General features: G+C 34.5%; 1 protein-coding gene, 1 non-coding gene and 1 pseudogene across 4 annotated transcripts; all 3 read right to left on the bottom strand.

The window, feature by feature from the left end:
* Positions 1-56883: 56883 nt before the first annotated feature.
* On the bottom strand, positions 56884-187209 carry GABRA2 (gamma-aminobutyric acid type A receptor subunit alpha2). 3 transcript variants are annotated; one of them, XM_049790151.1, is made up of 11 exons: positions 187077-187209; positions 185883-185958; positions 183155-183270; positions 129126-129221; positions 127110-127177; positions 110800-111020; positions 108609-108691; positions 98265-98408; positions 95197-95349; positions 70718-70920; positions 56884-58824 (listed from the first exon to the last, which is right to left on the bottom strand). In XM_049790151.1, the coding sequence occupies exons 2-11, from the start codon at positions 185945-185947 to the stop codon at positions 58528-58530; spliced, it is 1446 nt and encodes a 481-aa protein (XP_049646108.1). In that variant the 5' UTR covers positions 185948-185958; positions 187077-187209; the 3' UTR covers positions 56884-58527. The 3 variants fall into 3 exon arrangements, with proteins under 3 accessions (XP_049646108.1, XP_049646109.1, XP_049646110.1); XM_049790153.1 differs by lacking the exon at positions 56884-58824 and adding an exon at positions 63827-64005; XM_049790152.1 differs by lacking the exon at positions 129126-129221.
* Positions 187210-207430: 20221 nt separating this feature from the next.
* On the bottom strand, positions 207431-207530 carry LOC126032778 (uncharacterized; annotated as a pseudogene).
* Positions 207531-218194: 10664 nt separating this feature from the next.
* Positions 218195-218301, bottom strand: LOC126032894 (U6 spliceosomal RNA). The gene has a single exon (XR_007504055.1). It is a non-coding gene; the product is annotated as a U6 spliceosomal RNA (small nuclear RNA).
* Positions 218302-288358: the final 70057 nt, after the last annotated feature.

Below are 288358 nucleotides of genomic sequence, written 5' to 3' on the forward strand. Positions count from 1 at the left end.
CAGAGAACAGAAAAAGGAAGAGGAGTGGAGAACAGAGAAGAATAAAAAAGATGAGAGGATAGAAAAAGACACGAGAGGAGCTGAGAGGAGAGGACAGGAAAGGAGAGGACAGGAGAAGAGGAGAAAGGAGAGGAGAGCTAGAAGAAAAGAAGGAAGGGAAAAGTAGAGGTAAGGAAAAGAGAGTAAGAAAAGAAGGGGAAAGCCTAAAAAGGGAAAAGAGAGGGAAAAGCAGGGAAGGAGAGAAGAGAGAAGATAGTGAAAGATGAGAGTGATTTAGAAAGAAGAAAGAAAAGAAAGGAAAGAAAGAAAAAAAGAAGAAAGAAAAAGAAAAAGAAAGAAAAAAGTAAGAAAGAGAAAAAGATAGATTGTGATATCACAAAACCCGATTATGATGCACCTAAAAAATGAAATCACTGTGGATTTTATGATGTGCACAATAGGGTTGTCATAATTCAAGATTGAGATATCACAATATATGTCATGACACGCAGCATTGTGACATCTTATTTCATGGTTATGAGGTCAAAATGAACATTGTCCACACCCCTGTGACCTCATAATAATGATTGTGAATTCAGAATGGACATTTTGGAGCTCACCATTGTGACATCATTATTCATAATTGCAACGTCACAATGGATAATATGATGTACACCACTGTGACATCTTAGTATGTAGATGTTACGTCATAATGTGTGGGTGTATCATCAGAGTGGGGTGAAAATTCAGGGTTGTGCTGTTGCAGTGGAACTAAGATGTGCACTATAATGACATTACTCATGATTGCCACATCACAAAAACTAATTATAATAATCCTAAACAACAAAGTCACAGTGGAAATTACGAAGTGCAGCATTGTGACACCATATTTCATGATCGTGTTGTCAGAATATCCATAGATTGGCACAATACTGTGGCAGCATAATTCATGATTATGATGTCAAAATGGATATAATGCCGTGTACCACAGTGACGTCATAATGTGTGGGTGTGGCATCAAGCTGGGGTGAAAATTCAGGATTGTGGTGTCCCAATAGAACACAGATGTGCACCGTAATGATGTAATAATTCATTATTATAACATCACAAAATCTAATTATGATGCACCTAACCAACAAAGTCACAGTGAACATTATGAAGCGCAGCATTATGATGCTATATTTCATGGTTTTGATGTCGGAATGGACATTGTTTTGCACACAATTGTGGCATTATAATTCATGATTGAGAAGTCAGAATGGACATTATGGTGCTCACCATAGTGGCATCATTATTCAGGATTGTGATGTCATAATGGACATTATGACAGGCACCATTGTTGAATCATAATGTGTGGGAGTGACCTAAGAGTGAGATGAAAATTCAAGATTGTGATGTCACAATGGAAAAAGATGTGTACCATGAATTTGTCACAATGCATGGTTGTGACTTCACATAATCCAACTTTGATACAACTTAATAATGAAGTCACATTGGACATTATGATAGCACAATTGTGTCATCATAATTTAGAATTGTGACATTATAATGGACATCATGATGCATACCATTATGACATTATAATTTGTTGCTGTGACATCAGAATGGACATTATGATGCTCACTATTGAGATATCATAATTTTTTTATTATTTTATTTTGAATTATGAGAACAAAAGTTGCAAAGAAAGAGGACAAGGTAAAGTTACAGTGGAAGGACAATCACCCATAACATAATTCTCAGAAGAAGTCCCCTTGCTGATATCTTAACTTTGAACTTTCAGCCAAAGAAAGTTAAGATAAAATAAAACAGAATCCATGTGCGATTATTTTGTCCCTCGAGTCCCCAGATTGTAGCACATTATAATATTTCTTAACAGCACACAAGGCAATCTAAAGCCATCAAACTTACGTAACTCCTTTAACATTAGAGGCATAGTATTTTTTACATTTCCATGTACATGCATATTAGCTTAAGTTAACCTCAAATTTTACGTGGTTTTTTTTGGGATTAGAGTCAAAGGAGCACAGTAAAAACGGTGTTAGAGTGGCAATTGTTGTTTGCATAGGCCCACCAAAATATGAGAGGCATGGAAAGAAATAACCTTGGTCTAAATACAAAGAGAACCTACCCCTGAAGTTTCCTGGCATAAGACCAACTCTAGGCTTCAGGCAAGTTATCGTCCAATCCAAGACATTGTCCATAGTTCCAACACACTTTTCACACAGTCTCTGTTGTTGGTATCATGTTTCTGTATTAAAGATCCTGGAATCTGCATATCCTACATTGAAGTCATGATGTGGAGTGTCTTCTCATTTCACCTCACCATTAAAGGGCAATGCAGGAAGCCCTGTCCTATAAACAGGTCGTTGTTGTTAAGTCTTCTTAGTGTTAAGGGAAGTCTCTTTTGAGCAGGTCAATGTCTGAGCAGTGGTAGGGTCTTCTGTGGTAGAGGATTGCTTCCAGGTGATGTTATAGACAAACCTCACAATTAAGGGGCAATACAGCAAGCCCTGTCCAGTAAGCAGGTCATTGATCTTGTTGTCTTCTCAGTGTTAAGGGTTGTTTCTTTTGAGTAGATAGAAGAGACATCATAATTTATTACTTTGAGACCACAAAGGACATTAAGACATGAACCATGGTGACATCATAATGTGTGGTTATGATGTCACAGAGTGTGGTAGTGACATCAGAGTGAGGTGAAAATTTAGTATCGTGATGTCATAATGGAATTAAGGCATGCATCATGAAAAAGTCATTATTCAATATTGTGAAGGTAAATCCAATTATGATGCACTAAACAATGAAATCACAGTGGAAATTATAGTGCATACAATATTGTAGTTCTAATTCAGAATGTGAGAGGGGAAGGGAGGAAGGGAGGGAGAAAGAAAAGAAAGTAAAAAGAAACAAAGAAAGGAAGGAAGTAGGAAAGTAAAGGATGGTAGAAAGAAATAGAGAGAAAGAAAGAGAAAGAAAAAGGAAGGAAGGAAGAAGAAAGAAAGAAAGAAAGAAAGAAAGAAAGAAAGAAAGAAAGAAAGAAAGAAAGAAAGAAAGAAAGAAAGAAAGAAAGAAAGAAAGAAAGAAAGAAAGAAAGAAAGAAAGAAAAAGAAAAAGAAAGAGAGAAAGAAAGAAAGAAAGAAAGAAAGAAAGAAAGAAAGAAAGAAAGAAAGAAAGAAAGAAAGAAAAAGAAAAAGAAAGAAAGAAAGAAAGAAAGAAAGAAAAAGAAAGAAAGAAAGAAAGAAAGAAAGAAAAAGAAAGAGAGAAAGAAAGAAAGAAGAGAAAGAAAGAAAGAAAGAAAGAAAGAAAGAAAGAAAGAAAGAAAGAAAGAAAGAAAGAAAGAAAGAAAGAAAGAAAGAAAGAAAGAAAGAAAGAAAGAAAGAAAGAAAGAAAGAAAGAAGAAAGAGGAAGGAAGGAAGGAAGGAAGGAAGGAAGGAAGGAAGGAAGGAAGGAAGGAAGGAAGGAAGGAAGGAAGGAAGGAAGGAAGGAAGGAAGGAAGGAAAAAAGGAAGAAAAAGATCTTTGGACTATGTCTTTCGTGGTCAGAACCTACTCCTGGCTCAGCTACACTCAAGAATTATTTCTATTCTCTTAGAGGACTTTTCAGTTGCTTATGATTGCATCTGAGCAACTGCAAGCATGGAAAATCTCTACCTGCTAAACTATCACTGAGACTCCTATTCAATTGTTTTGAAGGAAGATTGAAATGTGATGAGTCTTTGATGGCTGGATCATAATTTATGATTATTTAGTTTCTCACAACTCTAACTTTCTATCTATTTTGAAATTCCCTGGATGCAAATAAAATCTATTCAAAATTTTACTCTGAGAATTTATAATTATACTGTATTGAAGGTTTAAAGCCTTTATATCATCCCACCTTCTACATCCTGCATTCTTATTAGAAATTATCTCACAACTCATATATGATCACATTTTTTACCTCAGTATTTTATTTTTTATTATTTTTTTAAATTTTTTGGGGGGGTCACACCCGGCTGTGCTCAGGGGTTACTCCTGGCTGTCTGCTCAGAAATAGCTCCTAACAGGCACGGGGGACCATATGGGACACTGGGATTTGAATCAACCACCTTTGGTCCTGGATAGGCTGCTTGCAAGGCAAACGCCACTGTGCTATCTCTCTGGGCCCTCAGTATTTCATTTTTAAAATTCAATGTTGTTCTGCAATTGGCTATACATATTTTTCTGCTAAAACTACTCTACGCTACGTTTCATCCAATTGATTATCTCAGTTGATGTGGCTTTGCTTCTAAAAGTTTTTGATCTTATTTCTATCTTCTATGTCCCTACTTAACATTCTTTTTTGTTGTTTTTGTTGTTGTTGTTGTTGTTGTTGTTTTGGTTTTTGGGCTACACCCGGCAGCGCTCAGGGGTTACTCCTGGCAATCTGCTCAGAAATCGCTCCTGTTTGGCATGGGACCATATGAGATGCCAGGATTGGAACTACCTTTGGTCCTGGGTTGGCCACTTGCAAGGAAAATGACCTCCCACTGTACTATCAATCAGGCTCCTTAACTTTTTTTTATGCATCCACCTATTTTTTAATATAATTTTATTTTAATCATAGTGGCTTACATATCATTGACAATAATATTTTAGGTACATATTAACATAAAGTCAGGAGAATTCCCATCACCGAATTGTCCTCCCTCCACCTCCCTTCCCGTCCTACCTCCCATATCTTCCTCCCTCACCCCCCGGGGCTGCTAGAACAAGTGCTCCCCTCTGTGCCTAGCTTACTACTTAGTGGTCTTACATCAGTTTGTTCTTGGTACCTACCTTATTTCCCCCTCTAATTGGGAGGTGGGACTAGATAGTTCAAGTTATGTGGTTTCGTTTGAAGAAGAAAAAAGTAATAAAATGGGGGGGGAAATCAAATACGCCAAAAATGGGCGGAGTCCTTCTAGAGGCTCTCATCCTTGGTTTGAGAGACGAAGGGGAAAAAGAAGGTGAAATACTACAACAGTACAAAAAAAAATTGTCAAATAAAATATCCAGTGAGCACTCCAACAATAAAGATAAGCACCACATAAAAACCATGGTCTTGAGATAAAAAAAAATGGCAGAGCACATAAAGGAAGAAAAGAAAGGAAAAATAAATAAATAAATAAATAAATATAAATGGAGACTACAACTTCAATAAGAACTCATACTTGTTTACAATTCAGGGGCATCTCCCACCTTGAAAATATGTCTCGTGGACCAAACTTAGACCCCAGGTGATTAGACACCAACCGTCCAGCCTTGAACCCTGGATCCCAGACATAGAAACAACACAGTTCTTCACAACAGCCACAAGAAACAAATCCCATCCGGGACATCCTTAATACTACTCAGACACCAACAAGTGCCAGCTCTAATATGATATTCTGACAACGAGGAAAATGGTAACAACTTGACCTAAGAGCAGGTTATCCTACCTCACCAGCTAACGATAAGACAAAAATCAGAAGACTTGTCACCCTTTGGTCTGTCCAAATGCCAAGATCGTAATTTACAGATGACTGGCTGATAGAACTATGACCATACTGTATGTATACTGGGACCAATAAAAAAGCCCTAGTCTAGGGTTTGAGCTACGACCTGCACAACAACCATAATCTCTAGTTCCAGAGGTCTTTCTGAGAGAATTGCAATGGAATGGTTCTTCTGGAAACAATGAAAGACTCTATCCCAGGCCCCATTCTAGGATCAGCTCAAAGACAAAGACCACCAACTACAGAAGGATTAAAATGACACTGAGGGAACAGAACTTCTAGAACCACAAAGAAAGGCTACGTCAAAAGTTCCACTCCTTGACCTGTTCAGATACCGAGATCTCTAAATACAGAGGTCTGACTTTTTCACCCAGGACAGAGCAGAAGTCTTCCATATACCACAAAAGCACCAAGGGGAGAGTAAATGAACCTGAAAGGAGTCTATAGTTAATCCATGACAATATACTTCAAGGGTGGAGGAATCCTGTATCTCTTAGGCCAAGGGAATTCCTTTTTGAATGACCCCAATATTTACTGTGCCTGGGCGGGAGGGAAGAAAAAAGCAAAAAAAAAAAAAAAGGCAAAAAAGCACAAAACAATTTTATTTATTTATCTAGTTTTTGTTGATTTCTTTGTTTTTGTGTGGCTATTGAAGTTATCTCCATTTATATTTAACTTTCTTTTTATATGTGAAATTCTTCTTATGCCCTTTTCTTCTAATATTTTTAACTTTTCACATTTTAATGTTCTAACATTTTACTGTAATATTTCATATAACAGGTATACTAGGATGGGCTGCAATATTCTGCTTCAAGTAATACTTGATTAATTTCTAGACATTTAGAATTTGATTGATTGATAAATGTTTTGTTTCCTATAATATTTCTCAGATTCAATTCTGGATTTTCTTCCTCTGTGCAAATCTCTTGTTTCTGGGAATCTGTCCTAAAAAAATTATAGCTGCTGGTGTTTAGAAATTCATCTTTGTCTCTTAGATTAAAAAATTTTCTCCAGGCTCTGTCTTAGCTGTCCCTCAAGGCTTGACCTCTAAACTATCTAAAAGCTATAGGGAGCCTCACATTTGTTCCTTGTCTCTAAGGTATCTCTGTTCTCATTTACTTGATCATTTGTGTTTTGAGTGTTTATATATATATATATATATATATATGTATATATATATATATGGCTTGACACTTTTTGTTTCTTTTAGACTCCAATTTTAGCAGAAGCAGAAGTAAGCCTGTAGTGTTTTTGAGAAGTGAATAATACTTTTAAGAATAGTCATATAGCAGATTTATGTCAGATATATACAATGTTGATTTTTTTTTAAATGGCGTCTCACAAGGTTGATTTTTGAATAAATTTCTTCTTTGAACTAAATGATATATAAAATGCCCTTTTCATATTTAATCCTAACAAAGATCTTACATTAGTTTTGCCTAATTATACCAAAGAGTTTATATTGATATGAATTTAGGAGCTAAAAATTATTCCATTACATTACCTTCATAAGGTAGATTAACTACAATTTCTCTTTAAGGATAGGAAAGAAATATATTATAACATGAAATCTGCACCATTAGATGGAAATACCTTTTAAAATAATTAAAATTGGGTCTGGAGAGATAGCCTGGAGGTAGTGTGTTTGCCTTGCATGCAGAAGGATGGTGGTTCAAATCCAAGCATCCCATATAGTCCCCTGTGCCTGCCAGGAGTGATTTCTGAGCATAGAGCCAGGAGTAACCCCCTGAGAGCTGCTGGGTGTGACCCAAAACCAAAAAAAATTTTTTTAATTTATTTCTAAAATTAAATGTTTTCTGTCACCTAAACCTGATATCCAATACTAAATCAAACATGGGTACTTTATTAGGTTCATACATGAATTTTTATTTTTAAATCTAATTTAACACACATATAAACAAGAATTAAAAAAGATTATTAGTTTTTGATAATAACAATGCTCCCATTACTTACATTATTTTGCAGGCAATTCAATCAGAAAAAATTTATGACTTCAGATAATTATTTTATTCTTATGTAAGCTACTAAAATTATGAAAGAATCAAGAGAGGCAGGCTTTTACATAAAGCATAAGAAAATGAAAGTTAATAAACTATTTTGATTATGGTTAGTGAAACAAATCAATGTTTTATGGACTGAAAAAGAGTGTTTTCTGAAGATTCAATGGGATATTCAATCAATCGGAACAGAAAAATATGGGCTTGAGCAGTAGCACAAGGAGTAAGGTGTCTGCATTGCCCGCACTAGCCTAGGATGGACCAATGGATGTCCCATATGGTCCAACAAGCCAGGAGCAATTTTTGAGACCATAGCCAGGGGTAACCCCTGAGCATCACCGGGTGGCCCCACCCCCGAAAAAATTTGAAAAGGAAAGAAAAATAAGTTCATGCTCTGGATAAGTTAGTTTCAGCTTTGACAAGTTACTAAAATTTTCTGAGCAGAATATTCTTATTCTCGTGTGTAAATAACAATTATGATATCCTCAAATATGCTCTATAAACTCGAGTAATACATTCTGATATTTTTATATATACACAATCATTTTATTCATTAAATATTTTAATACATATAGTATAATAAAATAAAGCAAGCTAAGTGTTATAGTAAAGCGATCATTTAATGTAATCAATTGGTAAAATATGTTATATTAAAATGCCATTATTAATAAAAATTAAAGAACAAATTATACTAATTTGAAACTATAATTTAGAGTTTATAAGCTGATTTTCAAGATATTAGACAGTACATTGATTCTAATAAAATTATACTACAGAGTCTAATCTATAACAGATTAGCATATCTGAATTAGATATTATGAGGCGAGAGTGATAGCACAGCAGAGTCTGTTTGCTCTGCGCATGGCTGACCCAGGTTTGTTTCCCTGCATACTGTATGTTCTCCCAAACCTGCTAGAAGTGATTTCTGAGTGCATTGCCAAGAGTGACCCTTGAGTACCTCTGGATGTGACTCAGAAAAATAAGATTTTATGTTATTATTAACATATATAGATGATAAAACTAAATACTTTATTTAAAGAGAAGTATAGATATTGGAAATAAAATAATTTACAATTGGACAACAAACATTTTGGGACAAAGTTTCCTAAAATAGGAAAGGACAATTGAAAGAAATGCTATTATAATAATATTCTAAATAAAAACATTATTGAGGACTGTGATTTACAACATTTATTATAAAAAGATTTCAGGTACAAAATATTCCTACCTCTAACCCAAATACCCTTGACCTCATCTTTTCAATAATGACCACAGTCTTTCTTCCCTCACAATTTCTGACCAGGAGTTCTTGATAGAAACATTTTTTCTGTTTAATTATCTTAGCATAGGGCTCATGCATTTAGTCTCAATAACACATTGGAGTCCCATAGCCTCAGTTTCTTGCCCCCCCTTTATTTATAAGCGCCCTCATATTGTTACCTCCTTTTATTTATCTCATTCTTTCCTTGGTATTTTATTTTTATAATTGAGAGCCTGGTTGGCCCACCTTTGATACCTTACATTCCCTAGACAATTTATTATAAAAACAATAAATTAATGAGAATATTTGGTACTTTTACTTGTTCTTCTGACTTCCATAATTTCAATAAATAATTTTTTTAGTTTCATCCAAGTTTCAGAAAATCACATGTTTTAATCATCTCATATCTGTATTGTATTCCATTGTGTATATATAACACAGCTTTATTATTCACACTACTTTTGTTGGACACCAGCTAATTGATAATTCCTGGCTAATATACTATGTGCTATAATGAATATAGGTGTACATATATCTTTTCAAATAAATGTGATTTTGTCGTGTGAATAGCTATAAAGCAAGGGAATCTCTGTCTTATGTGCATTCTAGTCCTTGTGTGCTTTTGTTTTGTTTTTAAATAAATTTTCAATTGATTGCCATGAAATAGTTACAATAGTTGTTCATTATTAAATATACAATGTTCATTGAATATACATTGTCATATAAAGTCCAACACCCATTCTTTCACCAGTGTACATCTCCCACCATCAATGTCTCCAGTTTGCTTCCTTGCTTCCTACAGTTCTCTCTCTCACTCTCTCTCCATCTCTCTCTCTCTCTCTCTCTCTCTCTCTCTCTCTCTCTCTCTCTCGCCTCTCTTTCTCTCTTTCCAAATGCTTGTTCTAACTCTTTTTCCCCTTCTATACAGTTTGGTTTCTAAGCTGTATATATGCATATGACTTTATTTCCTTTCAACACAGTTCTTGTCTTGTGATAATTTTCAACTATTATTATCATAGTGGTCTCTTCTGCCCTAAAATGTGGCAAGCTGCCAATAATGAACCAGTCCTCTTTGCTCTTATTTCTATTGTCTTTAGATAGTATTACCATGGCATTTTAAAAATTTCACAAATGAGTGTGATAATTCTATGTATATCTCTCCCATAAACTCATTTTTCTCAGCATAATACATTCCATATCCATTCATGTATATGCAAATCTTATAACTTCATTTTCCTAAAGTCGCATCATATGTGTTTCCATCAAAAAATGGAGAGAATTGATGAATAGAAATTTTCTCAATTTGGTTAAAAGACAAAAGAAAAAATGCTTCACATCATTTCTCATCAGGGAGTATCAAATCAAATTTATAATATGTTGCCACCTACTACCAATTTCAGAAACACTTTCAGAAAAATGTTTGTTCATATATACACCCCATTTTATTTGGTGTAATAGAATAGATTGATGTCAATTTTGTGAGGAATTTATATCTTGGTAATTAACTCATTAGCAGATGTGTGTGTAAATACATTTTCTCTTTAAGAATGGTGTCTTGATTTTAGCCCATTTTACTTTTGCCATATAGAAACCGTTAGGATTAGTCTCATATATTATTGTTTAGTCTCTCATTTATTTCTCCTGCATGTTTATATTTTTCTTAATGCATTAAATGTAAGATCTCAAAATCTTATTTATTATTTATACAATGCTAATAAAAATAAAGGTATTCCTCAGAAATGAACTCACAAATTCAGTAGAAAGTAGTATTTGTAGTCTCTCATAGAAAAAGAACCCGGGAGGCGCGGAAACGGCCTTGTAAGGCCCGTTCCCCCAGCTGCCAGGCCGAATCCCTTCCCTGCGAACCCAGGAGGCGCGGAATCGGCCAGGTAAGGCCCGTTCTCCCGCGGCTGCCAGGCCGAGCCCCTTCCCCTGCGAACCCGGGAGGCGCGGAAACGGCCTTGTAAGGCCCGTTCTCCCGCGGCTGCCAGGCCGAGCCCCTTCCCTGCGAACCCGGGAGGCGCGGAAACGGCCTTGTAAGGCCCGTTCCCCCGGCTGCCAGGTCGAATCCCTTCCCTGCGAACCCAGGAGGCGCGGAATCGGCCAGGTAAGGCCCGGTCCCCCGCGGCTGCCAGGCCGAGCCCCTTCCCCTGCGAACCCGGGCGGCGCGGGATCGGCCAGGTAAGGCCCGGTCCCCCGCGGCTGCCAGGCCGAGCCCCTTCCCCTGCGAACCCGGGAGGCGCGGAATCGGCCAGGTAAGGCCCGGTCCCCCGCGGCTGCCAGGCCGAGCCCCTTCCCTGCGAACCCGGGAGGCGCGGAAACGGCCTTGTAAGGCCCGTTCCCCCGCTGCTGCCAGGCCAAGCCCCTTCCCCAGGAACCACAAGCGCTGAGGAGAGTGGCTTGAGGGAAGCCCTTCCTCTGGGTGGGCACCCGGAAGGGCAACTTGAACAACCCGAATAGACAAGGGAGATAGGGCCAGTCGTCTGGCCCCTCAGGTGACCTAGAACAGTCCATCCCCTAGGGCCCTGGAGTGGACCAGGGACTCCCCAAGGACGAGAGCTCTGGGTTGGGCGGAAGGAACTCCTTCAACAGAGGCTTGGAGGGGACGGAGCTCCATTGACTCTCGGAGAGAGGAGGGGGGACAGAGAACTAGGCTCAACAGCGCCAGCAAACATTGTGGCCAGGAGCGGAACTGCACCGCTGACAGAACTAAGGAGCAGAAAAGGGACAGGACCCACAGGGAAGGCTGACCCCTAGGCAGCAAAGGGGAGGAGAAAGAGCTAGGTTCAACAAGCTCACCCAACAGGCCCCTCTAGAACCACCTTCAGGAAGGGGAACAAGCAGGCCAAAAAAAGAAGCCACAACACTCCAAAACACACCATTAAATACAAAGAACCATGCGCAAATCAAGGAAGTCCCTAATAACTGGAGACACCATGACAAATCCTAGCAAGTTCCCAAGTCCACCAAATCACACAGATCCAGGGGAAGAAGACTTAAAAACGGTAATGAGGAAGGAAATGCAGGAATTACTAACAGTAATGAAAGAAACCCTAGCTACCGAATATAAGAAAACCATGGAAGAACGAATCAGCCAAATTAAAGAAGAAATATCAAAGAACATGAGAGAGACCATACAGAAAGAAGTGAAGGACTTAAGAGACAAAGTAACAAGCCTTACGAGCAGAAACACAGAGTTGGAGAAGCACATCGAAGAACTCGAAGGAAAACTACAATCAAAAAAAGATCAAGAAACCAACAAAGAAATAAAAGGCAAAGCACTGGAAGGAAAAATCCAATATCTAATGAATAAAGACAAAAGGAACAATCTAAGAATTGTGGGTATACCAGAAGGGGAGGAAATAGGGAAGGGGGAAGAACAGGTAGTCAGGGAGATAATAACAGAGAACTTCCCCACACTCTGGAAAGACACTTCAGGACAAATCCAGGAAATCAAGAGGGTTCCTAATAAAATAGACCCTAATAAGCCAACACCAAGACACATAATAATCCAAATGGCAAAAAACAAAGAGAAAGAGGAACTCCTGAAAGCAATAAGGGAGAAAAAAAACCTCAAGTACAAAGGAAAGGACATAAGAATCAAACCGGATCTCCCATTTGAAATAATTCAAGCAAGAAGACAGTGGAATGACATATTTACACGACTGAATGAAAGAAATTTCCAACCCAGGGTACAATACCCAGCAAAACTATCATTCATATGGGAGGGCAGAATAAAAACATTCTCAAACATGAACGAACTTGAACTATTTGTGCAAACCAAGCCGATCCTAAACGACTTACTCAGAGATGAATTACATAATCCAAACCCCCGATTGTAACAACAACCACTCCACACAATACAACGGCACAACAGTCCTCTCTATCAATAATTTCCCTAAATGTGAATGGACTGAACTCTCCAATTAAAAGACACATAGTAGAGAACTGGGTTAGGAAAAATAAACCGGACTTCTGCTGTCTGCAAGAAACACACCTACAGTTACAGGATAAGCACAGGCTTAGAATAAAAGGATGGAAAGTAATTATTCAGGCCAATGGAAAACAAAAAAGAGCAGGGACAGCCATTCTTATATCAGACCAAATAGTATTCAACCTCAAGAAAGTGATCAGAGACAAAGAGGGTCACTACTTACTGATCAGGGGAACATTAGATCAAGAAACACTAACCCTGGTCAATATCTATGCACCTAATGTAGAGTCAGCAAAATATGTGAGGCAACTACTGGCAAACCTGGAGAAACACATGAAGGGAAATGTGATAATAGTAGGGGACCTCAATACTCCACTATCACCATTGGACAGAACCACCAAACAGAAAAATAGCAAAGAAATAAGAGCTCTAAATGAAAAATTAGAAGATTTAGGGCTAATAGATTTATATAGAGCCCTCCATCCCCAGAAAGCAGAATACACATTCTTCTCAAACCCACATGGAACCTTCTCCAGAATAGATCATGTCTTAGGATACAAAGCCAACCTATATAAGACCACAAAGGTAAGGATCATAAGAAGTACCCTTTCAGATCACTATGCAACAGAGGTTAAAATTGATGTCAAGAAGAAGCAATGGAGAAAAACTAATACCTGGAGATTAAACAACATGCTGCTCAACAACAGCTGGATCAAAGAACAACTCAAGGAAGAAATAAAAAGATTCCTTGAGACAAATGACAATGAAGAGACAACATGTCAAAATTTATGGGACACAGCAAAAGCAGTAATTAGGGGGAAACTCATAGCAATACAGGCCTATGTCAAGAAACAGGAAAACAACAAAACCAACAGTTTAAAAGATCACCTCAAAGAACTGGAACAACAGCAACAGAGGAATCCAACCACAACCAGAAGGCAAGAAATAATAAAAACCAGAGCAGAAATAAACAACATCGAAACCAAGAAAACAATACAAAAAATCAACGAGACCAGGAGTTGGTTTTTCGAAAAAATAAACAAGATAGACAAACCATTGGCAAAACTCACCAAAAAAAAGAGGGAAAACACCCAAATTAGTAGGATCACAAATGAAAGGGGAGAGATTACAACAGAACCCCAAGAAATACAACACATCATGAGATCATATTATGAACAACTATACTCAACTAGGTTAGAGAACCCAGTAGAAATAGACAGATTCTTGGACAAACACCCTATTCCAAGACTGGAAAAGGAGGATCTAGAAAGACTAAACAGACCAATCACCTCAGAGGAAATTGAAGATGTAATTAAAAAACTCCCTAAGAACAAAAGCCCAGGCCCAGATGGATTTACAGGTGAATTCTATCAAACATTTCAAGAAGACTTACTACCACTTTTCCATAGGCTTTTCCAAACCATAGAAAAAACAGGAATCCTCCCCAACTCCTTTTATGAGGCTAATATCACACTCATTCCCAAAGAAGGCAAAGACACCACCAAAAAAGAAAACTACAGACCAATCTCACTAATGAACATAGATGCAAAGATACTTAACAAAATCTTAGCAAACCGAATCCAACACTTCATCAAAAAGATCATACATCATGACCAAGTGGGATTCATACCAGGAATGCAAGGTTGGTTCAACATACGCAAATCAATCAACATTATACACCACATCAACAACATGAAAGACAAAAACCACATGATCATATCAATCGATGCAGAGAAGGCGTTTGACAAAATCCAGCATCCTTTCATGTTAAAGACACTCAGCAAAATAGGGTTAGAAGGAACTTTCCTCAAGATAGTTACAGCTATATATGAAAAGCCTACAGCCAACATTATACTTAATGGCGAGAAACTAGAAGCATTCCCACTAAGTTCAGGAACTAGACAAGGCTGTCCACTCTCTCCACTCTTATTCAATATAACCTTAGAAGTCCTAGCAATAGCAATCCGACAAGAGAAGGGAATCAAAGGAATTCAAATAGGGAAAGAGGAACACAAGCTATCTCTATTTGCCGACGATATGATGATATACATCGAAAACCCTAAAGAGTCCACAGTAAAACTCCTAGAAACAATCAACCAATACAGCAAAGTGGCTGGATACAAAGTCAATACACAAAAGACAGTTGCGTTTCTATATACAAACAATGAAGCTGAGGAGAGAGAGATTAAAAATACAATCCCATTTAAGATAGTATCAAAAAATATCAAGTATCTAGGAATCAACCTTACAAGAGAAGTGAAAGACCTATACCAGGGAAACTTCAAAACGCTTCAGAAAGAAATTGAAGACGATCTAAAGAAATGGAAGAACATCCCATGCTCATGGATAGGTAGAATTAACATAGTCAAAATGACTATCCTACCCAAACTTCTATATAGATTTAATGCAATCCCTATCCAAATCCAGACACAATTCTTTAAAGAAATAGAACAATCAATCACAAAATTCATCTGGAACCACAAAAGAGCCAGGATAGCCAAACACATACTCAAAAACAAGAAGCTGGGTGGAATCTCCTTACCTAACTTGAAACTATACTATAAAGCCATAGTAATCAAAACAGCATGGTACTGGAACAGAGACAGGACCTCAGACCAGTGGGTTCGAACAGATTTCCCAGACATAAACCCCCAGATATACAGCCAACTAATATTTGATAAAAGAGGCAAGAATCTGAAATGGAACAAAGAAAGCCTATTCAACAAATGGTGTTGGCACAACTGGAAAACCACATGTACGAAAGTGAAAATCAACCCATACCTCACTCCTTATACAAAAGTCAACTCAAAATGGATCAAAGACCTTGAAATCAGACCCGAATCTATAAAATTTATTGAGAATAAAATAGGGAGAACACTTGAAGACCTATATATCAAAAAGGTCTTTGAGAATGGAACACCAATGGCAAGAACCTTAGCAGCAAACATAAACAAATGGGACTACATCAAACTGAAAAGCTTCTGCATGGCGAAAGAAACCTTACTTTATGCAAGAAGACAGTTAACAGAATGGGAAAAAATCTTTTCACTAGACATATCAGATAAAGGGCTGATATCTAGAACTTACAAAGCACTCAGAAAACTGAGCCCCTCAAAACCAAACAAAGCCATTAAAAAGTGGGGAGAAGAAATGAATAGACACTTCTCTGAGGAAGACAGAAGGATGGCTAACAAACACATGAAAGCATGCTCACCTTCACTCATCATCAGAGAGATCCAAATCAAGACAACAATGAGATACCACCTTACACCAGTAAGGATGGCTCACATCAAAAATACTGAGAACAATCTTTGTTGGCGGGGATGTGGTATGAAGGGAACCCTCATCCACTGCTGGTGGGAATGCCCCCTAGTCCAACATCTATGGAGAACAGTCTGGAGAGTGCTCAAAGAACTCAGAATTGAGCTCCCTTTTGACCCAGCAATTGCACTTCTAGGTATATACCCCCAAGGTGGAAGAACATTCATCCCAAAATACGTGTGCACCCCACTATTTATCGCAGCACTCAGTATAATAGCCAAATCTTGGAACCAACCACGATGTCCAACAACAGATGAATGGATCATTAAGATGTGGTATCTATACACAATGGAATATTACATGGCAGTCAGAAACGATACAATCACAGATTTTGCAGCAACGTGGATGGACCTAGATCATGTTATGTTAAACGAAGTAAGTCAGAAGACAAAAGATAAACACAGAATGGTAGCACTATTCTGAAGCACACAGAACATACATCTTAATCACAACTAATACTTAACAATCAAATAACAGGGTCTAACAGGATAGAAACTCCAAACACTGTAATAGTCAACATATACCTGGGAACAGTGCCCAAAACACATGAAAAACTAAGAACACAAACTTTCGACTACACATTATACCACGAAGAAAACAGCAACACCAGAACAGCAGCATAGAGAGAACAGGTACGTAATCAACCTTCTACAACAAAGACTCATAATAGTCCTGTAGAGATCGTATACAGGAACACAGGTAAAGAATACCAAGGCAAACCACTGACTCCAATGGAAACATCCCATAACACTACGTATTAATGCCTCTATCTTACTATATGTAAAATAACCTCTCAGCTTCTCTGTCCACAGGCGTTCTTGGATACAAAGGGCGGACAAGCTAAGATGGCAGCTCGGGATACCACACGAGATACCATACCTAGTTTGCACTACGAGATGACCCCGAGAAAACTCTTTATTTTTTTTATTTATTTTTTTTTTTTTGAGAAATCTCTTTAACATACACTTTATCTCTAGGTTTACCTTCTTTTAGGGTTTCAAGCACGAGACCAGTCAAACCACCAAAGCAGTAACAGCAACGAACAGACTCAAACTACATACTCTATTCACTGAACACATTCAAGCAAACTAGCATTCCCTTGTTATTCTCTCCTCTCTTCTCACCACTTGCTTTTTGATTTTTTTCTCTTCTATTCTTTTCTTTACTTTCTATCTTTTCTTTTCTCCCTTTCTTTCTAATGTATTTTTCTCTTTTCTCCCTCCCTACCCCTTCCATACACCTTACCCTTTCCCCCCTCTGGAAACCCAACTATCCCTCCACCCCTCAATCCCATCCAGACCTCCCTCTATATTAAAACACTTCACCCTCAGTTCCTAATCTATTAGGCAACAAGATCGACCTCCTACCCCAACGAACCAGTACCCAGCACCCAAGAGAAGGGACACCCAGTCAAACCCACACCTCGTCCCGGACAAGAAAAGACAGCCAACTCCCCTGCGGACTCATGCTGCGAGGCCCTCCCTACCTATTCCCCCTAATGTGGACTGTTACTTGAAACTGGACCTAGGTCCAAAAGTATCCCCAATGCAAGAACTCTTCCAAGACCTCCCTGCCGCAAATTTTTACCAACCTGAAGAAGGTCAGGGGGTGGGATAGGAAGATGCCTGAGAACCCACACATTACAACAAAAACCCAAAAGACAATGGGAAAAACTGTACTTCCAACATAGGCATAGGACCTGTAATACACCACCTCGTTACCTGCTCTCCCCCAAATGTAAGGTAGTCTTTTGCACCACTTTGGCCCTTTAAAACCTTCGCGAACTCATTTTTCTTCTTTTCTTAAATTTATTTATTTTTTTTTTAAATGTTGGTCCTACATATACATTTGCGAGCACATACATTTTTATTTATTTCTTCTTTCTTTTTTTTTTTTTTTTTTTTAATTTTAATTTTTATTTTTATTTTTATCATTTTTGGGTATGTGACCTGTGTCTGTTATACCCTCTCTCCACCCCCAGCTACACCGACAATATAATGTAGCACCACTTCCCCCTGCAAAGACACACTAAATAAAGGGGAAATCTTACATATATATATATATAAAAAACAAAAAGAGCTCTTATCTACTAGAGATAGGAACTCATAGTTGTTTACAATACAGGGATATCTCCTACCTTGAAAATATGTCATGTGGAATCAGCTTAGACCTCAGGTGATTAGATACCATTCATCCAGCCTTAAAATCTTGATCCCAGACAAAGGATTGGCACAGCTCTTCACAACAGCTACAGGAAACAAACTCCATCTGAGCCAGCCTTAATACTGCGGGGTCAACAACAAGGGCCAGCTCTAACATGATATCCTGACAATGAGGAAAATGCGAACAACTTGTCCTGAGAGCAGATTAGCATACCTTACCAGATAACGACAAGACAAAACCAGAAGACGCGGCACCATTTGGTAGGCCCAAAAGCCAAGATCGTGACTTACAGATGACTGGCTACTAGAACCACGACCAGACAGTATACACCTTGGGCCCAATATAAAAGCCCTAGTTCAGGGTTTGCACTATGACTTGCACAATAATCATGATCCCTAGTCCCAAAGGTCTGACAGAGACAACTGCAACAGAATGGGGCTTCTGGAAGCACAAAGAAAGATGCTATCCTAGGAGCCATCCTAGGTTCAATGCAAAGACCAAGATCACCAACCACAGAAGATGGATTAAAACGACACTGAGGCAACAGAACCTCTAGAACCACAAAGACTGACTTCATCATAAGTCCCACCTCAGGATCTGTGCAGATACGGAGACCTCTACACACAGAGCTCTGATTGTATCACCCTGGACAGAGCAGAAGTCTTCCACACACACACACACAAAAAAAACACCACCGGGAGAATAAATGATCCTGAGCAAAGTCTAGAGCTGATCCCATGACAGTATACTCCAAGGACGGAGAAACCCCATATTTCTTAGGCCAAGTGAATTCCTTTTAGAATGACCCCAATATTTACTGTGCCAGGGCAGGAGGGAAAAAAAAACAAAAATACAAAAACCACAAAACCTTGGTTATTTCATATATACATATATTTTTCCCTTCATTTATTATTGTTATTATTATTTTTATATACCTATCTATTTTGGTCGATTTCTCTGTTTGGGTGTGACTACTGAAATCGTGGTCCCCAATTATACTTATTTTTTTTTCTCTCTTCTTTTCTCTTCTTTCGTTATGTGCTATGCCATGTTTCTTATTTCAAGACCATGGCGTGTTTTTGGTCTGTTTGTTTGGTTTTTGGTTGTTTGTTTTGCTTTGTTTTTCATCTGTTTTTTTTTGTTTTTGTTTTTGTTTTGTTTTTTTTTTTTTGGTGCTTACCGATATAGATGGAGTCCCCACTGGATAATTGACTCTTTTTTTTTTTGGTACTGGTGGAGTGTTTCAACTTCTTTTTCTCCTTCATCTCCCAAATCGATGATGAGAGCCTCTAGAAGGATTCCATCCATTTTTGGAGTATTAGACTCTTACCCCAGTTTATTTATCTTCTCTTTTTCAGGCAAAATCATGCAACTTGAATTAGCTAGTCCTGCCTACAATTAGAGGGGGAGATAAGGGAGGCATTAAGACCAAACATGGGCAAGACTACTAAGTAGTGGGTTGGATACAGAGGGGACCACATATTCTAGCCGCCCTGGGGGTGAGGGAAGAGGAAATGGGAGGTAGGACAAAAACGGAGGTGTAGGGAGGACAAATTGGTGATGGGAATCCCCCCTGATTTTATGTAAATATGTACCTAAAATGTTATTGTCAACAATATGTAAGACACTATGATCAAAATAAAAATTATATATATTAAAAAAAAAAAAAATAAAAAAATAAAGTTGTTTAAAAGAAGTATAAAAAAAAAAAAAAAAAAAAAAAGAAAAAGAAAACTCTACCCCTTATTATTTAAATGTTATAATCTGAATTCTGTTATTTGAAAGATTCCAAATATGTCTTCATAGAAGGAATCTCACATATCTATATGTTATGTTCATATTCACTTCACTCTTCAATCAAAATCATTTTATTCTAATGTTTTTGTACTGGATTATTAATATACCTCTGTAGAATATTTTCACATTTATTTCTACAATTTTCTTCATTTATCCATTAATTCACCTAACATTGTGATATCCTACTGTTTTTAGTTTTTAAAATCAAATTTTCTCTAAAAATTTTAAATTGTCTGACTTTGGTTCTTTATTTGACTCTATTTAAAAGGCAATCTTGACAAAAAATAAGGTTAAAAATCAAAACTAAAATATCAACATTTCTGAAAATTTTATTATGAAAAATGACTTATGGTTAAAATAGCTGCCTTTGCATGTCAGAAGTCATTTTAAAAGTGGTCTGCTTAATGTGTGGTCAGTCTGGCTTTGATTGCTACTATTAACAGATATCTACATCTCTTTTGTGTTTTTCAGGTGGGGTTCATTATCATTGTCAAGTGATTTAAATTGGATAATGTCTGAGCATAATTTCAGATGGTTGAAAATCTTCAGACAAAGGGAAATAATAAATTGTAATACATGAAGAGGGAGTTCAAGTAGAATTAGAATCCTTAAAAGACAAAAAGTTTTAACTCCCTGTTATTTCCACTAAAAGGAAGAAATAAAAAAATAACATCCATAAAATGCATAGATCATGAAAACTGTTGGCTTTTAATATTTATTAAACTATGATTTAAAAAGAATAGAAATCACATCCCTCCATAAATGATCAACTCATATATATTGGATTGAGTCTAAAAGAAAGATTGTAATCGTGTTAAAAAATAACTGTATTTTTTAGGGCTGGAAAGATAATACAGCTTGTATGGGGCTCACCTTGTAAAAGGTTGAACTGGATTTGGTCCTTGGCATCCCATATGGTACTCAATGCACTGCCAGGAGAGATTCCTGAGTACAGAGCCAGTAGTAACCCCTGAACATGATTGGATGTGACCCTAAAACTAATATAAACAACCATATTCCATTTTAATATATTCCGTTCTCTGTTTCTTATACACAGTTGCTTATGTAAATTACAATTTTAATGAGGTTCAAAGACAGAAACCAATACCCTGGGAAAAATAAAAATGATTCAGAGCTAAAGCTACCTTTGAAGCAATCTCTTTTTGGCAGTAATGATTTTTAGTAAACAGATGGAAAAAAAGACAGACACGTGTGAGAAAAATGGGATACATGCAAAGTCATAAGTAATGACTAACAAAGAACAATTCCAGGTGAGGAAATCATACACCAGATATTTCTGCTTATGTACTTGAGAAAATGTCAAAGAAAAGTAACTAAAATTGAGTCACTATTTTAGAACATGGTTGTATATCTGAAGGGTCATCTTTGTTTAGTTTGAATTCTTTCCTAGAGAAAACTGAAGGATGTTATCAGAATATTTGGAAAACATCTTTTCTGGGGAGATGGAGGATAAAAGGAAAGGAGGAAGGCAAATAGAATTTCAAAACACGAGAAGGCCCTGGACTCTGAATTGAATGCATTGGCACGAAAGTGAAGAAAGTGGAGTGGGACCAAAAAAAAGTGAAGTGGGACCAAAAGAAAAAGTCACGTTTCTTTTTCACCTATTCCTAGTATATTTTCTATTGGCAAGAATTAATACCAGTTGAATAAAAGAATAATTAAAAAGAATCCACTGACTCTACATTGTTTTGATTTTATTTAGGGGTGCTTTTTGTTTTTTTGTTTGTTTTTAGTTTGGGCGACACATTCAGCTGTACTGAGAAAATACTCCTGCTTCTGCACTCAGAAACATTCCTGGAGTTCAAGGGATCATATGGGATACCAGAATTACATTTGTTTCTGTAGCTTGCAAGTCAAAGCCCTAGCCACTGTCCTATTTCTCTACTAACCTTCTACATGTTCTCTCTAAGCAACAATATAGGTATTGACTGTTTATTGCTCAACTCATTGTAAGGAAACTCTCTCTCTCTAATTCACTTTGTAACATTTGTGGCATCACTATATGCAATATTGTTAATGAAACATTTTTCATGACTGGTGTTCAACACCATATAGTTTAAAAGAGTGTCCACTTCCTTTTAAGATGGAAATTTAAGCTTCTCAGATGTCTTTATGGTGAGAATTCTCAAGAACCAGATTTTATAAATATATATGTTTCATGCAGACTTTCAGTTTTAAAAATGGACTTCTTTAACAAAAAAAAAATGAAGCAAAGCAAAACAGAACAGTAATAAATGGAGTAGATAATTTAGTGAACACAAAATCACTTTGCATTCAATAATGAACCCTGGTTGTTCTTCAAATGTTGTTCAGGTAAATTTATTTTTTTTGAAATTAGACAATCATGATAAATACAGAGCTTTTCAATGCCTAGTCTATTTCTTAAACATTTTCATCAATTATTAAAAACATCTCTAAATCCCTTACTTGGATATAAAATGTTGTAAATTGGTTACAAAATTACTTGTACATAGACATTTTGAAGGAATTTTCAATTTATAGGGCCTATTTTAAAAGAACCAGTAATTTTCTGAAATGTTTTTCAACTCTGGTAAGTTTTGTACTATCATAAGCTGGCATTTACTAGTGACCTTCAATATGAGTATTTTAAGATTTATTTTTACATAAGAAAACCTATGTAACTTTCATCAAAATTTATTGACAAAAGTACCTGAAATCATTGCCATAATTTTTACAAAACCAGACTATTACGTTATGATCTCATCTATCACTCACTTATATTCTGGAACTTAACAAAATGATAGCCTAGAGAGTTTTTGAACTATCTATCCTTGCCCCCTGCCTCCAGGCCTTCTGGGGTGGCAGCCCAGGCGGCCAGACAAGGTGGGTGTCGGGTGGTCCCGCCTAGATGGGTCCCAAGCTTTCCCCGCCCTTCCCTCAGCTCTAGGGTGGGAAGGGCACAGGGTGTAGGGTGGGCAGATGCTGGCTTCCGGCTCTCTCGATCCTCTCTTGAGCTGGAGGCTAGTTCTAGCGGGCATGGGGTTGGGGGAGACCCCATGTGGAAGGCCTTTTCCCTAACTTGGGTGTGCTGGAAGTCTTGATAGGCCCCAGCCTTTCCCTCTTCTTCCCCCGGCCTCCAGGCTTTCTGGGGTGGCAGCCTATGCTGCCAGAAATGGTTGGTCCTAACTTGGGGTATGCTGAGATTTGCTCCGTTGTGCTAAGTTTGTCACTGGCAATTTCTGACCACTCTGCATATGGAAAACTGCGCGAGCACTAGCGCCCCTGCGCGAGCACTAGCGCCCCCTCACGCACTGCATGTATTAAGAGTATTCCTTATCTTTATGTTATGTTTGCGTATCCAGAATGTCCATTTTGTATTCTGCCCTTTCCCAAACCTCTACAAAGCTTCTTTTTACTCCTTAACTCTCTCACCCCCCCAAACATCTCTAACCCACATTACTCTTTTTAACTTCAGTATTGCACAATCCTAATCACAGACTAAAGCCGTGCATTGTGTGTAACAACCCCAAACTGTTTCAAAAGACATACAATGGACACGTATTTCTTTAGAATATTTTGTGTTTTTTCTCTGAACAACTATAAGTCTTACTAAATATTCTCTTATACAGTGACGATTCTAACCACTTTTTATCTTCTCTTTATGAGCTGTTCAACAAGGAATTTTGGTGAAAGAGTCCCCCAGTTTAATCCTTATGATTGAACCATGTCATGGGGATTTTTGGACTTGTTCTTATGGCCCCCATACGCACCAATAACGCCACATAGCAATGCTCCTTTTTTGCATAGGCACATTAAAATGGGAAAATACTATACATACAAATAAGATCCTATCTAATAGAGATTGGAATACACAAATCTTGTAGTGCAAGGGGACCTTACACCCTGAGCATTGACATAATAATCTGGCACAGGCCTCAGAAGAAAGGGCATTTTCCATTCACCCCTGAACCAGGGAAGCCATCCACGAAACATCCAGGTTTGTCTATAACATCACCTGGAAGCAATCCTCTACCACAGAAGACCCTACCACTGCTCAGACATTGACCTGCTCAAAAGAGATTTCCCTTAACACTGAGAAGACATAACAACAACAACGGCCTGCTTACAGGACAGGGCTTCCTGCATTGCCCTTTAATGGTGAGGTGAAACGAGAGGACGCTCCACATCCTGACTTCAATGTAGGATATGCAGATTCCAGGATCTTTAATACAGAAACATGATACTAACAACAGAGACTGTGTGAAAAGTGTGTTGGCACTACAGACAATGTCTTGGATTGGACGATCTAACTTGCCTGGAGCCTAGAGTTGGTCTTATGCCAAGAAACTTCAGGGGTAGGGTCTCTTTGTATTTAGGCCAAGGTTATTCCTTTCCATGTCCCTCATATTTTGGTGGGCCTATGCAAACAACAATTGCCACTCTAACACTGTTTTTACTGTGCTCCTTTGATTCTAATCCTTAAAAAAAAACACTTAAAATTGGAGGTTAACAAGCTAATATGCATGTACATGGAAATGTAAAAAATACTATGCCTCTAATGTTTAAGGATTTACGTAAGTTTTATGGCTTTAGATTGCCTTGTGTGCTTTTAAGAAATATTTTTTTTTTTTTTTTTTTTTTTTTTTTTTTTTTTTTTTTTTGGTTTTTCGGGCCACACCCGTTAGATGCTCAGGGGTTACTCCTGGCTACGCGATCAGAAATTGCCCCTGGCTTGGGGGGACCATATGGGACACCGGGGGATCGAACCGTGGTCCTTTCCTTGGCTAGCGCTTGCAAGGCAGACACCTTACCTCTAGCGCCACCTCGCCGGCCCCGCTTTTAAGAAATATTATAATGTGTTACAATCTGGGGACTTGAGGGACAAAGTAATTGTACATGGATTCTGTTTTATTTATCTTAATGTTCTTTGGCTGAAAGTTCAAAATTAAGATATCAGCAAGGGGACTTCTTCTGAGAATTATGTTGTGGGTGATTGTCCTTCCACTGTAACTTTACCTTGTCCTCTTTCTTTGCATCTTTGTTCTCATAATTAAAAATAAAAGTAAAAATAAAAGAAATATCTATCCTTGAGGAGGAGACATTTAAGGGATGAATCATATACTTTAGGGGAACCACAAATCCTCATACATTAGTCATTTCTTTAAAAGAATTTTTTATTTCTATAACTTAAAAATAATGCTGTGGTATACTGGAAATGTCTCTTTATACTGTAAGATGAATTTATGAGTATATAACAGAAAATAAGTGTATTTATTCCTTGATCTCATGAGTGCAGTGAAAAAATATTTCAATGAGGAAAATATTTTAATATGTACTAAAATAACTATTTTGAATAGTTACCTATATACAGCTAAGCCAAATAATATCTTGATATCTGTAATTTGTGAAACGTTTATTACAAAGATAGTATTTTACAGATTTAGAATGTAATATTTACTAAAGAAATAAAGTATCAGTAAAATGATGGTATTTCATATATCAAAACAAAAAGTGTGGGCCAAGAAGGTGATTCAATCTGCTTGAGGTACTGGAGAGAGATTTATTTCCAAATTAGATTCTGGAAATCAGAGCCCATCCACAGCCAATCACACTATGATGAAAGATATATTCCAACATTTCTAAACATGTAGTGATGGTAAAGGGATCTTGGAACATAGGTTAGCTTTGTCCTATGAGCAGGAGGAACTGGAAATTATCAAATGAGTAAAGTAAAGAATAGAAACATCACTTCTGTTATACATTGTGCTTATTACCAATATCATGAAAACCTCTAGTCTAATTTTAAAATCGGCACATTTACATAAAATTTTAGAAATTAAAGTGACACTGCACTAAAAAGTATCAGTTAACTATGCTCCAATGACTGTAAACATAGTGCCAGGAATCCAAGTTGCTAAGATCTTGAAGTCCAGCACTTCAACTCTGTACTATATTTCAGGTACTTATATTCACTTTTTTTTTAAGACAGTGTCAGAAATTACTGGCAGTTCCTCTTTTGTTGATAGACTTATATAATGAAAATAATGGCAGAGCAATAGAACAGATGATAATGTGTTTGCCTTGCTTGCAGCTGACATATGTTCAATCTAAGAATCCCATGTGGTCCACTGAGCACTATAAATGACCCCTGTGTGTAGAGCCAGGAGTGAATCTTGAGTACCACACAGTGTCTCCAAAATTAAACAAAACAAAAATAATGCATAACATTGTATAATGTAAAGTAATCATGATGATAATTGAAACAAAACTATTTATAGAGGCAAGAACATTCCTACTCTAAATATTCCATACAATCTGAATTTCATGAGACCTGAACAAAAAGTGAACTGTCGATGAAGACTTAACTTGGCTTGTTAATAAGAAGAACAAAGTACTATGATAGACTGAATATTAATCTAAATTAGACTTCATTTTTCCTATGCAACCATACAGTAAAGAAAGATCTTGTCAGAACCCATGAACCCATATATTATAATGAGCTTACTATACTGATTTTTTGTGGGGGATACTGAAAATTAGTAATATTTGCTTCTAAGGATCTATTTTGATAGACTGCCATAACTGTCCAAAAATTTCTATTTAAATTTATTTTTAATAGTAAATGTTGCAATCTTATTCTATTCTAGGTCATATTATTTGAAATATATTGTTTTTTTTTAAATAAGTACCAAGTTTTCATTTGTTTTTTGATTCTGGTTTATGTCTCACAGTGAGACATTTGGTTAAGAGGTAGCAATGCATACCTAATAAAAACTGAAAAAAATATATATTTTGTACTTGTGACAATATTGTTTTATATTTGCAGTGCTACTATATTATGCACAGACCTCCAATATTACTCCAAGGTCATCTCCATCCTTAGTACTTCAGAGCATAGTTCTATACACATATGAGGATTTGAATTCCATAGGGAGGCATTTAACCTTTCTTTATTTTTCTTTATGGTCTGCATATTAGTGAGACTATTTTGTATGTTTTATTTTAGTTCTTAGTCACTTTATACCTTATTTAGTTTAAGTTTCAGCAAACCTGAAAAATATAATTTCTCATAGCTCAGTTGTGTTCCATTGTGTATAAGTAACACAATTTCATTTTGCATTCATCTGTTACTAGGCAGATCAGTTGTTTCCAAATCTTAGCTAATATAAATCATGCTTAAGTTTATGTAGGTGTGTAAATGTCCTTTTGAATGAATGTGTTTTTACGTCCTCAAGTATAGATGGCCCAAGAGTAGAAATTCAGAGAAGCTATAGTGTTTTTCCCATCAAATGCAAAATTCTGAAACAAAATATATTCAGTTAATTAGCTGATTAACAAAATTTATTTTTTTTATTTTTTGTTTTTTTGGCCATAGCCAGTGACGCTCAGGGGTTACTCCTGGCTATGCACTCAGAAATAGCTCCTGGCTTGGGGAGGGTCATAGGGGACTCCAGGGTGTCAAACCTTGGTCCATCCTAAGTTAGCCGTACACAAGGCAAACGCCCTACCACTTTGCCACTACTAGGGCTCAGCAAAATTCAAAACACCATATATACATTCATTTTCAGAATAGTAGAAATTAGATTAGAACACATATTAAAGTCGCAATGCATACAATTATGGTTGACTTACTTAAGGTTTAACAAGATGAATCCTCTTTTACTTCAATAATTATACTGTAACTTCCCTTTTCCAATATATCATTTTTTTTGTTTTTCGGGCCACACCCATTTGATGCTCAGGGGTTACTCCTGGCTAAGAACTCAGAAATTGCTCCTGGCTTGGTGGGGTGGGGGGGAACCATATAGGACTCCGGGGGATCGAACCACGGTCCTTCCTTGGCTAGTGCTTGCAAGGCAACCTCTAGCGCCACCTCATCGGCCCCCAATATATTGTTTTTAAATATTTGTGTGTCCACTCATTATTCTTAGCCTGTTTAAAGAATTGGATTTATTACACAGAACCAGAACATTCTTTTCTTACACAGTTATTAGAGGAAAAATTTAAAACATTTACAACAATATTTGAGTGAAATGGAAGACAGGCAAACTGTGAATCCCTTTCCAGGATTTCTGTTCCTGTTGCTACTGGCTTCCCACTTGTCAGCGTGTTGCACTCTTAATGAAGCCCAAGTGTTCTGTGTTGGTTGGCCTATAATTCTCCTAGACAGAGTGAGCTGTTGTCTGTGCCAAGAAACTACACACCCCATTATCTTTTCAATAGGCCTGAAAATTATTTGTTTAAAAATCTTTCCAGCAACTTCTGAGCGCATAGCCAGGAGTAACCCCTGAGCGTCACAGGGTGTGGCCCAAAAACCAAAAAAAAAAAAAAAAAAAAAAAAAAAAAAAACAAAACAAAACAAAAATCTTTCCCACTGTCCCTTTTAGAATTATTTTCAAAAATGTTAGTTATAGATTGCCCTCTAATTATGTCAGGCTTCACATGCCTTCTCTTCTGCATTTCAGTAAGAAACTGAACTTGAAACTTAAAGTCACCTGTTTGCCTTGACTTCATTTTTTCTGAAGAGTTTTACTTTATTTTAATATTTTTGTTTTCAAACAGCCCTTTTATCGTGTATTCAATTATTCCCTTCTCATTCTCATGAGAACACTTCACAATACATCATTTGAAGGACAGATTGTACCATGCCCTTAATTATTTTCTCTTCAGTACCCACAAAATTATCACATAACAGTGCCAGGAATTTAACTAATACAGAATTTCTTTGCTGATGTCTTTTTTAGCTGGAGGAATGCTATCATTCTGGGGTCTTTTTCTGCTACATTTGCCATATGCTTTAGTGTATTTCATTATTCAGTTCTCTAAATGTTCTAGGCAATGTTAAGAGTAGTAGAGATTCAGTTATGATTTGCCCGTATACACTTTATATCTTTTAAGATCTTGCCAAAACTTTCTTAACACTCTCTATACGGTAAATATATAAAGTTACTAATGAGCTAAATCAAATTGAAAACTATTGACTATAATTCAGTATCTAAAACAAAATATTTTCTCACTAGATAGATTTTAGTTGACACAATAATCTGGCATATATTAATCTTACCATATGTTGCAAAAATTTTATTCACTTTTAAAATAGTGGTATATAGAATTTTAAATTATTTTATTTTTCTTACTAGTTTACAACCTCAAATTGTCACTTTTGCCCAATTTAACTGCTTTAATAGCAGCAGGAAGACATCATGAAAATAGAGATCTAAGTGAAATTTTTGATCTTGTGCTTATACATCTGACTTAAAGAAACAAATTCTATTTATTTCAGCATTCTTTACCTGTGCAACATTAGCAGTCTATATTTAGTGTAGAATATAGTTAAATAATTTTTAATATCTAACCATGATACTCTAGAGCAGACAATAGAATCACCATTGTTATTCAGACTCACTTGCAGCTAGATTTCTGCACTTTATTTAGTTTCTGCCAAACATATATTATCAAGAATATTTTAGAATTAAAAGAATTTAAGAAATGGAACTTGTCTTACCTCCTGTTTATTTTAAATGAGATTTTCCAGGAATTCTACAGAATTTAGGCAGTGGTATATCTCTTTTAGTTCCACAAAAGTTAAAGTGAATGTAACTCAATTTTTCTACTTGAACAGTGGAATAGACACACTGAGGCATAATTGCAGGTGCTTGATAACTGTTGTTGATTGTGACATTAGTTTTACTATGAAACAGATGGTTTCCTAATTAGAAGAGATAGTACCTACCTTGATAGCTATTCTGTAGGAATATTTGAGAGAATTTCAAAATCCAGAAAGTCATTCTATTGCATTTAGGGGTGTTGGATTTTTTTTTTTGTTTTGTTACATTCAGTGGCACTCAGGGGTTATTCCTGGTTCTGTACTCAGAAATCACTTCTGGCAGGCTCAAGGGATCATTTGGGAATTGAACGCAGGTAGAGAGCATACAAGGCAAACACCCTACACTGTACTATAACTCTGGCCCTCTACTGCATTTTTAGATTACTTTCCAGTATTTCAATTATTCTCTGTATAATCCATGTCCTATATAAAAATCTTGTTTTAAATATAGTAAGTTTGTTGTTATTGTTGTTTCTCGTTTGAGGTTATTGCTCTTTTTTTGTTTTGTTTTTTGTTTTTTGGGGGTTTTTTGGTTTTGTTTTCTGTCTATACCTTTTTTGTGGAACATTGGAAAACTGACTAACAAACATTGTTCTAGGGACCCACAGGCATTCTAAATTTACTCCACCCGCTGCAAAAGAGAATTTAATGATAGAGTACAGTATATATGGTTGCTTGGGTCATGAAATGCTGAACTAATGGGGCCATTCTGGTAATGCTTGGGGACCTTTGGGATTATACTCAGTAGTATTTTGAGTGTTATGTGGTGCTGGATAGAGCCAATTTCCTGTACACAAAAAGCTACATCTTGACCCATGTACTATGTCCCTGCTCCTTTTGGTCTGTATATTAAAAACAATAAAATATCTGATTATTAGAATATTAAAAAAGTAGCAGATTCTTAAGCAATAAGGATATGGAGTTGATTGTATGAGCTAATTAAATTTAAAATCTAAAACATTCCCCTAAACTTTAGAAGATGGGTCATAGGTGACAGGAATTCAGGGTCTCCGACACATATTAGTCATATTATCAGAGGAGCCTCAAATCTAAGGAGTTTGAATTTCTTTAACAGGTGATAACTGTATCCCTGAGATATACAATTTATATTATACTAGACTACAAACTATTCATTACCATTGCTATTATCTTTAATATCAAAATTTTGCTGTATATGTTTTATATTTTTGTATTTTAATATTTTTTTAAATTTTAGGTACCAGTTATCAAATCTAGAATTTCAAGCATGCCAACTACTGAGCCATAGCTCCAATCTCAGAAAACACATTTTAAAAGATAGTCTAGAACAAGTATGCCTTTGCTAATAAGATGTGGATAAATGTGAGAAATTAGGAATTGTTATTAAAAAAGTTTTTCCCTTTATTTCCTTATCACCTCAATTTTAGTATATTTTTCCAAAGATATATGTAAAGGTTCTCTTCTGATAACTAACAGTAGACTGTATTTTATCTATTTATACAAAATTTAACTAAATTTATATTAATCATAAACATATTCCAAGAATCAAAGATAATCACATGTTCTGTACTGATCAATTTATGTGTCATATTCATGTTTTCAAACCTAAGCATATTGATGAACTGAAAAAACCACCTGTCTGTTTTCGGAAGCCAGGCTATTTTCAAAGTTTTTCAATGACCTTTCCTTTTATGCTGAGACTTTAATCCATTAAATTTAGTATGAATTAATTTTACAGACTCAGCATTGGAATAGAGAAGACTAGAATTGTTTACTATCCTTTATTAATTGTATCCAATAATCTGAGGATGACTTGGATGTCTTTGAGGGGCAAGGTGGTGTTTATTTTTAGTATGGTCAAGTAGCAATACTTTCTACCAGCTTTTCTAACTCTATAACTCACATTTAATGATAGATTTATTTCAGAGAACAATAAATAATGAGTGGGTTATCTCTCTAGTAAGCTTCACTGAAGAGTCAAGATCATCTCATTTTAAATAAAAGAAACAAACTTTGTAGTCCAAGGGCTAAATGATATACTGATAATCTCTTTTGTTCGTTTGTTTTTTATTTTTTTATTTAACCAACTTTATTACATATATGATTGTATTTGGGTTTCAGTCATGTAAATAACACCACCCACCACCAGTGCAACATTCCCATCACCAATGTCCAAAATCTCCCTCCTCCCCACCCAATAATTGAAGATCTCTAAAGTGTAATTAGCTACATTTTGAGAAGGAAAGATATTTGGTAGCAGTTTCTACATAAGATTATTCTTGGAACTGTCCTCTTGGAATAAAAATGTTATTTTTAATTATTGAAACACCTACAGTGAGCACAGATTGATAATATTTCTGACATGCCTGAAAATAATATTAATGTGAATGGCTAGTGGGGGAAAAGGTTATAATTATAATATACCTTCATTGTCTTGAATAGCAGTGCACAACACTTAGTAATAATTTGAGTTTTATTAAATATATATCCATTAATTTATTATATTCATTATCTTATTACTTCTCTCTTCATTGTATATAATTCATACAGCCTACTGTGGAATATTACATTTATATAAATATTATATCACATGTGCCATGATACTTAATTATTAAATGTTTGGGGCCAGAGCAATAGCACAGTGGTAGGACATTTGCATTACATTCAGACAACATGGGATAGACCCAGGTTCAATCCCTGGCATCCCATATAGTCCCGGAGCCTGCTAGAAGCATTTCCTGAACACAGAGTCAGGAGTTGAGAGCCTTCAGGTGTGGCCCAAAACCAAAAAATTTGTCAATGTAGAAATCTGACCATAATAATATAGGAATTTAACAAATTAAATATGAACTATATTGCAAGATTTTGTATATTTACTTAGAAGAGTTAAAGTTTTTTGTGGTTTAAGAGTAGTTTCAGGGGCCGGGTAGGTGGCGCTGGAGGTAAGGTGTCTGCCTTGCAAGCACTAGCCAAGGAAGGACCGCGGTTCGATCCCCCAGCGTCCCATATGGTCCCCCCAAGCCAGGGGCGATTTCTGAGCACATAGCCAGGAGTAACCCCTGAGCGTCAAACGGGTGTGGCCCAAAAACCAAAAAAAAAAAAAAAGAGTAGTTTTATATAAGCTTATTTCAATATGAGCATATTTTTCTATAATAAATTTTAAAAATGTATTTATGAGAGGAGGATATATGAAGAAAAATTACCCAGATAAATAAATTTTAGAGAATGTGGTAACTGACATAATATATATATACATATATATATATACATATATATTTTGAATGTCAAAACATATATAGCCTATATTCTCGATCATTTATGATTGATCAGTGAAATGCAGTTCTGAGATATTTTAAAGGCATCTGCATAGAAAGACTAAGATTTCTAATTTTTTTTGGCTGGAAATCAGACTGATTAAAAACACTTGATTTTAGTATGGTAGCAAAAATAGAAATTTCAATTACTAGTCTCATAAATGTTAATAGGCTAATGCAACTGAAAAAATTTAAACATTAGGAATTGTTAGTATTACACCGCAGTTCTGATCCAACATAGTAGAAGATTCCTGGTTATATAGTTTTCTTGATTTTGTATTGGTGACACATTGTGAACCAGTGATTTGTTAATCATAGAAGAGATAAGAATCTTGTTAACCTGGCCCTAAGTGGGGATATTAAATGTTTTCTAAAATCCATCCTACAATCTATTTGATTAACCTCTGTAATATTTCTTTGTGCTCTGTAATAAATTATCTTCTACTTAAATATCTACATGACATTTGTCTTCCACAACTGAATCCTGATTAATATAGTAATATAGGTTTATTTTATATAATAATACGAACATTTTCTTTATAAATATACTTTTTTTTTCTTTTTTTTTTTTTTTTTTGGTTTTTTGGGCCACACCCGTTTGACGCTCAGGGGTTACTCCTGGCTATGTGCTCAGAAATCGCCCCTGGCTTGGGGGGACCATATGGGACGCCGGGGGATCGAACCGTGGTCCTTCCTTGGCTAGCGCTTGCAAGGCAGACACCTTACCTCCAGCGCCACCTACCCGGCCCCTAAATATACTTTTTATATCAGTAACCTATCAGTAAAGATAACCTAGCAAGAATAACCAAAATATATCTCTATATTTTTTCTTCTAAAATTCTTTGTGATAATTCTAGTGTCTTAAAACTCAAACTAAATCCATTTAATATTTGCAAATGTAACACATTTCAAATGTTTTCAATTTTAAGGAATGGGCAAAATAAAAGAAATATTTGTCATTTTCCCAGGTGTAGTTATTTATAACTATTATTTAGTCACCAATATCATCCTAATTGTCATACATCCAACGTGTGCAATTTGTGATAGGAAATTATTTTCTAGCCTTTCTATCTTTAATACGTTGATTCTACTTTATAATTATTCAGTTGAATAATAGCAGCAAAACTCTCTCAAACAATAATACATGTTTGTAGATTTGGGTATCATCAAGAAATGTTATCACTTTAGCTGTAAAATTTATATAGCAGAAATCAATTGACCCAACTTTTTAGAGACTTATCCAGACAGGAAATATATTAGCATTTACTAAGAATTTTGCACATATGGAGTACTGATGCCTGCAGTAATGCATTGGCAGAGCTATTACAAGAATGGTGTTTTGAAATATTGACATTCACCTGCTTACACTGTGTAGGATGATAGAAACAAAACACAAAAAATCATTGAACAAAATCCAATGTTATAGAATCTGAATTCACCCATTTGACTTAGTTTCTCTGAGTATTTTCCTTAATGCTATATCAAAGATTATAAATTCATTTTTATACTGGAAGTTTCTCCATTGGTTCACAAATGAATTTTTAATTAAACATATAAGTAATTTGTAATTATATTAATTCCTTTCAAAACAATTATATATTTATTGTGTTATTTAATAGAAAAGTCTTGTTATTTAAATATAAAATATTTAAAAATGTGATTTTAGTCATCATTAAGGACAGTGCCAAATAAATTTCCCATAAAGTAGAACTGAGAAATAAAAACATGAAAAAGAGAAGGAGGTTTAAAGAGCATGGAGGATAGAGAGAAACCTATCCTTTGCTTCCACAAAGAGTGGTGGAGGAAGGAAAGAGAAAACTATGTAAAGGTATGTTGGCTCAGAATTTTCCAAAACAGGTAAGAGTACAAATTTCAGAAAATTTTCCCTGAATTTCAACCAACAGTTTTGAAAGAGATAGGCATAATCTTGGATGCTAAGAATATATAGAAACCTGGGCAATAAAAATAAAACAAAAGTGCTCCATAAATATGAAAACATGAATTGCAGTCTCGGTTTTGCCCTCAGAGTCCTAATAGTAATTGAACCCAAGGCCTCATGAATACAAGACAAGTGCTTCACTACTGAGTTACAGACCTGACCCAAAAGACTTAGAATTTAAAACATTGTCAAGGGAAATAGACAATGATGAAATATTAGAGACTTAGCTTTTTTAAGTGTGGAAGAGATACAGATTTTTTCCATATGCTTATTTGTGGGACATTGTGGAGCCCAATTTTGTCCAACATAAGTTTACAAGTGTAATCATGTCTATGAAATAGTCAATTTAATAAATCAATTATCACTTATAATTATAACCTGGTACTTCTTCTAGTTTTAAAATATTATTTATAGTGGTAAAACATTCAAATGCTACAACAGATTCAATATTATGATCATTATAATAATGTATTCATAATAATGGGCCATTAATAGTGACAGAATGTAAAAACAGAACTTTACTTTTCCAAGAAAGTAAGATTCTAAAATCACCCTTTTAGAAATTAGTACTGTGCAACCTAGAAATGTATTAAACAGGCAATTAGACTTTTATTAAATATATAGATGCAATCACTACCCTTTATCAAAAATGTTGGCATGGTATAAGAATATGATATTAAAAACTTTAAATAAAAAGTAGTGATGTTTCAGAAGCACATTTACCTGCTTATATAAATATCCAAGATAAATGACAAACTCTGATTTTGGCGGGGGCACACCCATTGAGGCTCAGGGGTTACTCCTAACTATGCGATCAAAAATCGCTCCTGGTTGGGGCCAGAGCAGTGGCACAAGCAGTAGGGCGTTTGCCTTTCACAAGGCTGATCTGTAAAAAGAAATCACTCCTGGCTTGGGGACAATATGGGACTGCAGGGATAGAACCAAGGTCTGTCCTGGATCAGCCTTGTGAAAGGCAAATGCCCTACTGCTGTGCAATTGCTCCAGCCCCTAAACTTTGATTTTTTTTTTTAAATAGGGAATACCAGGTCTTCAAATATGTTTAAAGTTTTCCTTTAATTTTTAAGACAAATTTCTGTGTCATAGTATTCTATTTTCTTACAAAATAAAGTATATTTATCTGTTACGGCTTTATTCTTATCACTGAACATAAGGCATAATAAAATTGAATTTGTATATCCTATTCCTGATTATAATACAGAACTCTCCTTCAATTACAACATGTTTTTCAATTGTAATGTATTCTGAGAACTTTTTTGTGTTGTTTTCTTTTGTTTTGTAGTTTGTGGGTTTTTTATAGTTGTTTAGAGCTGCTGATCTCAAATACGCTTGCATATTTCTTACCAGGATAAATTCTGCTTGACCTTATACTTTAATCTCATCTCAATCCTGTATACTTCAGAAAAGAAATCTGTGACCAAAAAATTTTTAACTCCATAGGTAGTTTTTTTTTAAACCTTTTTCACCCTTTTGAATTATTTAAATTAAGTGACAAAAAAATCAAAGCTTATTTTAATTTTATTTAGGGCCACACTCCCAAGTAGGACTCAATAAGACTTGAGGAGACTCCATGGAAATTCTTGGCTAACTTAACTGGTGAAATCTGGTGAGGATCCAAACATGGAACCATCAAGGCAATACTTAGTTCCGTTCAAAGAGTTTCTGCCTCCAAAGCTCCACTGAGAGAGAACTGTGGGAAAGGGTGAATAAAGAGCTGGGCAGGTTTCAGTTATGCCAGACTCCATTCTATGAACAAAGTGCTCTATTAACAAAGAAGAAAGATGATAAAGATGAAGACTTGGGTTCACGGGTAAAGATTTCTGAAAGATGCTGCCATCTGAATATGGAACTTTAAAAAATTTATTGAAGCCATTATTATTTACAAAGTTCTTCATAGCTGGGTTTTAGGCATACTATGTTTCAGTGTCAATCCTACCACCAGTGTCAACTTCACCCCACCAGTGTTCCCAGAGTCCATCCTATACCATGACCTATTTTTAATTTGATAAAAACAGACAATTTGTTTTTTGATTTTTTAAAAAAAAAGAGCTGGAGATTTTACTAGTGTCAGATGCAGTGAAGGTATAGGCTCTAACCCCTATAGTATTGTTTCAACTAGACTTCAAATTTTATTAAAAGCCTATGGGTAGTGTTACTCAAAAGAATTCATCATTTATTATTAGCTAAACTCTCAACTTGTTAAACTTTTATAGGGAATAATCTGAAAACTTCTGTAACTATCATAAATAGTTTTCAGACTACCTGCAATTTAATTCCTGGGATGCTACAGCAAGAAAAAATATTCATTTAAAATTACATATTACTTTTATTCTCTGCAGAACTATTTTTAAATACATTTTTAATTAATTCACTGTGAGATACACATTTACAAAGGTATTCCTGATTGAGTTTCAGTCATACAAATGTCCAACATCCTTCACCAGTGCACATTTCCCACCACCAATGTCTCCAGTTTCCCTTCTGCCTTCCCAGCTATTCTCCCTGCACCTGCATTTTTCTTCTCATTTTCTCTCTCTTCCACTTTTATTTTAGACACTATTTGCAATGTTGTAACTAAGGGGAATATCATGCCTATGACTTTATCTCCTTTCTGTACCCAGTTCTTTTCCAGAATGAACATTTCCAACTATCATGATCATAGTGCTCTCTTTTCTGTCCTAACTATACTCGCCTACTCTTTGTGGCAGACTTCCTATCATGGACTGGTCCTCCTGACTCTCATCTCTTTGTCTTTTAATATTATTAATATAATATATTTTTATATCCCAAAAATAAGTGCTAATAATAACCCCCTCCCTCTGACTCATAAACAATTTCATAACTTCATTTTTCCTAAGAGTTGCCTAATATTCCATTGTTTTGATGCACCAATTTCTTTAATCCATTCTTTATCATTACATTTTTATCTCACACACTTGAATTGATTTCAGATTCTGCATAGTGTGAATAGTGCTGCAATGAACATAAGAATGCAAAGAGCTTTTCTGCATTGTGTTTTTTGGTCCCTAGGTTATATTCTAGGAGAGCTATTGCAGCACTATAAACAAGATCTGGGAACAACCTATATATAGGTGAGTGGATAACAAAATTGTGGTTTGTGTATTCACAATGAATTAATATCAGCTGTAAGAAAAATTAATTTTGTGGAGGTTTTTGTATAATTTGGCTGGCTCTCAAGGTGTCTTGTTGAGCAAAATAAAGAGAATGACAAATGCTACATAACATAACTCATATGTGATGTAGAGTAACAAGGAAAGGAAATGGACAAAGGGCAGTGAAAACACAACCTTGTACTTTGAAAACAACAACAAAAAAGTGACCAAGTAGAACAGGGGTCCTCAAATTACAGCCCTATGAAGGATAGTCATCAGTGGAGAGTGGGTGAGGAATTTTGAGAATCAATGTAGGGCCTTCAGGCGGTGAGAGGATCCGAGATTCGAACATCGCAGCCTGACGACAATTTACCCAGGATTCAGAGGAAATTATTTTCTATGAGGGAAAGAGATGTTCCTGACAGGCCTGGGCATGCTCGAAGTCTGACTTTCTGTTTCTGCAAAGAGCAAGTCTTTGCTCCTGCCTGAGTTTATAGCACCTGGTGAAATTGGGTGTCAGGGAATAGCTTCCATGAATGCAGACCAAATAGATTTCAGATGTGGCTTCACAGTGGGGTTTATGGCATTTAAGGCATATGTTGTGCAGGGGGTTATGACAGACATTATAAGTTCTAGATCTCCCAGATCCTAATCTCCTCAGACATTTAGGGGAGAAGAAGTGGAAAGAGGAAGCATGAGAGTCATTTCTCAAATCTGTGTCCTCTCTCCTCCCCATTTCACATAAGTGGTCCAGAGACCTCCTGAGCATCAACAAAATTGTTAAAACTTTATTACTAATTATTTTATTTTCCTCGTTTACTTCTCATTTAATGTGTAATTATTTTTATTCTTTTTCTATAAAATTATTTTTTAAAATATGCAATAAAAAACTTGTGAAAATTAATGGATCTTGCAATGAGGTCATTAAGTCCTTGTCAGGTTTGTTATGCCATTTCTTGCTAGTTGGTTTTCTGTTATTTGTTTTGTTTTTGAATAACTGATGACTTTGAATCCAGTGTGATGTTTAAATTGATGTGTTCCTCCTGGAATAACAGTATTGAAAATATTTAGTTGTAATGTGACAGTGTATACTGCTTATGATCCTCAAATTCCAAGCTCTGTGACTGATTTTGCAGCTTTGATGGGGTTTAGCTTCAGATACCAGGGCTTCTAGAAGTATAAAAAGGTGGTGGTGAGGGTGCCCACTTTCACACCAAAAAGCTCCTGGGAATGTTAATCAAAATACTGACATAAATGGGGTTTTGGTCAGTTTGGCATTTCTGCAGAGCTCTGTATTTAAGAAGTGAAGCTAGGTGCTTGGCAAAGTGGCAATTGTGGATCGTGGGTATAGCTGATAAGGCTTTGGCAGGGTAGGGACTTGTATTGCCCTCTCCTCTCAGATTGGTTATAAACAGAATTTAAGTAAGCTCTTGGAAGAAAAATTAAGAAGCCACAAGAGGAGATATTTAACCAACTCAAATAACTATCTGAGTATAAGTGATTCTATACAAGTGGAATTAAAGGAGATAAAGAACATACTAATAAGTCACAACATCTCACAAGGGGCGCACCATAGAGACAAATTTGAAGAGAAAATATAAGATAGGATAGATAAAGAAGTCAAACAAAAAATAAGGAAGAAATGTAAGTATTTAGTGAACAATGATAAAGATAATAATCTCCTAATTATAGTAATATCAAAGGTAAGGAAAAAGTATAGTGGTTCAGAATTCTGTATTTCCACTCAGAGAAAGCAAATCTGGAGCAAGGTTGACCCAGTGTTAAAAGGGGACCAAAAATACAAGGGCCTGGGGAACGTCCAAGGTCCGGAACAGCCCGGAGTCAAGGAGGAAGCCATGGTCCAGAGAAGCCCCAGATCCAGAAAAAGCCCATTGCCTCAATACAGACCACGAAACTTACCTTCAGATAATGCAAAAGCAAAATGGATTTATTCCAGAGCTCTGGGGCTCCCAAGGACAGCTATAAGACTGAAACCGCAAGCCCCTGGTAATCTAGGAAGGTGTCTTTTATAGGTTTAAGGAACCTCCCTAATCCAGGTTTAAACACGAGGTCCAATCAGAGGGCGAGTTTGGCCTTTTTCAAAGAAAAAAGTTGAGTTCCATAGGAGTGGCGAACAGAAGCTCATTCTTTTCCCAAATATGTCAAGTTCCACTTAGGAGGAGTGTTGGCTGATATCAGAAGGCTTTTGATGCCTCAAGGTGAAATACCAGATCAAGGGAGATCAAGAAGGCAGGGCGGAGAAAGGCTTAACAGGCATCTCTGAGTTATTATAATATTTATTTTATAAATTTTCCCCTAACATCTGGAAATAATTCAAAGCTGAGAGTGAAATATGAGTGTTGGGTGAGAGAGGTGGAGAAAGAGAGAGAGATACAGGCAGAGAGTCAGAGACCGAGAGAGCTTTACATGTAATTTAATTTGAAATCAAAGCTTATTAAGGTCTGCCAACAGCCCCAAATTGACCAGTCAGGATCATCTTTAGAAAAAGACTAACCCAGCCCAAGATCATGATTAGGATTATATAGGGAGGTTTTAGCATTTGATGATGTTTAAAATGATTGGCTATCCTCTAGTCTAGGGGTACATTCCTACTGATACTTTGTATACTTCCCCAATTAGCTACCTAATATGGCCAGGTAGCTTGGGTTGGTGTTAATGGAAATAGACTTGAGTAAACCTAACATTTGCCTTATAGCATTTGGTCTTTACAAAATGGCATCCGTCCTTGCTCAGAACCTAACAGGGGTCCTCAAACTTTTTAAACAGGGGACCAGTTCACTGTCCCTCAGACCACTGGAGGGTCTGACTATAGTAAAAACAAAACTTACGAACGAATTCTTATGCACACTGCATATATCTTATTTTACAATGAAGAAACAAACAGATACAAATACAATATGTGGCCCACGGGACATAGTTTGAGGACCACTGAAAGAGAAGCATGCCATGTGGTCTTTATAAAATGGCAACCCTCCTTTTTCAGAACACAGGATACCACAAGCTAGCATGTGAAATCAAAGTACAATGGCAATAAAAATTGAATATGCTCCAATTATTACCTGGCATATTTCAATAAATCCTATTTTAAGATGTGATTTGTAAATTTTATAAAATATTATTTTTTGATTTCATATTTTGATTACAAAAGTTTTTACATAGGAAATATTTGAGATAAATGAGTCATAAATAATTAAATTATGATAAATTCATTGCAAATGTTGGAAAAACATAAACCTTTTTTATGAAGAATGCATTTTCTTAATTTCTTAAGGAGAACTAGATAGAATTCAAGATTGTCAGAGTTCTAACTCTGAAAGAAAAATTATATAGAATTTTTTAAAAATATATTAGACCCTGGAGCAAAAAATCTTTGAAGGTCAACAAATCCTTGCCTGGACCACATTAATACTAAGTTAGCTAGGGGCTTCACATTCTTACTTAGCAAAGGAGGCTGTCCTTTTGTCAGCATGAAGTTAAAGATGTAAAACCTTCATCCATTTAAAATTTCAGCAGGTAAAATCTAGGGGAGGCTGGGAAATCTCAAGTATAAACTTTTGGAATGAAACTTAAGAAATTGCACAGCCCTGCTCTAGCCCAAAGGCATGAAAGCCATTTTCCTTTGAGATGTAAATTGAGTTCTTGGAGAAATTCAAACACCACCCAGAGAAGGGTGGACCCTTCAATAAAGGAGAAACTATAGGAGAATTTAAAGGTCATTATAAGAATAAGAGTGGACCATCAAGAAGGTTTATACAGCCAGAAGATATTCTCTGCCTTTTCTCACTCACATAAACCCATGTTTTCCTTCTCTCTCTCTCTCTCTCTCTCTCTCTCTCTCTCTCTCTCTCTCTCTCTCTCTCTCTCTCTCTCTCTCTCTCTCTCTCTCTCTCTCTCCCTTCCTCTCTCTTCCTCTCACTTCCTCTCTCTCTCTCTTTCTCTCTCTCAACTCATCTCTTAAGTTTTTTCAATTGAAATTACTTTGCTTCACTTGGTAGTGCTTCAGTTTATTTACACTATTTTTTTTTTTGAGCCTGCTTTCTCAGCAGTTTCCTGGTATTGAAACTTAAGTCTAATTCCATGAGAAATCCTTTGGAAACTCAGTTTCTCCCTTTTGGAAGCCTTAGGAACAAATATTGATAGAAACAAAGGGGAGAGGCAGGGCAAGATTAGAGGATATTTCTCTAGATAAAGAGAATTTGATGAAAGATCACATAGGGATCCTGGGTGGTGTTGGAAACCTGGATGACCTAGGCTAGAACCCCAACCTAAAATTATCTCTATGCTATGAATTTAAGGCCAATAGTTATGGTATGCTCACCAACCCATTATTTCTAAAAAGGAAAGAAAGCCTGCTGTCTTTCTTTGAAATCCTCTTTAGGAGACCCATCTCACAATTTGTGAGCTTCTGTGCATCCCTTCATTTATTCTTAAATAAGGCTGTCCCTTAATTTATGTCCCTTACTATTATTCTTGACTGAATGAGAGCAAAAACCTGAACATCTGTGACTCCTACAACAAGATAACAAATACCACTATACTATGCCTCATTTTACATATATTTGACAGGATCTGGTCAATGAATTTATCATGGGAAAGTTAGCTGAATAAAGTATGTTGCACTTTGCTAACTATAACATACTGTGATATAAATTTGAAGATTTCTAGCATTTACTTTATTATTACATTGAAAATATTTCCCCAGGCAAATATTAACAAATATTAATAGGGGACCAAAAAGCCTAGGGCCTGGGAGGCCCAAGGTTCAGGACAGCCCCGGGCCCAAAGTAGAAGCCCAGGGTCCTGGAAAAGCCCATTGCCTCAATAAAGACCATGGAACATACCTTCAGAGAATGCAAAAGCAAAGGGGGGTTTATTCCAGAGCTCTGGGGCTCTAGGGATAGCCATATAGACTGAAATCAGAAGCCTGGGGGTAATCTAGGAAGGTGTTTTTCATAGTTTTAAGGAACCTCCCTAATCCAGGTTTAAACACAATGTCTAATCAGAGGGTGAGCTTGGCCTTTTTCAAAGAAAAAGGTGAGATCCTTATGAGGGGCAAATAGAAGTCCATTCTTTTGCCCAAAAACGTCAAGTTCTTTTTAGGAGGGGTGTTGGCTGATGGCAGAAGGCCTTTGATGCCTCAAGGTGAAATACCAGATCAAGGGGGATTAAAAAAAGGCAAGTGGAGAAAGGCTTAACAGGAATATCTGGTCAAGGTGGGGATGATGAAGGGCTAAATAGGCATCTATCACGTATCACATATCACAAAAGCATAGCATTATATTTTTAAATACTTGATTAAAAAGTTGTATGAAATGGAAATTATAATATATTCATTTATGGTATTGTTTATTAACAAGTCTATGGGCTAGGAATGAAAAATTATTTAAATTAACTTAATATGGGGTTAGAGAGATAGCATAGTGTTAGGGCATTTGCCTTGCATGCAACCGAATCTGGATGGACATGGGTTTGTTAGAACTACAAAAATTGAGGCGAATCAGTGAATTTTGGAGGTTGCTTTTATTTCAGACGCATCTGGGTCTGAGTTTAAAATGTTGCCCCAGACCTCGAGCTCAGGGGAGAGCAGGTCTTTATACCTTTTTACATCTTGGTCAGTTACACAAAACTACAAAGGGTGATATTTTAACATTCCACAGGTTTACGTTAATTCTAGCACACATCACACGGCCCCCTTCCCTGGCGCCCCTGATCTCAGTTCATCTCCAGTTGGAATTTCGGAGATGTTATTTGTGGGGAGTTTTTGTGGCTCGCCTGCCAGACGCTGTAGGAAAAGGGGAGTGTAGGTGCCCAGGAAAAGGGGAGTGTAGGTGCCCGCAGAACCAGGGGAAGGAACATCATTTGCCTGTCGCACCTGAGAGCCCTAGAAATGGTAATGAAATGCTTTCTTACTAAACTGCGGGAGTATCTAGACCAAAAGGTGCCTGGGGCAGTAACTCTAAGAAAGCAGACTCTAACTGCGTAGTTGTATCTAATAAACCAGGGGTCTCAAATTGCGGCCCTCTAGACAACATTTTGTGGCCCGCTGCCGGCCTTCAAATATCGCAGTATTCGCAATTATTCTCTTACTGAATAATCGCAATAAAAATCGCATTAGTACAGGCCTCAGAGATTTGGGCATTTTCCATTCACCTCTGAAACAGGGAAGCCATCTATGAAATATCCAACGTTGTTTATGACATCACCTGGAAGCAATCCTCTACCAGGGAAACCCTACTGCTGCTCTGACTGACATCGATTTACTCAAAAGAGTCTTCCCTTCACAAAGAGATTTAAACAACAACAACGACCTGTGTACTGGACAGGGCTTTCTGCATTGCCCGTTAATTGCGAGTTGAAATTAGACGCCGCTCCGTACCATCCTGACATCAATGTAGGATATACAGATTCCAGGACCTTCAATACAGAAACGTGAGATCAACAACAGAGACTTTGAAAAATATAACTGTATGGGCTCTACAAACAATGACCGGGATTGGACAAACTAGTTTGCCTGGAGCCTAGAAATGGTCTTATGTCAGGAAACATCAGGGGTAGGGTCACCTTGTACTTAGGCCGAAGTTTTTCCTTTCCATGACCCCCATACTTTGGTGGGCCCATGCAAACGATAATAGCCACACTAACATTGTTTTTACAGTGCTCCTTTGACTTCAAACCTTTAAGAAACCACTAGTAAAAATATCTGGAACTGCAAAAAAAAAAAAAAATGTTTCTATTAGTGTTAACATATATGCTTTTAGTTACACTAGCATTCTGGGGGATAAAGGAGGCAGATAAGGGATATATGCTTGGGAATAGGGATGAAGAGAGGACAATACTGCTGGTGAAAAGGCCCTCATTTATTGTCACTGTGTATCTTAAATATCACTGTGTAAGATTTGTAATTCACTTTGGCCACAATAAAAATAAAAATAAAAATATATCGCATTAGTAAAAAAAATCTTATTAAACATTTGCATACCCCAGCAGTCTGTTTGGGGTATGCAAATGTTTAATGCGATTTTTGCGATATTTTTCTTACTAATGCGATTTTTTTATTGCGAATATTCAGTAAGCGAAATTCCTTATGTGGCCCTCCCTCACCTCGACTTTGCCTCCTGCGGCCCCCAGGTAAATTGAGTTTGAGACCCTTGTAATAAACTATAAAACTATTGAACAACTAAATAAACATTATAGGTTCAATTCCCAGCATGCCATATGGTACCCTGAGCCTGCCAGGAGTGATTTTCGAGTGCAGAGCCAGGAGTTAGCCCTGAGCAGAGCAGGGTATGGCCCAAAATAAAAAAAATAAATTAATTAATTTAATAAGACTACATTTCTAAGTTGGCTTACTAAATTGAGTGTTACCACTTAACTTCAGTATATTTGTGTGTATATTACATAAATGTTAGTGGATATTTCTTTTTATTTATTTATTTATTTATTTGCTATTTCTTTTTAAACTATTAATGTAGATAAAAAGCACATAACAAGCATAGGTAGACTACATTAGAAAAAGTAAGTCTAGGTTTTTATACAAGAAGCAGAATTTAGAAAGATCCATGAAGATGATTATAAAATAAAAGCATAATACAGATAGTAATAGAAGAGTAAGTACACTTACACTGATAATTTCAACTCCTCTTCCACTATACTTTCTGATTTACTTAGAGTAGGAAATTTATCATTAGAGATTTTGCATGCAGCTGATTCAGGACAGACAGATGGTGGTTCGAATCCCGGCATCCCTTATGGTCCCCTGTGTCTGCCAGGAGCGATTGCTAAGCATTGAGCCAGGAGTGTGACCCAAACTACCATCCCCCCCCCAAAAAAAAAAAACAAAAATATTGTTAGAGATTTAAGGTCATTTTAAGTGTGGATAGATTAAGAAATATTCTTGAAGCCCTAGAATTTGTCTTGTACAGTATTTGTATTGCATGCAATTCAGAGAATCCCATATAATTTCCCACCCTTCTGGAGTAATTCCTAAGGACAGAGACAAAAGAAAGATCTGAGCAAAACCAGGTGTATTCCAAAACAACAAAAAATTCTATAAAAAATTCTTATATTGATTAAAATGAGCCTTTGTTTACACCTAGACATGTAAATATTAATTTCAATAATAATATAAGTAATCAAAGAGTGGAATTATGTTACTAACACTGCATTAAATTACAAAATGTGTACAAAAATAAACTGCAAGATCTCTTGCTTATAAGTAGAACAATTTTCTTAAGATTATATAAGCAAAATATTATCTCTTACACTAGTTTTATATATGTGACAATTTGCAACAAATAATAACCAGTTTTCTGAATTTGTTTAAATTTTCCATAGTATTACTTTCTTGGAATTTTAATATTCAGCTTTAAATTACATTATTTCTTCACCTAAAAGCTCATTGTAGGTCTATAACTATAAGTAACCCTCTTCTAGGTTTAGAGTTTAAAAGTAATTTAAGAAGTCAACAGCATTCAAGATTGATATCACAAAATGTCAGTATTATATTCCTATATAAAAAGCACATTTATAATACATTCAATTTTATTAAGAAGTCTCATATTGATTACACTTCAAACCACAAAGTTCACATTAAATACATTTAAGTTACTTTTAATAAATACAAAAAGATAATGCTTAGCATTAATTTTATGTGATTATTGGAAGTTTTTAAAAAACAAGCATAATGTCATTTTAATGTAAAATCATCTTATGTACATATATATGCATTTACAGTACCAGAGACTTTCTACAGTGGGTAGGATATTTGCTTGCACATTGCTGACACAGTTCTATGCCTTGTATATCAGATGCTCCTTCAAGACTGCCAGGAGTAAGTTCTGAGTACAGAGTCAGGATTAGCCCCTGAACTCAGTTGACTGTGGTCAAAAAAATTAAAATATGCTCAATTATGACATGGTCACAAATTATAAATATTAAGAATTTTCTAATAGTATTCTCATATAAGAATATTTACATATAACTATATTTTAATCTAGAAAGTTTTTATTTTATAAGAGTACTTCAAGTTTAGTGCAAGCAGTTTTATTTTTAATTTGAGTAAAGGGAAACATTTAATTACTTTTTGTTTTTATGAAATGTGAAGCTTTCTAGATAGCCATTTATGTCATATCAAAAAAGATATAATTCATTAAAATTTAATTTTGTACACATTGACTTGTATTTGTATATATGGATATGATTTTTGATAACAAATAGGATACCTACATCTTTGTAATAATCAAGGTGCAAGCAGAAAGAATTAAGAAGTCAGATACCTATCCACATACAGTAATGTTCAATTGATGAAATTTGTGTCTTAAGGTTTTATTTAATTCTTTCTAAAGATATAATAAGCTTCTTTATATAGTATGCTATATATAAAATCATTTTATTTCTTCAACTACTGATATTTTTTAAAAATTAAAAAAATCTATTATATATTTTCTTAAAGTAAATGCTTCACATTTGTTTGATTTTCTGTTACCAATTCATTTACAAATAATATTTTTGGAGTTATCATATTTATCCAATAATATAGCCTTGCTTTTGGTAGCATATTATAAGAAAGATATTTATAGCAATGTATAACAAAGTGAAAATTTCAGAGCAACTAATCTAGCACAATACTTGCAGTCCCCCCAAATTAACGTGTATTTCTGGTTGATTTAGACACCTTACTTTAAGTAGTTATTAGCAATAAAGTAAAAATATCTGAAAAATCCTAGAAGTCCAATAAGACTTGAACTAAGATTATGGTAACAATCAAAGAACATTTTTTAATCCATAATTAAATTAATAAATATGCATGAAAGGTCTTATTGCTTTTGTGGTTTAATCAGCTATTGGCATATTACTCTATTATCTATTACATAAGCATTTGTCATTAGCTACAAAATGAAAAAGAAGATTCAACATGTTTCATGAAGCTACATTATAATCAACATTAGTGACTAGTTTCACAGAAAAGGATTCTTTTTTTTAATTTATTTTATTGAAATCATTTTAATTTACAAAGCACTTCATAGTTGAATTTGATATATAGTGAATCAGGGCCATTCACACCACCAGTATTGCTTCCTCCCCCAATTATAGCAGAGTGTATCCTATACTTCAACCCTTTGCCCAAACAGTATAAAAACCCATTAATAGTAGATTGTTGATGTTTAGGTTTTCTTTATTTGGTTTTTGACTTTGGTTGGATTGGATATTTAATTTTGTCCTTTTATTCTCCCCAATTACACCTGAGACCATTTGGCCCCATTCTTTATTCCTGTCATCTTAATTTAATAGAAAAATGCAGAAATATTAGGTAAAACTAAAAAATCCATGTCCCATGGTTCTATGACAAATGTGGAAGCCTTATTAAAAAATAAAGAAAGAATGAAAAACATAAACAACAATCAAAAATAAGGGGTATGTGGCAGGGCATTTTTTTTTCCATAGGAGTAGTAAAAGTTGAAGAAAATAGGAAGGAAAATTTTTTGGTCTAAAAACAGGAAGACTCTACCCATGAAATATCATGCCATAAGACCAACTATAGACTTCGGGCATACTAAGTTGTCTAACCACAAAATCTTTCTTTATGGTCCCAGTAAAAGTTCTATTGAACTGTGATAGTTGTAATAATCAGTTTTCTATAATTACAGAAATTGGTTTCTGCACAGATCCTATGTCAAAATTAGGGTATCAAGGAGTGTCTTATGGTTTCATCTCACCTCTAGGTGGTGATGCATGAAAATCAGCCCTGACAGTAAGTTATTGCTGTTTCTAAGTCAACAGGGTATCACATAAACCCACTCTGAACCAAGTTAGTGCCAGGACAACATTAGGGCCTTCCCTGGGAGAAGTTCTATTCCTGGTGCTGGTGCAGAAAATAGTGCCAGTTCCAAAGATGGGACCCACAGTTCAGGGGTGAATGACTGATGTCCAATCAACTGAAGCTTAAGTCAAGTCACTATGACACAAATGTTCAGGGTGAAAAGTCCCGCTGCAATATAAAATTTATGAGTCCCTATCCATATTATATATGAATTTCTTTATATATGTAATATTTTCCACATTTTAATGTGCCTATACATAAAGGAAAAATACCATATGATACTACTGGTGCATATGGGATAAAACTAACAAGCTAAACAATCCTTATAACCTGGTTCTAACATGAATTCAGAACCCAAAAGAAACTTATATACTAGATTTTCCTATAAAACATCCAAAATAGGGACTTGGAAAACTACATCTACATAAGGAAATACACAAAAAGAATTTTACTACTAAGAAAATACAGCTAAAGAAATATATGAAGAAAATATGCATATCTCCTTTAAGTCTTTTGACATAATATGGGGGCAGGATAAAATCTTAAGCACATCTTTAGTCTGCAACATGGTCTTGTAAAGTCTGAAATGGCTCCTAACAGTCACATCTCAGGAAATGTCCTTGAACTAGTGGTTTCTGAAAAACTGAATCTGGTAGTGAGAAACAGTCCACAGAAAAGTGAGGAGGGAGGAATGGGGCTGACAAGAGCAAATCAATTGTAGTGGCTATGGTAGCTTTTTCCCGAGCTGAGGCAAGGAGGGCCAGGAAGCTGTCTTTTCATTTTGGAAGCTGGTTGACAGCTGCATGGGGTAGGGGAATGTTAAGAACTGAGGGTAAAAAGGGTTAATTGGGGAGAAATAACAGATCAGGTATGAGAGAGTGAAAGTATATAAAAGGATTTGATGAGTGGTCAGAAAGGGTGAGGCTTTTATATATAACAAGAACTACTAACTATATATAACTATATACAATATAAACAGACATTATGTACATTACAGAGAGACATAGAGGTGGCTAACACTTACACTCACAAAACACATAAACAGACAATGAAGACTGATTTATAAGTTGCAGTTGAAAAACTGACCCAGGTGGAATGGGTCAGAATATTTAAAATATAAAGAGAAGTTGGGTAAAAGGTTTGAAATTTTCCGGGCAAATTATCATGGGTAATGGAAAACTTTACTGAAAGAAGACTTTCTGGGTTAGATTGTGCATAGAGCATTTTTTTTGTTTTGTTTTTTGGGTCCACACCCTGTGACACTCGGGGGTTGCTCCTGGCTATGAGCTCAGAAATCGCTCCTGGCTTGGGGGACTTTATGGGACACAGGGGATAGAACTGTGGTCACTCCTAGGCAAGCACTGGCAAGGCAGATGCCTTACCACTCCATGCCATGGCTCCAACCACAAGAATATAGGCTTTTATTTTTCTTCTCTTCAACTCAATTTTTTCTCCTTGGTATATTCTGGGACCAACAGTGTTTGAGACAACTACCTTTATACCATTGTGATTCTTCATGCAGTTATTCTAAATATCAAATATAAGTGATATCTTTCTATATTTACCCTTCTTTTTATGGCTTACTTCATTTAGCATAATGTATTCTAGAACCATCAACGCTGCTGCAAATTGCATGATTGCATCACTCTTTACAGCTATATAGTATTCCAATTTGTATATGTACCAGATCTTCATGATCCACTCATCTGTGGTTGGGCATCTAGGTTGATTCCAAGTCTTAATTATTGTATTGAATTGCAATGAATAGTGGCATGCATGCATTATATTGGATGAAAGTTGTCTTTTTTTTTTGTCCTGGGGATATATACCCAAAAGGGGTTTACTAGTTCATATGGCAACTCAATTTTGAGTTTAGTGAGAACCTTCCATAGGCAGCATTTCCCCCAGAAATGGAAAAGAGTTCCTTTCTATCACACCCATGTCAACAGAGATTGTTCCCATTATTTTTGATATGTGCCATTCTCACTGGTGTAAGATGATATCTCGTTGTTTTGATTTGGATTTCCCTAGTGGTAAGTGATGATGTTTTTCATGTGCCTGTTGATCATCTGCTGGTCTTTCTTAGAGAAGTGTCTGTTCATTTTCTCTCAGTATTTTTGATAGGGTTTTTGGGTTTTGTAAAGTTAAACTTTGTGTATACTTTCATATCCTAGATATCAAACTTTTATCTAATGTGTTTAATGCGAAATATTCTCCAATTAAGTTATTTGCTTTCTAATTTTAACCCATGTTTCTTTTGCCATACAGAAAGTTCTTCATTTTATGTAGTCCCATTTATAGCTTGATGCTATAGCTCTTGCCATAGCATGCTATCATCAAAGACTTCTTTGATGTCTAAGTTTTGGACTGTTCTATGTTTTCTACAGTGAACTTTATGGGTTGAGATCTAATCTCAAGGTCTTTAGACACTTTGAATTACATTTTCTGAAAGATATGAGCTATTGATAATCTTTAATTACTTATACGTGGTTATCAAGTTGTTCCAACATTTGTTGAAGAGACTATCTTGTTCTATTTTAAATTCTTGGCTCCATTATCAAATTTTAGTTGACCATATACTTTGGAGTGTCACTGCATATGCTATTCTGGCCTATTGGTCTGAATCTCTGACTTTGTTCCAATACCATGCTGTTTTGATCACTATGTTTTTTGGTAGAGCATCCAATTAGGTAATTAGATGCCTTGTCTTTTGTTTCTTGTTTTTTTCAATATTGATTTGGTTATTCCAGGTCCTCTATGGTTCCACACAAAATAGATAATTGATTTTATAAGTTTTTGAAGAATGTTTAAATTTTAATAGCAATTGAATTGAATTTATATAATACTTTAGGGTAAAAGGTCATTTTGATGATATTTATTCTTGGAATCCCTGGGAATGGAATGTTCTTCCATTTACTTAGGTCTTTTTCAAGTTATTTCTAAAGAGTATTGAAGTTTTCTTGATATATATTGTTCACCTCTCTTGATAGTTAATATATTCTTTGTAACTTGATCTTTTTGAACCCTATTTTAAATGAGATAGACTCTTTGATATCTTTCTACTCTGAGTTATTTGTATAAAGAATGCAACTGTCTTTAGTCTATTGACTTTATAGCTGGCAACTTTATTGTATTGGTTTATTGTTTCTAGGAGCTTTTTTGCGGAGTCTTTATGTCTTCTTTGTAAATCATTATGTCTTCTGCAAATATAGTTTGACTTATTTTTTTGATTTGGATTCCTATGATTTTCTTCTCTTGTATGATTGCTATTGCTAGGACTTCTAATATTTTGTTGAATAGAGTGTAGACAGTGGAAATCCTTTCCTCATCCCTGACCTTAATGAAAATAATTTCAGGGTATTTTTTTTGCCATTAAAATAATATTTGGGGCAGGGAGATAGTATGGAGGCAAGGTATTTGCCTTGCATGCATAAGGACCGTGGTTTGAATCCCGGCATCCCATATTGTTCCCTGAGCCTGCCAGGAGCAATTTCTGAGCATAGATCAGGAGTAACCCCTGAGTGCTGCTGGGTGTGACCCAAAATCAAAACAAAAAAAAAAGAAGAATATTGGCTGTGGGATTTTTATAGATCACTGTAACTATCTTGAGGAAGGTTCCTACCACACCTATTTTCTAATTGTTTTCATCATGAATGGGAGTTAGATTTGTCAAATGCTTTCTCTGCATCAATTGATATGATTATGTGGTTTTTATTCTTCCTTTTACTATGGTGTATGATGTTAAATGATTTGTATATATTAAGTCACCCTTGCTTCCCTGATATGAATCCTATTTGGTCATGATTCATAATCTTTTTAATGTGTTGTTGGAATCGATTTGCTAAGATTTTATTATAGATATTTGCATCCAAGTTAATTAGTGAGACTGTTCTCTAGTTTTCTTTCTTGTTGGTATATTTGTCAGTGTTGGAATGAGCATTATTAAGAAGGATTCCTGCTATTGCAATATTTTGGAAGAGTCTAAGGATAAATGGTAATAACTCTTCTATAAATGCCTGATAAAATTTATCTGGGAGTTCTTGGGAATCTCTTAATTATTGCTCAAACTACTTGTACTTGGACTATTTAGGCTTTCTACTTCCTCTACACTAAGTGTCTGGAGATGATATTTTTCCAAAAATCTGACCAATTCTTCTAGGTTATCTTTTAACTGAATACAATAGTTTGTAATAAGCTCTCTTGATGTCTTAGATTTTTTTGAATTCTGTTGTAATTTCTCTCAATTAATTTCTCATCTGATTTATTTGAGTATTTTCCCTATTTTCATTGCAAGTCTTGCTAGTGGTTTATCTATCTTTTTATTCCCTAAAAAAAAGTTTTATGTGAACTTGAGAATAATGTTCATTCAGCCTTTTGAGGATAAAAGGCCCTATGTAAATCCAATAGTCCTAATACTACTAGTTTCTCATTAGGGCTTTTATGTCTTTGCTAGTATTCTGCCTATTGGATCTGTTTACTGGCATTCTGGCATGTTGAAATCTTCCACCACTATAATGTTTCCATCCACATGTCTTTAAGTTTGCAAGTAAAATCCTTACATATTTTGTTGGCTCTATATTTGTTGCATTAATATTGATAAAAATTAGAACTTCTTGGTCTATTGTTACCCTGATAAAACGATAGTATCCATCTTTGTCTCTAAGTACTTTATTGAGTTTGAATGAAATTTGGTCTGATATAGGTATGCCTGTCCTAGTCTTTTTTTCCTAGTGTTTTCCATCCTTTTACATTTAACCTGTGTCTATCCTAAACTTTTAAGTGTGTTTCCTTTGGGTGGCAGATATACAGATTTTGTTTCATGATACAATCCTTTACCCTATGCCTTTTGATGAGAGAGTATAGTCCATTGAAGCAAAATGTTGCCAGAAAGGGCTGCTGTACCATTATTTTGTGTAGGATTGTTGTTTCACAATTGGGATTTGGTTTATGAAACTGATCTTTGAGTAGTTCATTTAGTTTAGTTAGGTTAGCATGAATATTGCGAGTTTTTTTTGTGTCCAAGAATGTTTTTAATCCCCCCTCCCATGTAAATTAGAGTTTTGCTAGGTAATAGACTAGGTTCAAAGTTTCTTTCATTTAGTATTTTGAATATGTCATTCTCTTTTCTTGCTTGGATTGTTTCAAATGGAAAAACTGGTTAGATTCTTAAACTCCTTCCTTTATTTTGAAGTTTTTTCTTCTATATTGCTTTAAAGAGTTCATTTTTTTGTATTACTAAATGTCTTCGTGTAGTTCTGTTATGGTATATTTTATTTGGCACTATTTTTGCCTCTTTGGTTTGTAGAGAATCCTCCTTCAAGAGAGTGGGAAATTTCTTTGCTATCATCTCCAAATCTACTGTTCTACCCATTTTCCTTTTCCTCCACTTCTGGTATTCCTAAAATTTAGATATTCTTCCCTTTTCTTTGTTAATTATCTTACAATTTCTTCCAATGTTTTGCCTTTTCTTTCATTTTTTTTAAATTTTGTCTTATTGAAACCATTGTGATTTTCAACAGATATGATTGAGAAGACCTTTTTACAGGGAGCATGAAAAAAAAAACATGAAGTTGGAGTTAGGCAACTTAGTATATCCAGAGCCTATAATTGGTATTATGGCAGGATAATACATGGGTAGAGTCTCCCTGTTTTTATGTTAAGGTTTCTTCTTTCTTTTTTGACTTTTTTTTATCATTGCCGGTTTGTAATCTGTCTTAAGTGTAATATGTCTTTAAGTGTAATTCTAATGTTATGACTTGCTAACATGTTTCTTTATATCCTTTAGTTCAATTTGTATGAATCCTCTAGTGTATGAATCCATAGTTCTTCTTTGAATTGGTTGAATTGTTCATTATAGATTTCTTAATTTCACTGACTAATGACACCTTGCTTTTTATTGCTAAAACATTAAGTGTTGATTTATTCTCCTCATCTGTATGACTTAGATATTTTGTGGACTTGGAAATTCACTAGGATTTCTCTCCATAACTTCAACTGTAGACATCTTCCTTAACTTCACTGCTGATTTGAATTGCTGGAGTATGAGGGTGTTTAAGAAAGTTATCTATTTAAAAGGTGGCTCAAGATATATCTGCGTAGAGATTATTTTTTCTAAACCAACGAAGTTATCTAAGTATAATAAAAATATTGCAAATTAGTTCTTTGTATGTTCAACTGGATTTTGAGCTATATATTTTCTAAGAGAAATAAGTGCTAGATCTAATCTGCCTGGAACTATGTGATATAAATTGAAATTTCTTTCATTTGCACAGTTTTGGAAAAGGATGGTTAATGGGATGGATTGGAGCTTCCCTGTTTCCTTCCAGACAGAGAACTTAAGTGGCCACAGGAGGCAGTCAATGAGTACTGGTAGTGAAACCTAGAGGAGGCTGAAGCAAGGCCATGAAAACATACCCAGACATATATGATGGAAGTGATTGGGACTAGAGTCCTCAAAAAAAATTCTTGTTAGTTAAAAAATTTAGTGACTTAAAAAAAGTTATATTGTAAAGAAAAATGTGGCAGTTATCTTGTTGGGTTAATGGTGTATACATACACACACATATTATACATACACATATGTGTATATCCCCAAGCGGAATGATAAATAGGTATATATTATAAATAAAAAAGTATAAAATGAGAAATCTACATTTAATTTAAATTTGTATAATTTTCAGAATAGTGTGCTGATGTAGCCTATATAAATAATTAACTTCTTGGGCTGGAACAGAGTCACAAGTCGTAAGGTGTCTTCTTTGCCTGAGTTAGCCTAGAATGGATGATGATTTCATCCCCCGGTATCCCATATGGTCCCTCAAGCCAGGAGTAAACCCTGAGCATCACAAAAAACAAAAACCCAAAACAATTAAAAAATAAATTCTAAAATCCAAGATTATATAATAATCATGGTTATAATGAGGCCTCAATGTAATGAAAGCACAAGTATTGGAATATTAAATATAGGTGATGAGATCTTTACAAGAAAACTGAAACACATTTTAATTACAATGTACAAAATTAGCTTTGGTGAAGTGAGATTCTAACTTTATTTATATATAAATGAATTTATAGATGCTTTGTATAGACTATAATCCTTTGTCAATGTACCAGTGATTTAAAAAATTGACTAAAGAGACCATTGTCATATATGTTAATATTCCTGAAAAAATCAGTTTTATTTTATAAATATATCTTAACTTTACTTTGGATCTTTATGATTTATGGAAGCAGAAATTATTTTTAAAAGCCAAGTTTCTATAGTTTACAATGCTTTTCTATAGAGCATCATTCCTTTCTCAGTAAGACCATAAGTTCCCTCTTATTTGCCTAAGCTTTGAAGATTAGAAATTGCATAAAAAAGCAAAATAAACTTAGAGGGCAAAAATAGCAAGACACTGTACATTATCAGCAAATATGACTATATGAATGCCATAAAATTCAAATAGTATTTGATTAAATTAAAAAAATTTCAGTGATATTTCTGGTTAATTGCAATCAAATTATTAAAGCTGATGCCTTCAATATAGATATAACCTTTTGCCCAAGGAAAGGATAAATCATATTTTTCAAAAAACTTCTATTTATATTATTTTAATGTATAAATCTTTATAAATTTGTGATAATAATTAACTATTAGGGGACAATGAAGAATTTATATCAAATATTTTCCAGTATTTAATAATGCATACCCTACATCCAATATCTAATAATGTATACTTTACATTAAAATGTTTATATTTTTATTAGTTTCCTTCAAGCATTGTGAACTTCCTTTATACTAATGCATATTTTTTATGATTTACACAGAATAGCTATGCATTATATTAATGTGTGAAAAATAGGATATGATCTTTTTCAATACAACTACAAATATATTTTAGTCTATTTAGGTAAAAATGTTATCAGAAAGGAATACATTTATTGTATAATGTGATAAAATTATTTGGTTCTGAATTGTAGTTTGCTTGAGGAAATGTTGAATGTCAGGTATCTTCATTGCAAAATCTTTTAATAAAATGCATTTTGTGACCCTGGTGTAAATAGAATTGTGCAATATATATTCAGAATCCCACAAAAGCAAAATAAAACAATTAAATGAGACAAAGAAATTTTTGTAAGTTTGCTTATTTTCATAAGATATTCTTTTTATTATTTTAATGAACATACTTTTTTATGCACTATACTGAAATACTGTACAAAACTGCAAGAAATGTCACTATTTGACTACTTTTTTTCTACAAAAACACCATCACTAAGGTGTATCTAATATTAAAAGTCAACTGATAACTGCTAATATGTATATGAGACAAAGAATTGTGTTTGTGAAAACACTGAATCTAGGCATGAGACACGTTGGTTACATTTACTAATATATTCTGGGGAGAATAAAGAAATATTTAATATTAAAGAAATATGAATCTTACACATTAGCAATTAGAAATTTTATAAAATTGAAAATTGTGGTTTCTAATTTAGTTCCCATTGTGTTCTGTTCTAATTTAGCTAATTGTGTGTTTGATGTACATATGTGTTCATGTTTCTGTCTATGATCTAACCCACAATCTGTGATACTTTAAAGTTTCAGTTTAAAAATGTTCAACTCTTACCAAAATCTTTCCAGGTATACAAAGCTGTTGTAAATTTTTGACAACAAAATTTTAAGTTGTAATTTACAAAAACAGATTTACATTAATTCTTAAGTGGACAAACAACTTTCAAGAAAGAAAAAGGTGCCAATTCAGCACCCTTTCCTTTATGATTAGTGGCTTCTAACTCTGGATGTAAAGAAGCCTTAAGGCAGAATTTGTAGTAAACAGGAAAGAAGAGAATTGTATAAGTGCTTATCTATATTCTGTGACACCTATGAATTCTAATTGTGGGAGTTTGGGGGCACACTTTCCTAATCCAATACAAACTCTGCTCCACTTAAGCCATGCTGAATGCTTTCTCATCTCCAGCACCAAAAATATTAGTCTGTCAATATCAACATAACTCATACCTGGAAAGAGTTAAGACATATTTATCTTTTATAAATTTAAAGTAGTTTCCAAGAATTAAAATAATTTTTAGAATTTTAATGATTGATTTTTCAAATAAATTCTGATACTAAAAGTGTAATGACCATGACATTCCATTATTAATTAAATTCTAGGCATAATTTACTTTCTGTCAGGGTTAACTCATAATTATTTGAGCTGGTCATGCTGTAATATATACATGGCTATCAATACTATACAGAGTAAAAAGCTGATTTCAATTTTTTTTCTTCTTATGTGTGCCAAGCTTTCAATTACACTAGCAGGGATTTAGAGCACTCAAGAATGAAACTAATGTTCTTGATATGAAGTTCTGTTATTTTAAAGGATTCATTTTGTGATGATAATGAATGGTAATCTTACATTATAATTAGGTGATCGTAAAAAATACCCATTTTTGAGACCCAAATCCAAAGGCCCTATAAAGTGAAGCATAGGATACCCATATCCATCACTGTTAGAAGAGAGGAGATAAATCACCTGAAAGTCACATTCATCTAGTTCTAGGGCAAATCTTTTTAAAAGGCAGTGGCTCTTTTGGCATTGGACATTTCCTGCCTTCAGTGCCATGACTTAGCAAATATCTTTTAGACATCTAAGGTAATTTATATCAATATATACATACTGTACATGTTAACTCTCAAATTAGCAGTTATTAGTCAGTCTGTACATAGCAAAACAAACCAAGGTAATGGTGCTCTTCATCAAAGACAACCCAAGTCTCCATTCAAGGACTGACCCCCAGTACAGGCTCCCTGTTTAAATATGTAGCCCAGTAAACCAAATTAAATGTCCCAAACAGAACTGGAAAAACTATTCTAGACATTCTGTCAATTTTGCTAACACTGTTGAAAGTTTTCTTGGCTTCAGGTGGCTTGTTTTCTGGCTTCTTGTTCGGTTCTGGAGTGGTTGCACTCTTGGCAATGGTAGAGAGAACTGGATCTTTTGAAAGGTTCGGGGCATAATTGGCCACAGCCACGGCATAAGCATTGTTCTGTATCACGACAGTAGTCTTTTCTTTTTTCTAATAAGTGAAAATACAAAAATGAACAAAACATGAGGTTAGCATGCTAAAATGAAAAAAGTATGCAGTATGCCTATTTAGCATTTCCCAAACCTCATCCCAAATTCTGAAGAAAATTAACCTGGCAAGCATGATGACTATTCAAAAAGAAGAAATAAAATGAGCTGATTCTGATTTAAGACTATGAGGTTCAGAAATCCCCAGAGTTAAATAAATAATAAATAAATAAAAATATGTAAATAAAAACTTTTGTCTTACATATATATGTTTATAAGACATATAATATATAAATGTGTATATATGCACATACACATAAATACACATATGCATATATATTAAATAATTTTATCCCATTACAGGAATAGCTATTCAATGTATGTGTTGAACAGAACAACAACAAATACTTTAAGAAAATAGATAAGTGGCTGGCGTGGTGGCGCTAGAGGTAAGGTGCCTGCCTTGCCTGCACTAGTCTAGGATGGACCGCGGTTCAATCTCCTGGTGTCCCATATGGTCCCCCAAGCCAGGAGGGATTTCTGAGCGCATAGCCAGGGGAACCCCTGAGCGTTACCGAGTGTGGCCCAAAAACCAGAAAGAAAAAAAAAAAGAAAAGAAAAAAGATAAAATACTTAATAGATAATTCAAACTCTTTAAAAAGAAAAATATTTTCTTTTTTGGGGGGTGGGTCACATCCAGCAGCCCTCAGGGGTTACTCCTGGCTTCATGCTCAGAGATTGCCCCTGGCATGCTCGGGGGACCATATGGGATGCCGGGATTCAAACCACCCTCCTTCTGCATCTAAGGCAAACACCTTACCGCTGTGCTATCTCTCCGGCCCAAGAAAAATATTTTCTTAATTAAATGAACCCCCCTTATGTCAAAACCATATGTTTATGCTTTGCTCACATGGTGAAAGTAATCATCAAATACATAAAGCAATGTAATAAAAATTCAACATAAACTTTTGGATTTTTTACTAGTTCAACCACCATTTATTTCCTATAATCTTCAATTTATTTATTTCTGCTATAATCTGTGTAAGTTTTTCCTATCTGAATCTCAAATAATAGTATACTCCCCCTATTTGACTTGATATTGTTATGTTATTGGAAAGACAATGGTCACAAGAATTTTATGTATATAAATGAGATCATCGGGGATACTTTTGTTTAAAATAATTATTGTTCCTCATAGAACAAAAGGTAAAATCAATCCTCTTAAGCATGGACTCTTTTCTTTGCCAGTGTATACTAGTAACACTGAAATAATTTCAGATTTTAGACTCTTTTTTTAATCCTTTGGTTATGCTACCTATATTGTATTTTACACAATATTTTTACATAAAGAATAACCTTTGATGTTGGTTTAAGAGTCATTTCCTCATAAAAGTTTCATTGTCATTCTATTTAATGAATTCTTTGTTATTCCAGGTTTGTCATTTGTAGCATATTATTTCTTTCCTAGCATTTTTCAAAATGCATAAATTAATTCTTTGGTTGTGTGATCAACTAATAATTTATGTCTCATAGAACCTATTTTAAATGAAGTTGTGTGCTTCTTCTCACCTGGTTGAGCATGTATTAGCACTTCTCTGGTACTTACATTATAGTTATCTAAGCACTGCCAGGAGAGAACAGGAGAGGACCCCCTCCCCCCATAAACACTGAGCCAGGACTGTTCCCTGAATATTATTACTGGGAATGTCAAAATAAATAAATAAATAAATAAATATCACCAAATATTTAAAAAACAAAAATAATAAAAAAACTGTAATCAGATGTTCTAAGAATAAAATTAATTTAGATTCTAGCTGAATTAAAACAAGTCTCTTAATGAAAGTAACATCTATAACTACTATAAAGGAGATAATTGTAATGAATGTTCATGAGCAGATATATATTATATCCTTTACATCAGTGGAAAGCCATCATTATCACATGGTAAACCTCAAGAGATTTATAACAAGAAAGATAAATTTAAACTATGGAATTATGCTGTAGGGTTTAAGCAAAGAAACATAAACTGTAAATGTTCATTGCTACCAAAGTTGTGTCCTTACTAAAGCTGGATTAAGTTTTATTAATATAGGCATTGACTAATTAATACTGCTCAACCTCCTTCTTCCCACTGCAACTGTATACCTATAAGATACACTTAGATACATCGATGATCTCTAGAGCAGAAAACCAACCAATCAGAATACACACTTTGATTAAATAAAATGGATATTGCCTCTGAAACAGCCAGAGGACACCAATATGTGCAAAACAAATAGAAGTGCATGTTGTAGTTTTAGTTTCATCTTAATATTGCAGATACCTTTAAGTGATGTTAAAAAATTCTTATGTGTAATTTTTATCAAAAACTGTAAAGCAAACCTAAATTTTTCCATTGTGAAAAGTAGAATTTAAAATCTGAATATATGTATAAACTTTAGAAACAAGATTAACAATTTATACATCATCTTTTTGACCTCAAAATATCTCCCTATGTATGAAAACTAAACTGTTTTTAGAATCAGTAGCAAGGTACAACAGTCATGAACACTATCTGATTTTAGCCCCCACCCAGTGATGAGACTAATATATTAATGATATATTTCCAAGAAAGTGAATGAAACATAGGACATACCCATGTTGCTCAAACTTTTCCATCTATAGTCAAGTAAAGTTTTTCTAGTTCAGCATTTTAGACTCATGTTATGATACATAAAATAACTCCCTAAAGTCCATTTGAAAATAGTTATCATAAATCTACAGTAAAACATATAGCTTCTGGGGCCGGGAAGGTGGCGCTAGAGTTAAGGTGTCTGCCTTGCAAGCGCTAGCGTAGGATGGACCGCGGTTCGATCCCCTGGTGTCCCATATGGTCCCCCCAAGCCAGGAGCGATTTCTGAGCGCATAGCCAGGAGTAACCCCTGAGCGTCAAACGGGTGTGGCCCAAAAATAAAAAAAAACAAAACATATAGCTTCTAAAATTAAAATCATAAGTACAGGAAACAAATTTCACTGAATTTATAGCAATTTCTAAAATCTGCTTCAATATACAAATGATTGACACAATATAATCTATTAATATTATTTATAAAACTTGTATTTGCTATTAATAACATTGATAAACATTGCCCTACAAATTATTAAATTTATTTTTTAAAAAGTTAAGAGATAGTGTTATAAGGGTTTCCTGGAGTATAGTGAAACTATCTGTTGCTATCATGCTATCTGTCAGGTAAAGCATTGCCCTACCTAACTTTGATCCTTCAAGAATTATTTTGAGTTATTTAGTGTAATTTGTGGTTTATACTTAAACCCTTTAAAGGGGCATGAAAACAATCAAGGAGTGCCTATTGAAGTGCTAAGTTGTTCAAAGCAATACTCATTTTCATAGATAATATTCAAATGTTCATGTTCATTTATAATTTTTTTGCTCTTTCAATTTTTTATAATTCATACTACCTAATTTCCCCAGAGACTAATTTTAATTGTTTTCTCTTTCACCTTTAATGCTTCAATTGCCCACTTCTTACCTTTTGAAGAATAAGTCCAACAAGGAATAAAATGATAAGTATTGAAGTATTTCAAGTTTAGAAAATGAAACCAATTGGAAGGCAAGTATAAAAATAAAGGCCAACTGTTACTTTTCTTTCTATAAACTATAAAGTGACTTTTGCTAATTAGCAATAGATGATTGAGATCTCTCAAATATTTATTTATTATTGACTTTAGACATACACATCCCACAAATAATTAAATACAAATATTTATTAATAAATTAAATAAATATTTATTAATAAATTCAGGCCACATTAAATGCCCAACTTCAGCCCCTAAGACTCCTGTAATCCTTATTCTAGGCATAATACTACAAAGGATCCCAGGAGTAATCTACTCACACTAATTCTCAATATATATATATATATTATGAGTTGATATATATATATATCAACTCATAATTCCATCGAGACAGCACTTTCTTCTGTAGAAAAGTACATGTATAAGATGCTTCTTCAGAGACTGTCTTTATGAAGGTATTTTCTTGCTTTAAGACCCACTCGATTTAAAGTTCTTTGAAGGCAAAGGCTATATTGCAGAAATTCTAGCACAGATCGTCTTATAAGGCAAGTTCAGAAAAAAGTGTACTTAAGGATAAATATTATGTAATATTGTAATAGACTGATGGAAATCTATTTCTATATAAACTATATAAACAGAATGTAGTTATTAGATTAATAGAAATCACATTATTATAATTTTTATGTATAATGAAATTCCTCATATCATTATCTATAGATGTAGAAAGATTAGAAAATAATTAAATGTATGCTTGGAGAAGCTGTTTTACTTGTGATTAAATTTTATCTTAGTGGGGATGGGAATATATTTCAGAAACAAAATCAACAAATCATCTATTTTTATACATTAGCTGGGGAAAAGCAGTAAACTATGACTCTATTGAAGTCACTGATGTAGTTACTTGACTGAGGTGAAAAGGAATTATAACTCATATTTTCAATAATTTTGAAATTATTTTTGTACAACACAGAATATTCTCAGATTATAAATTTATTATAATATCTGAATATTTATTTTGACTTTCAAATCTGGAAAAATATTGGCAATAAAAATATTTTGAAGCTTGGTACCAAATAATCTTGCCTTCCTTACATATCAGTTAATATAACCCGCTAATTAATAGAACATTTAGTGAAGTGACTTGGCATATAAAACAAAATAGAAAAAACACTTAGATGACTTTAACATTATAAAAATATCTCCAGTTTGTCATTTAGGATAAAGAAGCTCTCAAATATAACACTCATTATATATAGCGAGTTTGGAGTAAACCCCAGTTTTTTGAAGTGGCAAGTCTGTACTCCTTTTACAAGCCATGTTGCTTTATGCAGTGATTTTTTGGCTAAAGCTTTTAAAACAACAGGTACCTGTCATATAATCCTATTATTAACTCTCTGCTAGCCATCCTGACTGAGAAAAGTGATACTTACAGAAGATTGTTTAAAGGTTATACAGTCCATCCACTTCTCTAAGTACTCTAAAGTCTTTCCTTGAGTTAAATTGGCCATGAAAAAGCTATACACTTGGACCATATTAGTTTAGCTCCTTGAAGAATTGCTTTCACTGAGTTTTATGTTAATGTAATGACTTCAGCTTTTATTGAAGGGGACTACATGAAACATCAATATGAAATTCATTACTGCTTTTATTGGGAAAATGTTGACATTACTTGTAATAGTACCTAGATTTTCCTAAATAACACCATAGTAATATTTTATAGAAAATTCAAGGTAAGGAAATATTGTCTCTAAGGAAATCAATACTTTAATTTTTTAAAAATTTTGTGGGTGCTAAGAAAATGGGAATACCCTGTGGTGCTCAGGGTTTTTTTTTCTGACTGTTTTATGATAAATACTGGTAGTGCTCAAAGGACCATATGTGGTACTGGAGAATGAATAAGAGTTGGCTACATTCAATACAAGCATTTAACCACTGTGCTTTCTCTCAGGCCCATTATTCTTTCATTTTTGATTAAAAGAAGTGACTTTCTAGTCTCACTTTTCATGGTTTATTTGAGCTAAAATGTTCAGTATCAGAAGCTCAAATACCCTAGCTAAGGAGTACAACAAATTTTGTGACCCAAATAGTGATACACTTGCAATCTATTTTCCTTCATCTAGATTTCCTGTTCTATTTCTATTTTATTTTATAATATATGCACATTCATTCCTTTGGTAAACTGCCTGAAATAATTTTGGAAGAAGGAAGAATGCTAAAAATATACTGAATGACCTCTCATATACAGGATATAAATAAGCATAACAAGGGAATACAAATGCCCAAAGGCAATAGAAAATAAGAGCAGGAAAACTGGACTTATGTAGAAAACTTTCTAGTAGGATTGAACTGGGGATGGGACAAGGAAAGGAACATTAATATAAGGGTAGGGTAAAATACATGCCATAGAAGGAGGCTGTTGGGGTGCATAAGGATGATTTGGAGGCATTTGTGGAAGGAAGTGGACACTAGGGAAAAGGCAGGTGTTGGAACATTGTACACCTGAAACTTAATTATGAATAATTTTGCGACATTGTAATTCCTGGTGATTAAATTTAAAAATTAAAAAATACAAATAAATTTAAAACAAAATATTATTTTAGCAATCTGTGTGGAGAGTATCACAAAAATGGCACATGTAATGTTAATTACCTTTGTTGCTTTGTGTATTATAAAAATAATCAACGTTTTCTCAAGATATGCTTTTCAGTGTGAACCACTAACTCTGACAAATGGAAATTATATACAATTATTAAAGTTATATGTTCAATTTAATTAAAACAAATTAACAGTGTGACAGTTCCTATGTCAGGGATAGTGATAACTATTTAAGCTCTCATTTCATATAATCTGGAATTTAAATCAGATTTACTTAAAGTACAAGAAGTGTATTTTAATGAGCCTATTAAAAGAAATTTGAGACAGAGACAGTAACATAAAAGGGAGTGAAAACTAGATTCATTTGCAAAGTTTCAAGATTAAGTAAAAGCGGGTGATTTTTGGAAATTGATTGATTAGTTAGGGAAGGATGAAAGTAAGAATAGGGCATTAAGCAAGAGGGACAGGCATAAGGAAAGTCATAGAGATGTGGAGGCACTGGATTCTGGCAATATTTCTTATAGTTAGAGGAAGAATATTAGCACACACTTTAGATCTGGGTTTACTGTTATACAGACAATTATTTAAATAGTGATATATTGGAGGCTGGTAAGATAGCACAGTGGGTAGAGTCCTTACATAGGATGAAGAAAACCTGGTTGATTAATGCCCAGAACTCAAGAGTATAGGATGACCTTCAAACATGCAAGCAACAAATAAATAGTGTAATCAAAAAGGCTCTGAAATTAACTCCTGTGGTGCTTGGGGATCCTATATTGTGCAGAGATTGAATATGACAAGGCTTGTTATCCCTATACTTTCTCTCCAGCCAGATTTGATTTGGTTTTACTTTAGTAATTTATACTGCATTAAATGAGTACTTGAAATCTATAGGGTTTTTACAAAGTTCTAGAGATAAGCTATTTAATATGATAACCTAGGGATAAGCTATTTATTATAATAAACATGGATGTTGCTGTTAAAAATCATTGAATTAAATGAGATATGAACATGCAGTTACTTATTGTGATAAAAGCTCTAATGCCAAAGACCAGGAGACTATAAACATTTGCCATTGAATCTAATTATGGGGAAGAGTAGCAAGGGCTAGAAATTTTGGAGTATTTATATTTGTTCTAAAAATAAGTAAAAATTACCTGTCTAGTGGATGAATACTGCTTTAATTTCTGTTGCAGACATTCTTACCATTTCTACAAATATTTGTACTAAATTCCTTATACCATCAAGAACGATTTGAATAGTGAAAGTAGAAACAACAAAACATGAAATAGAGCTGAATCATTATATAAAGTGATAAACAAAATGGATACCAAATAGCAAAAATTTTCTTTAAATTTGACAGAGACTCAGAAATTAGAATATATAGTGTTAGCTGCCAGGATCAGAAAAAAAATTTCCAGTGAAGCCTGTTTTTGTTGCTGTTGTTATTATTTTGAAGTTATACATGCTGATGCTCAAGTATACTTTTGGCTCTACACTCAGGAATTACTCCTGATGTGCAAGGAGGACCATAAGGAATACCAGGGTTGAATCTGGGTCGGCTGTGTGCAAGGCAAATGCCCTACCCAAATCAAAAGTGAAATCAGTTTGAGAGATAGATAGTAGATAGAGAGATAGATAGATAGATAGATAGATAGATAGATAGATAGATAGATAGATGATAGAGAGAAAGACAGAGACAGAGACAAAGACAAAGAGATATGCTGAAATGGATGGAGTTCCTCAGTATAAGACTACATAATGGAAATCTATTAAGAAAAATGGAAAATTATCAGACTGAAAGTGATGAAACTATTGGTTCCTGTCACAGAAAAAATGGCTCTCTACAGAGGATAAAAAATTGGAATGGAAATCAGTTTACAAAGGGTTGAGAATTATAGAAAAGTAATTAATTTTGTAAAATGATAGAAAAGTAAAAATGCAATAAAATATTTTTTAGAGAAAGCAGAATCTAAGGATGGAGAACTTTAATAACTCAGGATAAAATGTACTTTTGTTTTGTAGTAAATTAAATACAGTTTACATAATGATTTTACAGATTGAAATGTGGGAAGGAGTTGGAGGTGATGAATTTGAAGAAATAAATGGAAACAGACACCAAACACTAATAACATGGTTCAAGATGTTAAAGGATCAGTAGAAAAGAAAAATAAGTAAATCTTGTAGTAGAGAATAAAAAGCAGGTATAAGGGAGTGTTCCAGATATTTTATATTTATTTATAAAACTAAGTAAGAAGTTTTAAAATTATTTAGCATATTTGGTCTACAATTGTATTTTGGATTGGTAAAATTTTTCTGCCTTTTTTCATCCCAGAAGTCACAGGTTTATAGAGTCCTTGCCTAAGATTACAGAACATACAGTATAGTATGTACAATAAATAATAATTTCTTTAATCAATGACACACACTATAGTAGGATTTAGGTGAATTTATTTATTTATAAAACTGACTTTAAAGAAAAGATACAGTATTTGTGTTTTTGCGGAGGCACACCGGTAGTGTTCAGAAGTTACTCCTGGCTCTGTGCTCATAAATATTCCTACCAGGCTTGGGGGACCATATGGGAAGCTGGAATTGAACCTGTGTTGGCTGCATGCAAGGCAAATGCTCTACACTGTAGTATTGCTCTGGCCTCAAGATACATTATTTAGATGAACTGATTCTTGACCGATCATTTGCTCGTGTTCACCAACCTCAAAAACAAAAGATTTCTTCCATTATGTAAAACTATTTTTTTGATCATACGTAAAATTGCTCAGCTCTTATTCTAGGTTTTTCCTCAGAAATCACTTCTGGCAGGTTCAAGGAACAATATGGGATGACAGGAATTGAACCCATGTCAGTCTAGTACAAGGCAAATACTATCTCCTCTGTACAATTCTGTAAAAATTTTTAAAAAGCTAATACGGTTGTGGATAAAAATGGGTTTTTATGAAAATTATTGTTTTCTATTTAAAAATTATATCTAAGATAATCTGAACCAAAGGTGCACTGAACTGACATTTATATAAGCAGTAGGATAAATTTCTGGGTTTATTTATACATTTTTAAGTGACTATTATATATTATACTATACTATTATATATATATATTTGCCTGACACAAAGAATATGTTTTTGTTGTATATTTTTCAGTTCTAAAGACCAAATTTTTCACAAGGTAGTTTTAGAAAATACATTTTAGCTTACAGATGGGCTGTGACTTAGAAAATGTGGAGGGAAGCAGACACTGCTGAAGATTATGATCATGCAGCATTTATTCACAAAACTTTTCATCAATAGTATGTTAATTATGATGCTTAAATATTTTCAAATAAACTTTCCTATATAGGGGCCAAGAAGATATTACTGCAAGTAAGGCTTTTGTCTTGCACTTGGCCACCTCATCATCCCATCTCATTGCCAGTCTGTCAGGAGTAATCTCAAGCATAGTGAATGTGATGCCAAACTAACAAATCAACAATAAAAAAGAAAAACAGATAAACTTTCTTGTAGAGTTAAAAATTTATCATTGGCATATAGCTAAATTTAATATTGAAGAGTTATTCAGTAAATAATTCTGAGTGATATATTAACTGCTCACACTGTGAGATATAGTAGTTATGAAAAATAAATAAGAACATAAATTTGGACAATATACTCCATTTACTTTAACCACAAATTTTAAGTAATATTAATATTAAGAGTGTTCTTTGAAATTAAGCTGGCAGTTACATGTGTTTTGCTAGAGCACAGGTAGCAATAATTCAAGTATGCATCAATAATAGGATATTCCCTTTAAAATGCACCATCAAAAATTTCAGCTTTTTATTAATGTATTAAATTTGTATTCAAATTTCAAGATTGATAAGAAAATTATTTCATATGCCCAGTCCTGAGGTCAATTTTATTGACACCTTTGTAAAATTAAGAAAATATATCTTAATAAACATTGTTTGGCTATTCATAAAAGAAATCATTATTTTTGACACATTCATAAATATCATAGAATTTAACCTTCAAGGAGTATTTTATTAAAATTATTGTGTAATTTACAGAACAAAAAAGGAGAGTGATTGTATAAACTATACACTAATAAAAAGCAGTACACTAACTTAGAGAAACATCATAAATAAATAGTGCAATCTAAAATAAATAGTTAAGTAAAGCTAAAAGTCTATCATTATAATTTAACCATATTACCTTTAATAATTTTATTGCATAACAGTTTTGAACAGAGCATAAAATAAAATTTCACTTACAAACACTACAATAATTCACAAAATTAAATAAAAAGAAGGCATTTAAATTATAGCATCAAGTGTTTAAATATTTAAAGAGCAAAATAGTCAAAGAAATGAAAAAATCAACTAAAATTAAAATCATTAACAAATTATTTCAAATTTAGTGGAGGTATACTTTGTAGCTATACTATTAAAATAATCCCTCCAGATTGAATTGCCTACTACTTTTTAAGACTATTTATGACAAAAGTTAAACTGTATGAGAACATGGTTTTTATGCAGAAAGTCTAGGTTTGATCCCTGATATCCTATGGTGGTGACCAGAAATGACCCTTAATACTGAGCTAGGAGTAGGCTTTGAGCATGACCTGTGACCCACTAAAAGAGAAAAAAATTATAAAAAATTAAATCTCATCGTGATATATCAAATTATCCATTAAAACAGAAGTCTAATAATCTAAAGAATATGAAAGGATTATTTCAGAGCATAGAATGCCCATGAACTTTCAGTACTTGAAATCTAAAAATAATTTCCAAAGGTAGTTAATTTTATTAGACTACCTTTAAAATTTTTATTTAATATTTGATGTATTATTTAGTTTTGGGGGCCACATATAGTGGTACTCAAAAACTCAAAAGCTTACTGTGGGATCCCTGAGGGATCACTCCTAGAAGTCAATCACTCCTAGAAGACTAGGAGAGGAATAGAATCAGGAATAGAACCCAGGTTGGCTAAAAGTTAAGACTAGAACCCCACCCACAGTGCTATTGCTCCCAATTTAATAGGAATATATGAACAGAATAAAATCTCTTGACATTAGGTCATTATTTATACAACTGGGTGCCTGAAATTTTATATCAAACCTAACGGGAAGGGATTTCATAGTATACCAAAATGGATAGGTCCTGAAAATTATAACAGGTGAAAGTTTATACCCATATTCTTTCTCATACTTTCTTTTCCTTACATGGTGTCTAAAAGTTTAAATTTAGTGATCAGAGAATCTAGGTACATGGATATTAATAACTAGTCATGGAAAATGAAGTAAGAATATGTGAATAAGTTATTTACATAACCTACTAAATCTCAGTATCTTCATTATTAAAAAAGAAAACATAAACAAGATCCTAGATATAACATTGTAAAGAAAATATATATAAAAATGTAGCATAATTCTTGACACAGCAAAAACTTTACAGTGATTTCAAAAATCCTGCTTCTCCTAAAGAATTTCAAGCAAGAACACAACTTAAAAGTACTAAATATGATCTATCTATCTAAGCATATATGTAATTCACTTATACTTTTTATATTATATTATATTATATACACCAAATAAATTATATTATTTACTTGATACTTATGCTTGAATTAGCTAAATTATGCTAAATAGTTTTTAATCATAACTTTTAAGTTTTCTGTTTTATAAGCTAATTCTGTTAGTGGTTTCTCAGTAATAATAAGAAAAAAGACCTCACTTACCTTGTCATTTACAACACTTTTTCCATCCCAAGCCCATCCTCTTTTGGTGAAGTAATTGACAGTAGCAAATTCAATAAGTGCAGAAAACACAAATGCATAACAAACAGCAATGAACCAGTCCATGGCAGTTGCATAAGCCACTTTAGGGAGAGAATTTCGAGCACTAATGCTTAGAGTTGTCATTGTTAAAACAGTTGTTACCCCTGTAAAAGAAAAAAAAAAGATCCAAAAAATATAAACAAAGACCAGTATGAAAGCATTTTTTTGATTTTTGATTTGCTTCTTCAGAATTATCTATGGTGCAAATTTTACCAATTAAAAAGTGGAAGAAAACAGAGTAAAGTAATTATCATAAATTTTTTTTATTTTCTTAGACAAAGACTAAAATGCTTTCAGTTTTTATTTTTTTTGCTTAAACCCTTCAAGTCTCTTTATAATTATGGTTGTGATTAAACAAAACATATGCAGTACAGAATTTTCAATGAGGAGGCATTGAAAATTGATCCATTGGCCATGAACATAAATTTTAAAAAAAGTAAATAGTATTTCACATTGCTTTTCCCCTTGTTTATTTGAATCATGTTAAGCAGTGCCCAATCATTCACATTAGAGATCTCAGCAGAACATTGATTAAGAAGCTTTCATTCAAAGTATGGCTGCATTAGTAAGAAATTAATTCTAAATTGCTTAACATCACTAGAACATATTTTTATTGAGAATTAAAGCCTTTACAAAATAAAAGAAATATCTAAGAACAAAATAATAAATGTATATCAGCATTTTCAAGAGATATTTTGTACTTATAGTGACTTAAAAATCGAGTTCCTTTTATTACAAACCATGTTTTCCAGTAATTAGGGAATTCCAGTTGATAATTAAATAAGAAACATTTATTTAGGAGTTTCCAGTATCAGCATTCAATATATAAAATTACTTGCTTAATAGGACCTGTTGCAAGTCAGCCCCTGAAGAGTTTGACTGATGGAGGGATGGAGGATGAGGCCTTTCTCCTCCAGCTCGGACCACACGTCTGTTACCCTGTTCAGTCGGCGGTTCTGAGGTGAATGCAGCAGGAAGAAAGCCAACAGGCAGTCAGGCTTCCGAAGAAAACAGCTCTTTATTCCATGAAGAGGCCGAAGCCAAAAGGCCTAATAGGCCACAGGAAAAAAGCCCCCCGCCTTCCACAGACCCTGGCTTTTATGCCCCAGAATCAGGTACCACCCAATGGTGGGAGCAGAATCAGGTACCACTCTAGGGTGGGAGCAGAATGCCAGGTCACACCCTAGTGTAGGGCACACTTACCGATCAGGGTAGGGTCAGTAACATAATAATCCCATTAAAATGTTTACATACACAACAGAACCTATGGTATATTTAACTATGTACATAAGGGAGATGTTAAATTAAAAGTGAACTCAAATAATTTAAAAAATGTTCATTTTTAGTTCATGTTTGTTTTTTGTTTCCTCTTAGGATAAAACACACTTTTACTTTTCTCATCTACAATAGTAATTCAAAGTAGCAATTATTCTATTTAAACATAAATGTATACACCAATGAAAATGATGATAGGAGGAACAAAGGTAATTAAAATAAATGAGTATATATTCTAAATGAATACTTAAAAAGCACTTATTGAAATGTGTTGGGATCACATGAACAAGACAGTAAAAGTTTTATACTATAAAATGTTTAGTAATCTTAAGACTTTGTATGATGGAATAATTAACAGAATACAATAGTTATACCCACAAATACAATCATACCTTCAGACACACATAAATACAACATACTAATGGAAATGGAATATAACTTAGGCCAATATTTATGAATTTATATAGTATATAAATAATTCATAACAATATACTATTTGGCAATATGTTCAGCTATACTGTCAAGAAGATATACTCAAAAAATTGGGTATCTTTACATTGACATTGTTTTCTCTGAGTGTTAGAAAAACATTTTTGTTTGTTTGTTTTGTTTTTAGGTCTACCCAAAGCTCTTCTATAGCGAAGTGTATGAAAGACTAGGTTTTATGTATCAATCTCAGGGCTTCCATATACAAAGTGTGAATTCTATTTCTTTGAATCATATTCCCTGATTAATATAAAAAAATCTTATCAGGAAAATGCAAATCAAAGCAATAAGATATCATTCACACCAGTAAGACTGACACATATCACAAAGAACAAAAACAAATGTTGGAACTGAGCAGATAGTGAGTTTGCCTTGTATATAACTGACTTGAGTTCAGTCTCAGGGAACAAACTAATCTGATCCCCAAAAACTGCCAAGAGTGATTCCTGAATGCAGAAATAATAGTAGCCTTGAGCATGGTGGGCAGGCTCTCCACTACCCTCAAAATGAACTAAACAAAAACAGTGTTGATGTTGATGTGGAGAAAAAGAACCCTCATTCTCTGCTAATATAAATATTGACAGGTTCAACTATTTTAGAAAACAATATGGACATTTCTCAAAAATACTAGAATTCAGCTTCCAGGTGACCAAAATTCTTTGCATCTATTCCAAGAGCCCAAAAGTGCAATTCAAAAACAACTTCAGTTTTTTTGGGGGTAGTGGTTGGGCCACACCCAGTGGCACTCAGGAGTTACTCCTAGCTTCTGGCTCAGAAATTGCTCCTGGAAAACTAAAGGGACCATATGGGATGTCAGGAAATGAACCTGTGTCTGTCCTAGGTCAGTCAACCTTGTGCAAGGTAAACACCCTACCACTGTAGGGCAAATGGACCCAAGAAACAACTTAAGTTTTTTTTTTTTTTTTGGTTTTTGGGCCACGCCCGTTTGACGCTCAGGGGTTACTCCTGGCTATGTGCTCAGAAATCGCCCCTGGCTTGGGGGGACCATATGGGACGCCGGGGGATCGAACCGCGGTCCTTCCTTGGCTAGCGCTTGCAAGGCAGACACCTTACCTCCAGCGCCACCTACCCGGCCCCGAAACAACTTAAGTTTTAAAGAAAGAAGAATTGATATAAAAAATTCAGTAGCACATTATGGAATAATACTTGTCTTTAGGAAAAGATAAAAATCATGCATTGCATGAATGGATTCAGAAAGTATTATACTGGATGAAGTTATTCATAAAGAAAGGAACAGTACAATGATCTATCTCATAGGATGGATATGAAGAATCAGAGAAAGAGAATAGAATATGCCCAAAGGTAATAGAAAATTGGTGGCAATAACAGCTTACCATCTAAAGTTTAAGGTTCAGTTTTAAGGACATAGGGGAACATGGAGGAGAAAAGAGGACCTATGACTGAAGATGAGATATTGGTATGTTTCATGTATCAAACATTTTATAAACAATTTTGTAAACTCCATAACCTAAAATAAAATAAAATTTAAAAAGCAGGTGTAATTTGCTTGCCTAAAATCTGTACAAAAGCTGCAGTAGGAAAATAAAGTAGATGGGTTCAGATACACACACTGGAATTTTATAACAAATTAACTCAGTTTTACAGCCTGGTTATTAATTTTCTTAATCTTCAGAGAAAGTTAAATAGAAAATTTTTTAAACATAAAGTTTTACTTTTGGAACCACTTAATTTTTATTTTTATTTTCTTGGCACCAGGCAATGCTCGGGGGTCACTTCTAGCTCTGTTTTCAGGAATAACTCCTTAGAGTGCTGAGGGAACATATGGGAAACAGAAAATCAAATCCCAGTGGGCTGTGTGCAAAGTAAGATCTCTATCTGCTATATTGTCACTCCAGCCCAGAACTATTTTATTTTTAAAAGAAATTGAATATAGTACCCAATGTTACACCAACTTCCCTACTAATAACATCCTGAATTGCTACAGTGATGTTATAATTAATAAACAAATATTTAAAAATAAAATACAATAATATAGTTATTTAATACTTCATTACTTTACTGGCAAAAAGAAAGTCCTATATATATATATATATATATTTAACTTAAAAAATTCTAGATAACATAACTTTCAAACCTAGTGTGAGAGAACAGGTATGCATCAATTCTAATTAATTTACAGAAAATCTACATTAAATGCAAGTTCAACTGATTCCAAACCACAAATATAATTGGAGTTCTAATTCTACACTTCTAGTTTTAAGTTACATTTGATCAATTTATTCAAGCCAATAACATATTGCATTTTAATATTAGGTTAATGAGTCTATTTTAACAATATTCAATCTTTATCTGAATAGTTTTTTTCATTCATTATGGATAACTGAACATAAAACTGCTGTGTACATATAATTTCTCTTTCATTTTATTTTTTCTTTTTATTGGGATAAGATTTTATAAATAAGCTTTCCTCTGTATTCTTTCAACTTCACCTTCTTCCCATAATAATATAAATAGAAAGATCTGTGAATTAAAGGAGGTACACTCATGTAAAAGTTTCCAAACTTGGAAACTACGCATGCCCAGTGGGGCCCGACTGTGAAAAACTGTGAGTGCTGCCTGTTTGTGTGTCTATCTACTATCCTGTTGCATGAACCTCTTGGGAGTGGGCTGAAAAGAGGCTCCAGCAGAGCACTTTGACTCCGCTTTGCTAAGCCGCGGAGCGCTCTTTCTAAGAAAAGAACACCATTGCAACAAGAAGAAAAATCACACTAAGAACTGAGCTGGATAACTGAAGCCCAGCATTTCTCTCCGGGCTGTCTTCTCTGCTGTGTGCTCGGGCCTAAGATTTGATCCTGTGTGAGGCTTCATCCACGGAGGACTCCCCTCCTTGGAGGCAAGTCGACCCATCCAGAAAGGACAGAGCCAGAGGAGTGTGCTGCCTGCATCATTTAGCTAATGAATATCACCACAACACGTAGAAAAATCCACAATACAAGTGTGACAATGGGGAAACAACGCAGGCCAGCATCAGACATAGAGAATGAAGATGACAATTCTAATGACCAGATAATGACCAACCAACTAATCAACCTCTCAGATAAGGACTTTAGACTAGCAATATGGAAGATGCTCAACGAACTCAAAGAAACTATGGATCGAGTTGAACAGAACACTAATAAGAACCAAGAAAATATGAAGACAGAAATCACAAAACTCCAAACTGAAATAACATGTCAAATAATAGGCCGGAAAAAGTCAATAAACGAAGTGAATGACAAAATAGATAAGCTCTGGGACAGGGTATCAGAAGTTGAGAATAGACTTGGTGCTGTGGAAGATGAGATACATAACAATTCCATACAGCAGGAGAGATTGGAAATAAAACTTAAAGCAAATGAACAGACAATGGAAAAATTAGTCACAGAATGGGAACAGATGAAAATAGAAGTTTATGATAAGCTCAACAGAAACAACTTAAGAATCATTGGAGTTCCAGAGACCCAGGAAGAAAATTTCCAGGAAGAATCAACTGTCAAGAACATCATTAAAGAGAAACTTCCAGAGCTAAAGAATATATGTGATCAAATCCTGCATGCTCGAAGAGTACCAACCAAAAGAGACCCCAGAAAAACCACCCCAAGACACATCCTAGTCACAATGACAAATCCCACAGATAGAGACAGAATTCTGAAAACAGCAAGATCAAAAAGGGAAATTACGTTCAAGCAAGCATCCTTGAGATTTACAGCAGACCTGTCACCAGAAACACTCAATGCCAGAAAGCAATGGTGGGATATTGTGACAAGACTGAATGAAATGAATGCATCACCTGGAATACTGTACCCAGCAAAGCTCACTTTCCGCTTTGACAGAGAATACATGGTTTCACAGACAAAAAACAGCTCAGAAACTTTACAGACACAAAACCAGTCTTAAGAGAAAAACTGAAAGACCTAATTTAAGACAAGACTAACCAAAAGACATACCAAATTTCGATATAAAGATGGCATTAAATCCCAGGACAATTCTTTCTCTCAAAGTCAATGGATTAAATGCACCAGTTAAGAGACACAGAGTGACTAAATGGATCAAAAAACTCAATCCAAACTTCTGCTGCTTAAAAGAAACGCACCTGAATAGTCAGAACAAACATAGACTCAAAATAAGAGGCTGGAGAAAAATTATCCAAAAAAAAAACACCCATAAAAAAGCTGGAGTGGCCCTACTAATATCAGATAATGCAAACTTTATACTCAGGAATGTTGTCAGAGACAAAGATGGACATTTTATATTAATCAAGGGGTATGTAGAGCAGGAAGAAATAACTCTCCTAAACATCTATGCACTGAATGAGGGGCCAGCAAAATATTTAATACAACTGTTGACAAATCTGAAAAATAATATCGATAACAACACAATAATTGTGGGGGACCTCAACACTGCTTTGTCAACACTGGATAGGTCAACCAAACTGAAACCCAAGAAGAATATACTAGACCTGAAAAGAGAAATGGAAAAAGAGGCCTAGTGGATATATATAGGACACTCCATCTCCTGAAACCTGGATACACATTCTTCTCCAATGTACATGGGACATTCTCCAGGATAGACTACATGCTGGCACATAAAACATACCTCCATAATATCAAGAGGACAGAAATTTTGCAGACTACCTTCCCTGACCACAAGGCTCTGAAATTATTTGTGAATTCCAAAGGGACTCAGAAGAAGAACTTTAACACCTGGAAGTTAAACAGTCTCATACTGAATAACCAGGGTCCGAGATGAAATCAAGGAGGAATTCAAAAAGTTCCTGGAAACAAATGACAATAAAGACACAAACTATCAGAACTTATGGGACACAGCAAAAGCAGTACTGAGAGGAAAATTTATAGCTTTGCTAGCACATATCAGGAAGGAAGAAGGAGCTTACCTGAGTAGCTTAATGACACAGCTAATAGAACTAGAAAGTTCTCAACAGAAGGACCCAAAAATAGGGAGACAGAAGTAAATAACAAAGCTGAGAGCAGAAATCAACGAAGTGAAAACCCAAAAAAACAATCTGAAATATCAACGAAAGCAGTAGTTGGTTATTTGAAAATATTAACAAGATTGATAGACCACTGGCAAAACTAACAAAGAAAGAGAGAGAGAGAAACTTGATAATTCGTATCAGGAATGAAAAGGAGAGATCACTACTGATATGACAGAGATTCAAAGAGTAATCAGAAACCACTTTGAGAAACTCTACACCACTAAAATGAAAACCTGGAAGAAATGGATAAATTCTTTGACTCATAATCTTCCATGGTTGAAGGAAGAGGATATAGCATATATAAACACCCCCATCACTATTGTTGAAATTAAAACGGTAATCAAATGTCTGCCCAAAAACAAAAGCCCAGGCCCAAATGGATTCACTAATGAATTCTTTCCAACTTTCCAAGAGTAACTACTACCAATCCTAGAAGACTCTTTCATGAAATTGAACAAATGGAAACACTTCCAAATAGCTTTTATGAAGCGAACATCACCTTGATACCTAAACCAGACAGAGATGCTACCAAAAAGAAAATTACAGACCAATATTGCTGATAAATGCAGATGCAGATCCTCAACAAAATCCTGGCAAATAGGATTCAATGGCTCATTAAGAAGATCATCCACTATGAACAAATAGGTTTCATCCCAGGAATGTAAGGATGGTTTAACATCCATAAATCTATCAACATAATACACAACATCAACAACAAGAAAAATAAAAACCACATGATCATATCAATAGATGCAGAGAAAGCATTTGATAAGGTCCAACACCCATTCTTGATCAAAACTCTCAGCAAGATGGGAATGGAAGGAACCTTTCTCAATATAGTTAAGGTCATCAACCACAAGCCAGTGGCAAATATTATCCTCAATGGATAAAAACTGAAAGCCTTCCCTCTAAATTCTGGCAAAAGACAAGGCTGTCCTGTCTCAACACTCCTATTCAACATAGCACTGGAAGAACTCGCTATAGCAATTAGTCAAGAAAAAGGTATCAAGGGAATCCAGATAGGAAAAGAAGAAATCAAGCTCTTACTGTTTGCAGATACATGATACTCTACTTAGAAAACCCTAAAAACTCTACCAAAAAGCTTCTAGAAACAATAGACTCATATAGCAAGGTGGCAGGCTACAAAATTAACACACAAAAATCAATGGCCTTTCTATACACCAATAGGTATAAGGAAGAATTGGACATTAAGAAAACAACCCCATTCACAATAGTGCCACACAAACTCAAATATCTTGGAATCAATTTGACTAAAAATGTATAGGACCTATACAAAGAAAACTATAAAACTCTGCTTCAAGAAATAAGAGAGGACACGCAGAAATGGAAACACATGCCCTGCTCATGGATTGGCAGGATTAATATCATCAAAATGGCAATACTCCCCAAGGCGTTATACAGATTTAATGCGATCCCTCTAAAGATACCCATGACATTCTTCAAAGAAGTGGATCAGGCACTCTAGAAATTCGTTTGGAACAATAAACACCCTAGAATAGCTAAAGCAATCATGGGGAAAAAGAATATGGGAGGAATTACTTTCCCCAACTTTAAACTTTACTACAAAGCAATAGTTATCAAAACAGCATGGTAATGGAATAAAGACAGGACCTCAGATCAGTGGAATAAGCTTGAATACTCAGAAAATGTTCCCCAGACATACAATCACCTAACCTTTGATAAAGGAGCAGGATATCCTAAATGGAACAGGGAAAGCCTCTTCAACAAGTAGTGTTGTCAAAACTGGTAGTTGTCACAACAAGTAGTCACAACCACTTGCAAAAAATTGAACTTAGACCCCTAGCGAACATCATGTATGAAGGTAAAATCCAAATGGATTAAAGACCTCGATATCAGACTGAAAACCATAATATATATAGAGCAACACATAGGCAAAACAATCCAGGACATTGAGACTACAGGCATATTCAAGGAGGAAACTACACTCTCCAAGCAAGTGAAAGCAGAGATTAACAGATGAGAATATATTAAGCTGAGAAGCTTCTGCACCTCAAAGGATATAGTGCCCAGGATACAAGAGCCACCCACTGAGTGGAAGAAACTATTCACCCAATACCCATTAGATAAGAGGCTAATCTCCAAAATATATAAGGCACTTACAGAACTTTACAAGAAAAAATCATCTAATCTTATCAAAATATGGGGAGAAAAATGAACAAACACTTTGACAAAGAAGAAATACAAATGGCCAAAAGACACATGAAAAAATGCTCCACATCACTAATCATCATGGAGATGCAAATCAAAACAACTGAGATACCACCTCACACCACAGAGAATGGCACACATCACAGAGAATAAGAATAAACAGTGTTGGTTAGGGATATGGAGAGAAAGGAACTCTTATCCACTGCTGTTGGGAATGCCGTCTAGTCCAACCTTTATGGAAAGCAATATAAAGATTCCTCCAAAAACTGGAAATCGAGCTCCCATATGATCCAGCTATACCACTCCTAGGAATATACCCTAGGAACATAAAAATATAATACAAAAACCCCTTCATTACACCTATATTCATTGCAGCACTATTTACCATAGCAAGACTCTGGAAACAACCAAGATGCCCTTCAACAGACGAATGGCTAAAGAAACTGTGGTACATATACACAATGGAATATTATGCAGCTGTCAGGAGAGATGAAGTCAAGAAATTTTTCTATACATGGATGTACACAGAATCTATTATGCTGAGTGAAATAAGTCAGAGAGGGAGAAAAAATGCAGAATCATCTCACTCATCTATGGGTTTTAAGAAAAATGAAAGACATTCTTGCAATAATTTTCAGACAAAAAAAAGAAAAGAGTTGGAAGTTACAGCTCACCTCAGGAAGATCACCACAAAGAGTGATGAGTTTAGTTAGAGAAATAATTACCTTTTGAACTGTCCTAATAATGAAAATGTATGAGGGAAATGGAAAGCCTGTCTAGGGGGTCAGGTGGAAAGGAGGGTGATTTGGGACATTGGTGATGGGAATGTTGCACTGGTGATGGGTGGTGGTCTTTACATGACTGAAACCCAAACACAATCATGTATGTAATCAAGTTGTTTAAATAAAATATAAAAAAAATGGTTCGAAACTTTTCACCTACTTTTCTTACAAAAATAGGTATATTCTGTACTGAGGGAGCTCTACATAAGGATGGTTATACAATTTTTTGTTATGGTTTTTCTCTTTTTAACCCTTGTAACCACAGTAACTTTTTACTTCTTTTGGTGGCATTATCATCCTTTATTAAGAAAAAGTAAGTTTATAAAACTTTATAAAGTTTATAAAATTGTGTCCAGTATTAAAATTCTCTGAGCACTGTGAAGTGTAAGTGACCAATCCCTACATACAAATAAAACAGTTAATGCTTTTAAAATTTTGTTTTTCTTCTTTATAATCTTTCTTATTTTGAGTTGCAGATGCAAATGATCCAAACACCTGGTCCTAGGTAAGATGGTTTCAAAGTCAAGAAATACTAAAATTTGAAAAGTTACACAAATAACATCTAATAAGGGTAATAATTTCACTACAGAAAATCACATAGGATATTCCAGGATATTGGAATGATTCCTTAGTTTTCTTTTAGTGAGTTTTAGGAATGTTTTACCAAAGTGTTGTTATAGGGTTCAAAGAAGTTCTACATATAAAGTAGCAAGTTTATGATTAAATAAATAAATAATCAAAATACTGACTAGTGTGTATTTTTTGTTATATTGTGTGAGCAAAAAATACACACAGATATATATTGCCAAGAAACTAAACTTACTTCATTCTTAAACTATAAAAAAGTAAAAGGAAAATTCTCCTTTGACCTTCATCTTCACCAAATGCTTGTCTAATAACAGTATTTCTGGCTGGAATGTGGAGTATTTGTGAGGAAGAGGTATCCAAACCAAATAGATACAAAAAATGCTACAGAACAGAAATGCATATATGTTTGATACCACCTGCTGGTTATTGCTAGAAATTACTAAAGAAAATATTCTTTAAAAGAGTATTACTTTTTATATAAAAGAACAAACCACTATCTATTGTATAACATACAATGCACTACATCTAGAATAATACATATAGTACATATACTCTATACTATATATGATGTGGTTTGGTTTTTTTTTAAGGTTTCAGAACTGTACTAAATTTGATTAACAAATTTTGTTTTACATAGGAAAATTTGAAACCATTATGAACTATTTTAAATGAATAGTGGTCTGATTAATATTCATTGAAGATACTTTTTGGTTTTGTTCCTTTATAAAGGCAGTGTTTGTTTTATTCATCTCTAGTTTTTCCAATACTTAGTCTGATCTACTGACACATAAATGAGATATCTAATCTATATATTTTTATTGCTCCAGGATTTTTGTTTTTGTTAGCATTGGTACTTGATGTTCTTTGAACCATCTTAAATTGTGGTTTGGCATCTGTCATTAAGATTTGGGAAGTTGGAGCAACCATGTTCACATTGGATCAACTACAAAGAATTATTCTTTTATCGAAAGAGATGCAAACCAAGCTGTGAAAATCATGGGTGCATTGGCCTCACAGCTAAAAACTGGCAATTTCAGGAGGAGAGGGAGGGACTACTCCCAACCATGCCAAAGTCATGCCTGCTGCAACCTTCAACCATAGTTGCCTTGCTTATGGCCCTGTGGCCCTGTTTCTCCACTCCTCTATGATTCTCTGCTAATTTGCTAATGCCCCTGCATTTCTCTTCCTGGAGGCCTGGCAGATATAACCACACCACAGACACAATATGTTCTCCAAATAGATGTAAATCAAACCTTGAAATATCATGGGTACACTACCCATGCATCTGAATGTTGGCAATCCCAGGAGAGAGCAAGCTAACCTCACTTGCTAAAGTCACGCATGCTGCACTCATCACCCATAATCACCACTTTGTCTTTAGTCCTTCTTCACCTTCCCTCAAGGATCTCAGAAGAGACACCAAACTGACCAAACTCGAGGTATTGCAGTATTTGGGCTGATGTCACCAGACATTTTTGATTGAGTGCAGGCATCCTCCTCTACTGGCAGTCAAGAACAAGCCCACAAAAGTCTCAGGATTAGGGGCTCGAGTGGTGCTGCAAGTGGTAGGGTGTTTGCCTTGCACACAGCTGACACAGGACAGACTGCAGTTCCATCCCCTATGCCCCATATGGTCCCCAAGCCAGGAGTAATTTCTGAGTGCACAGCCAGGAGTAACCCCTGAGTGTCACCAGGTGTGGCCCAAAAAGCAAAAAAAAAAAAAACAAAAATAGTCTCAAGATCAGTAATACAGCTTTGCAGTAGTGGTGACCATGCAACAACTTAATTGTTTGATACTGTCATTCTCATGAAAGAGAACAATTAAGGTGCAAATGTGTAGCTGAAGTGACTTATTGTTCAAAAACTAATAAAATAGCAGAATGGTCAGCTAACAACAAAAGCTTACAATGACTTAATGAACTGATTGGAGATAAAATGATTTTCACAGATTTGCTTGTCCCTAAGCTTCTTTTATTTTTTATTTTTTCACATCCTTTATATTTTTCATTTATTATTATTATTATTATTATTATTATTATTATTATTATTATTTTAGTAACTTTGCCCTCACTTATCTGGAAAAAGAGTCTTATGATCAAATATGTTAACTATGTGATGCCTGCTTTTTTTTGTTTGTTTGTTTTTCGGGCCACACCCATTTGATGCTCAGGGGTCACTCCTGGCTAAGCACTCAGAAATCGCCCCAGGCTTGGGGGGGCATATGGGACACTGGGGGATCAAACCGCTGTCCTTCCTTGGCTAGCACTTGCAAGGCAGACACCTTACTTCTTGTGCCACCTCGCCGGCCCAAACCTGCTTTTAAAATAAAATAAAATTTCAAAACGATTGGAAATTTCTCAGCCATTATCTAAAGTTTCAGTTTTACCAATATTCATTATTTTATGTATGATTATGAATATTACATATTTTCTAGCATTATAGTATAATTTCTAATTTTTTTCAATTTTTCTTATTTTTATTCACTTTTTTAGCTTAAATTTCAGTTGAGAAAGTTTTAAAGGAACTTTTTATATGCTTATAGCTTTATTCCTCAGCTATTTAAAATTTAATGGTGAATTTAGTAAAGGCCTTTCCTAATATATACTGGTACAATGTATTTGTATACATGTGTATAAATATATATTCCATTTTCTGTTTTTTCACTTCTGTTACTCCATATTTGTTCTTCCATTTATTTCTACTTTCATATTTCTGATTCCACATGTGAATATCCAGTTTATTTTTCTCAATACTGATATTAACATATTAGTCATTATTAAAGACTAATTCAAAATCAATATTGAAATGATTTAACTAAAAAGTTCAGTTCTATTTTTTCTTCATAATGTGTTTTTTTGGGGGGCACACCTAGTGACACTCGGGGTTTACTCCTGGCTATGAGCTCAGAAATTGCTCCCGGCTTGGGGGACCTTATGGGAAGCTAGGGGATCAACGGTGGTCCTTCCTAGGTCAGCTGCGTGCAAAGCAAACATTCTACTGCTGTGCCACAGCTCTGGCCCCTATAAATATTTTTTTAACTCATCAGATGTATTTAGGTAAGAAGAACTGAAATAAATAGAACCTTGAGTAGGATTTCTGACTTTGCTTAATGTTTACTGTCATTAGAGAGACCACAAGTCTCACATTCTTTTCATGTTCTTAATTCTTGATTCCTAAGTACACTCTGCAGAGACAAGCTGCCTTTGACCCTTTCTTTATAGATTGTTGCAATTGTAGTAGAGCCTTGTTGATATTCTACTGATTAGTTCTCAGTTAAAAAAAAAAACAACTGCAATGGGGCCGGAGCGATAGCACAGCGGTAGGGCATTTGCCTTGAATGCAGCCACTCCAGGAAGGATGGTGGTTCGAATCCCGACATCCCATATGGTCCTCCGTGCCTGCCAGGAGCGATTTCTGATCTCAGAGCCAAGAGTAATTCCTGAGTGCAGCCGGGTGTGACCTCCCCCCCAAAAAACCAAACAAAACAAAACGAAAACAAACAAAACTGTCCAAGACTGTGCGTGCCCCAAGCTGTAACCTCCTCAAATGTTCTCTACAGGAACATCTCTATTCCCCTTTCTCCTTAACCTTTTACCTGGATGTAGTGCACATACACTATTTTCTAGAAGCTCCAATCTCTGCTATTTGTGTATTTTATTTATTCAACCCCGTTTACATAAGACAGGGAGGGAGGTGGCTAGAGAGGGAAATATGGGGGAAAGGGCTTTTATCAGCTAGGAGGAGGTTTTGATTAAAGTTCTCCACCACAGGATTTGTTTGAGACATTGGCAGTGTATTAGGATCAGAATAATTACTTTTTCTTTTCACTTAGTTTTTTTTTAATTACAAGAATAGTTACTTATAAGTTTTTTATATTGAGAATCTGTTGGGACTTTTGGTGGTAATGCCTTGAATATATGGAGTCTCTTCATTAAAGCTATGGCCTTAGAAGTTTCTTATTCTTACTCTAGTTCACATTCAATAACCATCAATGCATCAAAATGTCCCTTTTAAGAACTTCAAAACACTAATGGGATTCTGAACTACGATTTTAGGCAAATGTATCTTAGTTGTATCTCTCTAACTGTGTATGTGAAGTAGAAGTGCTAAATGTGAAGTAGAAGTGCTTCAGAGTTTGGGATAGAAGTCTACTGTGATTTAACTCTTTTCTGGATACAGTAAAAAGACTTTTTGTCAATTCCTCAGTTCTTTGTTGTTGTAAAGATTGGTGTGATCATGTGCATAATTGTCTCATATCAGCACTGAAGCTTGAAATTTGATGTGTTCACTTCAATCATGATTTTTCCATCTTCGTATTGTCAAATATCTTTTTTTCTTTTCTGAGATTCTGATTATGTTTTAGGAAAATGAATTTAACAAATAGTGAGGAAACTAAATACTTTATATCTACAATATAGTATAAGAAGTTCCTATAGGAAGAATTAGCTAACCCTAGCAGATGACACTCACAAGAAAAATTCACAAATCTCATAATTGTCCAGCATAACTAAATTGAAAATAAATGTTTTAACAGTTCACTGTTTTATCTACTAAATCTTAAAATGTGAAGTCTAAAACATGTAAAATTAATGTGTGTCAGAATATTGGTACAATATTTTAGGATTTTAAAATAACTTAAAATAAAAATATAAATTAATTGACTTTTAATTTATATATATTTTATTTATTCAATTAACTTGTCTTAAATCACTCCTGATAAATATGATTGATTTTATTTTGGTAAAAATTCCTGAATTTTTATTATAAGTAAAATAATATTGCAAGTAAGAAAGAAACAGAACTTAGTCATCAACATAATATCTATGTACATAAATTTTAAATTCGTAAATGATTAAATAAACCTTATGTACACAGAGAGGAATTTATCTGTGATCAGAATAATTGTGAAGGTACATGAATATATAATATCCAAGAACTCTATGGAAAGCATGGTGCGGATTAAAAGTATGTGGCTTGTTAATATTCTAAGTCTGTGTTGAGTTTTACTCATATATTATCAGTGTAATCTATGCCTTTATTGAATATAACATCATAATATAAATACAATATAATAACATAATATAAATATATTTATAAAATATATAAATTTAATTTATAAATGTAGATTGATTTTACAGAGACAATAGTAAACAAGAAAGACATCTACAAGCATACAGATGTCACAGCTATACAGGGAGATGAGCAGAGAAACAAATATTTATATTATGGGGGCTGGAGTGGTGGCTCTAGAGGTAAGACTTTCAAATTCATGGTACCTGACATGTTTTCCACCATAAATCAAATCTAGTTTCTACCTTATCACTGCAAATCTATGACTTCCTCTAACACATATTTCTTATATGATTTCAGGCATTTATTATCAGTTTTTGTCATTTATCTCAATTCACCACTCTATATACCTCATAGCTTCTCAATATAATAATACCATACTCACTACAGCATCGTTCTTTAAATTTAAACTCCTATTTGCTCCCTTGTTAAAACACCCTACAAAAAATTTCCATTGTTTTAACATGTGACCTAAGACTGTCCATAAATTGGACACAATCTAACTATTCTTGGAAATAGATGAATACCATGCCTATGATTTAGTGGTCAATAATGTGCTGCTCTCCATCTGTTCCTTTTGCTTTTGATATCTGTACCTTCTACAAAATATGGCCTTTTCTACTATGTGGATTTGTAAAGCTTGACTTATTCTTCTTCCCTTTGGGCTTCTCTGACTTCCTCAGATATAATTACTTCCTTTTTTGGCTCTTAGATTATTTTAGAATATTTCTCTCCTGGCACCTATGATCTTTTATTTCACTTATTCATTTAAATGTCTGTTTCCCTCCTCCACACTTTGAGCAGCTTGTGAGTCCATGGCTCATTGTATCTTTTTAAAATACTGCTGCCTAATTAAAATTCTGGAAAGTGATTATGTATTATCAACTTGGTTCAACAAATGAAAAAATTTCTTTGAAAAAAATGTGAATAGCAACAGTGCTGACCCATATTTACAGATTAAGTTAAAAGAAATGTATAAATTTAGACCATTAAACTTTAGAATAAAGCAGGTTTAATAACAACATTTCACAATTAATTGAATTAAAATAATATAGATTGATGTCTTTCATATAAATCTCATTCTCAAATTACATTAGCTAAGACAATAAAAATAATCAGAAGCATATACTGATGCTATGTCCTATTTAAATAGCTTCTCAAACATCAATTTGTTTAATTTTCATAACATCCTTGTAAATGATGTCTTATTGTTGTGGTCATTTCCAGATTAAGGAACAGAATAAGTATGGTTGAGTGCCTTACCAAAATTTATTCTACTAGAAAATAATAAATTTGTGCTACAAATTCAGGCAGTTAGCCTTCACTAAATTCTACTCCCTTTCTATTCTATATCAAAATTATGCTTTTTGTTTGTCTGTTTGTTTTTGGGCCACACCCGTTGTCGCTCAGAGATTAACTCCTGGCTATGCGCTCAGAAATCGCTCCTGGTTTGGGGGAACATATGGGACGCTGGGGGATCCAACCAAGGTCCATCCTAGGCTAACCCCCATAAGGGAAACGCTTTACGGCAGGGGTCTCAAACTCGAGCCCCGCGGGCTGTTTGCGGCCCTCCGTACATATTTTGTGGGCTGCGGCCGGCCTTCAAATAAAGCAGTATTCGCGATTATTCGCTTACCGTTCGGGGTATGCAAATGTTTAATGCGATTTATTGCGATTTTTTTTCTTACTAATGCGATTTTTTATTGCGAAATCCCTTATGCGGCCCTGCCTCACCCCGACTTTGCATCCTGCGGCTCCCAGATAAATTGAGTTTGAGACCCCTGCTTTACGGCTTGTGCCTCCACTCAGGACCCGATATTATGCATTTCTTAATATCTTCTCATGAATCGTTGCATTTCATTGTTTATTTCAAAGCTGCTTCACGACTCAAAGTATTTATATTGAATAATGGCCATGCAGAGAAATATCAGAAGCTAAACAGTCTAGGATTTTTGCTTTTGCCACAAAAGCCAAGTGTGATATGTTCAGTCCACTCCTATAATATGGAAATACTTTTTTTCCCTTGGTTTTTGGGTCACACCCAGCAGCGCTCAGGGGTTACTCCTGGCTCTAAGCTCACAAATCGCTCCTGGCTGGCTCCGGGGACCACATAGGACGCCAGAATTCGAATGACAGTCCCTCTGCATGCGAGGCAAACGCCCTACTTCCATGCCATCATCCCGGAGCTGGAAATACTTTTTAAGAGTTGATTAAAAAAAAGTTAAAATATGTCAAGTAGTCACACACACGCACACACACATGCACACCGGGTATAAAAATATTTGACAGAGTAAATAAATCTCTCCTTTCTATCCCCTCTCTCTCTGCCCCCTCTGCTATAGTCTGTCTCTGTAACTCTCTGCCCATATATTTCATATATTCTCATTTTAACTTAATCATCTGTAAAATAAAGAATGTTATAGCTTTTATTTTATTTCTGTTTATTAAAACCCAAAAGTATGGATAAAAACGCTAAATACTGGACCAAGGATACAAGAGTCCCATCTAGTGGTGGCTTAAGAAAATAAATTAAAATATATAGTGGATGTAGTGCTTAAAGGGATACCTAAGTGATATGAGCTATTTCATTTTAATTATTTATTTGTTACTAAAGAAATAAGTTAATGTGTCTTTCAGGGACACATTTTTTTCATTGTTCCAAGGAAAATTGAAATATTTCCAGGGTAGATTCATATATTTTAAATGCCATAAATATATTTCAGCATAACTGACCACTGTTCTGAGATTTCTAAAAGGCTCTCCTTAATTTTAAACAGATCCTTAATTTTTCAAGAAATGGTAGTATCAAATGTATTTATCAATGTCATCATGACTTAAAATCAGTCTCTTGCATGTACTACCCATAAATCATATATATATAGAGAGAGAGAGAGAGCGAGAGAGTGAATTTTAAGAAATCTGGCAGGGTTCACCTCGAATCTTAAAATAAACCAAGAATAAAGTGAGAATTCTAGGGGCAAGAAAGACTGGATCTAAAAATGGTCAAATACTAACTGCCAGAAAATTCACTCTGTGGAGTGAATTCACCTCTGCACCATTATAAAAGAATGTGAAATCTGAATTTTTAAAAGCCACTAGTTATCTCAGTTATCAACTGCATGTATATGTTGAATTTATTTATTGAATTGCTCAGATTTGGGGATTCTACTTCAGGAAGTGACTGGGGTGTAATTCTCATTACTAACATTAGTGTCTTATATGGAATATCTGGGAGCACCTCTGGAGTTCTCTGATTACATTTGAGAGAGATGCATACCCCTAAAAGGTGACATGATGTATGCTTCAAATTAACTTAATGATGAGGAGATTTAGAAAAGATGATTATTTCATCACTCATAAGGTATCTGTCAATAATACTTCAATAGGGGCCGGAGCAGTGGTGCAAGCTGTAAAGCGTCTGCCTTACACGCACTAACCTAGTACGAACTGGTTTGATCCCCTGGCGTCCCATATAGTTCCTCAAGCCAGGAGCAATTTCTGATCTGAGTGCATAGCCAGGAGTAAACCCTGAGTGTTACTGGGTGTGGTCCAAAATGCAAACATGATAATAATAATAATGAATAAATCGATCAATCAATCAATCAATAAATAAAAATCCAACCTTCAATAGCTGAAGAAAAAAGAAACTAAAACAAGTTTGAAGAAAAAAGAGTCACCTAAGCAAATGTCTGCCCAGGCCACAGAAGGGGCAACTTTGGAAGGAAACATAGATGATTTTAATTAGAAAGTAATGAGAAGGTGGCAGCAGGAGTAAATGCCTGTGAAGTGGCAGGATATTAAGTCAATGAACAGCAAGCCTGAGCAGGGCAGAAGCCATCTCTGCAAAATAAATTCCAAAACCCTGTTTCTGCGAGGCATGGGCTGCAGAGTGCTAACAGGCGGTATACCTTGGCACCCTAGATTTGACTTTGGCACAAGGCAGTACATGCTAATCAGCAAGCTGCTAGCCCACCATCCTTCCTCATCCCCGCTGTCAGAGACTCATCCAAGTCAGCCACTGCCAATTAGGTAAGTGACTGAAGCAAAATACATTAATAAGACATGGCAAGAAAAATTAGCAAATCTTACTAGTTCTATCTAGTCTGGAACTTGGCTTAGAGGTAGTTTCAGAGGTAACGTTTGCTGCTTAAGCAAGACTGATAAAATTTTATTCTCAAGAAAAGTATAGGTAATAAAAATTAAAATATAGGCTGCTTTTAATTATGTCTAATTTTTAGATATTTTTTGGACATGACTTCATTATTTTTTAGCTATTTAAACTCTATAAACTGTGTTGATCTAATCTCTACTCTTACAACTATATATAGTATATATAGTATATATATACTATATATACTATATAGTAGTTGTTTGTTTTCATCATAGAATATATACCACCCTACACCAGTACAACTTTCCTACCTCCAGTGTTCCAGAAATTTCTCTTCACCCACCCCTGACTATCTCTGCTTCTCTATCTCACTATCTCTGCCAGTGTAGTGAGTTGAATTGTCAGTGCAGTGAATGCCCTAATTGCACTCACCCTCTTTGTGACAACTTCATATCATGGGCTGATCCTCTTGGCCTTCATTTCTATTCCCTATGGTTTATATTACCATACTGTCTTTTATTTTTCTTATATCCCACAGATGAGTGAGAATACTCTATATCTATCCATTTCCCTCTGACTCATTTCACTCAACATAGTAGTCTCCATGACCATAATGTATAGGAAATTTAATGACTTCATTTTTCTCACAACTGCATAATATTCCATTATGTATGTATGTATGTATGTATATATGTATGTATGTATATGTATATATATATATATATATATATATACACACACCACAGTTTCTTTAGCCACTCATCTGTTGTCAGGCACCTGGGTAATTTCCATATTCTGGCTATTATAAATAGTGCTGTGATGAACATAGAAGTACAGAAGGTATTTTTGTATTTTGCTTATGTGTTCCTTGAGTATATAACTAGGAATGATATTATTAAATCAAATGGGAGCTCAAATTCCAGTTTTTTGAGTGATAGTCAAATTATTTTCCAGAAAGGCAGGACTAGATGGCATTCCCACTAGCAGTGAATGAGATTCCTCCTTCTGGATTCCAATCCAGCAATGGTTATTCTTATTCTTTGTGATGTCTGCCAGTCTCTATGGTCTGAACGATATTTCGTTGTTGTTTGATTTGAAAAATCTCTCTGGCCCCATATAAAACTTGTCCCTATAAGGGCATTGGACCATCAATGCAGATTCACTAGGATGCATTGATTTCTGGACCATGTAGTGCTCAGGAGCCTCCAGATCCAGATCTGAAATATACAGGTGGCTATGTAGTGCCACAATAAAATAAAGACAGAATCTTGCATGTGCTCTAACCTTTGTACTATGTCCCTAAATTAATTTACTTTTTCTTTAATTTTTTTGTTGAGAATTCTTTAGTACTATCTGTTAACCATCCCACTGTATACATTACTTTCAACTATAATCAGCATATTATACATCAGATATTTTCTCTCTCTCTTATTTTCTAGCCTCTGATAGACATTTCTAAGTTCATGTTCTCTTTCTTTTTCTTTTATGCCAGTTTTTATAGAAGTCATATATTTTCATGTCTTACACATAGACTTCAAGGTTCAATGTTCATAACTAGATAGAGGCATAAGTAAGTAAAGGTGGGCAAAAGTGAGTGATTGGACTATTACAAACTAGGAAATCACGATTAAAGAATTACAAGTATCCAGTTTTAGACAATGCTTATCATAAAAAATATAAGTTCCCTTTTACCAAATATTCTATGTATATATCAAGCAATATAAATTATCAGTATCTGGGGCCGGAAAGATAGCATGGAGGTAGGGCATTTGCCTTGCATGCAGAAGGACGGTGGTTCAAATATCGGCATCCCATATAGTACCCAAAGCCTGCCAGGAGTGATTTCTGAACATAGAGCCAGGAGTAATCCCTGAGTGCTGCTAAGGGTGACCCCCAAACCAAAAATAAATAAATAAATAATCAGTATCTATGATTGCATATAAGATCATATGATGTATGACAGGCTAGGCTATATTAAATCATGTCAGTTATATTTTCTTGAATATACAATATCAAGACAGTTATCATCCATATCCTTAAAGATACTCCTTTGTAGCTGAATTAGAGTTCACATGAGAAAAAATATTATATTTCAGCTTCTTCAAACATGCAGAGTAGGTGAAATTTTGTAGAATTAGAAATTATAAATTCAGGATAGAATATTTCAAAAAAGAAACACACATTAATTTACATACCAATGTACACACATTAGAATTTATAGCACATGTTTTAATGTGTTTTATTTTCTGTTTCTCAGAAAATAAGCAAGACTAACAAGGTTCAACATATTAAAGAGCAAAAATTATATTTTCTATAAAATGAGTAGATATTATGAGCTTTGTGTTTATTACTGAAAAATATGAAATTCAGACATATTATACATGTTTTAAGGTTAAAACAAAGTATGTTTAAATTTTGTTATTCCTAATGCAATTTTTTTTTCAAATAAGGAAAGAGAACATAGGTGTTAGTTGTTTTAAAATTAAAGAAAATATTCTATGTTCCTTGTAATTGATTTTTTTTTTTGGATTTTGGGTCATACTTAGTGGCACTCAGGGGTTACACCTGGATCTCTACTCAGAAATCACCTCTGAAAGGCATGGGGATCATATGAGATGCGGGATTCCAAGCATAATCTGTCCTGGATAGGCTGTTTGCAAGGCAAATGCACTACTGCTGTGATATCTCTGGCTCCTATAATTGAATTCTAACTAGCCTGAGTATAGAAATCTTGCTCTTTTGTTCAACTTCTATCCTACCTGTGAATCTTAGATTTGCTGTATCTTAGATCTAGAATAAACAAGTAAACTCTATAAAGAATATAAAAATCTTATTAGCTATTTTTTCATAAAGTGAAAATCACAAATATTACTTGGCAAAAATTAAATCACATGAAAATTAAAAAAATTACTACTGAATGGGTCAAACAGAACAAAGAAGAAATCAAAAAGATTCTTGGGAACAAGAACAAAGACAAATTTTCAAATATGGACAAGTTATCAAATATGGACAAATTATTTATGTAGACATAGAAAAATCTGTTAGAGGAAAGTTAGTAATAATGTAAACATAAATAGAAAATTAGAAAACATCATAAGTAAATAAATGACATAGCTTGAACTACTAGAAATGACCAAAAGAAGGCATTCCAAATTAAGTAGGGGGAAGAAAATAATTTAATGTAGAACAGAAATCAACAAAATGAAAACTATACAAAATTTAAAATATCTCCCAAACCAAGATATCTTTTTTTTAAAAAATAAACAAGACTAACAAACTAGACTATACTCACAAATTATACTCACAAATAGAGAAAAAAATTCAGAAATGCAAGGGAAGATGGTACAACAAATGTTGAAGGAATACAAAAGATTATTAGAAATAATGATGAGGGCCAAAGTGAAGCACAGCGGTAGGGCATTTGCCTTGCATGCCACCGACCTGGAACAAACCTGGGTTCAATTCCTGGCATCCCATATGATCCCCTGAGCTTGCTATTACGAGGGATTTTTGAGCGCATAGCCAGGAGTAAACCCTGAGTGCCACCAGGTGTGCCCCAGAAAAACAAAAGAAAATTGGAATAAAGGGAATTGGAATTTTGATGAAAATACTAAGAAATACTTAAATCAAGATTGAACTAAGTGGAAAAATAACATGTATGCCACGACATGCATAGACATCTTCATTTAAGGGGAACTCAGGATACCCACCAGATATATCCCCAAATTTCCCTGGTGTAGAGAACCGAGAAACCCTCCCTGGGATTCCTCAAAAGGCCTGCTGTAGATGCTTCTGTCCCAGCATAGAGAGTTTAGGAATTCCTGAAGAGAATTTTTTTTGTTGAAATTCATGCCATGTTATCGACATTACATTTTCTGTCATATTTGGCTAACTCTCCTTTGTAAAATCAAGGACCAAAATATGGCCTCAATCAAATTCTTTTGCCAGAAATCCCAGCACCAAAGACTACTATGAGAAAACCCTTTTTCTGGATAATATTTAGCACCAAAATCAAAGCCATTTTTTTTCTTTTTTTTCATTTATGTTCCTGAAGCCTCAGTTTCTAGTAATCAAAGGCATAGCCAGAATGCAGATCCTGGGCTATTGACATTTTCCAGAAAATGGGAACTACACTTTAGTGGATTTAGCTTTTTCTTTCACTTGAACTCTAAAATAATAGAGCCCATCACAGTGAAGATTGCCATTAGTTTTTTTCTGCTATCCTCTATTAAACAGAGCTTGCTACAAGCAGATACTATATATAGTATTATATATTAATATTTAATTATATTATATACATTAGTGTATATATAATACTTTTGCATACATGGCACAGTATTTGACAAGGTATATAAGCAATAACATTTTCCTAAATACATTAGTGGTTTCTTAAACAAATTAAAGCCAATACAATTTGTTGCAAAATGTGATTCCCCTGCACAATTTAAATTTAAAAACTTAACTTTTCTAAATATACTAAGACTATTAATAAGAGGTCTATGGATTTTTGTTGTATTTCAGTTTCACTCACAGAAAATGCTAATACTTTTTCATCTATTTGAACATAAAAAGCCTCAAAAAATTTCAAAAACATATTTTCTATTATGGAGACATGTTGAAATGCAAAATGATTTAATAGGTAGAATAACAAGTGTATTTCCAAATAATGAGAGAGTACTGCTTATGTTCTCAGTTCATAGTCAGTCTTTATGGTTCTGACCAGTTTCTTTATCAATCAGTCAAAACAACTTTCCCTATTGCATACCATAAATTATTTATGAGGCCACTTCGAGAGATAATGCTTTTGAAAGTACACTGCAACATTATCCACTGAGCATCATGTGTATAGTTATTAACTCACCAAACACAGTCCTTGCAGGCACAGATTCTCGGTTAAGCCAGAATGACACTTGGGAGAGAATAACAGTCATGATGCAAGGCAGATATGTCTGAATCACAAAATATCCAATTTTTCTTTTCAAGTGGAAATGAGCTGTCATTACAGTATATTCACCTGCAACAAAATTTTAAGAAGCTTATAGAACTGTAATAGTCAATAGTTGGAACATTTTTGAAATGAAAGGGATTAGAGAAAGAACAATCTCTGATTTAAAAGAAAAGGAACTGATCAACATGACACGAATAGTACAGAACCTTTATATGTATTCTGAGTATAACAGGATGATTTAAAAGATAGTTTTAATATAACCAAGAAAGTTGCATGGTATGTTCTATGGTAAGTCATTGTTTATGGTAGGCAATTCTTACTGATCCAGGAGGATGAACACAATTAATAAATGATCTTTGATCATATATTATTTTAATTTATCTACTTTTGTTCTAATCTACTTCTCTTTAGTTTCCATTTTTTGTTTGGGGACAGTAGTTGCCTGGGTACTACTGATAGAACCGGAAGATCAAGTTATGCTGAGAATCCAACCTAACTTGCCTGCATACAGATTATGTGCTCCAGTCCTGTGAGCTGATTACCTGGTTCTGTTGCTTTGCATTGTGTTTTAAATTAAATTCTGTATTTACAGTTATTAATAGTTGAGTTTTAGGCATATAATGTTCTAGCAATTTTAACTTCACTCTCCCTGTGTTCCCATATTCCCTCCTGTGTCCTACCCCTCAGTGTCCTACCTTGACAGGCACATTGGAAAGATAGGCCTTTATTTTTTTGATTGTATATTTTCCAGTGTGGTTGAATATGTAGTTGGAATTATAGCTATACTACTCCCCTTTATTACCAGTATAACAGATGCTCCTAATCCCTGTTCCTTGTTTCTTTTTTTCTCATCTTTTCTCTTCCTACTTAGTTTTCTTCACTTCTCTGTTCTCCTTCCTGTACTTTGGGGTCAAGAGTGATCTAGGTATCCTGACTTAAATTTTTCATTTTCATATCCATTGTTCTACATTCTTTATCCTTCACTATATGGTTTACGTTCTGTGTTTGATTTTTTATATTTAATCCCAGTGTTATTAGCAATTACAAAATTCTCCCTGTTGGATATTCCTTTCAATCTACTCTGTAAATTCTGTCTGGTCCTTATAAATTCTGATCTGGATGATATGTAATAGTTTCTGTCACCTCTCCAGTTGCCTGGCTCTAATTAAAGTGTGATGGAAAATTAACCCACACATGTTATTTATTTTTAGAAATATCAATCGCTTTCCTACACAGACCAGTAGTAATTATCCATACATCTAAAATTTTACATAACCACAAATTATTCAAGATAAGAAGAATTAGAAAGCTAAGAAAATCTTAACATACTAATAGTGGCTTCTCAAAATCACATTTTAATATGTAGTATAATTTAGACTATTTTTTCAAGCTTTAGCATATCATGACATCTCCTCTGGAATGTCATTGAAATGTAAATCTAGATCAGAGAGATAGTTTGGCGTTACTTATGGCCAGTTCCAACTGGATTGCAAGTACTGCATATGGTCCCCTGAACTTTGCCAGAAATAATCCTGAACACAGCTCCAAGAGTAAACCCCCCCAAATCAAAATTATGAGCTGTTCAACAAGGAATTTTGGTGAAAGAGTCCCCCAGTTTAATGCTATGATAGAACCATATCAGGGGGATTATTGGACTTGTCCTTATGGCCCCCATATGCACCAATAACGCCACGTGGCATTGCTCATTTTTTGCATAGGCACATTAAAATGGGAAAATACTATACATACAAATAAGATCCTATCTAATAGAGATTGGAATATACAAATCTTGTAGTGCAAAGGGACCTTACAACCTGAACATTGACATAACGACTTGGCACAGGCCTCAGAAGAAAGGGCATTTTCCATTCACCCCTGAACCAGGGAAGCCATCCACGAAACATCCAGGTTTGTTTATAATATCACCTGGATACAATCCTCTCCACGGAAGACCCTACCACTGCTCAGACATTGACCTGCTCAACAGAGACTTCCCTTAACACTGAGAAGACTTAACAACAACAATGTCCTGCTTACAGGGCAGGGCTCTCTGCATTGCCCTTTAATGGTGAGGTGAAACGAGAAGACACCCCACATCCTGACTTCAATGTAGGATATGCAGATTCTAGGATCTTTAATACAGAAACATGATACTAACAACAGAGACTGTGTGAAAAATAAAAGTGTGTTGGCACTACAGACAATGTCTTGGATTGGACGATCTAGTTTGCCTGGAGCCTAGAGTTGGTTTTATGCCAGGAAACTTCAGGGGTCTTTGTATTTAGGCCAAGGTTATTCCTTTCCATTCCCCTCATATTTTGGTGGGCCTATGCAAACAACAATTGCCACTCTAACACCGTTTTTACTGTGCTCTTTGACTCTAGTCCTTAAAAAAAAACACTTAAAATTTGAGGTTAACTTAAGCTAATATGCATGTTCACGAAAATGTAAAAAATACTATACCTCTAATGTTTAAGGAGTTACGTAAGTTTTATGGCTTTAGATTGCCTTGTGTGCTGTTAAGAAATATTATAATGTGTTACAATCTGGGGACTTGAGGGACAAAGTAATTGTACATGGATTCTGTTTTATTTATGTTCTTATTTATCTTAATGTTCCTTGGCTGAAAGTTCAAAGTTAAGATATCAGCAAGGGGACTTCTTCTGAGAATTATGTTATGGGTGATTGTCCTTCCACTGTAACTTTACCTTGTCCTCTTTCTTTGCATCTTTGTTCTCATAATTAAAAAAAATTAAAAAAAAGAATATAAAGAATAGGTAAATAAAAAAAAGAACTGAAGATTCAACTTATTAAAAGCTTAGTACTCTACCCAAATATCCAAAAATTTTTCTAAGCATAGTCAATATTTCACAGTCATAAGCTTTAAAACTAAAAGTTTAAGAAAACTGATTTATTTTCACTAATGTTAACCTATTGATTGCCATGTAAATTAGTTTTTTTCTTAGACTCATTTGACTAACCTGTACTGGATTTTATAGTTTCTTTCCCAATTGACTGGCCCAATAGATCATACTGATTGAGGCGAGAGCCATCAGGAGCCACCTGTACTGAATCCGAAGCATTGTAAGTCCAAATGTAAGTAACCTCTGAAGTTGTATATGCATCTGTAGAAAATAAAAATAAAAAATAATAACACTTAATGTAAAGTGAGACATTTTAGAGTTGGTATAGCTTTGGGTCAATAGAGTATCATATTTTATATTTATAGACTATATTTTATGGTAAACAATTTCTTTGAAATTTATGGCTTCAAAATAGTTAATGTGATGCAAAAAGAAGAGAAATCATAAACATAGAATATTTCCTTGTAATCAATTTGAGAAGTTAAAAGAAAATAAAATTGTAGCGATTGATAAAATCTCCAGTTTTTGAGGTCTAAGGCATTAGATTAAGATGTTATATTAAACAGATTATAAATATTCAAGTCACATTTAAATCACTTATTTAGAAAGAGCAATCAGTCATGGAATAACAATTACAATCCAATATATTATTGCTTTCTGGAAATAAAGTAACTTAATTAAGAATTAACTGACTTTAATTTCATGATATGATGCATTTTATTAGAAGATTCTGAAGTAATTATTGAAGAATATGTTAAACAAATGATAAAGTTATGGCTCATCAAGGTTCAAGCACTTTTTAAACATGTTCATTTTAAACTTAATTGATGTACACAAAAACTCACTGAAATAATAATGAGTAAATAGATGCATTGGGAAGATAATAGAACACATAATACACCAGTTGAAACTCTCTGGATTATAGTGCCAAAGATGCAGAATTTACACAAGAAAGATGACTATTGATGAAGGACACACAGCATATTGTGGTTTAGCCATTCTCTGGTCCTGTAGCTATTTTGTGTCTGCATGTCTAGAATGCTGTCTGGAAGACTGCCAGGATGTGGGGGAGGAAGGCGATTGGTGGGAAGGTTGCCTTGGTGAAGGGGGTGTGCTTTTTTTGATTGAAACCAGCTCAAATATGTTTATAATCATGGTGCCTAAATAGAGATATTAAGAAAAATAAAAATTAAAAAAAAGAAAATAGACTTCTTGGTGTATTCAAAGACCTTCCAAAGTTTGATAAATAAACAATACCTATACAACTGCTCTTTTAAAAATGTGTATACTTCTGCTTATAATAAAGCTTAGAAGTATTATTTTTATCTGGACATTGAAGAAAGCTATATACTACTGAGACATACATAATCAAAGGAAAGATCAGCTGTCTTTGACAGTATTTCTGTCTTTAACTTTATAGGACATTCCACTGTCATCTCCGTCTTTTATTATGAATATTATGAATATTCATATTTCTTATGAATATTCTTATGAATAGTTGTATTTATAACTCATGTTTAATGATTATAAAAAATTAGCTTAGGAATCAGTAAAAATAAAGTTAACATTATTTTGGGGAGTCTTTTAATGGCTTAAGGGGTTTGTGAATGTTAATACTAAATGCCAGTACACGTGAAGTATTAACTTCTCACCTGTGATCACATATATCTACAATTATATTGCACAAAACAATTTTTGATAAGATCCTCAGATATATATTTATATGTATATATGCATATATAACATATATTTGACATATATGTTTACTAACAGAAACATACTATGTAGTCATTATATAAATGAATTATAGTTGCTCTTAAGGTCAAAACATTGAGTTACTTAGTATCAATTTTATAAATGTTGATGCTTGTGATAATATTAAGTAACATTAATGATATGTGTTATTAATTATTCATATATAGATTATCATGAGGTTATTTTATTTCCCACATGAAAACATACCATGGGCTTCTCAAAAAATATTTTTAATGGCACAGCATTTAATATGCCAAAGAAGTCATATAAAATGTGTCTCTTTATATCAGAAGTCTTCAAAATAATTAGCTACAAACTATTTAATGTAATTGTAACACTACTTATGAATTCCAATACAAATAAAATAAAAAATACCAATATATGTAAAAGCTTTTAAAAATTCATAAAATATTAATACAGACTATATCTGACACATGTATTAGTTGGGTAAGTGTTGATCAGAGGAAAAACTTCTCAGTTCATTCTTTTTTGGGGGGCATACTCAGTGCACTCAGAAATTGTTCCTGGCGTGGGGGACCATATGGGATGCAGGAGGATCAAACCTAACTGTGGTCTGTCCTGGGTTGTCCTGTGCCATCACTCTGGCCCCTACTCAGTTCATTCTTACCAGATTATTCAACAAACTCAGAATATGTTTAATGTTATTTACTATAATAGAAGATAGATGAATCAGGTAAAATATGTTATATAAAATTGCGTCAAACTTTGCTGTGCTAACATTTTAAGGTTTTGGTTTCCTATACCAGTGCCCACACTTCTACATCAAGACCTACCATTGGCAATAAATAAAGAGCATACGAAATGTGGGGGCTGGAGAGACCATACAGCAATAGATGAGGGCATTTGACTTGCATGCAGCCAAACTAGATTCAATCCTTAGAACTCTATATGGTCCTCTAAGCCTCCCATAGTGTTTCCTGAATTCAGTCAGCATAACTATATCCAAAACAAAAAGATAAAAATTATAAAAAATCATATAAAATATCAGAAATATTAAGATGAAGGAAACTCCCAGACGCCATTTTCAGGAGGGACTTCAGAGCATAAAAACCGGCTAACCTTTGCAAAAGCTGGCTCCCTGTGTGTGACACCAGGCGGGGAAAATCCGCGAAAGTACACCGGCCCAGTGGGGCTCAGCTGTGAAAGACTGTGAGTGTGACCTGTCTATGTCTGTCTACTGTCCTCTTGCGTGAAACTCTTGCGAGTGGGGCAAAAAGAGCCTCCAGAAACCTCGCTCGCCCAGACGCCATTTTCAGGGAGGGACTTCAGAGCATAAAAACCGGCTAACCTTTGCAAAAGCTGGCTCCCTGTGTGTGACACCAGGCGGGGAAAATCCGCGAAAGTACACCGGCCCAGTGGGGCTCAGCTGTGAAAGACTGTGAGTGTGACCTGTCTATGTCTGTCTACTGTCCTCTTGCGTGAAACTCTTGCGAGTGGGGCAAAAAGAGGCTCAGAGGAGCACGGCCGCTCCGCTTCGCTACACGGCCGTGCACTCTTTCTAAGGAAAGAACTCCATTGCAACAAGAAGGAAAAATCACACTAAGAACAGCGCTATATCACAGAAGCAAACATTTCTCACTGGACTGTCTTCTCTGTTGCATGCTCGGGCCTAAGATTTGACCCAGTGTGAGGCTTCATCCACGGAGGACTCCCCTCCCTTAGAGGCAAGTCAGCCCATCCAGAAAGGGAGGAGCCAGAGGAGTGTGCTGCCTACATCATATAGACAATGAATACCACTACAACACGTAGAAAAACCCACAATACAAGTGTGACAATGGGGAAACAACGCAGGCCAGCATCAGACATAGAGAATGAAGATGACAATTCTGAGGACCAGATAATGACTGAACAACTAATCAACCTCTCAGATAAGGACTTTAGACTAGCAATATGGAAGGTGCTCAACAGACTCCAAGAAACCATGGATCGAGTTGAACAGAACACTAATAAGAACCAAGAAAATATGAAGGCAGAAATGACAAAACTCCAAACTGAAATAACATGTCAACTAACAGGACTGAAAAAGTCAGTAAACGAAGTGAATGACAAAATGAATAAGCTCTGGGACAGGGTATCAGAAGCTGAGAATAGACTTGGTGCTGTGGAAGATGAGATACATAACAATTCCATACAGCAGGAGAGATTGGACAAAAAACTTAAAGCAAATGAGCAGACAATGGAAAAATTAGTCAAAGAATGGGAACAGACGAAAATAGAAGTCTATGATAAGATCAACAGAAACAACTTAAGAATCATTGGAGTCCCAGAGACCCAGGAAGAAAATTTCCAGGAAGAATCAATGGTCAAGAACATCATTAAAGAGAAACTTCCAGAGCTAAAGAATATATGTGATCAAATCCTGCATGCCCGAAGAGTACCAACCAAAAGAGACCCCAGAAAAACCACCCCAAGACACATCCTAGTCACAATGACAAATCCCACAGATAGAGACAGAATTCTGAAAACAGCAAGATCAAAAGGGGAAATCATGTTCAAGCAAGCTTCCCTGAGATTTACAGCAGACCTGTCACCAGAAACGCTCAATGCCAGAAAGCAGTGGTGGGATATTGTGACAAGACTGAATGAAATGAATGCTTCACCCAGAATACTATACCCAGCAAAACTCACTTTCCGGTTTGATGGAAGAATACATGGTTTCACAGACAAAAAACAGCTCAGAAACTTCACAGACACAAAACCAGTCTTAAGAGAAAAACTGAAAGACCTAATCTAAGACAAGACTACCCAAAAGACACACCAAATTTTGAAATAAAGATGGCGTTAAATCCCAGGACAATTCTTTCTCTCAACGTCAATGGACTAAATGCACCAGTTAAGAGACACAGAGTGGCTAAATGGATCAAAAAACTCAATCCAACCTTCTGCTGCCTACAAGAAACGCACCTGAATAGTCAGAACAAACATAGACTCAAAATAAAAGGCTGGAGAAAAGTTATCCAAGCAAACAACACCCATAAAAAAGCTGGAGTGGCCATACTAATATCAGATAATGCAAACTTTATACTCAGGAAGGTTGTAAGGGACAAAGACGGACATTTTATATTAATCAAGGGGTACGTAGAGCAGGAAGAATTCACTCTCCTAAACATATATGCACCGAATGAGGGGCCAGCAAAACATTTAATACAACTGTTGACAAATCTGAAAAATAATATCAACAACAACACAATAATTGTGGGGGACCTTAACACGGCTTTGTCAACACTGGACAGGTCAACCAGACTGAAACCCAACAAGAATATACTAGACCTGAGGAGAGAAATGGAAGAAAGAGGCCTAGTGGATATATATAGGACACTCCATCCCCAGAAACCTGGATACACATGCTTCTCCAATGTACATGGGACATTCTCCAGGATAGACTACATGCTGGCACATAAAACATACCTCCATAAGATCAAGAGGATAGAAATTTTGCAGACTACCTTCGCTGACCACAAGGCTCTGAAATTATTTGTGAACTCCAAAGGGACTCAGAAGAAACACTTTAACACCTGGAAGTTAAACAGCCTCATGCTCAATAACCAGTGGGTCCGAGATGAAATCAAGGAGGAAATAAAAAGGTTCCTGGAAACAAATGACAATAAAGACACAAACTCTCAGAACTTATGGGACACAGCAAAAGCAGTACTGAGAGGAAAATTTATAGCTTTGCAAGCACACATCAGGAAGGAAGAAGGAGCTTACCTGAGTAGCTTAATGACACAGCTAATAGAACTAGAAAATGCTCAACAAAAGGACCCAAGAATAGGAAGACAGAAGGAAATAACAAAGCTGAGAGCAGAAATCAACGAAGTGGAAACTCAAAAAACAATCCGAAAGATCAACGAAAGCAGAAGTTGGTTCTTTGAAAAAATAAACAAGATTGATAGACCACTGGCAAACCTAACAAAGAAAGAGAGAGAGAGAAACTTGATAACTCGTATCAGGAATGAAAAAGGAGAGATCACTACTGATATGACAGAGATTCAAAGGGTAATCAGAAACTACTTTGAAAAACTCTACGCCACTAAAAATGAGAACCTGGAAGAAATGGATAAATTCTTGGACTCTTATAATCTTCCACGGTTGAAGGAAGAGGATGTAGCATATCTAAACACCCCCATCACCATTGATGAAATTAAAACAGTAATCAAATGTCTGCCGAAAAACAAAAGCCCAGGTCCAGATGGATTCACTAATGAATTCTATCAAACTTTCCAAGAGGAAATACTGCCAATCTTGGCAAGACTCTTTCATGAAATTGAACAAACAGAAACACTTCCAAATAGCTTTTATGAAGCCAACATCACCTTGATACCTAAACCAGACAGAGACGCTACCAAAAAAAAAAAATTAGAGACCAATATCACTGATGAATGCAGATGCAAAGATCCTCAACAAAATCCTGGCAAATAGGATTCAATGCCTCGTTAAGAAGATCATCCACTACGATCAAGTAGGTTTCATCCCAGGAATGCAAGTCTGGTTTAACATCCGTAAATCTATCAACATAATACACAACATCAATAACAAGAAAAATAAAAACCACATGATCATATCAATAGATGCAGAGAAAGCATTTGATAAGGTCCAACACCCATTCTTGATCAAAACTCTCAGCAAGATGGGAATGGAGGGAACCTTTCTCAATATAGTGAAGGCCATCTACCACAAGCCAGTGGCAAATATTATCCTCAATGGAGAAAAACTGAAAGCCTTCCCTCTAAATTCTGGCACAAGACAAGGCTGTCCTCTCTCACCACTCCTATTCAACATAGCACTGGAAGTACTTGCTATAGCGATTAGGCAAGAAAAGGATATCAAGGGAATCCAGATAGGAAAGGAAGAAGTCAAGCTCTCACTGTTTGCAGATGACATGATACTCTACTTAGAAAACCCTAAAGACTCTATCAAAAAGCTTCTAGAAACAATAGACTCATATAGCAAGGTGGCAGGCTACAAAATTAACACACAAAAATCAATGGCCTTTCTATATACCAATAGTAATAAGGATGAAATGGACATTAAGAAAACAACCCCATTCACAATAGTACCACACAAACTCAAATATCTTGGAATCAACTTGACTAAATATGTGAAGGACCTATACAAAGAAAACTATAAAACTCTGCTCCAAAAAATAAGAGAGGACACACGGAAATGGAAACGCATACCCTGCTCATGGATTGGCAGGATTAACATCATCAAAATGTCAATACTCCCCAAGGCATTATACAGATTTAATGCCATCCCTCTAAAGATACCCATGACATTCTTCAAAGAAGTGGATCAGACACTTTTGAAATTCATTTGGAACAATAAACACCCTCGAATAGCTAAAGCAATCATTGGGAAAAAGAATATGGGAGGAATTACTTTTCCCAACTTTAAACTGTACTACAAAGCAACAGTTATCAAAACAGCATGGTATTGGAATAAGGATAGGTCCTCAGATCAGTGGAATAGGCTTGAATACTCAGAAAATGTTCCCCAGAGATACAACCATCTAATTTTTGATAAAGGAGCAGGAAATCCTAAATGGAGCAGGGAAAGCCTCTTCAACAAGTGGTGTTGGCACAATTGGATAGCCACTTGCAAAAAATTAAACTTAGACCCCCAGCTAACATCATGTACAAAGGTAAAATCCAAATGGATTAAAGACCTCGATATCAGCCCCAAAACCATAAGATATATAGAACAGCACATAGGCAAAACACTACAGGACATTACAGGCATCTTCAAGGAGGAAACTGCACTCTCCAAGCAAGTGAAAGCAGAGATTAACAGATGGGAATATATTAAGCTGAGAAGCTTCTGCACCTCAAAGGAAATAGTGCCCAGGATACAAGAGCCACCCACTGAGTGGGAGAAACTATTCACCCAATACCCATCAGATAAGGGGCTAATCTCCAAAATATACAAGGCACTGACAGAACTTTACAAGAAAAAAACATCTAACCCCATCAAAAAATGGGGAGAAGAAATGAACAGACACTTTGACAAAGAAGAAATACGCATGGCCAAAAGACACATGAAAAAATGTTCCACATCACTAATCATCAGGGAGATGCAAATCAAAACAACGATTAGATACCACCTCACACCCCAGAGAATGGCACACATCACAAAGAATGAGAATAAACAGTGTTGGCGGGGATGTGGAGAGAAAGGAACTCTTATCCACTGCTGGTGGGAATGCTGTCTAGTTCAACCTTTATGGAAAGCGATATGGAGATTCCTCCAAAAACTGGAAATCGAGCTCCCATACGATCCAGCTATACCACTCCTAGGAATATACCCTAGGAACACAAAAATACAATACAAAAACCCCTTCCTTACACCTATATTCATTGCAGCTCTATTTACCATAGCAAGACTCTGGAAACAACCAAGATGCCCTTCAACAGACGAATGGCTAAAGAAACTGTGGTACATATACACAATGGAATATTATGCAGCTGTCAGGAGAGATGAAGTCATGAAATTTTCCTATACATGTATGTACATGGAATCTATTATGCTGAGTGAAATAAGTCAGAGAGAGAGAGAAAAACGCAGAATGGTCTCACTCATCTATGGGTTTTAAGAAAAATGAAAGACACCCTTGTAATAATAATTTTCAGACACAAAAGAGAAAAGAGCTGGAAGTTCCAGCTCACCTCAGGAAGCTCACCACAAAGAGTGATGAGTTTAGTTAGAGAAATAACTACATTTTGAACTGTCCTAATATTGAGAATGTATGAGGGAAATGTAGAGCCTGTTTAGGGTACAGGCGGGGGTTGGGTGGGGAGGAGGGAGATTTGGGACTTGGGTGATGGGAATGTTGCACTGGTGATGGGTGGTGTTCCTTTTATGACTGAAACCCAAACACAATCATGTATGTAATCAAGGTGTTTAAATAAAAAAAAAATTAAAAAAAAAAGATGAAGGAAACTAAATAAAATCATCCAAAGAGACAAACTAATTTTATGTGTTGCTCATATCACTAAGATACTGACAAGCACATATTTTCAAGTATGTAATATTCTACTTTTAAATATATCCATAAAGTACTTCAAGTTTGTTTAAAAATTTCATGTCTATTTATTTCCTTTTCAGAAGTGATGTAACACATCATTTATATTTGGCATCCTAATGGCATTAACTTGTCCACAGAAAAATGCTTTTTCTTCTTACATCATTACTGCATCTTGAATAAACCCTTTCTTCAGTATCAAGTCTTTTCAATTTTCTTTTTAATGCCACTTATGCAATGCAAATGAGATTTTCTCTGCTGCATCTGCTGTGATTTTTTCCAGCATTATGTTTATGTTGTATAACATGATTGACTATCTTAAATAATTTTAGAAGAAATGTCAGTATTGAAGTGGTGGTTTCCATGACAATAAAATAATACTTTGTAGTTAAACAAAGAAAAGCTTCTCAAAGAAAGTTAGGAGTTGACACCTTTTATAAGAATAAACAGAAAAAAAAAGTTAAAACTCCTAATTTCAAAAAATCATGTTCATCAAAATAATTAGTGAATTTTGCATTCATATTGGCTACAGTGCCTCCCTTTTCTTACACATAATAAATTTGGTGGTATAAGGCTTAATATTAATTCACATTTATTTTTTTTCAAGTGAGAAAACTTGTTAAGGTACAAAACCCCCAAAGCTGCCCAGAAAGGATAGATAGGGTTGTCATACAGAATAATACTTCTGAAAAGATCAAGTAATGAAAAACCTCAGAGAAGATAGAAGCTGCTTAGTGTGTCCATGAATTTATCCAGAACTGTACTTATAGCTTCATGGTCCAGGGAGATAATTTGGTCTTTCATCTTTTCTTTGATTTTAGATGAGTGTGTGCTTTGCTTGTCATATAAGTTTTAGCCTCAGTGAATTAAAGAACAATCAAATTTCACAGAAACTTTTCTCAAATACCTCATGTATCAAGAGGGTTATAGCAAATAGCAAGAGAGTTATGACATCTACTTCAAATTTATTTGAGGAGATAAAAATATTTTAGTAGTTATAAAATAGAAAGATAATCTTACAAATCCAGATTTTGTGTCTGCCATTTACAACTGGATGACTTCTATTTCAATCAGCTATAGAATCTGTACTTTACAGTTCATTCTTTATTGACAAGATGAAGCATTTTTTTCCTTTTTTTTTTTTGCTTTGAAAGAATTTACAAAAGGACTTAAGAATGTAGCACTAGAAAAAGACAGTTCTCGTTATCAAAACACATACTGGTCTACCTGTACACATGTAGAAAAGCATAAGATTTTAATAGTCAGATAAGTTATAATTTAGGAAAATGATTAAAATATTACAACATAAAATAGGCCTAGACTATTATTTTCATGTCCGAAATAGAAGTGTATGTTGCTTCTGTATCTTAACAGGGAAGTAGGAAGCATTCCATACTATGAGAAGAAAGTGTAAAAGTAAGAAGTGCTGGAGCCAGGGAGATAGCTCAGAAGGTTGCTTTGCACGCTACCAACCTGAAACCGGCCCAGAAACGATCCCTAGCATTCTATATGGTCCTTCAAGCCTCCCAGGAATGATTTCTGAGAGCAGAACTGGGAGTAACCCCTCGGTGTGTGCCACTGGGTGTGTTCCAAAATTCAAAAATATATATTGATGGATAAACCTGATATTACTGACCTCAAACACAAAATTTTATTCTCATACTTACAGCTTCCAAATTTCAGAGGACATGAATGAGCGTCCATCGGAAAATCCTCCAAGTGCATTGGACATTCAGCTTGAACAGTAAGCCTAGAATAAAAAAATTCTACTCTAAGAAAACTGGAAAGTCAAGATAAACCATTCCTTAAAGTTGTTAGCATAATCAATGATGAGGTAGAAAATTTAAAGCATCCTTGCCATAGGATAATTCACAGAAATACAAGTATTTTTTTACATTTAAATTATTTTTCAGAAGACAATAGCATATACAGAATATGATGTTAAGCAATATTTACTTAATAATTTTTCTTTTATGGTTATTTTAAGTATACATTAAATGCACTTTAGAGATGTTTTTAATTTAATGGGGGTAAGTTCACTATTATTTGAAGTGTTAGAGATTCAAAACATTGCTAAAATATAACATTATATCATCAAATAAGCAATTATATAGCAAAATATATAATTTTAAAAATGGCCCATGATGTTTTCTCCTAAATAATTAAACTGATAGTAAATCTTAAATATGTATGTATATATGTAGTTATAAATATAGTACAAGACTGAGATACAAATAGATACCTTTGTAAAATAAGACTGTTATAAAAATATAAAAGAATTTAGAAATACTATGTATCTTTTTCTGTATTTATATGATCATAATGAGTAATTAGGAAATATTTACATAGTTATTGATAATTTCATTTCACACAAAATTGGATAAAATGAATAGTAAAATATTTTTTAAAATCTCATGATGAACAAAACAAATGTGGAAAAATTTTTCTTTACATACATCTAACGTAGTACTTAAGTAGAAATCAATATATTGTTTCCCAGAACTGTACCTTATCACTGAACCAACTCACTTGAAATATCAACAGGTAAAATCGATAGGATCACTATCCCTGTATAATTAGATTTAGAGAGAAGCAGAAGAAATAGATAACATTTTTGCCTTAGGTAATTATAATTTAGCTATGAGTCCTCAGATTTTCTTGAGAGATCAGACTATTATTGCTCTTTTAAAAATAACTCACTGGGGCCGGGCGGTGGCGCTCGAGGTAAGGTGCCTGCCTTACCTGCGCTAGCTTAGGAGACGGACCGCGGTTCGATCCCCCGGCGTCCCATATGGTCCCCCAAGCCAGGAGCGACTTCTGAGCGCATAGCCAGGAGTAACCCCTGAGCGTCACCGGGTGTGGCCCAAAAACCAAAAAAAAAAAAAAAAAAAAAAAAAATAACTCACAATAGGGGCCGGGCGGTGGCGCTAAAGGTAAGGTGCCTGCCTTGCCTGCGCTAACCTTGGACGGACCGCAGTTCGATCCCCCGGTGTCCCATATGGTCCCCCAAGCCAGGAGCAACTTCTGAGCACATAGCCAGGAGTAACCCCTGAGCGTTACTGGGTGTGGCCCAAAAACCAAAAAAAAAAAAATAACTCACAATAGAAACTCACCAGTTAATAAATAATATAAAAATGACACATCAAGGCCAGTTGCATAGATCTAACTATGTAACTACTCAAAAAAGTGAATGAATGATTTGACTTTAGTATTTATCCTTTAAAATTTTTTTTGTTTTTTTTTTGGGGGGGACCACACCCGATGATGCTCAGGGGTTACGCCTGGCTATTAGCTCAGAAATCACTCCTGGCTTGGGGACCATATGGGATGCTGGGGGATCAAACTGAGGTCCATCCTAGGCTAGCGCGGGCAAGGCCTTACCCCTTGTACCACCACAAGATTTTTGAATATTTCTTTGATTATGTAGATTAAAATAACATGTTAAAATAATTTATGGGAATATTTAACAAAGAATTTGGTAGCATTATAGTAGTATATTTTTAAATATTTAAGAATTCATGACATGCAATTTATGTTGAAATCATCCAAAAGTTAATAAAGTTTATGTATATGACTTCTGATATTAAAAACAATTCCATAATTATATAAAGAAAATTTTAAAAGAAAAATGTAAGTCATATTTAAGATTACTTAAAATTGTGAAAAACTAAGAGGGTGATAGTAATATATACTTAATCTTTGTCTTTTAACATACAAGAGTTTGCAAAACACCTTATTGTATACTTTAATAATGTTACAAAAAATGCCAACATATATTACACCTTATGATTAGGGTGACCCACTTTGATACATGGATTTCTTAGCATTTAAATGCATATCGCAAACATAAAATCATACCTCATTGTGTACAGGAGAGTGCCATCATCCTGAATTCTAAGAAGCTTATTTGGCATGGTCATATTATGAGCTACTGATTTTTTCCCATTGTGAAAGAAGGTATCAGGAGTCCAGATTTTGCTTGCCATTAAGTTATTAAGTCGAAGAATGTTCATTGGCCCTTTAAATTTTAACCGTTCATCTTTCCATTTTTGCCGAAAGAAAACATCTATTGTATATTCCTAAAATTTAAAAAATAGCTTTACTTTATAAATAATGTTTTTAGTAACAAGAGACTATAACATGTCATAAAGAACAATCATGTACTTTAAAATGAAAGAGCACTTTTCCTGAGGACAGAATAACATTCATCCAAAACAATGTATGCATACCATTATTTATTGCAGCATTCAGTACAATAGCTAATACTTTGAAAATCAATCAAGATGTCCAACAACAGATGAGTGGAAGATGTGGTACATTTATACAATGGAATACTACGTAACTGTAAGAAATGATGCAATCATGGAATTGTTGTAACATGGATGAAACTGGAAGATATTATATTAAATGCAGTAAGTCAGAAGAGGGATCAAGACAGAATGATATCATATATAAGTGGCATTTGGAATAACTGCATGGAGAAATGCAATAATCTAAATGGGAGTTGTCCCAAATACCTAGAGTATAGTGAGGAGAAACACAAATATGAAAATATGGGGACCAGGGGCAAGAGGTCTCAGCTACATTGGTGAAGAAAATAAAAAGAGAGAACTAAGTATCTAAGCCAAAATAAACAACAATGGAATCAAGAGGCCCAGACTCTAGCATTCTGAACTAACAAATAAACAAATGAAAGCCACAGAGAGAGAACTTTATTAAATAAGTATATTTTAGATCAAAATGATAAATTCTTAACAAAAAAGGTCTAAAATAGGATTAAGTAAGGATGCTAATACTATGAAGAACATACAGTCAGAAAAATTAAAGAAAATTTTCCTTTACACATTTACTGAGTAAATCAAAGCTGTTTTAATGACAATACAAAATTAGGTAGTTTTAGAATAGAACTACCTAGAGAAGAAGTTTGCTGTTTTAAAAGAATCATTTTTGGGGCCACATTCAGTGATGTGCTAGAGTTTCTCCTGACTTTAAATTCAGGGTTCACTCTTGGTGATGCTCAAGGGACCTAATGTGATGTTGTTATCAAATCTGGATTGGCTGCATGCAGGACAAGCACCTTCAACACTATTTCTTCAGCACAAGAGGGGGCATAATCTTCAATAACCACTAGGCAACTTAAGACAGGTCTTTGAACAATAATAGCAAAGACCAAAATAAAACAAAACCAGCAAGTCCTGGTACACAAATTCATTTCAGGTAACTATTTTTTACAAATACTTGTATCTTTTAACGCATCCTTAGCCAAAGAAAGTCAGAGAATTGAGCTGTATTATAATAAATTAGGTAAAATTTATGTATTGAATTTAAAACTTACCTTGATAATCAATAAATAATATAGCAAATACAAAATCAAATAATTTCATATGCATATATTTTTATCCACAAGTCATCTTTATCATTTTGAGTTATATGCATTTATATAATAAATTTAAGTTATATGAGTTTAATATCATTTTAAGTGATATGAATTTATAGTCAAATTTTGATTAATATATCACTAATTATTTAAGGAAGTCAATGAAAAACAAAGAGTATTTAAAGATATTTGTGTATATATAATATAATATTATTATACTATATATGTCATTATAATATATAACATGTCATATATTATAATATATTGTATGTAACTATATGCATATTGTATTTAAAAATATTTTCATGAATATCTTTTTGAAGGATTATAAAGAAAATTATTTTATTATTAAATGTTCTTCTAGATACGTACATAATTATCTGTTCTGATCTTTAATATTTTAATATATTAGTATAAGATATGCACAAATATAAATAAAATATTGCAAATCTGTAACATATATAATAGGTATATATAGATATAAATACATACACAAATACCATTAAATCACTAGTTTTTATGATTTTTTTTTTTTTTTGGTTTTTTGGGCCACACCCGTTTGATGCTAAAGGGTTACTCCTGGCTAAGCGCTCAGAAATCGCCCCTGGCTTGCGGGGACCATATGGGATGCCAGGGGCTCGAACCGCGGTCCTTCCTTGGCTAGCGCTTGTAAGGCAGACACCTTACCTCTAGTGCCACCTCTCTGGCCCCATAGTTTTATGATTATTTTTCAAAATTAGAACAGTAAAAGATTACAGTTAAAATACATTTATTCTATTGTATTTAAGTAAAATAAAATGCCAAATTTTTTGCATGTAACATCCTTACATGTCAAAAAAAAAACAGTCAATGCTTAAAAAGAATACTTTTGGGGCTGAAGAAATATTACAATGTGTAAGACAGTTGTCTTGCATGCGGCTAGTTTAGGTTCAATCCAGCACTGTTCCCTAAGCCTAGAGACAGAACTAAGCTCTGAGCATAATAGGGTGTGCCACACACCCCAAAATATTTTTGTAAGGAATTTCCCTTAAGAAAAAACTTCAACAGTTCCATGCTTATATACTAACATAATAATTATCTGATCTTCTTTTATAAGATTACCAGAGAAACACAAGAGTTTATTTCAATATTTTAAACAAACTTATATGTTTTGTGAACTGAACTTGTAAACAAACACCAAGATAAATTATACCATTCCATAAAAATACAAAAGCTAACAAATTTAGGATCAAACAAGAATAATAAATGCCCAATGACATATCAGTAATAAACTATAGCCTAAGTATGGAGGATACAAAATTATGTGTTGAATGAGATTGAATAATCTAATATTTAAAAAAATACTTGCAAGGATTTTAATCTAATTAAGTATTTAACAGTTGGGGTTAAAGATAAATTCAGTGAATTTCTGATTTCCAATTGTTAGGAAGAAGAACCCAGAAAAGCAATAGTTTCTAATCTAATGCTTTTAATACTCCAAAGTATTATTTTATAATTTATACTAAAAACAAGAACACTTTCTATTGCTCTGTTTATATTATAAACATGATTTAGAAGACATATTAACTTAGGAAGATAACATTTTAGTTCCTAGGTCATTAATTATAAACTCATGCTTTTGCCAATTTCTAAAGAATTATGACTACTCACTAAAACATAAGTAAACTGTAGGGCCACTCTTGGAGAAATTTGTTTTATACTTTGATTTACTGAGTGAATTTAAAAATAACAAAATGTATTTCATTAAATCTTCTGTGCATATAAAGTCAAGACTTTGTAAGTTCCAATAAGTTTTCTTTATTACAAAGAGAAAACTGTTTTATAAAGCACATATGTAACAATAAAAAAAAACAGCACTCTTACAATACACATGAATAAGTAGAGCAGGCTTTATAGTGCAACTCTGGGGGCCATAAAAGAAAATTTTCATACAGAATTATCACTGTGGAATAAGAGGAAAGGTGAGAATCATGAGAACAAATGACAGGATTGCCAGTAAATTCAATCAACATAGATAATCATTAAACCCTATATGTAAAGAAGTTCACAAAGTAATAGTAAAATAACTATACAAATGGTTTTATGACTATGGCACATGTAAAATATCTGGGCTTTCTATCTTGAGCAAGGATATGAGCAGATTTAAAAAACTAACAGAAAATGATAACTAAATATTTAATTCTTTTAGTAAATGATTAATTTTATTTAATCCAAGTATTCAATTTGGGGTTGGAGAGACTATAGCAGGAAGGATGTTTGCTTGCATACAACCAACCAAGTTCAACACTGGACATCACAAATAAATGCAAGAACTACCAAAATTGATCCTTGAGTGAGGAGAAGATAAATACTGCACATCAACAAATAAGGCATAAACCCATCTCCCCAGTAAAAGAAAGTATTCGTATAATTTATAGTTTTGTGTTCAAAAAATTCCCTGATATAATTTATACCCATTTAAAGCCACTTTAAAGAAGTATCCACATTACATACCTTGTGAATATTTCAGAAGTCAGAATCAATTTCAAGAAAAAATAAGCAAACATAATAATTTAGTAGTTTTTTATTATCATGATTTTTTTGGTTGTTAAGCAACATATATGCTAAAATTATTGGAAGTAAAACATCAGAGCAAATTTTTTACTCTTTTTATATTTAGAAAATTATGCTACAGGATAAGATTGGAGTTAGTTTTAAATGTCAAGATTTTTTTTCACATTTAAAATCAGGCTCATATATAGGTCAGGAGGACAAGAACAATAATAAATTGTTTAATATAAAATAAGTGTTAGAAGCATGAGTTTGGCCACTGAAATTTCTAAAGAATGAAGCTTAAATTCTTACTCCAAGTCTCCAAAATCCTGATCTCTATCTTTCTTGCTTCATCAGTGCTCCCACCATATGGGCACACACTCTGCTTTCAATAATAGGTACACTGAAGCTATCTCCTGCATGTATCATACTCTATTAAACTAGACAAACACACTAATGTCTGTTGCAATAGTATTTGTGCCACTTTCTTAAACTTACTTGACCAACATAGACCGCACACAGAAAATGAAGAAAAAGAGCAGCTACCTTCTTTAATGCCAAATCACTGTCATCTACCATACTAAATGGAATTGAGAAAATAAACAGTAATGAGGTCATGAAAGAAGGTAATAGTCATTATTAATCCAATGTAGAATCAAAGACTCTAGAAAATAGTGATCATGACACATAAAATGTCATGAGTAGAGGTACATGAAGTCAACATCTCAGATATATTAAGGGAAATAGCAGCAGGCTATTCCAAATCATTACAATAACCAGTATGAGATATGTGTATTATAATTAATTTATATTGTGACCAAAGTGCATTACAAATCTTTCACTGCATCATTTATCGTACATAGTGACAATGAATGAGGACACCACCAGTGCTGTCCTCCCTCCGCCCCTGTTCCCAGTATGCATCCCATATTTCCCTCCTCTACCCCCCCCCAGTATGCTAGTGCAATTAATCTCCACTTTACAGCTTGTTGTAGATTGAGCATCCATTTCACCATCATTGGAGATAAAAAGAATAAGAAAAAGAGGAGAAAAAAAAATTGGTGACAACTACCAAAATAAAAGAAAGGAGAAAAGAAAAAGAAAAGAAAGAAAAATGGAAGAAAAAAGAAAAAAAATGGACCCGGCAAATAAAAATAAAAATAAATCTCTAAATAATAACCCCAAGTGTGAAAAAGAAAGAGAAAAGTGGAAGAACAACGAGAAGGAAAATAAAGTAAAAAACTAACAAATCAACACAAAACAAGAAAAAGTATGGGTGCTCGAGTGGTAGGGTTTGCTGTTCCCACCACTTTTTTTTTTTTTTTTGCACAGTAAGCATTGGGGAAGAAAGGGAATTCCTGTGGCCTAAGAGATTCAGGGTTTTTCCATCCTTGAAGCATACCATCATGGGATCAACTCCTGGCTCCATATATACTCATTGCCCCATCCAAAAGGCTTTTTTGTGAAACCAGGAAAGTTTCCTCTTGGTTGTGTGTGAGAAAATCAAGCCACTGTAGCTAGCGATCTTAGTATTTGCGCAGGTTATAGGTCAAGGTCTAGGATAGAGTCAGGTTATAGGTCAAGGTCTAGGATAGAGTCACTAGGTTTAGAGGTTCCTATCCATCGTTGTTGTGGTGTTCAGTCTTCTGTAACACCTGCTCCCTGTTTTCATCAGTCCCTAAGCTGAAGCCTAGGATATTATTTATTCAAAGGTTCTTCTCAGTCTCTGTTGGACCTCTGCAATAAGGCATCTTGTTGTTATTGTTGTTGTTGTTTTTTATGTGTCCTGGACTACAGCCTAGGGTAGGGTTTTCCTTATTAGTCCCAAGGTAGGCTTGTTCATTCAGTTGTCAATGTCAGTTTTCTGTTGTTGGTGCTCTGATTTTTAACAGTTCAAAGGGTGATATGTCTTCTGATTTTCATTTAGTGTTAGGTGATGTGATAGGACAGCCTGGTCTTAGGTCAAATTTTCCTTTCCTCGTTGTCATATCAAAACTGGCCCAAGTTGGTGCCAGAGTAGTGTTATAAATCTCCCAATGGAGCTTAGTTCCTGGTGGTGTTGCCTGGAGTTGTTTCATTTCTACGTTGGGGATCTGGGGTTTCGGATTGGACTAACACTGTCCAATCTCCTGGGGACTGGTTGTATCCACATGACACATGTTCAGGATGGGAGGCACCCTTCTGCTATAAAAAGTGAGTTCTTATCCCTAGAAGATAAGATCTTGTTTCTGTGTCTATGGTTTCCCCCCTTTTTTTACTGTGCCCATACAAAAACGTATGGTGTCATACTGTGTTGCTGGTGCTATTCTGGGTAAGGATGACAGGCTGCACACACAGTCTCTGTCGTCTGGTTTTGTTCTGAGCTTTTATCCCAGTTAGGGATTTTTGTACTAAGCAGCACCAAAAATGGTAAGGATAGAGAAAAAATGTATATATTGAAATAGAACAAATAAATAAAACTGAGTTAAAAAGAAAAGGTATTCGAATAAAACAAGTCGTGGAGGAGGCTGCTTGTATATTTAGGAATACACATCTTAGGATGTATTGTTATACAGGTATTGAGCTTCCATAGGCAATATAAGACTCCCAATTAAGTCTATTGATATATTCTTGTGGGGAGTAAAAGCCAAGGTACTTTTCGATTCACAGGCCTTGGAATTGAGTTTGAGAGATGCTTTGCTGCATTATGAGACCATATAGTGTCTTTGAGCTGGGAGTTTTGCTGAGGCCGATTCCTGTATCGTGCAACAGTCCATGATTTGGTAGGGTGAGAGGGGCCATCAAGCATGAGTCTGCAGGCTTGCTGGTTGTGTTCTTTGCTGATGCATGAGAATGAGGACCCAGAGGGTGTCTTTCACTGAGGAGCTTGAAGGTGGTCTGTTGGGGCAAGAGGTCAATCTTGGTGCCTACCGAGTTAGGAACTGAGGGTAAAGAAGGTTAAATTAGGGGAAGATAATGAATCAGGATTGAAAAATGAGGGGATACAGGAGACACAGGAGTAGGGGAGAAGCAATACATGACAGGGGCTATATACAATACATATATATGAATTGTTTGTGATTTCGGCTTGGAATCAGTACAGAAAGTCACGTCCATAAAGACTGACTTTAAAGATCTATTTGAGTGTTATCATCCAAATTTTTGGTATTCCGTTTCCTTTTCTAGGAACTGTCTAGAATGAAGAACATTTTTAGATAATGCTCAAAAAGTATATTTGTCGCACTGGTATATGCGCCCGCGTGGTTATACAAATGAGTATTAGTAAGAAAAGACACCACTGCAGAGGGTCCAGTATGGATACTGGAGGAGTTTCCCCTCCTCCCCTCTCCCCCCAGAGCCCAGTTGCCAAACCTGGCCCTGAAGATCAGTTTGGCATGGGGGCATCTCAGTCTCCTGGACTAGTTGGTCAGCCCAGGAGGCCATTGGCCAGCTATCTGCCCAGATTCCCAGCCATACCTGTAGGAGAGGAACAGTAATCCTGGCATGTGGGATTTTCTGTGTCCAGCTGCAGCCTCCCTCTCCAGTATGAAAAAAGCATAGGGGAGGAGTTTGCCTCTTCCCCATCCCCCCAGAGCTCAGATGCCAGACCCGGCCTTGAAAGCCAGCTTGGCATGGGGGGCTCTCGGTCTCCAGGACTAACTGGTCATTCCTGGGGGCCTTTGGACAGATGTCTGCCCAGATTCCCAGCCATGCCAGTCGAAGAGGAACAATAATCCTGGCATGTGGGATTTTCTAGGTCCAGCTGCAGCCTTCAAAATTGAGGAATTTTTACACCCTAGAATAGTAGAGTGGATAAAGCATTGCTTGTCCCAAGCCAACCAAACCAGGTATCACATATGATTCCTAAAGAATCACCACCAGAAATGATCACCAGTAGATAACTAGGAATATTCACTGCACATAGCTGATCATCGTCTCCAAACAAAAAGAAACAAAGAAAAATAATTTTCTTGTTTCCCCTCCCCCTCAAAAAACAACCACTGTGAGAACCTATAGAACATATAGTGGTTATCTTAGCTTTAATCTATGCACTAATGCATACTCTAATGCACAAGTATTTTAACTCTAATACTGCAAAAGAAACAAACAAAACACAGCACAACAGACTAGGTATTTAGTAAATCCTGTTAAAATGAACAAACTCAATTCATAACTTTCAGTACTTCATATCACAGTACCAAAGAGATATGGAGATATGTACAGATTTTTAATCCAGTACACAATGTCATAGAAATATGTGAGCGCCATATGGTAGAACACTAGGATAAGAGGACCCTAGAAAGACATCAGTGAAAATGCAATTGAGCTTGGCCTTAAATAATAAAAGATGTCCAGTTGGCAAAGAAAGAAGGAAGCAAAACAAGAACAGGGAAAAACATTTGCAAGGCCAGAGAACTGTTAAAGATAATGGCATATTTATGAATACTGAAATGCTCAATATAATCTTTATAAATAATTCTTATTGATAGTTAGAATGACTTATAGTTACTGCCCTCCCTTTTGCCTCCTCATGTCAAGCTCATTGCTTAAAAATATTTTCACCACTCCTTTTTCCATTTCCTCACCTCCCACATTTTTCAACCCACTGCAATATGGCTACTTTTACCAAGATCAGCAAATATCTCCTTGTTCTTTATCTAATGACACATTTAAATCCTTTCCATGGTCTTACCATAATATGCAAATCTGTAGTAGTCACTCCCTACTTGCAACATTCTCCTACATTGACATTAAAACTACATTATTTTTCTGGTATTTGGGGGAAATGATAGGAAAATATTTATCAATGAATCTGGTCCTGCTTTATAGACCAACAATCTTAATAATATCTCCTGTCTCAAAGTGATTTTTTGGAAGATAAGACCTATTGTTCTTATTAATTAAGGCAGGGAAATGTGTGGCTGTTTCCACCAAATAGGTCTAACCTTTTAACCTAGACTAAGAACATAATTTTCATTTATAGATCACTTCCTGTTCAGACATTATAGCTGTTTCTTATTTTGACAAACACACACACACACACACACACACAAGCACAAGTGCAAGTAGACAGAGGATACCTATCTTCCTAAGAAGTAAGAGAGCTATGATATTAGATTTATATTTTAAGTCTCTATTACTCTATTTCTTGAAAAGAAATTTGATGTGGGAAGAAATCAACTCTCAAATGGTCTCCTTTCTGGAATGCTAAATTCGTTCATTAGATAAAATTTTACTGTGGGCGAAGTCTATGGTTTCATCTAGGTATCAGATGATCCACACCACCTACTTGATAGAATCTGTGCCTCTGGGAGATATCTGACTATTTTATTTCATACATTACTGAATTAAAAAGACTAATCTCTGACTTTGTTTGGCAGGGGACCAAAGAATGTCCAATCCTAAAAAGGAAATTCTCCAGTTGATACATAGTTCTATGGCTCATATTACTGAAATTAGTCTGCAGCCTTTTCTTTTTATTCATATTAGAGTTTCTAGGAAAATATAATAATTAATTTGCTTTAACTTATTCCCTTTCAAATGGTAAATGTTTATGGTCTCAACAACCATTAAATGGTTCCCCAAATCGTTAACTTCTGATGCAGATTGAACAAAACTCCTTCATACAGTATGCTTTATCTGAGTGAATGGCCATACATCCAATTAAGGGTTCATACTGTACTACTCCTCCAAAGCCTATATGCAACAGGGCACCAACTATTTTTAAATTTTTCTTTCAGTGATCTCTTACTAATATTTGGTATGCTCAAGCTTTATTCCCACTGTCTTGACTCAATTTACAAATATTTTCTTGACTGTAATACAACATATTTTATACTAAAATTTACTTTCCCTATCCTACAAAATAAATTATTGAATTTTATATAATCTGACTCTGTCAATTGCATTCTTTAACTCAAATCTTCTATCATAATCCAAAAACAAAGCTTTTTGTAGCCTAAGCATAAAACTAAATACTTTAACTTACTAAAATGCATATTGTTATGCCCTACAACAAGCAATTATAGTTCCACAGATTGTGGAAGCCGCTATTAAAACTGTTTGAATAAGTACTACCAGTAATTCCAATGCAAACAATTCATGAATCACAGTTGGAAGAACATTATTAAAATAGCTAGGAGGGTGCTGAAATAAAATAGCTAAATGAATGAGTGTTCCCCAGGTTTAGTAATTATCTTTCTAAATTATCAGTTAATATACTGTAATTGACTCTAGAAGTCATCTTTACTTAAAATCTACTGTACCCATCATAATTTGTAGCATATTTCCTTATATCTTAGATTTACAAGTAACTTTGGTTAATGACTAATGGCTTTTCTAAGGCTAATTATTTACCAATATTCAACAAGATATTATAACTCTCCAAATCTATGATGTCAATTGTTGAAAATGAAATATAATAATAAATTCTGGGAAGATTAAGAGATAATGCATTTATGTTTCCACAATGAAATACAACAACCAACATATATCATCAATAAACAAAAGTCATCATGCACAGAATTCTTACTATCCTAAAGAAAGCTGTGGGTCACATCTCTAAATATTTCTGAAATTCATACCATTAAGTTTTAGTCAAATGCTTAGTTTTGCAGTAAAAACAATCTAAAACTAAAGTTTTCAGTTAACAATTAATAGTAACCATTCAAGACTATGAATTTACACATGCAGTAAATAAAATGAAAAATAAAAAACAGAACCTATATAGAAACCAAAGATAAAGGAAAGAAAAAACACAATAATAGAGTGATATATATACATATATATATTACTAAAATGCAAACTCCTATTACAAACTTTGTAACTGTTAGCTAGTAGCACATTCCAAAGTTTAATTACTTTCTTACTCATGAATTTTTAAATGTTAAAATAAAAGATTTTTAACTTAATTGCAGACACTGTAATTAGAATCTTTAATTATAATTTAGATGTGCAACTTTCTTTGGACAATTACACTGGTTAATAATAATTAAATAGCAGTTAGTGTTTGTGTGCCCTATGTGAGTGTGTGTTTGTTCTTTGGGTTTTTAATTCTTTTTGCTATGCTGTTTTTTTCCTCTCAGGCTAATGTCACAGCAAATCTTCATCATCAACCTGAACTGGAGAATTTAGAGGCTTAAGTTCTTGCTATTCAGGATGCACACTGCATAGGAATGAGAGTTTAACAACCAAGCACCAAAGTAAATTTAAATTTAAACAATTTTCACCATTAACTACTTGTGTTTTATGCATGAGTAAGTTAGTTTCTTATCTAGTTTTATAAATTTTTCATTCTGTTAACAGTATTATGGTCAAGTTTCATCTCTATACCCAGAACATATGTAATACAAATATACATACAAATGTTATCTCATTGCATGTCTTGTTTTCAGAAAAAAATAACATCAAGATGGAAAATCATTTGTTTTATCATTATGAAAACAATATCGTTTTATTTAAAAAAATATATACCCTTTTTGGAATGAGCTTTATCTTTCTATTAGATTCATATCACTTTAGTACATTTTACCACCATAATTGTATTTGTCTCTTTTGTACATGTAATAGTTGCAAAAGTTTTATTTTCCACAGCTTCATTTTCCCTTTCTATATTTGGACAAAGATCAAACAATGCCTGCTGAGTGATCTATCTTTCAAGGCATGTTTAAAATCTTCCTCAGATCTCATATTTTTTATGGATGCCAATTTTCAAGTATTGAGCCTTTCATATTTTGACACAGCCTCTGGTTTCCCTTTCTGTACCACAGGATAACTTTAAATATGTCTCCTTTGCAGCTCTCCTAATATTAAGCATTATCAGTTGAATTCCAATACACAATAAGAAAAAATCATTTTTCTTTTTTTTTTTTACCTGTTTATTTGCTTTCTTTCTTTTTTTATTTTAGTCAAAGTGGATTACAAATCTTTCACAGTAATTATTTAGGTACATAGTGTCATTGAATTGGGACATAGAACTAGTTTATTTTTCTTCCTTTTTCTTTTCTTTTTTCTTTTTTAATTTTGACCATACTGGCTTACATATCTTTCACAGTAGTATTATGCTACTATGTACCTAAAATACTACTGTGAAAATAATTTTTTAATGGAGTCTCTTCTGAGTTTTAGACAGTTGTCATTGTTGAATACAGTCCCTAAGGACATGACACAATGAAACTTATGCCACCAGGTAGAATATTTAAATACATCATGTACTTGAGCATGACCCCAACCACCTGAAGTTGCTTCTTCTCTTAAAAGCAACATCCTTACCAAGGTGGTGTGTCCTGACTGAGAGGAAGGGCTCTCTGTTCCTTAGTTTATTTTTGTTCTAGCTGCCTCACCCTCAGAAATAATTGAAGTTTTCAATATTTGCTAAATCTGTATAGATTACAGCTCTTTATTCTGATTTATAATTGCTTTTATTATCATTATTTAAGATTTTTAGTGTTTTTGTTATTATTTTAGATTTTCCTGTTAAGACTTCTATTATAAATATTCTTTTTTTTTTTTTTTTTTTTTAGTTTTTGGGCCACACTCGGCGGTGCTCAGGGGTTACTCCTAGCTGTCTGCTCAGAAATAGCTCCTGGCAGGCACGGGGGACCATATGAGACACCGGGATTCAAACCAACCACCTCAGGTCCTGGATTGGCTGCTTGCAAGGCAAACACCGCTGTGCTATCATTCCCGGCCCTGTAAATATTCTTCTTTCACTAGATTTCAGTGATGAAGTAAGTATGTCCCAAATGAGTAGTCATGTAATAAATGAGATTTCTTCAAAGGTGACAGTCTTTGTAAAACTGAGGAAGCATGGTAAGTAAAAATGGAAAGAGAATCTGTCGTGAACAGAGATCTCAATTATGAGGTTCAAAAGTAATTGTATGAGAACTATTATGTTTACAATATCCTGCTAGATTTTTTGTAGTGCTTGATAATATTATGTTATATTAATTTCATGGAGTTCATGTGCTTATTCTATTTTTCAAATTTAGGTACATTTTCTAAAATATGCTGTTCCACAGAAATATATTTACATTCAACTTTTCATGGTTTTAATAAAGTCTTACTAAATATTAATACTATTATTTTTTCACATTTCTATGCCTGATTTGACTTCTGGAAAGAGAAAAATAATTTTCCAGATTAAAATACAGAACAATTTAGGGGCCGGAGCTGTGACTCAAGCAATAAGATGTCTGCCTTGCCCTCGCTAGCCTAGAACGGATCACGGTTCGATCCACGGAGTCCCTTATGGTGCCCAAAGCCCTGAGCTCAAAGCTAGGAGTGACCCCTGAGCGACACAGGGTGTGACCCCCAAAACAAAACAAAAACAAACAAATAAAATACAGAACAATTTAAAGAGGTAAAATTAATCAAAAAATTGGGATTCCCCAAATGTCAATAAAATTGTGATTAGATGTGAACCTCATTTAATATAAACATTTATATATTAATTTGGACAAATTTTAAGAGTATCAGTCTCCCAAAATCTGGGGTGATTATGCTTCTACTTGCTTTACAGTTTAGTTGCCTAAGTCAATGGAATTCCTGTAAGGTTATAGACTTGTCACTGATGGAACAGATTACAGAATTTAACTGATAGAATAGCATTAATATTTTATAACAAAAAGAGTTGTATCCTAGAACAATTACTAGTGTCTGGACAAAATGAAAAACTTAATTATTGTAGAAATACATTTGTGGGGGAGAAATCCCGCCCTATGCACCCCAAAACTACAGAGGCACAGCTGGGCTCAGACCACTCCGCAAGCCAGGATTTCTGGGTCTTTGACTGGTATGTTGGGGGCTCTGGGCAGGACAGCTAGCCACAGGTCCCCTGGGCTGAACTCCTAGTCCAGGGGGCCAAGATCCCCCCAAACCTGGTGGGTCTTCAGGGCCACGCCTGGTTAATCGGGCCCTGGGGGGAGGGGGGGAGAAATCCCGCCCTATGCATCCCTAAACTACAGAACCGCGCGGGGGCTAGCGCCCCCATGCGTACTTCATATATTAAGAGTATTCCTTACTGTTATGTTACGTTTTACGTATCCAGAATCTTTATTTTGTATCGTGCCCTTTCCCACATCCCTACAAAGCTCTTTTTTATTCCTTTACTCTCTATCCCCCCCAAACATCTCTAATCTACATTACTCTTTTTAATCAGTAGTGTACAAGCCTTATCACAGACCAAAGCCGTGTATTGTGTGTAACAACCCCAAACTGTTTCAAGATACATAAAATGGACACGTATTTCTTTAGAATATTTTGTTTTTTTTCTCTGACAGCTATAATTCTTACTAAATGTTGTCTTATATAGTGACGATTCTAACCGCTTTTCATCTTCTCTTTTTGAGCTGTTTAACAAGGAATCTTAGAGAAAGAGTCCCCCAGATTAATGCTTATGATTGAACCATAATTGTTCTTATCACCCCCTTATGGGCCAAGAACACCACGTGGCATTGCTCCTTTTTTGCATAGGCACATTAAAATGGGAAAATACTATACATACAAATAAGATCCTATCTAATAGAGATTGGTACAGACAAATCTTATAGTGCAAAGGTACCTTACACCCTGAACATTGACATAACGACCTGGCACAGACCTCAGAAGAAAGGGCATTTCCCTGAACCAGGGAAGCCATCCACAAAACATCCAGGCTGGTCTATAGCATCACCTGGAAGCAATCCTCTACCAAGGAAGACTCTACACTGCTCAGACATTGTCCTGCTCAAAAGAGACTTCCATTAGCACTGAGAAGACTTAACAACAACAACGATTTGCTTACAGGACAGGGCTCCCTGCATTGCCCTTTGATTGTAAGGTGAAACCAGAGGATGCTCCACATCCTGACTTCAATGTTGGATATACAGATTCCAGGATCTTAAATACAGAAGCTTGATACCAACAACAGAGACTGTGTGAAAAATATAAGTGTGTTGGCACTACAGACAATGTCTTGGATTGGACGATCTAGCTTGCCTGGAGCCTAGAGTTGGTCTTGTGCCAGGAACCTTCAGGGGTCGGGTCTTTTTGTATTTAGGCCAAGGTTATTTCTTTCCATGTCCCTCATATTTTGGTGGGCCTATGCAAACAACAATTGCCACTCTAACACCATTTTTGCTGTGCTCCTTTGACTCTAATCCTTAAAAAGAACCCAGTTAAGATTTGAGGTTAACTTAAGCTAATATGCATGAATATGGAAATGTAAAAAAAAATGCTATGCCTGTAATGTTTAAGGAGTTATGTAAGTTTTATGGCTTTAGATTGCCTTGTGTGCTGTTAAGAAATATTATAGTATGTTACAATCTTAATGTTCTTTTAATGAAATTTCAAAGTTGGGATATCAGCAAGGGGACTTCTGAGAATTATGTTATGTATTGTCCTTCCACTGTAACTTTACCTTGTCCTCTTTCTTTGCATCCTTGTTCTCATAATTAAAAATAAAAAAAAAAAGAAATACATTTGTGAAGCTTCCTTCTGGTTATCTGAGAGATAAGATATGGCAGAAAATGACATGATTGTGACCAACAAAGTCTCGACTATGGTGTTTTCTTTAATATGTACTCATGTAATGGAAGGATGGTTGATGAAAAATTATTTCAATAAAAATTTAGAAACAAATTACTATAGTTTGTAGATTAAATGCTACATTAATTACTAAAATGTTTATATTTAATTAAAACTTCTATATAATATGTATCACATATACCTAGCAAACATTCCTGGCTTATTTTCTTCCCTAATTCATTCCTTTTTAAAGAGAAACAAACACCAAATCTATAGAATCCAAGAACATCAGTATTCTATTTACTTCTAGAGATTTGCATGCAACTTTATAAATAAATAATAAATGTGCTATATTAGTGTTATGTTGTATCTAGACCACAAAGATTCTGCATCTACCTTACTCTATAGTTAAGAAAATGTTATAAAACTGATGGTTTCCTAATTAGGTAAGAAAAGGTATGGAAATGTGTTAGCCCTATTTATGAAAGTAGAATACATGTTCTTTATTCCTAGAAGGTAGTTCTTAGTAATATAATTGCCTTTTATTATTATTTTATCTCACTCAAGAATAGGAGACAAATTATAAATTTGTGTGGTACAGCACAGATAACGATGAGCATCATTTATTCTCTTCATATTTGGGGAGACTAAATTGACATGAGGCAGTGACATAATTCTGTAACACTATAGTATTTTTAATTTAAAATTGCTTTTCTCGTTATTCTCGAATTCCTTCCAACTATATAAATGGAAAACTATTCAGTATAAAACTCACCATGTCTGTATCTGAGACAGGGCCAAAGCTGGTCACATAGATGTTAGTGTAAACTTCAGTTATGCTGTCTGTATGAGAAAAAAAGATGAAATAAAAAATTGTATTTGAGGGCCACGAGAGAGGGGATCAAATATATAATAAGATTATTATTATTATAAGTTATATTATTATATTATTATAAATTTTAATAATAGAGAAATAATGCCTTTTGCTTTCAACTTTCATGACCAACAGAAGTAGTTGTTATTAAATTATTTTTAGAAGTATTCAGAATCCTAAATGCAAAATGCCTAAAAATTTAAATGCATACTTACTTGGAAACCACAATGATAATAGTATTCAACTTTAAATATATCTGCCAGACTAATTTTTTTCTTTTCTTTTCTTTTCTTTTTTCTTTTTTTTAATTTTTTTATTTTTTCCTTTGAATCAATCTTAGACAGTCTGTAATAATAAATATTTTATAACTACTGAAAATATGTTAATTAGTATGTCAATCAACTAAAATTGTTTAAAATTATGTTTAAACAAATTTCTGGAGCTATTGAAAAAAATGAAGATTTTGTTTATAAATTTAAGTTAGTATATTTATCACTAAATCAAAGCAATTATTAATTATTATAAACACAATTTACTCTAATAGAGCATTATTTCTCAAAATATAAAATGAATACAAATTACACACACTAATCACAAGAAACTTCCTGCAGACATGCACACATTTAAAATCATTTAAGAATACCTGAAAAGCTTAGACTGAACTGACTTTATTCACTATAACACAGTAACTAGATTTTTTAATACATCTGGTGATTTATATCTTTGATAGTAAATAAATCAATGGTGATAGAGAAAGGGTTAACAATACTTTTTAGGGGCTTCGTTGATGGCTCAAAGACAAGACTATATGTCTTTTTTGTGTTTGATCTTTGTTAGAATTCCAGAGCCATGGGTATAACCCTGGTGACTTTTGCATCACTGGGACAGAACAGTATCATATTTTCAGACCCAAGCAGTCAACCATCAGGCCTTCACAGACATCAAATGTGTCTAGGAATGGCTTGCAAGATCCTAAGGTTTGCTTAAGAACTGGACCCTAAAAAGATTGTTTAAAACCATTCAATATTCTTATGAATAATATATATACATATCTATAATTTCTACAATAAAATAAAGTATTAATAATAAATGCTTATTTTTAATTATATAGGAAAGGCATAATATATATATATATATATATATATATATTTTTGGTTTTTGGGCCACACCCGGTGACGCTCAGGGGTTACTCCTGGCTCAGAAGTCGCTCAGAAGTCGCTCCTGGCTTGGGGGACCATATGGGACGCCGGGGGATCGAACCGCGGTCCGTCTCCTAGGCTAGCGCAGGTAAGGCAGGCACCTTACCTCGAGCGCCACCGCCCGGCCCCAGGAAAGGCATAATATATTTTTAATATTGACAATAAATTCCTCAATCATATAAAGAAAAAACTAAGTTGTTAATTCTGCATCTACTGAGAAAAATGATAAATACCATTTTTAAATAGATTATATTATGAAGGCTTAATCTTCAAAAAACTGAAATATATGTATTTTCTTTTTTTTTTTTTGGTTTTTCGGGCCACACCAGTTAGATGCTCAGGGGTTACTCCTGGCTACACGCTCAGAAATTGCCCCTGGCTTGGGGGGACCATATGGGACACCGGGGGATCGAACTGTGGTTCTTTCCTTGGCTAGCGCTTGTAAGGCAGACACCTTACCTCTAGCGCCACCTCGCCGGCCCTGTATTTTCATAATAAATCTGTGATAGATCATTTACTATCTGATCACTATATGCATACACTGATTAAAAAATAAAGAGGAAAATAGGCTAACTGGCTCACACTAAGCAAGGAAAATAAAAACTCTTTTTGAGTCTAAGGAATTTGGTCCCTGAGTTCTAAGAATAAAGGCATATCACAGTTAATATAAAACTTGAAATTGGGGCCAGAGCTATAGTACAGTGGTTAGGTTGCTTACCTTTCACGCAGCCAAACCTGGTTCGATCTCTGGCATCCCGTTTGGTCCCCAGAGCCAGCCAGGAGTTATTTCTGAGTGCAGAGCAAGGACTAACCCCTGAGCACCACCAGACGAGGCCCCAAAACCAAAACAAAACAAACAAAAACCCTAAAAAATGACACCTTAAAGCAAAGTGTTTTTTTTGTGAATTATTCTATTTCTATTTATCACAATAGTCTGTACCAAAGTCATAGTCATATTCCAATCAAATAATCCTCAAAATTATCCAATGTTATTATTTATTTTTAACTTAGTTAAAAAATTGTTCATGATTGACTTTCAATCTTACAATGTACACTACCCTTCAGCAGTGCACATTTCCTTCCACCAATGTCCCCAAATTCCCTCCCAACTTCCCTACGGCCTGCTTCTTGAAGAAATAATTTACTTCTTGCCTTCCTTTTCCACTTTCTCCCATCTGGCTCTTCTTTGTTTTCCTTTTAAAAACTGTAGTTTGCACTATTGTTAATAAAGCTATACCATACATAATATTTTTTTCCTTTCAGTATCCAGTTCATGTCCAGACTGATTAGTTCTAAATAACATTGTCATAAACCCTTCTCTAACCTAATTGTGCTGCTTTTCTACTTGTGGCAAGCTTCCTACCATGGACTGGTCCTCCTGGACCTCATTATTATCTATTATCTCTGGATATTATTATGTTTTATTTGCCATATACCTCACAAATGAGTGAGATAATTCTATGGCTATATTTCTCCCTCTGACTCACTTAACTCTGCATAATATTCTCCATAGCCATTCAAATTTAAGCAAATCTCATGACTTCATTTATCTTAATAGCTATGTAGTATTTAATTGTTTAGATATTTCACAGTTTCTTTAGCCACTCATGTATTCTCTGGCACTTGTATTGTTTCTAGATTCTGGCCATTGCAAATAGTGCTGCAAAATATAAGATTGAAGAGGGTTATTTTGCATAATTTTTTTGGTTTCTAGGGTAAGTCCCTAGAAGTAATGTTGCTAAATTATATGAAAACTCAATTTCTAGTATTCTAATAAATTTCCATATTGTTTTCCATGAAGGCTAAACCAGTCACTCTACATTCCCACCAACACAACTTTATTATTTAACAATTATTTGTTTAAACTCCACATCCAATTCTCATGCTTAGCTTACTGTTGTTTTTTTCTCTCTAAAATTTTTTAATTATAAAATTAAAATATCTGTATTTTCTTCTAGACTAGATTTTACCAATAATTAGTGGACTCTGGACCTATATTGTATTTACTAGAACAATGAAATCATAAAAAAACCCAAATTTATTTACTTTATCTCTTATTCAAACTAAATTAATTATGCTATGTCTGTTAAACAATCAATTGAATAAAGCTTTAATCATTATAGATGTTAATTAAGAAATGTTCCAGAGAAATTGAAATGTTACATTAGACTTTAGCAAAAAGACAAATGAAATGATTCTCCTTGATATGAAGTATGAAAGCTAGAGAAGAAAAATAACAAAATGTGTGAATTTATTCATACTAAGATATAGAGAATATTTACTATGTGCTAAAAGGCAACTAAAGACTAGATGACAGAACTATCAGTACTCTTAGATGCAGAAAAGTGCAAGTTTAGAATCAAAGAGAGTAATATAAGATTGTCCACAAGTTTCTATGTATGAAGAGAAGAATATAAAGAGACAGATTGTTCAAAGTCACCTTATGAAATGATTTTGTGGTTTATTGACTTCATAAGCATAGCAAAAGGATGTATGCATTAGAAGAAATATTCTCTTGATGTAGAAGTTCAGAAAAAATTTCAATCACCAAGGCAAATACTGACTAATGTATTTCCCCAAAAACTGTGAGTGGTTAAGAAAGTCATGGCATAGAGGTCAAGGCTTTGAGAATTTCTGTATGTAAAGATTCACGAAGCTAGAAACAAAATGGTACATTAGTGAAATACCTGAGTCTAGTGGCTACTAATGATTTATAGGTTTAATACAACTCTCTATGGCTCTATATTCAAAATTTTTTGATTAGTTTTTATTAGAGCAGAGGAGGCAAGAGAGGATAGGAATAGGAAGAGGTGTTATATGAATATAGACTGTATAGGGATCTTGTTACTGATTCATAAAATAAACCTATTTCCTTTTCCCAAGTAAAGACAGGATTGGATTACATTGGCTGGATTATTGCCTGCACAAATATTCTGATACATGTGACCAAAGTGTGTCTCAGAATACACAAATAAATTGATATTCTGGTGATGCTATTTTTGCATTTTAATTAACAGGAGGGACTGCACACTATGATCTCCTTCAGGTCCACACTAAACTCTATTCCAATTTATAACTTTCAAGGTGGTTTTAGCAATCCCATTCTTTTCTTTGTTAGTGTCTTCTATGCCCTTAAGTCTCAAGCTAAATGTTCTCTCTTCAGCACAAGAGTTCAACATACTCTCAACATAATGTACATCCTCTTTCCTCATTTTCCCTTTCCACAGATTGTAACCTTTTAGGGATTTTTAAGATTTGTTATTGTTTTTATATATTAATATTTTACTATGCTTGAGTTTTTCATGTTTGGTTTATTACTGTAAAATGATCCATATTTATGAAGGAAAAGATCTGTGCCATTTGAATTTATTGTGGTATCAGCACTTATAATAATTTTGACACAATATTAGATACACTGCACTTGAATAAATATAATTTCTAATTATAGGTAATGTAGAAAAGATACCCTTCAAAATAGTGCACTAACATGAATAATAGCTATGCATAGTGGAGTTTACTTATAAATAAAGTAATATCTTTAAAGTATGTATGTAAAGTCAAAGTTAAAACCATCCATTGGCAAAGGAAGGCCAAAGGTATATGGAACAGTACCCAGTGTGTGTGTGTGGGGGGGAAAGGCTGGAGAGTAAGAAAAGCAAAAGAATAAATGTGCATTAAAATAATCTCTGATTCACTGACACTTAAAACAGAAATATAAACTATGAATTACTTTAATTTCTAACACAAAAATGCCAATAATTAATATACAGAGTAAAAGAGTCTTATATAGCTTTATCTAAATCAAGATACCATAATGTTAGTAAAAATCACCTCAGAAAAATCAATGAATATGCACAGTAAACAAAGAAAAATTTTCATCTTTTAGGAAAAATAATCAAATTAAGAATGACATTATTATTGGGGCAATAAAAATAGGAGAAGAGTAACCTAAAAAAAGTTGACTCTGGAAACTTTTCATGTCTAGTACGAATTTGTTAGGAATGCTATGTACCACTTTAAAATTTTTCAGACTGAATCATGGAAGAATGAAGACAATGTTACCTAATAGCTAAGACATTGAGAAGAGCAAATTATAGAAATACAGAAAATAGAGGAAATAGTTAAAGTGATGCATTTTATTTGTTAGTTTGTGCTGGTTCTTAGGGCTTATTCCTGGCTTTGTGCTAAGGTAACTGTATGCGATGCCTCGGGCAAACAGGAGCCAGAAACTGCCTTAATTGTGTCTTACAGTTTTGGGGTCTTGCTGATATTATTATATATATTGGTCCCTCAGTAGTCCCATTCCTGGGCATACTCAGCCTGATTTAGAACTTATGGTCTGGTGCTCAGGTATAATGATGTCCGGAGACAATATGAAAATTATATGTGTCAGAGATATTCAGAGGGGGATGGGCTATTGACGATTTATCTCAAAGACTTGCACAAGGTAGGTTAATGCCCCATTGCTTGACTTGTATTCTTAACCCCTTTAAGTGTTATTGTTAAAGGAGGCATAAACTCTTATTTTAGAGATTAAATCAACTTAAATAAGCTTTGCTGACTTAAGGAATTCATTTTGGATGGAGGGGTGTCTGATTTCAGCATAATGGCTTTGTGTTCAAAGCACTGTTCAGTGAGATTTATGCAACTATTTTATTAAAGTTTTAAAGGAGGGGTTTGAGTTCAAGGAGTATTCCTGACTGCTCAGTAGTGACCTTGAGTTATTATTTTCTGTATTATCTTTGAAGCCTACTATTAACTATATTACATCTCTCCCTGAATTTATCATGGTTAATTATATATTAACTTTCCTGTTTGCTATCTATAGAAAGTAGATAGAAACAAGCTACACATGAATAACTTTAAATTTTAATGAATTAAAATTAAAAAATTCCTGAATCACATAACCACATTTTAATCATTATGTCACTATGAATATTGGCTTGAACATTTTATTCCTTACCAAAAGTTCTATTATTATGCCAGCCTATATCCTCCTACTTAAAGTAAACTCCAAGAAAATAAGAATTTTTGTTCAAAGAAATTGAAATGCTAGTAAATATCCACTAGTTGCATTGGGTATAGACTTAGTAAGTCTTTGTTAAATCTGTGAATGAATGAATTCTCAATTTTAGTTCTTAGAGTCTTTCACTTTACACAGTATTTGCTATCACAGCAAAGCTTACTATAGCCTAGCAATAAGAGATGCTATGCACAAAGTAAATTAATACACAAAGTCAGATATGCACTACACTATGGGTCCATAAAACAAAGCAATATTTCTTCTTTTTATAAAGTATTTACTGTGTCTATATGTCACCACAAATTCTTGATTTTTATTTGAAGAACACTTATGATTTTAATGATGTTTTAGTATGTTGAAGATATCCTTTGTTGCACATAAAATTTTTTTTCTAAAATCAATTTAACTAGCTGTATTATTAAGGTTACTTTTTCTTCCATTATTTTTTCTCTTAACATATTTACTTGAATTTAATAAATTGTTTCTCTAAGAGTCAATAACAATATAATAACAATATACAGGTTAATTATTATTTGTACTGTCTGCTATCATATGTTTAAAGTAAAAGTGTCTTGTCCATTTAGCTGTCCCAAATTTACTTCTTTTTCCAAATAAGAAATTCAGAAAAAATATTGACAATCTTTCTAATTACTCCTTTTATTCACTCAAAAATTTTGAACCATGTTTAAATTGCTACTTTTTGTATTTTGCTTTGCTTTGTTTTGTTTTGAATTGTAGCAACACACTGCTCATAGCTAACTCTTGATTTCTGGCAGTGCTAAGGTAACCATATGTTGTTAAGCAGAGTCAATCACATGTAAGACAATTACCATATATACATTGTTAAAATAAATGCAAGGATGTTAGTGTGTTTGAATCAGTTTAGTTTAGTGTGCTCAAATTATATGACAGAATTTCACAAATAGAGTAGGATATATTAATTTTTAGATTCAATCAATGAATGACCTATTTTAGAAAAGGAAGATGAATTTTTTACTTTTTTTGATAAAATTTTATTTCTGTAATATGAAAGATTCATAACAGAAACCTACATAAGTGTGTGCATCTGAAGAAAACCCTTAATAGTTTTTCCTGACCCCAATTATTTTTTCCTTACCTTTTCTGCCATCTTCTTAGCCAATCACCTCCATATTCCATGACTTATTGTCATTCCTCCTCCACCCCTTGCTCCAGGTGAGATAAACCTCCTATATCAGCCATCCTGGAAACATTTTGATTTGGAAATGGATTCCCTTTCATTCCATCTGAGTCTTTTTAGCCTCAAGTCCTGATCTTTTACCGTATTCTCAATCAGACCTCCAAATATCCTATACTATGACTTCATACTCAGATGCTCAACATATACAGGAGAATTGACTACAAGTATTTACCCTTAATACAGAGGAAACATAGCACACACAATTGAAGAGATGCATAGAAACCTATCACTCTCAATGAGTTCAAACAATAACATGGAAGGCTCAACCAGCAGCAGTTCTGCAAACTCTTAGAGTTACTTTATTAAAACAATGTTGAGTTATTATGTTTAATGAGATCAAGGAAACTACAAGTAAAATGTAAGAAAATATTAGAGCAGAAATAGAATATTACATTCAGAACTTTTGTAAAAGAGAAACATAATGGGTGAAATTAAAATAAAAAGAGGAGATACAGGAAATGACTAGAAAACAAATGAAAATGAAAAGAAATAAAGAGAAATCAGATAACTATGGGATGAAATCAAGAGGAACAATCAAAAAATTACTGAAGTCATTGAAGAACAGGGAAGGCAAATTTAAAGAACTACAAACAAATCATAGATAAGAGTTCTTTAAAGTGGGGAAATATAAGCACCAAGATCCTAGAGGCCAAAATTGTTCAAGAAAAAATAGACAACCAGTGATAAAAATTCCTATACACATTAAAATATGAATAAAAATAGAAACAAAATATTGAAATGAACAAAATCAGAAAAGTAATATATAAATGAAGAAAAGACCATAATATTCACAATAGAAAAAAAGTTTCACAATTGATCTATTGAGACTTTACAAGGCAAAAAGAGAATGGAGTAACATAGTGCAAAAATTCAATAAAATAAATGCCAAGAATACTATATTTAGTTATATAATTATTTCAATTTAAAGAAGTTAACAGGCAACAGCTTAGGGCATTCATAATCTTGAAAGCAATTCTTCAAGAAGCATTAGTGGTTTCTTTGAAAGGCAAGATAAATTTCTCCATAGTTTGTCATTCATTAATGGTACTTAAATGTTGCCCTCTACAAAACTATGAAAAGTTTATTCCTAGATTTCTAAGGGATTTTATAATTTTATAATTTTTCAATAATGAATTAATGTTTATTTACTTAAATGTTTATTCAGGTAATTTTGCATATATAGAGATTTTATTGCAACATGTTATCTAATAATGCAGGTAATTAAGAATTATCCATAATATAATGTTATAACATAATTCCTATATTCCTTTTTTAAGATAAGATGCACTTTTATAATCGTATGGCTCTATATTTATTACTCCTTAAAATATTCTTAATTAGTTTTCCTCACTCCTATTAAATTAAATGCTTATAGGATATTTCTATTTTATGTTAATATTTGTATAGCACAGAAACATTCACACTTTAATTTTTAAATTTATGTACATACAAAAATATGTAGTTTTTTTAACAAAATTTTAACTTCCCATTGATTTATTATTTGTGCAATTTTAGAAATTTAGCTTTAATCATCTAGATGTATAGATTTCAACCCCTCCATAATATATCTTTAAAAAGATTGTTTTCATGTATTGTATATAAAGAAACAAAGTAAGGGAACAACAAAGGCCAAAGTCATCAAAACTGAAAATTTTGTATATAGAACTGATGTTGCTAAGAGGGAGAAGTAGCTGGGAGGGGTTCTGGGATTCCAGTAGAGGGAAGCGAATGTTCTGGTGTTGAGTGAAGTAATGTGTAAAAAATATAATTAACATACTAATTAGTATAATTAAAAGTATTATAAATCCTTGTACTTAAAGATAAAAGGTAGAAATCCAGTATTTAATTGAGCAGCATAGAGAAAACTGTATATACAAATAGTTAAAGAAGTATAAGTACACAAAGTCCAGTGCAAAAAATAGCAACAAGAGAAACCATATTTAAATACAGCGAAATAATAGAATGTTTTGTTACCTTATAATCAAGGACCATTAGTTTCATCTGCAAATTATTAAGAGTATATCTAACTGGTAGTCTTGTTTGTGGATTAAATGAGTTTAATGTAAAAACCTTAGTTACAACATTCACTTAAAAATCTACAGTTTTTTTCTAACTATTGATATTTGTAGTTAACTATAGGGCTAAATTGCTTATAAAAGAATGTTTTGGAAGCATTAATTCCAGTAAATAACAAATAAGCAGATTGTTTAACTTCTTTAGTCACAATTTTAAAATTTTAAAACAACAACAATAATAATAATAAACAGAAATAATGCCACTGCATTCCTTTAAGAATTTATTATTCTAAGGGATATGAATAGTGTTAGACATGTTGTACGATGACTTTTATTGTTATTTTTCCTAAAACTATAGTTGGAGTATAATATAAACAAATACAATATAAGCTAATATAATATAGGTATAAAACATACATTATTAATACAAGTATATATTATATCTGATGTGATATAACCTAAAATTATAATATAACTAGCAAAATGAACCTAGACTCAATATTTAAAGAATTCATAGAAATATCACAATTAACAAATTTAGGGGAAAAATCCAGAGAGAAAGTTGAATCAAAAGTAAACAAGAATCTCATACTCAAATATGAAAATGTACAAAAGAAAATTTAGCCTTAAGAAGAAGGGAATGGTGGCTATTTACTACAGCTGATATATCATGTATACTGTGGTCTAAAACATTCACTGCATTTAGAGACTTTGATGTTATTATAGAATAGACCCCATCTGTGAGAATGGGAGGAGGAAAATTCTGATAAGGAGGGCAAGAATATGCAAAATAGAGAAGGGATCAACCACAGAGGAAGAATCAATATAGAAACAGGCTGTTCATAAGTTAAAAGATCAATAATAGAGACCTGAGTGCTAGGAAAGTAGGTAGGGCATTTCCCTTGCATGTGGCCTACAAGAATTCCATCCCAGGCAGCTCATATGGTCCCTCAGCCTACAAGAGTAAATTCTGCTTACTAAGCACTGCCAGGTATGGACAAAAATAAATAAAACATAACAACAACAACAAAATGTAGATTCATGGAGAAAAGAAGAGAAGGGAAATTCTTAATTATATCAGTAGTGAGTCTAAAAGAGTATGACTTAAATGGAATTAGCTTTTTAGGAATAGAGGCAGAGAAACAAAGAAAATTCCTGGAAAAAAAAGAAATTTGTATTTGCATTCAAAACATCTGTGCATCATTTCTATTATAATATATTTCTATTCAAAGTAGAGCATTTGATAGTTGATACAATATTAACAATATTAAAAATAGTTTACATCTACCAGGGAAGACCCTACAGCTGCTCTGACATCGATCTACTCAAAAGAGACTTCCTTTAACACTGAAAAGACTTAACAAGAGCAATGACCTCCTTACTGGACAGGGCTTTCTGTATTGCCTCTTAATTGTGAGGTGAAACTAGAGGATACTCCACACCAGCCGGACTTCAATGTAGGATGTGCAGATTCCAGGATCTTTAATAGAAACCTGATGCCAACAATAAGACTGTATGAAAAATAAAATTGTATTGGCACTACAGACAATGACTTGGATTGAATAAACTAGTTTGCCTGGAGCCTAGAGTTGGTCTTATGCCAGGAAACTTCAGGGGTAGGGTCTCCTTGTATTTAGACCAAGGCTATTCCTTTCTATGACCCCCATATTTTGGTGGACCTATGCAAACAATATTTGCCACTCTAACACCGTTTTCACTATGCCCTTTTGAATAGCCCCCAAAAAAACCCTCTTAAACTTTTGATGTTAACTTAAACTAATATGTATGTGCATGAATATATAAAAGTACTATGCCTTCAAAGTTAAAGAGTCACATAAATCTCATGGCTTTACGTTGCTTTGTGTACTGCTAAGAAATGTTATAATGTACTACAATCTGGGGACTTGTGGACAAAGTAATTGTACATGGGTTCTGCCTTATTTTTCTTAATTTTTTTTTGACTGTAAGTTCAATATTTAGGCATCAGCAAGGGGATTTCTTCTGAGAACTCTGTTTATGGGCAATTGTTCTTTCACTGTAACTTTACCTTGTCCTTTTTGCATCATTGTTCTCATAATTAAAAATAAAAAACTAAAAATAAATAAAAAAGTTTACATCCACTGAAAACTCAGGCAGCATCTGCTCCCAGTACTTGGTGCATATTTCCAGCACAGTCAACATCCCTTCAACAAGCTGTAGTGCTCTGCTGGCTCCACTGTTCTCTCTCAGATCGTTTTCCTTGACTGTTCAGGGAAGACTAAAAAGGCACAGAGGTTGATGCCCTTGAGAACAATCATCAACCCATGACTCTTGGAGGTTAGAGAAAATATAATTCAACTTTCTCTTTTCTTTAGTGAAGACAACTCTAAGGCATTTTCAACACCATTTCCCAAAATGTACCCAGTGGGACTAACCCCAATTGTACTCAGGAGTGCACTGCTCATTAGTGAACCCTGCTTTAAATTTCTTCTCTTCTTGTATCATTCTTCAACTTTCCTAAAAGTGCTAGTAACATTGCTTCCCAAAATAATGTATTATTTAGTAAATGCTACATGTTCTAGGAATCTGAGAAGAAAAACCATGAAAATATACTCAAAGATCTTAATTCAACCACTATAGGATATACGCTGTGATAAATTAGAATCTGTTTCTGAGGGGAAATCAAAGTCAACCATCAAATACCACAGACTTACTTTAAAGATAAAAAGAATCACCTAAAGTAGAAGAAAGTTGTCTATTTTATTCACTGAAGCTAAGTAGATACTCAATAAATATACCTTCATTCCTATAATTGAGACCACAATGTTGCTACCAATGAGGACATGGACTAACAATACTGAGAGTAAAATCAAATGAGAGAACATTTGTTTCTTTAAGATCAGGTTGCTAATATATTTGCTCATCTTGTATCATAACTAAGAATATCATGCATATATTTTGAGATGGCTTAGTCACTGCTGCACTTTCCTTTACTCCCTCATCAACAAAAGACATTTTGCCTCCTGGAATGATTCCCATAACACCTACATGGACCGTTTGTCATGACTCAATTTCATTAGAGTCAACAAATACTTAAGTGACTTCTTTGTATATATATATGCACTGCATGTTTCCCCTTAAACATTAAAAACTTAATTTGGTACTATAATTTTATCATTATTCTGTAATGAAGGACCTAATGTTTCTCACTAAGCATCTTCTCTTGTAGGCACTAAATTTATGCTTGCAAAAATGATAATCAAGGAATATGTGTAATATTTGTATAATTAACAAAATATCCATAAAAACAGGAATAGCTGAGGACAATTAAATAACAATATATATATTTAATATATTTTTAATTATAGTTTTATGGTTTGTTCACTTTTTCTTTGGGATAAATTGGAAATGTAAAATATTCATATAGATGGAATATAAAAAAATACCTTTATTAAAGTTCCTAGCTCCTTTTAATTTTTGCATCTCTACATTTTGTTTGCTCTTTTGTTTCCTTTGTTGATTTCAAGTAATAAAAATATATTCAGTTTTAAAAATATAGCCATTTAGAAACTCTATAATGATCAAGGTGTCTGCATGCTTCAAGATCCAAGTATTCCTTACAGGACAAGTGCATTGCATCCTGCATCCTAGTCACTAAATATGAATTATATATCAGTCAGGCTTTGAAATCACTGCACGATCTGTTTATTGCTAACAAGGCTTGAAACTGGTCTAGTCCATAGAACCATCAATAGGTAATTTGTAGTAGTGTCTACATCCTTGAAATGTCTCTCTTCAATTCCTAATGATTTAGCTTACTCTATAAGAAAAGGAAATAAAATAAAAAAGAGAAGAGGAGACTGCCAATACATTGGTTCCCTTCAATTTAGTGGGACCATTTGGTTCAATTAACAAAAACTACTAAGGATTTACTAACTACAGTTCAGAGACTTCTCCAGTCTGACAACTAAGGAAATAATGTTTCCAAAGGGAAGCTGTATTTGGTACCAGAAACTATATATAGTCCTCAAGGTAATGTTTCATCAAGTTAATGCGACTTGCTCTGGGACTCTGAGAAGAAAAACCATGAAGCTATTCTCAAAGATCTTACTTCTACCACTATAGGATATAACCTTGTGATAATATTTCAGTGTTATATCCATTTAAAGTTGGTAATGTTGGTACCCAGAATGGTACATAAATTTTCTAAAAAAAAACACAAATTCAAAGCTTAGTTTATACAACTAGTATCCTGAAGTTATTTAGGAGCTTAAGTTAATGAGGCACAAAACAAACTTCAAATCCTCTATATAAATAGAGAAACCAGTTTAAAAACGAAGTTACAAAAATTATGCTGATATTATTTATATATTAGCTCCCAAAATATATAGAAATAAATATTTCTCATATCTAATATATAAAATAAATAAATATTATCTTTTCAAAACAAAAAATTATTTTATAAATTAACATTTAAGTGTCTTACTACACTAAAATGCAATTCATGTATATTAATAATATCTAGGCACATAAAAGACCTTGCTGTATTCATTTTCTTTGTTATGAAAAATCTACATAATTTAATTAAGAATGCTAGCTGATGATTTTCACCAATTATTATTTTCACCATTTCATTAAAATGCTTCTGTCAGCAATATTTCAATTTACCTTACAAATTAATATTACTATATTTCATTATTAATTTGTAGAGGAAAGTAATTTATGTATAAAAGAAGTATGAATAATGAAAAATCCCAAATAAGAGCTTGTATAAGCCCAGCATTTAACACTGTCTGCATCGTCTATTACTAGTCTTGGTAAAAGTACCATCATCTTGTCAGTTGTCAAGTCTTTAAATTTAATGTGAAGTTATTAGTCATATCCTATATTGTAATTGTTCATGGATTATACCTCACACATTTCTTGATTTTTTTCTTTTCTCTAACCTGTATCTTTAGATATATCCTTTATGTTATTTCTAAAGTTATCTCTTTATAATTAGAAATCTGAGATGTTTCTTTTCCTCTCAGTGACATACCTTTACCTAAGAATTAAGTTTAAATATAAATGCATTGCAGATAATATGTTTTATTTTTATTTAAATTGCCATCTAAGTCCAATACTGTTTTATATTGGGTTAATCATACCATCATGTCACTCTCCAATTCTAATTTTATTTATTTTATAAGACAACTTCTAATTTAATGATTATTGTCAGATAAATGAATTTAAGTGTCAGAGTGATAGCATAGGACTTGCATGTGACCAATCCATGTTCAGTCCCTGCCACCTCATATGGTTCCTGATCACAGAGTAGTGACCTTTGATAATCCTTGAGTCAGAAGTAAGCTCTGAGAGCAGTATTATATGGCTACAAACTCTCCCTCTCCTGTCCCAGAAAATTAACTAAATAACACTTCTTCTACAATGTTTTAGTTGTCATATTTTTTATATTTAATTTTATTTGATTGGTACTACAATACTTATTTCTTCAAACAAAATTAAAAAATTACACTGAAACTCGCAATGCTTGAGCAGTTGTTGAATGCATTGTCTCCCTCAATAAGCCACTCAGTAGCACCCAACACTTTGTTCTGTTTGATGTACAGGGAGCATCCAGAAAGCAAAATCTTATGAACAATTGTTTTGTTTGCTATTTCTCATTAAAAAAAGTTAAATTTTTTATATAAAAGAGACTTTGTAGAGATAAATAATTTTTATTTTCATATCTAAGTAGCAGAAAATGATTAAACTAAGACCATGGCAAACCTACTAGATGTAAATTTTGAAAAGAAATTATCTTGGGCCCAGAGCAATAGTACCCCAGATAGGGTGCTTGCCATATGTATACCTTTATCAGTTCGATCCCCAGAATCCCATATGATTTCCTTAGCCAGAGTGATTCCTGAGTGCAGAATCAGGAGTAACCACCCTGATAATTACTCAAAAAGTTATTTTTATAACTAATAGAAAAAGTATATTGGGGACTGTAGTGATAGGAGAGTGGATAGGACATTTGCCTTGCACATAACCAACCCTGGTTTGGTTCGTTTTTATCCCATATCATCCCCTGCACTCCCCAGGAGTAAATCCCGAGTGAAAAGCCTGGTATAACAGTTGAGCTCTGTCTAGTGTGGCCCAAAAATGAAAAACAAAAGTATTATAGTGTATAATTTAAACAACAATGTAAAAGTATATAAAGTTATATATGTAAATATGAATTCATACATTGCTTACGTTATATATTTTAAAGGCAAGATTTTAGATCTAATTTTTAAAATTTGATTCTCACATTCACAAATACAACACTTCTTTGGCAGCAACATTTCTAAATTAACTGCATTTAGAAAATTGTTGACAATATTATAAACTTTTGGTATCTTTCCTTGAATATCCTGAATCTTCCTCAAAAAAGAAACATGGAACTTATAACATGGAGCTTATTGATATTCTAATTTGATTATAATATATGTTTGCTTTTAAAAATAAATTTAGCTTAAATTACTGTAAAATAAAAAGAAATATGAAGAATTAATTTAATTGCCAATCATGTTATGTTTCCTAATGGTGTATATGCATTTGAAAATGTTAGTATTAGTCTACACCTAACATATAATTGGGAATTTTTAGAACTTGCCTAGAAAACCTTAAGCACATGTCCCATTTGTTGAATTTCTATTGTGTGTTAATAAATGGATTCTACCACCAATGACATAAAACTGGTATTGATTAAATGTATATACCCAAGTATATACACACAATCTTGTTTTAAATTCATGTTTAAATTAGGAATTGTGCCTAATTATATTCATTTTACTCTAATTAAAATTCAATAGCTATTATGAATTATAGATGCATTTGCAACATTTTTGTCTGAAATATTTTGCTTGTAACTACTTTGATAATAGCAAACATTCCAAACTACCAATAATGAAAACTCCAATTATAACATACAATTACAAAAACTATTCAAAGGAGGTTTCTACTGCCTTTAAAACTATTTTGTATGTTGACTAATGCCAACATAATTAAACCACATATACTATTTACATTTGTATAATGGGGCAATCTAAATTTCTATAACCGGGAAGCTCTAATGTGTAATTACTGAAGAAAACTATAGCTCATTCAAACGATTCGATTAAGGGATTGGAGAGGGAATATAGCTGGTAAGATGCTTGTTTGCATCCCTCCAGCCCTGGTACAAATCCTAAGCCTCACAGATATGCTTCTACTACCACACCAATCCCTACCATCAGCACTTCAGAGGACAACCAGAAATAATCCTGAGCATCCCAGAATGTGGCCTCAAACATATACTGAATACTACATTCAATATAGGATATGTGGCATATTAGTTGTGTGTCTACTTCTATCACTATCTAATTTTTGTGTTCAACTTCTTCTATTTTAAATTAAAGGAGTCCAAAGTTCTATATCATTTTCTAATAAATCTAGAATTTCTATTAAGAAAAAGACCAGGAAGAAAAAAGAAATAGAGAAATAAATACTTCCCTTTCTTCCTGTTTTTTTCTACCTCAAAAATATGTTGATAAATATAGATTTAGAGATAAAAATTAGAACCATAAAAACAAACAATGTTCTAAATTAGGCAGGGACAAATATATTTATGTCACATAAAACAAAATTGAAGTTAAAATGTTACATACTGATTTTGAGGAAAAGAAGACTTAATACTAACCACTGGCATATATAAACAAAACAAGGAGCACAGAAATACATGACAATGAGGAACATCAAAGTCACAGCAACCTGACAGCAGTAAGGGAATTTAACAAATGGAACATAATAATACTACTTTATTAATAATTTAGTATAATCGAATCAATCCTATTATTAAGTCAATAATTATTATTATTTATAGTTCACACTCGAATTATATATTAATAGTAAGAGAAATTTAATACCTCTTTCTCCAATAGACATAATCAGAAGACACATTATTACAAAGGAAATAACAGTCTTATATGGAATCCTAAATGAGTTAGAAAAACATTTGTTTGCTCCCCACAACTGCAAAGACAAATTCATTTTCTTCTCCAAAGGAAAAATAAATATATATATGTATATATACAAAACAAAGATCAATAAATATATGATTGTTTAAATCAAAGTATCAACCACAAAAAGCCAAGGGGAAAAAAAAACAAACAAACCCACCTAAGTATATGAAGATTAGACAACATGCTACTGAACAAACTATCAGAGATAGAAACAAAAATAAATTTAAAAAAATCCCTTTGTAGGGACAGAAGCAATAGCACAGTGGAAGGGTATTTACCTTGCATACAGCTGACCCAGGGAATGTCCTGGCTTCCATTACCGGCATCCACATAGTCCCCCAAGCCTGCCAGGAGCTATTTCTGATCACAGAGCTAGGAATAATCCCTAAGTAGCTCTGTGGTCCCAAAACCAATATATATATATATATATATATATATATATATATATATATATATATATATATATATATATATATATATATATATATATATATATATATATATATATATATATATTGGTTTGAATTAGCACAATATATGGGGAAAAAAATTCTAGGAGGGAAGTTTATAAGAATAGTAACCTCTGAGGGTCACTGGTGTGATCCAAAATCCAAAATCCAAAATCCAAAAAAAAAAAAAAAAAAGAAAGAAAAGAAAATCCCAGTTGATTTCCTCAAATATTACAGGGAATAAATAATAGTTAACTCAGAAATATGTATTATAAAAAGTTACCATGAACTACTTTGCATATATATATATATAAATATATATTTAGAAGAAAAAAAGGAATAATTCTTAGAAGCACACAAGACTCCCAAGACTGAACAAATGGGAAATACACAACATAAACATTTACAAGAAAGAAAATTAAAACAGTATTACAGTATTCAAAGTCTAGCTGCTGAATATTCATTATTTCACCATTATGTTTCTTTATATCCCACATCTGAGAGAAATAATTCTGTGTACCCAGACACATGGAAAATTCAGTAAAAAGCATGCCATTTGAGTGGGCAGATGAATAGGACAGGGAGCCGGCAATATCTGTGGTGGAGGGAAGCATTCAACTTAAAAGAGGTGGAGCAAAATAGTGGTTAGGTGTTACCTGTGAAACTTTATCAGCAGTATTAGTACTACTACTAGTAGTAGTAACAGTTTTTTTAATTCAAAAACTTATTTAAAAAAGAAAAGGGAAAATGCCCCTCTTATAGAAGTAGATTTTAAATTGAGGAGTAAATATGAAGGGGTAAATGGTCGAGGGAAGTGAACATGGCAGAAGGGATTGATCAGTATTGAACATTGTATGCCTGAAACCCAATCATGAATAGGCTTGTAATTCCATAATTACTAAATTATAAAACAAAAGTTTAGTACCAAACTATTTCACCACTAAGAACTACCATGCATTCATAAATGATGGAATATCAACCTTTTTCATGCTCTTGTAAAACACTGAAAAGGGATATATTCCAAATAAATTCTAAGGCCAATGTTATTTGTTATCAAAAACAGAAGAGAATACCACAAAAGAGATAACTGCTAATAGATATCTCTGATATCATAGATCTTCAAAGGTCTTCACAAAATCTCATAAACTAAGTTTAACAATACATTGAAAAGATTGTACATTATAACTACAAAAATCAATAAAATGCATTTTCAACTAAGAAAAAAGACATAATAATATTAGTCCATGCAGAGAAAGCATGAAACAAGAATCAATACCTGCTTGATAAAAATAAATAATAAAAACACAACTAAATAGATGTAACAAGAAAAAGGTTACTATAACCCACAGCTAACATCATATTGAATGGTGAAAATTAAAGGCTGTTTCTTTAAGATTATGCTCAAGTAAGGAATATCCACTTTTACTAAACATAATATTTTGCAAAGCATTCTCCAGTAAGCATAACATTATTTCACTCATAATAATCAGCAGAGCATTCAGATAAGATTGTTTTAGATATAGTAATAAAAAAGTAAAATGATCCATATTGGAAAAGGAGAAGTAAAATTATACCAAGTGTATATGATATAATATAGTTTTTAAATTCTAAAATTATTATAAAATATTAAAAGATGATGCACAATTATCTATTGTATTTTTCTATGCAAGCAACAACTATGAGAAAGAATTAAGAAAACAATCCAATTTGTATTTTCATAAAAAATAATCTAATACATTATAAATAGCTTAACAAATAGTGAATGAGAGACTTGACATCAAAAACATTAAAGTTCTATTATAAGAAATAGATAAAAACTGCTTGGAACCAGGGTGGAGGGAGGACAACTTTGGTGGTGGGAATTCCCCCGATTCAACAATATGTACCTAAAATATTACTGTGAAATATTTGTAATCCACTTTGGTCAAAATAAAAATTATTATCAAAAAACACAAATAAATAGTTTAAAGTAAAAAAAGAAATAGATAAAAACATGAAAATGGAAAGGAAAGTTCTTATGCATAAAATGAATTAAAATTATTAAAATGCTTATCATAATCAAAGCAAAGTATTGATTCAATATGATGTTTATCAAAATTCCAATAGCATTTTTCATAGAATTAGGAAAAGCTACTAAAATTTGTATGAAATCACACAATATATATTTAACTAAAAGCAACCCTGAGGTTGTGATTGGAGAATAATAAAGTTATCAATACTCCCTAACTTCAAATTATCAAGAAAGCTGTATTCATCAAAGAATTATAGTATAGGGAAAGACATATGGATCAATGGATTAGAAATGAGAAATCAGAAATAGATCCTTACATCCAGAGACTTAAATTCTAGCAAAGAAGCAAAGATTATAAAAGGATAATGGATAGTCTCTTAGAAATGATGGTAGGGAAATTGGACAGTAGCAGCATGTAAATAGCACTGAATCATTTAACACTGCAGAAAAGTTAACTTAGAATGCACTTTGGTGGGTGTAAAGTCAATCAAAGGGTAAAGAATATAATGATAAACAAGAAACAAACCATAAAATTCACTGAAGAATACATAAGCAAAACACTTTGTAATTAGGCATCAGTAATATTTTCCATAATTTAAATTAAAATTCCTTGGCAAGAAAAGCAAAAGCTAAAATAGCCAAATAAATACAGCAAACAAAAACAAAACTCATTTTAAGGAATCTATAATTAATGCTAGGATATATTTGTCAAAATGGGTCACATTATTTGCACATTACACACTGATAAAGAAGTTAATATCCAACATTTATATGAACACACAAAATTAATAAAAAATAACACAACTATCTCAACAAAATATGGAAGTGAAAAGAAATAAATATACACTTCATCAAAGGATAAATACAGAGGTCCAAACAGTACAAAAATTGCTTTTTGTCACTATGAACAGGAAATTGCAAACAAATGATAATGAGATGTCACTTCACACCTGTGAAGGTAGCTTATTATCAAAATATCAGAAATAGTAAGTTCTAGACTGGATATGAAGAAAAAGGAAACCTCATTCTTTGTTGTGAGATTAGATATACTGTTGGTGATAACGGAAACAGACAATGTATGAAAATTTTAGAAATTATTACAATGAGAACTACAGGATTACCCAGCAATACCACTCCTAGATACTATGAAAAAACATAAAAGCTTTCATCTAAAGCATATCTGCATGTTTATTGGTATTTACTTATTTATATTTTTTTGGTTATTTTTGGAAGGAAGGGGGTTACACTGGGTGATGTACAGGGGCTTACTCCTGGCTCTGCTTTTAGGTGGGCTCTGGCTTTTAAGGATCCTATGTATTGCTGCCACCTGTAAGGCAAATGATCTAGCCATTCTATCACTCAGGCCCCTCTTTGTGATCTTTAGCATAGTCACTACCTGAAAAGAAAAAATTTTCCAACAGAAAAGCACATGAGAAGGAAGATTAATGCTAACTATGCTATTCAACTATAGGTAAAGATGAAGTGTTGCTTTTTGTGACTGTAATATACAAACTGAAGAAGGTCATGCTAACAGAAATAAGTAAGGATAAAGTAAGTATTACATTATTTCACTCATTAAAAGATGTGTCAAAAAGAAAAAATGGCAGATTTTTAAAGGGAAGATAGGGTTGGTAGGGGCATGCATTTGGCCCAAGTTGATAGAACAGGCATTCAAACTAGGCAGGAGATAGAACACATTTGAAACAAACCTCTAGTGTAACCAAAGAGAGAGTAAACAAGAGTTAAAAAGTGGTCACCACTAGACAGACTGAGATGGAGAGAAATGTGGTGAAGGGATATTGGTATTTTTGGTGGTAGATATTTTGTTGTAGATTAGATTTAAAGTCTTATAAATGTGTACTCTAAATATATATGTAGCATATATATAATTTTATGAATCATTATCATTGTTATCTCAATAAAGTAAAAGGGTGATTATAAAACTTGATTTCCTATGATTTTATGTATTATAAGAAGGTAAAGATAAAGTACATAACATGTACTTATTGTAGTGTTAGAGGGAAGAGAAACCAGTAAACAGATATAGTCAATGAAATGTGGATGAGTTCTTAAAAAAATAACCCATAAAAGGTGAAAGGAGTTTTAGGAGGTGGGAGGCATATGATGGTGAGAGAAATGACACTGAACTGTAAGACAGGGAATGAGGAAAGACTTTCCAAATATCCAATTTAATCTTATTATCAACGATGAATTCTGTTTATTTATTTATTCCTTCTGCTCATAGAATTGTTTCCCTTTATCTCTCTGGTTCATTGTTGCATGCGAGAGATAAAGGTAGACAAACAGGAGAAAGGGAAGAATGAGAAAGACAGAGTGGAGACAGTATGAGATCTATTAGATAACATTTTGAGACAGATTACATTATAGAGTTTATATTGATAAACAAAGAAACTAGTAGTAAAAGTAATATGACAGAATTGATTCACTTCAGTTCACAAAGAAATGAATGGATAGGCAGAAAAAGATATTAGGAAACTAAAGTGATGATAAAATCTCTAGAGATCTTTCAAAATCATTTGCATTCTATATTTAAGTTCTGGTCAAGAAACCTCATGTTAATTTAATACATGTTTTCATACTGTGCTTTTATAAATAAAATTTAGATTGTTGAAGATCTGCTCATGAGACCAAATTATGCTTTTGTATTTTGAAAGCAATAAACTTCTTTTGGAGATCCTCCCAAGTATCACACAAGGTTTCCAGGGACTACTCCCAGTGATAATGATCCAACTGAGTAAGCAGATGTTCATGTTTTTAGACCTTATGGTCAATGTGGTGCTGAAGAAAATCAGCTCTCCAGGGCCACATGCAGTGAAGCATGGGAGGGCCTGAGGTGCCAGGGATCAAACAGCACATGCATACTAACCCCTTTACTATATAACTGGCCCCAAATCAAAATGTTTTTTATTGTATGCATTTGCAATAAAAGTTAAAGGCAAAAGAAAAAAATTTCCAATTACAATTTTAGAAGTCAGAATATTTGCAACACAATAATAATCAAGATTTAGGCATGGGCATTTCTCAAGAAAAGAGATTGAAACATATGTTTTCTGTGGAGCTGGAGAGATACTGCAGAAATAGTGTACTTGCCTTGCATGCTGCTGACCTGGGTTCAATCCTAGCATCCTATCTGGTATCCTCAAGTACTACAAGGATTATTTCCTGATTACAGAGACAAGATTAGGTTCTGGATAGTACTGGATGTGACCTCCCCAATGAAAACAAACAAACAAATATCGGTGTACTACCAGTTTTATTAGTGTTTTGTGATCTTTTTCCCCACCATGACCATCATCCACACTTGTTTTCTTCTAGTGATTACTCTGAACTATTTACAAACTGAGGTGTTCCACTTCTGTGAAATTAATTCACCTGTGATTCTCTTAGAATATTCTGGGGGGGGCCCCAGGATGCTATATGGCCTCTCATTTAAGGAACACAGGCCTATAGCATTCTTTTTTAAGCTCTCGTAAAAGTATTCAAAGTACATATTCAAGTTGTTTTATTCCTTTTTAATTTGCACTAAATGATACTTTTCCTTCTCAGCTCTGACACAGGTTATGAACAGTTGATTTCTCCTCTGTCCTAAATTCAGTTCCCAGAACTACTTCCTATAAAAGTATCTGTTATATAATCTTCTAAGTTGATACAGTTGGAGTTTTATCAGAAAATGATTCCCAGTGGCCATACTTTCCTTGCCATTCCTGGTTTTCTTTTAAACTGCAGCTTCAGCTCTCCAGGCAATTTGAAAGGCAGCTGTGATACAAACCTAGCTACCAGATCAAAAAGATTCACCACATGTTTCCCTTCATGCAGCTCAGAATGTGGCATTTTCAGCCTATCTCTGCAAGGGCAGAGAATCCCTGATAAATGAGCCTCTGCACTTCATGCAATGAATATCTGTCCAGTTCAGAGTCAGAGGACACTTCTGGCTAAATCAAAGTATTCCATTTGTGACCTGATACTCCTCAACACATTTGTTCTCTTTGGAACTGACACTGTATTCCCAAACTCTATTTACAACTACTGGGTCTCAACATTTTGTTGTGATTCACAGATTATGAAGAAAAGACAGAAATAGTAAGTTAAATAATGTATTTTTCTTTCAGCATTCCCAGTGATATAATAATGTTTGCTTCTTTCCTCAGTGTGAAAATTTTTGTATATAGTAAGTGTAAATGTTCACAAAAATATAACTCCAATACAGAACAGAAATATATCATTTATAGAAAATATTGTAACAGTTCTTTTTAGTTCCTAAGAATGCATGTCCACATAGTGAAAGGAAATGAGATCCCATTTTACCCACATAGGGTAAATTTTGAACAGACTCTTTAGATTTATTTAGTAGGCAATTTATCTATTATCCACATGCATAGACTACCCAATGTTTATTTATCTCTAGCCAAAGAACGAAGAGGAAAGATCAGCACTAGAAATTGTTAACAAGGGAGATCATTATCTACAAATCAAGAAATCTGTGGGTGTTCATATTGATTTTGGAGGATGATTGTAGCAGTACCTATATCAGATACTTTTAGGGTACAAATAAGTGGAGACAAACCTATTTGTAGTGTTAAAGATCTTCTATGAAAGTTCTATTTATCTTTTTTGTGCCATACACAGTCTTTTTGCTGATTTGTTCTTGTGTCCCTCAAAAATTCACTATTATTTTTAAGTAGAATTTATGCACTTGAATACTTTAAAGTGATGTGAAAAATATTAGAAACTAGTAATTCTTCATCTATTTTTATTTATTAAATTATATAAAAATAAGCCCCAATGTATCATGAAATCAGAATTAGTATAGTTATAGTTTTATCATTCTTAATAGCTAGGATAAAACCTTCTAATTAACCTAAATTTTCTTCTTCCTTATGCAATCTATCAAGGAATCGGTTGTCTCTATCATTAAATTGTGTCCAAAATTTTATTGCCTGCAAGGAATTTTACTGTTATTGCTCTGGGCCAAACCATGACCATCTTTCGCTTGTACAGAAGCTGTCCTCTATTCCATCTTAGCTTGCAGTCAATATACTTAGATATCAGCAAACAGAGCTAGTCGTTATACTTTTTTGAGGGGGGCAGGTTGGGAGTCACATCTGGCAGTACTCAGAACTTCTGGCTCCCAACTCAAAGATCACTCCTAGTGTTGTGGTAAAAATATGTGGTTACAATGTTCAAAGAAGCATTGGCTGGCTACAGGCAAGGTAAGTTTCTTAATGTCTGTGCTATATCTCAAGCCCTAGAATGCCTTTAAAAAACTGTAAAAGGGGATGGGGAAAAATACAGCAGATAGGGCATTTGCCTTGCATGTGGTCAACCCAGCTTCAATATATAGTACCTCATATATCCCTGTGAACACACCAGGGTAATTCCTGAGCACAGAACCAGGAGTAAACCCAGAACACTGCCAGGTGTGGCTAAAAACACAAACAACAAAAATGTAAAACAAGTGGGGGTTATGCCATATCTAACCTAAAATAAAACCCCCTTTTTATTCAAAGTAAAAGCCAAAAAAAATAAAAGTAGCAGTTTATTTCACTACATAATTCTGCATAAACTTAAATTATTCTATGAATAAGAAAGTTTTTAAGTCTTGTGTCTAGGAAATAGAATGTAACTATTAGGAAACAGATTATTCCAGGATGTAATTACTTTTCCTATCAAATTAAACACCTTTATCCTGCAAGCATGCTATCTCCTTAAGGTTTGTGAGTTGTTTGTACCTTTACAAAATGAACTCTCCAGACATCCACAGAGATGACATCTTCAACCTTAATCTTCATTGAAATGAAATGTCACCATCTCAATATGAGAAGTTGTCAACTCTGTATATTTAAAAAATGTCCATCTTACTCCTATTTTTCTCTACTGATTTCCCTGTTCTATTTTATAATTGATATTAATTTTTACCCATGACTTATTATTATCCTATACTGTACAATAATTAAATGTATATTTATGTTATGTTCACCAAGATATGAATTTAGGAATATAAATTTAAGAGGCAGCAAATTGGAACTGTAGGTGAAACATTCATGGTACTCAATAAATGCTAGCAAGTTAAATGAACAATTAAAGATAAGATAAATAAAATACCTATATTTATTATTAAATGAACATACACTGCTTTTATTTGAAGATTAGAGATTTTATTTGAGGGTTTGGAAATTCCTATCTCTGTGCTCAGGATTTATTTTTAGTCGTGCCTGTAGAACTACATGTGGAACTGAGGACTTGAACCAGAGTGAATGTAATGTATGCAAGTACCCTACTCCTGAACTATCTTTCTTACCTCATGCTTCATTAAATATTTTAAGATAACATGTCATCATTTATATCTTATAATACCTAAACTACTTCTCTCTTGGTAGGTGCAGAAATTAAATTTATAAAACTTTGTATTTGTCTTATACTACAAAACAGATAAAAGCAAAAACAGGATTGAAACCTGTGTTCAACTCTAAAATTCGGTGAATAGTAAAAATAAAAGTTAGTTTTATTAAAAAGTTCTTCAAAATCATAATTAATGAAGAAAAGAGCTTCAGCTTTGTAACCTGAAAGTAAAAAGTAGATAACAAAATAGTGCTTTCCTAGAGTCTAATTCTTAGGTAAAAATAAATTAACAATTCAAATTATTGACTCAAAATTTTCTTCAAATATTTGATAAAAGCACAGAACATGAACACATTTTTGTGTATTATTTGAGTTCATTTAATCATATCCTTATTCTCAATGTTCCCCTAGAAATTACTCCTATCCTTCCAGGATTTACTTTTGATTGAATCTCTGTTTTCAATTTTTAATTAACATAATGCCCCCATCAATTGATAAATTCACGTTTTAAAATAAGCTGGGTAATATAATAAAATAAATCAAGACATGACTTTAATATAAACCAAGCAGACAGACTATTCACTATTCTTAACTTCTTTAAATTATAGTTCTTTTTTTTTTTTTTTGGTTTTTCGGCCACACCCATTTGATGCTCAGGGGTTACTCCTGAATAAGCGCTCAGAAATTGCCCCTGGCTTGGGGGGACCATATAGGAAGCCAGGGGATCGAACCGCAGTACTTCCTTGGCTAGCACTTGCAAGGCAGATACCTTACCTCTAGTGCCACCTCGCCGGCCCCTATAGATCTTAAAACTATTTATGCCACAATAATGGAACCACTTGGTTTCATCTTGACCAAATACAAGCATCTATTAATTTTCTACTTCATGGCGCTGGTGTAGACATTTGTCCTTTTTCTTTTGCACAGTACATTAATCTTTCCTCACTGGGAAAAAACATTATTGAAATCTCATTCCTTGACCATTATTTCCATATTAATATCTTCCCATAGATTAATTTTATTTAAAAATGAGTTTATCATTTTTTTTAGTCTTAACTCTTCTAGATTGGTTTTATCTAAGATACCAAAGTTCTTTGGGAATAATGTTGATATTCAGGAAAACTCTGAATATTATTATCTATAAAAATTCACTTTAGATACACTGTATAGGCAACATAGGCTGAGTAGACTCTTAATATGTGCATTTTGATAAAAATATCTAAGTCTACTCTCTTCCAAGGCACTCTCACCCACGCTAACACTTCACTTTCTCTCTCATTTCCCTGGTGAGTCATAACAGAGCTGGCAACTTATCTTAAATGCCTCAATCTCAATTTCTTGCCTTTTTTTTTTTTTTGCCAGCATTTTAACCTAAATAGTCTTTATAATTGCAATTGTTCACTTCTTGTGATATAAACTTGGAGAAATATATAGGCAATCAATAGGTTTATGGCATCAAATGCGTAAAATGTATTTTCCTATGATCAAACATCTATCAGCTTTTAAAATACTTTGGCAGATTTTATCTCTGAAGGATACATTAAACAGCAGTTGTCATTTTCTTTGCAAGCTCAGATAAGAGATAATATATCCTTTGGGGTCAGGGTTGCTACATTTCTACACCCCCAGTAGACGCTTAAACTTCAAATAACTTTATAAAATGAACTATAAAATTTCATTTTAAGTCAAAATTTTTATTAAATTAAAGCAATAGAAAAAATACTATACTGTTTATAAAGCTTTCACTTTAGCACTTTCTGCAGGGCAGCATTTAAATATGTAGATTCTTGATTTTCCTACTGACAGAGTCCTTTTGGGCACAGAACCTTCTTAAAACAGACTATACTAGGCACAGCCCTACTGGAGCACTGGTGGAAGAAATATATTCCAGGTTGCTAGACTAGAAGTTTTCCATTTGTTTTCGTTTATATTTAATGTTTTGCTTTACTTGAAAAATAACAAGTGAGTTAAGAATGGCAGTTCAGAATCCTCCTCAGTACACATTGGACCACTTTGAACTAATTTTGGTTTTAACAGTTCTGTTAATATTTCTATTTCATTGTTCTTACCATGTCCAGATGGTTTATCTCTTCCAAGGGTCAAGACTCAAGAGCATTTGTCTCCATCTTTAAAGAACCCAATGAACAATGATATAATTTCTGAATGATGATAATAATAAAATAATTTTGCTCCGTAAAAGGTGGTCAGGTGTGATGTGGTGGATATGGGCTGAGTTGGTAAGTACAGTGATTAGGGCACTTGCCTACCACCTCACTGAAATGGATTCTATTCATGGCATATTATGTGGTCACCCAGCCACTGCTACAAGTAGGAATAACCCCTGAACATTGCTGGGTGTGCCCCCAAAACAAACAAACAGAAAAATGAATACTAAGTGAATCATCTCCTTCAGTGTACCCACCTCAGAAAAAAAATCAATGTTTCCTTCATATTACACACTTTGAATGAATACCTGAAATCAACTTATTTAACTTCTCTATTGTACCCATGAAAAAGTTGAACAATTCTTGTGTTTTCCAAACATCAGAATCAGTTTTCTTTTGCTCTGCTTGAAATCTCTTTTTTCAAGACTTCTACTTTTATCTTCCTGGTCAGTAATGCTCTACAGATTTTCTAAAGTATTGGTTTTTTGACTTTTATAAAATATGTGTTTTAGGAACTTTTTACTCCTACCAAGTACAAAATGTTTTGAAATTATCTGGGAGTTTTGGCAATGTGGTAAACTTACTAAGCAGAAGCTATTGCTGCTTTTTAGCTTCTGAAATGCTTGGTAGCTGACATCTCCCTTTCTTCCAAGTTATGAAGTAGTATCAGGGTTCATGGCAACTGCATCAGTTGACATATAAGTATGCCTTTGAGGAAATCTAGAGTCTGGACATCAAGACCACTTAGATCTAGTTGAATATTGACTAGGTCTGCAGAGATTGTCACAGAACAATCATTATCATACACAATAGTTTTTACATTTCTGTATATCTACAGAGGCAGGAACAAGACAAAATGCAGCACTCTGTAGTGTGACCTGGTGGTAGGAACAATTTCCTATCCTTCAGATATTCATGAGCCTTATTATCACTAGAGGGGAAAATATTGAAAATAACATTACCTGCACCATTTATTACTCATTATTATTGCCCCTGAGAGAGATTAATTGCTGTGACATCTGGTACTGGAAGGAGGAAATAAATAGCTTCAAGTCTATCACTTTCTTGGGTTTAGGATCTATCTGCCCCAGGAGAGCTGTGTTCTGTTTCTCCGTGTTTTTTCTGATAAGCACACAACCTAAGTCATAAGCCTATCACCATCAAGGGACAGACCAGTGGGATTGTCTATTTCCTGACTAATTCAAGGGATCTAATTGGACAAAAGGGGATGTCCAGGAGTATTTGTTATCATCTACTATCCAAAATATTTTTTGAGATAAAGTATTATGGAGCCTGCCTGACAACACATAAAAGTCCCAATCTGCAATCTACCCAGACGGTAATGAAACTGATACCCTGATAAATATCTGTCCTTTATGACTGGTGTTTAATTTAAATGATGACATATAAGTGGGGAATAAACGAGTCTACTTACTGGTGTCACAAAGTCTCTGCAGAACAAACAAAGAGTACAATTATGAGTGCTTTCTTTTCACTCAAAATAAGACTTTTCATTTTAATAATGCATAGAATTTAAGGATAGCAATTTGAATTTGATTTATTTTATTTACTATCTATAATTATAGGAATGTATTAACCTTTTTCTGACTCAGTTACCTTTTGCATTAATTTAACTTAATAGTATACTGTTGTAGAGTATGAGTAAAAAGAAGATAAATAAAATTTCTGCTTTCTTACCGAAAAATTGTGAGAGCAATTAAACTTATGTCAGTAGGAGTATTAAATAGATTAGCATGTAAGATTCACTTGTAGCAGTGACTAGATAATTTGAATATGATGATTAGTGTGTATAATGGTATGATTTTGTTAGATTTTTTTTTGTTTATGGAAGCAATGCCTACTTTCACTAAGTACTTCTTGCTAGTGATGCACTTGGTCTTTCTAATTGACTCTGAGTTTCAAGATGTCCCAAGTTGCAATGATAATTCTCAGATAAAAATAGCATATCACTTCTGATTTCTAGACTCTTATTCAAACTCTGTACTTAGCTCCATAGAGGATACTGCTATTTAATATGCCATGCTGTGTCAGGAGGAAATCTTTTATGAATTTGAAAGTTTGGGGCATATGTGTGTATGTTTGATGCAGCATTTAAGCAGCACATCTTCTAAATACACAATATATTATATTGAATGGTGTTAATAAGTTTTCCAATAATTTTCTCATAGTAGTTGATATGGAGTTAAATCTAAATAAATATAATTTAGGGGTCAGATTATAATGCCGGTGAGGCAATTGCTTTGCAAGTGGCTTAATCTGGTTCTATTCCTGGCATCCTATATGGTCCCCCGAGTGTGAAAAAAGTGAGTCTAGCAGCCTGGGGTTCGGCAGGCCTCCGCCATGCCAGAGGCCTTCATAACCAGGCCTAGGGGGTGTGTGGGACTTGGGTAACCCCAGCACCCCTCTACCGCCTTGCTCCAGATCTCCAGGGCTTCCCCGGGCCACATGCCTGGGCAAGCCAGCAAGTTGGGTCCCTTGGCGGAGCTTGAAGGTACCCTAGGCTTTTCCCCATTCGTCTCCTTAGGGAGGGTCTGGGTGGGGCTCTGAACTTTTGGCCTCCCAGCTTCTTGACACAGTCACTGGTAATCTCTTTCCAGTCTATATTTTTAAAATCGTGCGGGGGGCACTAGCACCAGATACATTAATAGTACTCACTATCATTGAATTATGTTTTTATGTATGCAGAATGTCCATTTTATACTCTGCCCTTTCGCACACCCCTGCAAAAGATCATTTTTCTCTTTAACTCTCTTAACCCCTATCATCATTACTCCTCATTTACCCTTTTTAACTTAAGTACTGTAGAGTCCTCAGTCACAGACCAAAGTGGTGCCCTGGAGCTAACACCCACCCAACTATTACAAAAGGCATAGAAAGGACACGTATGTCTTTTCAACATTTTATGTGTGGTATTTTTTTGACGGCTATAACTGTTGCTGAATATTCTCTTATACAGTGACGATCCCCCCCCCATTTTTATCTTCTCTTTGTGAACTGTTCAATATGGAATTTTGTGTGAAAGAATCCCTCAGTTTAATGCTTATGTTTGAAACTAGTCATGGGTATTGTTGGATGTGTTCTTACGCCCCCATATACTCTGATAATGCCACGTGGCTTTATTTCTTTTTTGCATAGGCACACTAAAACGGGAAAATACTATACATACAAATAAGTTCTTATCTAATAGAGATGGGAACACAAAAATCTTGTAGTGCAATGGGACCTTACACCCTGAACATGGACATAAAGACCTGGCACAGGCCTCAGAAGAATGGGCATCCTCCATTCACCCCTGATCTAAAGAAGACATCTACAAAACATCCAAGGTTGTCTATAACATCACCTGGAGGCAATCCTCTACCAGGTAAGACCCTACGGCTGCTCTGACATCAACCTACTCAAAAGAGACTTCCCTTAACACTGAGAAGACTTAACAACAACAATGACCAGCTTACTGGACAAGGCTTTCTGTATTGCCCCTTAATTGTGAGGTGAAACTAGAGGATACTCCACACCAGCCTGACTTCAATGTAGGATGTGCAGATTCCAGGATCTTTAATACAGAAACCTGATGCCAACAATAGGACTGAGTGAAAAATAAAACTGTATTGGCACTACAGACAATGACCTGGATTGAATAAACTAGTTTGCCTGGAGCCTAGAGTTGTTCTTCTGCCAGGAAACTTCAGGGGTAGGGGTCTTCTTGTATTTAGATCAAGGCTTTTCATTTCCATGTCCCCCATATTTTGGTGGGCCTATGCAAACAATATTTGCCACTCTAACACTATTTTTACTGTGCCCTTTTGACTAACCCTTAAAAAAAAACCTCTTAAACTTTTGATGTTAACTTAAAGTAATATGTATGCACATGAAAATATAAAAAAATACTATGCCTTCAATGTTTAAGGAGTCACATAAATCTCATAGCTTTAGGTTGCTTTGTGTACTGCTAAGAAATATTATAATGTATTAAAATCTGGGGACTTGTGGACAAAGTAATTGTACATGGGTTCTGCCTTATTTTTTTTAATGTTCTTTGACTGTAAGTTCAATATCTAGGTGTCAGCAAGGGGATTTCTTCTGAGAACTCTGTTTATGGGTGATTGTCCTTTCACTGTAACTTTACCTTGTCTTCTTTGCATCATTTTTCTCATAATTAAAAATAAAAAATTTAAAAAAGTGAGCCTAAGCACAGAAACAGGAATAAACCGTGACCACTGCCAGTTATGACCCCAAAGCAAAATAATAGAAATAATAATAATTCTAAAATATAGCTTATACAGCTCATGGGAATGGTAGATAAAAATTTGTCACTTTTTTCCTAATAGAAGTCACACAAAAAATCACACAAAAGTCACCAGGTGACTCAACAATGCTTAGAGAGTCAAGAATTGATCAAAATCATACTAGAGGTCTCTCACATATATGCTAGGTATGTTCTCTACCAATTTAGCCATATCACAGTCCAAGAAAGCACTTCAAAAATAATATTCTAATACAAATAAAAATTATAGGCATTGCTTAAGTAGAAATTCAAGTTTCAAATAGTTTGAGGTTTGATTTATGTATAGTAGATGCTACCCTTGTTCATTGATTTATACACAACCCAATTCTAATGTATCCTCTTTAGATTTCATGTCACATTGACCTCTATGCAAACTTCCTAGGTGAATTATATTCTCTATATGTTATGTAGTAAGGAGAATTTTATGAAGTAATTTGGTTCCTTGTAAGAATTTGACCTTTGAATCATCTAACTCTGTGATAAATTTATTTGTCTCAGGAATATTGATATTTATATAAGAAATGATGTATTTTTTCACTGATAAGAGATAATTATCAAAAATAGTTTGTATCTTCACTGATTTAGTCAAACACCAAATATGTTTATTATTTACCAAATGTTATAATTTTCAGATATATCTTAATTTTTTCAAATATGAAACAAAAAATTTGTGAGTTAAAATAGTATAGTATACATGAGCAATAAAGATAATAATAGTCACTAACCAAAATACATCCTTACTCAATGTATTACAATGCAAAAACAGATGTGCAAAACTTTTCTCCCAGCTATCCAGTTTAGTTGTTAAATGTAATAAAATAATGCATTGCAAAAGATATTATGAAATAAAATTCTTATGTTAGCTACATTATCCAAAACATTCTCAGGCAGGATGTTGCAAAGCCATTCTTGCATGCATAATATCTGGACTCACTCCTTGGAATAACAACAAAAATGACTCCAAGTATAGATTTGGGGCAGGGGCAATAAATCAAAGGACTAGTGTACTGGCTCTTTGTGCATAAAACCTGAGTTTGATTCCTGGCATATCACAGTCAGGAGTAACCAAAAACCAAAACCAAAAACAAAAAACCTTGCACTCTAAAATCAGAATTGAAAATTTTTCTCATTTATTTTGCAAAGCTAAGCATAAAAGTTTAAAATGTTCTTATACTGGGTACTTTGAAACCTAGTATAACCTGACACTAAAATATACTTGTAGACAAAATTGTGTATACTCATGATATTTATTATATATTCTTATCCACTTTCAAGAATAGAAGGTAATGTATAATTTGATAGGTAAAAAATAAGAAAATTAACCAATATTAGTCACCTATTCTTTCACAAAAAAAGTATTGTAAAATTAACTTTTACCATTACTTGACTCATAATATATTTTAATAAAATAAGGAAATTTGCTGTGTTTAAATAACCCATATTAAACAAAGTTTAAGACATTCTTGATTTTTCTCATAATATCATGTTATCTATAAAGTTATATTTGTATTACCCATAAGACATAAAATAAGGTGCATCAGAAAAATATTTAACAAATATAAGGTTGATTACCTGGGACATACAATGATTAAAATGAATGAAGAATATATTATTGGAGTAAGTCAGAAAAAGATAGTTGTTGGGATGTTAAAACTATAAACAAAATGTAAGATGCATTAAAAAGCATAACAAAATGTTTAATTTTTCAGAGGAGAGGTGGTAGAAGGTTCTAAGTTAAGGAAAAATTTTATGCATACACATAAAAGCAGATGAGTACCTAGGAAATGATAAGATCACTAAATCAATAAAAAATGGGAAACAAAAATATTTATATCTATTGAAAAAATAAGAAGAGGTCACAAAAAAGTAGAATGGTGGAAAGAAAATAATTTTAAAATATAGCAAAATAATAGCCTCCATGAAAATAAGGAGAGTCTCTTAAGCAATATAAAGAACAAATTATGAAAAGGCTTAAAGAGAAAGCTAACCTTCATTATAGAAAAACTTTAGAGTGTAATAGTTAAGCTTTTCAGCAATGAATTTAATATTCCAAGAATAGTGTTAAGATAACTAGTAAAGATTTGAGAACATTAACAACTTTAAAATGGCTCTAAAATGCATATATTTAATATATGTAAGAGCAATAAAAATAAAATTAAACACCATGAATGCAATTTAAAAGTCAGTCATTTAAGAGTACAGTTTTATTTAGTGATAAGTGATAACAAAAAAGCTGTTAGATAAAATTCAACTTTACTATAAAATTTTAAAAGAAAATTTATTTAGATATAATGATTTGAGCTTAATACTCACTGTTGATAAACTTCTGGCCTAAAATAATATTTGATGATACTTTACAGTGAAAATGAATTACAAAATTCTCACAAGTACTTTTTAAGTGTCAATGTCATATCTCTTCTTGCATATGGCATGTTATTGCTTCAATGAAATAGTTGCTACTTATGAGCACGTAGAGATATGAGCTATACATGAATGATTTTATGACCCTATGCACATTATTTAAATAGTGTGAGCAGCAATTTTTTCATTGATAGGACTCATGATAGCAATACTACAATGTTTTCATAAGAATTAAAGATGATGTCTGTATTAGACCAGAGAAATAATACAGCAGGTAGGGCAATTGCCTTACACACAGCCAACCAGGATTCAATCTCCACCATCGCATATGGTTCTCTGAGCACCACCAGGATTAATCCCTGAGTACAGAGGCAAGAGAAAAACCCTAGTCACTGCATGCTGTGGCCCACTAAAATATATAAAGTAAAGATAAAATGATGATGAGCAAAGCTGTTTAATACAGCAGTCTGAGCAATATCCATTTTGCTGCTTAGATCTTTAGACTGTAAATTCAGCCCATGGTTTGTGGTTGTCTCTGCTTAGAGTGCAAAACCAAATTCCATGCTAGTGAGCTGTGCTCCTTTAGGAAGCTCTGGAGTAGAACTTTCCAAGTTTATTCAGATTGTTGATAAAATGTATTTTTTTCTAAATAAATTCCTCACTTTCTAGACCAGAAAAAGAGAGAATAGCTTGTTGAGCACCTGCCTAGGACATGGCCAATCTGGACTTGTGCCCCAGTATTCCATATGGTCTCTGAGTCCCATCATGAGTGATGCCTGAGCACAGATCTAGGGAGTAAACCCTGAGTCCTATTGAGTCCAAAGCAAACAAAACATAAAGTCCCTATTTAAACTGGTTAGCAGTTAAGTCTCATCTCCAAGAGGTAGTTTACATTCTCCCAACATAACTTCCTTTGGTAAAGGAGTTCATTCATATTAAATACACTCTGCTTTTCAAATTTCCCTTTCACACCCCCAATGTACCAGTTGTATTCTGACCTTCCCCAGCCCTCTCACTTGCCTACCACTGTGGCAAATATTTTTCCTCTCTCACTCTCCTTTTTTCTTCTTTATATTTTTCCTTTTAGACACTGCAGTTTGCAATATTGTTGCTGAAGAGGTATTATGCATATCCCTTTATCTCCTTTTAGCACCCACTTCTTGTTCAGAGTGATTATTTCCAACTACCTTATCATAGTTGTTTCTTTTCTTCCCTAACTCCACTTTCCCACTATTTGTGGAAAGCTTTCTTCCATGGATTCATCTTCCTAAACCTGATCTCTATTGATTCTAGATATTATTACCATACTATCATTTTTTATGTAATCCACAAATGTGTTTGATTATTCTATGTATATACCTCTTTCTTTGAGGGAAATTTCATGACTTAATTTTTCTTAAGTGCTGTGTGGTATTTTATTATGTGAATGTAACATAGTTTCTTTAGCCATGCACCTATTCTTGGACACTTAGAATTGTTACAAGGTTCTGGCTATTGAGAATGGTGCTGCAATGAATAGAGAAATGCAGAGGGCTTTTCTGCATTGTGTATTTGGGTTACTATGGTTTATTCCCAGGAGTGGTATTGCTGGATCACATGTCTATTTTTTTGAGGAATGTCTATAGTGTTTTCCTAAAAGCCTAGGACAGTCTCCATTTCTCACAGCAGTGAATAAGAGTCCCTTTCTCCTCTCATCCACTTTAGCATTCATTGTTCTTGTTCTTTTCCATGTGTGCCAGTCTCTGTCTGTGAGATGATATCTAATTGTTCTGATTTTCAGCTCCCTGATGATTAATGATGTGAAACATTTTTTCATGTGCCTTTTTCTCATTTTTCTATGAGGAAATATGTTTGACTCTTCCCATTTTTTGGAAGCAAAACAATTTTAACTCAGCATATCTAGTATTTTCACATTTAATGTTTGATTGTTTTTTAGTTCATACATATCCATCTCTTTCACATGCCATTAATTACTTAACTATCACTTAAAAGAAGATTCTGATCAAAACTGAAGTGAATATAATTACTCATTACATCACTAACTTCACAAATATAGAAAATACAGATTGATGATGTACAAAGCTATATTGCAGTTGTCTATCTAAGTCTAAAGCCCTTTCTTGTCCTTCTCATTTAATATTCTTACACATAACAAAAAAAAGTCTACTTTCTTTCAACTAAGTTATAAAATGGGCTGGAAACTTAGAACACTTTTGTTGCTGTTTTACTTTGAAGTCATGCACAGTGATCCATATAGGTTACTCTTGGCTCTAAACTCAGGAATCATTTCTGGTGATTCTATAGGGACCATATAGGATGTTGGGGATCAAACCTATGTAGATCATGTGCAAGGCAACTGTCCTACATGCGGTGTTATATTTGGTCCCAAAGTTAAGATTTTAATTTGCTGGTGAGGTAGCACTAGAGTTAAGGTGTCTGCCTTGCAAGCACTAGCCAAGGAAAGGACCTCGGCTCGATCCCCCTGCCCCCGGCGTCCCATATGGTCCCCCCAAGCCACGGGCAATTTCTGAGTGCTTAGCCAGGAGTAACCCCTGAGCATCAAACAGGTGTGACCCAAAAAAAAAACAAATAAAAAAAAGTTTAATTCATTGAAGCCTTAGGAGATTTTGTAATAAACTACAGAGTCCTTTCTGTCCTTTCATTTCTTAATCCATGTCCATGTCTAACATACAATATTATATATTTAAGTAGGTATATAGAGATATGTCATGCTAATCATCTTACTGGCAATAAAGTATATAAATCTTATTTTTAATTTGTGATTAAAATATTTATAATGTGAAATTTAAAACTTCTAAGGTAAATTTAAATAATCTACAAAAAACTACCAATAGTTTTGCATAATATCAACATAGAAAACATTTAAACATGTAGTAATGAAATTAAAAAATTATAGCTCTGTTTCTATTTCTTTTTTTTTTTTTTTTTGGAGGGGGAGCTACACCTGGTGATGCTCAGGTGTTACTCCTTACTATGAGCTCAGAAATTGCCTCTGGCTTGGGGGACCATATGGGATGCCGGGGGATCGAACTGCAGTCCATCCTAGGTTAGAGCATGCAAGGCCAATCCCCCACCACTTGCACCACCACTGCAGCTCCAGTTTCTATTTCTATTATGTACAACCTGTCGCTATTTCAAAGATTTTATTCTGTAGTTAGAATTCAGTGAAATATTCTCTACATGAAACCCATGAAGACTCTTTTTTTCATAATAACGCTGACAATTACCAGTTAACTAATAGTACAAGTCACTGAAGCACTACAGTTTACTGAAGACGATGCTAAAATCCAAATTCATATACATAGTCCTAATTTTAGATGCCAATTATTTTCAGTTCCAGCACAGCAGTTGAACCTATAGATCAATCAACATTATATCTACAGATGATAAATTATAAATTATAAGTGACTCTAAAACACTAAATTTTATATTTAAAAGGTCTTCTAATCCCTTGAAGTCAAGCAAGTCTATGTAGTCTTCTCTGAACAAAGCATCTGAGCAGAAGTGTTGCCCTTCTTTCACTTTAAAGTGATGATAAGCTCCTGTATATGCCTTTACTTTGCCATGAAGACCAGAAATGTGTTAGATGGAGAAAGTTTATCACCCTGAAATTTGAGAGGATGAGGTTCAGAAAAACCCATTCCCTACAGAACTATGCAACCTCAGTAGGTAGTAGAGGAAGATAAATGAGAATAAAATAAAACTTGATAGTTTTGTGCCCGGAGCTATTGCTACTGCAAAAGTCAGTTAATTCAGGCTGATAGACTTACTAAAAAAAGTAGGTCTCTGAAAAGGTAAAACTAAGAGCCTATACAGAACACAAAAGTCTCTCTTTAAGGTATTTGAAGAAAATGATATCAAGGCTCACCGGGGGACAGATCAATATACTCTTTACATTGTCTTTCACATTTAATTTGAGAGATGTTGAAATGAGCACTTTGAGTAAGCCACCAACATATACATGAACTGGAGGGCAAATACTTAGTCTTAAGCTTGGACCATCTGTATCAAAAAGAAGAACTTAAAAAATTAAGGGAATCCAGATAGGAAAGGAAGAAGTCAAGCTCTCACTGTTTGCAGTTGACATGATACTCTACTTAGAAAACCCTAAAGACTCTATCAAAAAGCTTCTAGAAACAATAGACTCATATAGCAAGGTGGCAGGCTACAAAATTAACACACAAAAATCAATGGCCTTTCTCTACACCAATAGTAATAAGGATGAAATGGACATTAAAAAAACAACCCCATTCACAATAGTGCCACACAAACTCAAATATCTTGAAATCAACTTGACTAAATATGTGAAGGACCTATACAAGGAAAACTATAAAACTCTGCTCCAAGAAATAAGAGAGGACACACGGAAATGGAAACACATACCTGCTCATGGATTGGCAGGATTAACATCATCAAAATGGCAATACTCCCCAAGGCATTATACAGATTTAATGCCATCCCTCTAAAGATACCCATGACATTCTTCAAAGAAGTGGATCAGACACTTTTGAAATTCATTTGGAACAATAAACACCCTAGAATAGCTAAAGCAATCATTGGGAAAAAGAATATGGGAGGAATTACTTTCCCCAACTTTAAACTTTACTACAAAGCAATAGTTATCAAAACAGCATGGTATTGGAATAAGGACAGGTCCTCAGATCAGTGGAATAGGCTTGAATACTCAGAAAATGTTCCCCAGACATACAATCACCTAATTTTTGATAAAGGAGCAGGAAATCCTAAATGGAGCAGGGAAAGCCTCTTCAACAAGTGGTGTTGGCACAATTGGATAGCCACTTGCAAAAAATTGAACTTAGACCCCCAGCTAACATCATGTACAAAGGTAAAATCCAAATGGATTAAAGACCTCGATATCAGCCCCAAAACCATAAGATATATAGAACAGCACATAGGCAAAACACTCCAGGACATTACAGGCATCTTCAAGGAGGAAACTGCACTCTCCAAGCAAGTGAAAGCAGAGATTAACAGATGGGAATATATTAAGCTGAGAAGCTTCTGCACCTCAAAGGAAATAGTGCCCAGGATACAAGAGCCACCCACTGAGTGTGAGAAACTATTCACCCAATACCCATCAGATAAGGGGCTAATCTCCAAAATATACAAGGCACTGACAGAACTTTACAAGAAAAAAACATCTAACCCCATCAAAAAATGGGGAGAAGGGGCCCGGAGAGATAGCACAGCGGTGTTTGCCTTGCAAGCAGCCGATCCAGGACCAAAGGTGGTTGGTTCGAATCCCGGTGTCCCATATGGTCCCCCGTGCCTGCCAGGAGCTATTTCTGAGCAGACAGCCAGGAGTAACCCCTGAGCACCACCGGGTGTGGCCCAAAAACCAAAAAAAAAAAAAAAAAAAAAATGGGGAGAAGAAATGAACAGACACTTTGACAAAGAAGAAATACACATGGCCAAAAGACACATGAAAAAATGTTCTACATCACTAATCATCAGGGAGATGCAAATCAAAACAACGATGAGATACCACCTCACACCCCAGAGAATGGCACACATCACAAAGAATGAGAATAAACAGTGTTGGCGGGGATGTGGAGAGAAAGGAACTCTTATCCACTGCTGGTGGGAATGCCCTCTAGTTCAACCTTTATGGAAAGCGATATGGAGATTCCTCCAAAAACTGGAAATCGAGCTCCCATACTATCCAGCTATACCACTCCTAGGAATATACCCTAGGAACACAAAAATACAATACAAAAACCCCTTCCTTACACCTATATTCATTGCAGCACTATTTACCATAGCAAGACTCTGGAAACAACCAAGATGCCCTTCAACAGACGAATGGCTAAAGAAACTGTGGTACATATACACAATGGAATATTATGCAGCTGTCAGGAGAGATGAAGTCATGACATTTTCCTATACATGGATGTACACGGAATCTATTATGCTGAGTGAAATAAGTCAGAGAGAGAGAGAGAAACGCAGAATGGTCTCACTCATCTATGGGTTTTAAGAAAAATGAAAGACATTCTTGCAATAATAATTTTCAGACACAAAAGAGAAAAGAGCTGGAAGTTTCAGCTCACCTCAGGAAGCTCACCACAAAGAGTGATGAGTTTAGTTAGGGAAATAACTACATTTTGAACTGTCCTAATAACGAGAATGTATGATGAAAATGGAGAGCCTGTCTAGAGTACAGGCGGGGGTCAGGTGGGGAGGAGGGAGACTTGGGACATTGGAGATGGGAATGTTGCAATGGTGATGGGTGGTGTTCTTTACATGACTGAAACCCAAACACTATCATGTATGTAATTAAGGTGTTTAAATAAATTAAAAATATTATTAAACCCCAATCATTGGCATTATGTGTACTTTATTTAAACAAATAAACAAACAAACAAACAAACAGAACCAACAAAGCTTTCTAGGGAAAGCAAACCAGACTAAATTTTCAGAAGCATAATGGTGGAAGGTCAAAGACACTAAGGTGGTAGTGAGATCTTAATTTTCTACATCAATACCATAAAGCTTAAAAGTTGTTAAATTACAATAACTATTTTTAAAACAGAAACTTTATGCATCCAAACACAATAACAAATAGTTGATAAGATTTTAAATCTGCATTAAAAATTAAATTAAACAACTTGAATATAATAGTTCTTTAAGTGAATTTTTTTTCATAATTTACAGGATAAATCTTGGTTCAGTACCAGAGGCTGTTAACTAAAAATTCTCAGACATCTTTTGCTTAGAATGAGGATGAATTTTCTTTTTAAAATAAATTTTAGAAACTTCTTATAAAATTTATATATAAAAGAATTGAAAAATTATTAGAATTATAACACAGTGACAAGATAAAACTGGTATCCCTTTATACAAAAATATTCACACTCAACTTCTTCCTTTGCCATAATATTTAACTTATGGTTTCCTCCTCTTTCCATTCCCTAAGTTAACACTGTAGCAATGACTCCAATTGATTGTGATGTGAGGATATTTTGTGTTTACCAAGAGGCTACAGTTTAGGTAATAGTGCTCCCACTCTGTGGCAAGAAAACACTTTACGCATCAGAGATCACAGACAGAGCTGCCAGGAATCTGCTCTTACATATAGACAACAAAGAGGTAAAAGTCAGGACTTTAAGCTGGAGAGAAGGTAAAGTGTTTGCCCTGCATGTAACCAAACTGGCATAGAGTCAAACAATGCCAGAAAATCCTGAAAAGTAGGAGTAAACGAATATCGCCACATATTGGCCAAATCCTGGCCCCTTGGGAAAAATTCAAAATCACCCCTTCTATTATGTATTGCAGGCATATTAGCCATTGAGCCATCTCTAAGACCCTGAAGTCTTATTATTTTACTACTCCTAGTCAAGAGAACCATGAGGTTTTGTATATTCTGATATGCATTTTTTTTTTTTTTTTTTTTTTGGTTTTTGGGCCACACCCGGTGGTGCTCAGGGGTTACTCCTGGCTGTCTGCTCAGAAATAGCTCCTGGCAGGCACGGGGGACCATATGGGACACCGGGATTCGAACCAACCACCTTTGGTCCTGGATCGGCTGCTTGCAAGGCAAACACCGCTGTGCTATCTCTCCGGGCCCTCTGATATGCATTTTAAGGTATATTAAATAGACAATAGATTATCTTCTGCAGTGTAGGAAAAATGAATCATTTGAAAACTGTTTTAACAAATTAATTACATGTCAATTAGAATTAAAAAACAGAATATTAGTGATATTGACAAAGAGCTTCAACTAGTTTTATGGAGTAGAATATTTGGAGGTAATGCCAGTCTGAATATAGGTGGAACAAATAATCTGACTGAGGCTGCATGGAACATGGGAATCTCCTTGAATGTAGAAGACATACTTTCTCACAAGGACAGTATTATTATGTTTGCATTTCTATCATCAATTAAATTTCTGTTATGGGGTCAGTTTCCCAAAGTCAGTAGCACTTTTCTACTTTATATGGGGAAGGCTAGAAGAATCCAGAAAAGTAACTGGGGAGTAGTTTTTGTTTTTTTATCATCAAGACAGATTTTTAGTGAAGTTCTTGTGACTTTTTTTTTAACTTTTAAAAATTTACAATATTATTCATAATGGTTGCCCATGCACATAATTGCAACACCAGATTGATTGTCAAAGTATTCACCTCCCTGCCCCAAAGATTCTAAGACCTTTTCCTTTCAAACACTCCACCCCAACTCAATTATATGGGTCAGTTCTCCTATGGTACTGCCTGAATGATTATTTTTTCCTCAAAAAGAGATCAGATGGTAGATTAAATAGTTTAAAAACCTCAGTCCAGAAATTTCAGACTAGACTCAACAAATCTGCTTTTAATATTTTTCTTTTTTTATTGAAGTAATACTGATTTATAAATGTATCAGTATGTTTTAGGTATACATTGATGTGGTACCATATTACTCTAATCACCAAAGAGCAGTTTTGACATTTAAGAAGACTTAAAACTCCATATTTGTATTGGAATGTCCTGGTTTCTAAATATTTTCAGTTAAAGTTTTGAAAATAAAATCAAGTCAATAAATACTGTTCATATCTGTGTATCAGGGGTTGGAAAATTTGAGTTAAATTAGAAACTATAAAAGAGTGAAAGAATGAAAATATTATTTTTGATGAATTTTCGGCTCTTTTGGTGGGACATAAATGGAAACCATTAATTATTCAAGAGAAATAGTTTGAGAAATTGAAAAGTAGTATCAGATACTAAAGCTATGAATTAATGAGTAAAATTTGAAAATATATAAAGAAAACTTTTCATTTCTTATGTATTTTTCTATTCAACAAGTATCACAATAGCCATCTATCTCCTAGAAGATGATAAATGTTATATGTAACATTGAGGCAAAAACAATAATAGGGTCAAAATTACTTTTTAGTAGATAAATTAGATTTTAATAAAAGAAACTTAAAATTACCAATTCTTACTGATATGAATAATTTTATAAAGAACTTACTACTATGTATCTTACTACTATGTATATATAATAATGAACAATTTTGAGGTAATTTTGTTGATATTTTATATGAATAAAGAAAATGTCATATAATAAGTGACATCTCAACTACAAAACTTTCTAAAAGTAAACTATATTACCAAAACAGAAAACACCCTAGGTAAAATAAAATAAATAGGCCAAATACATTAAAATTTACTTGTGGATGACTGGAGTTAGATCCCCAGATTCCCATATAGCCTCCTGCACACTTCCAGGAGTAATTTTTGAGTGCAGAGTCAGAAGTAACTCCAGAGCATTGTCTGGTATTCCTACCCAATAAAAAAAGAAAGAAAAAAAGGAAAGAAAAAAGAAAGAAAAGAAAGAAAGATGAAAGAAAGAAAGATGAATGAAAGAAAGAAAAAGAAAGAAAAGAAAGAGAAAGAGAGAGAGAGAAAGAAAGAAAGAGAAAGAAAGATAGAAAGAAAAGAAAGAAAGAAAGAAAGAAAGAAAGAAAGAAAGAAAGAGAAAGAAAGAAAGAAAGAAAGAAAGAAAGAAAGAAAGAAAGAAAGAAAGAAAGAAAGAAAGAAGAAAGAAATTACCAGCAGCCTAGTGAATATCCAATATATATTTATTATTTGCTAATATAACCTCTAACAAATGCAAGCAGAAGTTTACCTGGTGGAACTAATACAAGAGAAAGAAGGTCACCACCATCAGTTAGAAGTGTTGGGTAAGCTTATATTTCTGTTAAAATGGATTAATGGGATGGTCACATTCTGACTTAACTCAAAGAGATATAAGTTTGCCTGGGAATCAGGTGATAATATAAAGACAGATGCCCATAGTGGGGGAAAAATTAAAGAATACAGTCTTATTTCTTCATACTATCAACTCAATCAGGCAAGTTAAAGCTGATAAAGGCTAGTTTGCATGCTTTGCAGACTGGAGTGTCTGGATTTGATTCCAGCACTGCTTGATTTCCAAAGCACCAATGAGACAGAAGCAGTTCTTAAGCACTACCAAAGTGTAGGACTCTCTAAAGAAAAAGTCTTTTAACAAAGAACTCTGGCACTAGAAAATCAGTAATACCCAATTAGAAGAAATAATAAAAGATTTCCATTGAGGTTACTGAAGGTCAATTGTAAAGGAAGGTCTATTTTATTCAATTGCCAGGACAGTTTATTTTATTCAAATGCAATGAATCAATGTTTCCTTCTTTTCTGATTAACATTAAATCTATACTATTAAAAGTCACTTGGGATTTTTATGTCTTCTTCTAAAGTCTTCAGATACAAAGATATAAAGTTTCATCTCTCTGAGAGTGTGTGACAAATCACAGAAAAGGCAAATTTTAAGACTATTGACTAAAGGGAAATATTTTATTAAAAGACATGTGGACTCTCTCCCACTGACTTTTGTCCCCATTGCCTTAAATAAGTGCCTTTCCTTTTTCTGTAACTGATGATAGATTTGTCTTAACCTTCTAGATGTTACAGGAGGTGACAACAGCAACAGAGACTACAGTTGCCCTTTGCAACAGGTGACAAGAGTCTAAGAGTGATGGCTATGTTAGATTTTTTTTTTTGTCTATGTCACCTAAAATGACAAAGTGATTGGATAAGGCAGCATGTAAAGTAAAGTGACAAAGTGGGCATTATAAGCATGATAAGCAGAAGATCAACTAAACCCAAATATCTTCATGCTGGGTAAGGAAATGTGTCCTCAGAATTTTCCCCATTCCTATATTTAACAAGTGAACAAAATTCTAAATTATCTTCCATACTAAAGCAAACAGTCATACCATCAGTTTGGGCAGTCAAACCACTCAAGAATGCAGTTCAGATTATCTGGGAAACAGGGAAGCAAGTTAGTTGAAAGATATTTCTCCAGGTGAATTTTTTATTTCTAGTGTTCCTGCTTCTCTCCCTTAAAAATTTACAGTATTTCAATTACATATTTGATGTAAAAATCCAATTTTGGTATTTCATTTATTTTAGATGAGGACATATTTTAATGTAAGTACAGTTAATTAAATGGTTCTATAAATAGATTTCTTGCTAATTATCTTTGATCCTGTACTTCTATAATCATTTTTTCCATAGAAAGTCAACTCAAATTGATAAAAGGATACTCAGTTTTAATTTTATGTTATCAAAGCCGTTTAACATTCTAGTAGTTGATTTGTAATGAAGAGGACTACATTTAAAACGGCTGTACTATTACACAATCTCTCTTATAAGGTTTTACCACCTACATTTACACCATTTATTCTAAAAGGTTTTCTTTATCTTCTTCTACCATCTATTACAATAATTCTTTTGCTCTTCTACAAGGCACCATCAGTAGTATCCCATTATTATCCTTGATGATTCTCTCTCAAACTGTAGATAACTAATTAAATCTATTTTCCCTTCTAGCCAATCTGTGTGAAACCTTGCTGTTCCATTCCTTTTAATTATGATTTCCTCTTTCTTGGCATCCAAATTTTAATCTCTCTTGTAAATCTGGCTGGCATTTTAGTCCACAATTACTCTTCTTGAGGAATTGGGAGTTTCTCTATGTAATCATGACAGTACAAATGAAGTTGTTCCATTTTCCTTAATTCCCTGACCATGAACGTTGATCTAATTAAGCTCTAAAGGATTCTAAATATTTTATACAATTTAAAACCTTTTAAGTCTCTACCCCAAGTATCTGAAGTAATGTAAGAACTTTTCCTTCAAAATCTAAAATATGATCAATAATAAAATATAATTTTTTCATTAATTTATAAGTAGTCTTACCCTCTTAATATTCTTTTAATTCCTGCCTGGAGTTCTCTATGCAGGAAATCTCTTAGCAAACTCACCGTCCTAAAAGCACTCTTTCATTTTACTTTCTTAATGGGGTTCAGATGCTCCCTGAGTACTTACTAACATACTGTAGAAACCACTATAAAACATAATTGAAGTAATATATTGAAAATGCTATTTGGAGATGCTCATTATTTTTATCCTCTTATTTTTTAATTTTGTGCTTAAAAACAAAAACTTCTACTCATAGAAAACCCAGCTGTAGTATATATAACACTCCTGAAATATTCATAAAGATCAGTATGCTTCAATAAAATTTATCCACAAAATATTTGAGGCCAGTAGCATCTTTTAATATATATTTCTTAGTGCAAATCAGAAGGATAAAAATCCATACATTTCCTATTTAATGACCCTACTTAATTATTCTTATAAAGAAATACTTATATAAATTATACTTAATATAAATTGTACCAATTTTTATGCTACAATATCTGGTTGTTATAATCTTATTTGTATAATATAGCTCTCAGTTTGACTGTATATATACTACAAATACTTTTCTCTTAGAGATGACCTACAGCTCTATAAAGAAACTATCTAGTGATTATGTAAGAGCCTTAAAGAGGAAGAAAAGAAACCAATAGCCAGGATGCTAAACAATACACAAGATCAAAATATGACATGGTATTAATTTGTATTTTAAAATTAAACAAACTATTTAGAGCAGAACTAATAAAATTTTAGCCTTTTGAAAGAATCACTGAATGAACTATGTTTTTAGCTACAGAACTTGGCTAACTATGGCAATATGATCCCAGTAAAAGTGATTTTCCCCACTATATTTAATGACACATTCTTATGACATATATTGTCTGATCTTAAGTAATTTGAGAAAAATAGTGTATATTGCTTATTTTTTATCCAGTAAACTCCTGTCATAGACACCAACACAACATCTTGTTCATCTTTATGTACCACAAAGAATCTGTAACATCCTAAGCATTCAATACACGCATAAAGAAGAGAACACTACAACAATTTCATTGGACTCTTACCGTGGAATGCATTGAAAAGTAATGAATTTCTGACAAGTCAAGCACTTTGCTTGCCAGTCTAAACTACCAATATAGATTTCTACAATAAGATTGAGCTGTAGCAATAAAAACAAAACAACACTAAAACAAATCGATCAGTTATGCCTATGTTCCAACTTATCTAGAGTATATGAAGGAGGGGGAGGGTAAACCATGATTACACCTGAGCTAAAATATTAGTGAAAGAACAATACAAAGTGAAGCAGACTCGAAAGAACAGGACATTTGCCTAAAAGTACACATACATCACAAAATGTTGTATTTTCTGTGTCATATAATATAAACATTGAATTTTACTGGGTACAGGCTGTGGTGTTTTTTGGATAGACTGTAGTACTCAACTGAAGACATACCATCACTATCATGTACTCAGTCTGCCTATTGGCACCATAATCACAAGGTCTGGGTCTAGTTGCAGCACTATTTGCAGTAAACAGAATATGGAAACAACCCAGATGCTTGACAACAGAGACAACAGAAACTATGGTGCCCATTGTACACACATTGTGGTACACAATGGAATACTATGCAGCCATGAGAAAAATAAAGTCACAACATTTTTCTATACATGAATGGACATGAAAACTATTATGGTGAGTGAAATAAGTCAAAGGGAGAGAGGTAGACACCGAATAGTCTCAATTATATGTGGCATTTAAGAAAAATAAAAGACATTATGTTACTAATACCCAGCTACAATAGAGATGAGGGCTGGAAGGACCAGCCCACTATATGAAGCTTACCACAAAGAGTGGTGAGTGCAGGAAGAGAAATCACACTAACAACTTTCATGACAATAGTAGTGAGAAATAGAAATAAAATTCCTGTCTGGAATACAGGCAGAGTGTGGGGGAGGAAAAAGATGGGTGACAATGATGGTGGCAATGCTGCACTGGTGAAGGGAGGGTGTTCTTTTTATGAATGAAAACCAATTACATTTTATAATCATGGTGTTTAAATAAATATATTATTAAAGAATAAAATAAAACTAAGTAACACAATTTTTCAAAAGCATATCGCTTAGTTTCCAACAGAAGTTAGAAATCCTAAGTCTATGCCTACAAGGGGGCATGCAAAACAAAGTTAGTGGTATGTGTAGAACTCTAATAATGTTGTCTCAAAATATTATGAAGAATGCAAAATATTTTAATCTCTATGTTTGCTAGTTTGACATTGCAAATACTGTGAGGAAACCCATGCTACTTCCATTCTCATCAGGAGAGGAGCAGGAGTTGGCATGAACAAAATTAAGAGAAAAGTCTTACTATTTTAATTTATTTTGCTATCTAAACCTATAAAAACACCAAGCCAGTTGCCAAGTATTATTAATTTGAAATAATTTTGAGAATCAATAAAATATTGAAAGTACAATATAGCTCTCAGAAATCAGATATTGATGGTATTAGAAATTTTGGACATAACTTTCAAAAAAAATTCAGTGACCATATAAAGTAAAACTCTATATGGCTCTTACTGTTTTTCTTGTGACTAATTGTACTTCTCACCCATTGGGATGGAAATAGCATGGGATCATCACAGTGTATGAGTTAATTTTGAAAGTCATGTCTACAGTGTGCAGCACCCTCAAGAGCATCTGCCTTTAGATGACTGTAACTTTCTGTTTTCTGTCTTTGATTGTCTACCAGAAAATAATTTCAAGTAATAGAACATGACAAATGACTTGCATTGGCCATTTATACTTTACTGAGAGCTAGTTAACATTAAGTAAAATTGTCTAATTTAATTTAAATGTGCTTCTTGTGGACTTTAGACTAACTCTAATAGGTGGGGAGTGAAGAAAATGAATTCATAAAAATTATCTTATTCTAAAAATTATGCTATTTGATCACTCCAGAAACACACAGAAGTTAAATTGAAAAGTAAGAACAAAAATAAATCTAGACTACTTAATTCCTCTTCAAAACATGCCACCCAACTAAAAATACTAAATGAGAAGAGGCATAATGATTTACAATATTGTAACACTAGAGTTCCAGGTATAGAATGTTCCAAAACTACACCCTTCAGCAGAGAGGCCACCCCTTTTTATCTCCATTGTTCTTACTTTTCCCCACCTGATCTATATCTGTCTCATCTCATGGTAAGCTTCTAAGATGATTTCTCATGTTCTGTTGCATTTGGACATTTGGGATGTTCTTACTCTGTCTCTATCCCACACATGAAAGAGGTCGTTCTCTGGCCCCACAGATGGCGATTAGAACTTTTCTTTTTAGATTAGAACTTTTAAACATTTCTCATCTTGCATTATGCCTCCTTTATCTTCCAATTCTAAATAGAGATTTCAAACCATTAGCTCCCTCTTGAATTTATTTTACTTCTCATTTTAGAGTATGATTCTGTAAGTATCAGATATATAATGTGTAGGTACAAAAATCCAACATTTTTATATTTAGGTGTTTGATACCAATCAGGTTAGATTAGTTGATTGAAGTTAAATCATCATAATTACTATATATATATAGAGAGAGATTTTTGTTATTCTGAAAATTTATATATTTGCACTCATGGAAATTATCATGAGTTGATAATACCAAATGGACATAACATCATGACTGGAATTATAAGAATTAATGCCTTATTTCTTATTATAATCTTATTTCTTTCCTGACAAACCAATCACTTCATTAGATCATTGTAAACTGCACCAATATAGATTTACAGAGTTTGTTTAGAAGCAGAGTTTTGGTAATTACATACTATGTGTAAAGGGCCAGAGTGATAGCACAGTGATAGGACATTTTCCTTGCATGTGTCTGACCCAGGATGGACCCAGGTTTGACCCCCGGCATTCCATATGGTCACCTGAGCCTGCCAAGAGCGATTTCTGAGCTCAGAGACAGTAGTAACCTCTGAGTGCCACAGGGTGTGACCCTAAAACCAATGTTTGTGTTGTGTGTGTTTGTGTATGTATAAAGAACACAGAGACAGTTCTTTATTTTTAAACTTATATCGCATGTGCTACAAAATGTTGTAAGTCATAACGTTTTTAAGTTGAGATCATTAAATAATTCCCTGTTTTACATTCATAGCAAAAGTAGCAGGACTCACCAATATTATGTCAATATTTTCAATTCTTAATCTCCTTGCCAAACACTGCAGGATTTAGAGACAAAAATTAAGTCCCCAACAAAATCATCAAGTTGCATTGTTCTTTTACCCATTTAAAATATAAAGATAACAAAACAGAAGATACTGAGCAATGTGCTGTAAGTTTTACAGTGAAATTATAATGATAAAAATATAAACTCAAAGCTACTGGTATTCAGAGGAATTTTTCTTAAATAATATTTTATAATATAATGAGATTATAATTTGAAGTCATAGTCTAATTCTGGGAGTAATCATAATTTCAGTATTAATTTTTGCCAATGCAATGCCATTAATTAATTTGTATAATATTGAGTGTAATAAAATTTATAGAAACATGTTGTCAAACATCTATCTAGAACTTGGTAGTAAATAATCAAAAGTAAATTTGAAAATTGACCCTGAAACATATCTTTGTTCTGATATCATGATTTTCATAGCTTTAAGCATAAACTTTGCTCACAGTTTCAGAAGATAAAATAGGAGCACTAAAGAAAATAAAGTGTCTAACTAGCTACTTGAATGACTTTGGAAAAGCAGTTAAGGATGGTACTCAATTTAGATTTTCCAGATCGAATCTATAATTTAGATACCAGCCCTTGTCGTCACTATTTAGTATTGTAGATGCTAGCTATCATAAATATATAGGGCATGTTTTCACATCCATTTTTCCAATGACTCTAGAAAATTGCTTTAAAAACCAAATGCTGCTCTCACTTTTTTATTTAACAAATTAAAATCTTATGAAATATAAAAATAAATAAAAAAGTAAACTCATTTGTGGTAGCTTGAGTTATTATCTCAGTGACTAAAAAGAAAACAATGGAAATAGATGTAGCTGTTTGTTTTCAATCATCTAATATATGGTCTTTGTGTATAATATAGTAAGACAAAACAATGTCTAGTCTTAAGGGAAGCAAGCCTACTAAATGCAAAAAGTTGACTGATATTTTCTAGCCTTATTTATAATAGCTTCTATCTAAATGAACTTTTCTATGAAAACTATTCTTGTTCTTCATATCAGTTAAAACATCTATCAGTTGCTTTTCACATTATGCTTTCAAATAATTTTAATTTAAGTTATATAATTTTCATTTGACATATAAAAAATAAGTAGAATCTCAATTCCCATTTTTGAGATAAGTAAATTAAGGCAGAGATGTGATTTATGAATCACCCTAAGTTACAGTTATTTCATGCTGGAATCACAACTCACGTAACTCCAAAATTTTAATAACTTGAAATATTCCCATTTTATTATTATATCAGTCTAAAATATTCCCATTTTTAATGGTGAAAGACTAATATGTTAGTTAAATGATAAACATTTAAGTTATTTTCAGTATATGGAAAGTTTTACAGTTTATTATTTTCATGGTAGCAAGATTAATCTCTGAGTTCAGAGCTAGTAGTAGAAAGTCCTGATCACTGCCAAGTGGGGCCCAAAAGTTAAAAAAATGTCTAAACAATGTGTCTAGTGTAAGATCTAATAAGTAGTAGATTTAGAAGATCAAAATAAATATTCTATAAAGTCCAAAATAGTTACTTTCTATGTGCTCACTTATAATAAGACTCAAAAAACCTAATAATTAAAGTTTTCAACCAAATTCCCTACTAGCAGGGTTGTTCAATTTGAAATATTATGAGTTCAAATTCATTTACCCTTTTCATTAATTTCTGAAATATAATGATGCAGGTAATTTTTATAAATCCTACATCTGATATAACATATGAATAGTGAGGCTTAGAGTTTTGGAAACAACTGGGATTACAATAATAATCTAAATTTACAACATACATTTTAGGAAGCTTCTCAATGTCTTTCAATTATTGTCAGTCACTGCAATAATTCCTTTGCATATCTCATTATACTTAAGAGTCACCAAAAAGGTCTATGAATGGAATTAATAATTCCATTTTATAGATGACATTTGTGGACCCTCAGAATCTAAATCTTGAAAAGATAGTGAACTTCTGCCTGTAAAACTCCAGAATTAAAATTTTATTTGCGTTTTTATTCTACAAGTTAATTCTCTTCATTAAACCACACACTTTCCTACAACGTGATAGTCAACTTGCCATTCAATATTCTCGAATGTAAGGTCAGTCATATTTGAGTAGTCACATTTTACAGGTGATTAACTAATTGAATAAAACTTAATAAAGTAATCAATATTTAAGGCACACTTTGTAAATCAGTAGTTTTCAATATTACAAGTGGTTTATGATACCCCATCTTCCCTGGATGAGAGTAGAAGTGTGTTAAAGCTATATGAAACACATTAACAATCAATAAATGATATAAGGTAGCATATAATAAATACCAACAACCACTAAAGGAAATTCAAAGAAGAAAATTAAATGTCAGTGCTTCAATTAAGAAAGATCTTTACTAAATAAGGTCCGTGCTGAGATAGTATATGAAGAGCTTAAAACAGCAGAAATAGTTAAGAAAATTAATTTCCAGGGAGAAGGGATAGTAAGAGCAAATGCCAATGGAAAATATGTAAATGACTTATTAAGAGAAAAATTAATATCTTTGAAGTGTAATATGGATAAGCAGCACAATAAAAAACAAGACTTAGATAGCATAAACCCTTGATTGTCAAATTAAAATCAAGAGACAAGGGAAATATCCATGAAATTTGAATTTCTAAAATGAGAAATGTATTTGTGAATACACTTTGTTTCTGCAATCCTTTCAACAAACACAGAATGTAGAGAAGATTATATATCATGTTTAATAAAAATATAGATGTTAGGGCAGGGCATAGTATGTGTAAGTGAATGAAAAATAAATTCTGATCAGATCTATCATTCTCCACATCTTATACTTCTTCCATTATCCCCCATACTGCTTCTAATCAAGAAAATGAGAAGTCTAAGGAATTCCATCAAAAGAAGAAAGCAACAAATGGGAAGCATCGTAAGACTCAAAAAAGAGGCTTTTGAGATATATCAACAAATGTTCAATTTCAGAGAAAAATTATACCAGAATACAAAGCATCAAGTGTTGCATTGTCTTTTGTATTGAACACAGTACTGGACTGACAATGATCGATGTTTGAGTATTGACAATGGATGTAGAATACAAAAGATTGTACAAAAGATGCACAAAGAGATAAAAGGCAACCACTTCCACATACTGCAACAGGTATAGTCTCCTCCTAGCTTTGCAACTGTGGTCAAAATATCTCTCCTAAAATCTCAGAGAGAGATTTAGAGCCTATTTTGAATATTTTTATTCAAAAATAATAAGATCTATAACTCAGGAATACTGTTTGCTTTAGTGAACTCTACTTCTTAAGGTACTATTATGTACTGATAATTAATGCTAAGCATATTTGTCTCTAATGAATTTTTCATAATTTATTTCTATACTTGTTTGCCTAGTAATCAGATATATTTAAGCTCATTTGATATGATAATTGCTAAGGAAATATATTTTTAAATTTAGAAAATTAAGTACATATTAAACAATTGAATTTTTCTTGAAAAATAAATGTAATTATTCCTCCCTGGAATTTTTTTCCAAAATGAAAGTATCATACAAGTATCTAGAAAAAAATTTAACAATTAGACAGCCTATTATTTTACAACAGTTTGAGGTTTTCTTACTTTTTCTGACTTCTGGAAAATCCAATGCAATTACAAAGTGTATATATAAATATGAAAATCACCTATATTTTTAATAAAAAGAATCTAGGCATTTATAAAAAAATATTAAAAAGCACATCCATTCAAGTAAGTTAAAACTGCAAAATTACTAACCTTATAATTTCTGATTTAGTCATTATATTCTTAATATATACAGTTGAACAAATTTATTTTGGATAATTAAACTTAACATGCCAGTAAATAAAACATACATGTAAAATGTATGTAGGAGTGTATATTGATCTATGCAGTATATCCATACATACTCAGAATTGATTAGCAATAATATTTTGTTTCTTTTGGTCCATACCTGTAGTGATTAGAGCTTACTTCTGGCTCTGTGCTCAGGAATCACTCCTGACAAGACTAAGGGGACTATATGATGCTGCAGATCGAACTCAGGTCAGTAACATGTAAGGCAAAGCTCTGTCTGCCATAATGTTCCTCAAACCACTGACAGAAAAATTATTTTACCTCAGAATATTTTTGTAATTTATAAATCTACCAGAATTTTACCAAATATGCTTGGCATCACCTAATTGTGCTAAAGCATACTTAAAATTTAACATTTTAAAAGTCTAATTTTTTTACCTTTATGAATAAAATTAGGCATTTTTTATAAATTTAAATTAATGCTTAAACTTAAAACCAAACATTTAGTCTCATAAGTTTAAACCTATAGCTAACATTTATCTTAAGGATTTCTAAAAGTTTCAGGAGTATCAAACTTGTTATATATATTACAAACATTCCAATCATGTATAAAGAAATGTCATAGACTCAAGAAGTACATTTGTTGTAATACAATCCATATATCAGTATTTTTGTACTCATTTATGTATATGTGTACTAAGATAAATTTAGGTATCTGTAGAAAGAAAATAATAATATGCCTATACAGTCATGCTCTAGAACATTCTTAACTGTGAACAACTTTACAACTTTAAGCAACTTTAAACCAACTTTAAATTTCTATTTATGAAGAAATTCTGTCTTCTATAGAACTTTAGGCATTCATTAAAGATAAGTCAAATATATACTATGTATGTATGAAAGTAATTACATGTTTACTTTATTCATTTTAATTTTTAATCTATAACTAAACTATGGAGCAATAAGCTAACATATAAAACATATTACAAACTGAGTTTTAAACTTAATTGTTTAAGGTATTATTTTTGTGAGTTTAAAAATATCAAAATTATTTTTACCTCCCAGTCCTGGTCTAAGCCGATTATCGTAACCATCCAGAAGTCTGTCTAGAATTCTTGTAAAGATGGTAATGTTATTTTTAGCCTCATCTTCTTGGATGTTAGCCAGCACCAACCTAAACAGATAATTTTACAAGCTGATATATATATATATATATATATATATATATATATATATGCATATACATGTGTGCTTTACAAGTGCCAACTTGCTCTTATTTCTTTATTTGATTTTAAGTTTTTCTAAGCTATTAGTGCAACCCATTTTCCTCCTCTCTGACTTTTAAAAATACAAGGATGTCTATAGGGACAGTAGACACACTAGTGAAAACAGATACTAAAAACTAGATTTTCAGCAAGTTTGACTTTAAAATCAATTCTCATTTTATCACTTTGCATTCTGTGTAGAGTACTTTTATTTTCTAAATCTCATTACCTAGAATATATAATCATTGCAGATTAGCAATTGCAGACAGATCAATAAGGTTATTCTTTATTTGCGAAGTGTAATAACCAAAGGGATACCTGAAATGTTTCTTCAATTATTTTACTATTAATTGGAAAATAAAACATCTCCTTGAAGGTACAATATTTGCCTCTCTTCATCATAAATATTTTTCTTTATTTTCTTAAGTCTTTTTCTTTTTAAAACCAAGAACCTTCCCTTACTTTGGATATACCTCCACCCAATGGCCAAGTGCAATATAGACATTAGGGAAACTCCACTGGCTGCCATCCTTACTACACTGTAGCCAGGATGGGGTGGGGGTGGAAAGGCTGGGGCACAAGAACAGCAGGATCAACTGCAGCCTACTTTGGAGGGGTACCCTTTATCCTTTTATTGTGGTCTCTGAGAGAGTGTGGAGTCTAAAAAATGGGCTGTCTTTCCTAAAATGATCAGCTAGTCTGTATATGTGAGTATGTGAGAGAAACTGAGAGGGCGAAGGAAAAGAGGAAAAAAATTGTTGAAAGGACACATGGTCTTAAAATATCACCAAAAGAGAGATAAAAGCAATGATTTCCTCTATTATTTTTTCTTTAGAAAGACAGATACAAGGTTTTGTGACATCCAGCATTTTTGTGCAGTAAAAGCTAACTGTATAAAATAGAATGTCCCTTTACACTGCTATTTCCCCCATCAGAATTATTTAAAGATTTAAATAACTGGGGGCTGGAGAGATAGCATGGAGGTAAGGCGTTTGCCTTTCATGCAGGAGGTCATCCTTTCGAATCCCAGCGTCCCATATGGTCCCCCGTGCCTGCCAGGAGCAATTTCTGAGCATGGAGCCAGGAATAACCCCTGAGCACTGCCAGGTGTGACCCAAAAACCACAAAAAAAAAAAAAAAGATTTAAATAACTGTCCCCAAATTAATTTATATAATAAAAATAATAGCATGAATATACTGTTCAAAGATAAAACAAAACTAGTAGAAGGAAATATGGTTAATCATAGAGGATTTTTAGTAATTATTAAATAGTTCTTGTTTCTTCATGCTTTTAAAATAAAAGATGATATAATCACATAAAGGTGTATTGTGTATCAATGACAGCTCATTTGCATTTTAAAGATTACACAGTGGCTATAAATAGTCATACTACATAGAAAAATGTTCAATTCAAAACAAAAATTAGCATGCATAAAATATATTAAGATATGAAAATATTTTAAATGTATGTTAAGAAATATACATCAAAACTTTCTACAATACTGGTTCTTGGTTATAGCTAATTTTTAAATTTCCTAGTCATAGAATTTTACACAGATTTTCACTCAAAGCATCATACTAATTATCTGAATTCAATATTAAGGCATTAAATAGATAGTTTCCAAATGAAAGTCTTAATAAAAAAACTCATCAAATTCCAGAAAACACTTTCTCTGTTTAACAAACAGTTTAATAGTAAATAAAAGATAAAAAGACAAATCAAAGTATAAGAAAGATAATTTTAAATGGTCGCATGAACATTCTTAGGGCTTTTATATATTTGTTCTGGCATTTTGAAAAATCATGTTCTAAATAAAAGCTCCCAATTCTATTGAGAAAAAAAGACTATTCTACTGCTTAGATGAAGTTAGTGAAAGCAATATAAATGAATTTCATGGTTGTACAACATAAGGAAAATAAAATTAGTTGCATGTTTAAAATAAGCATCACTTATGAAAGCAGTCACTTTAGGAATAAAAAGTTGCTCAGTCAATAATGTGAAAAGTTGATTAATAAATTAAGCTTTTGCTTTATTCTTTGTGACTACAGTTGTGTACTACCTCCACCTAGAGGTCTAACACACATCCTTTGAGTTTTCTAGGTAGGCTAGAAGAGTCAAGATCAAAAAAAGAAACAAAAAAAATTTAAGTTCACACATCATTTTAGCATGTGAAGGATAAAGAAAAAGTGTTAGTTTCTTCACTGAATTTTGGTGTTACTATAAAGGTCTGTAACTTAACCACTTCAGTTCTTTCTAGAACATGCCATTCAAAGAACATTCCTTTCTTCAGACATATTTTTAAAGAATGCTTCTGTTTAGTTTTGCATTTTACAGCTAAAAGCAAGAAACTACACTTTCTACATGTGCCGCTTCCTAGTTCAGTTCTCTGTAATAAACTATGTCCTTAGAAAGAATTCCTAAAAATATCCTGGCTTCTCAAAAGACACATCTGCAGAGATGGTATTCAAGAAAAACACCTTTATGCTGAATTAAAGGAGACATATGCAATAAATATCTCACCTGGCTGGATTCCACACTAAGAAAACAAGAAGTAGTAACTGCATTCTGTGGATGTTCAATACCATCTTCAGGACTTCTCTTTGTAAAGCCATGAAAGAAAATAAATAATACACTTAAAATACATCTAACCCCACCACCACAAAATTCCAGGGACTGCCCTTTCAATCGGAAATCAGAGGTTAAGCTATGGACATTAGTCTAATAGAGTGTGTGTAGGACTTTGATGATTCATGGGAGGATTCCCCCAGAAACACACCTAACACTGATTTGGGGAGATCTATTCTTTAATTTTCTTTCTTTTTCTTTTTTTTAATTGATCAGCTTGATAAGCAAGTATCTGCTTTGCCAGGAACTTCCCCCCAGATCCGTCAATAGCAAAGTTAAGGGCTCAAGCACACATACAGTAACGCAGCACATGTGGACCCCCCACCCAAAGACCTGCCAGTTGGGGAGGGATTTGAAGGGATGAAGCGAAAAACAGGGGAGGAAAGATGGTCAATTCAAGTCATCATCCCCTCCACCAAGATCTCCCCTTCTGCAACCCCAGCTGCTGGAAAAGCCAGGGACAGTTAGCCTACTTTCCCCACGACGATTCTTTTTATTCCCGACAACTGCAAACAGCAAGACTTCACTCCTTCACTCTCTAAACGGAAAGGAAATAAATAAATGAATTAAAAAAAAAATCCCCTCTGGGTTCAGCTGCTGTGGCCAAAGACTACTTCTTGGAGGCAGCCGGGCTAGGATCAACTGCTGCTGCGAAACGCCTGTGACAGTTATTCAAGAGCCCAGGACTCCAATCCCAGCCAGAGCAAGAGGCTTCGGGATCCAGACCCCCCAAAGACAGGCAGTGGAGACCGCACAATGTGCAAAGTTGGGAGTACAACAGAGCTAGGCTAGACGTGCGGCCGCGCGGGCACCTCGCATCTTACCCTAGTTGTACCCAGGCCTCTGCTGCTGATTCTGGAGAGAAGATTTTGGAAATGTGCTGGGAAGGATGAATGAGTAGGGGAATAATTTCTTCTCCCAAACTTGTTGGGGGAAATAAAGGGGTGCTGAGCTTTCCTAGGCTTGGAGTGAGCATGGGAGAGCGGAGTGGCGGGGATGGAGATGGGGATGAAGGGAGATGAGGCATGCACGCGATGTAAAGACAAAAATGGGAGAAGGTCCCTATGCCAGGGGACCCCAAACTGGGACCTTACCTGAAAACGGAAAGCAGAATGGAGCTGTATCTTCCCTTTGCTGTGGATCTGAGAAGAGAGGAAACTTGAGAGAGGAGAAAGAAGGGGTAGAGAAAAATGGGGGGGGGAGGGAGAGAGAGAGAGAGAGAGAGAGAGAGAGAGAGAGAGAGAGAGAGAGAGAGAGAGAGAGAGAGAGAGAGAGAGAGAGAGAGAGACTGTTGCCGCAGACGAGAAAGAAAACGGGGAGCAAAGAGCTAGCTGGAGGGGAGCGGCACCGGCGAGGAGTGGGGAACCGGGAAGGCGTCCGTAGTGGTGGCGAGGGCGGAGGAGGAATAGGAGGAGGAGGAGGAGGAGGAGGAGGAGGAGGAGGAGGAGGAGGAGGAGGAGGAGGAGGAGGAGGAGGAGGAGGAGAAGGAGGAGCAGGAGGAGGATGGAGACGCGTTGAGAGCAGCGGGCGGGGTAACGGAAAAGCGGGGGACGCCTGCCAAGGAACGGAGCGCGCCGGCAGTAGCGTGGACGAGCCCCACGCCTGGAAGAGGAGGGAGAAAAGAGAGGAGGAGGGAAAGGAGGAGGAGCCAGGCCAGGGAGGGAGGAGGGTTGACGAGGTTCTTGGGAAGATAGGGTCCCCCCCACCCGAAGGCGCAGAGCCAGAGGCACCGCCCCTCTGCTGCCAGCGGCGGGCACCTGCAGCGGGCAAGCCCGGGAAGGAGGCATGAGGCATCCTCTTGCGCCCCATCGCAGCTCCCCGCGCTGGAGGAAAGAACTGATGCACCCACGCGCCCCGGGACCGCTCACTCGAGGCGCTGCAGGGACTCCCTGAGCCCCGGAGGTTCCTAGAATGGAGTGATGGGATGGGGCTATTAAGGGGCCCGGGAGTTGCGGGGATGTATTTGTGCAGTCTTTATGATGACTTGTCGGCACCCCTAAAGGAGATCTCTGGGCAAGTGCCCCGCTGCCTAGAGATGCGAGGCTGACAGCCTAGGTAAAAAGAAGTGGCTGCTGGGCGGGGGCATGAATTGCATCGCATCGCATCACATCACGCCTGCACTCGGTCGTCAGAGCAAGTACGCAAGACCCAGCTCGATGCGTGTTGTGTTGAATCACACTGCAAGAGGTTTCTAGCGCTCTCTGGATAAGCCACTCGTGCCTACATCTCTTGCACGCGAGGCCAGTGAGTTTCCTCCCCACTAAGCAGTGAGGCTTAGATGCTGGCACAGGTGAATACAGCCCTTTTGGAGATGGCGCACATGTATCTGTCACCCACCCATGCCCACAGGTTCTTGTCCCTCAGTCTCTTTTCAGTGGTTCTGCCCAGCAGGAGACCAAACTCTAGCATCACCTAGCTCTAACAAAGTTGGCATGCCCCTGGAGCGAAATAGGCATCCGCTATCAATCCCAACGCTTCTATTCTGATTCTTTCCTTGAAGGAATTCAGAGGGTGGGAAGAAAGGAGGAAGGAAATTGGGGGGGGGGGCAGTATAGCTAGATATAAGGTTTTCCCACTTTTGAGACTTTGTTTTTTTTCTGCCACATACCTGTTGTAATTCCAGACCTGACCCATAGCGTGGTTTGAGCTTTTGGGCGTTTGATCTGATTCTTCTATTCTCTTTTCATTTGATGTAATAAAAGTCTGGCAGGCAGAAATGATACTATCACAGGCTTGGCAGCAACGTGGATGGACCTAGAACATATTATGTTAAATGAAGTAAGCCAGGAGATGAAAGACAAACACAGAATGATAGCACTATTCTGAAGCACCTGGAACATACACCTTATATACAACTAATACTAAACAATCAAATAAAAGGTTTTAACGGGGTAGAAACTCCAAACAGTGTAACAGTCAACATATACCAGAGAGCAGTGCCCAAAACACATAAAAAAGGAACAACACAGACTCTTGACTACACATTATACCACAAAGCAATCAGCAACAGCAGAAACAGCAGCATAAAGAGAACAGGTATGTAATCTGCCTTCTACTACAAAGGCCCACAAAAATCCCTTAGGGATCTTATACAGGATTACAGGTAAAGAATACCATGGGAAATCACTGACTCCAACGGAAGCATTTCATAACAATTTGTTTTAATGCCTCAATCTTACTATATTTAAAATAACCTTTACAGCTCTTCTGTTCACAGGCATTCTTGGACACAAAGGGTGGACAAACTAAGATGGCATGTTGGGGCTCACTCACATGAGATACCATACCCAGCTTACACTATGAGAATGTCCTGATAAAACTCTTTAACATACCTTTTTATCTCTAGGTTATACCTTCTTTCAGAACCTGAAACACGTGACCAGCCAGACTACCAAAGCAGCAACTGTGACCTACAGGCCCTACTCATCGAACACAGTCAAGCAAACTAGCATTCCCTTGTTCTTTTCTCCTCTCTTCTCACTACTTTCTTTTCTTTTTCTCTTTTCTTTTAAATTTATTTTCTCTTTTCTCCTCTCCTGCCCCATCCAAATACTTTCCCCCATCCCCCCTTTGGAAATCCAACTATCCCCCTTCACCCCTCAATCCCATACAGATTTCCCACCTTATTAAAACTCTTCACTCTCAGTTCTTAATCCATTAGGCATCAAGACTGACCTCCTCCCCAATGAACCAGCACCAGCACCCAAGTGAAGGGACAACCAGTCAAACTCACATCTTGTCCCCTGCAAGAAAAGGCAACCAACTCCCCTGCTGACTCATGCTGCACGGTCCTCCTTACCAACTCTTCCAAGCGTGGACTGTTACTTGAAACCGGACTTAGCTCTAAAAGTATCCCCAATACAAGAACTCTTCCCAAGACCTCCCTGCCGCAAATCTTTTGCCATTCTCAAGAGGGTCAGGTTGTGTGATGAAAAGGCACCTGGGAACCCACACACCATAAGAAAATTTCAAAAGACAATGGGGAAACCTATAATTCTATCATAAGTATAAGACCTGTATTACACTACCTCTTTACCTGCTTTTCCCCAAATGTAAGATAGTCTCTTGCATCACTTTGTTCCTTTAATTACTTTTTTGTTTCATTTTTTAAATATTTTTTCTTTATATATATATATATACACATATATTTTATTTCTATTTTTATCTTTGGTGGGGTGTGACCTATTTCTGTTTTCTTCTCTTTCCTCCCTCGAATGCACCAGCAATATAATGTAGCACCATTTCTCCCTGCAAAACCACACTAAAAACAGGAGAAATCTTATGTATAAAAATGAGCTCTTATCTACTAGAGATAAAAACTCATACTTGTTTACAATACAGGGGCATCTCCCACCTTGAAAATATGTCATGTGGTTCCTACTTAGACCCCAGGTGATTAGACACCAACTGTTCAGCCTGAACCCTAGATCCCAGACATAGAAATGACACAGTTCTTCACAACAGCCACAAGTGCCAGCTCTAATATGATATCCTGACAACGAGGAAACTGGGAACAACTTGACCTAAAAGCAGGTTATCCTAATTCACCAGCTAACAATAAGACAAAATCAGAAGACTTGTCACCCTTTGGTCTGTCCAAATGCCAAGATTGCGATTTACAGATGACTGGCTGATAGAACCATGACCGGACTGTATTTCTCTTGGGACCAATAAAAAAAAGCCCTAGTCTAGGGTTTGAGCTATGACCTGCACAACAACCATGATCTCTAGTTCCAGAGGTCTGTCTGAGACAATTACAATGGAATGGGTCTTCTGGAAACATAACAAAAGACGCTATCCCACGTCCCATCCTAGGATCAGCGCAAAGACCATGACCACCTACCACAGAAGACGAATTAAAATGACACTGAGGAAACAGAACTTCAAGAATCACAAAGGAAGACTTCATCATAAGTTCCACTCCCTGACCTGTGCAGATACCGAGATCTCTAGATATAGAGGTCTGATTTTATCACCCAGGATGGAGCAGAAGTCTTCCATACACCACAAAAGCATCAAGGGGAGAGTAAATGAACCTGAAAGGAGTCTATAGTTAATCCCATGACAATATACTTCAAGGGTGGAGAAACCCTGTATCTCTTAGGCCAAGGGAATTCCTTTTCGAATGACCCCAATATTTACTGTGCCTGTGCAGGAAGGAAGAAAAAAAGAAAAAAAAGGCAAAAAGCACAAAACAATTTTTCTTATTTATCTAGTCTTTGTCGATTTCTTTGTTTTGGTGTGGATATTGAAGTTGTTGTCTCCATTTATATTTATTTTTTTCTTCTTTTCTTTTCTTTCTATGTGGTCTACCATGTTGTTGTTTTTTTATCTCAAGACCATGGCTTTTATGTGGTGCTTATCTTTATTGTTGGATTGCTCACTGGACACTTTATTTGACACCTCTTTTTGTACTGTTGTGGTGTTTCACCTTCTTTTTACCCTTCATCTCTCCAACCTAGGATGAGAGCCTCCAGAAGGACCCCGCCCATTTTTGGCATATTTGATTTTTTTCTCCAGTTTATTACTTTTCCTTCTTCAAACAAAACCACATAACATGAACTATTCAGTCCCACCTTCCAAATAGAGTGGAAAATAATGCAGGTACTAAAACCAAACAGGGGTAAGACCACTAAGTAGTAAGCTAGGCACAGAGGGGACCACTTATTCTGGCAGCCCCCGGGGGTGAGAGAGGAGGATATGGGAGGTAGGACCAGAACGAAGGTGGAGGGAGGGCAATTCGGTGATGGGAATTCCCCTGATTTTATGTTAATATGTACCTAAAATATTATTATCAATGATATGTAAGCCACTATGATTAAAATAAAAATTATATTTATTAAGAAAAGTCAGGCATGAAACTTAAATGGGGTTGTGGGGAAGAAGTAGAAAGAGACTGTGATTTAATCTTTTTTCATACTGTAGATGAAGCTGAATGTTCTATACAGACAACTAAAGCAGAGCAGAGCAGGTATTTATCTCTGCAAGATATTGTTATACATAGTCAACACTTGAAATGGAAGCAAAGATAAGTATATTGATTTGTATCTGGCATTTCTTATTCAGAGCTGCTATGTGCCAGATAATTCAACTTCTTGGATTATGAATCAAATATTTATTTTGATTAGGTGGTACCTTTTAATACCAAAAGACACTCATAATCTACAACAAACTTTAGCTTTAAAAATTATGTGGCAAAATTTTGCATAGTCAATATTCAAGGTGTTTTTCTTTAGTTAGTTTTTATTTTACCTATTTACCACCACTTTCTCATCAAGAATATACTATGCTACAATCTAAACAGATATTCGCTTGCCTATTTACGTGATTCTGAAGAATGGAGCACCACCCAGTTTTCTCTGTCATCATTAATATTCTCTTCCTGACTTGACCATTGCTGAATCTAATTGAAATTCACAAAGATAAAAAGCTGCCATTTAAAACCTTGCAACTAGGGGATCTAAACATCATCTTAGTCCTTTGAACATTTCACTTCCTATGAGATATCCTATTTTTTTATTTTTATGAGTCAATCCTCATTAAGATCTTTATCATCCTTCTACATTAGTATTGAATACTTTATATTCTTTTGCTAGTGGAAGTTGAACATGACTTAATTACTGTCCTCCAACAATTCTAAAAATAATCACATTTTAAAAGTGTCTTCACACAGCATCCACATGCTTATCTTTTTGTCTTTCCCTACGATCTTAAATTATGAATTTTATTTTGAACTGCTTTATTTAAAACTGTTTATTCTATAAGAAATCACCTTTTACATTAGTGACTTTTTGAAATTTTAATCTCATGGTTAACTTCACAAGATTAAATAATATTCACCTAAAAATTTACCTTTTGTGATTTTGAAATTTTGAGTAACTGTTGTATTAAGAACAGTGTGTGATTAGATCATATATTTTTTGGTGCACAACAGTGGTGCTGGCAACTTTTTTTCCTAACTCTGCATTGGGGTCATTTTTTCCTGCTGGGGAGGAAGCATATGTGGTGACCAGGATTAAACCTGGATCATACTATGGATGTCAAGTGCCTAATCCACTGAACTATCTCTGGCTTAAGAACATAGATTTGTATGTGGACTAACTTGATGGTTAAAAAATAAATGTATTAAAAAGTTATAAAACTATACTTTTTAGTCTAAGCAAAGCACATTGTAATTTTATTGAAGTTGTATAGCTTTGATTTCACAGCTATTGATTTAAAATCAAAGCTTTGATTTCAAAGTCCATTGAATTAGAAAAACAGCACACCGTCAGCAGACATTTATTTTTACTTTGTGTACCACCATATCACAGTATAACTACTAGCTCATCTAACTTTCCTGCTAGAATTGTCCAACTTCCTTAAATTACTGACAGATCTAGCCAGATTTTCTTCTTCCCTCCCTGTGATGAAATGCACTGAGCTGCCAGTGATTTGAGAGTGAGCCCTCTATAAGTCGTGACTAAGCTCTTACTACCCACTCCTTTGGACCACATCCCAAAACAACCAATCCTGTACAAGAACTGACAAGCAATTAGTTACTAAAAAAAGCTATTTCTGCCTATTCAAGAGCTGTGTGTGTTTGTGTGTGTGTTCATGTGTGATGTCTGCAAGAGGAAAGGTTTCTTTTCAACTATACATATCCCCATCCACTGATAGCTAGCTGAATTTCCACAGAAGAACAAATATAAAAGATTAAGAATTAGGGACACTTGGTTTCCTTGGTCTTTTGTATCCTAGTGTCTCACGATATCTTACAGTTTTAAAATTTATTGTGACATTGTGTTTTAAACTAATCCTTTATAGAGATTTTGTTTTAAGATTTAACTATATAGAGACTTGGCATTAATATTCCAGAGAATTGTGATATTCACTAAGAGACTTCATGAATCTTCATGTTCTATAGTATAATATGTCTGCTAGTGTATAAAGCAGATATATAGCTGATATGTATATAACATATTAGAAACATCTTTAGGTGCTTACTAGAACTAGTTAAAATAAACATAAGCATTTTAATAAAAATAAAACTATATAATTTACCACAAAATTCATTTAGTACAATTACTATGGGACTATGGGACTACTATTATGAGATTAATTTTTTAATTATTTTTAAAGAAATTCTAGAATTAATTTAACAAAAATAAAATTATATTTATCGATTTAGAAACACACTAATAATAATAGTAATTGATAAACATGTAGTCTACATATTTTCTTATGTAGAACAGACATTCAAGTAAGACTATACATTTTTGAGAAGTTAGGGCCAAAGAGAAATCACAGAAGTAAGGTGCTTTCCCAAGTGTAAGACCTACTACCACAAATGCTTCCTGGGCACAGAGCCAGGAATAAGCCTTAAACACCATTTGTGTGGTCCAACAAATAACATGAAGAAAGAAAACAGAAAAGTTATGTAAAATTGATTTTTGTTTGTTTGGGAGACTTTTTTCGGGGGAGTGCATCTCTAGAGGTACTCAGGTTCTGACTCTGTACTCAGGGGTCATTTCTGGAAGGACTCAGGGGAACATATGGCATGTCAGAAATTGAACCTGGGTCAGCCGATTACAAGGCAAGTTCTCTACTCATTGTGCTCTTGCCAAATTATGTAAAATTGAAAGCTAATCAGGGAACATTCTTTTCCCTAAAGAAATGAATAACATTCTGTACTTCTTCCTAGAATGCCTTTCTAATTTCAAAATATGTCTGGAGTACAAGTCTGTTCTCACATCTTCATCACATTATCATTGAAAAGCAAAAATTAACTGAAATAAACAACATTCTGGAAATTCTCATGTCAAATACTTGTGTTGATCAAGCTCTATGTTCCCCTATAAGTTAAATATATAAATGAACATTTCTACTATTTCCACTAGACTACAGGATTCCAAAGAAAGAAACAGCTGGAAAGTGGGAGTAACTACTCTCATAAACAAATAATTCCAGAACTAATCCATTACATTAATGTATCTAGGTCACATTTCATTAGAGCTAAATATATCATGTATACTAGCTTGTATAAACTTTGCACATTACCTTCTTCAAACAGAGTAATTCACTGCTATAAAGTAATTTTACAGGTCCTTATCTAACTTGCAGATCAAATACACTGCACACTCAGGATATTCCAATACTTACTGTGATTTTTAAATAAAATACATTCATCAAATGTGTAAAGAATTATCTGTAAAAATGTTTTCCTCTCTTTTGTAAAATGATAGAATTTTTTAGATTCTTCAATCATTTTTTGAAAGAAAGATAAAATTTCAATAATGCTAATAAGAAAAAATAAAAAATATGCCATGCCAGGGTCAAGAGTTTGCCCTGAACTTATCCAGCAAAGGTTTAATCTCCAGCAACCACATGGCTCCGGAGTATTACTGAATGTAAATTCGAGCCACAAAAATATAATTAACTGCTCTTGTTCAGTACCTAACTACTGCCATGGTAGCTCTGATGTACCCTGATCACAGGGGTATAGCACAAATCCACCCCAATCACTACTTGGGTCAAACCCTACCCCAAATATACTGTTTTTAAATAAAGGAGAAACTTCTATCTGTTTGGTAGTATCTAGTTATTAAGCATGTTTATTAATAAAAATCATAGAAAAATAAAATATAAATTAATTAATTTTTGTGATAACTTGATACCCATTTTAAATATCTTGTACATTATTATATAATAGTCACAAGTAGGAGTTAGAGTATTGTTATTTGCATTTAACTAAGAATTGAAAACACAGGCACAGAAACTTTGAGATGAGTCACTTTTCCAGTGATAGAATGAATAGTAGAATCCAATTAATATGGCTCTAGTCTTTACGTTTAAAGACAATGATACTGTAATACCTCAAATATACTCCATATTATAAAAACTAACATTTCACTATATGCACTTTTCCCACTGATAATTTGGAGGAGTGTTATCAAGTTGTTAGCATACAAATATTAATGACAGTGATATACTCAATGGTTAGAGTGAAACTATGGTGGGTAAGATAAGAACTCTGAGCGTAGAGCCAGAAGTAACCCCTGAGTGCTGCCGGGTGTGACCCAAAAATATAAAACAGACAAACAAAAAAAGAACTCTGGGGCAGGACCGATAGTGCAGTGAAAGGTGTTTGTCTTGCATGTGGCTGATACAAAATGGAGCTTGGTTTGATCCCCAGCATCTCATATGGTCCCCTGAGACAGGAGCAATTTCTGAGTGCATAGCCAGGATTAAGCACTGAGCCTCAGCATCACAAGGTGTGGTCCCAAACCCCAAAACAATAAAAAAATAACCTCCCTCAATTTATTTTATATGAATTTTTGAAACTAACAAATCATTATTTTGGAGAAAAAGTTCAATGATTATAAAATGCAAAATAAAAGAATAGAGTGATCAGGGCCTAATGAATGTCTGGTGAAGTAAAATTGTTCTAAAGGAATATTTTTAAATTATTAATTTTAGTATCAAATCTCATGAGGAAGATAAAATAATTTTATGTAAGATTGAATACACAGCATAGTAAGGATAAGAATATTTCAAGACCAATCAGAGAAATATCAAAAAAGACTGATACCAATTATTTATTAGCAGTGACTATGGTAAATTTTTATTAATATCAAAATATTTTACAACAAATTATGGACATATAACATATATTGCTTTGTGGGCCACACCCAGTGACATTCAGGGATTACTTCTGGCTATGAGCTCAGAAATTGTTCCTGGTTTGGGGGACCATATGAGACGTCAGAGGATTGAACCGAGGTCTGTCCTAGGTTAGAGCATGCAAAGCAAACACCCTACAACTTACACCACCACTCTGGCCTAAAAGTGTATGTATAGATATTGTTGCTAGAAACTTTTTTATTTTATAAACTAATTTTTAATAATTTCTCAATAAAATTAATATTATTTCCTTTATAAAAAATCTAAGTACTTTGGGATTTAAATTTGAAGTTTTGATTTCCAGGTTGAATATGGTATTAACATATACTGTCTCATTATAATATGTAAAAATTCTCAAAACTCTGTCACTATCAACTCACTTTAAATTACTGTTGGATACCTTTTCTTAAAGATATCCACTCTGGTGTTCATTTGCTCACCATCACTCCTTAAATTTGAGAGGTCCTGAAAACAGAATCATTCTAGATATTATTCTCTAATACCCCTAACCATATAGACACCAATTTCACACATATTTACTATTGCTGATAAATGCATCACTTATTTTTTTATTTTTTTATATTTTATTTAAAACCTTGATTACATACATGATTGTGTTTGGGTTTCAGTCATGTAAAGAACACCACTCATCACCAGTGCAACATTCCCATCACCAATGTCCCAAATCTCCCTCCTCCCCACCAGACCCCCGCCTGTACTCTAGACAGGCTTTCCATTTCCCTCATACATTCTCATTATTAGGACAGTTCAAATGTAGTTATTTCTCTAACTAAACTCATCACTCTTTGTGGTGAGCATCCAGAGGTGAGCTGTAACTTCCAGCTCTTTTCTCTTTTGTGTCTGAAAATTATTATTGCAAGAATGTCTTTCATTTTTCTAAAAACCTATAGATGAGTGGACCATTCTGCGTTTTTCTCTCTCTCTCTCTGACTTATTTCACTTAGCATAATAGATTGCATGTACATCCATGTATAGAAAAATTTCATGACTTCATCTCTCCTGACAGCTGATAATATTCCATTGTGTACAGAGTTTCTTTAGCCATTCGTCTGTTGAAGAGCATCTTGGTTGTTTCCAGAGTCTTGCTATGGTAAATAGTGCTGCAATGAATATAGGTGTAAGGAAGGGGTTTTTGTATTGTATTTTTGTGTTCCTAGGGTATATTCCTAGAAGTGGTATAGCTGGATCACATGGGAGCTCGATTTCCAGTTTTTGAAGGAATATCCATATCGTTTTCCATAAAGGTTGAACTAGAGGCATTCCCACCAGCAGTGGATAAGAGTTCCTTTCTTTCCACATCCCCACCAATACTGTTTATTCTCATTCTTTGTGATGTGTGCCATTCTCTGTGGTGTAAAATGGTATCTCATTGTTGTTTTGATTTGCATCTCCCTGATGATTAGTGATGATTAGAGCATTTTTTCATGTGTCTTTTGGCCATTTGTATTTCTTCTTTGTCAAAGAGTCTGTCCATTTCTTCTCCCCATTTTTTGATGGGATTAGATGTTTTTTTCTTGTAAAGTTCTGTCAGTGCCTTATATATTTTGGAGACTAGCCCCTTATCTGATGGATATTGGGTGAATAGCTTCTCCCACTCAGTGGGTGGCTCTTGTATCCTGGGCACTATTTCCTTTGAGGTGCAGAAGCTTCTCAGCTTAATATATATCCATCTGTTAATCTCTGCTTTCACTTGCTTGGAGAGTGCAGTTTCCTCCTTGAATATGCCTGTATTCTCAATGTCCTGGAGTGTTTTGCTTATGTGTTGTTCTATATATCTTATGGTTTTGGGTCTGATATCGAGGTCTTTAATCCATTTGGATTTTACCTACGTACATGAGGTTAGCTGGGGTTCTAAGTTCAAATTTTTGCAAGTGACTAGCCAGTTGTGCCAACACCACTTGCTGAAGAGGCTTTCCCTGCTCCATTTAGGATTTCCTGCTCCTTTATCAAAAATTATGTGATTGTATGTCTGCGGAACATTTTCTGAGTATTCAAGCCTATTCCACAGATCTGAGGGCCTGTCCTTATTCCAATACCATGTTGTTTTGATAACTATTGCTTTGTAGTAAAGTTTAAAGTTGGGGAAAGTAATTCCTCCCATATTCTTTTTCCCAATGATTGCTTTAGCTATTCTAGGTTGTTTATTGTTCCAAACAAATTTCAAAGGTGCCTGACACACTTCTTTGAAGAATGTCATGGGTATCTTTAGAGGGATAGCTTTGAATCTGTATAATGCCTTGGGGAGTATTGCCATTTTGATTATATTAATCCTGCCAATCCATGAGCAGGGCATGTGTTTCCATTTCCGTGTGTCCTCTCTTATTTCTTGAAGCAGAGTTTTATAGTTTTCTTTGTATATTTTTAGTCAAGTTGATTCCAAGATATTTGAGATTGTGTGGCACTATTCTGAATTGAGTTGTTTTCTTAATGTCTATTTCTTCCTTATTTCTATTGGTGTAGAGAAAGGCCATTAATTTTTGTGTGTTAATTTTGTAGCCTGCCACCTTGCTATATGAGTCTATTGTTTCTAGAAGCTTTTTGGTAGAGTCTTTAGGGTTTTTAAGTACAGTATCATGTCATCTGCAAACAGTGAGAGCTTGATTTCTTTCTTTCCTATCTAGATTCCCTTGATACCTTTTCTTGCCTAATCGCTATAGCAAGTACTTCCAGTGCTATGTTGAATGGGAGTGGTGAGAGAGACAGCCTTGTCTTGTGCTAGAATTTAGAGAGAAGGCTTTTATTTTTTCTCCATTGAGGAAATATTCGCCACTGGCTTGTGGTAGATGGCCTTAACTCTATGAGAAAGGTTCCTTCCATTCCGATCTTGCTGAGAGTTTTGATCAAGAATGGGTGTTGGACCTTATCAAATGCTTTCTCTGCATCTATTGATATGATCATGTGGTTTTTATTTTTTTTGTTGTTGATATTGTGTATTATGTTGATAAATTTACAGATGTTAAACCATCCTTGCATTCCTGGGATGAAACCTACTTGATCATAGTGGATGATCTTCTTAATGAGGCATTGAATCCTATTTGCCAGGATTTTGTTGAGGATCTTTGCATCGGCATTCATAAGCAATATTGGTTTGTAATTTTCTTTTTTCATAGCATCTCTATCTGGTTTAGGTATCAAGGTGATGTTGGCTTCAAAAAGCAATTTGGAAGTGTTTCTGTTTGTTCAATTTCATGAAAGAGTCTTGCCAGGATTGGTATTAGTTCCTCTTGGAAAGTTGGAAAGAATTCATTAGTGAATCCATCTGGGCCTGGGCTTTTGTTTTTGGGGAGACATTTGATTACCGTTATAATTTCATCAATGATGATGGGGGTGTTTAAATATGCTACATACTCTTCCTTCAACCGTGGAAGATTATAAGAGTCCAAGAAATTATCCATTTCTTCCAGGTTCTCATTTTTAGTGGCGTAGAATTTCTCAAAGTAGTTTCCGATTACCCTTTGAATCTCTGTCATATCAGTAGTGATCTCTCCTTTTTCATTCCTAATACGAGTTATCAAGTTTCTCTCTCTCTCTCTCTCTCTCTCTCTCTCTCTCTCTCTCTCTCTCTCTCTCCTTGTTAGGTTTGCCACTGGTCTATCAATCTTGTTTATTTTTTCAAAGAACCAACTTTTGCTTTCGTTTATCTTTCGGATTGTTTTTTGTGTTTCCACTTCATTGATTTCTGCTCTCAGCTTTGTTATTTCCTTCTGTCTCCCTATCTTTGGGTCCTTTTGTTGAGCACTTTCTAGTTCTATTAGCTGTGTCATTAAGCTACTCAGGTAAGCTCCTTCTTCCTTCCTGATGTATGCTTGCAAAGCTATAAATTTTCCTCTTGGTACTGCTTTTGCTGTGTCCCATAAGTTCTGATAGTTTGTGTCTTTATTGTCATTTGTTTCCAGGAAACTTTTGATTTCCTGCTTGATTTCATCTCGGACCCACTGGTTATTCAGTATGAGGCTGTTTAACTTCCAGTTGTTAAAGTTCTTCTTCTGAGTCCCTTGGTATTCACAAATAATTTCAGAGCCTTGTGGTCAGGAAAGGTAGTCTGCAAAATTTCTATCAGCTTGATATTATGGAGGTATGTTTTATGTGCCAGCATGTAGTCTATCCTGGAGAATGCCCCATGTACAGTGGAGAAGAATGTGTATCTAGGTTTCTGGGGATGGAGTGTCATATATATCCACTAGGCCTCTTTCTTCCATTTTTCTTTTTAGGTCTAGTATATTCTTGTTGGGTTTCAGTCTGGTTGACCTATCCAGTTTTGACAAAATTGTGTTGAGATCCCCCACAATTATTGTGTTTTTATTGATATTATTTTTCAGATTTGTCAACAGTTTTATTAAATATTTTGCTGGTCCCCCATTCGGTGCATATATGTTTAGGAGAGTTATTTCTTCCTGCTCTACATACCCCTTGATTAATATAAAATGTCCATCTTTGTCCCTTACAACCTTCCTGAGTATAAAGTTTGCATTTTCTGATATTAGTATGGCCACTCCAGATTTTTTATGGGTGTTCTTTGCTTGGATAATTTTTCTCCAGCCTATTATTTTGAGTCTATGTTTGTTCTAACTATTCAGGTGTGTTTCTTGTAGGCAGCAGAAGGTTGGATTGAGTTTTTTGATCCATTTAGTCACTCTGTGTCTCTTGACTGGTGCATTTAGTCCATTGACATTGAGAGAAAGAATTGTCTTGGGATTTAATGCCATCTTTATATCAAAATTTGGTGTGTCTTTTGGTTAGTCTTGTCTTAAATTAGGTCTTTCAGTTTTTCTCTTAAGACTGGTTTTGTGTCTGTAAAGTTTCTGAGCTGTTTTTTATCTATGAAACCATATATTCTTCCGTCAAACCGTAAAGTGAGTTTTGCTGGGTACATTATTCTAGGTGAAGCATTCGTTTCATTCAGTCTTGTCACAATATCCCACCACTGCTTTCTGGACTTGAGTGTTTCTGGTGACAGGTCTGCTGTCAATCTCAAGGATGCTTGCTTGAGTGTAATTTCCCCTTTTGAGCTTGCTGTTTTCAGAATTCTGTCTCTATGTGTGTGATTCATCATTGTGACTAGGATGTGTCTTGGGGTATTTTTTCTGGGGTCTCTTTTGGTTGGTACTCTTTGAACATGCAGGATTTGATCACATATATTCTTTAGCTCTGGAAGTTTCTCTTTAATGATGTTCTTGACCATTGATTCTTCCTGGAAATTTTCTTCTGGGGTCTCTGGGACTCCAATGATTCTTAAATTGTTTCTGTTGAGCTTATCATAGACTTCTATTTTCATCTGTTCCCATTCTTTGACTAATTTTTCCATTGTCTGTTCATTTGCTTTAAGTTTTTTTTTTCCAATCTCTTCTGCTGTATGGAATTGTTATGTATCTCATCTTCCACAGTACCAAGTCTATTCTCAGCTTCTGATACCCTGTCCCAGAGCTTATCCATTTTGTCATTTACTTCTTTTACTGACTTTTTCAGGCCTGTTAGTTAACATGTTATTTCAGTTTGGAGTTTTGTGATTTCTGTCTTCATATTTTCTTGGTCCTTATTAGTGTTCTGTTCAACTCGATCCATGGTTTCTTTGAGTTCGTTGAGCATCTTCCATATTGCTAGTCTAAAGTCCTTATCTGAGAGGTTGATTAGTTGGTTGGTCATTATCTGGTCCTCAGAATTGTCATCTTCATTCTCTATATCTGATGCTGGCCTGCATTGTTTCCCCATTGTCACACTTGTATTGTGGGTTTTTCTATGTGTTCTGGTGGTAATCATTGGCTAAATGATGCAGGCAGCATAGTCCTCTGGCTCCGCCCTTTCTGGGTGGGTCGACTTCCCTCCAAGGGAGGGGAGTCCTCCGTGGATGAAGCCTCACACAAGATCAAATCTTAGACCCAAGCACGCAGTAGAGAAGACAGTCCGGAGAGAAATGCTGGCTTCAGTGATCCAGCCCAGTTCTTAGTTTAATTTTTTCTTCTTGTTGCGATGGTGTTCTTTTCTTAGAAAGAGCACAAGGCTACGAAGTGAAGCAGAGCCAAAGTGCTCTGCTGGAGCCTCTTTTCGGCCCACTCCCAAGAGGTTCATGCAACAGGATAGTAGATAGAAACACAAACCGGCAGCACTCACAGTTTTTTCACAGTCGGGCCCCAGTGTGCAGGCGTAGTTTTGTGGATTTTTCCAGCCTGACGTCACAAACAGGGGACCTGTCTTCTGCAAAGCATAGCCGGTTTTCACATTATGGAGCAGTTCCTTGGCATTCTGCCCTGAATTAGCCTCTGGGAGAGTGAGTTTTCTGGAGCCTCTTTTTCAGCCCACTCCCAAGATGTTAAAGCAACAGTATAATAGACAGACACACAAATAGGCAGCACTCACAATTTTTCACAGTCAGGACCCCCTGGGCAGGTATAGTTTCGTGGATTTTCCCAGCCTGATGTCACATACAGGGGACCTGGCTTAATTTTTCACAGTCGGGCCCCACTGGGCAGGCTTAGTTTTGTGGATTTTCCCCTAAATGCTTCATTTAAATATCCATTGATCAAAGCTATTTATTTCTTTTAACAATATATTTATTTAAGCACCTGGATTAAAAAACATGCTTGTAGTTGGGTTGCAGTCATAAAAGAACACCCCTCTTCACCAGTGCAGCAACCCATATACTTAACACTGTCCTCACTGAACTATCAAAATACCAAAAGCAATACCATACTCTCTTCCCTGATTCTAATGTCAATTTTGCCATCTTATTTTCTATAAAGCTAAAAATAGACTTTCAAAACAGATTTGCAATGTAAACAATCATTTAAAGTTCATGTCGGATTAAAATGTAAGTTAACAGTTCTTTCCCTGCCACATCATATCCAACTATTATTTGCATCTCACAACAGATCCTTATTAATATCTGCACCTCAAGCCTGTGTTTTACACTTTAACAAATGTTCATTTTAACATGCAGCACTCATTTCTTCACTCATCCTTTGATCTTTATGCCTTATGAGTTAAAATCTTTAGATATATCTTAGTACCAAATGAGTAAGGCTCCATGCTTTTGGGTGGGCTGCCATCTTCAACTGGAGTATCACTTTCAAACTTTCCACATGGCAAAAGAAACTTCATAACCCTTCATTCTTACTTTTCCATATAAACTTATCTATTCTTTTATGTGTACTTCTACTGAAACTTAACCAGACACTTAATAAGATACCTCGAATACTCAATTAAATGCATTTATTAAATTTTTTATTATATCTTATAAACACTAAACTAAGTTTTGTAAAGGCAGCGAATCTCACTTATCTGTACCTGCCTAGTATCTAGTCACAACCTAGCACACATAATTTCATAAAAAAATGATCCAACGAATGGCTACCTCTATATGAACATTATAAAATAATTATCTGTGTCTTCATGTGTGTGTGATATCCATTGTTTTAAATTATTCAGAAGAAATAAGCTGCAGGAAAAATTTGTAGTGAAGTACCCAGATACTTAGTCCTACAACTTACTAAATACGTTCAAATTTTATTGACTCATGCTTTGGTTTCTTTTCTTTACAAAAAGGTTACTTGTAGAACCTATTTTATATGATCTTTTTAGAGTACTCTGAGTTGACATAAGTGCAGTGTACCACCTGTATCATATACAATACCAAAAGTGTTTGCTGCCATAACAGGTGTTTGAAAACTACCCCAAATTCACTGCCTTGACTTTTAGAAAATAAGATTTAATTGCACAACTCATTCTTATGTATCTGATGTTCACATTTATTCTATACAACTTGTATTCCTGTTCCTCTTGCATAGAATTATTAGTCCAAGTTTCCACATTCTCCTAAGTTGCCTTATTTTATTATCTTCATGTATATATTTATTTTCCTCATTTTCTACATTTTATCTATTTTTTTAGAATGTCCTCCTTTTAGTATGCCATGTCCTCCTTTTTATTCCAGTTTGCCCTAATATATGTCTTTTATTGACTCTCAAATGCCCTCTTTTCTCACTTTCTCAATTATATTCATATAAATATATAGAGAGCATAAGCCTGCATTTGTATACACACTTTTCTTTTAGTACTGACTAAGGTCTGATCATCAGAATATGTAGGGATAAGAAAATATCATCTAGGAAAATATAAATTTGGTTGTATACATTGCAAATGCAGGAGCATGTGTCTCTCTTTCTGCTGGGTAGATTTCTGTATGTGTCATGATAATAAATTTATTTTGTGTATAAGTAAAGTAACTTACTTATGTAAGTTAATCTGGATTTGATTACTATATTGCAGGTAATAAATAATGGCATGATGTGGGTTTTTTGTACATAGGAGACCCATATAAAGATGCAGAGTACCTAAGGCATATATTGATGCCTTCAGCTGTTCTCCTAATCATATCTGAAATTAAAAGCGGTTCAATAATTGCTTTTTATAATAATTTCTTTATTTAAGCAAAAATGGTTACAAACATGCCAGCAATTGGATTTCAACCATAAACTGTACACACATCCCTTCACCAGTGCCCCTTTCACACCACCATTGTCCCTCCATTCCCTACCCTCACTTCTACTTCTCTTTAGGACAGGCATTTGTTTCTCTCTCTATCATTGTCATGGTAGCTGTTAGTGTAGTTATTTCTCTAACTGCACTTACTTCAGAGCGATCCAATGAGAAGAATTGGCCTCATGAGAGGTGGCTACTAGAAATTTTGATATTTAGATGTTTTAGTTTGAGCTTTCTATGGAAACTCGGGGTACTTGATTTCCATGCCCCATTGTGAGGGGGTAAATAGTTGTTTTGTAAGGTTTCCTGTACTTGGGCATGTGTGTATGAGAAAGAGTAAGAAAAATATACACATTTATCCAGTATCCTCATACTCTTTACTTGAGTAAGTAATTGAGTCAAAATTTTATATCATAACTTATGAATGAACACATTATCTTTACAATATTTTTGAGAAGAAATATGTTTAAAAGAGACAACAAACAATAGTGTCATTCAGTAAATATTTTAATTATATAGCAAAGGTATGTATATGAACAATAGAAATTGCCACACTTTTCATAAGATAAGAAATAGAAATAAAACTTGAAGTGTTGAATAAAATAAAGGCAACAGAAGAGATAATATTGTGGGTAAAGTTTTTGCCATGCATGTGGCTGACACTGGTTTGATTCCCACAATACATATGTTCCTCTGAACCTGCCAGGAATGCTCTCTGAATCCAGAGACAGGAGGAAACCCTAAGCAGAGTCAGTTGTGGTTCACCACCATACATACACATAAAGACACATATATACAAACACAAAATAAATTTGCAAAAGACATGCTGTACATTGCTGCTCCTCCTTGTTCTGGTTGATTGATACTCAATTGATACTCATGGATACTCAAAAAGGTTTCTGAATGAGATTAACACAAAGATCATGTCTGTCAGTTAACCTGTATTTGGAGATACGGAATTATCTTCAATGTAAAGTAAATATTTTTTAAAATTTTGTTTCCAAAATTTAGACTGTAGTTTTTTAACTTGATCTGTGAAACAAAATTAAAAAAAATGGCTCTTATGTGGGTTGCTTGTATGTGTTTTGTATAATATTGAATGGTGGTGTGGAAAAAAAATACTTACTGAGAGGAGAAATTCTCTTAAAAATACTCCAAACCACAGCAATTTAATTGTGTGTTCATGTCTGAACCAACTGATTAATTATCCATGTCTTTGTTAACTCTGGTACTTCAACTGCTCTTGTTCTTATTTCTCCACATAAACACCCAGAGGTATTGAGACAATGTCTGAGACTGTTCTGAACAGTTTTTCTGAATATCTTTATCCTTCCTCACAGTGACACAAATATTAGTTGTGGGAGTGTTACTGAGGGTGTTATTTACTGTTCTGCAACACAAACTACCTGTGGCAGAACATCTGACAGGCATAAAAAGTGGGAGAGGAATTATAAAAAATGGGAGGGAGAAAAAGAGATCCAATGCAACAGTACCTCCTAAATGTGCAAGTGAGTGAGAGAAATTTTAAATGATTTTACATAGAAATATATGTTGAGAATATATCTCCATAATTCTACTACATAAAGAAGACATCAACTATGACTTTTATATAAGATACAAATATTTTAAAAGCCTGTTCTGAGATATTCAACAAGTTTTAAAAAATGAGTCACAGATGTTCATAAAAACTCTGTTACCATTACTCAGTTCAATGGAGCAAAAATTTCTAGGTTCAAATTGCTTTTAGCTAGTCAATTAACATCATTCAAGTATGAACCATTGCAGCAATTTATCATTCAAATGTAAGAAGAAAAATACATTCATTTTTCATAAGCTTTTGAGGGACTGGAAACTATGACTTACCTTCTTTTCAACTCTCACCATGTTTCTGTTTTTGTAGGTGTTCAATAGACTTGAATAGAAGAATATACAAGTGAATCAGAAAGTGAGTGAATAAATGGACAAAAGGATGAGTCAAGGAGTTCACGAATGCTTTTCACAGAGGTTCATACCTTCTCACCTTTTACCTGTACAAGGAATAAGTGCGTAGAGTCTCTGGTTTGGACTCTGTACTGGTCCAACTGATCTTTCCAATTTTACAGCTATTCATATCACTTTTTAAAATTAAATCCTGATGAATATTTTATGTTTTTTGTTCTTTGTTAAATTTTGTGCCATACCCAGTGGCACTCAGTGGTTACTTCTGACTCTGCACTCAAGATTCATTCCTGTGATACTCAGGAAAAAATATGGGATGCAGTTCTGCATACAAAGCAAACATTCTTTTATTTCTTTTTTTTTTTTTTTTTTTGGTGCCTTTACTGTACCTCCTCTTTCTATACAGCCAGTGTAAAGAACACAGCCTGTGGTAAGAATTGGGAGGCCTTATTTTATCTTTTATTTATTTTTTTTTTCTTCAGGGCAAACTAAAGTTGTTTTTTTTTTTAAGTAAGAATTCATTTAAAGGACAAAATTGATTAACCTAATAAGGTAAACTAATATAACATAATATAGTGACATAACATAACATATAATATAATTAATATAATAATAATACATGTAAGTCAAAGAAAGTTTCTGATTAAAAACACAATTTTTTTTTCCATAATGGCTTACATATCTTTCACTGTAGTATTTTGGGTACATATTCACATTAAATCAGGGGAATACCCATCACCTAATATGTCCTCTTCTCAATCAAAAATCAAATATACTGAAAATAGGCAGAGTCCTGTCTAGAGGCTTCCAACCTCAGTTTGAGAGAGGATGTGAAAAAAGTAATTAAAATACCACAACAATACACACACACAACCTCAGTTTGAGAGAGGATGTGAAAAAAGTAATTAAAATACCACAACAATACACACACACACACAAAAAAAATATCGAATTAAATAACCGATAAGCACCACAACAATAAAGACAGGCACCACACAATAATCTCGGTTCTGAAATCAAATCATACTCAAGTGCAAAAAAGAAAGAGAAAGACAAAACAAAATAAAATAAAGCAAACATTCTACCCACACTTCTATATCCTCAGCCTCAAATATTTTCTAATTTTCATAAGGCCAAAACCAAAATAGTCATCATGTCCATAGTCCTAGTTGACTTGACTCTTGTTTATGCCCTTTAATTATTGCTTTACTTGCTCAAATACCAACTCTTTTATTTCGTAGCATATTCTAGGCTCCCTTATATCTATTCTTCTAGATATGTTCTCTTAACAGGGAATTAAGGTGTTTTTTACTCTACTAGAAATATCTACTGATTTAAACCAATTAATTCTTCATAACCTAAATTAGAAATTAGTTCCTCTAACAGCTTTTCCTGTCAAAGTTTCATCAACCTGTCTTACCATTTCTGCTTTATATCTCATTTTTATTTTAGAATGTGCCTTATGTGCCATATACCACACCCAGGATGGGCAGGGGAGAGAGTCGGGATCATACTAGGATCAAGTCTAAATTGTTTAAGTCATATGTGCTAAAGAATTGTATTCACATTCTCAGTATATTTGAGTTTTTGAACTTTCTCCAAGTCCGGTAATTACTATTTTGATAGAAGTAACTTTGGTTCGCTGGAGTGTAGATGTTTATGTCTTAGGAGTAAAATGTTAATATACTATCTATACCACCAATATCCAGTCAGCATAGCTCATTGGATCATTTATCTTCTCTCTTTTCACACCCTTGCATGCTAAAGTCTCTATTTTTTGTTATGACATTTTTTGATTAGCAAACTTCAATCAACAATGCAAGAGGTTTCACAAGTAAGGAAATGTATTTTTCTTAATACTGAATTCCATTCAACTTATACCCAGACTGCCAAGAGTAAATGATAAAAACTATAGAAAAAATGAATGTGTACAAACTTAGAAGTTACTGAATAATGTTAGTTTCAAAACTAATCTTAAGTATTTCTAAAAATGAATTTGTAATTTGGAATAGTTAATTTGGATTGTTGTTACATTTCTTTTGTTTGTTTGCTTGCTTTTTTTGGTCACACCCGGCAGTGCTCAGAGGTTACTCCTGGCTCTATGCTCAGAAATTGCTTCTGGCAGGCTCGGGGACCATATGGGATGCCGGGATTCGAACCACAATCCTACTGCATGCAAGTCAAATGCCTTACCTCTATGCTATCTCTCAGGCCCCCTGTTGTTTTTACATTTCTAAAGAGAATCAGGAAACCACTAGCAATACACTGTATCACAGCTATTTTTAGATTCATGAGACAGGGAAAATCGCCCTTAGTTTTCATGTAAAGAAAGAAGGAAGATATAATTCAATTAAGGTAAGCCTGCAAGAGCAAATGATAAAAAACAAAGCCATACATTAGGCTCACAAGGAAGAAAGTTATTTTTGCTTATTTATACATATAATTAGTAGCTGAGATGAGTGAATTCTTGACTTAAAAGAATAAGATTACGTACAGATATTTTAATTGTCATAAAGAATTTTCCCATGTGATAAATTTTGCCTTAATGTCCTCATCTGGAATTGGTGCACACATATATTATATATACTAGTATATAATATATAATCTATCATAATATATTTTCCAGGTAAGAGGGAGAATAATTATTAAAAAGAAAATCAATAAGGGAAAATGTATAGCATCAAGAAAATGTGAAAATTATTGTGTCTTCAAAGAAAGTCATTAAGTCAGAAAGTTTAGTAACCTCTTCTTGCTAGTTGATAATTCTTTTATTTTGTTGGGTTTATTTTGGGGGGTCATATCCACTGGTGCTCAAGGGTTACTCCTGGCTCTATACTCAGAAATCGCTCCTGACAGGCACAGGGGACCTTATAGGGTGCCTGGATTTGAACCACCATCTGTCCTGGATCAGCTGCATGCAAGACAAATGCCCTACCACTGTTCTATCTCTCTAGTTCTGGTTGATATATATATATATATATATATATAAATATATATATATATATATATATATATATATATATATATATATATATATATATATATATATATATATATTTGGTTTTTGGGCCACACCTGGTGATGCTCAGGAGTTACTTCTGTTTATGAGCTCCGAAATAGCTCCTGGATTGGGAAACCATATGGGACACTGTAGGATTGCACTGATGTTCGAAAGAGGTTTGTGCATGCAAGGTAAATGCCCTACCACTTGAACCACTGCTCCAGCCCCATGGTTGATAATACTTATGATTGCTAATATTGTTTCTGAACATTAAGTGGAACACATTGCAGATACACATTGGCATCTAAATTGGTTGATCCTATAATGATGACAGTATTTTTTTGAGAAATTTTTATTTTTACCACAGTGGATTAAAAATCTTTCAGAGTAATATTTTAGATACATAGTGACATTGACAGTATTTTAAAAAAATGTAGTTGTCATTTAGCTACAAATTCTGAGGGCTATTGCTGATACGTCAGCTTTTGTGGGGCATGTTTTCAGCTTTTAGTGCTTCCAGAGGTATGAATCAGCAGGAGAAAGGTATCCAGACTCACTCCAAAGAGTCCTAGAGAATTTAGTCCAAATACTGACATACTTGGAGTTTTGGTCAATAGTTGTTTCTGCAGAGAACCATAGAGGAGTGATGAAGCAAGGTCATTGGTGAAACAGTATTTACTGGTGATGAGTGCAGCAGATGTAGCTTTGGTAGGGTGGAGACTTGGCTTGCCTTCTCATTCTAAGGATATCTATTCTTATTTAGTTCGAATAGACACTTGTTAGTAATTTCATATAGACTGTATAAAACAGGATACACAGCATTCTTAAAAGTATTGAATAAATTTCAATACTTATATTACTTATATCTTATTCATATTATAAGAATTATCATTTAATAAAGACTAATTTCCCTATGAGTGTTGTTAGAAGTAGAAATTGCCTTCTATAGCATTTATTCCTAATTTTATTTCAGTGTTTTAAAATCAATAAATCAAATAAACTCCTTGCCTGACCTATACCACTTTTAATTCGAAAACATGCATAGATAAATTCCTTTTACCTAATATAAGTATGTAACAAGGTAAATATTTTTATATGCATGCATGTATGTAATGACAAAAGTTAATCTTTTAAAACTGGATATACAGAAGATTCGCTGCAACACCAAATTGAACAGCCTACTATTATATTGAATCTAAAATATATTTTAGTCTCATTAAGCATACATATTTGTGTAATAAAGTGGTTGCTTTGGAGCTGCAATAGCAGGAATAAGTCATTGTAAAGTAGTTCATATGAACCAAAAAGCTTAAAATATATTTGTCTCACCTTATAAACAGATGATAAGCTTGGGAATAAAGCAGAGTTGTACGTTTAATCTGAGTAATATGTAACATATTTAGAAACAATTTATATTTAACTAATAGCTGGCTTACATAGTGACTTAAAGCATTAAGTAGTTAGGACACTTATCTTACTTTTGATGCAGCCAACCCAAATTTGATGTCCAACACATGATAGTTTTGAGGGCCACCCAGAGTGATACCTGAAGACAGAACCAGGAATAAACCTTGAACAAGCTGGTTGTGGTCCAGAATAAAATTGACTTAATAGGAAGCGACCTCTTTGGTTCATTTATTCATATAATGCCAATAAGTAACTGTTCTTTGATGGTGATATCAATAAAATTTAAAATATGCTAAAAGTCTAAAGCAGTTTAAAAGAACTCAGTGTCATTGCATGGAATATTGTATAGAAAGACCAATCTTCAGCAGTTGCCAGTGCCTGAAGAGCAGCTCTATGTCTTAGTCTTTTAACCAGAAAATGACTTGTCACTGGATCTAACTACCAAGTTGAATGAAGATCCTGCCAAGAGAATAATTCTTGAAGATAAAACAAAATAAAAAGTTCTGTAACTATGCCTTCTTGGCTACACATGCATTCTGCTAGGCCCAGTTTAATTAAAGTTTGCTTTCTTTGTAACTCACTATCTGATAGAAATGTTGCAAGATTGGAGACCAACACTAAATAGGGTTAATGCCTGATGTTTGCCAAAGGAACCTGACATTCACTAAAGGACTGGTTTTTGGCACTCTTTGGATAATTTGGAACTGTTCATAAGAACTGTAAAGTTTGATGAGAAAACAAGAAGTGAGCATCTGGTATTTAAGAAAATGTTGCCAGGGCTTTATTGCTGGCATAGAATTAAAGGAAGCAATAGTGACACAAGAAGATTTGGGTGGGTAAGATAGGAAAGGCTTTCTGAGTGTAAGCTCTTAAAACTTGGACATGGTCTCCTTGGGAAAAGAAACTTAAACTGCGTGTAGGAGAACTTGAGGGTGAAAAGAATGTTTATTTCTAAAGCACTTGCCAAGAATCTGGAAAGCAACTCTTAAGCATGGTGATTGGTACACAAATCAGAATCAGAGATATTTTTAAGACCTAGCATTCTTGCCTAAGGAAAGCTCTCAGTGGCACATATTGATATGACTAGAATGGGAATGAAAAGATCACAGATTTGTAACTACTGTGCTTGGATCAGAGCTCTAGGAAAAAAAATGAAATGTTAACAAGTCTAAACTACTGGCCAAGAATTCATTGGATTCTATTATATTCTCTGCTTGGGGGAGGTTATGACTAATGCATTAATAAGTATTGAGGAAGTTAGAACATTGCAAAAACAAGAAAGTTAACCAGAGCTTTTCACCATCTGGCTTTGGGAAGGTCTGCATTGTTGCCACTTACAGACTGACTTTTACATCAGAGTCTTTTTAGAGAAGGTCAATGTTTAGACCTCTCTATGCCTCTTGCTTTTTTCTTTTTTACCTCTCAAAAAGTAGATAAAAATAGGAATGACTCCATTTTGCTAACAACATGTGTGCCATGATTAGGAGTTAAGAAAGAACAGATATCATGACTTTTTTTTTGCTTCTATTAATTTCTTAATAATTATTTTAGTTTACATACTAGAAACTAAGATTAATAAGTATAATTTAGGAGCTGGAGAAACAGTACCGATAGGGTCCTTTCCATGCTTACAACTGACCCAAATTCTATCTGCAATAGCTCACAGAGTCCTCTGATCCCTGCCAAGAGAGATTACTCAATTCAGAGCCAGGAATAATCCTTAAATGCCACTGAGTATGGAGTGAAAACTAAAAAAATTTTTAAATAAATAAATAAATAAATAAATAAATAAATAAAATGGAATCATGCATGACCTACCAAATTAATTGTATCAGCTAAATTATCTGTGTATTGGTTGAGAGTTAAATATGTAATTTACATATTTACAAATATTTACAAACTTATCAGTTACTTTTAGAGATGACTTCTGATTGAATTTGCCATCCTTTTCAATGAAGTTTTCTAGTGACAAATTTGAAACCTAGGTAAAGGGGTAAATAAGGAGTGTAACATTCCCATATATCGCCCTATTCCCCTCCTCCCCACTTCCTATGCCTGTATTCCAGATAAACAGTTATTCTATTTATCATACTCACTGCACTGGTGAAGGGAGTGTTCTTTTTTATGACTGAATTTAAATTACAAACATGTTTCCAATTCTTACGTATAAATAAATATATAGTTTTAAAAATAAAATAATAAAATAAAAGTAGGGAGTGGAGGCACTTTATCAGTTTTGTTTGAAAAAGTGGAGCTAATTTTCTGTATAATTATATTTAATAAGTCACATTTTTTTCCTCCACACTGTACACAAAAGCCTATAGAAAACTTTCTATACAGATTTTTACTAATATCTTTACATTTTATAGATATCCTCAGATATTAGTTCTGTCTGGAAGATGTGAATAAGTTTAACCAGGTTGTTATTATAAGTTATTAATTAAGCTTATAGAGCCCCTCAAAACAGTGTTAGAATTTCAATAATATGTTTGCTTTGATGGTCATTTTTTGCCATAAACTAAAAAAACATTTTTCAAATTTCAAAAAGATATATTTTATTCAGATTACATTCATCATTATATATTTAATACTACTACAGTCAATCATTTTCTTCTGATTATAAAATGAATTATAATTAAAATATTGTCTGTGTTTCTCAGGAAAAACTATTGTCTGCTAAGTACCATCCCAACAATATCTAAAAAGTAAAATTGTTCTGCTAAAGGAGAATATAAACTCAGGCAGATGTGGAAACTAAAAACTATCCATTTACACACTTCTTCTCAATGACCATAAAGCAACCAACCTAAATGATGTTTTCACTTCTCTAAAAAAATAATAATAATAAAATTAGTGAAAAGTCCTTCTCATTTTAGACTTTATAAACTTGTTGAATTTTAGAAATCTTCATTTCTTTGCTTTCAATTTATGACTCTCCAAATTAAATTGTCATAATGTTCACAATGCAATGGTAAAAAATATTTTGTTCATAATCATTTGAACTCTTAAAGCCTTAAAGAACAAAGATGCCTACTAACTTTATTTTTAAAATTTATTTCTGTATTATTTAACCAAAACCTCCTGCAGGTGTTTTTGACTATTTAAAGGGAATTGTAAATCACATTTATATCATACTAATGTAGTGAGTGTGTATAAATAGTTGCACATGGCAGATAATTCATTTATGCCAACACATTATTGTGCTTATGAGCATCTGGATATCAACTACTTGGCAAAAGAACCATTGCTAGTCATTGCTAACAAATACTATGAAGTAGTTTGCAAAATGCTGAGTGGTGAATATGTAAGTGGCAAAAGGAATAATTTAAAGTGTGCTAGTGCATGAGATTTAAACACAACAATGAAACTCAGAAAAATAGCAGTGCTTGCAGTCAAATAATGCTATCCTAAATATTTTTTCTTGGCACCATCTCTGTTTTTATATTATCTTCCTATATATTAATAGAACAGGATTTATATAAACCACATATAAACATAAATACACATATAAGACACAAATACATTTTTAGAGAAATATCGGGATATACTGAAATTTTTTCTCTTCCCATACACTCTAAAATCTATTCATCTGCTTAGAAGGCTATATTGCCTACAGCCTTTATAAACTTTTGCCACTTGTCTATTCATCTATTTATAATATTTATGATTTATCAATATTGGCTATATTTGTAAATGACTATAAATGGCTAAGTCTTATATTTTCTATTTAGTCCAATACACAGATAATTGTATTTCCTATATTCTAAGTAATATCTAAATAACAGCAATGCTTTCAAGCTAGGTGCTTAATTACCTGAGCTCTAGTTATATTATCTCATTGATACTCTTTAGCCTTACTATCCTTAATATAATATTGCATTTACATATTTCTTCAACTATATGAATTCTATCAATTCTCCTACCATTTATTAGAAAATGAACTTTTCTTAGTTGATTCAAATTTCAGTGTGGTCAACATAATCATTCCATGCACACATCTCATTTTGTTTATTGCATTATTTTTGAGCTAACAGGAAAAACCCACTCTTAATTGAATGCACTTCTCTACATATATTATCCAATGTCAGAAACATGATCAATTGTATGAGTTTGAAAGAGATAGAAAATTCTTCTTTTTATTTTTGTATTTTTTTTTATTTAAACAACTTTATTACATACATGGTTGTGTTTGGGGTTCAGTCATGTAAAGAACACCACCCATCACCAGTGCAACATTCCCATCACCAATGTCCCAAATCTCCCTCCTCCCACCCAACCCCTGCCTGTACTCTAGACAGGCTTTCTATTTCCTTCGTACATTCTCATTATTAGGATAGTTCAAAACATAGTTATTTCTCTAACAAAACTCATTCCTGTATTCGGTGAGCTTCATGAGGTGAGCTGTAATTTCCAGCTCTTTTCTCTTTTGTATCTGAAAGTTATTGCAAGAATGTCTTTCATTTTTCTAAAAACCCATAGATGAGTGAGACCATTCTGCATCTTTCTCTCTCTTTCTGACTTATTTCACTCAGCATAATAGATTCCATGTACATCCATGTATAGGAAAATTTCATGACTTCATTTCTCCTGACAGCTGCATACTATTCCATTGTGTATATGTACCAGTTTATTTAGCCATTTATCTGTTGAAGGGTTTCTTGACTGTTTCCAGAGTCTTGCTATGGTAAATAGTGCTGCAATGAATATAAGTGTAAGGAAGGGGTTTTTGTATTGTATTTTTGTGTTCCTAGGGTATATTCATAGGAGTGGCATAGCTGAATCATATGGGAGCTCGATTTCCAGTTTTTGGTGGAATCTCCATATCGCTTTCCATAAAGGTTGAACTAGATGGCATTCCCACCAGCAGTGGATAAGAGTTCCTTTCTCTCCACATCCCCGCCAGCACTGATTTTTCTCATTCTTTGTGATGTGTGCCAATCTCTGGGGTGTGAGTTGGTACCTCATAGTTGTTTTGATTTGCATCTCCCTGATGATTAGTGATGTGGAGCATTTTTTCATGTGTCTTTTGGCCATTTGTGTTTCTTCTTTGTCAAAGAGTCTGTTCATTTTTTCTCCCCATTTTTTGATGGGATTAGATGGTTTTGTTCTTGTAAAGTTCTGTCAGTGCCTTGTATATTTTGGAGATTAGCCCCTTATCTGATGGGTATTGGATTAATAGTTTCTCCCACTCAGTAGGGGGGGCTCTTGTATCTTGGGCACTGTTTTTTTTTTTTTTTTTTGAGGTGCAGAACTTCTCAGTTTAATATATTCCCATCTGTTAATCTCTGCTTTCACTTGCTTGGAGAGTGCAGTTTCCTATTTGAAGATGCCTTTAGTCTCAATGTCCTGGAGTGTTTTACCTATGTGTTGTTCTATATATCTTATGGTTTCGGGTCTGATATCGAGGTTTTTTATCCATTTGGATTTAACCTTCATACATGATGTTAGCTGGGGGTCTAAGTTCAATTTTTTGCAAGTGACTAGCCAGTTGTGCCAACACCACTTGCTGTAGAGGCTTTCTTTGCTCCATTTAGGATTTCTTGCTCCTTTATCAAAAATTAGGTGATTGTATGTCTGGGGAACATTCTCTGAGTATTCAAGCTTATTCCACTGATCTGAAAGCAATCATTGGGAAAAAGAATATGGAAGGAATTACTTTCCCCAACTTTAAACTGTACTACAAAGCAATAGTTATCAAAACAGCATGGTATTGGAATAGAGAGAAAATTCTGTGATCAAAAACCAGATTTGAAATTTTAGTGTGCACTTCACAACCAAATACAATCCTTTTGTATTCTTTAAGATCATTTTGTTTCTGTTTGGTAGTTTAGTATTTTCTTGTTTCACTGTAAATGTCTACAAGTTTTCACTTCTTCACTCTCTTACTGTTTACTGCTTTTTATCCTCCTAGGGAAAAGTCAAAGCAAAACAAACAGGTATAAATACTCCAATTAATAAATCTAAAATTATTTCAACAATCATATCTTTACCGGAGCATTTGCTTCTGTTTTTCTTGTCCATGAAAAAAAAAGTAATTCCACTTTTTTGCTTCACAACTTGACATTTCCCTTCATTCCAGTATTATCAGCATACAATATTACTTTTTTAATATAATATTATTTTAATCATAGTGGCCTACATATCATTGACAATAATATTTTAGGTACATATTAACATAAAATCAGGGGAATTCTCATCAGCAAATTATCCTCCCTCCACCTCCGTTCTGGTCCTACCTCCCATATCCTCCTCCCTCACCCCCGGGGCTGCCAGAATAAGTGATCCCTTTTGTGCCTAGCTAACTACTTAGTGGTCCTACTTAGTGGTCTTGGTATCTCCCTTATTTTTTGCTCTAGTTGGGAGGCGGGACTAGATAGTTCAAGTTATGTGGTTTTGTTTGAAGAAGAGAAAAATAATAATCTAGGGAAAAATCAAATACAATATTACTTTAGATTCTTCAGAAGAATTAATATATAAATAGCTCCTCTTGATCCTACATACCTTTTATATTATAATGGATATGTTTCTGTTTCAGCAATACACTTCAGAAAATATATCTGTGCTCAAGTTTTCAACTGTCTTCCCTTTATTCATCTTGGACTTGTTTTTCCCCATACTCATAAAATTGAGTCATATTAACAAATAATGATTTTTATGTTGGTCTATGAGTTGATTTCTTTTTTTTTATTTTTATTTTATTTAAAAAAATATGGAACGCTTCACAAATTTGCATGTCATCCTTGCGCAGGGGCCATGCTAATCTTCTCTGTATCGTTCCAATTTTAGTATATGTGCTGCCAAAGCTAGCACATGAGAGGATTTCTTGCAGTTTTACTTCATATCTCAGAAGTTTCAGACACTTTCAGTTACCTAAATTATTTTTGCATTTTGTTAAAATTACTATCTTTTCCAGTTGTTTTTTTCTTTGTTTGTTGGATTTCTTATGTTCTCCATTTCTATTACTGTGACCAAGAAACTCTACCTTTAGACTTTATCCTTCCTCCCTTGCTGCTTTCTTTTCTCCTTCCTTCTTTTCCTTCCTTTTCCTTTCCTTCCCTCCCTCCCTCCCCTTTCCTCCCTCTCCTTTCCTCCTTCCCCTTCCCTCCCTCCCCTTACTTCCCTTCCCTTCCTTCCCTTCCCTTCCTTCCCTACCTTCCCTTCCCTTCCCTTCCTTCCCTTCCTTCCCTCCCTTCCCTTCCCTTCCCTTCCTTCCCTTCCTTCCCTCCCTTCCCTTCCCTTCCTTCCCTTCCTTCCCTCCCTTCCCTTCCCTTCCTTCCCTTCCTTCCCTCCCTTCCCTTCCCTTCCCTTCCCTTCCTTCCCTTCCTTCCCTCCCTTCCCTTCCCTTCCCTTCCTTCCCTTCCTTCCCTTCCCTCCCTCCCTCCCTTCCTTCCTTCCTTCCTTCCTTCCTTCCTTCCTTCCTTCCTTCCTTCCTTCCTTCCTTCCTTCCTTTCCTTCCTTTCCTTCCCTTCCTTTCCTTTCCTTTCCTTTCCTTTCTTTCTTCTCTTCCTTCCTTCCTTTTTCCTTCCTTCCTTCCTTCCTCCTTCCTTCCTTCATTCCTTCCTTCCTCCTTCCTTTTCCTTCCTTCCTTCCTTCCTTCCTTCCTTCCTTCCTTCCTTCCTTCCTTCCTCTCTCCTCCCTACTTTCCTCTTTTCCATCCTTCCTTCCTTATTTCCTTCCTTCCATCCTTCCTTCCATCTTCCTTCCTCCTTCCTTTTTCTTTGTTTCTACCTGACATGAGTTTAATAATTTGAATATTCTATGTTCCAAGTTATTTATATAAATAACACACATATATGCATGATAATAGTAACCCTTTTAAAGATAGTGATGTGCAAGCTCATTATATACTGTTTTCCTTATACATGTAACAACTTTAAAGACTTGTGATCATTGTTTTATACAATGCAGGAATCCATATTTTACCTACATTGCAGGGATCCATATTTTACCTACATTGTTACTTTGCTAGTGTTATGCAGCAGGTGAATGAGAACACAAAGAAGGGCAAGCATGCTGTTCAAAATTCATATCCTAGAAATGAAAATTTTTACTTCACAATAAAACTGAATAAAAGATAATCACTTCTGATAATACAAGGAAAATGGGTATAAAATTTTTCCCTAGACAATCATTTTAAGCAACTCCTTTATCCTATAAATTATAAATCTCATATAAATTCTATTATCTTCCTACTATTTCACAGGTGTGAGTGGGAATAAGATTTGATGTTAAGCCTAGATTATTTTGTAGATTATAGCTTGTAATTAAGAGATGCTCAGTGTATTAGTAGAAAAGTGCTGGTGTAAGCTGAGTAAATATACAATTTTTAGATCTGCATGACTGACTAAATATCAATCAAGGAAAAACTTGTCTCATCCAGTTCAACTCAACAGCTCTTTATTGAGCATCTGTTACATGTCAGGACCTGAGCAAAGTGCTAAACATGATGAGAAGATAGAAGTATTCCCTGCAGTGTAGTGCCTATAGGCAAGAACTCAGTGAAAGATATAACAAATTGGCTCAAATCATGATGACAACATCCCGAAGGACTCCGGAAGCTATTACTTAGAGTTCTCTAAGAAAAAAAGTAATCCCCAGTTGGAAGTAAATACATGAAATAATGAATAAAAAGTGATGGAACTATCTCTTTATAGCACAATCCAAAAGAACCATGCATATTAAAATATCTCCACAAATCCCCAATCTCATTTGATTACTTAAGACTCACTTCTAGTAAAACCTCATATAATGCTGCTAGTTGAGAATTTCTGAGTAAACCCTTGTCATTTACCATTTAATCATAATAATTTTGAGTCAGAAATATGAGCTTACCAAAAATACTAGTTTCATTATTATTAATTTTCCTTCTTGGATTGACTTAAATTTCATAACAAAAATCTCTGGTTGTATTTTTCTGAGTGTATTAAAAAACTTTCTCATTTAGGACGCTGTGGGAAACTCGAAGCACCACCATCTGTTGGCTCTGTGAAACCAGGCACCCCAGCATGGGAATTTGAATATTTCCTGTTTTTTTTAATATATTCCATATCTGTCCCCTATCTTATCTACTCATTATGCTCACTGAGGTATAAGTTAATAGTAGTACATTATTTCAAAAAAATAATATTTACAAAGATATAATGTATTAGTGACTTTTGTGAAAGACAAACTCTTGACAAAAGTCTTACATTTTTTCTTAGGGATTCTTCTGAGAAAACTAAGGACATGAAGGGAGCCCTGTCCTGTGCTTCTCTGTCTTTTCTGAATTCTTGAAGCTCTCCTCAGAGCCCTGGGAAGCAAACCCTCAAAAAACTGCATTATGAAGATACCCAGCGAGCAAGTGAGTGACTAAGAAATGGCTGGTTGTGGGGGTTGCCAGGTGGAGTGCTGATTGCTCTACCTGCAGAGTCTCCACCCTGCTGTGCTTCCTCTGAGGAAACTGAGAACCTGAAGGGAACCCTGTCTTGTGCTTCTCTGTCTTTCCTGAATTCTTGAAGCTCTCCTCAGCTCTGAGAAGCAAACCCCCCAAAACTGTCACCTAGAGGCTCCACTTTGCTTCGTGGCCACACACTCTTTCTAACCAATAAACCCCACCACATCACGCAAGAGAAACCACACTACTAGTATGAAAATGGGGAAAACTCACAGGCAAACACCATGCACAGAGAATGAAGATGATAGCTTGGATGACCTAAAAAATTCCAACCATCTGATTAACCTCTCAAATAAGGAACTTAAAATAGAAATATGGAAGATGTTTGTAGAACTCAAAGAAAGCATTGATCTATCTGAACAGAACACAAAGACAGAAATCAGAAAATTCAAAACTGAAATAGCAGATCTAAAAAACATGGTAGCTCAACTGAAAAACTCAGTGGATGGCCTCAACAGCAGGGTAACAGCAGCTGAGGAGAGGATCAGAGTACTGAAAGATGATATGCAGAATAACTCAACACAGCAGAAGAAACTGGAAAAGAACCTTAGGACAAATGATCAGGCAATGAAAAAAGTACTCAAGGAATGCAAACAGATGAAAATAGAAGTCTTTGATAAACTTTACAGAAACAACATAAGAACCATCGGAGTCCCAGAGGCCCAGGTAGGAGATCTCCAGGAAGAATCAACTGTTAAAGACATCATCAAAGAGATACTTCCAGAGTTAAAGACTACATGCAATCAAATCCTGCATGCCATAAGAGTACCAGCTAAAAGAGACCCAAAGAAAAACACCCGAAGACACATCCTCGTTACAATGAAAAATCCCACAGATAGAGATAGAATACTGAAAGCAGCAAGATTCAAAAGGAAAATTACATTCAAAGGAGCATCCCTAAGACTTACATCAGACATGTCACAAGAAACCCTCAAGGCCAGAAGACAGTGGTGGGATATTGTGACAAGACTGAATGAAATGAATGCCTAACCGAGAATACTGCACCCAGCCCAACTCACACTCAGGTTTGAAGGAAGGATACATAGCTTCATGGATAAACAACAGTTCAGAAACTTCACAGATGAAAAAACAGCCTTAAAGAAAAAACTGAAATGTCTACTTTAAGACAAGAGAGAGCAACAAACACAGCAAAATTATCTACAAATATGACATTAAATCCTATGACAATCATCTCCTTAATGTCAATGGACTAAGTTTACCAATTAAAAGACACAGAATGGCAAAATGGGTCAAAAAGATGAATCCAACCTTCTGCTGCCTATAAGAAACACACCTGAATAGTCAGAACAAAAATAGACTCAAAATCAAAGGCTGAAGGAAAATCATCCAATCAAACAACACACTTAAAAAAGCGGGGGTGGCCATATTAATATCTGATGACACCAAATTTATACTCAGAAAAGTTGTTAGGGACAAAGATTCACCCTATGTTCTAATCAAGGGATATGTGCAACAGGAAGAAATCAGACTATTAAACATATATGCACTCAATGAGAAACCAGCAAATTTTCTGATACAATTACTGACAAATCTGAAAGAAGACATCAATAATAACACAAAAAATGTGTGAGACCTCAACACGGCCATTTCAACACTTGATAGGTCAACCAGACTGAAAACCAACCATGAAAAGAGTAATGGAAGAAAGAGTACTATTGTGACACTCCACCCCAAAAAACCTGGATACACATTCTTCTTCTCCAATGTACATGGGTCATTATCCAGGATAAACAACACACTGACACATAAAACATACCTCCATAAAATCAAGAGGATAGAAATCTTGCAGGATACCTTCGCTGACCACAAGGCTCTCAAATTCGATATGAACTACAAAGGGACACAGAAGAAAAACTTTAACAATTGAAAATTAAACACCCTGCTACTGAGCAACCATTGGGTCTGAGATGAAATCAAAGAGGAAATAAAAACTTTCCTGGAAAGAAATGATAATGAAGACACAAACTGCCAGAATCTATGGGACACAGCAAAAGCAGTCCTGAGAGAAAAATTTATAGCTTTGCAAGCACATATCAGGAAGGAAAAGGGGCATACCTGAATAACTTAATGACACAGCTCATAAAATTAGAAAATGACCAATAAAAGAAAACAAAAATAGGGAGACAGAAGGAAGTAACAAAACTGAAAGCTGAAATCAATGAAGTGGAAAACCAAAAAAAAAAAAAAAACCAATTTGAAATATCAACGAATGTAGAAGTTGGTTCTTTGAAAAAATAAACAAGATTGATAGACCCCTGGCAAAACTCACAAAGAAAGAGATAAAGAGAAACCTGATAACTCATATTAGAAATGGGAAGGGGGAGATCACGAGAGATACTGCAGAGATCCAAAGGGTAATCAGAGACTACTTTGAGAAACTTTATGCTACTAAACATGAGAACCTAGGAGAAATGGATAAATTCTTGGACACTTATAACCTTCCACAATTAAGTAAGGATGATATAGCATATCTAAACACCCTCATCACTATTGAGGAAATTAAAACTGTACTCAAATATCTGCCCAAAAAGAAAAGCCCAGGCCCAGATGGATTTACTAATGAATTCTTTCAAACTTTTCAAGAAGAGCTACTACCAATCCTAGCCAGGCTCTTCCTGGCTCTTCAATTTTTCATAAAATTGAAAAAACAGGAACATTCAAAAACAGCTATTATGAAGCCAAAATCACCTTGATACCAAAGGCAGGCAGAGATGCTGCCAAAAAAGAAAATTACAGACCAATATCTCTGATGAATGCAGATTCAAAGTACTTCAACAAAATCCTTGCAAATAGTATCCAATGCATCATCAAGAAGATCATACACTACGACCAAGTAGGTTTCATCCCAGAAATGCAAGGATGGTTTAACATCTGTAAATCTATCAATTTCATACACAACATCAACAAGAAGAAAAATAAAAATTACATGATCATATCAATAGATGCAGATAAAGCATTTGATATAGTCCAGCACCCATACTTGATCAAAACTCTCAGCAAGATGGGAATGGAAGGAACCTTTCTCAATCTAGTCGAAGCCAGTGGCAAATATTATCCTCAATGGAGAAAAACTAAAAGCCTTTCCTCTAAATTCTGGTACAAGACAAGGCTGTCTGCTCTCACCATTCCTCTTCAACATAGTACGGGAAGTGCTTACTATAGCGATCAGGCAAGAAAAAGGTATCAAGGGTTTCATATAGGAAAGGAAGAAGTCAAGCTCTGTTTGCAGATAACATGATACTCTACTTAAAAAATCCTAAAGACTACACCAAAAACTTTCTAGAAACAATATACTCATATATCAAGGGGGCAAGCTACAAAATTAACACACAGAAATCAATGGCCTTTTTATACACAAATAATGATAGGGAAGAGATGGACATCAAGAAGGCAATCCCATTCACATTAATGCCACACAAACTCAAATATCTTGAAGTAAACTTGATCAAAGATGTGAAGGACCTATACAAAGAAAACTATAAAGCCCTGCTCCAAGAATAAGAGAGGACACACGGAAATGGAAACACATACCGTGCTCATGGATTGGCAGGATTAACATTATTAAAATGGCAATACTTCAAGCATTGTACAGATTTATGCGATCCCTCTAAAGATACCCATGACATTCTGCAAAGAAGTGGATCAAACACGTATGAAGTTCATCTGGAACAATAAACACCCTTAAATAGCTAAAGCACTTCTAGGGAAAAGGAAAATTGGAGGCATTACTTTTCCCAACTTTAAACTGTACTACAAAGCAATAGTTATCAAAACAGCATGGTATTGGAATAAAGACAGACCCTCAGATCAATGGAATAGGCTTGAGTTCTCAGACATTGTCCCCCAGACATAAAAACACCCAATTTTTGACAAAGGAGCAAAAAATCCTAAGTGGAGCAGGGAAAACCTCTTCAACAAGTGGTGCTGGCAGAACTGGTTATCCACTTGCAAAAAAGCGAACATAGACCCCCCAGTTAACACCATGTACGAAGGTGAAATCCAAATGGATTAAAGACCTTGATATCAGACCTGATACCATAAGGTATATAGAACAACACATTGGTAAAACACTCCATGACATTGAGACTAAAGGCATCTTCAAGGAGGAAATTGCACTTACCAAACAAGTGGAAGCAGAGATCAACAGATGGGAATACATTAAGCTGAGAAGCTTCTGCACCTCAAAAGAAACAGTGCCCAGAATACAAGAGCCACCTACCATGTGGGAGAAACTATTAAACCAATACCCATCAGATAAGGGGATAATCTCCAAAATATACAAGGCACTGACAGAACTTTACAAGAACAAAACATCTAAGCCCATCCAAAAAATGGGGAGAAGAAATGGACAGACACTTTGACAAAGAAGAAATACAAATGGCCAAAAGACACATGAAAAAATGTTCCACATCACTAATCATCAAGGAGATGCAAATCAAAACAACTATGAGGTACCACCTCACACCCCAGAGATTGGCACACATCACAAAGAATGAGAAAAATCAGTGCTGGCGGGGATGTGGAGAGAAAGGAACACTTATCCATTGCTGGTGGGAATGCCATGTAGTTCAACCTTTATGGAAAGCGATATGGAGATTCCTCCAAAAACTAGAAATTGAGCTCCCATATGATCCAGCTATACAACTCCTAGAAATATAGCCTAGGAACACAAGAATACAATACAAAAACCCCTTCCTTACACTTATATTCATTGCAGCACTATTTACCATAGCAAGACTCTGGAAACAGCCAAGATACCTTTCAACAGATGAATGGCTAAATAAACTGGTACATATACTCAATGGATTATGCTGCTGTCAGGAGAAATGAAATCATGAAATTTTCCTATACATGGATGTACATGGAGTCTATAATGCTGAGTGAAATAAGTCAGAGGGAGAGAGAGACACACAGAATAATCTCACTCATCTATGGGTTTTAAGAAAAATAAAAGTCATCTTTGCAACAATCCTCAGAGACAATGAGGGGATGGCTGGAACACCAGCTCACTTCATGCAGCTCATCACAAAGAGTGGTGAGTGCAGTTATAGAAATAACTACACTGAGAACTACTATAATCATGTGAATGAATGAGGGAACTGGAAATCCTGTCTAGAGTACATGTGGGGGTGCTGTGGGATGGAGGGAGATTTGGGACATTGGTGGTGGGAATGTTGCACTGGTGAATGATGGGTGTTCTTTACATGACTGAAACCTAATCACATTCATATTTGTAATCAAGATATTTAAATAAATAAATAATATACTAAATTTTTTCTTAGATATTAGTAACATACTATTACTGTTGACATTCTTTGTCCTGAAGCTCTTTCTAGGAATAAATCGTATTTAATGTTATTCAGCAAAATGTCAATTGTAAATACCCTTTTATCTGGTAATGCATGTAACTTTTTCTGTCATATAAATAGCAATGTTGTTTAGTAACTCCCCAAATTTGCTAATCCTAATTTAAATTGAAAAATTTCTTTAAAAATATTGAGCACTAGGCGTTAGAGCAAGAGCACAGTTGGGAAGAATTTTGCTTTGCACACAGCCAAAGGGGCTTAATAGCCAGCATTTTATATGTTTCCCTGACACTGCCAAGAATAATTTCTTAGTGCAGAACCAGGTATCACCCCATAATAAAAAATAATAAACTATTCAAATAAAAATAAACATAATTTCTGCATTCTCACTAGTAATTATGCTTGTTCAAGCTATCATACTTTCTACATATCAATCATTGATATATAATCACAAATATATATTGCCTGCCATCTTTTAATATAATTTATCTGTATCGTCTGTGCCATCTATCAACAGTCTATCATGTATCCATATCATTTATTATCGTGTGTCATCTATATGTACCATTTGTTTACACCATATATCTATTCTGCCTATAGTCTTCTTTTTCTATGATAGTTCATTATCCTGGTTTTCTGTAATAGCTAGCTCATCTCTGTCTCCTTCAGTTCTAAAGCTAACCATATTGGCACTTTCAACCTCTGGCTAGACATTTAGTTTTTCACAGAATGAGATAAATGAACACATAAAAGGGCAGAAATACACATGAACTGTCCAAATTTTAGGTAACTGGGCAACGCTCAGTGGTCTCATTGGCTGAATATTTATACAATTCAATATATCTTCTCCACCATTACCCACAAGCTCCCAAGAGGAGAGCTATTGACAGAGAGTTAAGGACAATTAGTAAGTACAACAACATTCAACATGAAGAAGCTGAGGTATTTTGCATAGCTATTCAGAATTAGGTATCTAATAATCATGATGTGCCCAAAGTGCCCAAAAGAGAAATATTTGATTTCTGGTCTATTCTAAAGTGTGATCCTCTCTGCACATTCTTCAATTTTTTCTATCTCAGTAAATGATACACTTTTCCAGTTGTTCGGGTGACCACTTAAGGAACTAGCCTTTATTTTTAATTGCAAGTATAACCTAATCTCTTAATATTTTGATTTATCTCACTTTTAGGATTAATCTATAAACTAGGGCTTGATAGATAGCACAGATTAATACATTTGTCTTTCATGTGGCCAAACTGGGTTCAACACCCCAGATCATTATATGATACCCTGAGTGCTTCCAGGGGTGATTCCTGCATAAGAGTCAATAATAAGCCATTCTACTTTTAGTAACATAATGCAAACTACTAGTTTTCCATTTCTGAAATATAAATATTTGTCTTTTAATATGTTTATATTCAAATGGTTGGTTATTTATATACATATGTGAGTTTATGTGTAATTTTCATCAAAATATGCATTAGCTTCTTGACATTATTTCTCCTATTCCATCTTTATTCCTATTCCATCTCCTCCTATTCCATTCCAAAGCACATGCCTTAACAATGGCATTTTATTGGTTAATAAAAATGCTTCAATAGTTTTGAATTTATATTGAGTAGCATAGGGTTCCAGAAAACTCTTCAAAGCTCTAAATTATTGTATGACTCCCTATATATATCACATAACATTAAATAATCTTCTATATACTATAGGGTATAATTTTTTATCTATTTTTTTTTACTTTTTATTGTTTTCAGACTCGGACTCTATGGAGTTTCAGGAATCAAAACCACAACAATCACATGCAAGACAAAGGCTGGACTGTTCCTCAGACAGGGAAGTGCAGAGGCTTGAAGACTGTCTTGAGGCCAGGGATACAAACCTGGTTCCAGCCCCTTAACTGTAAGATTCTGAGGCCATGGAAACCTCTCAACATCATCAGCACCATTACTTCACAGATGCTGCATTTTTTTTACAGCCTCCATCCCCCATAAAGAAATTAAACATATTTCACAGGGACTAATTTGACCCTGCAGATAACAGGGTATCTTATACATGAACCTCACAATTAGGTTCATATATTAAGGTTCATACTCGGGAGGCTTCAGTGAAAGCTACACAGACCTATTAAACCGCTAGATATACTAGAACTCTCCTGCAGAGCAAGGGTTGAAGGCTTACTCTCATTCCAAGCATATGTGAGACTTCACACTAGTATGAATTCCCCCATGGCTATTAATGTTTAAATGCTTAGCAAAGGTCTCCCTACATATCTTCCATGCTTACTAATGTTTCTCTCTAGTATATTTATTTTTGCCATAGCTGGCAGGCTAAGGAGATAACTCATGGCTCCACACTCAGGAATCACTCCTGGTGGTGCATGAGGGACCATCAAAGTCCATTAGTCACATGTAAGGCAAACATCTTTCTAAGTGGAGTCTAGCTCTGATCTCACCATTATTTTAATATTATTATGTGCAGTAAAGCTTTAGGATCAAACTATGTTGTTCCCACATTTCTGACATACATGCTCAAAGGTAATTCCTAGCCTCCACTCAGGAATCACTTTGAGTGGGCTCTGGGGACCCTATAGGATGCCAGAGATCAAACTCAAATCAGTGGTGTGCAGGGCCAATAACTTTCTAGCTGTAAAACCACTCAGACTCTTCAAATATAAGTGTTACATATATTATATAAAACATACATATATCATATAATATAACATATAATATATATTTGTATATATATACACATATACACACACATATATATATATGGATTGAGGATGAAGTGAAGGCCTTCCTTAGCATACTCCTAACATGTATAAGGTTTTTCTCCAGCATGAATTTTCTTCTGCTTAGTAAAGTCTGAGGGAGAAATGAGGCCTTTTTACACTCCTGATATTTATAAGGCTTATCTCCTGCATGAAATTCTTGTGCCTAATAAGGTCTTAAGGATAATTGAAGGTCTTCCCATGCTCTTCACATGTATATGCTTTTATTCTTTATAAATCTTCTTGAGTAAAAAGGCTTGAGTATTGAGTGAAGCCCTTCCCACACTCATGACATGAAAAAGTTCTCCTCTATTAATTTTCTTGTGAACTAAAAGGATTGAGAAAATGCCTTTCCACACTCTTGACATGTATATGTTTTCTCTCCAGTATGAATAATCTAGTGACTAGTAAGATTTGAAGATCGAGTGAAGAACTTCCTACACTGCTGCTGATATACATAAAGTTTTTCTCCACTATGAATTTTCCAGTGTCTAATAAGGTGTGAGGGTCCAACAAAGGCCTTCTCATACTCCTGGCATATATAAGGCTTTCTCCAGCATAAAATTTCCTGTTTAAAAAAGACTTGAGGATCTAGAGAAGGCCTTCTTATATTTCTGACATAAAAAAGGCTTCTCTTGTGTATGAATATTCATATACACATAAGGTGTGAGGGGGTAAGTGAAAAACCTTGCCACACTCCTGACATGTATGACATTTTTGTGTACAGACTTACTTAGGGTCACTTGGGTGTGATGGTTGACCCAGAGCATGTCCATCTTGATGACAGCCAGAGATTATGTGCACTGTAGATGTTTAAGGGAACATTATGGTGACTAGCACATAGGCAGTGTTGCATTAAGCCCTTAGGATGGACTTGGATGGTGGTTGAAGGCCTTTCTCTGCCATCCCAGGCCACGTGGCTCTGCAACCCCCATTCAGCTGTTGTGGCCCAGGTTTAGGTGAACGGCAGAATCAGACTCATCCAGAGACAGGCATCAGGAAGTATCAGCTGTATTCATACTGTATCCACCACATGTGTGGCCTATATCATAACCAATTAAGCATTCAGCCATTCTTAGCTAGCCCTGCGTCTTAACTCCTTTCAGCCATCTTCCCTTTGACCTCCATGCTGGCAAAAGACCAAAAGGGCTTGATCCCCTGGGTCAAAGCCCTTATATAACCTTCCAAGACCACTCTCCGGAATGGGAGGGGTCTTGCAGGTAAGGTTACATGTAATATCCAGTTCCCAAGACCCCTCCCAGAAATGGGCAGGTCTCAGGTAGATACACATAAATCCAGGGTGGAGTTACAGGCAGTACCACCCCCCCCGCCCCCACATTGTCTACACTCAGGCTGCTCCACTCCATAAGGAATATGCTTTTGAGCCTAATGCTGTGAGTGGCTCGGAGCAAACACTACTGCTTGTCTACCAAGGGCACCACCATCTCGAATGTCTGAGCATAGGGACTGGGTGGAGCAAACTCGGGTGCTGAGCCCAATAGATGGCGACTTCACAATGAGGATGATCTCTTCACTCTTTCCTTCTCCAAAACAGATGCCCACTGAGTCCTCACTCCGAATAGAATGCAGACAGCAAAGTTCCCTCCAAACTGTTTCCCACAGTACTGGATTACCCTCGTCCCAACGGGCCTGGTTTCTTCCCATCTCACTCCAAATTGGAGATCCAGGTACAAGGGCTAACTGCTGAAATGTCATGCCCTGGACATTATATATTCACAGTTGTGAATATATAATATATAATAATATATTATATATAATATATATTCACAGGTGAATATATAAAGTTGTGACTATATAATGAATTGTGAATATATAATATATAATATAATATCCACAGTTGTGAATATATAATGTCCAGGATATGCCATTTCAGCACTTATATTAATATATAGTATGTTATAATATGTTATAATTATATTTATTATATTATAATCAAATCATACATCACATCATAATTATATATGTTATATATTATTAATATATAATATTATTATAATTAACATGCTATTAATGCAATCATCAATTCTGCATCAATTATCAACATTAATTTAATTAATAAAATATTGATTGGTATTAATGTATTAAATGATTAATATGTTGTTAATATGTTAATGATATAGATATAGTATATAATATATTATATTATATATCCACACATATCCTTGTGGTCTGCATTCTACTGCTCAAAGGTGCTGGTATGTCTCCACCATCACGTCCCTGTAGAGCTTTCTCTGAGAGGTGTCCAGTTATGATTACTTCTCCGGGGAGAAGCTCACAGCCACATCAAAGAAGATCACCATGTCCTGGGAACAGGACATCAGACGGTGTGTCCCCATCTTCTCAGGAGTGGATTATGCCCAAAGAACAACAGCAAGGCCCTTGCAGAGAAGTTCAGGCAATTCCTGAACTGGTAAGTGAATACTTGCCTCACCTTGACTTGAATCAGGTGATCCAAACCGCTGGAAGTCTCCAGATCATGGAGAGATGAAACGAGGAGAGGTCTCAGGAAGCAGCTGTCTCTCTGCTCCCTGCTTCGCATGAGCCACCTCAGCATTTACTACTGGGGGCGGCTCGTTCCACAGGCAACAGAACCAAGCAATCCGAACCGATTGTGACGTCCACGCGTCTCATGACATTCACTCATCCACATGACGTACAATGCTCCCATCACCTGGTACCCAAACCTAGTGCCCAGTGAACCCGTCATTAGGCTCCCAAGTTTCTTAATGCCGGATCGCTGCCTCTGCTGAAGCCCCAAGAGGAATTCTTTCTTGATATTATCTGCCCATAGTACTTGGGTCTCCATCACACCCCATTTTCAGCCACTCCGCAGAAACCGCCGACACTTGCAGATCCAAGACTTCATCATCCATCTTTTTTACCCATCATTGTATATAGATTGTTGTCAATAGAATACTTCTAAGAGAAGGTCTTGCCATAGTTTTCAGTTCATAGAAGAAGGTTAGTGGTCATCTTATCAGGAAAAAATGGAAAACACAAAAGGGAAATAACTAAGAATAAATCTTTTGATTTTGCAAATTGACTTAGGGAAGACATCTAGCATAAACTATTTTTTAAAATATCCCAGACATTATAAACAACTTTGTAAACAATGGTGTTCTAATATAAATTTTAAAAAATTAAAAACACCCTATAGTAACCTTTAAACATGCCTTAAATAATATATTAACGCAACCATTGTAATAATTATGGTCAGTGACTATTAAAATATTCTAATAGAGAATTCTTGCCAGTGACATGATTGATAATTTATCTGCCCACCACTGTAGTATCTTCAAACTTTTAAGAACAGTTAAAAGAGGTGGAACAATGTTAATTATCTTTTTGAAAGAGGTCATTAACAAAATACTCTTTTATTTCTCTAATGTATTTCTCTACTTTTAACAGTTTGGGAAGCCTTAATTAGGTTTTGATATCCCATCTCTTGTGATCTGAAAACAAAGTCAAGATAATGGTAGTAGTCTCATCCTACCATTCATTGATTGGTTTAGAGATGAATATGTAAGCCAATTTTGAATAACAAGAATGAGAAGCCTGCTAAAGAATTCTGGGAAATATAGTCAGTCCTACATAAAGTAAAATATATTTTTTCTCACTGAAAATTGTTGGTATCTTCGACAAATAGATGGATCTGCAAAAGCCATTTTACAATTAAAAAATAATTAGCCCTATGGATATGCATTAGTAAGTGAAAGGAAAACCAGTAGAAACAAAACCTCTCTGAATAACATACTTAACTTACACAATTTTTTTCAAATCTAAAACTATTTTATCTCTGATATTTCTTTATATTGGGAATGATATTTTTCTCTATTGAAGCCAGTTAGTTACCTATAGCATAAACTGTATAATCTATATCAAGTTAGGAGATGGGGGGGGCATTAGTGGTGGAAATGTTGAGCTGGTGAAAGGAGTGTTCTTTGTCATAGTTAAACCAAACTAGAAATATGTTTGTAATCATAGAACTTAAATAAAACATAACTTAAATAAAGATATTAAAATTAAAAATTTAGTAAAAAAGAAACATACACAACAATAGTTTTAAAATTGCATTATTAAGTTACAAGAAGGCACAAAATCTGTTTATTCACAATGCTTTAAACTATAATTATTTTAATGCCTGCTCAGAACAGATAATATAATGCAAAAGAAAATAAATTCAGAAAAGATAATATAATGTGAAAGAAAATATGGCCACTGACTTTTTTCCAGGTAGTCTGTTTTGGGATGATAATTCTGTGGTATTCTCTGAAAGAATGAAGAAAGTCCTGCCTCATCACTGACCTTTTATAATTATCTTCAGGTCATCAAAATGACCAAATTTCATTTAGGCTAGTTTGGGGGCGGATTTCACTAAAGTTTTTTGGAGTAAGTGCAGACACCCTCCTTTCATAACTTTATTCTTCCTTCCAGAAGGCCTGGCAGCTGTGGTCATGCCCTTAATATCATAGTATCAGTAATAGTACTTTTAGTTTCTGGACATCTTCTTTGTTTGATACTCTCATCCCTATAAGAACTCACCAATTTAACAGAATGGACAGTTAACAATGAGAGTTTACTTAATCTTCTGCCTTTGTATTAATGATTTCACTGGAGATACAATTTTTTTTACAAATGTGCTTACTACATTTTCTTTTTTCTCTTTTTTTAAACTTTCTTCTATTTTTTATATTTTTTATTCTATCATTTTAAATAATGTTGCTTTCACATATTTGGAAATGAATGTATTATGATCAACTATGTAAATAAAAAGAAATAATGGGATCCCTTTCTGTATTTTCCCTTTCTATATAAATCCACAGAAACCCAGTAGCACACCCTACACTCTCAGACAGAAATGACTCAGCTCCACTACTTAACATTATCAAACTTCCAAGCCACCAAATATGTTTCATATAAACAAATGGACCACATGATTTATCAACATTTAAAAGTACCTTCTTCCTATAGTACCAAAGCAAGTCTCATGGGAAAGCTACATAGTAATCTACTAAGCTTCATAAGATTAAACAGTAACATAGAAAGCTCAACTGACATCAACCATAGCTTCATAACATCAATCGTTAGTTACTGATTTTAAGAAAACCATAAAGAAATATAAAAAATATTTCTAATTTATCCTGGCTAATCTAAGATTTTATAATTCCATTTGTTTTTGTGTTGTATCAATCAACATAAATTAAAATTTTTGTAACTGCAAGGAGGCAGGGTAGGGTGTGTGTGGAGAATTGGGAAAATAGTTGAGGTCACATGCTAGTGGGATTGATGTTTGAAAATTTAGTGCCTGAAATGATGGCATTATGCATAACTATGCTTGAATAGAAAATTTTTTTAAAGAAAGAAAATGTTGCAGCTGCTTGAATGACTCATTCTCTCGTTTCCTATCTAGGTCTATGTGCTGTTTGACTTTGTATTATCAAATATTCAACTTAGGAGTATAAGTATATTCATTCAACAGATGTTTAGGGAAAATAAGGTACATGTTTAAGACATATGCTTTATATAGGAAGTCTCTGGTTTAATCTCTGATATTATGTGATCCATAATTTTCCATATACAACCCTAAGGGACCCAGAACAATGCTGATTCAGGCCTTCAACTTTCCTAAAGATTGCTACCAATTAATGGGTGCCAGAGACAAGAAATCTTGGGCTCTTCATAGATCACAGTCCAAATATTAAAAGAAACAGTCTCCAGGACTCCTGAGTTTCCTGGGAGACCTTACCGAAGAAAAAGACAAAAACTTGTGATATTACACTTCAATTAACCTAGGGACAATATGGAATATTGGTGAAATTCAAAATATGGTCTTTAATTATCATGGTGCTACTATTAATCATGGTAAAAAGAAGTCATGACTAAATAACATATAAGAATGTCACAGAAATCACAAAAACAAATATTAATTCAATTTTATGAAAAATGAATAGCATAGGAAGCTGGAATGGTGGCACTGATCAGTAAGGTGTCTGTCTTGCAGGCACTAGCCTAGGATGGATCAGGGTTCGATCACCTGGAGTTCCATATGATCACCTAAACCAGGAGCTATTTCTGAGAGCATATCCAGGAGTAACCCCTGAGCATCACCGGTTGTGAACCCCACCCCAAAAAAAAACAAGACCAAAAGAATGGCATAAACTGAAAAAGCACAAAAGGCTACATGATGTGGAACACTTCTTTGAAGTGATGTCATTTGTATTAAACAACCAGAAATTAAGAAGAAACATAAAGAGAGAGAAAATATTTTAGAATGGTATTAAGTTGACTTGGGAAAACTATGATAGTATAAAAAAAAGTATGTAAGAGAAGAACCAGAAATAACATATACAATCCTGTAAATAATGAGTATCAGAATAAGAAATCCCATCTTCAGAAGTACATGCTCATATCTAATAAAATTTAGTTCAAACTGCAGAAAGAAATAAAAATTGTGTAACAATTAATATATATGCCGACTCTGACTTTGGTTCAAGTTATTTTGAGAGGTTTTTGCCTTCTGTCCTTCTTTCCTCATAAATCCACCCACAACTGGCAAATGTTCTTCCCCTTGAAAGACATTGCGGTCCCCTTTTTGTGACACCAGGCTGGGAAAATCCATGAAACTGCACCTGCCCAATGGGGCACGACTGAAAAACTGTGAGTGCTGCCTGTGTGTGTCTGTCAAATGTCCTCTTGTGTGAACCTTTTGGGAGTGGGCAGAAAAGAGTCTCTGCTTCGCTAGGCGGCCGTGCGCTCTTTCTAAGAAAAGAACACCATCACAACAAGAAGAAAAAATAACACTAAGAACTGTGCTGGATCACAGAAGCAAGCATTTCTCCCCGGACTGTCTTCTCTGCTGTGTGAGGCTTCATCCAAGGAGGACTCCCCTCCTTTAGAGGCAAGTCGGCCCATCAAGAAAGGGTGGAGACAGAGGAGTGTGCCGCCTGCATCATATAGCCAATGAATACTACCACAACACGTAGAAAAACCCACAATACAAGTGTGACAATATGGAAAAAACGCAGGCCAGCATCACACATAGAGAATGAAGATGACAATTCTGATGACCAGATAATGACCAACCAACAAATCAACTTCTCAGATAAGGACTATAGACTAGCAATATGGAAGATCCTCAAGGAACTCAAAGAAACCATGAATCGAGTTGAACAGAACACTAATAAGAACCAAGAAAATATGAAGACAGAAATCACAAAATTCCAAACTGAAATAACATGTCAACTAACAGGCCTGAAAAACTCAGTAAAAGAAATGAATGACAAAATGGATAAGCTCTGGGACAGAGTATCAGAAGCTGAGAATAGACTTGGTGCTGTGGAAGATGAGATACATAACAATTCCATACAGCAGAAGAGATTGGAAAAAAACTTAAAGCAAATGAACAGACAATGGAAAAAATAGAAAAAGAATGGGAACAGATGAAAATAGAAGTCTATGATAAGCTCAACAGAAAAAACTTAAGAATCATTGGAGTCCCAGAGACCCCAGAAGAAAATTTCCAGGAAGAATCAATGGTCAAGAACATCATTAAAGAGAAACTTCCAGAGCTAAAGAATATATGTGATCAAATCCTGCATGCTCGAAGAGTACCAACCAAAAGAGACCCCAGAAAAACCACCCCAAGACACATCCTAGTCACAATGACAAATCCCACAGATAGAGACAGAATTCTGAAAACAGCAAGATCAAAAGGGGAAATTACATTCAAGCAAGCATCCTTGAGATTTACAGCATACCTGTCACCAGAAACACTCAAGGCCAGAAAGCAGTGGTGGGATATTGTGACAAGACTGAATGAAATAAATGCTTCACCTAGAATACTGTACCCAGCAAAACTCACTTTCCGCTTTTACAAAACACACCAGACTCAATATAAAGTTGGCATTAAATCCCAGGACAATTCTTCCTTTCAACGTCAATGGACTAAATGCACCAGTTAAGAGACACAAAGTGGCTAAATGGATCAAAAATTCAATCTAACCTTCTGCTGCCTACAAGAAACACACCTGAATAGTCAGAACAAAAATATTTAATACAATTGTTGAAAAATCTGAAAAATAATATCAATAACAACACAATAATTGTGGGGGACCTTAATATGATTTTGTCAAACTGGATAGGTCAACCAGATTGAAATCAACAAGAATATACTAGACTTGAGGAGAGAAGAGTCCTAGTGAATATATATATATATATATATATATATATATATATATATATATATATAACACTCAATCTCCAGAAACCTGGATACAGATTCTTATCCAATGTACATGGAACATTCTTCAGGATAGACTACATGCTGGCACATAAAACATACCTCCATATTATCAAGAGAATAGAAATTTTGCAGACTACCTTCGCTGACCACAAGGCTCTGAACTTATTTGTGAATTACAAAGGGACTCAGAAGAAAATCTTTAACACCTGGAAGTTAAACAGCCTCATACTGAATAACCAGTGGGTCTGAGATGAAATCAAGGAGGAAATCAAAAGGTTCCTGGAAACAAATGACAATATAGACACAAACTATCAGAAATTATGGGACACAGAAAAAGCAGTACTGAGAGGAAAATTTATAGCTTTGCAAGCACACATTAAGAAGGAAGAAGGACCTTACCTGAGTAGCTTAATGACACAGCTCATAGAACTAGAAAGTGCTCAACAAAAGGACCCAAAAATAGGGAGACAGAAGGAAATAACAAAGCTGAGAGCAGAAATCAACAAAGTGGAAACCCAAAAATAATCTGAAAGATCAACGAAAGCAGAAGTTAGTTCTTTGAAAAAATAAACAAGATTGATAGACCACTGGCAAATCTAATGAAGAAAGAGAGAGAGAATCTTGATAACTCTTATTAGGAATGAAAAAGGAGAGATCACTACTGATATGACAGAGATTCAAAGGATAATCAGAAACTACTTTGAGAAACTCTACACCACTAAAAACGAGAACCTAGAAGAAATGGATAAATTCTTGGACTCTTATAATCTTCCATGGTTGAAGGAAGAGGATGCAGCATATCTAAACACTTCCATTACCATTGATAAAATTAAAACGCTAATCAAATATATGCCAAAAATATCCATCCAGGCCCAGATGATTCACTAATGAATTCTTTCAAACTTTCCAAGAGGAACACTACCAATCCTGGCAAGACTCTTTCATGAAACTGAACAAATGGAAACACTTCCAAATAGCTTTTATGAAGCCAACATCACCTTGATACCTAAACCAGATAGAGATGCTATGAAAAAAGAAAATTACAGACCAATATCGCTGATGAATGCAGATGCAAAGATCCTCAACAAAATCCTGGCAAATAGGATTCAATGCCTCATTAAGAAGATCATCCACTAGGATCAAGTAGGTTTCATCCCAGGAATGCAAGGATGGTTTAACATTCATAAATCTATCAACATAATACACAACATCAACAACAAGAAAAATAAAAACCACATGATCATATTAATAGATGCAGAGAAAGCATTTGATAAGGTCCAACACCCATTCTTGATCAAAACTCTCAGCAAGAAGGGAATGGAAGGAACCTGTCTCAATATAGATAAGGCCATCTAACACAAGCCAGTGGCAAATATTATACTCAATGGAGAAAAACTAAAAGCCTTCCTTCTAAATTCTGGCACAAGACAAGGCTGTCCTCTCTCACCACTCCTATTCAACATAGCACTGAAAATACTTGCTATAGCGATTAGGCAAGAAAAGGTATCAAGGGAATCCAGATAGGAAAGGAAGAAGTCAAGCTCTCACTGTTTGCAGATGACATAATTCTCTACTTAGAAAACCCTAAAGACTCTACCAAAAAGCTTCTAGAAACAATAGACTCATATAACAAGGTGGCAGGCTACAATATTAACACACAAAAATCAATGGCCTTTCTATACACCATTAGTAATAAGGAAGAAATGGACATTAAGAAAACAACCCCATTCACAATAGTGCCATACAAACTCAAATATCTTGGAATCAAGTTGACTAAAGATGTGAAGGACCTATACAAAGAAAACTATAAAAGTCTGCTCCAAGAAATAAGAGAGGACACGTGGAAATGGAAACGCATACCCTGCTCATGGATTGACAGTATTAATATCATCAAAATGGCAATACTCCCCAAGGCATTATACAGATTTAATGTGATTCCTCTAAAGATACCCATGACATTCTTCAAAGAAGTGGATTAGGCACTTTTGAAATTCATTTGGAACAATAAACACCCTAGAACAGCTAAAGCAATCTTTGGGAAAAATAATATGGGAGGAATTACTTTCCCCAACTTTAAACTTTACTACAAAGCAATAGTTATCAAAACAGCATGGTATTAGAATAAGGACAGGCCCTCAGATCAGTGGAATAGGCTGGAATATTCAAAAAATGTTCCCAATCATACAATCACCTGATTTTTGATAAAGGGGCATGTAATCCTAAATGGAGGAGGGAAAGCTTCTTCAACAAGTGGTGTTGGCACAACTGGCTAGCCACTTGCAAAAAATTGAACTTAGACCCCCAGCTAAAATCATGTTCAAAGGTAAAATCCAAATGGATTAAAAACCTCGATATCAGACCCAAAACCATAAGGTATATAGAACAACACGTAGGCAAATCACTCCAGGACATTGAGACTACAGGCATCTTCAAGGAGGAAACTGCACTCTCCAAGTAAGTGAAAGCAGAGATTAACAGATGGTAATATATTAAGCTGAGAAGCTTCTGCACCTCAAAGGAAATAGTGCCCAGGATACAAGAGCCACCCACTGAGTGGGAGAAACTATTCACCCAATACCCATCAGATAAGGCGCTAGTCTCCAAAATATACAAGGCACTGACAGAACTTTACAAGAAAAAAACATCTAATCCCATCAAAAAATGGGGAGAAGAAATGAACAGACTCTTTGACAAAGAAGAAATACAAATGGCCAAAAGACACATGAAAAAATGCTCCACATCACTAATCATCAGGGAGATGCAAATCAAAACAACAATGAGATACCATTTTACACCACAGAGAATGGCACACATCACAAAGAATGAGAATAAACAGTATTGGCGGGGATGTGGAAAGAAAGGGACTCTTATCCACTGCTGGTGGGAATGCCGTCTAGTTCAACCTTTATGGAAAACGATATGGATATTCCTTCAAAAACTGGAAATCGAACTCCCATATGATCCAGCTATACCACTCCTAGAAATATACCCTAGGAACACAAAAATACAATACAAAAACCCCTTCCTTACACCTATATTCATTGCAGCACTATTTACCATAGCAAGACCCTGGAAACAACCAAGATGCTCTTCAACAGACGAATGGCTAAAGAAACTCTGTACATATACACAATGGAATATTATGCAGCTGTCAGGAGAGATGAAGTCATGAAATTTTCCTATATATGGATGTATACGGAATCTATTATGCTGAGTGAAATATGTCAGGGAGTGAGAGAAAAATGTGGAATGGTCTCATTCATCTATGGGTTTTAAGAAAAATGAAAGATATTCTTGCAATAATAATTTTCAGACACAAAAGAGAAAAGAGCTTGAAGTTACAGCTCACCTCAGGAAGCTCACCACAAAGAGTGATGAGTTTAGTTATAGAAATAACTACATTTTGAACTGTCCTAATAATGAGATGGTATGAGGGAATTGGAGAGCCTGTTTAGAGTACAGGCGGGGGTCTGGTGGGGAGGAGGGTGATTTGGGACATTGGTGATGGGAATGTTGCACTGGTGATGAGTGGTGTTCTTTACATGACTGAAACTGAAACACAATCCTTTATGTAATCAAGGTGTTTAAATAATAATAAAAAGAATATATATGCCTATATAACCTAGCAATTCTCTATTTATTTATACAAAAAGGATATCAAAATATGAAAAGAAACTATGAATAAACCTACAAAAATATTTAAAGCAACACCACAGTTATAAAGAACTACATTTTACCATTCTTACAATTGGAAGATCAAACAATATAAAAGAAACAATAGACTTAAATGATAGAAAAGATATTATGAGCATAATAGACAGTATAGGATTTATTACTTTGTAAAAAATTAAATTGAATATGCACTCCTATCTAAGGCAATATATCTTTAAGGATAATTTACAATGCTGAAAACGGAAACAATCTCCAAAATATTGTTAACATTGAAAACATTTCAGAGCTGGTGTGATAGTACAGCAGCAGAGCATTTGCCTTGCATGCAGCTGACCCATGATAGACCTGGATTCCATCTCCGATATCACATATGGTCCTCTGAGCCTGCCAGGATTGATGTCTCAGCTGAGTTAGGAGTAACTTGAGCTCAACTGGGTGTGGCCCCCAAACAAAACAAAACAATCAAACAAGAAAATTAAAATAAGTTCAGTGTTATTTACTAATCTGAATGCTATTAAAAAAAACTAGAAAAAAGTTATGAATTCCTTAAAATATGGAAACTGATTTTTAAAATTTTATTCCCTCATTGGTAGCAATTAATTTACATGATATTGATCATTTTCCTTGAGTTCAGAGAGAGGAAAAAAAACCTCGGCATTGACTAAAATACAAAACCCAAATACCATTTATACTGTAGAAAAATGAACAGTTATAAAAATTATGAAATTTGTTGCCACATGGATGGAATTGGATAGTATGAAGTTGAATGAAATTAGTGGGAGAAAGAAAGGGAAGACACAGGAATGATTTGTCATGTGAGACATCTAAAGAAACCAGAGTAAGGAATAACAAATTTCCAAAGATTACAGAAATTAAGAACTTCTCTTCTGTAGGATACTTATCATGGTGGTGGGACAATATAGAGGAAAGTGGACTATTGGGTGAAAGTGCTGTGCTGAAATAGTTTGTGTATGAAGTCTGACTAATAAGAAATTGCAAACCATACCCAAAATATAAAACTTAAAAAAATAAAAGAATTATATTTCTGATAAACATAGATTCGGAAATTTTGAACAAAATCTCAGTAATAATTCAGCTAATTAAACACATCATCTTTGTTTATTCAAGTGAAAATAAAATACCACATTTTGCAAACTCATAGAATGCTCAGCATTTAGCAATAAATTGCATTTAATTAACAAAGGTGATGGTGTTATTAATAAAATTTATAGATATTAATTTAGATTAAAAATGACTGAAATCAGAAGTCAGATCAATATAGTCAAGCTTTCAGGTCATAAACATACATAAACCCAGAAATTTTGTGAATGAGTCTTTTTACGGTAGGAAAGAAGAGCACAAATAATATTAGAGAAACAGTAGTGTTGCATATTTGCTTTACTCTTTGTTTTGTGTGCACAAAGCAAATAATCTGCCGATTAAAGCTCACTGTGTATGTCAATAAAATAGATGGCAGAACAGGAATTTATAGTTCACAATTTTATAATAAGTTGCTATAGCAAAAGATACATTGGCATTTATTAATACTCAAAATAGATCATTTATATTTTGTCCTATTTATCTCCTTTACAGAATGATATACTTATAGACTGGATTAATTTTGTATTGTTCTGGAAGAATTTAATCTTTATTAACCATTCAAGTTTTTTTCTCTTTCTAATGTCTTCATTTAAAGTTTAAATATTTTTATGAAGTAACTCAAAATACCAAAAAAATTGTGCACTGAACTGTGTTATGGATAAAATTTTTCCATTTATAAAACATTCCAGAAAGCTTCCTACACAACTTCTGTACATTACTATTTTGCTTAAGTCTTTGTGCATAATGTAAACTACTAATGTTGATTTTGTTACATTTTTATCATAATTATAAATTAGAATATGCCCTTAAGAAACATTATCAAATAACTTTTAAAATACTCCCCATTGGCATGCTTAAAACTGCACACAAAACTTCTGCCATTCATCTCATCTATATTTTATTTTCATTAACGACACCATCACCTTTGTTATTTAATACAATTAATTGTAATATGCTGAACATTCAACGAGCTTGATGAAAAATTTACCTTTGTAAAATATGGTATTTCATTTTTTCACTTGCAAAAACATAAAAAATAAAGGATTTTTCTATATGTCGATAGACATATAATTCATGAAAAATTGCTACCATATAAGAAAATAATAAAAATGAGCTGATAAACTTAATTTTTTATTTACAAATGGGATCATTCTCAACTAATAATCAAGACAAAATTTCGTAAAGATATTTGAAATTTAAAAGGTATTGGACAATTTGATATCACAGTTTAGCTATGAAATATGATGAGACTGAAGTACTGACAAGAAAATAAATTATCTATTGCAATTTACTACCCGAGACATGACCTAACTTTCTTAAAATGTAGTCATACAGACAGAAAAACTTGTTCATTTATAGAATAGTTCTCACTTTGATTTTGCATTATTTATATTCACTCATCTGTTTTTAACACTTGACATGGCTCTAATGCATTTTAGGTAGGCCCTTTATTAAATAAATTTCAATAAATATAGTTATCCAGGAAGGTAGGAAACACCAATTTGTTTTTTTTTCTTTGAAAACTGCATTGTGCAGTAATATTCATAGCTACACCCACTCTCCAACAATTTTGAGTTGTGTGGAATGAGTCACAGACATATGCATGGGTATTTTTATCTGGCTAGAAAATGTCATGCCCACCAAATCCTCAGTCTTCCAAATAAATGCACTCCTGGGTTTCAGTACTTTTGTTACATGCATGAAATGCAGCTATTATGTCAGTATATGTAAATTTTCAAACCACCCAATGTAAATCAATTGCTTTAAAAACATTCTAATTAAACCTATCGTTGTGCATTAAATATTTAAATGAATTAAATATTAACCTGAAACAAAAAACTATTTTTTATTTGAACTACCACATGTGAGGCTATTTAATGAATAGATAAATCCTGATATTCATGTGATTTCAAGCTTTGAGTTTTCTGTAAAAGTTAAGTGAAGAAGAAATTATATCAGAACATTTTTGAGTTCTACAAATGTAAAAGTTAAATTTCTGACTGTATTAAAGAAATAACTGATGATTTTTCTCCATCACATTGTATGACCTATGATAAGCTGTGATTCTTCTTTTACAAACTCTGTCAATTTTTTTCATCTTTTGAAAGTAATTTCGTATTATTATTTTTGTTTAAAGTTCTTTTGATATTTTCTTTAGCCTCAAACTTATTAAATGCAAAATAAAAATATGAAGTCGTGGGCCAGTTATAATACAGCTGGTAGTGCTTTGACCATGGGTTAGATACATGATATCTCTTATTGCCCCCAACGACCACCATGAATGACCCTCAGTGCAGAGCCAGGAGTAACTCCCTAAGCAACCCAAGGTATGGTCCTAAACCAATTAAGTCATTTTTCTTATAAAGATGCCAATTTAAATTTCTGTGAAGAATCTTTATTGTCAAACATACATTATGATAAAATTATAACCTTTATTTTATAGAAATAAATATTATATTGATATTCTACTTATATAGTGTATTACTATTATATATTAATATTTAATACAATATATATTTATACTATATTATATAATAGTAATATATAATATAAAAGTAATATATGCTACTATTATTGCTATTAATTATGATTATGTTTTGAGCCACAGTTGATGATTTTCAAGGATTCCTCTCGAGAAGCTTTGCACTGAGAAATAATTTTTTGCTAAATAAGGACCCATATGGGATACTGATTCACAACCAGGTTTGCAAGATAGATAAGTGCCTTACCTGCTGTAATCTCTCTCCAGCCCTGGTACTCTACATATGTATTTAAGAACAAACTCTTTATAAATTAAGTATTATGTGCCCAGGTACAGAAGCAGAATACTTCATAGAAAGTTTTCTATTCTGGCTTTTTAGCACAGATCATGTAGTACACTAGACCATTAGAAAACAGAATGATATTCTTTGATTACCACATGTATGCAAAATGCTTTTTATTTGTTTCTGTTCAGGGACCACACATAGTGGTGTTCAGGGGTCACCCCTGGCTCTGTACTCAGGAATTACTTCTGGAGGACTTGAGGGTTCATATGGGTTACAAGAGAGCTAATCCATATTGGCTAAGAGAAAATAAAGTGCCTACCTAATATACGATCTCTCAGGCTCCACAAAAACTTTTCATTATTTTTTTATTTATAAAGATTTTTTTATATTTAATTTCTTTTGCAGTTAAACAAACTCAAGAGTTTATTGATTATCAGGCATGTGTTTAAATATTACTGTTACTTTTTCCAAAGAGAAAGTAACATTTTTTTCAATTTTATTATTTTATTTATAATATTTTTATTTAAGCATCTTGATTGTAATTAGGTTTCAGTCATTTAAAGAACACCCCCTTCAACAGTGCAACATTCCCACCACCAATGTCCCAAATCTTCCTCCATCCCACAGCACCCCCACCTGTACTCTAGACAGGATTTCCAGTTCCCTCATTCATTCATATGGTTATGGTAGTTCTCAGTGTAGTTATTTCTATAACTGCACTCACCACTCTATGTGGTGAGCCACATGAAGTGAGCTGGAAGTTCCAGCCCTCCTCTCATTGTCTCTGAGGATTATTACAAAAATGACTTTTATTTTTCTTAAAACCCATAGATGAGTGAGACTATTCTGCATCTCTCTCTCCCTCTAATTTCACTCAGCATGATAGATTCCATGTACATCCATGTATAGAAAAATTTCATGACTTCATCTCTCCTAACGGCTGCATAATATTCCATTGTGTATATGTACCACAATTTCTTTAGGCATTCATCTGTTGAAGGGCATCTTGGTTGTTTCCGAAGCCCAGCTATTGTGAATAGTGCTGCAATAAATATAGGTGTGAGGAGGGGGTTTTGTATTGTATTCTTGTGTTTCTAATCTAGGGTATATCCCTAGAAGTGAAATAAATGGGTCGAATGGGAGCTCAATTCCCAGTTTTTGGAGGAATCTCCATATTGCTTTGCATAAAGGTTGGAATAGAAGGCATTTCTACCAGCAGTGGATAAGAGTTTTTTTTCTCTCCACATTCCCGAAAGCACTAATTGTTCTTGCTCTTTGTGATGTGTGCCAATCTCTGTGGTGTGAGATGGTATCACATTGTTGTTTTGATTTGCTTCTCCTTGATGATCAGTGATGAGGAGCATTTTTTCATGTGCCTTTTGACCATTTGTATTTCTTTTTTATCAAAGTTTCTGTTCATTTCTTCTCCCCATTTTTTGATGGGATTAGATTTTTTTTTCTTGTAAAGTTCTGTCAGTGCCCTGTATATTTTGGATATTAAACCTTATCTGATGGGTATTAGGTGAATAGTTTCTCCCATTCAGTGGGTGGCTCTTGTATCCTGGGCACTATTTCTTTTGAGATGCAGAAGCTCCTCAGCATAATGTATTCCCATCTGTTGATCTCTGCTTCCACTTGTTTGGAAAGTGCATTTTCCATCTTAAAGATGCCTTTAGTCTCAATGTCATGGAGTGTTTTACCAATGTGTTGTTCTATATACCTTATGGTATCAGGTCTGGTATCAAGGTCTTTAATCCATTTGGATTTCACCTTCATACATGGTGTTAACTGGGGGTCTATGTTCGCTTTTTTGCAAGTGGATAACCAGTTCTGCTGCACCACTTGTTGAAGAGGTTTTCCCTGCTCCACTTAGGATTTTTTGCTCCTTTGTCAAAAATTAGGTGTTTGTATATCTGGGGGACAATGTCTGAGAACTCAAGCCTATTCCACTGATCTGAAGGTCTGTCTTTATTTTAATACCATGCTGTTTTGATAACTATTACTTTGTAGTACAGTTTAAAGTTGGGGAAAGTAATGCCTCCCATTTTCCTTTTCCCTAGAAGTGCTTTCGCTACTTAAGGGTGTTTATTGTTCCAGAAGAACTTCATAAGTGTTTGATCCACTTCTTTGAAGAATATCATGGGTATCTTTAGAGGGATCGCATTAAATCTGTATAATGCTTTGGGGAGTATTGCCATTTTAATGATGTTAATCCTACCAATCCATGAGCACGGTATGTGTTTCCATTTCTGTGAGTCCTCTCTTATTTCTTGGAGCAGGGCTTTATAGTTTTCTTGTATAGGTCCTTCATGTCTTCAGTCAAGTTGACTCCAAGATATTTGAGTTTGTGTGGCACTAATGTGAATGGGATTGCCTTCTTACCGTCCATCTCTTCCCTATCATTATTGGTGTATAAAAAGTCCATTGATATCTGTGTGTTAATTTTGTAGCCTGCCACCTTGCAATATGCATCTATTGTTTCTAGAAGCTTTTTGGTAGAGTCTTTAGGGTTTTCTAAGTAGAGTATCATGTCATCTGCAAACAGTGAGAGCTTGACTTCTACCTTTCATATCTGGATGCACTTGATATCTTTTTCTTGCCTGATCGCTATAGCAAGTACTTCCAGTACTATGTTGAAGAGGAGTGGTGAGAGCAGAAAGCCTTGTCTTGTACCAGAATTTAGAGAAAAGGCTTTTAGTTTTTCTCCAGTGAGGATAATATTTGCCATTGGCTTCAACTAGATTGAGACAGGTTCCTTTTATTTTTATCTTGCTGAGAGTTTTGATCAAGAATGGGTGTTGGACCTTATCAAATGCTTTCTCTGCATCTATTGATATGATCATGTAATTTTTATTTTTCTTGTTGCTGATATTTTGTATTATATTGATAGATTTACGAATGTTAAACCATCCTTGCATTCCTGGGATGAAACCTACTTGGTCATAGTGTATGATCTTCTTGATGATGCTTTGGATCCTATTTACCAGGATTTTGTTGAAGATCTTTGCATGTGCATTCATCAGAGATATTGGTCTGTCATTTTCTTTTTGGGCAGCATCTTTGTCTTGTTTCAGTACCAAGGTGATGTTGACTTAATAAAAGCTGTTTGGAAGTGTTCTCGTTTTTCCAATTTTATGGAAAATCCTGGCTAGGATTGGTAGTAGTTCCTCTTGAAAGGTTTGAAAGAATTCATTAGTAAATCCATCTGGGCCTGAGCTTTTCTTTTTGGGCAGATGTTTGATTAGAGTTTCAATTTCCTCCATAGTGTTGGGGGTGTTTAGATATGCTACATCCTCCTTACGTATCTAGGGAAGGTTACAAGTGTCCAGGAATTTATCCATTTCTTCTAGGTTCTCATGTTTAGTAGCATAAAGTTTCTCAAAGTAGTCTTTGATTACCCTTTGGATCTCTGCAATATCTGTCGTGATCTCCTGCAACTTTCGTGGGAGTCCCCCGACCCGCGGGGGTGTGGAAATGAAAGTTGCTAGTTATTAGTGGGTTCACTCGAGCAGAACTGACCTGTAAAGAAGAACTAGAGAAATTAGTAACAGAAGCCTTCAAGACAACGCATGCTGTTCAAAAAGGGAAGTTTATTGTTGGGGGATCAGCTTTTAAGGGCTGAAACACGTCAGGGGTGTTACAAATTTTACACCAATCACAGTTACAAGCATTCATTAGCATAAACTGGGGCAGGTAATAGGGAGGGGCAAAGAGGTAGACCTGAGCACGTTTTACTAAAAGGCATAAGATTCAAACAGAGTTCTTAATAATGTTTGCTAACACAAAGGCAAACTCTATATTTTTCTTTCTGGCTGGATATATTGGGCTGCTCTGAATTACTTTATTTTTGTCTATTTCCTTTGTTCTCAAGGCATGGGCCTTTTGGTCACGTGGGTGACCAGATTAGGAATTACTGAGGTGTCCTATGTCCCAGGTTTCATCAGCTAGGCTCCCCACAATCTCCCCCATTTCTTTTCTAATACGGGTTATCAGATTTTTTTTCTCTCTCTCTTTCTTTGGAGTTTTCCAATGGTCTATCAATCTTGTTTATTTTTTCATAGAACCAACTTCTGCTTTTGTTGATCTTTCAAATTGTTTTTTGGTTTTCCACTTCATTGATTTCAGCTTTCAGCTTTGTTATTTCCTTCTGTCTCCCTATTTTTGGTTCCTTTTGTTGGTCACTTCTAATTTTGTGAGCTGCGCCATTAAGTTATTCAGGTATGCCCCTTCTTCCTTCCTGATGTGTGCTTGCAAAGCTATAAATTTTTCTCTCAGGACTGCTTTTGCTGTGTCCCATAGATTCTGGCAGTTTGTGTTTTCATTATCATTTCTTTCCAGGAAGGTTTTGATTTCCTCTCAGACCTACTGGTTGTTCAGTAGCAGGATGTTTAATTTCCAATTGTCAAAGTTTTTCTTGTATGTCCCTTTGTAATTCACATCTAATTTTAGAGCTTTGGGTTCAGCAAAGGCCTGCAAGATTTCTATCCTCTTGATTTTATGAAGGTATGTTTTATGTGTCAGCATGTGGTCTATCCTGGAGAATGACTCATGTACATTGGAGAAAAATGTGTATCCAGGATTTTTTTGGTGGAATGTCCTATCTATGTCTACTATTCCTTTTTCTTCCATTTCTCTTTTCAGTGGTAGTATGTTTTGTTGGTTTTCAGTCTCGTTGACCTATCAAGTGTTGACTGGGCCATGTTTAGGTATCCCACAATTATTGTGTTATTATTGATATCTTCTTTGAGATTTGTCAATAATCGTACTAGATAATTTACTGATCTTTCATTGGGTGCATATATGTTTAATAGTCTGATTTCTTCCTGTTGTAAATATCCCTTGATTAGTTCAAAGTGTCCATCTTTGTCCCTTACCACTTTTCTGAGTATAAATTTGGTGTCATCAGATATTAATATGGCCACCCCAGCTTTTTTAAGGTGTTGTTTGCTTGAATGATTTTCCTCCAGCCTTTGATTTTGAGTCTATATTTGTTCTGATTATTCACGTGTGTTTCTTGTAGGCAGCAGAAGGTTGGACTCATCTTTTTGACCCATTTTGCCACTCTGTGTCTTTTAATTGGTGAATTTAGTCCATTGTCATTGAGGGAGATGATTGTCATAGGATTTAATGTCATCTTTGTAGATAAGTTTGCTGTGTTTGTTGGTCTCTCTTGTCTTAGAGTAGACCTTTCTGTTTTTCCTTTAAGGCTGGTTTTTCATCTGTGAAGTTTCTGAGTTTTTGTTTATCCATGAAGCAGGCAGGAACCCTGATGAAATCCAGTCTCGGGTGTCTGAAAACACCCTGGCCCAAGCTGGCTTCTGTGCCCTTCTGATACCCAGCAGAAACCAGCAGGGATTGGTATGTGTGCCTCCCGATCCACCTCTGAAGCAGGCAGGATCACCTTCAGGAATGCTGATGAAATCCAGTCTCAGGCAGCTGAAAACAGCATGACCCAAGATGGCTTCTGCACCCTTCTGACTCCTGGCAGAAACCAGCAGGATTCAGTATAAATATTTAAATTTTAAACTTACAATGTCTTAGAGACGTCAAAATTCCTTCATCAAAGTTCCATAAGTTCATTCTATACTATCACCATCTATTCGACCCTGGTATCATAGTAGACAATCTATTAAGTTTGATTGTTACAGTTTTGCTTTCATAATTTTATTGTTGTTGATTCTATGCTTTGGATATTTATTTCTCTTTTCTTAGCATCATATATGCACCTAATTTCCCTTGGCCCCTATCCTATTACTTTATATCTGTCTTTTTCCTCCTCCACTCAATTACTTTTCTTCTCATCATTAATACTCTGAAAGAATGGAATGGGAAGTTATGCTAAATGAGTAAGTCACAAGAGAAAAGATAAATATAGGATATCACTTCTATGTAGTATTTATAATAACTACATGAAGGAATACAGTAATTTAAATATGAACTTTCTAGAACCAAAATTTAGTTTTAAATATTGTATTTTAATTTGTTAAGAGTTCATTCAGACTTGACAGAAAGCATTATCTACTATAAAACATTTTAATACTCATGGTTATTTACCCATAAAATTTTCAGAAAACAGTCAAATTGAAATGAATGTCTAGATAAATTTCTGTAGTAAAAGTTTCTAAGACAAAAATCATATGCATTTTGGTTTTCAGTTTCTTTATTGTTATTCTCATTCTTATAATTAAAAATAATAGTTTTATTTCTAAAAATTTTCAGTGATACTATTTATGAAACAAAAGGATAGTTTTGTATAGTGAATATACATTAACTTGTTTTTAAAATTGTATATATAAAGTTATAAAGAAATTATTATATGAACTGAAAGGATAATACAGTGGGTAGGTTATTTGCCTTGAATATGGTTCCCTGAGCTTAATAGGAACTATTCCTGAGCCAAGTTTAAGCCCTGAGAAATACTGCATATGACTCACAAACAAACAAACAAAAACAAAAAGAAAAATAGTTGTATCACAAATAAATAAGGAGGAATAAATTATTTTTTGATGAATTATGATTAATAATTCCAAAATTACACTGTCTCAGCAGGAGGTTTTAGGGATTGGCTTGAGATGGTACAGCCCAAAATATCCATGGAAGAATATGTTTTACTATGATTTCAATGAAAAAATTTGCTAAGATTTAGATTTTATCAAGACAAGTCAGATGAGGGAAAACAGAAAAAAAGGAGGCACTCTTCCAATAATGTAGATCAATGTTCTTATAAAAATACAAAATATATAAAATAATAAAATTCAAGATGCCCACCCAGATGATTCTGCTAGTTAGGCCTATGTCCACATCCTGACAACACTTTAGACTCTGAACCTATTTGGTTCAGTCATTTTAAAAATAATGCATGGAAATACATTATGAATCAATCTTTCTGGAGAAGATCCATATATTCTGAGTGCTTAGGAAACAATGCCTTTAACAGGATGCTAAAGTAGTAGATAAACATAAAAATATGATTCCTTATAAGTAATGCACTGAACACACTAATGAAAACAATTATAATTAAAACCTGCTGGAAAAGATAGACTAGAAATGGAATAGATTAATTACATTAAAATAAAATGACATCAACTATGAGAAAATTTCATGACTTCATTTTCTTACTTGCTGCATAGTGTTCCATTGTTTAAATGTACCACAGTCTCTTTAGCTACTCATCTGTTCTCGAGAAATTGGTTTATTTCCAGATTCTGGAAATAGTGCTGTGATGAACATAGGAGAGTAGAAGGCTTTTCTGTCTTGTGTTTTTGTATTCCTAAGTTATATCCCTAGGAGTGGTATTGCTGGCTCCTATGGAAACTCAATTTCTAGATTTTTGAGGAATATACATATTGTTTTCCTGAAAGGCTGGACTAGTCAGCCTTCCCATGAGCAGTGAATAAATCCCTTCTTCCTGCACCTGTGCCAGCACTAGTTGTTCTTATTCTTTGTGATGTGTGACCATCTCTATGGTGTGAGATATTATTTCATTGTTGTTATTATTTGCTTCTCCTTGGTGGTTAGTGTTGTGGAGCATTTTTCCATGTGCCTTTTGGCTACCTGTCTTTTTTCTTTGAGAAAATGTAACCCAGAGCACTACCAGATGTGCCTTCATCCCTCCCACCCCCCAAAATAAGAATAGTGTATTGAATAATGGATATTTTGACCTTGACAAAAAACATTAAGACATAAAAGGGGAAGAGTTAGTTTTTTTTCTGGGAAGAGAGAGTTGCACAAGATTACAAAAGTGGAAATAAAATGAACAAGATATGTAGAGGCCATGTCACATGATTGCCTAAATATGACTATTGCTGATAAAGTTTGTTTTAGATTTTTATTTTTTATTTTATTTTATTTTGTTTTTTTTGGGCCACACCTGGTCACACTCAGAGGTTACTCCTGGCTATGTGCTCACAAGTCGCTCCTGACTTGGGAGACCATATGGGACACCAGGGGATTTAACCTCGCTCTGTCTTAGGCTAGCGTGGACAAGGCAGACCTTACCAGCTTGCGCCATCTCTCCGGTCCCTAATTTTTATTTTTTTAAAGTTTAATTTATGACAGAGAAAACATGATAATTAACACAATAAAATCCAGGTTCAAAATAAAATTTGGTGCTGTATATTTTAGATGCTAGGGTGGGAAAACTTAGCAGTATAAATCAGAACAAGTAGCATACTGTATTATATTAATTGATTTGAAGTTCTTTATTTATATAAATGAAAAATCATATAACGAGCCACTGTCATGAATTGTCTTGTTCTGACAAGCTTGAAGGACAAAATAAATTCGCATCTAAGCAAAAATTTCAAAGGAGAGCAGAGGGTCATGGAGATTAGAATGAGCCTTTGGTTGTAGGAGTGGGGTGTCACAGTACTAACTGCTTTGATTGGAGAAAAACACCGTATTTGGCCGTGTGTATACAATATTTAGCCAAGGTTCTGTCAGTTCAGGTGAGAAACTGAAACTGAATAATGCCTGGATCCCACACAGGTATAACCTGGAGGAAAGATAAGCAAAGCACAGGGATGAGCTATCTAGGGTTGGGATTCTATACAGTAATAAAATTCATTTGAAACTGGGGTCTCATGGGAGGCCAATAACAAAACATTGCAGGTCACTTCTGGAATGTTCCAGAAAGTGGAGTATTAGAGTGTGGGAGTGCTCAGGAGAATGTGGGGGGGTTACATGGCGGCACTCCCCATACAAGAACATGTTCTCATTGGGAACAAAGGTCAGTCTGGGTCTGGCTTCTGCTCCAATGAGGTCGGGAGGCTCTGAATATCCATTCTGTCCAATGCAACCTGCAGGTCTCTTCACCAGTAAATGTGTTGGCCTCGCCTGGGCACTGAGATTTTCAATGAGGGAATCATCAGATCACTGGCTTTCTGGCACTGAGAAAGTACTGTCCTCCAAGAGTTGGAGTATTATAATCTGTGCAAGCTAACAGCTCCTTTTTTATGGGTTTTACATAGGCAAAGGGCTTACGGTCATGGTGAGTCTCCACACAGCCTCCTGTCACCTAGTGTCTCCCACAGTCATGGCAGGCAATCTGTCTACTGACACTATTCATCTTGAGCAGGAGTTACAGAGTGAAGGCTTTTGAGAGATTATGATCCATCCATGTAGAATCGACTTTCTTGTGATCAAATTTTATGCTGCTAGTTCTGGCAGTCAAGAAATCCGAAGGTTCTTCCTTCCTGAAGGTATGGGGGCCCAGAAACTTTCTCAAGTCTTTACAGTAGAATATCAGTTATCTGATGAAGTTTTAAATAACGGTGAAATAATAATGCAATTTTTTGACCACTGAAGTAGTAATATACCTTATTTAGGAACGTGTAATATGTTCTTGTAAACCTTTAAAGTATTAGCATATTTTAATGTTTATGTTATCTTTTAGCACAATAAATTTACATTTATTTTAAGTCACTTAGCTTTTTTTCATTGCAGTATTTGGCTTGGCAAAATGTTGAAGAGAAGGTGGGAATGAGTACAGATTCTAAAACAAACTTGCAAACGTGCCAAAATTATCATCGCAACCAAATGCAGAAGATAAATGAAGATGAAGAGGGTGAAAGGGAATTAAGTCACAAAATTGAGAGAGTAGTTAATGCTTAGGAATAGGTTTTAGGTAATGTGGATGACATATGCCTAGTGCAGAGGAAATGATTTAAAAAATAGGTGCAATCTGGGAGACAAAAAGCAAATGAAAAGATCATCTTGATTGTGGGCTTTTAAAGAGTCAACAAAAGGGAGAAACAAAAATAGCTATGAGTTAGAAAAAGCTATGTGCTAGTTATTTTCCTTTATAGTCTTCAGAAGGCAAAAGGCTAAATAAAATTAGTAAGAAAAAAGTAAAGTCCAAATAATGGATATGTAAATGTTATACAATTAAAAGGTAGAATAACAAATTTAAGGAAGTATATTTTATTAGTAACTGAATCAAGACTAGAGTAATAGCAGATAGCACAAAGTGATAGTGAAAAATTAATGAGTAGTAGGATAGAGAGATAGTTAAGGCACTTGCCTTGTGCAGAGCCAGCCCTATTTGCATCCTTGGCACCACATGTTGTCCCCCTGAGCATCACTATGCTGATTCCTGTGAAGATCCCGTGTTGTCCCAAAATGAAAACAAAACAATTGATTGAGTGCTCTTCTGTGAATGTGCCAAAGTCTATATAGCTATATACTTTACACCAGGAGTTTTTAATCTTGAATCAGCAGTACCAGGGGTATGTGCAATTTCATACATTACTCTAATAAAAATGATTTTTAATTTCACTTTGCCAAATTGAATCCACTGGGAATTATCTAAGTGATGACATAATAACTGAGTAATGAAAAATTTCAGCCCCTAACTTGGAAATTGAGTTTTCCAGACATTGTATGTCAAGTAAGACCCTAAAGCAGTAACAGTTAATATAAATGAATGCATGGCGACTCAAACAGTGCAAAGTCTGAGATATTTGTACTTATATTATAAAATTCTACAAAAGATTATGTAGAGCATTTAGTTTCAGAAAACATGAATCACTGAAGCTAGTTAAGCTGAAATAACAAAGCTCAAAGAATTATATAATATATTCCATTATTATTGAGAGATCAAAAGGAACATGTTTCAGATAGATTTCTAACAAGTCTATAGAAATAGGAAGAAAAATTAACTTCTATTGTTAAACTATGAAAACACTTTACATTTAGTTATCAAATGTCAGTACAGCAATAAGCTGTCTGTGCACAAAATTTTGATTATAAATTAAAAAAGACATTTCTAAAATTTATCATCACATTTCTAGTAGACACTGTTTCAAAATGAGGGATGTGTTCCACTAACATTTGTAAGGATAAAGATGGACTGTATTCCTTACCTGCTTATGGCTCCAAATCTATTTATGTTACTATGTACTGGAAATAATATTTCTATAATCATTGGGAAAAGTTAGATGATAATAGTGTTAAACATATTATTATATGCATTAGTATTATTAAATGCAATTAGTATGATAAAAACAATCTTTAAGATGATGTTCATTTAAAGAATAATATATTTTATTTAGAATCAAGTAAAATTTATGAGTGATGGGAGGAATGGGGTCTTATCTGCTTCATATCTCATTTCTGGGCCAGAGATTTCAGAAAAAATACATCTGAAATACCAGTTTAGGGCTGCAGTTATAGTTCAGTAGGTAAGACATGATGGTGTTTTACCAAAGTGGATCACTGAACAGCGAGCCAGGATTAACACTTGAGCATAATTTGGTGTGACCCAAAAACCAAAAAAGAAAAAGCAAGTACAGTATTTTCTGGTGTATTAGATGACTGGGAGTATAAGACTACCCCCTACTTTTCCTGTTAAAATATAGGGTTTGAGCACCGGAAAGCCGCATACCAGCGATGACACCCGAAGGCGAGATGGGATGCATCGCTCAGTAACTCAGTCCTCTGTGTGCCCTGAAAGCTGAATCAGGACAAGCAAAGGACTGAGTGATGATGCCTGGCAGCTTGATGACATGCGGTGGTATGAGGGGGTTGTATCACTCCTCCCTGAAGCTGGAGTAAGTTTCAGCATGACCCTCGACTTTTAAGAAGTTTTTCATGGGTTAAAAAGTTGTTTTATAAGCAGGAAAATATGGCAGCTCTCTTTTGTGTGTGTTGACATACCTGGTAGTTATAAAGGGATATTCCAGATTCTGCTTAAAGAATACTCAGGCAGTGCCAGTCAACTCCTGAAGGTGACTCCTTATGGTGTCAGGGAACAAACCTGGACAACCATGTATGCTGTTATATTGCTTTGAGACAGAGCTCTTTTGAATATATTGACTGTTACTTATATAACAGTGATCACATTTACATGTGAAGGAGTTGCATGTTTTTTCGTTTTGGGCCTTGAAGCACTTCAAGGCATTCACCTTTCATTGACATGCATAGTCATATAATTTTTTTGACTGTTTAATTCTTTTTTACTACAGAGCAGAGAAAGAGTACAATAAAATTCTTTATCTCTGCATAGAATGGGAATTATTTTTTGATGGAGATAATTGATGTGCTGGAAGAGAAACTATAACATTCAGTTTATAAAATGTATGGTAATTTTTCATGAATGCTGTTTTTGAGAAGTAGTTATAAACAATATAGATAAGAACACATTATCTGTAATGCAATAATGGATGATACGTATTTAAAAATTTCCCTGTGGTCATAATTGCAACTGAATATATTTGAGAGTTATAAATAACATCAAATGAGATTTATTTCTTTCCACACAATGAACCAAGTGTGTTTCCACTACATTAAGTAGCTCAATATTTTCTAAGGGGAGTAGGTCAGTGTTAGCAACACTCCTCACTTACTGTATTTTGTACTCTTGTCATGGAAGAAGCACTATGCTTCACTATTTCTTTTTATTGAAAATATCATTTAACTAACAATAAAATAAATTTTTATCTCAAATAAGGCCTTCAATGAGCACTTTTGAATCAACATGAATCTATATAAAAGAAAGCAATGCAAGTAATTTGTAAAGAATCACAAAAGTGCTAGGGTATATAATGGTAAAAAATTTAATAAAAGGATAAAATACTATACCACTGCTGCATAAATGATTTTATATTTCTCCTCATAATATTGTTTTCTAAATGTCCAAGATAAAGTAAGTCATTTTTAAAATAGCTACTTATGTACTATATATTTGAAAGCAAATATCTATATGTAGTATATGCGTATTAAATGTATAGTATAGTACAAAATGTATAAAATATAGCATAGCATAAATGTATAAAGTATAAGTGTAAAATATATAAAATGTAAAATGTAGTATGAAATGTAAAATAAATGTACATAAAATGTAGTATAAAAATAGGAGACATGATTCTCAAGAGATTGCAGCAGATAGAGTGCATGTTCTGCATTTTATGGACCCAGGTTCAATCCCTAGCATCACATATCCCCTAGCATCACATACCAAAAAGAAAACAAAACAAAACAAAACAAAAATAAAAGAAAGAAGTTCAAAAGATCAAATGGTAAACTATTAGTTGGATTTTGATTTTCAAGAAAATATTTTTCCAGTGAAGAATTGAAAATATGATTCTTAGAAATTTGTCTATTTAAATATTGTAAAGCTACATTTATATTTTTTGGTCTTTGTAATATTACACTTTATCATTGTAACAAGTTTAACCAGGATGATCCTTCGACGTTTCTTGAAAATCTTTGCACAAATAAGATGTTGACTAAGTGTGTTATTTACATGGATGAGCTATACATATATACATTTCCCTACCTTCCACATATTTTCACATAAAATCTTAGAATATTAATGTGGATATCAGTCATAACTTATCAGAGAATGGTTCCAGGATAAGAGGTTGTACAGAAGTCAAGGTGCAAGCTTACCATTTGCCCCACCTGGGTTTGTGTCCTTACCCCATTGGCTAAAATTTGCATTGCAGGGAGAAAGCAACATCAAATCCTTGGCCTTTAGGCTAATTCAATGATTGGTTGGTCAAGAATTTCTGGTAGGGTCCTCAGACTCCTGAACAATATTTGGCAGGCCTCCTCCCTAAAAGAAATTTTTAATTATTTTACTAAGCTTACCTAGAAGTCAATTTTTTAGAGTCAGAGGCAAATTATAGTGCTTAATGGATCAAGCAGTAGAAGAATTAAACTTAAGGCCTTGCATAACATGAGAGTTAGATTTCCTTACCAGTTATCTCAAAGGTTCTTAAGTGTTATATTAACCTTCAATAAGGTGCATATTGTAACAGATATAAAAACTACAGCTTCTATATTTCTGCTTCAGTGTAATTCAAAATTAAAGTATAAATAGTAACACAGTAGGAATTTTGTTGTGCTAGAACAGTTCTTTCTCCAATAGAGATTGGGAACCCTTAAGATGTTAATGTGTATTTTGTATTTTAATAAGTGTCATAAAATGACTATAATCATATATATGTATATGTGCATATTTAAACATTATACTTAAGAACTCATCACCTAATGTTCTAAGATAAAGCAGCATTAAAAGATTTATAAGTAGTGTGCATTCATGGTCATTCTATTTTGATGCAGTAACAGACAAGAATACAAACAAACACAGGAAATAAAAAAGAAGATACAAATCTGTGTTTAGAGAAAATGAAAGCAGAAATGTGATAAAGGCTCTGATAGTTTATACCATTACATAAAGGAGTCAGAGAAGATGTCTCATAGGTGACCCTCATGCTAAGATTTAATTAACAACATTGTCAGCTACATAAAAAATTCTGTAGGAGACCTCTTTAGAGAGAAAATAGTGTATAAGCAGACATACCTAGAGGCCACAATGAGGAAGAAACTTGGTTTATCTGTAAAACAAGGGGAAGAGGAGTGTGACTAAAGACCAGAAAGAGAGACGAAAGAGAAAAGAAAAGAGGAAGAAAGTGAGGATCTTTCCTTTTTTTTCTTTTTTGGTTTTGGGGTCACACCCAGCAGTGCTCAGGGGTTACTCCTGGCTCTAAGCTCAGAAATCTCTCCTGGCAGGCTCGGTCGACCATATGAGATGCTGGGATTCGAACCACAGTCCTTCTGCATGCAAGGCAATGCCTTATTTTCATGCTATTTCTTCAGCCCGTGAGAATCTTTCTTTGGTATTGATTCCCTTGTCTTTTATGCCTGGTAGAGGGTATAAGGGAAAGAACAGATGTTTGGAGTTTATACACAAGACTATTATTAGGAATTCTACCATGAGTTCTTTAAATTAAGTTTTGATTAACCTACTAGTCACCAATATGTTTGTTATTTAAAATATATTCATTAAATCCATGACCTTTCTATAACTACTCTGAGAAAAATCTTCTTTAATTTAGGATAAAGAGTCACACCCAGAGGTCCTCAGGTCTTCTTACTCTGCCTCTGTGTTCCTAGTGGGGATAAGGAAACCATATGTGGTATCAAGGATTGAATCCACGCAGACTGATTGCAAGGAAAGTATCCTTACTTCTGTACAGTTATTCAGACCACAAGAATTTTGTTCTTATGACTATTTTGTTTAAGTATTTATATGAGAAAGCAAAAAGCACTTTTTATGTAAAGGCCAATTAAGTTCATACTTCAGAATTTGTGTGCTGAGTGACTTCTGCTAGGAGAATTTGCATTGTCATATTTGAAATTACTCAAAGCTGGGGACAGTGGCGGAGGGAGGTCAACACTGTTGGTGGGAATTGTCATAATTCACTGTCATTATGCACCTTAAATATAACTGTGAAAGACTTGTAATTCACATTGGTCTCAATAAAAATTATTTTAATAAAGCCAATATATAAATGAAAGATCATGACTAGTGGCAATAAAAGTTTTATTAATTGAGCAGTGGTGTTTTAATTTGCTCTAATTTTGAATGTCAAATATAATTTAACAATTTAAGAAATAGAGAAATATTACTGGGTTTATGGTGCTAGTCTTGAATGAGGTCTACCCAGGTTCAATCCCCAACATCACTTTTATTGCACTAAGTACCCAAGCACTGAACTCTGAGAACAGTTAACAAACCTAAACACCATTTAATGTGGTCCTCCAAAACAAGAAACAATATTATTTAACCAGCTAAATCTTTGAAGTTAATTTGCAGTTTTTCTGTTCTACAAAACAAATAGCTATCTATAATGATAAAGGGTGTTTTCAAACCCTTTATTTAGACATAAATATAGATATCAATCATCATTTATGGAAATACAGATGCACAGACTAAAGAAAATTTAGGGACCAGGCTGGGAAAGTGTATCAGTGGTAGGATACTTGCTTTGCAGCTGGGTCTTATCTACTAACTATAGGGGAAAAGTACAAAACTTAGATTAAAAAATGTTAATTCTCTATAATTTCATCTCTTTCTGTGCCATATTCAAAGAATACTTTTCCACTTCTTTGGAAATTACCTAAAATGATAGAGCTAGTTGAGGTTTCTTGGTTGATACACTAGAGAAAGACACTAGAAAAATATGTCTTTGAGACATATTTGACCTAATATCATTCCCTCATGGAAGTAAATAAAAATTGTGAGTCATGACTTGCGTGGAACTTGTTGAACCCACTGCATATGCTACTGTATAAATAAGAAACTGAATCTGAATTTTGTGCCCAAGTATCTAAGGTTTTGATATTTATTATTAAGGTGCACTAAATAATACTAATAAAAATTTAAATCTTCACTAAGAATTTTATGGACTATTTATATATATGTATAGAGAATATTAATCATAATATTTTGCATCTTTTTAAACTACTTTCACCCTTCTATATTTTATAACCCAGCTAATTATAATTACTAAATACCTTTTGAAATATCTTAATTTTATTTTTGTGGGGTGACAACATCCTGCTATGTACAGGGCTTATTCTTGGCTCTATGCTCAGGCACCCCCATTTTATTCAATCTCTTCATTCATAATCTACTAATTTAATTTCAACTTAACTCTCTTAATGGTCTTTCCAACCCATGATAGATTCATATGTGATTAATGATTGAACTGAAGAATATACTTTCTGAATTTTTGTATGTTAAATCTTACTATTTGTTGTAGGTAGAATTATCTCTGAACTATGATTACACAGTAATCCATAATTGATGGATATTTTGTTTTGTGTGGTCAAAGAGATTTGCATTGGTGAATAAGATAAATACCTTTGCTGCATTATGAGACTATATAGTGTCTTTGATCTGGGAGTTTTGCTGAGGCCGATTCCTGTATCGTGTAACAGTCCACAATTTGGTGGGGTGAAAGGGGCCATCAAGCATGAGTCAGCAGTTGTAGTTCTTTGCCGATGCATGAGAATGGGGACCCAGAGGGTGTCTTTCACTGAGGAGCTTGAAGGTGGTCTGTTGGGGCAGGGGTCAATCTTGGTGCCTACTGAGTTAGGAACTGAGGGTAAAGAGGGTTAAATTAGGGGAAGATAAAAGGTAATGCAGCAAAGCATCTCTCAAATTTAATTCCAAGGCCTATGAATCAAAAAGTAACCTTGGCTTTTACTCCCCACAAGAATATATCAATAGACTTAATTGGAAGTATTATATTGCCTATGGAAGCTCAATACCTTGTATAACAATACATCATAAGATGTGTATTCCTAAATATACAAGTAGCCTCCTCCACCACTTGTTTTATTCGAATACCTTTTCTTTTTAACTGTTTTATTTATTTGTTCTATTTTAATATATACATTTTTCTCTATCGTTACCATTTTTGGTGCTGCTTGGTACAAAAAGCCCTGACTGGGATAAAAGCTCAGAACAAAACCAGATGACAGAGACTGTGTGTGCAGCCTGTCATCCTTACCCAGAATAGCACCAGCAACAAAGTATGACAACATACATTTTTGTATGGGCACAGTAAAAAAGGGGAAACCATAAACACAAAAACAAGGTCTTATCTTTTAGGCATAAGAACTCACTTTTTATAGCAGAAGGGTGCCTCCCATCCTGAAAATGTGTCATGTGGATACAACCAGTCCCCAGGAAATTGGACAGTGTTAGTCCAATCCAAAATCCCAGATCCCGAACGTAGAAATTATACAGCTCCGAGCAACACCACCAGGAACTAAGCTCCATTGGGAGATTTATAACACTACTCTGGCACCAACTTGGGCCAGTTTTGATATGACAATGAGGAAAGGAAAACTTGACCTAAGACCAGGCTGTCCTATCACATCACCTAACACTAAATGGAAATCAGAAGACATATTGTCCTTTGAACTGTGAAAAATAAGATCACCAACAACAGAAAACTGACATTGACAACTGTGACTGACATTGACAACTGTACCTTGGGACTAATAAGGAAAACCCTACCCTAGGCTGTAGTCCAGGACACATAAACAACAACAACAACAACAACAACAATAACAACAAGATGTCTTATTGCAGAGGTCCAACAGAGACTGAGAAGAACCTTTGGATCCATAATATCCTAGGTTTCGGCTTAGGGACTGATGAAAACAGGGATCAAGTGTTACAGAAGACTGAACACCACAACAACGATGGATAGGAACCTCTAGAACCTAGAGACTCTATCCTAGACCTTGACCTACAGCCTGCACAAATACCAAGATTGCTAGCTACAGTGGCTTGATTTTCTCACACACACAACAGAGAGGATACTTTCCTGGCATCACAAAAAAGCCTTTGGATTGGGGTAATGAGTATATATGGAGCCAGGGGTTGATCTCATGATGGTATTTTTCAGGGATGGAGAAACCCTGAATCTCTTAGGACACTGGAATTCCCTTTCTTTCTCAATGCTTATTGTGCCTATGCAAAAAAAAAAAAAAAGTGGGGGGAGCGCCAAACCCTACCACTCAAGCACCCATACATTTTCTTGTTTTGTGTTGATTTGTTAGTTTTTGACTTTATTTTCCTTCTCCTTTTTTCTTCCATTTTTCTCATTCTTTTTCACTCTTGTGGTTATTATTTAGAGATTTATTTTTATTTTTATTTGCCGGCTCCATTTTTTTCTTTTTTCTTCCATTTTTTTTTCTTTTTTTCTCTCTTTTCTTTCTTTTTTTGGTAGTTGTCACCAAATTTTTTCTCCCCTTTTTCTAATCCTTTTTATCTTCAATGACAGTGGAATAGATGCTCAATGTACAACAAGCTGTAAAGTGGAGACCAGTTGCACTAGCATACTGAGGGGTAGAGGAGGGAGATATGCGATGCATACTGGGAACAGGGGCGGAGGGAGGACAGCACTGGTGGTGGGAATGCCCCTCATTCATTGTCAGTATGTACCATAAATGATGCAATGAAAGATTTGTAATGCACTTTGGTCACAATAAAAATTAAAAAAAAGATAAATATCTTGATCAGGGATTACGTAACATAATGTAACCATCAGGATTTCAAAGTAAAAATATGAGCTTCAGAATCAGGAAAGGGGGCCTGGAGAGACAGCACAGCAGCATTTGCCTTGCAAGCAGCCGATCCAGGACCAAAGGTGGTTGGTTCAAATCCTGGTGTCCCATATGGTCCCCCATGCCTGCCAGGGGCTATTTCTGAGCAGACAGCCAGGAGTAACCCCTGAGCACTGCTGGGTGTGGCCCATAAACCAAAAAAAAATCAGAAAAGGAGATAAACTAATGAAGGATGAAATTAAGGGAGTAAAATGCTCATTAATAAATGTCTACAAACCTGAAACAACATGGAATAGAATTTCAGTAGCTTCCTTAAAAAATGTGCCTCTGGGGCCGAAGAGGTGGCACTAGAGGTAAGGGGTCTGTCTTGTAAGTGCTAGCCAAGGAAGGACCATGGTTGGATTCCCAGGTGTCCCATATGGTCTCCCCAAGCCAGGGGCAATTTCCGAGTGCTTAGCCAGGAGTAATCCTGAGCATCAAACGGGTGTGGCCAAAAAAAACAAGAAAAAAAAATATATATATATGGCTCTATTAACACTAGGATTTTTTCCTATGGAAGCTATTCAGTTGACTAAAACCCAGAGTCTCATATAATAAACCTGTGTTTTATTTTAACCTACTAGGTTTATATTGTTTTATTAAAGCAGTGGTAAAAAATAGATACACTTAACTTATATAGGAACTTATCATTTGTGTATGCAAAAATTACATATTTTTATTCAAACTGGAAAACAAGAAGAATATGAGAAATAGTTTACATCTATGGGAGAAACAAAGTACTCTATATGAGCCCACCTGTTGATGTTAATCATGTTTTAAAAAAGAAGAAATTTTAGATTTTGATTATTTATAGCCTACTGCCCAATTAGACTAAAAATGTTTAAGCACTTGAAATTTAGTAATGGAAGGGAGAAGGTTCTTAGGTGTCTTGGTAAACTGTAGATTCAATTAGATCATAACAGCATAAATAGAATTATTTTTCATTTGGGTCACTGTGATGAAGATTTCATACTGGTGCCATTACCAAAAGGTGATTTCTGTTTCCCACCTTATTTTCTGGAATTCACCCTTTATCCTCTCTTCTGACTACTAAATACATATACTACCTAAGAAGATATTTATAAATTTCAGCTAAAACTAAAAAAGTCTAGTAATATTGCAAAATAATACAATGTGATTCTGCATGATATGATAACAATATTTGATATAATAAAAGATTTCGCATATAATTTTGTGTTAGTACCTTTAACTTCTTTGGCTCATTAAATATGATTATCCTTCTGTTTGGGATTGATTTTGTTTCCCCCTCCCATTTTTTGTGTTTACTAATTTTTTTCTTTGGTCCTCAACAAGAAAAGCTGCTTTCTGTTGTTGAGTGGATCTCTTTAACCTTGTTGCTTCATTTGAACTGTGTTCTAACAATTAGTAGATCTATCACTTTAAATATTACAGTAACTCTATCTTAATCTTTATATCCTTGTCTATAAAACATAAGCAATAACAAAAATGTATTCATGAGAACAATTTTGTTTTATTTTGCTTTGTTTGGTATGGGTAATGCTCAAGGCTTATTCCTGGCTTCGTACTTAGGTATCCTTCCTGGTCAGCTCTGGAGACCATCTGGGAGCAAAGAATCAAGCCTAAGTTGGATATGTGCAAAAAATGCCCTAACTTCTTTACTATTTCTCAGCCCTCATGAAAATGATATGAGATTTATTTTTGATAATAAGTACAAATGTTGAAGTAGTGTTCTTCTTTTCTGTTTATGTGTATTTTATGACATCTCTATCCTTTATGGGCCAAGCTAGCCATAAATTAAAACTTACTCTGGTTATCAAATTTCATAGCAATCTTCCTCTAAATGTTATAAATCAATATAAGGACTAGGAGACAGAATACATGTTTTGTTTACAGAAACCTCAAATTCAGTATCATAAGGTCCTTTGAAAACTTCTAGGACTGACCCCAAAACCATTGAGTATAGTGCAAAAATTGATAATTTTAGCAATCAGAGTTTTACTCATTATAACATGTAGTTTGCTCTTTAATTTTAATACCTTTTAATTCAAATTATATTTAATTATAAGTAATTGGTAAATCTTATTGACTCAATTATTTGATTTATAAAGTAAGGCACTAAAACATTTGTCGGTGTTTTGTGAGAATGAGCAAACCAGTTTATATAAATTATTTAAAAATATATAAAACGTCTAAAAATTTGAGATTTTAATTATAATAATTACTAATATCTCAATTCTAAATTATAAAATAAATTTATATTCTATCAAATAACTTTTACATAAAAATGTACAATTAGTTAGCATTAAAAATGATTATATTCTTCTTTAAAAAGGCCTCTTGTCCATGACTTTCTTTTACAACATTGCAAGTTTCAATAGATATTAATTCAGTGAATGCAAAATGCAAGAATGCATTATGGAAAACGAAAAAGATTTCAAATGCCTGTCCACAAAGGTGATATGGATGAAAGCAATAAAGTTGCTACAAATGATCTTCACAAAAATATATATAAATGACCTAAGAGCGTAGAATTGTAGAATACTTATGTGAAAACCCATGTCACACCATGCAACCAATTTAGAAAAAGAGATATGTGACAGAATTGACAGGATTAATATGTAAGGCAGAATTAAACTCTTAAACTATAAAAGAAATGAGCTATTTTTCTTACTTCTCTATGGGAAAGGCAGGAATTTCTTATAAGCTGAGGAATTTGGCAGACATATAATTTGGAAAAAAGCCAGAAAGGAAGTTACTTCAGATAACAAAGAGCATCTTCAGAGTGCATGCACATACTAATTATCAATGTCCTGCTATTTTTAGCACAAGTTTCCTCTGGAAAGTCTGCTCCATTTTATATATACATGCCAGTCAGAAATTAAAAAAAAAGAGAGAGAAATAGCAATCTAGGCTCTGAAAATTCAAATCCTTACCTTAGTCGCAGTTTATATGTATCCTCTTATTTTACAAAATTTATCTGAATGTACTATTTTCAATTTCATTCACTCTTTATTTTATATATTCAACAAGAATTATTTTAAAGTGGCTATTGTGCTAAATTTTCTAGGAATATACCTCTGGATGATGTTACTATAATAAATCATATTATTTCATGATTATTATTAGAGTAAAATTTATAGCACAATTTGTAGAACATTATTATGAGTCAAGCAGAGAATTGCTCCCATGATTCCCATTTGATCAAACAATAATAAGGCTAGTGCTAATAATATTTCTGATATATAGGTAATGTAATGTTTTTTCAGTAGGGGAATAGTTCTCCTAATAGTTTGTAGAAATTAATGTGACAGTGATCTTAACGTTAATCTATATTCTCCTTTACCATGTTGAAGTGTAACACCTCTAAGATTATCTTGAATCTAAGAAAATTAAATACTGTTTAGGATGTTATATAATAATAATAACTGGTGGGCGCCCAGACCAGCAGCAGCTCCGGCACCCCGATCATGGTGCTTCAGATACCCCAAGCCCGAATGGAAGACAGGAGGGGTGAGGAGAACCCTGCACCTGACCCACTCTGTGCCACTGGGACAGGCTAGGACCAATAGGCTGGGTGAGATTGGGCCAGCCACCTGGACCCTTGGGTGACCTAGAGCAGCCCACCTCCCTGAGCCTCGGAGCTGACCTGGGACTCCCCAAGGGCTGAGGGCAGCAGCCGGTAGGGTTTGGCTGAGGGAATTTCTTCAGCTGAGGCCTGGAGGGGGTGGAAATCCATTGACTCCCAGAGAGAGGAGGGAGGATAGAGAGTTAGGCTCAACAGCGCCAGCAACCATTGTGGCTAGGAGTGGAACTGCATCGCTAGGAATAAGGAGAAGGAAATTGACAAGACCCACTAAAGGAGGGCTGACCTCTAGGTAGCAAAGGGGAGTAGAAAGAGCTAGGTTCAACAATGCCCTCCACCATTGTGGCCAGAGGAGGACCTGCACTACAGGACAACAAAAGGGAGAAGCAAAGGTTCAGGCCACATAAAGAGCACAGGAGGAGCCAAACCTCAGCGAACTCACCCAACAGCCCCCTCTAGAACCACCTTCAGGAAGGGGACCCATCTCCACGCCTCAGGGGATCAAAGCAGGCTGAATTTTGAAGGCACAGCACTCCAAAGCACACCAATAAATACAAAGAAATATGGGTAAATCAAGGAGAACCCTAATAGCTGGAGATACGGAGACAAAACCTAGCAAGTTTCTAAGTCCACCAAAATGCACAGATCCATGGGAAGAAGACCTAAAAGCAGCCATGTGAAGGAAATGCAAGAACTAACAAAAGAAATGAAAGAAACCCTAGCTACAGAGTATAAGAAATCTATGGATGAACGCATCAGCCAAATTAAAGAAGAAATGTTAAAGAACATGAGAGATTCCATACAAAAATAAATGAAGGAATTAAAAGACAAAGTAACAAGTCTTATGAGCAGAAACACAGAGTTGGAGAAGCACATTGAGGAACTTGAAGGAAAAATGCAAACAAAAAATGATCAAGAAACCAACAAAGAAATAAAAGGCAAAGCACTGGAAGGAAAAATCCAATATCTAATGAACAAGGACAAAAGAAACAATCTAAGAATTGTGGGTATACCAGAAGGGGAGAAAATAGGGAAAGGGGAAGAACAAGTAGTCAGGGAGATAATAGCAGGAAACTTTCCCATCCTCTGGAAAGAAACTTCAGGGCAAATCCATGAAGTGAAGAGAGTCACTAATAAAATAGACCCCAATAAACCAACACCAAGACATATAGTAATACAAATGGCAAAAAAAAAAGAAAAAGAAAGAGGAACTCCTTAAAGCAATAAGGGAGAAAAACCCTCAAGTACAAAGGAAGAGACATAAGAATCAAATCAAATCTCCCATTTGAAATAATTCAAGCAAGAAGACAGTAGAATGACATATTTAAACGACTGAATTAAAGAAATTTTCAACCCAGGGTCCAATACCCAGCAAAATTATCATTCATATGGGAGGGCAGACTAAAAACATTCTCAAACATGAACGAACTTGAACTATTTGTGCAAACAAAGCAATCCTATATGACCTACTCAGAGACGAATTACACAATCCAAACCCCTGATTGTAACAAAAACCACTCCACACAACACAACTGCACAACAGTCCTCTCTCTCAATAATCTCCCTAAATGTTAACAGACTAAACTTTCTAATTAAAAGACACATAATAGAGAACTGGATTAGGAAAAATAAACTGGACTTCTGCTGTCTGCAAGAAACATACCTACAACTATAGGATAAGCACAGACTTAGAATAAAAGGATGGAAAGTAATTTTACAGGCCAATGGGAAACAAAAAAGAGCAGGAACATCCATTCTTATATAAGAACAAATTGCATTTAATCTCAAGAAAGTGATCAGAGACAAAGAGGGTCACTACTTACTGATCAGGGGAACATTAGATCAAAAAGTACTAACCCTGGTCAATATCTATGCACCTAATGTAGAAACAGCAAAATATGTGAGGCAACTGCTTGCAAACCTGGAGAAACACATGAAGGGAAATGTGATAATAGTAGGGGACCTCAATACTCCACTATCACCACTAGACAGATCCACCAAACAGAAAATTAGCAAAGAAATAAGAGCCCTAAATGAAAAATTAAAAGACCTAGGGCTAATAGACTGATATAGAGCCCTCCATCCCCAAAAAGCAGAATACACATTCTTCTCAAACCCACATTGAACCTTCTCCAGAATAGACCATGTCTTAGAATACAAAGCCAACCTATATAAGACCACAAATGTAAGGATGATTAGAAGTACCCTTTCAGATCACTACGCAATAGAGGTCAAAATTGACATCAAGAAGAAGCAATGGAGAAAAACTAATACCTGGAGATTAAACAACATGCTGCTCAACAACAGCTTGGATCAAAGAACAACTCAAGGAAGAAATAAAACGATTCCTTGAGACAAATGATAATGAAGAGACAACTTGTCAAAATTTGTGGGACAAAGCAAAAGCAGTAATTAGGGGGAAACTCATAGCAATGCAGGCCTTTGTCAAGAAAGAGGAAAATAACAAAATCAACAGTTTAAATGAGCACCTCAAGGATTGGAACAACAGCAGCAGAGAAATCCAACCACAACCAGAGGCAAGAAATAATAAAATCCAGAGCAGAAATAAACAACATAGAAACTAAGAAAACAATACAAAAAAAAAAAAATCACTGAGACCAGGAGTTGGTTTTTAGAAAAAATAAACAAGATAGACAAACCACTGGCAAAACTCACCAAAAATAAAAGAGGGGAAACACCCAAATCAGTAGGATCACAAAAGAAAGGGGAGATATTACAACAAAACTCCAAGAAATATAACATATCATGAAATCATATTATGAACAACTATACTCAGTTAGGCTAGAGAACCCAGTAGAAATCGACAGATTCCTAGAAAAATACCATCTTCCGAGAGTGGAAAGGAAGAACTAGAAAGCCTAAATAGACCAATCACCTCAGAGGAAATTGAATATGTAATTAAGAAACTTCCTAAGAACAAAATTCCAGGCCCAGATGGATTTACAGGTGATTCTACCAAAATTTTTGAGAAGATCTACTACCACTTTTCCATAGCCTCTTTCATACTACCGAAAAAACAAGAATCCTCCCCAATTCCTTTTATGAGGCTAATATCACACTCATTCCCAAAGATGGGAAAGACACACCAAGAAAGAAAACTACAGACCAATCTCACTAATGAACATAGATGCAAAGATACTCAACAAATCTTAGCAAACCGAATCCAGCACTTCATCAAAAAGATCATACATCATGACCAAGTGGGTTTTATACAAGGAATGCAAGGTTGTTTCAACATACGCAAATCATTACATCAACAACAAGAAAAACAAAAACCACATGATCATATCAATCAATGCAGAGAAGGCATTTGATAAAATCCAACACCCTTTCATGTTAAAGACACTCAGCAAAATAGGATTAGAAGAACCTTCTCAAGATAGTTACAGCTATCTATGAAAAACCTACAGCCAACATTATCCTTAATGGTAAGAAACTAAAAGCATTCCCACTAAGGTCAGGAACTAGGCAAGACTGTCCACTCTCTCCACTCTTATTCAATATAAACTTAGAAGTCCTAGCAATAGCAATCCGACAAGAGAAGGGAATCAAAGGAATCCAAATTGGAAAGAGGAACACAAGCTATCTCTATTTGCAGATGATATGATGATATACATCGAAAACCCTGAGTCCACAGTAAAACTCCTAGAAACAATTAACCAATACAGCAAAGTGGCTGGATACAAAGTCAATACACAAAAGACAGTAGTGTTTCTATATACAAACAACGAAGGTGAGGGGAGAAAGAGATTAAAAATACAATTCCATTTAAAATAGTATCAAAAAATTAGGTACCTAGGAATCAACCTTACAAGGGAAGTGAAAGACTTATACCAGGGAAACGTCAAAACACTTCAGAAAGAAATTGAAGAGAATCTTAAGAAATGGAAGAACATCCCATGCTCATGGATAGGTAGAATTAACATAGTCAAAATGACTATCCTACCCAAACTACTGTATAGATTTAATGCAATCCCTACCCAAAGTCAGACACCATTCTTTAAAGAAATAGAACAATCAATCACAAAATTCATCTGGAACCACAAAAGACCCAGGATAGCCAAACACATACTGAAAAACAAGAAACTGGGTGGCATCACCTTACCTAACTTGAAACTATACCATAAAGCCATAGTAAACAAAACAGCATGGTACTGGAACAGAGACAGGACCTCAGACCAGTAGGTCAGAACAGAATTCCCAGACATAAACCCCCAGATATACGCCAACTAATATTTGGTAAAAGAGGCAAGAACATGAAATGGAACAAAGAAAGCCTATTCAACAAATGGTGTTGGTACTACTGGAAAACCACATCTACGAAAGTGAAAATTGACCCATACCTCACTCCTTATACAAAAGTCAACTCAAAATGGATCAAAGATCTTGAAATCAGATTCGAATCTATAAAGTTTATTGAGAATAAAATAGGCATAACACTCGAAGACCTATATATCAAAAAGGTCTTTGTGAATGGAGCACTAATGGCAAGAACTTTAGCATCAAACATGAACAAATGGGACTACATCAAACTTAAAAGCTTCTGCATGGTGAAAGAAACCTTACTTAACACAAGAGGACAGTTAACAGAATGTGAAAAATTTTTTTCACTAGACATATTAGATAAAGGGCTGATATCTAGAACATGCAAAGCACTCAGAAAGCTGAGCCCCCCAAAACCCAATAAAGCCATAAAAAATGGGGAGATGAAATGGATAGACACTTCTCTGAGGAAGACAGAAGGATGGCCAACAAACACATGAAAACATGCTCACGTTCACTCATCATCAGAGAGATCCAAATCAAGACAACAATGAGATACCATCTTACACCAGTGAGGATGGCTCACATCAAAAATAATGGGAACAATCTCTGCCTGCGGGGATGTGGTATGAAAGGAACTCTCATCCACTGCTGGTGGGAATGCCCCCTAGTCCAACACCTATGGAGAACAGTCTGGAGAGTGCTTAAAGAACTGAGAATTGAGCTGCCATTTGACCCAGCATTTGCTCTCCTAGATATATACCCCCAAGTGGGAGGGACATTCATTCCATGATACATGTGTATCCCACTATTTATCACAGCACTCAGTATAATAGCCAAATCTTGGAACCAACCTTGATGTCCAACAACAGATAAATGGATCATTAAGATTTGGTATCTATACACAATGGAATATTACATGGCAGTCAGAAATGATACAATCACAGACTTTGCAACTACGTGGATGGACCTACAACATGTTCTGTTAAACGAAGTAAGTCCGAAGACAAAAGATAAACACAGAATGGTAGCACTATTCTGAAGCACTTAGAACATAAATCTTGTTTTTTTTAATTTTTATTTTTAATTATGAGAACAAGGATGCAAAGAAAGAGGACAAGGTAAAGTTACAGTGGAAGGACAATCACCCATAACATAATTCTCAGAAGTCCCCTTGCTGATATCTTAACTTTGAAATTCCAGCCAAAGAACATTAAGACAGAATCCATGTACAATTACTTTGTTCCTCAAGTCCCCAGATTGTAACACATTATAATATTTCTTAACAGCACACAAGGCAATCCAAAGCCATAAAACTTACGTAACTCCTTAAACATTACAGGCATAGTATTTTCTTACATTTCCATATACATTCATATTAGCTTAAGTTAACCTCAAATTTTAAGTGAGTTCTTTTTAAGGATTAGAGTCAAAGGAGCACAGTAAAAATGGTGTTAGAGTGGCAATTGTTGTTTGCATAGGCCCACCAAAATATGAGGGACATGGAAAGAAATAACCTTGGCCTAAATACAAAGAGACCCGACCCCTGAAGTTTCCTGGCACAAGACCAACTCTAGTCTCCAGGCAAGCTAGATCGTCCAATCCAAGACATTGTCTGTAGTGCCAACACACTTTTATTTTTCAGACAGTCTCTGTTGTTGGTATCATGTTTCTGTATTAAAGATCCTGGAATCTGCATATCCTACATTGAAGTCAGGATGTGGAGCTTCCTCTCCTTTCACCTCACAATCAAAGGGCAATGCAGGGAGCCCTGTCCTGTAAGCAGGTCGTTGTTGTTGTTAAGTCTTCTCAGTTTTAAGGGAAGTCTCTTTAGAGCAGGTCAATGTCTGAGCAGTATAGGGTCTTCCGTGGTAGAGGACTGCTTCCAGGTGATGTTATAAACCAGCCTGGATGTTTTGTGGATGGCTTCCCTGGTTCAGGGGAGAATGGAAAATGCTCTTTCTTCTGAGGTCTGTGCCAGGTCGCTATGTCAATGTTCAGGGTGTAAGGTCCCTTTGCACTACAAGATTTGTGTGTTCCAATCACTATTAGATAGGCTATTATTTGTATGTATAGTAATTTCCCATTTTAATGTGCCTATGCAAATAAGAAGCAATGCCACGTGGTGTTATTGTCGCATATGGGGGCCATAAGAACAATTTCAATTATTCCCATGATATGGTTCAATCATAAGCATTAAACTGGGGGACTCTTTCACCAAAATTCCTTGTTAAACAGCTCAAAAAAAGAAGATATAAAGAGGTTAGAATCGTCACTGTATAAGACAACATTTAGTAAGAATTATAGCTGTCAGAGAAGAAACACAAAATATTCTAAAGAAATACGTGTCCATTATATGTATCTTGAAACAGTTTGGGGTTTTCATACACAATGCACAGTTTTGGACTGTGATTAGGATTGTACACTACTAAAGTTAAAAAGAGTAATGTAGGTTAGTGACGTTTGGGAGGGGGTTAGAGAGTTAAGGAGTAAAAAACAGCTTCGGAGGGGTGTGGGAAAGGGCAGAATACAAAATGAACATTCTGTATATGCAAAACATAACAAAAGAAAAAGAAATACTCTTAATACATGAAGTATTTAATACTTCTTAATACATGTAGTTTTTGGATGCCTAGGGAGGAATTTCTCACCCCCTCCCCCCAGGGCCCGATTAACCAGGCGTGGCCCTGAAGACCCGCCTGGTGTGGGGGGAATCTTGTTCGCCTGGACTAAGTGGTCAGCCCAGGGGTCCTATGACTAGCTGTCCTGCCCAGAGCCCCCATCATACCAGTCAAATGCACACGAAATCCTGGCATGTGGAGTGATCTGAGCCCAGCCGAGCCTCTGTAGTTTTTGGATGCCTAGGGAGGAATTTCTCACCCCCTCCTTCCAGGGTCCGATTAACCAGGTGTGGCCCTGAAGACCGCCTGGTGTGGGGGGAATCTTGTTCGCCTGGACTAGAACATAAATCTTATACACAACTAATACTCAACAATCAAATAACAGGGTTTAACAGGGTAGAAACTCTAAACACTGTAATAGTCAACATATACTCTGGAGCAGTGCCCAAAATACATAAAAAAGAAACAACACAAACTCTTGACTACATTATACCACAAAGAAAACAGCAACACCAGAAACAGCAGCATAGAGAGAACAGGTATGTGATCAGCCTTCTACAACAAAGGCCCACAATAATCCCTTAGAGATCGTATACAGGATCACAGGTAAAGAATACCACGGGAAATTGCTGACTTCAATGGAAACATCCCATAACACTATGTTTTAATGCCTTTATCTTACTATATTTAAAATAACCACTTAGCTTTTATGTCCATAGGCGTTCTTTGATACAAATGGTGGACAAACTAAGATGGCAGCTTGGGATACCACATGAGATAACATACCTAGCTGGCACTATGAGATGGTCCCAAGAAAACTCTTTAACATACACTTTATCTCAAGGTTATACCTTCTTTTAGCAATTGAAGCACTTGACCAGTCAGACTATGGAAGCAGTAACTGTGACATACAGACTTAAACTACAGGCTCTACTCGTCGAACACATTCAAGCAAACTAGCATCCCCTTGCTATTTTCTCCTCTCTTCTCACTACTTTCTTTTTTATTTTTTTCTTTTCTATTTTTCTCTTTACTTTTTTTCCTTTTCTCTTCTCCCTTTCTTTCTAATGTATTTTCTCTTTTCTCCCTTTCTACCCCTACCATTTGGTAGATATTTACCTTCCCCTTTCCCCTCCTTTGGAAATCCTACTATCCCTTCACCCCTCAATCCCATCCAGAACTCCCACTGTATTAAAACTCTTCACCCTCAGTCCTTAATCTATTAGGCATCAAGATTGACCTCCTACCCCAATGAACCAGTACCCAGCAACCAAGCGAAGGGACACCCAGTCAAACCCACACCTCGTCTTTTGCAAGGAAAGGCAGCAAACTCCCCTGCAGACTCATGGTGCGTGGCCCTCCCTACCAACTCCCCCTAATGTGGACTGTTACTTGAAACTGGACTTAGTTCCAAAAGTATCCCCAATGCAAGAACTCTTCCAAGACCTCCCTGCCGCAAATCTTTTGCCAATCTGAAGAAGATCAGGGGAGGTGATTGAAAGGTGCCTGGGAACCAACACACCACAAGAAAAACCCAAAAGACAATGGGAAAACCTGTACTTCCAACATAAGCATAAGACCTGTATTACACCTCCTCTTTACCTGCTTTTTCCCAAATGTAAAGTAGTCTTTTGCATCACTTTGGTCCTTTAAATACTTTGTTAATTCATTTCTTTTTTAAAAATTGTCTGTTCAACATATACATATGTGAGAACATACATTTTTAATCCTATTTTTTTATGTTTTTGGGTGTATGACATGTTTCTGTTTTCCTCTCTGTCCACCCCCAAGTGCACCGACAATATAATGTAGCACCATTTCTCCCTGCAAAGGCACACTAAAAAAAGGGGGGAATCTTACATATCAAAAAGAGCTCTTATCTACTAGAGATAGGAACTCATAGTTGTTTAAAATACAGGGATATTTCCTACTTTGAAAATATTTCATGTGGAATCAACTTAGACCTCAGGTGATTAGATAACATCCGTTCAGCCTTGAACCCTGGATCCCAGACATAGAAACAGCACAGTTCTTCACAACAGCTGCAGGAAACAAATCCCATCTGGGACATTCTTAATACTGCTGGAACACCAACAAGTGCCAGCTCTAATACGATATTCTGACAACGAGGAAAATGGGAACAACTTGACCTAAGAGCAGGTTATCCTACCTTACCAGCTAACGACAAGACAAAATCAGAAGACTTGTCACCCGTTGGTTGGTCCAAAAGCCAAGATCGCGATTTACAGATGACTGGCTGCTAGAACCATGACCAGACTGTATATATCTTGGGACCAATAAAAAAAGCCCTAGTCTAGGGTTTGAACTATGATCTGCACAACAAACATAATCCCCAGTTCCAAAGGTCCTGCAGAGACTATTGTAATGGAATGGGGTTTCTGGAAACACAAAGAAAGAGGCTATCCTAGGTGACATTCTAGGTGTAGTGCAAAGACCAAGACCACCAACCACAGAAGATGGATTAAAATGACACTGAGGGAACGGAACTTCTAGAACCACAAAGACTGACTTCATCATAAGTCCCACCCCTGGAACTGTGCAGATACTAAGATCTCTAGATACAGAGGTCTGATTGTATCACCTGGGATGGAGCAGAAGTCTTCCAAAGAATACAAAAGCACCACTGGGAGAGTAAATGATCCTGGACAGAGTCTATAGTTGATCCCATGACAATATACTCCAGGGCGGAGAAACCCCATATCTCTTAGGCCAAGTGAATTTCTTTTCGAATGACCCCAATATTTACTGTGCCAGGGTAGGAGGGGAAAAAAAGCAAAAAGCACAAAACATTGTTTATTTTTTATATATTTTTTATCTTTATTTATTATTATTACTTTTATTTACCTATCTATTTTTGGTTGATTTCTTTGTTTTGGTGTGGTTATTGAAGCCGTTGCCCCCATTTATACTTACTTTTTTTCTCTTCTTTTCTTTTCTTTCTTTATGTGCTCTGCCATGTTACTTATCTCAAGACCATGGCTTTTTTTTTTTTTTTTTTGTGGTGCTTATCAGTATTATTGGAGTTCTCACTGAATATTTGATACTTTCTTTTGTACTGGTGGAGTGTTTCACCTTTTTCTCTTTCGTCTCTCAAACCGATGATGAGAGCCTCTAGAAGAACTCCGCTTATTTTCGGCATATTAGACTTTTACCACAGTTTATTACTTTTCTCTTCTTCAAACAAAACCTCGTAACTTGAACTAGCTAGTCCTGCCTTCCAGTTAGAGGGGGAACTAAGGGAGGCACCAGGACCAAACAGGTACAAGACTACTAAGTAGTAGGCTAGGTACAGAGGGGACCACATATTCTGGCAGATCTGGGAGTGAGGGAAGAGCATATGGGAGGTAGGACAAAAATGGAGGTGTAGAGATGACAAATTGGTGATGGGAATCCCCCTGATTTTATGTAAATATGTACCTAAAATATTATTGTCAACAATATGTAAGCCACTATGATCAAAATAAAAATTATATTAAAAAAACAAAAACAAAGAAAAATTAGAACCAACACTATCTAGGATAGGACTAAGAGCTTATACGAGTTGTTGAGAGAGACACATGAGAATAATGAAACCAAGAAAATCAAATAAGCTCATCTAAATTGAAGACTATAGCATAAAATAGAGCTAATTTGGATATTGAGATGAAAATTCTAAATGATCTACAGAGATCTAAGAAGAAACACTATAGAAAACCTACATTATAAGACCTTAAAAGCTGGTTTATTTAGAGACAAAAAGTATCTAAGCCTGGAGGGGAGAAATGGTAATTAGCGTAATGACTTAATAAAATTTAGTGTCAAAATGCTTGAACTACAGACCTAGACCTTCTATTTCAGTTTTTTCAAGGAATTATGTCTGAATGAGGTGCCAGAATTCTATTTGTAATTTTAATGTGCATGAATTAGAACCAATTGCTTCCATGTCAATGAGTAAAGTTGAATGCTTGTCGTGATACAGGCAGGAGTGGGGGAGGAGGGGGTATTGTTGGTGAGAATGCTGCACTGGTAAAGAGCGGTATTCTGTTTATGACTGAAACCCAACTACACACTTGCTTGTAATCATGGTGATTAAATGTTTATTTAAAAAGAAGGAAGGAAGGAAGGAAGGAAGGAAGGAAGGAAGGAAGGAAGGAAGGAAGGAAGGAAGGAAGGAAGGAAGGAAGGAAGGAAGGAAGGAAGGAAGGAAGGAAGGAAGGAAGGAAGGAAGGAAGGAAGGAAGGAAGGAAGGAAGGAAGGAAGGAAGGAAGGAAGGAAGGAAGGAAGGAAGGAAGGAAGGAAGGAAGGAAGGAAGGAAGGAAGGAAGGAAGGAAGGAAGGAAGGAAGGAAGGAAGGTAGAAGAAAAGAAAAAGAAAGAAAAGCAGGGAAAGGGAAGGAGGGAGGCTGGTGTCATTAGTGGTGCAAAATATGCACTAGTATAGAATGTTGTACATTGTAGGACTGAAACTCAATCAAGAACAACTTGCATTTGTTTAAAAAACACTGCATTTTGAACAAACTTTTAATCACAGTGTTTAAATAAAGCAATTTTAAGTTAAAAAAGATTTCATTTTAAATATGCCTCTCTGCATCAAATATTTTTCTTCTGGAAAAATTTTTCAGTTCGACTTTTGAAAATCAATAGAAGGTATTTTCTCTAAATATGTCTAAAAGTTTCCTCTGGACAATTTGGAAAGTAGAAGAATTACACTACAGTGATAGACTGAGATGTTGGAACCAGCACAACCTATAGGAAGATTAAGAAATGAGGTTTGGATACCGTTTACATTGTTGATAGTGACTATAAAGTTCAAAATCATCTGAAGTATAATTATACTGAGTAAAGACAAAACATTCAAGAACCCAAGTTTGATCCCCAGTAATCTAAATGGTCCACCCAAATCCTTTCAATTGTGATTCCTGAGTTCAAAATCAGGAGTAAGCTCTGAGAAAAACTGGGTATAGCCCCAAAGTGATAAACAAACAAATATAGAAGAAATGAGGCAAGGCAGGAAAAATCAGGAACAAAGAAATATACTTTAAGAAAATTCATAAGGTACAATATAAGTAATATAAAACAAAAATCATATCTAGAGTTTCAAATAATTAGCAGAAAGGCTAATGCACATTCTTTAGATATTAGAGAAACTTAATCATTTCACTGATTAAAGTAGAATCCTACTTTAATGTTTTTCCTGGACTTGATTTGAATGGCTTTCTGCTGAAAATATTTTGAAATACAAAGAATTCTAAAAATCTTTTATATTAACTACATGAGTAAAAGGTGAAAGGGTAATATATGAGAAATTGCAAACAGTAATTTTTAAAAATCAAAAATAATTACCCACTTCTAGAAACCACTAAAACTACTGAGCAGTGATCACAACACTTATCAAGACGTCTCGCTGCAGAGGTTGGCCAGCTCAGCAGAAGGCATGACACACAGGGCAAATGATATGCCAGAGAGCCAAAAATAGCTATTTGTGAATTTCAGAGAATCTCTGAAACAGACCAAAATGCAATGGTGAGAAAATTATTAGTTTATTCAAAAACATGGATTTGGCTATAAGCAAATATATCCCTTTAGATCTGGATCAAAAATAATGTTTGTTAGATAAACTGATGAAATGACCCAGGATATTATATACCAAAGTGATTCACATTTTATTTTATAAATTCTTTGTTGTTAGTTTTTGGGTCACACACAGTTATGGTAAGGCCTCATTCTTAGCTTTGTACACAGGGGTCATTTCTTGGTGGGCTAAGGAACCAGTGATCCACATTTTAAGTTCAATAGGTTAGGGAAGAAATACAGTGATGATTAATAAAACAAGGCACATTAAGCAATTCTGCTAATATAGTAATTTATTTCCATGTGTACTCTGTAGTCTTTTTTTAAAAAGAAAGTAACAAATCAGAGTGAACGCAAGAAAAAATATTTAATTTTTTTGGTTTGTTTATTTTGGGGGCCACACTTAGTGATACTAGGGTTACTACTAGGTCTTCATTGAGGAATTATTTCTGGGGTGTTCAAGGAACCATACAGAATGTTAGAGAACAAACCCAGGTTGGCCCTGTGCAAGGCAAGTTTTTAACCTGCTATACTACCACTCAGATCCCAAATGAAAAAGATGTGAAAAATGGCTAAGATCATCAATTAATAAGACAAGGTACCATATGCAGATAACATTGTTTTGACAATAACAGACAAGGGGCTGTTAAGATAGCTTAGTGGTAGGGCATTTGCCTTAAACGTGGCCCACCTGGGAAGGATGAAGAGTCCAATTCCCAGCATCCCAGATAGTCTCCTGATCCTGCCAAGAGTGATTTCTGAGTGCAGAGCCAGGAGTAACCCCTGAACACTGCCAGTTGTGGCCCCAAAACCAAAAACAAACAAATAGAAAATAGCAAACAAAAGATGCCTAAAAGTTAAAAGGTACTCGAGGAAAGCTGAAATAAGAAACAGAAAGCTATAAAGTGAGACAAATGAAGATCAGCTGATAATGAAGTTACCAAAGTGTGGCTGAGAGATTGGCAATGCTTGAATAGCTTTGGAGAGGAAGAACAAACAAAATGACATTAATAAAATAAAAATAAGACAAGAGAAAATGAAAATAAACATAGGGCATTTGAAAATTGTTAGATATCAGATACTTTATAATTAAACATTGCCAAGTGGCAATTTCTATTTGCAAGTTATCATTTCACCAACTGCATCCAGTTCCTTCATTAATGGTCTATTTTAAGTCCTCAAAGAAAAATGCAGAAAGAAAATTTAACAAGTGGCACTGGATTTCAACACTGGTGGTGGGAATGCCCCTCACTCATTGTCACTATGTGCCTCAAATATTACTGTGAGAAAATTGTAATTCACTTCGATCACAATAAAATTTAAAAAAAAATTGAATAATGGTGACTCATTTGTATCCTATTGCTATAAAAACTGAAATAATATGATGTTAAGTAGAGTTCATAACAAATAGGTGTTCAATTAAATGCAGTTTTGGAACTAGGTACAACCAGGAATGCTGATTTGAATGCAACACAGAAGTAAATTATCATATGTTTAATGATAATACAAAGTACTAGAATCTATATCAAGGTAATTTGGGTACTTCTTATTTGCCCCAAGCTTCATGTGAAAATTATTGTTTTTTTTTGAAATTTTATGAAGAAATATATGGCTTAATTATTTAATTGCATTCTGAAGAAGAAAAAGGTGCTTATTTTATTGCATGATTTGTCTTTCAGTTGTTTGGCACATCCAAAATTCATAGTCTGAGTGAAAGAGAACCAGAAATATATTTATTCAACAAAGGTCAGTCCTCCTTCTAAATAATGTGTGAAAAAACAGATCTTTAGAAATCAAATACAAATAAACTTTAAATCAATTTTTCAAGGTAAATGCTTAAGATCTTTGAAAGTTGTATATTGTGAAAATTATGAATTGGTTGTTAGATTTATATAGTTACAGACTATATAAAGATTCAGACTTTTTTCATATTTTTGTGTTTTGCATTCAAAATCAGCACCCATTTTAGTATTTGCTTCCATATTTTATTTAATACTCATGGGATAAATATTCCTAAAAAACATTTTATGCAGATAATTATGTATATTCATTCTTTTGTACTGTTTGAGATGTATTTCACAGATTCCCCTAATGAATGTATTAATGCTTAGACTGTTCTTTTAATAGCATTTCTGACTGACAGGAAAGATTTAATTTATTTTCCTAAAATATTTTTCTATTTAAACTTTAAAATGTTTCTCAAAATTATTAGATAGAATAGTGAACTGTCAAACAACAAAGGAGAGCTTATCATGTTAACTATCACCTTTAGCATTTCTTCCCACTACAGAAAAAAATAAAACAAGTATTACTGTATTTTGAAATACTTATAATGTCAAGATGACATACAGTTTCTCTAGTTATAATGTTACTATCACTCAGCAAGAGGCTGAATAAATTAGAAACAAAGCACAATATTCATTTTTTAAAAATAACCCAAAACAAAAGGTTGCCAAGATACTGAGTTTTTATCATCTCTAAAGCTTGTTCTCCTGGTAACTTTTGTTCTCTCTTACTATATCTGAAAATGTTTGTTGCTATAGTAAAATCCAATTTTCATATTTAGTGTCGCTGCATGCTGCTGAGATGCACAAAGGCTAACAACACTATGTCTTTAGGCAAAATTCCTTCATCAGAGTGCTACTTAAGCTTTTTTTCCTAAAATATTTTTAAAAGTCTAAATGGCACCAGGATTGCATAACCTAGCCAAGATTTTTTATTTCCTGACCAAAATGCATTCTCACTAATTGTATAATAAGGTTAGAATTCTGATGTATTATTTATGTGTGACCATTAGTTTCTACTGCATATTGAAATGATGATTAGCTGGATTTAATAGTAGAGAAGCTCTTTACAGATATTTCATCTTTCTGTTAGACTTATAACCCCCTAAACAAAATCAACAATATATATATAGAAGGAAGGATATATATATATATATATTGAATATATATATATTGAACATATATATATATATATTGAAGGGAGGATAGACCCATATAAATAAATTGTAATGGTTTTATAGAAAATGGAATTGGTAACTGGTAACCTAGTTGGGAAATCTTTTGGTATATATACATGTACAGAATATGTTTATAAATAACATATTTTAGGTCAGCTTTATTTTAAGTTTTATAAATCAAAGACATTTATATCAGAATGCTTTTTTGTGCTATCAAATTTTATCAAATAAAATATATATATATATTTTTTGGTTTTTGGGCCACACCCGGCAGTGCTCAGGGGTTACTCCAGGCTGTCTGCTCAGAAATAGCTCCTGGCAGGCACGGGGGACCATATGGGACACCGGGATTCGAACCAACCACCTTTGGTCCTGGATCGGCTGCTTGCAAGGCAAACGCCGCTGTGCTATCTCTCCGGGCCCTCAAATAAAATACTTTTTAAGAAAAATAGTCATACACATCAAAATGCAATATGAAAAATGATAACATTTAGGTCTAAAGTGCTTAAGAGAGTAATCCCTTATATTGAGAGGAGAAAAACAAGATTTCTCAGTAAATGTACTATATCAGCAAAAAACTTTTTTTTATTACTTACTTCTTTGCTTTTCTTACTGACATGCAATTTGCTAATATCTATTTCCTTATTTTTTCTTCCACATTATCATTACAAAATACTCAATCTTCATCATTATAATTCCTTCTTTCCTTTCTAAGTAGAGTTCAAGAGATACATGCTCATCATTCTTTCATGGTAAATGTTTTATTGTTTGTTTGTTTTTAAGAACTACATCTGGAAGTGCTCAGGGCTTATCTTGACTGGAGTTAGGGAATCATATGTAGTGCTAGATATTGATTCTAGGATGATTTTGTTGAAAGTGTCTTATCTGCTGTTATTCTTTATCCTATTAATGTACTTAAATACATTTTCAAATGTATTATTCTATTTTAAAATTCTGTATTAACATTTTAAGGTAAAAAACTCAAGGTAAGAGATACATCATGTTCATATTATTGTTTGTATTAAATATGTAAGAGCTGTCAAAAATTTAAGCAACTATGGCTGACATCTTAGTTCAACATGAAAGACTGGAGTTCATTATGCTTAGACTATAAACAATGTAATTGTGTCCCAATACTGTACTCATTACATACGATAACTAGATATCCAAGATATATATTTAAACATATTTGTGTAAAAGGAACTAAAATTGCAATGATCAGGAACTCTAAAGTAAAAAAGGAACATTTGACCTTGATTTAAGAACATTTGATATGTGCAATATCTTTTTGTATTTGAAATATCTTTATATAAAAAGAAAATAAAAATGCATTTGAATAGATAAAATGAAAATGCTAAGGAAGAAGTGATAATAGGTTCTCAGTCCAACATGAAAAACGTTCTAATAAAAATAATGTTGAAATATCTTATTATCCTCCTCCTCCTCCTTCTCCTCCTCCTCCTCCTCCTCCTCCTCCTCCACCACCACCACCACCACCACTACCACCACCACCCCACCACAAAAATAAAAAAATAAAAAGAAATAAAAAAAAATCTTATTCTGACATGTTAGAATGGTAAAAAAAAAAGACCTCATAAAAGACTACCATAATGATGCAAAGAAAGAAAAAGAAGGTTTGATGCCAAGAAAAATAAAGACCTTAGATGTTTATTGCTGATAAAGAGAGTAAGGAAGCCAATAGTTGGAAAATTACTGGGAAAAAACATCAAGAGTAAGATTCTTACTATGACTTAATAGAGGTTGTTTCTAACTGAAGGCATGCTAGTGTACCTTAGATAGACTGGGAAGACATGAGGAATTTGACTATCAAAGGTGAAAAACTATCAGTAGTGTTAGGATATCAAGGATGGAGAAATTGTCGTACATTGAAAGACAATACTTATTTAAACTGTATTTATGGCTTGGAGAGTTGGTGAGGGATTGAGGTGACAGAGTTGCATCACATGACCCCAATTAAATTTCTGGTTCCAAATGATTTCTCACATGCTGCTAAAAGTGATTTCTGAGTACAGAACCAGGAGTAAGTTTTGAGAAGTACTAGATGTTATCAACTCCTCCACCTTAGGAAACCATAAAGTAAAAATCAAACTTGGGCTTGGCAGTGGCAGACCTTGAAATATATCCAAGAGAAAAGAATAAATATTTCTGACTAAAGTTTAGTCAAGAAGATAATTTTTGTCAATAATAGCAATGCTGCTATTACCATAGATATCAAACTAATTTGAAAAACGAAGAAATTAATATTTATATAAGCTAACTTATCTTTCCAATATTACTTAGTGAATGGGGATTCAAATACAGTCAGAACTCCAGAGTTAAAAAAGTTGAAATCTCCAATGCTGTGTTATGAGAAGACACTACAAGAAGTTTCTTCTCGAAATCATATTTAAAATAGAGATAATGTAATAAATATTATGAATTAACAATTTCTAATTTGGTTAGGAATTAAAATGATCTGAGGTATCTCTCATTTAAAGTGTTAATGATTTTATAATTCTATTAATGGTTACTGGTTTAATTTTTAACATTGGCTAGAATACATTTTAAACAGTTTTAATTTATACTTTACTTAAGATGCAAAAATACTAGAAAAATTAAATGTCCAAGATTACATACTGAGTATGGGAAAGTTCATTGATTAATGGATGCCTAATACTTCATACAGTCATCTATTTCAGGAACCAAGTAATGCATTTCTAATGATCTTTAAAGTATATTTATTGCTCTTGCATAAGAAAAAATTGGGTATTTGGGCTGGAGTGATAGTACAATGGATTAGGTGCTCACCTTAAATGTGGTTCATCTAGTTTTCATACCCAGAGCCCTATATGGTCCTTCAAACACTTCCAGGAACCAATGTGGGGCATAGAGCAAAGAGTAAACCTTGAGCACTTCCAGGTGTGAACCACACTTTCCCCAAAAAAGTTTGGTTTACAGCTGCCTAGCACATACCATACGAATTGCAATTTATATTTCATGATCCTGGGAAGTTGCTATCATTAGAGAAAATGAATTTTGTTAAGTATTAGAGAAAAAAGTAATATGAAAACGTGGTTTTCCAACTAGGATACCAATCTCTAAATCAATCCAGGTATTTACATATTGAAAGGTGGTACTCTAATTTAAAAACAACTGCATTAGACACTGTGTTTGGTATGACTATGCTATTCAGACTATGGAATAGAGAACCAAGGTATCTCTACTCTTGTGGTGAAAAAGCTAACTTTGCCCAAATTCTGAACTTCAATAATTCCAGAGTCCTTAAAGTAACATACTACCTTTACTCTCTAAAACTGGTTCTAGATATAAGACAATTAATTAACTAAAATTAATTTTAAAAAGTATTAAGATAACATATTATAAATATATCTCAAATTGAGTTCTACACACTTTTTTCTTTTGTAACACTTTTTTGACTTTTTTTAAACTTTTGTATTTTGTAAGAGTATGTATATAAATATAGATTTGGTTTATTCAACTCATTCAAAAGTTTCCTGAGAAAATTCCATATGCTATACCTTCAGACATTAACTAGAATTTGGAGATAATGACACATGCAACATCGCAAACCTATGTAGGAGATTCTGAGCAGACTTTGCGTATAGTCATTTATTTGCTATTATATATTGTCACTTATAAAATCTAAAAAATTAATATGAATTAAACTAATTAGCCTCATTTCTCTGAAGAGAAGTATGGTGTTTATGAAGCCAAACACATTGCCTAATTTTAGGGAGTAGAAATAACTGGAACTATGAAAATACATTGGATTTTTTCCTATATTTTGTCCTTAACAATTCTTTTGTTTTGACCAAAATCCAAGCATTTGCTGGTAATTTTACTGTGCAGGACTGAAGTAAACAATAATAATTTGTAAAGTGCCTACTTGAAGAATAGGAGCAAAATGTTATTTTTAATTATAGCCTAAATTATTCCTAATAACTTAAGCAAGAACAGGAATAATACCCAAGAGAAGCTTTTACAACATTGTGACAAAAGAGTACAAGCTGGGCTTTGTTCAAATATGTGACTCATAGGAGCATGGGATAAATTATGCTTTTACAGACACAGTAATGCTCAATTTCAAAGCTAAAAGTAATTCCTACTTTGTACTTTGGATGGGATGATAAAAGGGCTATACAGGAACGTCTTCACTGTCTCAGAGAACAGGTTCTAAAAAGTGAAAGATCAATACATCTGAAGCATTTCCTATGAACAAACTTAGTATTTTTGGATTCAATTCACTAAGTGGTATTTGAGTTTAGAATGAAAAAGGCAGGAAGTCAAAGCAGAGAGAAATGAAAGTCTTGGAAATTAGTACTCTCTGCTTCCTATATTATAAAGTCTTTAAAAATTGAAATAAATGGGATTTATTCAATGCTCAGCATCTATATATATTATTAAAGTATATATCCTTTTTTTAAATTGTTTTGAAAGATTAACCAGTGCACTTGAGAAAATTGGCTTTAAAAGAAAGAGAGGAAGAGAGAGAAGAAGAAAACTATGCCTCAGAGATAGGAAAAGGAAAGGGCATCTGGGAATGTGAGAGGGAAACTGGAGACATTGGTGGTGAGAAATGTGTGAAGGTTGTTGTAAACTGTATAATTGTAACTTAATCATGAACAACTTTGTGGGGAAAATTTTTGTATTATGAACAACCTTGTAACCATGGTGTTTAAATAAAAAAGAAAGAAAAATAAAGAAAAGTATCTGGCTATATAAAGGCCTTTCCTTAGTAATGTTGCACTCTTACAGGTACATTTGGCAAATATTACACTCTCTCCTAGTTTCTTTCTCATCTAAAATGAAACAAGAAAAGAAAAAATATTAATTTCCCTCAGTCGTACAAAAGTCAAATGACACAAAATACTCGAGTTATATTTTATTAGCAGTTCATTGTATGTAAAAAATTCCTAGACTTTAAAGTATTCATTTTATTATAAAAATGATCCATTATTTGAAATACCAATTTCTAAAGATATATAGATATATTTGTATTTTTTAAAATAAATCCTTTACATTTCTTCATTTTGCCTATTATTATGATCTACCTACCTTTACTTGTTTTACATTTAAGTCAATATTATTTGTAATTTTAATAATTTAGGATTTTAGAACTAACGTTCACTATCATTGTGTGTTTAATGGTTTAGGGCCTGAAAATAACTGATTCAGAATAAAAACTCATGAGTTTTACTATTAGTTTTGCTAATTGAAAGTGACTTATGTTAATTAACTTACTTTTTGCTGACAAGGTTTTTTTTCCAGCAAATGAATATATTAGTAGCGAATTGTAATCAATAGTTATTTGCATAATAAATGGTATAATACATTTTATTGCAATGTGTCACCTTTAGTAAGGTCTCAACAGACGGTGGAATTTTATTTTTCACACAATTCAGAGATAAATAAAGTGGAAAAACTTATTCTACCTAAAATTAACTTAAGGAGACCACTTGTATATATTTTTTATTCTTGCCCCTTTCTCTTGATTTTTGAAAATACGATTTTCAGTGTTCATTGGGTTATATCATTAAACTTTTCAAAGATCTTCACTTTTTATTCATAAAATTATTATTTAAAAAGATGCTAGGAA

The sequence above is a fragment of the Suncus etruscus genome, chromosome 16 (assembly GCF_024139225.1).
Source record: "Suncus etruscus isolate mSunEtr1 chromosome 16, mSunEtr1.pri.cur, whole genome shotgun sequence".
NCBI classification, from domain to species: domain Eukaryota; kingdom Metazoa; phylum Chordata; class Mammalia; order Eulipotyphla; family Soricidae; genus Suncus; species Suncus etruscus.

Excerpts from the sequence above, each read along its gene's own strand:
- GABRA2 (XM_049790151.1), bottom strand. The coding sequence starts at position 185,947 with ATGGTATTGAACATCCACAGAATGCAGTTACTACTTCTTGTTTTCTTA. Across the intron at positions 183,271-185,882 it reads TTAGTGTGGAATCCAGCCAG|GTTGGTGCTGGCTAACATCC; the intron begins GTGAGATATTTA and ends TTATCTGTTTAG. Across the intron at positions 129,222-183,154 it reads GCTTAGACCAGGACTGGGAG|GGGTTAGTCCTTGCTCTGCA; the intron begins GTAAAAATAATT and ends GGTGGTGCTCAG.